Raw genomic sequence first — 288,358 nt, forward strand, 5'->3', positions numbered from 1 at the left:
TTAATTGTTTCGGCAGGCTGATTTGCACGATGTGTTTGCTTTTGTACTACTCGAGGTTTTGAAATACTAATGCTTAGAACTTCAGCATTTTTTTCAACTATCTTCATTTTTTGGTCAAACTCTTTGACACTTTCTTCTCAGTAAGTTTCTAAGGTGGAAATTAACTGTTATATATGGTTTGATACTCTCAACAAATCAACTCTCGGACTTTGAAGCAATTGACTCACAACCTCAAATATGCCAGAATACTGGGCTATGATCTGCAAGCAGATTAGAGATGTTGATGTTGTAGGGTAGAGTGGGGGAATTCCGATCACTTAAGCAAGATTGTCCATATTATGACATTTTGTTACGGAATTGAGGTGTAAACCAGAATATATATTCTCCTATATTATGACTTGACTTGTGGGTATTAGAAATAAAGAAATTGTTATTGGTTTGCGAAAAAAAATTTTTTTTAATAAGTCATATGTTTGGTCGGAATTACCCCGACGTTTGGGTAATTCCGATCATTTATATTCACCAATATATTTAAATTGTTTTGGACATATGGCTGTCACTTAACTAATACTTAAAGCACAAATAAATGCATAGCACACTACAAGCAAATGAATTAAAATATTTTGTGTGGAAAAAAAATTGTTGAGACAAAATAAAAATTATGTATATTATAGCTGATAAAATCAACTCTTAAGTGATTGGTATTTATGAATTCCAACAGTCACAACTATAATTGTCTAGTGTATCAAAACCAGTGCACTCTGCATGAGCCCACTCTGAACACGAAGTGCCCCATACAGCACAAAATGTTACAGATATGTTTCAGAAATATAACTTTTGAAACATTGTAACATGTTTGAAACATTTCGCAACCTACCTGAAACATCTCGGATATATTTCAGAAACGTCCAAATGTCCGCCCTGTGAAATATTTCAATGAAACCTCCCTGCAACATCAAATGGTAATGTTTCTGAAATGTTTCAATGAAACCTCCCTGCAACATCAAATGGTAATGTTTCTGAAATGTTTCCACTAATGTCCCATCAATATTTCTGAAACATTTAACCGAAATATTTCCATAAATGTTCTGAAATACATATAAAATGTATCATGTGACCCAAAATACCTCTGGAAATTAGGATGACTGAGGGTATATTTATAATTTAAAAGAGTATTGCACTTTAACAGATACCATAATGTTACAGCTGCATTGGTCAGCTAGTTGCAGTGAAGTGCAGTGACTGTGTTCCAATTCATCACAGCATTCCCTCGTACACTTCCTCTTGATCACTTTTTGCATAATGCCCCTTGACCACACCCTTAGAAAGTGTTAATCGGTGGATTGATATGATCTTGTTCGTATCTTCTTGTTATCGTCAAGTTTTGCTTGTCCATAGTAATGTGTCATTTTTTGATTATATAAAAAAATAGATATTGTAATATTATTTTGTTTGAAATTATTTTAAAGATGTGCTCTGGTAGGGCATAGAATGTAAATTTTTGTCGTTTTTAATGTAATGATAATTGATTATATTACTTAATAATTTGGCTTGTACAATAATTAAAAATTTACTTATAATTTCTAATGTAAGATTAAAAAGGCCTGCCGACAAAATCCAACAATTCAGGTAAATTAATGAAACCATATTCTCCACCCTACTGAGCTTAATTTATAATTTATATATATATATATATATATGAACCAAGTTAAAGAAATAATTTAATTAATAGATGTTTTCCCAGGTCAGCGTACCAGACTTGCCTAACATTAATTTTACAAACTATTTTATTATTCTAAAAACAAATTATGGTTATAAAAGTAAAATTTAAATAAGTCTTCAGTATGCTTGCAAAGTGAATGAAACTTACATGAATGTAATAGGTAGCCCAGCATTGGTGTCCATGGTTCCTGTCCATTGCATTTTATTTTAATGGGGAATTTGAATGTGATATAGTGGCAGGCAGGCATGCATCTACATCAGTACATGGGGAAAAAGGGACAAGCTAATGCACAAAGGTTCCATTATTAAATACAATGACAATGTCATCTTGTAATGAATAAATTAAATTGAGGCTCCCCAAGCTATCTGGATGTGATCTCCTTATGCTCAGCACAGAAAGTATGCTAATATTTACTTAATCCATAACAACCAAACCCCACTTGCATAGGAGACATGATTACTGAGAATTTTAAAATATAATTTTCACAACCCAATGTGTTATGGCCACTTCAAGTTTGTTTTTGAGTATCATAAATGAGCACTTGTCCATCGATGTCTTTATCTGTATTTGAACAATGTCTTGAGAATTTGGGTATGGTTTTCTATTGCATTCCAGATGTTGACATTCTCAAAAATCACGACACTGTTATTGTGTACGGTATCAGTGGTCTAGATAATCATGTGGTATTACATTAACTTAAAATACTTGATACACACAAGAAAAAAAATCGCATTCAACCTCAAACAAATGTTATAGAAATAAAAAAATAATATACCTATATACAATACACTAACATATTATAATAGAAAATTCCTACTTGTATGTTGCACAGGAAACCGGTATTAACATAATGAACAGCCATGAGACTTGACCTGTGCTCGTATTGTGATGTACTTTTCTCCTTATTTAATGCTATAGTAAGTATATATGGCTGGTGCTTGTTTTTTGGACATTTGCAAGAAAAAAATGTGCGCTTGAAAACCCTCAAAAGACATGTAACAATTTTATGTTATAATTAATGTCTTTTTCTTCTTAAACACACATATACTAATTTACAGAGGGTCTAAATATGAAACAATGCAGTCTTAATACAATTTCATCATATAGCTTTATAATCGACATATTGTTTTCCATTTCACACAAGCTCAACATAAATGAGACTGGACTAGAATCGGCTGTCCTCACTAAACAAAAAACTTGTCTGACCAGCCTAAATGAAGTGAGATGGTGGTGTAGTAGTGGAATATAAATGGGAATGAAACAAATGTGCAATGAGAAATACTCTTTAACATTGCAATGTCACTTTCCCTAATTGAAAGACTTATTGTATCAGACAAGAGCTCAAATTGATCCAGCTTCCCTAACATTGAGTGGCCAGTGACTTGCTGAAGATAAATAGTGGCAGTCCATAAAAAATCTGGTTTCCTTAATTTTTTCTATAGATAGCATGTTAATCTACCTAAAGTTCGTGGATTAAGCTAGGTTTTATATTTGTATTTTAATACTACCAAATTGACTAAATAGCTTAAGGATAAAACAACAAATACAATATGGCAATAGTATATAGGGTCTCTAAAATCCAAATTTTCAAAGTAAATACACAAAATAATATTAACACAACAGTACTTCCACACAAACTATATTCAAATGAGATCACAAATTTATTGTAAACAAATAATATAAATTATTTTATAATATGCAGTACAAAATTTTAAAATAATATGAATGGCGAGTTATACTTTGTACAAAATAGAAGGTAGCTAGTTTGGCCTAACTCGTCAACAATGAAGTCATTAGAGATAGAGAAACTTATTCAAACAGACAATGGGGTTTTGGATTGTAACTTCTATGATCTATGTTATGAAACCAGCCAAGAATGCACCTGAAGTAAGTTAAGAACCATGTATAACCATAATCAGAAAGCCACACCAGGTCAAACCAGGTTCTTTCCATTTGAATACTTAACAATAGAGGCAAAGATGCAAAGGGGTATTTTCAATAACAAATAACAACGTAGTCTGAGAAGTAGACTTTAATACAAAAAACTATATATATAAAAATAAATAATATATACAATACATGAAACGTTTAACTGACTCTCTATGCAGATGTTCTTGGAGATTTTTGCTGGAAAAAAAAAAGAAGAAAAAACAATTATTTTTAACTTGTTTCAGGTCAATTATGACATGTATGTGAGATTTTTAAACATGTAGACACTAAGTTGTTACATTATTTATTTTTAAATTACCATGCAAACAGAAAAAAAAAGTTTCTGATGCCAATGATAAATTTCAAAACTGAAAGCATCTTAAAATTGACAAATTGGTATTGCAACCTATGCATTTTTTTTTCAAACTTATTAAGCAGGAATACTTCTTCACTGGGAATTTCTTAACATGCTATTTACATTCCTAATAATCAATTTAATGGTGTCTGGTTAATGCAAAGAGGCCCATGACATTGTATAATAACACATTTTAAGCAAAGTTTTAAAAGAAAACTTAAATTTAAATCCTAATGATTTCCTAATAAGTGTCTGTGTGAACAGTGCCTGTGATGTTACATCATTACAATTCAGCCCATGTTTTTGTGCAATAATACTCTAAAATTTCTAGTAATTTTTTGAGCAGATTCTCAATATTATCCTTTGTAGTGCACATTTAATGTTTATTTTCATTATTTAAATTGCTACCACTACATAACTATACACATGTAATCTAATAAATCATCATTTAATGTGTTTCCTTTATTGTCATATAATGGATGGAATTAGGTTTTGTCAAACTCTCCAAATCAAACATAATTTGTTACTAAGTACTATAATTTAGCATAAGAAAAACTAATTTAAATAGAAATACCAATGATGCTTATGCTTAGTACAACACAACTCGAAGACTTGTACCTTCTCTGCGGGAAAGGATAAAATTTATTTCAATTATTTTGCGCTGTAATCCCAGCCCACCAATAACATGAAGGCCAGATTGCAGAAATAACTTTGTTAAAACGAAATGGCAATTAATGAAACCGCTGTCTAATTATATGTGTAGGCCTAGTGCATTCACTTACAATAAATTACATTTATGACAAGCCAGATATAATAGAAGGCTTTATTAAATTTCCATTAATAGTAATACGTACGCCTACAACATACAATAAGTACTACTACATAGTGCAGAAAATAATAAAAATAATTACTTAACCAGCAGAATTGTAAATTATTTAAAATGAAACACTTCAATATTTATATTAAAATAAACACAACATAATTAATTTATGTGTTGTGCACAGTAAATAAACATTAATTACCCTTAACTACATATTATAGGTTATGAAATATATTTACTTAAGTATATTATAAAAGCCCGAAGGTGATAACTGAATAAAATAAATTGGTTTAATCAAATGCTATTAAAACCAAAATATTTAGGAACCTATAAGCCTATATTTGTGTGATTTTTAACTAAAGATAATAAATAACCCATACATTAGCATTCGTGTTCTACAGTCAACGACCATATATAGCTACAGTAAGTAGAAAACTTGTTAGATGCTTTCGCAATTTTATTAAATCGCGAATATCCTGTTAATGCATCACATAAATTAAAAAATCAGACTGAAAACAGCGCACATATAAATATGGCACGGGAATGTTAAGCATACCGACAAAAAAAGACATTCCTTAACCTACAGCTTTACACATTTCGAAGACGCATAAAAGAATGTTTCTATACCGGTACTTGCTTAAGTGCGAAAGTAAAAACAAAAAAAAAAGTAAACTAACATGAAATAAATAATGTTAAAACTTACAATTTATTCACCACATATAAAAATCCAAGTACCAAAATACTGCGCCAAAACAAGAAATAATACACAAAGACAAAGATTTCTAAACTTCAGTGCCAACAAGCATGATGGGAAGTTTCAATATAATGTCTCAGATACATTTCAGAATCAACCACAATGTAATATTGCCAAACGAATCTTGCTGAAATGTATCTGAAACTTCATTTATAGACATGAGTACTATGTTTCCAATGAAATGTTTATGAAATATTCCAGAAACATGACAGATGAAATGTAATCTATTCGAAACATAGTAATGTTACTGCAATATCACAGACATGTTACTGAAACATTGTGTGCTGTATGGGGCACCTATACCAAAGATTATTGTCATGTCCATCTCTACAAAGAATGCAAAAGTCTTTGGCATTGCTTATTGTTGGTTCTATATCATCACATGGATCAGCAACTGCATTATATTCTGAGGAAGTAACTGGAAGTATCTTTTTATGACATTGTTTCTTTTTTGGCCGTGAATCTGGGCCTAATTCTCCATGAAGTCCTTTCTTCTTTCTTATTCTAACTTCTTTTTCTTTTTTTGCAACAGCCCTTTTTACCCTAGCATCTTAAAGACATTTCTTTTGTGGAGTTGAAGTTAGGATCTGAGAATGCAATTTTTTACTCTAGGCCTTGTCTTTGACTCTATTTCGGCCCGAGAAATTATTTTTGGGACTGGAGCCACATCCTGGAAAGAACACAAAGGACCAGCACAACTGGAATGTGCAAAGTCCATATTGGGCGAGACAATTCTGTTCCCAGTAGTTGAACTTGAATTAAAAGGAGAAGTGACAGTGGTAACATTTTCAATTCCTCCTTCTATGATAGACCTATCCACCTCTTGCAGGTAACTGGGAAAGAATTCCTCTTCAGAAAAAATATCTGGATCTAGAGGGCAAATTTCCGTTTTCCGAAAACCATTGACTGCCTTCTCAATTGTTGCTACCTTCATAAACGCAATGTTAAAGAGTACTGAAAGTTCATCTGGACTGAGTTTTTCGTGGGGATGATTTACCATCCATCTTCTGCATGCTTCGTGATAGGCCTTCTTCAGCGGTGCATAGAAAGCAACATCCAAAGGCTGCATTCTATGGGATGTGTGTGGAGGCAGAGACAGCATGATTATTCCATTGTGATGACAAAATTCATATGACTCGTGAGATATGTGGCTGGAATGGTTGTCCAGAACAAGCAATACTGGATTGTTAGGATCTGGTTTACAAAAGGCACTGAAATGTTTTAGCCATGCTAAAAATAGTTCCTCATTTATCCAGACTGACTTCGAACACTGATACAAAGAACCTGGGGGACCATCTGTCTTCATAATCTTCAGCATTCCATGATGCTTTTTGTGTTGTTCGTACTCTATGTCGAGGCATCTGTGAACAGTGTATTACGTAATTGTTATTAAAATATTTTATATTATTAAAATTTATTGATTAAAATGCTATTTGGGGTAATTCCGATCATTCGGGGGAATTCCGATCAGCACTGATCGGAATTACCCCGAATTACCATGTGTAAACAAACTCGCATCTTCTGAAACTTAAGATAAGTTAAAACAATTTGTAAGTTCATTATTATTCATATTAATCCTGTTTACTTGTGTACAAATAATTGCAGATTTTACTTATGGCTACTTTATTACCTACCTTACATAATATGATCCAAATTTCTTACAAGAATTATCGACGAAATAAACAAAATACTCTTGCGGCTGTCTCTACGCAGGAAGAATCGCGCCAACTATATGAACGTGCTTCATTTATCCTCCGGAAGAGCATATCATCGTACAAACGACTCAAATAAATCGGTATTTCAGAGATCGATAGTGGTCGGAATTACCCCGATGATCGGAATTCCCCCACTCTACCCTAAATGCACAGTGAAGCTGGAAAGCCTTCTGCCTTGTATCTTTGTTTCCATCTGCGGACATGGTTTCAAGTCCTGGAATAATGTCCACAAACTTGTTATTGAACTTTCTAATTTACATATTTTTCTGTCCACATGGTCTCACAGAGCGTCTGAAGTATGCCAACAATTTCTCTTCTCTGCCCATTTTCTCGAAAAAAAACTTAACTGTCTCTTTTATTGTCCCTACAGTATTACTAATCTGTGGCAAGGTGTTTGAATCGTGGACAGCTAAATTGAGACTATGGTTTGAACAATGGAAAAATAAATCCATAGGATACTCGTCATTTATTCTTTTTTGTACCCCTGTAACATGTCCAGCCATTGTACTGCATCCATCATATCCCTGGCCAACAGCAGTATTCAATTTTAAGCCCCATGTTTTTAAGGTATAAGTAATCGCGTTTGCCACGTTTTCGGCATCTAAACCACCTTTTAAGGGTGTGAAACCCAGAAAATCTTCCTTAATACAATTTTCAGTCTTGTCTAAATATCTTACTCCCAGTGACAACTGTTCTGTTCCTGAAGTGTCTTAGTCTCATCAGCCAAAATTGAGAATATTTCATTTCTCTTTACTTTTTCAATAAGATCATGTCTTAAAACTGTTGCGCTGATTTCAATTAGTTCATTTTGAACTCTGTGTGAAATGTAGATGGCATTTTTTGGTGCATTCTTCAAGTGGTCTGCCAAAATAACGCCATCTGACTCTTCCCGAAAACTCAGCAAATCGTGAATCAGCGTGCTTGTCCGTTTTTCCTCTTAACGGAAGATCATGGAGAGCACAAAAAAGGATAGATGACAGTATTGGTTTTATCTTTTTTCTCCGCCTCTAGGCCTGTCGCGCATGCGCAGAAAGATTTTGGCGCATAGTACGAGCCTGTCTAGGCGCTAGTACTCTACTGCAGGCATCGGGATGGGAGCGATGTCCGGCATGGTGTAGGGGTGGGAGCGGGCGGGAAGAGACCGTGGAGGGGGAAGAGTCTGATGCCCAGCATGGTGTAGGGGTGGGAGCGGACGGGAAGAGACCGTGGAGGTGGGAGAGTCTCAGACTAGAGTGGCAGCCGGCAGCTGAGTTGACACATCATCCATCTACGATCATCGATCATCCAATTATTTTGCACAATAATTAATTACCGCTGCAGTTGTTAATAAGTTATGTGTAATTTTCTTCAAATTATATGTTAGGGGCCTAAACGTATTTTTCACTCAAAATCTCAGGGGGGGGGGGGCAACTGCCCCCCACCCCCTGCGGGCGCCCCTGGAATAATGTACTTTCATTAGTTGCATAAGTCAGATTCGTACAATTTTTTTGCTGTCATGTTGGTAAACATGACTGAAAAATATTTGTACATTGTTAGCCATATTGGATGTATAGTTTGTTGTTAGCTGTCAAAAAGGTTACATGTGTTTTGGTACCATTGGTATTTTGTTATATTATTCAATTGTTTCCAAAAATGGATCAGAGAATTTGCATTAAATGTTGTTATAAGAATTGAATTCAGTGTATCAATGTTTAGAAATGATAAAAACTGCTTTTGCAAAAGGAACATTCAGCTTCAGACAAGGGCTCAGCATTTCTGAGAAGCCAATGCACGCCATGCACCAGCAAGTGCAGCTACCTGCAGAATGCCAATGTGTGGTGGGAAGTCACCAACCAGGAGTCAATGTGATGTGTCTTGTGGGCAAAATTGCAAGGATCATGGTCCGTTTTCACGAATGAATAGTTTTGTCATTGGTCAAAAGAGTAAGTTGTGCTGTGATTGGTTGAAAATTATATCACATGAAGTACTTTTGACCTTTGTCAGAAAGAAAGGTCACCATGTTAGTCGTTATTTAGGCATCTGCAAGTGTGAGAGCGAGAGTGGCGACTCACCAATTTAACATATGTAGTTTTGAGAAGTATTTCACACCTGTAGTCTGGGTCGTGTTGAGGAGCATGTTTTCAGACAGTTTTGTATTTTGAAGTTTTCAACTAAAAGCAGTAGCATAGGGCCAGTTTTTGTTAATCTGTGGTCACGCCAAGTAGACAATGGTCTCTCAGCCTTTTGTACCATGTGTCGCATCAAAGGATAAGTAAACAATGGTCTCTCAGACTTTTGTACCAACTGTCGCATCACAGAACTTTCATAAAGGAAATTTGAGTAGATGTCATTCCAAAGTAATGAATCAATTTGTTGTTAAGAAAAATAAATCAACAAACGTGATTCACAAATTCTTTTATTTTTTTTGAAAGACTATCTTTGAATTAAACTGACGCCAAACATTAGTGCTCCTCGAATCCGCACAGACCGCTATGGCGCATCGTCGCCTCGCCCCGAGCGTGTGCGACATGAACGCACCTGGGTGCAGGGTGGTGCAACGCCTCGAACGTAAGCTGCCCTGCCTAATCGACTGTCGCCCGCGCGAAAGTCGACCAAGGGGGTACTGTTAGGTGACCTGATTACCTGGACTTTGAAATTAACATTCAGCACTCTAAAAAAAAAATATTAATTAAGTAATGACTATGCTTAAATATTAATTGTAATTCTGGACTTTAGCGCGATCAGGCGGCGTGCATGGCCCGGGATTACTTTTGCACACGACACGTTTTCGCGGGAGCGAGGCTGGGGAGTCGTGCGGACGTCACAGCCATCGCCAGTTAATCACCGCCCTCCGAGGAGACTAGTCGCGAGTCGCCCGCGGAGCTTCTTGACCTCCGCACTTGCCATCTCTACCGGAATTGCGTGAGTTTTCAGCACATCAGAAACGTGTCCTGTAGAGCGCAGCTCCCAGTAAGCGGGTCATGCACGACGCAGCGCATGTATAGCGTGCCTGACAATAAACCACTTTGAATCGAGCCCCGCGTAATTGTTACAACGCCCGTAGTATAGCGTCCCTGGTGGCTAAAACAGCCGGGGGTAACTCTGACGGAACGACCCTTATTGCCTGCCGGCCACGTGGCGACGTCACGCCCTGAGTCAAGAGTCTCGGCTACGCACTAGCACGTAGCTATTATTGCTAGTTGGCGCCCAGAAGCAACTCCACACCCTCAACATCACCTTGGCAGAAGGCAGAAGGCGTCAAAAGGCGCCCAACTAGTGTAGCAATATAACAACGCCGCAAACGCCATCCGAATCGCAGAAAATCCGGCAGAGTTACGCGTAGGGACAGCACAAAGGGGAGAGAAAGCGTGCGCAGACGTGCAGGCGGCGCGGAACGGGATGCGCCGGGTGAATCAGGCCACACCCCCCCCCCCCGCTCTAAGATCGTTCGCTCACTCCCCCCAGCATTCCACGGTCCCCCCCCCCTCCCCCCCACCGTTCAGATCGTTCACTCACTACCTCCCTCCAAACCCCTCGCGAGAGAGTGGACTGCCCCGACCGATCGCGCGCCGAGGACTAACGAGCGCGCCCGAAGATCACCGAGACGCCAGAGTACGTCACCAGCCGTGGCCGCGTAAACAACCACGAGGCGCGTGCGTGTGGGCAAGACCGCTCGGTCGTAAGCGCAAGGGGGCGCACCCCCGGATCTGCCCGCGCCTGCCACCGACGCTTCATCCCGACGCTCGGGTCGGACAGCCGCGGATCGCGCATGGACAAGAGGCCGGACATAGCCATCACCATGGAAAGCTATTGCGCCGGGTGCGGCAAGCCGCACACCACCAGCCACAGCACCGGTGAGTACCCCCACCTGTACTGCACCTGCGAAACCGTACGCGTCAAGATGGAGGGGCAACCCAGAACCCAAGCAGGTTCCCAGTGCGCCGCTGTCCACTGTCCCGGTTACCGAGGCGAGATAGCGAGATGCCAGCAGTGCGAAACAATTAAACACCGCGCATGCGCAGACGCGCTGGAATTCGTAAATTTCCGGGACAGACTTTTTCTGTGTGGGGGGTGCGAGCGACGCGCAACGAGGGCACCCAGGGGGTCAGCTAGCCACCACGTCCCGCCCCCTCACCGGGCCTATTATCCTCCCGGAGTTCGCGGGCCTCAACCACGAGGATCCGCGCGTGTTTTTGCGAGCCTGCGAGGCGAGGCTCGTGCGGCACCTGATACCGCGGGAAGAGCGGGCAGAACGCGTGAGCGCGCAGCTGCGCGGCGAGGCGCGCGAGTGGTGGGCCCAGGCGGGCAGCTACGACGCAGACTGGGAGGACTTCGCCCGCCAGCTGGAGGCGCGCTTCAATGACACCCAAGCCCTGAACACATGTCGAAGTGAGATGTTCAGCCGTTGCCAAGGGGACGGGGAGGCGGTAAAGACGTTTGTTTATAACAAGCTCAGACTATACCGCCGCCTAACACCGGGGGGTCAAACTAGCGACATACTGCCCTTCATAGTGGAGCTAGTGTCCCCCGAACTTCGCCCATTCTTGCGCGAAGCGGTGACTCGCGGGCTGGATGTTTTTCTCGCACGAGCACGAGCTGTAGAGCATGACCTCCAATCAGCTCGCAGTGCCAAGGGCGTCGCGACGCCCCGGTCAGCCCCGTCCACCAAGGGGGCGGCGCGCGCAGAGGACGAACGTGCCGTAGTGCCGTACACGGGCCCGCCTCCGCCGAAGGGCAACTACCGGCCCACCGACCCGTCCCCGATGGGGGAGGGGATGCCCCTACCGGGCCCTCCTCACCGTGGCGCGGTACAGACGCGTCGCGACGACCACCGCGGGGGAACACAGGGCGCCCAGGACAGCCGGCCACCCCGCTGCCACTACTGCGCGACAGAGCAGTACCACTGGCACACGGTGTGCCCGACCCGCGAAGCAGTCTGGCGAACGCGAGGGGGCGGGGTGAAGCTCCCGGGAAACTCCGTCTAGGGGGCGGTGACGCAGCTGGCCACCACCCCCCAATTAACAGACCAGCTCCACCGAGAGACGCACCCCGGCGCCGCGGAACCACCCAGCCGCCACCCCGCCCACCTATCACAGCTGGAGGGGGCCCGCCTCACCTGTTCGCGAAGTTCGCGGCCCGCCCCAGGTCGCCGGTGAGCGACGCCGTCCACCTGACGTCGGTGCCGCCCTCGCACACTGCTGCGGGAGCCACTCAGCTGCCGTCTCACCCACCTGTAGCGGGTGGGGGCGGCCCGCCTCACCTGTTCACGATGTTCGCGTCCAGCCCCAGGTCGCCTGCGAGCGACGCCGTTCACCTGACGTCGGCGACGCCCCCGCACGCAGCTGCGGGAGCCACTCAGCTGCCGTCTCACCCACCTGGCATGGGTGGGGGCGGCTCGCCTCACCCGTTCACGGCCTGCCCCAGGTCGCCGGCGAGCGTCGCCGTCCACCTGAAGTCGGCGCCGCCCCCGAACGCAGCTGCGGGAGCCACTCAGATGCCGTCTCACCCACCTGGCGCGGGTGGGGGCAGCTCGCCTCACCCGTTCACGGCCTGCCCCAGGTCGCCGGCGAGCGATGCCGTCCACCTGGCGTCGGCGCCGCCCCCGCACGCTGCTGCGGGGGCCACTCAGCTAACGTCTCACCCACCTGGCGCGGGTGGGGGCGGCCCGCCTCACCTGTTCGCGATGTTCGCGGCCTGCCGCGTACCTGGACGACGTGATCATCTGGTCACGGACGTGGGAGGACCATGCCCACCATCTCGCGCTGGTCCTCGAACGGCTCGCCACACACGGACTCACGTGCTCGCAGCCCAAGTGTCACATCGGTGCCGCGGAGCTGGAATTCTTGGGGCATATTGTCAGCGCCGAGGGATGCCGGCCCATTCCCGCCCAGCTCGACCTCATCGACAGCAAACAGGCACCCCGCACCAGGAAGCAGCTCCAGAAACTGATGGGGCTGCTCAACTGGTTGCGGTCGTTCATACCCCATTTCGCCACTATCACCGCACCCATGACCGACCTCCTATCGCCCAAGTCAAAGTTCCGGTGGACGACCGCCGCCGAGCAGGCCCTGACCGCGGAGAAGCAGCGATTCAGAGAGTGCCACACCCTATCACGCCTGGACCCAGACGAACCCATCTTCGTCCAGACGGACGCCAGCCAAGAGGGCATGGGGGCGGTGCTCTACCAGGAAGGGGGGGACGGGGAGCGGCGAGTGGCCGAGTATGCCAGCGCCAAGTTCGGCCCTGCAGAACGCCGCTATCATGCAAACGAGCAGGAGTGCCTTGCGGTGGTGTTGGCCCTAGGGCGCTATCGGCACCACCTCGAGGGGAGGCCGTTCACCCTGCGCACTGATAGCCAGTGTCTGCGGTGGCTGGACTCCGCCCAGGGGCGGAAGTCCAAATTTACCCGCTGGGCGCTCATGCTCCAGGGCTTCGCATTCCGCATCGAACATGTCCCTGGGCGGGAGAACCAGCTGGCAGACGAGCTGTCCCGTCACCCTGACCCCACTACTGTCTTCCAGGACCCCCAGGGCTGGGAGGAACTCCTGCCATCACCTCACCCACCAGCCAGCAGCACCACGGCACCCGCACCAGCGGCCCTCTACGCCATCCAGCGGGCGAACCCTACCACCCAGGCAGACACACCAGCCACCCTACTCGCCCTAATGGAGCATGTGAGGCAGGCCCAGGTCAACGACCCCGACACGCAGCGCGACCTGGCCGCGTGTGGGGAAGGGGTTCAGCCCCATCAGCGTAGTCTGGACGGGGTTTTGCAAAATCGGGCCCCAGGTGATATGGACAGCTGGCAGATCCATGTGCCCCCTGCGGCGAGGCAAGGGGTCCTTCAATTTTTTCACGACCATGATCTGGCCGGCCACCCAGGTGCTGAACAGACCCAACATGCACTCCGAAAGCTGTTCCACTGGTCAGGGGTAGCGCGGGATGTCCGCGTGCATGTGCGCAGCTGCCAACAGTGTCAGCAACGCAAGGCGCGCCGTGCGGACGGGGTAGAACAGCAGCGCCCCCGACGACCAGAGGAGCCCTTCCATACTGTGGCCCTCGACGTCATGGGGCCCTACCCCCGCACAACCCGGGGAAAGCGCTTCCTCGTTGTGACCACCGACGTGTTCACGCGATGGTCAGAGGCGTTCGCCGTGTCCAACGCACGCGCAGGGACGATAGTGGCCCTCCTGGACAGCGAGGTGTTCCCTCGCTATGGGTACCCAAAGACGCTACTAACAGACAACGGTACCCAGTTCACAGGGAGACGTTGGGCGGCAGACTGCCGACGCTGGGGAGTTGAGCATCACACTACCCCGACGTATCACCCGAGGGCGAACCCGACGGAGCGACGCAACCAGGACATCAAAGTTCAGTTGCGCCTCCGCCTGGGGGATGATCACTCGAAATGGGATGTACACCTGCCCAAGTTGCTCTACTGCCTGCGCCGGCGAGTCAATGCCGTTACCGGCCATTCCCCCGCGGAACTGCTCCACGGTCAGAACCTCGCCTTACCGGGTGAGCTGCGGGTCGCTGAGGCAGCAGGGGCAGTCACCCGCCCACCAGCCATTGACCTAAGGGAAGAGGCACGACGGCACCAAGCCCAGTTCCTGGCCACCCGAACCCCGCAGTCAGCCACTCTCCCAACACCACTGGAGCCAGGGCAGATGGTCTATGCCCGGTGTCACCATCTGTCGTCCGGCAGAGAGTACTACTGCGCGGGGCTGAGCCCCAAGTGGGCAGCCCCCCGGGAGGTCTTGCGACGCCTAGGCCCCACCACATACCTCATCAGACTCCCAAATGGTAGGGCCACAAAAATCCACAGGGACGACCTGCGCCTCGTTTCCACTGCCGAGGATCCCTCTGAGGGTAGGGAGTGCCCAAGGGCCCCCACCCCAAGCGCACCAGCCTCACATGCCACGTCACCAGTCGGCCAATCACCCTACCACCAACCCACCCTATGGACACCACATCACCGACATCACCACCCCCATCACCAGCTCCCAATCCTCCGCCACCAGCCATGCCACCAGCCACACCACCACCCATCACCTCACCCGCCGACACGCAGGACGTGTGCCGACCCACCATCAGAGCTGACGCACCATCACCGATGTCACCGTTCGCATCACCAGTCACACGCCCCACGTCACCGACCATGTCACCTGTCACGACTTCCCGCTATCTTAGCCGAAGTGCGAGGAGCGAGCTAAGGAGACTTGGGCGTCTAATTGACCGGTTGGACCCAGGGGGCGAATGCCCCAGCGGGCCAACTACCATGACCCCTCAGCCATGCCCCGAGGTATTTTACCCCCCCGACCAGCCTGAGGTCAGGCAGTTCCACCGAGCGCGCAGGGCGCCAACGAGAGGATGCTGCGAGGGCAGCAGCCAAGAGGTACCCATTGCTCCCCCCGGCAAGGGGGAGGGTGGTGACCAGACAGCTCCCGGAGTGGGAGGGGGGAACATTAGTGCCGAGGGACCACGACAGTCCACCCGGGTCCGCCTAAATCCAGGGCACCTCAGGGAGTTCATTTGGCGCCCACTACGACCACCAGTAGACCGGAAACCACACCCCGACGTACCCCGCCTCAGTGTCATGTCTCTGCTTCCCCCGTTCGCCCAAAACACAGCAGCCCCGAGACCAATCCCCCAAGACAGTGTTGGCCTCAGTGCAACGAGGCAATGCGTGTGATCGGGGCGTCGATGACCATAGCGGCCTCAGGAAAAGGGGGGCATTTGACGCCAAACATTAGTGCTCCTCGAATCCGCACAGACCGCTATGGCGCATCGTCGCCTCGCCCCGAGCGTGTGCGATGTGAATGCACCTGGGTGCAGGGTGGTGCAACGCCTCGAACGTAAGCTGCCCTGCCTAATCGACTGTCGCCCGCGTGAAAGTCGACCAAGGGGGTACTGTTAGGTGACCTGATTACCTGAACTTTGAAATTAACATTCAGCACTCTAAAAAACAATATTAATTAAGTAATGACTATGCTTAAATATTAATTGTAATTCTGGACTTTAGCGCGATCAGGCGGCGTGCATGGCCCGGGATTACTTTTGCACACGACACGTTTTCGCGGGAGCGAGGCTGGGGAGTCGTGCGGACGTCACAGCCATCGCCAGTTAATCACCGCCCTCCGAGGAGACTAGTCGCGAGTCGCCCGCGGAGCTTCTTGACCTCCGCACTTGCCATCTCTACCGGAATTGCGTGAGTTTTCAGCACATCAGAAACGTGTCCTGTAGAGCGCGGCTCCCAGTAAGCGGGTCATGCACGACGCAGCGCATGTATAGCGTGCCTGACAATAAACCACTTTGAATCGAGCCCCGCGTATTTGTTACAACGCCCGTAGTATAGCGTCCCTGGTGGCTAAAACAGCCGGGGGTAACTCTGACGGAACGACCCTTACTGCCTGCCGGCCACGTGGCGACGTCACGCCCTGAGTCAAGAGTCTCGGCTACGCACTAGCACGTAGCTATTATTGCTAGTTGGCGCCCAGAAGCAACTCCACACCCTCAACATCACCTTGGCAGAAGGCAGAAGGTGTCAAAACATACTTAACCTAAAAAAGTAATAATGTATGAAACTTAAATTATTCTTGGCGTCCAACAAATTCCTTCACACATTTTTTTATGAATGTGCAATTCAGACCAATCGAGAGCTAGTGGAGGTATGGAATGGTACAGTATTTTTTTCACAATAAATCTGAAATATAATTGGTTTGAGTTTCCCTGATCAAATTTTCAAATTCCCTGATTGTGAATTGTTTGCGATTTTCTGAAAGAAATCAAAATCCAGTACTCAACAAAACTGGTGTGCCGCCAATCAGCATTTTTCGGTACAATTATAATATTTGAATTTTGAAAAATAATTTTGCCAATCATTTTTGCTGCTTACACTTAAACTTTTTCTGCCTCATGTACACTCCTGTTTAAGCTTTGTCAGGCCAGTCTCCCCAATCTGTTCCCAGCACTAAATCTGATTTTTGCCGACCCAGTGCAAGTCAGACGGCACGCTCATTTGATCCCCGCTTTGAAGCACGGCCTTCGCCTGTAATTCTCCTCCGAGCCGTGACAAGAACTACTATTTCCTGCAAGCTATTAGAGCAGCTAGGTTCTGAGAGCCAGCCTTACGCGAATGATTTCAGACACAAGCACAGGTCGTTTTGCTCAAGCCCTAGGCACATCTCTGGCCTCTGCCGAGAGTGTTTCCCACTGCCTCCAGCACATTTTCCCCCACCCCACCTCTACTGCATTTCCAGGGAACCATGCCCAGTTCACTGGCCGGTCATCAACCCTGGGCTGAATCCAAGGACGCCCATCGGTCTGCGAAGGCACCGCCTCTGCCCTCTCGTGGCAGATTTGCGAGTTATTTCCCCTGGGTGTTGGAACCAGGCTAAACGCCTTCCCCCTGGTGCCTCATGCAACAAAAAGTGCCCCATAGTTCATTTCCAAGCCACCAGAGCACTGCACTAGTCCCCTCCATAAGCTCAATGCTTTAGCAGTCGCCTCGTGTGAGTCAATCTTTTCTTGTTTCGGACACCCCTCAGTTGGTCGCGCTGACATCGGCCAGCACCACCAACTTCGAGATATCGAAGTCAGTATTTCTCGACCACCCCCCTCGGAAATGAAGCCTCCACCCTTTCTTTTGATTGACTTCGCCTTTTTAATTACGAGTCGCTGCCGCCCCTAAACTACTTCGCTCCGTGAGAGCAGACTGAAAACATCGCATTGTCGGCGAGCCGCACGAGACTTCAGTCCAGTCGTCGTGCAAATATGTAGTCAACTAGGCAAGGGATGTTCTCCGTACAACTCATTTTTAATCATTAGTTAGTCAGTCTGCGTGCCTGGTAGAGGTAGTTAAACTTTGCTAAATTTAATTATGATTTTAAATTCTGGAAACGTCCACGACAACGCATGTTCACGAGGTTCGCACCCTGGTGGGCTACCCTGCTGACGCTAGAAGCCACCTCCCTGTCTGGTGAGTTTTTGTCAAACTTTATTCCCGATCATCACCGTTTTTAGTAGACGTTTTCTGCCTATTTTACTAACTGTCTGTGAACCAGTTCTGATCATGTTCGATTTGGGCTTGTTTGCAGGCAGTGTCCACGAGCCGGATGTGGATTTGATCACACCACCCTCGACTCCTTCCTCCGGGAAGCTGCACGACTAAGGTACCCCCGGTACCATGTAACACGTCACCTTCGGCCAGCAGCGTCAAATCTCCAGTCCTCCAGATTTTTGTGATGTCTTCAGCGTGCCCAGCAGATAACTATGTTAAAGATACTGGAACATCCAAAAAAATTTATTGCGGAACTTCCATAACTCTAAAAATTGGGCATTGCTTATGTTAGCTGGTTGTTTCTGATTCCGTTCTAAGTATGCCAAATGTAATCTTAATGATAATATTCTAATTCGGGCGGGCCCCAAAGTTAAATGTTTTTCTTAATATAATTTAATAAGTTTAATATATTAGTCAACCAACTCATTGAATGTTATAATTTTAATATACTTTGTCAATACATATACATAAATTAAGTTACCTTTATAACCTGTTTGTGAAATCCATGTTTTCTTTATTGATGTTAAAGGAATTAATGGTTAAATAAATATAGAGGCACTTATATTCAGACAGAATCACTTTTGTATTATTATGCCTTTTGAAACTAAAAGATCCACCTGTCTCCCAAAGTCATTCTAAGGGGACATTTAAGTTACATCAGTGCAAAAGAGAGAGTCATGTGTAACACTGGCCTCCACTTTATTTTTTTTATATCCAACAGGATCTTGTATACACCATTTTATAATATGTATGATGACTATGCAGTAAAATACCATCTGAAAGCAATGCTTTCACAGCCTGTGTGATAGCAGATTGGAGCATGATATTTCCCCTTTAAATTACTATCGATAAAGAATTTCCTTGACTTTTCTAGGACTTTAAGTATTTTCACAGATTTTTCCCTAATTTCCCCTGACTTTCCTGAATGTAAACATCCTGTGTACAGTTTTTCTATGGCATTGGAAAGTACTTACAAAAAGCAATTCAATAATGCTAACAATTCTGCAATGAAATGTGTGGCAAAACACCCCAGTAATGTGCATCCCATTTGTAGACAACACTCACAGTGCTTAGAATGAAGCATTGTAACATAATAAAACAAAACAAACACAAATTCATGTAGCACTGGATTGGTTAATCATGCATTAATAATTAGTTTTGTAAATTTACAAGAATATTTGTCTGTCAAAGCCAATGTTCCTTGCATAAAAAGTCTCTCACCTTATCTTGCACAAAGTGTAAATCCTATACCTTACTATCGATGAAGAATTTCCTTGACTTTTCCAGGACTTTAAGTATTTTCACAGATTTTTTCCCTGATTTCCCCTGACTTTCCTGAATGTAAACATCCTGTGTACAGTTTTTCTATGGCATTGGAAAGTACTTACAAAAAGAAATTCAATAATGCTAACAATTCTGCAATGAAATGTGTGGCAAAACACCCCAGTAATGTGCATCCCATTTGTAGACAACACTCGCAGTGCTTAGAATGAAGCATTGTAACATAATAAAACAAAACAAACACAAATTCATGTAACACTGGATTGGTTAACCATGCATTAATAATTAGGTAGTTTTGTAAATTTACAAGAATATTTGTCTGTCAAAGCCAATGTTCCTTGCATAAAAAGTCTCTCACCTTATCTTGCACAAAGTGTAAATCCTATACCTTATTCCATTCTATGCTTGTGGTCTCGTTCCGCTGTGCTCAATAGCTGCTTGCATACAGTCACGGCAAGATGAAGCACTGCCAGTGTTTACAAATAAAAGTACACACTGGCACGACAAACTCTATATCATTTCGTAACATTGCTGGGGCTTTTAATGACTTATTTAACTGCTAATGATTTATTTTATTTTATTTCTCTAAGTACTTTCCAATGCTATTGAAAAAAGTGTATGTTTCCATTTAAAAATCACATTCGTTTCAACTTCTCCATGTAGGTGTGTTCAAATTAAAAGTATTTAGGTACGTGAAAAATTAAATGAAAAAAAAAAAAACCCCATATGCTATAATTTAGTAAAAATTAATTTCCATACCTTAAATAATTGCAAAAATATTGGGGATCGCAGCTTTTGATAGTCTTCCAGATATTTAGCCTTTATTTAATAAGAGTTAGCACTAACTTTATGTCTAATAATTACATATTTAATAATATATATTTTTATTTTATACTTTTTAAAAATAGTCTTAGGGGTTTTAATGACGAGTAACTGAGGTAAGCTGAATTCTCCATGAACTTTATTTCAGTCTAAGTAACAGTTTCCTTACCTTCCTTGTAGCTTCAATGGGGTTCAGGCCTGTTTTATAAACTACGCAAGAACGCAAGATGCAAAATATTAACAACCACATTTTAAAGTATGGTTTATAAATTACGCCAGGCGCAGTAACGCAATGCAAGTACTGTTCTACAACTTCTAACTTTATTACTTTTTGGCTTGCATTTTCATCTGCTATATTTCGAAGAGATGTATTCCGAAAACTTTTAAAGACACATATATTATGTGCATAGAAGCCCATGGTGTTCATTTTATTATACAGCATGTATAAAAATTCATGTTACAACGCTTGAGGGTAGAAAGCTCTTATTATTTGCAACCATTTTTGCCAATAAACATGTTGCCGGAAACGCGTAGTTAAGCCCCTGTAGCCCCAGAAAGAATCAGCGTAGGCAACCCGTTGTAGAGTGTTATGTTGTGGATGTGCAGGTGTTCCAGTAGAGAAATAACCTTTTTAATCGTGGCACAGATTTTAATTTCACTCTGAAATCAATCACAGCTTCGGCTTTGTTTCACAACATTGAAATTGTTGCATACGTTTTAACAACGTGACAGCCTAAAGGAACGGCTCAAAAACACGCCCACCTTGAGCGACACAGAGGTGGCAATGGCGAATAATGTTTTCACGGACACGCTGGAGCATGTGTGGAGTCGACCTTATGATTTTGAATGCTTCAATGATTCGCTGTGTAAGCTCTTCTACCGTTTCTACTGGCGTAGCGTAGATAAGCCCTTTTACGTAACCCCACAGAAAGAAATCTAACGGGATTAGGTCCAGTGACCTTGGCGGCCATGCGACAGGGCCCGCTCGTCCAATCCATCGGTTTGGAAATGTTTGGTTTAAATACTCTCGCACTTGCAGGGAAAAATAAGGTGGTGCCCCGTCATGTTGGTACCACATCACATGTCAGACATGCAATGGAACCTCTTCAAGAAGACCTGGTAGTTCGTTCTGAAGGAAGTGTAGGTATCCGGCGCCGGTAAGTCGTGGCGGAAGAAAAAAAGGCCCGATGAGTACGCCGTCAACAATACCGGCCCACACATTAATTGAAAAACGTTCCTGGCGAGCTGTAACACACATTGCATGCGGATTCACATCATTCCAAACATGACTGTTGTGCGAATTGAGAATAGCATCTTGAGTGAACTTGGCTTCATCGCTGAATAAAACTGCTAACTCTGGGTTTTTCAATACTCTTCGAATGTACCAACGAGAAAAGGTCATGCGAAGAGGATAGTCTGCCGGACCCATGTGTTGCACTTTTTGAAGGTGGTACGGGTACAAGAGTTGCTCATGAAGAACTCGCCAAACAGCCATTTTGTCAGCGTCCATATCGGAACATTCTGCCCTTGTGCTTGTATCCGGACTCTCCTCAAATCTCTGAAGTACATCTTCTTCAAAACTGGGAGTACGAACCCTGCGTGGAGCACCAGCATTTGGTCTTGTGACGGCACAAGTACCAGTATCACGCATTCGCTGAGTAAGTCTTGCAAACATGGTGTGAGCTGGAATCCTGGAAACCCGGATATTGTTCTTCGTACAGACGACGGGTGGCTCGTCCATTTTGTCTAGCTTCCCCGTAAACAAGCAGCATGTCCGTGTACTCACTAAACATGTACTCCATTGAGCTCCACTAAAACGTCGCCCTTTTCAGAACCACAGCGAAAGAAATGACACCACGAGTTTGCTTGTACGACAGAACAGTCATTGACAGACCACCAGTGATATCAAAACACACTGCGACACTGCAATGTCACGCTGCACAGTGCTATGGCACGGCACAAACGGAAGAAAAGAGGTGAGGGCGCCACCAACATAAGTAAAAAGGGGCGGGGGTCAGCATTCGACATCGTACAGTCCTTTCGAGCGCAGCCCGGCGTCGTAAGCACGTAATTCACCACAGCATCATCTTGTCTTGCACAAAGCCCAACGGGTTGCCTACGCTCACTCTTTCTGGGGCTACAGGGGCTTAACTACGCGTTTCCGGCAACATGATTGTTGGCAAAAATGGTTGCAAATAATAAGAGCTTTCTACCCTCAAGCATTGTAACATGAATTTTGATACACCCTGTATACATCATGTTTGAAATTGTTAAACTTTCACATAGAGAAAGAAAGTAAAAGTTATAAAACAAATTGATGACAATTCATTTTGTTTTCATGATAAATATGAATTAGAAAAAGAACCCTAGGGTAAAAATTTGTCTTGTCCTACTGTTTAACAATTTTAATTTACAGAGTTGTTGATATTTTGTGACTTGCATGCTTTAAAAGGACTCTGATTCTCTTGCATTGTTTGTTTGTTGCGTCGTTGTATTCCTTGCATAGTTTATAACCCGTATAACTCAGGCTTAGGGTTGGGGGCTACAGAATGGTAGGAAGGTTTAAAAAAAAATCTACCATCCACGTGGAATGTTAAACCAGGTGTATGTGCCCTACGACACTAGATTTCCCTCCTGGTGTAAAGCTTCAGCAAAAATAAAAGACATGAGAAAATTAAATTGTAGTAAACTATTCCCTCCATTAGATTTTTAAATAAAGTATGGATACTAATAGTTTTAATGGATAATGTTAAAAAAAATTATTTTAAATATTTATAGTCACAAACCTACATAAATTAAAACTTGAATTATTTGCCAGATATATATTCAGACATTACACAACTAGTATTTTGTGTGAATACTATTTATTAAAACACATTTTTTCTTTGAAACATTTTAAGTCATCTCATGTTTTACAAAACCACTTAACCACTTAACTAATATACTGATGAAATAACGTCAAATAGCTGAATCTCAAAATTAATATATTAATACTTTCAGATATTTAGTTGTTTTTTTTTGTATTTTGCAAGTAATTTTATGACAACAATTAAATTATCTATGAATGTCCTTATTTTAAGCAAAAATAAGTTCAATACCTATTTGTATTTGCACAGAAATAAAATAATATTCCGTAATTATTTCAATACCTTATAAAACATCATGCAACATACTTTCATGAAACTGCGCATTTGCATACAAAATATATAGCCATTAAATTCCAGGCAAATTTTTTTCCTGAGATGAACATAGTATGCATGCCTTGTAACCAAGATAGTCCAGGTGAAATTCTAATCAATGTTAAACTAATTGATATGCTATGTTACCAGGTTAACGTAAGCTATCCTCTTGACAGTCTTTCAAAGTGGACATTTAAAAGCACAAATATTTCTTTGTTTTTTCGTAAATAAAATAAATAATATCATATTTTACAAATAACATTGCACAATTCTAACAGCTATGAAAGCAGAATATAATACCATATATCAGCACTGGTGTGTGTAATGCTTAGTATGCAAATTTCTGGACAAAGAGCAAACTATGTTGGTTCATCTGTCAGAACACAACAGCACAAGAACATAGTTTAGAATCATAAAATGGAACAAATTTTTTTTTTAATTTGAAGAATGGTTTACTATAACATTCTCAAACTTTTTATTAATGTGTCTCTCAAACTTATAAAATATGGGTGTTCATCTTCAAGCCAACATGACTAAAAATAAATTTAAGATACCAGAACTCGAATGAAATCTATCATTCACTCTCTATAAGCACCATTCATCAGTAACACGATAAATTAAACATATTTACTACTTTTTTTTCTTCCTAATATTTACTGTCTAATTGCATACTTGTTTAACTGACATATTTATGTTTGCTATAAAAAATTATATACCAATAAAAGATACATTATCAATGAGCCATTTAGCGATGCATCCACATATATGTAATTTTCAAAGCCTCTTGCATAATCCAATGACAGAGAAAAATTAATGTGAACAACTGGTGTCCTCTTGGATTTTGAAGTTAACATCATTACTCACCCGCTAGCTGTTACAATAGTGCAAAGCTATCTGAAATGCAGAATACATTTATATAAATAACAACCTTCACAATCAATGCCACATACATAATAAATGGCTGTTCTCATTAGTATACCTTAGATATAATTTTTGGCCACTGAAACCATGAAAATGCTGCATGCCATATTTTTAAAGCACATTCTTGTTTTTCCACTAATCATTTCTAGCTTTATGCATACTTATTCAAAAGTTAAGTCTATGGATAATAACTACAGTTTATTAGATGTGCAATGAAAAATATTTTCATATAATTTTGTACAAAGTGAGATGCAATTTTAAAAATATTTGAATCTATTTTGCCCTTAGTGGTCAGGGCCTAACTGCAAGCAATTCAACACAACCTCTTTGGGCAAATGAATATTAAATTTTACTAAATTTTTTTTTTGCATACTGCAGTGAATATGTTTCATTATGTTAAAAATATTTGCAAATGCATTCTTTTATAATAATCATACAAAGATAGGTACTGAAAATATCTAAAAGGATTAATGACAATTTTCTGTATTAAAAATAATGTGAATGCAGTATTTATACATTTCCATTAAGTTGAAAATTAATTTAAAAAAGTACAATCATATATTGTTTGAATTTTGTGCTGCTACTACTGAACATTTTTCAAGTAAACATAATATTCCATAGTTTTTCCAATGCTATAAAATAAATGTTAAAATTGATAATATATTAATATATCTCCCAACAACAGTTCATTATATTTTTCAGTACCTGTCAAAAAGTTGAATAATAACTTTCTAATAAACAATAATCATATAAATTTCAATAACATTAACAAAAAATACATAAAATATAATTCTATGCTACATTCTAGAATACAGTAAAAACATTAACACAGAAAACTTTAAAAAATTTATATAATTCTGTATGAAAATCAAAGTATTAAAAAACATTTAAAATTGAAAATACAATACTAGCCATTTCAGTTATCATGGAAATTTTATTGTCGGTTGGAAATTAACAACCCTATTCGCTGTATATTTCTGACGTTTGTATATACCTAAAAACAAAAGAAGTCTACAAATTCAACAAAGCTGATTTTCAAAAGTTATTTTTAAAGAACGTTTATTTTTTACCAGTGGATGAAATAAGTTGTATGAAGCTGTTCGGCTTGATTATAGTCTTTGCCTAAATATAACATATGTTTGTAAATATCTGCTAAGACAGTACATATAAAAGTTTTACAAAATACAAGTTAAAAGGAAACATGAAAATAACATAGCAAATGTTGAGCATTTATTGCATAACATTTAAAAAAACACAAATGAGAGTTTCTGAGTTCATTATAATTCTGAATAACAAAATTTACAGAAAACTTTAAATGCATTATAAACTATGGCAACAACATGTGAACATGATAAACTTCCAAAATTTTTACAAAACCCATAGGTATTGATGCTCTGATTAAAAGGTAACAGAGAAAGAAATTGAAATAACCTAAACATAACACTTATTAACATCAAAAATAAAATCACACTTCGACACAATGTGTTGCAGGCTACACCTTACCCTCAAAGTACCAATTTTTTGTAAAACACTTAATCAAAGTATCAACCAAAATTTATTAAAGTTAAATTTTAAAGTTTTTAAACTTAAAAGTTTTACATTTTTTCTTCATCTTATATTCTGCATGCTATTATTTAATGATAAATTTGTGAATTAGATGAGCAGATTATAAAATATGCCTCTGTTAATAAATTTTGCAACAACAGCACAGCGAAAGTGATACAGTATTTAAATGTCAGGTGGCGTAAGATAATGTCGATAATATAGATGGTGACGGTAAGGTACTATATGGGTTTGCCACATGCATAGTAAGCTCAAACAAATGTTGCTGACAAGAACCCAAATATGTACTGCTTAGTAAGCAGAGAATAAACAACACCCTTAATAATACCCTCAAAATGAACTAAAAATTAAAAGCGTTTCATGGGTATTTATTAACAATCTGTTAATTAAATGCCTTCCTTTTTCTCCTTCCCTCATAACTATAGATTAAGTGCACAATAACAATATTCTGGAAAGGACGAGTCCTATTTGGTGTAAAAATTCATACATCTCTGCATATGCATAATAATACAGCTTAAATTAAGTATTTCATGGTGTTACAGTGTTATGCCTCATGCCAGACTGCATGTGTTCACGAGACTACTTAAAAGTGGCAGCTGAATCATAAATCTTAGCAACTACTAAGCTACAGATGAGCCAATTTTAAATATATTGTTTATCAAAATTTAAATTCCTTGACATTAACCTGTTAGACCTAGTCGATCCTTTCATAGAGTTCCTAATATCTTGGCAACTGTCTCTCTCTCTCTCTCTCTCTCTCTCTCTCTCTCTCTCTCTCTCTCTCTCTATATATATATATATATATATATATATATATATATATATACACACACACACACACACACATATACACATATATATATATATACATATACATACACACACATACAGTGTAAACTATTTATAACGTCACTCCATTTAACGACAACTCCTCGAAGCGTAATATTGCTCGACTTTGGTTGGTTTACCTTGTTTCCTATACAATAATACACTCTATATAGCGTCACACTCACTCTATTTAACGACAACAATACGGCATTATAAATCATTAAGCAGTACTTTCTAAGTTGCTGAAGTTGATAAGAACTGAAGCTGTGTACGTTCTTTTGTTTGCTGTTTTGTTGTTGTATTATCTAGCATGTGTTTACTTCGACTGACGTACCAGAGATTCTAAGAAATTTTGTCTTTTGTTTTTGTATGATGAACTTGCACATGTTTACCTCGGTAAATAGACTTTTGTCAAGTTGTTACATGTTATCATTATCGCAGTTGCTAACAGACTTTCAAACTGTAAACATGGTGAGTAAACGAAAATCTTTGTGTATTGACGAAAAAGTTTTATTAATATGCTCAATAGCGGCGGGAGAAAAGATCAGTGATGTTGGAAGACGCTTTGGATTTAGCCGTTCTACCGTGTCTACAATATGGAAAAACAAAGAAAATACAATTAAAATAAGAAGAAACATATAAAAATACAATTAAAATATTGGAGCAGCAAAAAACATCAGACGAAGATAACAGACTATATGCAATAAGTGTTGTTATTTGAATGAATATTAATATTCGTGTGTAAAATGTGTACTATATTAGTAAATACATATTATTACAGAATAGTAAAGTGATATCTTTTATTTCTCTCCATTTAACGACCACTCTCTATAACACCCAAAACTGCTCAGCCCGTAAGTGTTGTAATATAGAGTTTAAACTGTGTGTGTGTATATATATGTATGTATATATATATATGTATATATATATATATATGTATGTGTGTATATATATATGCAGACACACACACGCACCAGGTTGTTTATGTTCAAACTACGTGACTATGGAAAAAATGTGATGAGCTTAGAAAGGTTTAATATTGGTTTGTAAAGGGTCTATTGTAGAGTTTATTTTGCAGCATTAACTATCAAACACAAATTCTAACAAACTTAACTCTACTAATATGTTGTTGAAATCTTCAATTTGCATCGGCAGTTTATTTTAACTGGTTCAACTGCAAGGTGCTTTGTGAGCACTTGAGCACTATTTCAGTACTCTTGTGCATTGATCCTTCCCTGCCTTCATGAGTAAAACTGTGAACCATGCACCCCGGAAGCTAATCTGAACAATTTCTGAAATAATTTTAATCAAAAGTCCACATAGCTTCTTGCCTAAACACAAGCCGTTACCTACGCTGATTTTCACCTTCCAGCCTTTTTGCAGTTTTACAAGCATAACGTGTAACTAATAAATCAGTCTTACAAGGTAACAAGCAGGTGGCAGCAAAAGCCACATAAGTGAACATGTTCACTGATGGCAGGGGATATATCCGCAACTCCCCCCTCCCCCAAAATTATAGGAAACCCTAAAAAATCTATCATTCCTGCAAACAAAAGAGAATGAAATTGAAAGCATACAGCAAGCAAAAAGGTCTGTCCCCCACCCAAAATGAAATTCCGCATACTTTTGCTGAACAGAAACTTTTCACTACCGATGGCCAAATGCATGCTGTGTCGTCAGTCATCAGCGGAGTCAGTGCGAATAACGAAGGAATAGCCTCAATTCGCACAGCTGGCGTCGTTACGACACAGGGGAGGAAACCAGGAGTACAAATATGTAATCCAGCCAAGGACCTCTGGAGTGGATGACAGAAGTAGCCGGGCTGTGACACCGTCTTGTCGGGAGGCCTTCTGCGACATGGTCCAAGGAACTGAAGGAGAGAGACCCAATTGGTATGACAGGCTGGCGGATAGGGTACAGAGTCCTTATTGTGATACTGAATGTCCCTTGATGTCCCTTGCACACTGATATAACTGAGCGACAAATGATTACATGTATTGTTCAGGGCTGCACCTTTGTAACAGACCTGGCCTTTAATCCATCCCCAAGACCTTTCAAAGTCCAGCTGAGTCAGATGACTGTTTGATAGAGGAAAACACAACAGTATGCTCCTGACTGACTGGCCTGGTGCCCAAGCTAGCATCGACATGTCTGTTAGAAATCTACGTATTGCGATTGTACATAACTGGGCATTCAAATTGATTCCGAGGGTTACTGTACACCAATCATGAAATCACAAACGTAAATTATTTAAAATATAATTACATTTATTACAGACACATTAAATCATGAAAAAAAAATCTAGTGTTGGAAGATAGTGAAATTTTTAAACATACAAAATAACTTTTACCTACCAGACAGTTTGGCTATCTGGAAGCAAAATTGGTGGACATTCTTATTTATTTCTAGTATAACTGATGTATGGATAGTTAAATATATTGTAAAGATGTTGGCTGTATGAAGGCATAGGCAGAGGCAACATTATACGGTAAATAGCGATAAAACCGAAATAACAGCAAAACTGAAGTCCTTATGTACACTGCTAAACACCGAAATGAAAGTCCATGCACTGCATAACACTGAAATCCAAAGCAAAATTAACCTTGAATAACTTTTGTGTATTCAAATATAAAATGAATTTAATAAATCTTTAGTTCAGGTTTCATTTAGAAACCTCAAATATTATGTACTAAGTAAAAAAAAATTAGTTTTTAAGTAAAGTTTGTTTTTAAGTAAATCAAATAAAATCAGTCTACAGCTGATACCTTACAGACATGGCTAAGGACCGTTCTACAATGGCATGGAAACGTAGACGATCTGCTGCTTCCACAATGCATGAAAACATAACAAATGGCAACCAATAAGATTGCATTTCAAGGTTACGAAATATTAATTTAATGTGAGAAAATACTATGCTTCCAGATTCATAGCACGGGCAGAATTTACATTTATAATAAAATAAACCACAAAGAAATAATAGAATAAAAGATATTATTGTACTTTAAACAATTTTCAATGTATTTAGAACATAAATACACATGACTACCAATGCAACCAAATACTTGGCTTCTATTAGTTGCACGAAGCAACGTAAATGGAAGAGTTCAGCATTGCCGAGCTAATCGGAACAGGCCCGTCTCTGTCTGCATGCTATTGTAGAAACTCTGTTTGGTGCGATCTGTCTCCATTTACGTGATGTCTCTGTTTCCGTGTGACTGTAGAATAGGCCTAAAGGCCTTAAGGAAATGTATATATAAAATTATTTTGGATTTTTAACATTTCACAATGATTTTTAAATTTAGATTAATAGTATTGAAATAATGAGTCAGCAACAAAAAGTAAAATTCAATCTAGAAATTATGTTGGTACCAGAAATAAACTTAAAACACAAACAATCAAATTATTTTTCCTCCCACTGCTTAAAGTTAAGTGGGGTAACACCATTTCTTGTTTTTATATGTGGTGATTTTATATATTAATGCATGATAATTTAAAAATATAAAACCATAAAATCTTGGCTCCAAATACTGCATTTGAAAAAAAAAAAATGTTTAGATGTACTAATTATGTTTATATTATAGCTTTCTCGTGAACTAGGGAATATAACAGAAGAATACTGAATTTTTAGTTGCAGTTTTTTTTGTTTAACTTACTGCCATAAATATATGCAGTATTGGTTTATGTACAAATTCTAAGTATTTTATTATGAATTGGTGAGGCAGTTGATCAACATAATTAGACTTCATGTGTTAAATTTTTTTAATGACAATAAAGATAAAATCCATTCATTTAATGAGGGTTTTTTTTTACACCATAAAATCTTGGCTCAAAATGTAGGGCTGTCTGTACACCATGTTCATGTGTTCATATGATTGCATTGTCTACTGTGTGTCAAGGAAAGGTATGACAGAAAACAATTTCCACAATTTACCATCAATTAAATCTGTCAGAAACTTTATAGGTATAGCACTCTTGAATAGTGAGTATCACACTGCAGTGCACTATTCTATTCTAATTGATTCCAGTTCCTCATTATTCTTGTCATCACTGGTACCCACCAAATCATATCAAATTTATCAATAAATCAAAGTTTATTTTACATTCCTTCATTTATACCACTCCAAAAAATATTCATCCATTCATAATATTATATTATTTAATTTTTTTCTTTTCAGAAAGCCTTAACAGGTGAGAAAATGGTTTACCTCACATTCATAAAGATCTTACTGAGAATTTCTGTATTAACATGTTTACACAGGCTGGAATAACAACTGATAACATTTTGTATTTTAAGACTTTGACCAGTTGTTGACACAGTAGATATGTTTTATTAAATTTATGCCTCAAAAAAAATTTTCAATTGAAAGAAAAAATCTACAAAACACATCAATATCCAATATCATCTTTTAACTATAGACTCGCCAGCAACACAATTCCACATTTAGGACAACAAAAATATGTAATTCATAACTTTTACAGACTGAGTCTCAATTCGACTGACAAACATTGTGCAGGTTCATCATGACAAAATACGTTGAAAACATTTACGACTTATAGTCTAGTGCTTCCCAAGAGTGGTTTACATCTTTGAAGTTGGAAGTGAAGAACTTTTTATTGTAAAAAAATAGAAAAATGTATTGAAGATTTAACACTGAGTGTCTGAATTATGTTGAATTAAATAATTTTCTATAACCATTACCAATTTTGTCACTGTAGCAAAATTAAATTACAAAATAATTGGCGATAGTAACACACGACAAAAATTTGTGGAAAATAAAGGTGTTACCCCAAATCATTTCAATGAAATAATTCTGTGACAATGACAAAATTTGCGGTGGTTGTAGAACTTCATTAAGTTTAACATAATCCAGATGATCAGTGTTCCATCTAAAATAATTTCTCTATTATTAGCCTTCGTAAGCATTTTAAACCATAAGTTGTAACTTGTGTTTTCAACTAAATTTGTCCCGACGAACCTGCAGCCAAAGTTTGTCTGTACAATTCAGACTAACACTGTATGGACAAAACCATATCTAAAAATAATTCTTTGCAAATATCTAAATTATTCTGAGGTCTGAACTGATAACAAGATTAATAAATTGGTCATAATTCAAAAATGTATCTTGTTTTTTGACATAGCTAAGGCATTTCACCTCTTTATGCATACACTCATTATTGATAAATCATTTAAGTTGATTTAGGGACTGGGTACTTTGATTTTATGTCACAAAAAGTAAAGGACTACTTTTGAGGGTAGGTGATATTCTTCACAGCTGCTTATAGAAAGCACAAACTGTACTTCTCTACAAACATCAACAAAAACAATGCAAAAATTGAAAACATCCTATATGTTATACATATTGCAATTATTTGCATTTCAACCTACCCAGGATATATATAAATTCATATGCATATATGTGTGTGGGTATGTACTATCGATTTCAAAATTTTAGCAACAAACTTCATAAGGTTTAAGAAATCTCTCATTTGGCTGCTGTGCCGAAGACACACGATAAGCAAGAGTCCCAATTTACAACAAACAAGTAGATTAATTCATGACCACCAAAACAGAAGTCAAGTGGTGAAAGACAATTATAATCTTGGAGGTCCCATGTTCTTATGCCCCTCTACATAACTGTGAGATGTAAAACCCTATCTTCACCACTAGTTGTTCAGTAGGTACTAAAACGACATGATGGTAATGGAAAAATATCCACTAACACAGTAACTCAATGTTCAAGAAAACAATTACCTGCTTAGGAAAAAAAATTATATAATTTTTAAGTTTAAAATATCTTTAAGTTTGCACGACTATAATTGTTGTATGAAAAAGTTGTTATAAAATAGAAAACCAAAAGCATAACGTTAAGATATACATACTTTAAAGTGGAAAATAGACAGATAGGTAAAGTACAAACAGGCCGGTTACATTCAGAAAGAAAGAGAGAAATAATTTCACGGTTGGACCAGCTTCCTCTCAAGTAGCGAGAGACGGTGGTGAAGTTGGAAGTTGGTGGCTTGTGTGTTGTGACTAGAGAAACTAGTCAGATGGTGCCAGCTGTGGCTGGTTTGGTGTCTGCTTTAATAGCATTCAAGCTGTGTTGTGACTGGTACATCAGATTTATTGTGGCACCGTTGGAGAAGCTCTGAATACGGTATGTCAAAGACTAGATACAAAAGAACAAACTAATGCACACAAAATGCAAAGTAGCAATTTTTTAAGTCCATTATTAAACTGCCTATTTCCTAATGGAACTGTAATAAAATGTGTCACGGCAAATGGAAGTTAGTGCATCGTCAATGCCATAAAATATGTCACTTTGTGAAAATTTCAATAGTCTAAAGTGTTTAATATTTTATTATAAGTGCATGTTCTGTGCTCAATCACTACTTTACTATTAAATATTCAAACCAAAACATGTGCCTATTGGTGTACCATTACTTGTTTACTTCATCTGAATTTGACAATTCTGTTGGCAAATCATAAACCAATTATGGCTTCATGCATACAATACGAGAATCAATCGAGTTATATGTATATTTAGTATAAGGGGTATGTCTGGTTTGTCAGTCTACTGCTGAAAGAAGCTAAATTATACACAAGCTACTGAAAGGCTATTTCAGGGGTGAGATTTTCTGGTGGTGGGTTATGGGAGCAGTATTGGAGTTAGGAGGCAGTTTGGGGTACAATCATTTGGGTGGTCTTTTGAAAACCCATTTGGGTGACTTTGAGAGCTGGTTTTGTGTGAGTGGTAAGGATGTTTTAGTATCTTACGTACAATGAGTTTATCTTCACTGCAAGGAAGAACTGAACATTTTGTAAGTTGTTCACCTATACCAAATGCATAAGTTCAATCTAAATGTGTGATTGAAAACCTAAATACATTTTAGTCAAACACTGCAAGGGTAAGAAGGTATAAGAATTTTAAAAATGACTATACTTGGTAGCAAAAACAGAAAAGTACCTGTGCAAAAAAAAATTGTCTGCAATTTTAAGTGTTTCATTCAAAGTGGCTCATTATTAATAGATATAAATTTACAACTCAAAATCATATTCATTTAAGGTATACACAACAATTCTTATAATATCAGCCTGACACATTTTTCTATGCGTAAAATATGCAGTATAGATGGTAATAATTTTAAAAAGATGTGCCTTGGATTGGGTAATGTTCTTTGGAATCAGAGCAGGTATACTAAGTGTCCACCTTTTCACCAACGTCCATCACTAACATATAATGCAAATTCATTGGGCTAGTTAAAATATGTTCTTGGAACATTTTAAACCACCAAATGCTTGCATACTTCAAAAATATTAAGAAATGCCATGTTTAGTTCAAACGGGATAAAGTATTTTAATAGGAAGATTTTAATAGGACGTTGTACTTGCATGCAAACATACAACATATGTAGACAGACACACAAATCACAATGAAATAGACACAGTAAGGATAATGAGGATTTTCATTACAACAATAAGTCCACATTCCTGAGGAAGTTATGGTGAAAATATGTTAACACATAAGCTTGCTGTATATGATAATCACATGTTTACAACAGATTTTTTTGTCATAGAACAAAGAATTATCTGTTAAGTGTGGCAATTTTGATTAAAATAGACTTTCATCCCACCCTCTGAATGAGCACCAACAATAAACAAACGAAGTGCTACCGAGTATTAATTATAATGGCAAATGTTTCTTCTAATAATGTTTTCTATCACCTTACAAAGCAATCGCTTAACACTTTGAAAATGCTTATAACTGCACATATGTGCACATGCCACACATACATATACGCTCCTGATAAACTGATTTTTTATCTTGTATATAACATGCTTTTCCTAAGAATATTTATAAGTTTCTAGCAAAATGAGAAATCTGTTTCATGCAAGCGAACCAGAGGTTGTTGTTGCACATTTTTCCAGAGTATTTTTATTGTCGCTGTTCGAGCGAACAGTTTTCGAGATGGCAGTAACGACAGTGTCTGATGACGGAGGACAGGAATTGGCTGCGGCATTGGCTTCGTCGTCACCCCGCAAAACCACCACGCCACTGTTCACGGTAACTGCAGCGGACGCGCCCGTGCTGGCACAGCTTCGGCGGCGCCCGTCGCTGTTCTCGTAGGTCGGAGACTTCACGTCAAACACAGACACATCACTCTCTATGTCCGACTCAACCTACATCCAAAAATAACACAAACATTACCATTACATTCATTGTATTTGGCCATTTCACACAGCTTTACACAGTAGAAACTTACATAGTGAAAAAATCTAAATACTTGCGAATACAAGCAAGAAAGCAAGAAACAAAAGCAAGTGACTGATTTTTTCAAAAAGTTGTAAATTTAAAGAGTTGTGCTTTTTTAGTGTCTAATGAAGTCTCTGAGTACGTACAGTACATACTGTATCCTTCTTTTGAAGTAAGTACCAAGCACTTTTATGTTTACATCACTGAAATGTATTGTATGTTAATTATTCAGTAAAATACTAAAATTTTAGCATCATTTAATAATTTTTACTGTTAATTGTAACTTTTATTGTACATAAATTTCTAGATTTTGAAGTTGAAATTAATGTTTGCTTTTTTGTTTCCCATTTTCGGCTCTTTTGCGGATTATCCGCGATTTTCACTATCCGCGGTGGCCCTGCCACTTAATTTCGCAGATAATCAGGAGTGTACTGTAATCTAAAAATTGGAAATAAATATAGAAAACCTTACTCATAATAATGTTTGTCGATGGAAATATGATCGCGATGAAATTTATCAAATGACACGAATAATTAAAACAACTTAATCATACAACTTTGAAGCAAAACATCTTCACTGAGACATTAAAAATAATCTAAAAAAATTTGTTTCATTAAAATCTAGGATGGCATAGAAGATGATAAAACTTACACTTCTGAAATACAGGGAGCTGATCTGGTAACAACGATGTAGCAGCTCCGTGAAAAAAAATGTTTAAATGAACTTACTCTACACTGCTAGGGATCCAAATATGTTAAGGAGAAATATTCTTCATAATTTTTGAGATTATATTTTTTGTGATAGTTCCTATTTTGAAATATCTATCCTAATAATTGCAGCAATAGGACAAATAATTTCTTTGAAGCTTTTTTACACAATTGTCTTATTGTATCAATTGACAGAATCTAGAATGAAAGCATCAGGAGGAATTAAGTGATTTTTCCATGCAAGCAGATGCAGACGAGGCAATACTTATACCAGGTCAAAGATGTTAGCTTAAACAGGATCCAAAGCTTGATCCTGTAGTTGATTGAGCAGCAAAATTAATTAATTCATCTGCACTGCAAACTTTGCACAGCTTTGAAAAAATTTAAAATGAGGTGTGATCCTTTAAAGTAATGCTTTTTATTTATTACATACTTATTACTTATAAAATACTAGTAATTAATATTTAATATGAACATGAACTTAAATTAAACTTGCAGCTTGTCACGTCAAAAATAAAAATTTTTCTGTGAATATTAATTAATTTAAATATATGATGTCTTTATATGAAAAAATTTATGGTTCAGAATATACAATCTCCCATCATCACAAGATCTATAAACACAGTATCCTTCTAAACTTTTAATGAGCAGTCAGCGTAAATTTCATTTTCACCGACTTTTTCCAAGAAAATATATATCATTTTATTGTTTAAATGATAACTTATTTTATTATTGAGATGTCCTTCAAACAAACTGATATTACAGAAGGCCATTTTCAATGTCCTGTTGTCAATAAAAGCATAAACATTGAATAAGTTTGAGCAAAATTCGTACACATTAGTTTTCAATTGACTCTTATGGAAATTTAATATACTTTATATGAATTTGTTGCAGTAGTTAGATGTCCACTGAATAAAATGTTACCATGTAAAGGCAAACATACTCACTTGTTTGGGCTAAAATGAAACATTCCAAACCATGATAACTACAGGAGATTTAGATCCTAATGCCTAACTAACATAAGGTTATAATCAAAGAAACTATATTTAATAAAATATAACTGAGACATAACTGCTACTAGTCTACCCAGTAGTCAAGAGGCAGGATGAAGTGTAAGATTATTAAAATTAATAATAATTACTGATTTGGTTGATGGGGAACTGAAGTGAAGTATTTTACAAATGGTACTTGTCATTCCCGACAATGAGATGAATAAATAAATATACTGGGGTACATATCTCATTGAAATCAAGGTCTTTTGAGAAGGAAAAAGGGTTAAATGGTCAGATGGAGCAATAACTGAATGCATTTGGTAGTGGGGAAACAGGAGTGCACCAAGAGGAAACCCACTGGAAAACTGCAGTCAGACACATTTCAAAATTGAGACAAATTCAGGTCTAACCCACAAACACAAACTTGGATCACTTCCGTGGTAGACGAGTCACCTGACCACTAAAGATTTCTGCCACCACCTCACCCACAATAACATCAAACCATTTTGAAACCCTATGATTGAGAATGATGGCATGCCAAGGGGTGAAGGAAATCGGGAGTACCACAAATCATGTAAACATCAATTAAAAGAATAATTTTAACAAAAGTTAAACAGAGCGTAGGATTTTTGGAAAAAGATATCACTAAAATACAGGTGATTTAAAATTAGTTTGTAAGCTACCTCCCATTAAACACTCTAACAATGGTTGGGAATTATGTTCTCTAAACCAAAATACTAACAGCATATCTTGCTTCTGCTTTGATCGTGGCAAGAAGTGTGGCATGATTATGGCAATAACAGAAAACTGAAATGAAAAATAATTACGGTATTATTTAACAATGACATATTTTAACGTAAATATTTAAAATATTGTTACATCACTTGCCTATTGTTTAAAAGTGTCAGTAAAAATAAAGCACGAGTAGATACCCTGTGGCAGGAATGTGTTTTCTTATCTAAATTCTCTCACACTGAGAGAAGAAACCCTCAGGCAAGAGAGTAATCTCCAATCTCTCACATCTGGTCAAAGGGTGAGGCACATTTGTAGGCAGGGAGCATAGTTATTAAACAAGCTGTTTATAACTGATAACCATATTAAATAACACAAAGGATTATTCGTGGTAGCTTAAAACAATTCATGGGTTTCTTCAGAGTTTCCCGATGGTAAAAATTATCCATGGTTCATTCCAGGTTTCCAGATATTTCTGGTCAGAAGACAACTATGAACTAGTGACATAAAAAGAAATTATAATAGATGGGTTACTGATAATTATGTTTTATAGTACTATGTATTAGCTAATAACACATGGTTTCGTTTGCACCATTTCAGGGTATATTATTCTTATCGTACAAATTTTAAGAAAAGTATGTGAATAATTACAAATGTTACAAAGGCAATGAAAACAATAAAATGTAAGGTTTATAAACAATTTATTTCATAAAAAACCATTTAGTATAGTATTGTGTAAGCCTACTTCCTTTTTTAAGCCGACTTTATAACTCCCATTTTAGTGTGTTCGGAGATGTATTTTACCTTGATGAAATCATACTTACCTCCTTTTCATTTTAAGAGGGAGACTATTTTAAAATTTGTGAAACATGTGCTTATTTAATTTTTATTTAGATTATGTCAACTTTTTTTTCGTTGAATTGTCATTTAATTTAGTTATATGCACAGAATTATTAAAATTAAAGTTGCCCCTCTTTCACATCATTATATATACCAACATTATTTTAAGTTTTTTCAAACTATTGCATATTTATTTGAAACATTTAATGAAGGTATAATTTTACAAAACATTTTGATAAATAAGTAGTTATGCTTAGTATCTATTAACGAAACAAAACTAACAAATATTTCTTCTCCAACTTGATTAGATACATTCATTAATATAATTTTTATAATACAACATAACTGACTGCCTACTGAATTCACTTTTGTCACTTTTTGCTGGTTACAAAATGCTTCATGTACCACATTAATATAAAAATAAATTATTTTTTTTTTTAAATCATCCATTTGGCAACAAACAGCAAGCAGAGACCATATCCACGAGTCTACTATCCAAAAATTTTACATCACATCTCATCTAACCGTGATTTGTGTTAATTGCTATGCTATTGTAGAAATGTTCTCTCGTTTAATTATATGCATTTAAAGAGTGTTTAATTATAATTATTAATGATACTTGTGAAGATACTTTATACACAACAGCTTAATTTTAATAATTGCTTGATTTTGTGATACTCAATTCACTCAGGTATTATGGGTAAGGTGAAAAACAATAAGAGGATGAAAAAATACTATCTTCTGAGAAAGTAAACTTGAAGAAAGAAACTACCAATCGCAACTAATGAAGAGAAACTTAAGTGTTTGAGAAAAGAGGAGGAAGAAAGAAGGAGTAATGCAGACAAATTGTTTGAAGAGGCAAGTGTAATTTAAAAAGGCTGCTGCTCAAAAGAACATTAAATACATAGGAGCACAAGCTATGCTTGAGGCTGTGCATAATATAAGGAAAGATGAAGCTGAAAAGAAACATGCTGTAGATAATATTCATCTCTCCATTGAAAAAAGAAAATGAAAAATACATCAGATAATTTTTCTAAAAGGGTCAAGTTCAATTAAATTAAAACAACAACTGTATGGTACTTGTGTTGTGTTGGAATTATCATAATTTACCCATCTAGTAATTTGAGAAGCAAATTCAGTATTGTTTACAGAAAATGTGAAATAAATCTAATAGCACCTACTATGAAAAAACATTAGAGTAGAAAATTGCTATGGCTGCATAAAATAGACCTTTATGCCCTAATAAAAATTCTGATATTATTTTTGATTTAGTATATTTATGACTAAAGATTTCTTGGGTTTCTTTTAACTTATCATAGATTATAATGTTACAAAAAAACCAATGCACTAACGACATTGTAATTATCTCGGCAAAGAAAAATACAGCGTGAACTTGAGTACAAATATAAAGGTCAATATTAGATTTACAAGATACCATCTTGTTTCAGAGCTTTTTTATTCAACATGTCTTCCTATACATGTATTTGTTATTGTTTTGAATTATTATATGCCTAAATTTGTCAATATATTTTTCTAAAGAGAATCCATTTGCTAATTAATTATGTTTACATTTTAGTTTTTGTAAGACACTTTTGCAAATACGTAGTAGTCACTTGATGGTCACATTTGAAAAATACAAAGTCCCTTTTAAAACTATTTTAGGGAAAGTAGACTAATTCAAGGCCTGAAGAAGCATCATGACCTCTCAAACAGCTGCTGTAGAATCAATTTATGAAACCTTGCTCCATGAAAAAATTAAGAAACAGAAGATGGTTACCATCTGAGCCGTATTGCGGAAGGGGAATGAATGTTTAGCAGATTTATAGTGCAAAATTATTTAAGTTAAATATCTGGAAAGTCAGGACATTATACTGGAATCACAACAGCATGATAGCACGACATGTAGGACACTGGGCGACAGAAAAATATTGCATTATTGTGAATGTGAGGTTCTCACACGCGACAACCAAAAATAGACGATTAACTATAAAATGTTTCTTGTCATTACACATGCAACAAATATACAAAACCCATCAAGTTGAAGGTATTTTTACAACATGTTTGAGAGGAACATAATAAATTAAAAATAAACATTCAATCGGGAAATTCACCATGCGTAACAACATTTCAGAGATTTCACATTAAGTAAACAATACATAAAAATACACAAATAATTACAGTATTACCAACATAACCATTTAATCATTTTTTGAAAGAAAATTCTGACATTAATCAAGTGATGTAGGGCCAGCAAAACGAGGGTAATATATTTTTTTTAATCGGGAAGTCTGTCGCGTCCGCCATTTATGTCGCACTGATGTCCTTGATTGGCATGGACATGTAGAAGGATATTCACATCCAACATATTGCGCCTGTTGCAGTATTGTGATTCCAGGATTAAAATGTCTTACTTGAATGAGCATAACAAATTTCGAAATTATGTGATCATTATCAGACCAATTTTAAAAGACAATATCAATCAGTAAATAAGATTGACTATGATATTTAGCGTCCTTGCAACTCATATATATATTTTAGGTACTTATGAATCAAACATTGTTAATTATGATTTATTTCATCTGTTATTACTACAATAATTGCACACGTTTTGTTACTGGCGGCTGGCACACAAAACTATACAGATGTGAGCCAAAAGAGACAGCATACAAAAAAGAATTACACCAAAAAAGATAGTTTTGCAGTGGTACAGCATGATATATTGACATGAGGAAGATTCAAATTCTAAAGCTTATTTGTGCGTGCGTCTACACACATACACACACAAACACAGTGATTCCAGTTAGCTATATTTACGTCATAGCAGAGACATTCTGTTTTACAAAAGATGCAAAACTGAATTAACTACAGGTGATTTGAATTTAATTACTGCTGATATATTCAGGCACTAGACACTGGGAGGCTAAGTGAAGACTTACGATAAAAAAGGTTTTAAAAAAAATGTGCACTGGGTTTCCACGAAAATTTTGTTAAGATTATCTGGTATCAATGTCCCAGAAAATTCTAATTTTTACGGTACAGTATACTTGTGATAGCAAATAAACCAGTCTTGTACCACACCAAATGTATTGTAAATATAAAGGAAGCACTATCAGGAGCGTAGGCAGAATTTCATTTCCAGGAAGTGGACAGGGAGGGGGGTACAAAACCAATTTTCCCATCGTTTGCTTTAAAATTATTTCCTTTTGTTGATGGGAATGACAGATTTTGGTAGATTTTTTTAGGATTCTGTGGGGGGATTAGCTATATCCCCCATTGCCCTCCCCCCTACATTAACCTCAAAGCATGATGCAACAAAATACAAACTTATTAGTAAAAGATGAAGGATCATTAGCGGCAGATGTCTTTCCAAAGACTGAGAACAAAACTAACAATTTTCTAGTTTGTTCTTACATTTGAAGTATTTCAATAGAATTATCGGTGTCTAAAATATTGCTGAATTAATTTTTTTAGTTCAGATGTTTATTTTCAGCTATCATCATTGTGTTTTTCGGAACTATAACAAACCTTATTCTAGTGACCGTTACCCTAAACACTGGTTGTAAAACTCTGTATTATCATTAACAACAATAACTACAAACATAAGAAGTGGTTTTTTTGTAGTCTTGGGTCACATATTATATCATCCGTTGATTTATTCACCAAAATCAAATGCAGGACATTAGTCAAGACCAATATCAACCCTATAGAAATCATGGCTTTCTAAACTACCATGAACCTAGGTACCTCTGCCCAACCATTACTTATGCAGTCTTTTTCAGATACATTAATCCAGTTTTAAGTTTTAGAGAAAAGCAGACGCCATTGAACTTGAGCTGGTGTCGGGGCCGCCAGTTGTCTAGATTTGATTTGCGCGCCTCAATTCATAGAGCCTCACCCAGGCTGAGAAATGCTTCCTCCCCTTTTACACTCCTCCCAGTGATTCCTCCTTGGCTTAGCCTTGTTTCCCCTCCCATGTCTGCACTCTGGTAGAATAGAGTCTTGCTCAGATAGTGGCAAGCCCCAGGCCTCTTCGTCGTCTGGTCACTGAAGGGGCCACATTCTCCTCAGCTGGCATTGGGTTAGGATGGTTTGTTTCAGCGCGAGGGCAGCACGGCACTGAATGATTTCTTAAATATGGCGTTTAGGCAAATTTCATGTTTTAGCTCCGCTCTTGAAAATTCCCTTTGGTTACCGTGTGCTCGGTAGAGTTATTTTTTTGTCTGTTTTGGTTCAGGCCAATGCATGATGTTTTCACGCCTTTGAGAGCTGTGATTGTGTTAGTAATGCCGGGCCTGCACAGTTTTGCTATGGCCACTGTGGGTCGTGTTTCTACAAGCAGTTGTCTTTTCATGTTGGACGAGACACTTTTTACATAGCTTCTTGGTAGGGCTATGGTTCTTGAGGAGTCACATTCTTTGAACGTAACTGTACTTTTGCATGTTTTGGTGATAGTCTGGGTGACGCTGTAACATTGCAGAATTCCTGCCCCTACTACTAACAACACTATAGCTAAAAATGTTTTATGTTAGTGGTTCTATGAATATTTTATAATATTTTTTATTAATGTTTTCTTTTATTATGCATAGGTATTGCAAATATTTCATTTGTGTTTTTACAGTGAATATTATTAATTTGGATTCAATTCTGTATAGAGCTAAAAGTAATGTTTTATTATTGTTTGTTTATTTTATCAATTACAATTAACAAGTTTAGTAATTACATTTTATCGAAATTTTAAGGCATATTCTGAGTAGAAAGACTATGGAACTTTCGAGAACCTTCTAGAAGGTTTGAAAGAAAGGATGACACAGGCACGACACATTGTCGCCAGCAAGTTATTTTTCATGCCTCAAGTTAGTGTTTCGTTGGAAAAACCCAGTACGTGGATGTGTAACTGCGCAGCAATAATCTGGAACTTTCGCTGGGCGTAGTCTCGCCAACCAATCAGGGTGAGCCTTGAGATGGTGTAATGTGTCTTTCCAGACTAAGAAAGAAACATTCTGTTTTGTGATTGGTCAGTTGGCCCATGGAGTTGCCTCCCTTTGTTTTGCCTTTGTAAAGGGTGAGGTAGCTGCGTGGTGCGTGTCAGTTGTCAGGTGTCAGTTGTCAGTCGTCAGTTGCCTGTGGTCAGTTGTTGTCGTCAGGTTGTCGCGCGATCGTCGCAATGTGCGGCCGCGGCAGCACACTATGAAAAATTAAATCAAAGATCTAACTTACAAACTTAGTTTCTTCAAGTGATTTAATTGTAATTTGTTACTATTCCGGGATGTGTTGCCGGGCCTCCTTTGAATGTAACAACGCCACTTTGTTACGAGCGTGTGTCGAGAGAGTCCCTGCTACATGAGGCTGGTGCTCGCCATCACTAGGAATTACATTTTAGTCGTAAATATACGTCAATTTTTCTGTTCATATTTTTTCCTTGTTGTGAAAATGTTGCAATGAAGGTGCTTTTGAAACTTGTAATTTATATTCACAAGAACTGTAGTCCCTATGTACACTGGACTCTAGACTTTATAGAAGTATATTGCTTCTAGATGCTTTGAGAAGCTTTTAGGTATTTTTAATTTAGTATTTTATTTATAGTGTTTAGTAATATTTATCTTTGTTATGCTTATTGGTAATAATTGACGTGTAGTGCATTTATAAAACTTCACGAGTGAATTGTCTGTGCGCACAATAAGCGTGGAAGTGGAGGGGAAGGAATGGCAGTGACGTATGTGCGGGAGTCAGCAGTGGAAGTAGAGTATGGGACTGGACATGGCGCATGTCGCACGTGTATCGCGTCCTTGCGAATATTACTCGATTCTGCGGGTGTAAGAACCATGATGCCCGCGGAACTCGTGTTGATGGGCAAGTTGTCATTATCCAATTTACAAGATTTTAAGAAATGGCTACGCTTGTGGTTTACAATTTTTCGAACAACCTAGAGAGCGAATGTACACCTGGGCTATTCTGGGTGAATGGCGTGTGCTTGCTGGAAGCACGCATGAACGTGATGGACTACCTAAATAGCTATGTGACCATCCACAAACCCCACCCCTTCCCCGTGTTGATACTGCAACTGAAGAAGAGAACTACCCCAATTCTAAAATCATGGTTGCTACAGAAATATAATCTTAGAATTCCCTGACTTTTCCCTGTTTTCCAGAATTTAAGATAAAAATTCCCTGACTTTCTTTTGAAGTACATACCATAAATATTAAGGTGCATAAATGATTAAATGTAATATAAAAATTTCAAAATGAGGTAAAATAAGTTTTTTTTGTGTGTTATTTTGACGGCAGAATTGTGAATGTGTTTTTTTCCTTTGACATAGCTGGTGAGAGCTCGTCGACCCATATTGCTGAGTTGAATACTTTTGTAGCACAAAGTGCAGTACGCAGAATTTATGTTTTTAGCAAAGGGTTTGATATGCTGGAACTGTGGCTCCTTGAGCCAATTCTCCTTAAAAGTAGTTTTCTTCGACATCTCTAAGCTAAAAAAAAAAAAAGTACATAATATTTTCAGGTTATGATAAAACATTATTGTTTATGCATTCTTAAAAAAAATATAACTACACAAATACAAAAACTATTACGAATTCATACCTAGCAATATAACGGGCCTACTTAGAGAATTACAATAGCAGCATTACAACATACAATAATCTTACAATCTTACAATGTTAACTAACAAGTATTTGGAATTTCTTATCTCTGCCGGGTTTAATGAAAAGAGGAAGGTAAAGAACATATAATAAAAGTATTTTTGGATTTTTAACATTTTTTTTCCGCAAATACCGCCTAACTACATATTTACCAAAAAGGAATTTAAAAAAATAGGAAGAAAAAATGCAAAAACATAACCGCACACAAAAGCCACGTGTTTTCGTATCAGCTTGGTAGTTTTCAAAATGAGAATTGGTATTGCCTCTTTATCAAAATGCACTTTATTTTCTTATATTCGCATCAAAAACTAACTTCACCTGAAACAACGCCTTTAAATTCACGTAATAAGCTATGAACTCGCCTTATTCCACGTGAAAATAGCCTTCAAAAGATAAACGACGCCATGCCCGTTCTGTAGTTCACCGCATGGAACGGAACATAATACAAAGTCTCAAGGGTAAATTAAAAAGGAGCAAAACACGAACAAATGAAGGCCTGGGTTCGCTAGTGAACAAACGAGTGCCTGGATTGGCCAGAAGTTATGGTGGGTGGTTGTAACAGCATATTGCAACGGACAATCGTAGACCAAGTAAAAAAAAAGTTGCAGCCGTGTGCCTTAAGCAGCAGCCTTTTAGCGGAGTAGTTCGGAAGCGGTACGGGCGCATCAAAACAAAGCTTTGTTTGAATTATACGCAACTTTAAAATTTCCAGAATTCTTAGAATTTTCCCTGACATTTCCCGGAATTCCCTGACCATTTTAATTTCCCTGACATTTCCCGGTTTTCCCGGTTTTCTAGTCCTGTAGCAACCATGTAAATGCAGTTTACGATTCTGCAATTTAGTCATCAAATGAAATTTTGGAAATTTTGGTGAGATCATGAGAAAAGTACGTTAACACCATGTTCCCTGGTGAATTTACGAAGGGTTGTAAGATAATTTTAAAGCTAACAGGTTACTGTACTTTCCTGAAAATGTTTTACCAGAACTTGGAGGTGCAATTTGGCGATCATATTTTTGGAAATATGCATACACAAAATTATTTGGACCTTGATTAAAATATGAGCTTTCTTGTAAAGTCCTCATTTATGTAAAATTCTGTGCAGATAATTTTATTAAGAATGATAATTTTTTTAGATAATTTTAAAGAATATTTTATGAAAACTTTTATGTTAATTCGTTGGAAACATCATGCACCTATTTATGTATTTTATATTAAGTTTTGTGTGGCAACTATTTACTCATTTTTATGCAATGCTAGTTTGCATGTTCCTTTTGTACAATCTATGTAAAGGTTGCGAAGTAATTTGTGTAGTTGCTATTGCTTTTGAGATTAAAAATCCAGGAACATATTTTTAAGATTTTCTATCTGCACTAACCTACTTTCTCATTCCTTAATGTTTACATTTAAGACTTTGCTAAATTATTTAAAGTTAAATTCATTTACTTTTATCCACAGCCCTTTTTATTTGGCTGAGAGCTTGTCTGTTAAATTACGCGGCATAAGTTGTTTGGTAGCAGAGTTGGATTTATGTTGCTGTTGCGCGTATAGAGACTGCTGCCAGCAGGTTGTTGGAATTGTGGTCACATACCTGTACACAGGGTAGCGGCTACAGAATTTAATGTGTCTTTTTATGTATGAGACAATGTACTGTTTCACTTATCTTATGATTGTGGAGTATTAAAGGCAGTCTTTTTGAATTTTTTGTTTTCTTTTTAAGAGTACTTTTGCTGCTCTTCTTACAGATGTATGGGACTCTATCCGAGAGCAGGCAATTGTGATTGATATGCAGAACATGTATGGGACTGTCGGCTATGAGCTAAGGCCCTTACGTGCAAGGTGTAGGGAAGTGGATTGTTGAGATTATTTCTGCCCGATTGTGAAAGGGTACTGGACACAACCATCCCCTAGTCTTAAACTGAAAATTCCACTTTACTTAAAATGTGACAATGAGCAAGTTACAGCTCAAGCGCCACGGTGGTTGAGTGGTCAGATCGCTCACCTTCCCCCACGGAGATCTGGGTTCGATTCCTGGCAAGGCGAATCCCAAATTTTCCGCAAGAGGTAAATGTGACAGACATTGCAGTGCACTGGTGAATTTTCTAGGGAAACTCTTGTTTTCCCCACCCATTCATTCCATTACAAAATATTGTTAAAAACTTTTAAACCAAATAAATAAATCAGCAAGTGATCATTTTGAATAAGGTCTTTGTTTAATTATTAGGAATTTATTACAGGGGAAATTTTGTTTTTCCCTTATCACTTTTTCGTAATCGACCTAAAGGCAGTTTTGTTTAAAGTATGGAAATCTTATTGCGGCCATTGAGTGCATCGTTCAGCCCAGTATCTTCAGATTGCCACCCGAGGAAGGAAGCAAACTGCACCTTGAGGACATCAACTATTTGCATACACTGATCTAGTCCTATCCCCCGTCTGTTAAGCATTTAAACCTTTTCGTTCCTCCCCAGGGCCTACTTCCAATGGTAGACTGTTTTACCTATTAATTTTATTCCGTTCCACCGAGTTTTCAAATTAACGATGAACTCTTTACTTTGTTCAGGCTACGTGGTGACCTGGACCACAAATTATACCGATTCCTGACATTGTGATTTTAAACAGTTTTACTTGTCATTAATCATAAGAAAGAATGCACGAGGGCTGCATTATATAAATCATTTCACACTAGATATCTTAGTATATCTTTTACAGCGACCATGTGTTTCATGTATTTAGGGACTGAGGCATGTGAGATGCCTAAGAGCCCACTGGTAATCATCTCTCGCTTAAGCATAAATTAGCGTGCCAATGATTAGAATGCGCCAGATAGTGTGAAATCGGGGGATACACGAGTCTTGCACCCACACGGGTCACATCATGGCCCTTTGATGCTGAGTCTGCATGCCCTTCCATATGGTGGCACCCTGGGTTGCCGACAGATGACGTTAACAATAATAACCCCTAAGACATTATATATCACCCTGAATGTGGGGCCTAAAAGTAAAGTATGGTCCCCACGACATCAACTTAATATTTTTTTGGCCCAATTATTTTCAATTTGACAGCATCAAAATCAAAAAGTACCTCTTCCATGGATTTTAATTGGGGGAAGGGGGTTATGCCCCTAGTCATTGATAAGCCCACGTGATTTTGGCTTGCTTCTGGAAAACTTTAAACAACTAATATACCTAAAGACGAGTTAGTGATAAAATCATCTTACCTTTCCCCATAAACCACCAAAATGTGTTTGGGGGATTTCCCCCCTGTGGCAAAAATATGCCACTTAACTCAGCAGATGGTGCAGAATATATTTTGAAAAGTTAAATACAAAAGATAGCAGTAACATGTAACTCTTTATGTGGCATTTAGCAGCCCTGTGGTATAAGAGAGAAAGTTCTGTGATGGAAGACCGACTGGCGACATCTTCCCTGTTTACATCTTCGTACCATAATGTTGTGCACATTAGAATGGTACAACGAAATAAAGTTAGTGCATGTATTAAAAGAAAAGGTCAGAAAAGTAAATAATAATCTTGGCTTCGGGTAGCATTAATGCACTTCTCAGTGGAAAAACTAATTACATATTGTGGCTTCTACCTCAAAAATATGAGTTGGTGACTCAATTTTTGTTATCAAGTGATGCCAGGCATCTAAGAATTTTATGAAATTATGGGAAAATAAAATTTTTGTAGATGCTGCAGTCACTTCACTGCTTCGACAAACCTGCCAAGTAGTATACATATCAAGACAGGTTATTTCACTATAGTAGTGAATTAGAGCTTGTGATTGCTACCATCTGAGTGTCTGAAAATGATTGCTGCTCTAATAGGTTCTTTATACACAGAGAGAAAACTGACCTGGGCCACTTGCGCTTAAAAACTTGCACTATTAAAATTGCATCTGAAATAAAACATTTCCTTGAATGTACTGCACGACTGAGAAATGCACAAGATTAAAAATATATATAGTATAAAGATTCAAAAATTATACTGTTGAACAAAATATTTTATTACTAGAATTTTTAAATATCACAAAATTTTTCTTCACCTTTCAAAATTCAAAAATGTGCAATCACGAATAACATTATAAAAAAATTCATGTTCCTAACCTAACATTACTTTAGTGGCTTAGTAAAAACCTACTTGTTGACAAACTAACTAAACAACCAGCCCTGTCGCAAGAAAGCTTGCTTTCACAACACATTTATAACAAAAGCTTCAATTAACAAACATTTGTAGAACTACACTAGAGAATACATTTTTTACATTTTTTACTTAACTTTATTGCACTGTTAAGAATCATAACATTAATTGTGATAATTTTGCACATGACAGTTTAATAGCCAATTAAAAAAGAAATTCAGAGCTGCCAACCTCAAATCACACCCATCAGTAATGACAATTATATGAAAAAATTACGCGTAATTCATGCATGATAAATTTTTTCCTGGGACATTATGACACTCTCACAAGATAAAATAAGGACAATAATATGAAAAAGAAAAAGAAAAATATAGGCCTATGTATATCAGGGTGTCTACAGGCAACAGAAAAATTAATTTGGTGACTTTTTGGTGACCTTTTCAAGAAAAGTTGATACTTCGAATTACACGTTTCATTTTTAGGTAAAAAGTTTTCAGAAACGTTTCACATTATACCACACAGAAAAAAGGAATATTTTTAATGCAACTTATTGACTATTGAAAATAACGAAAAAGCAACAAAATATACTAAAAAATATTACACAGTTTTATGTGCTTACCTTTTAATAGTCCCGGGTGTTAGCAGTTGTTATACAAGACCACAATTTCAACACTGGCCAAAAAACACTGACAGTTAATATTTAAATTTGTAGGCCTATGTGTTTCTGCACTGTGGATATGGATAGAAACATAATTCATAATTTTAAGCCTGCTTTTTCAAAAATGTTATCCTATCCTCCATGCTGGTCATTTCCTCCTTATGCATTTCTAACATCCTGCGTTTTGTAGCTTGCAGTTCCTTCAGTTCTGACTTGGCTTTCCTCTTTGCTTCTACTTCCTCATCTTTCTTCATGTTTTTCATCCTGAGTGCTTCCTGTCTCCTGGCAGATGCATTCCTTACAGAATGGATCATTTTTTTAGTGATTTGGACATTTTTAACTCCACCTTCTGAATGAACAGAATCATACACACATCTCTGTGCTATCAAAGAGGCTTCCGACAAGTTTTCTACCAGACATTCTCTGTTCACTGAAAACCCCCTCTCAACTGCAGCATTGCCATGAAACATAACTAAAATCTTCTTGCAAAACTGAATCAGGGCAGCATTGTCCACCTTCGCCATAGAAATTAATTCCAAAACAAGGGCATCCAATTTTTGAGACCTCCAATCATATGTCTCTATAGCATCTTTAACAGCTGCATTGTCACAAACAATCAAGTAATCTCGTTTGATGCAGTCTGCTACATGTGGAGCCATGTGTCCATTTGACACAAAAATGTCTAATGCAGTGGTAATGCGTGAGTTTCTTAATAGACTACTTCTGATGACTTCAGGCGATAAACAGGATGCTCCTTTAACAATTTTACTTTTGAGTGGAGACTTCACAGTAAACTTTGAAAATATATGTTGTAAGTAACACCTGCATTCATTTCTAAACAACAACACTACAACCTCTTTAAGGTCTTTGCATGCTGCTTTGGCACCAAATCCTATATCTATATTGCTCACAGCTTTCAAGACATCTGAATTGTATACATCAACATTTGTCAGCTGAACACCCGATTTGATGTCTTCTGCCACATTTTTCTTCAAGATGCGAGTGCCAATGCCTATCAAGAGAGACAACGTATCTTGATAGAGCAGCGGAAATAAAGCATCATTGGACTGGAATTTCGTTAGAAAAGGCTCTAGCTGCAATGAAACTGATAGAAGAAATTCCAACTTTGCAAACAATAGCTTATCTTTCAAGGCTTCTTTCACTCTTACATAACACTGAGAATACGGGGGATTTTTCTCTACTGCACTGACATATTTCACAAGTGATGGAAACATCTCAATGGCTCTTTGAAGTACTCTTGAATTTTCAACCCATCTAACTTGGCAGAACTTGAGTGGGAAAACTTCAGAAGCAGTCTTCAGAGTGTATTCAGCTCTTCTAACCGGAAAATCCCTGAACAGATAGTACACAGATCGCAAAAATTCATGTATTTTCCATCCTACTGTAGTGTGTGCTGTTTTATAAGCCCCTTGCACAACATGTAAAGGGCATGTTCCAGTATCAAAAGGCTTCCCATTTCCATCCAGCTCGTTACCAATACTGTCTTGCAAGTCACGTAAAAACTTTAAGTTCACGTTAGGCCCATCAACAGATACTTGCAAAATGTGATTTAGGGGCAAACCTAGATTGGCCATAGTAGTTGTGAAAGTTTCCAACAAATCTTTTGCTGTTGCTCGTTGAAGAAATGTTGATGTCAGGTACTTGGTCACAACTGCATTGCAATCTTCATCCCAGAAACGTACAATCAGATCCATTTGACCTTTCTGACTAATTTTATTTAAACTTTCATCGAGGGAAATAGCAAAAAAATTTGCATTTTTTACTTCATCTACAAGTTTACTTTGAAAATAAGGTCCAAGACCATAAGTAATAACATAGGACAATTTGTCCTTTTGCATCATGAAATTTTTTGCAATCAAACTATCGGGGAACATGTACGGAAACAGTTCAGAACTTGATCCTGAGCCACGTGAAGACCCATGAGTAACTACTTTATTTAAAGCCCAAACAATTTCTGCCTTTGCTACGTCATCCTTCAAAATGAAATTGCCTAGGCCTATGCCAGAAGTACCTGCACATTCAGTTCTTTTAGTATCACTATTAGTTGTTCCGCTAGAACAGTCATTCTGTGTTTCAGTGTTCATTGGTGAAGTGCCTGTTGCCAACACAGATGGAGCATCATTTTTCTTAGAAAATTGCAGTAATGTTTGCTTACCTTTAGAGATTTCCAGGAGTTTCTGAACATGTTTTTTCCCCTTTTCATGAACTTTAACACAGTATACACCACCATGGGAAATACCAAAGTCGCTTCTACAAATAGTGAAATAAGCTTTGTATTGTGACTTTTCTACAGGCCTAAGCCAAGACGTCCAATTTCCTTCTATTGCGCAAGGCATTTTGAACCACTGATCTTGGAAACTGCACTTTCCAGGCATTTCTTTTATATTTCACACATATAAATACATAAACACGTGAAGACGTGTCAATCAGAATTTCCAGAACTTAAGTAAATAATTAACTGTAACTTTTTGTTACAACAAACTCTTCCATGTTCCTAAATAGCACATGATACATAAAAGTCAAGAAATATTTTGCAACAATTACAGAAAACACCTTTTGGCCGATCTATATTTAGTACCACGTGCTAAAACGTTGCAGTGGCGATTAATTAGAAAAGCACACATCGATTTACTGGTAAATAATGCACGGAACGTTTTTACTATAAACTCAGTTAACTGGCACACAAACGAAAACGTTTTCTTTCCGGTTTTATATTGACAAGAATTACAACTACATGACGTTATAATTAGTAAAATCCACGCCACTTTACACAACACAAGTCGGCAGCCATTACAAATCTACGTACAAATCCAAACATCCGAGTTTCGAAGACAAAGGAAACAGCAAACAGGAAAGCACTATCGATTAGAAGATATCAACGTCTGCTTCCGCGAGACTATCGATGCGCATATGTCAATTTCTACACCCGCAAACTATCGATTTGTATCGAAACGTTACGTACGACGGGTAAATAAACATTAATCCGTGACTTCCACAACAATTGCGCCACTTTTTCGGTACTTCCGTGACCAGCGCTTCATTTTAGTTACTTTTTGGTGACTTCCGTGACCTGTAGACACCCTGTATATGAATACAATGCAAATTAATGAATCAAAAGAAAAAAAAACTTTTTGAGCAATACAATCATCTGAATATGTAAGAAATGTCTATAATTTTACTGGAAATTTTGAATCTTCAATTCAAAGTATTCAAAGCTAAACTTAACAACAACTGTCTTTTTATTTGCTTCTTTCATCCTGGTTGGATAAGAACTGTTATGAAAACAAACAACAGAAGACAAACACAAGGACTTGTAAACAATAACTCTGCGTTCGTTACTTTCGTTTCTTCAGATGTAGCGAAGAAATGACGATATAGATTTATTGCTCATCATGGCTATAAAATGACCCGCATGTTTCTTTGATTCAACATGCCGTCTACAGTCATCCCTTCCACCATGTGTAATCGAAAAGTCACACGTGCTTACATTACAAAACGCATGGCGTTCCAAATATTTGAAGACGACAAGCATGGTCATTCTTTTGAATATTAAAGTCGAAAGTTGAAGAATTGCGTGTTTTTTTCCCCCAGATATACATTGTTCTGTCACACATTTCATTTCTACAACCGGCACTGAAGAACACAACACTATCGAAAAACATTAAAAAAAATTCACATCTGTAGACACGACAAAAACACTATGATGAAAAAAATGGCTTTCAAGAAATAAATTAAAACAACACAGGTTAGCCAAAGTACAGTACAAAAATTATCGTGATGTAAGTAGCCTTCAAACGAAAAGTCCGAGAATATGTACTAGTTGTATCGTACAACGGACGTAATACCATCCCATTATTATTTCAAAACACGAGAATTAATCTACTTATTTCGAAAGTACATGCGCACACTTACTAGTTCCGTTATTTGCGCAACCAAACGATGTATTCAAACTGCGTTCACGAAACACGCACAGCAGTAACGTAATTTTCTCCGTTACCATGCAGCACAAAGCCTCGTTTCCATAATAAACCAGCGATGTTCCGTAATTCCGTGTTAAATCCGTAATAATTACGGAAAATCCGTAATAATTACGGAAAATCCGTAATGGTTGGCAGCTCTGGAAATTATACACCCACCAATTTATGATCTAATAGCATTAAATTCACCAATTTATGATTTAATAGCATTAAATTCACCAATGTAAAGTATATTTGCTAAATTTTTATGAACTTTTTATAAAGCAGATTTAATTACAAGTGCACTTGTTAGCACAAAAAGTACCCAGAAGATATTCAACCTCATTCTGTGTGTTCTGTTGTTTGATGTTTGACATTGCTTACCATATTCAAAGCACTTGTATCTTTTCTAAACACTCAATACTTTCAATCTTCACGCAGAAGGTACACAAATTTATTCACATAGCCCCCAGCAGGAAAATTAGGCAAGTTTAAGTTGCCTAACCAGAGGGTTTAAGCTATTGGCCTTCTCATTTGTGAAGTATTAGGTAGTCAAAGTAAACACTGATGCTGCATGCTGCAGATGAAATTAGTTGTGGCTTCATCACATTGAAAGACAGTTTCAGGTAGTTACTGCTGCGTACTTTTCCAACAAGTCGAGGTTAGAGAATCCCATCAGAGTCAATTCTGAAAATAAACCAAAATAATCCAATCACAAAACTGCATATAAGACCACTCACACCATGTTCAATTTGAAACCATCATTTATTCACATCAGACCTGAAAAATTTTATTGCACCATAAAGCCTACTTAAAATTTATAGATTTGTAACTCCAATTAAAATTAAAAGGTTCCTTTCCCATTTTATGAAGAATGTTTCGCGAACAGAAAATTCATCACAGGAGTAAACCGCAATGTTCAGGTTGACAAAATAGTTATTCACTTTCACTGCTCTAAATAGCTACATTTTTTTTTTACCTAAAGAATGGTTTTGGTACATTATTTTCCAGTGTTAAATTTTCGAACATTTAAAATATTACACACACACACACACACACACACACACACACACACACACACACACACACACACACACACACACACACACACACACACACACACACACACACACACACACACACACACACACACACACACACACACACACACACACACACACACACACACACACACACACACACACACACACACACACACACACACACACACACACACACACACACACACACACACACACACACACACACACACACACACACACACACACACACACACACACACACACACACACACACACACACACACACACACACACACACACACACACACACACACACACACACACACACACACACACACACACACACACACACACACACACACACACACACACACACACACACACACACACACACACACACACACACACACACACACACACACACACACACACACACACACACACACACACACACACACACACACACACACACACACACACACACACACACACACACACACACACACACACACACACACACACACACACACACACACACACACACACACACACACACACACACACACACACACACACACACACACACACACACACACACACACACACACACACACACACACACACACACACACACACACACACACACACACACACACACACACACACACACACACACACACACACACACACACACACACACACACACACACACACACACACACACACACACACACACACACACACACACACACACACACACACACACACACACACACACACACACACACACACACACACACACACACACACACACACACACACACACACACACACACACACACACACACACACACACACACACACACACACACACACACACACACACACACACACACACACACACACACACACACACACACACACACACACACACACACACACACACACACACACACACACACACACACACACACACACACACACACACACACACACACACACACACACACACACACACACACACACACACACACACACACACACACACACACACACACACACACACACACACACACACACACACACACACACACACACACACACACACACACACACACACACACACACACACATAGGTACTTGGATGATATTTTAAACGTAAAAATTTGTGGTCAAAGAAGATCACTAAATATTAGAAGGTACCAATGAAGAAACCTTTAGTACACAAGGAAGCTTATGCTTGCCCTAAAATCGGCAGTGGAATTTCAGATGCGAAACAAGTTTCCTCAAGATACTAAGTAATATATTTAATTTTTTTTAGGATCTGATTATTGATTGCATACGACATTAAAATATTTGCTTAAAAATTATTTTAAGTCTTTACCTATCAGGAATAATGTATTCACCGGCAGTCAGATTGCTGTGCCTTACAAGGACACACTTCTTCAACCCCGATACCTACTTGTTTATGAAATATAATGGTATTTTATGAGCTAAAGAACTAAATAAACACAAAGATCATTTGAAAATTTACAGGAATAAAATTAAACCTTTAGGTAAATCTAAAATGAAAAATGTAAACTCCAGGTCATCACTTTGAAACATCTGCTAGAATAAAATATGAATATACTGGTTTAGTCAGTCACTTACAAATTTCAGTTGCAGGTTCACCATTAAAAAATAAGTTCAAAATAAAATTTGACTTATGATCTGAAGTGCTTCCTAAGAATGGTATATGCCTTTGAAGTTTGAGCTGAACAACTTTTTATTCCAAATAATGAAGAAAGTTTTTAAGATGGAACACACTGCATATGGATAAGATTAATTAAACAAAGCTCTACAAGCACAGCAAAAATATTAGCCATCATAAAATGATTTCATTGAATTATTGGAGGCAACAACACCAGAAAAAAATTATGGAAAATAATGGTTTTTGAGTTTTGTGGTGGTTGTAGAACTTTGTTTAATTAAACAATATCCAGATGTTAAGTGTTCTATTTCAAATAATTTAACTACTATTTACAAAAAAAAAAGTCTTTCAGTTCCAATTTCAAAGGTGTATTACTAGCCTTGAGAAGCAGTTTGGACCATAAATAGTAAACATAAACTAACCAATTTTTTCGTAGTGAAACTGCAGCAGTTTTTGGATCAGATTCTGACTCATTCTGTATAGTAAATAGGCAGTTAAGAGTAATCAGCTTAAATCAAAAATAAAATAAACCAAATGATGATATGCAAACATTTCAGAGAACATACTAGTACTATAGAAATCAGAAGCATAATAGGTGAAGTGACATAACATACTAATTTGGAAGGAAAAAATCAGTTCACTTAGAAGTTAAAAGTTACAACAGTAACTGTGCTTCGAACTACATTGGACATGAGATTGTTTCGGAATTAATTCATGAATTGAAATAAATTTCTATTGATACTGTGAATGTGCCTGGCACTATGAATACATCTGTGCATGTTATTGTGACTTTGAAAGTAAGTGCAAAGAGCCTTGGTGAGAAGAGATAGGGAGGAATGGAGGAATAAGACGTCCAATTTCCGCAGCACTTAGCGCTACGATGATCTGGAAGATGGATTTTCCTTTCAATGAAAACTGACTGAGCCGGCCGGCCAGCAATGGTGTATGTAATCGCATCTCATGTTCAAAATTTTTACGATTAGTAGTAATGACCCACTTCATTGTTCCTTTTAAAGCTACATTAAGAAGTAGTAAAGCCTGGAAACTTAAGAAAGCTCAGAGGTGGAAAACCGAAGGGGTCAAATTATATTTTGTAATTATATCCACAATACAGGTTGAGAGTAAGGTAGATCGTAAATTACAGAAGAAGATAATAAGTCAGAGAATCTGGTTGCTGAGTAACTATTTTAATAGAAAAAACTTTTTTTGGAGATAAAAATTGGGCAATTTTTGGTTAACATGTTGACATCGTTCAGGCCTGCGGCCTTTCTAGCCCGATATGGCATCACCCTCCTCCCCTCTTTCTTCTGTCCCGTTACATTCAAATCTCCCGCGGCTGACGTGTGAGTGTGTGCGTGACTGAACGCCCGGCAAGAGGCAGAGTCGAGCCAGTGCTTCATTCCGTTCTAATTTAAATTTAAGTATTATTATTGTATTTATTTAATGTGTGTTGTGTATTTAAGTTCAGGGCATAATACTGTAATTCATTTGTTTCCTATCGGCAAAAATTCTAAAGGGCCGTTACACTCAGACTTGCCGAAGGCCATCCAGTAACTGTAATTTTATTATTTCTTGTGTAAATCAATTATTACATGGTTGCGGTTCATGAACCGCCAGGGTGAAATGTTAAAGGTTTTTTTTGTAATTTAATTGGTTTTATTTAATATTCCACGGGGCGATACGGCTCGGAATAACAGTACTATCCGTCTTGGCATGCAACGCCATTGTCCTGCCACCCAGGCGGCCATTGCTCACCCCAGTCATTTTGCATCACCACCCGAGGTAGGACGCACTCTGCACTCCGAGGACTTCAACTTCGCTATACTGACCCGGTAATTCTGTTCTTTGTAATTCTGCTTAATCGTTTTCGTTATCCTCGGAGCCTACCTCGGTGGTCGGCTGTTTATTTAATTACATGTAATCCGTAAGGAATTCAGAAAGCATCACGAACGTAACGTCTGACCACGTGGTGACCGGACAGCCCGTAAACCGATCGCACCACAAGGTTTTGAAACAGTTTAAACCTATTTTGTACACCTCTCCCTCAATTTGCACGACTAATTCGATCCTACAAATTCTAGTGTTATTCGAAAGGACGTTTTCTGAAGCATTAGTTTCCATAAATAGCAAGGCTAATTTATTCAATGTGTTCCAATATTGTTTAGGAAAATATACTTTAAGTAATATAAATGCATTGAATAACTCTCAACTATAAATATGTCACACCATTTATCTTTATATGCCTCCCATCGCACTTTGTATGACAAATGCGACATCGCGTAACGCGAGATACGTGGTAATGTACTTTATCGTCAGACGGCTGGCTGTCTTGCCCGCCCGGGCGTGACCTTCAACTCACGTCGCGTACCTTTCCATCGTTTACTGATAGTGAGACCGATATTACAGTCCAAATAATTACATGTTTATTTTTTTAAAAAATGAAAGTGCTTATTTGCGTCACCACCTGATTCACACCAATCCTGTCAGGCCAATGAATATTTTTTCATGGCAACATTCATATAACAACCTTTTCCACGTGAATCATCTCTTTGTTCATTTAGGTTCCGGTATCTAATTTCAAATATATTCCCGCTAGTACAACCAACAGCATCAGACTTATATAAACTTTTGGTAAGAGTCCTTATTTCGTACGATTGTGCGCAGTTGACATTCTTAAAACTAAAGTGCGACCAACATAAGCGTGGCCTTCATATGACAATCTGCGCACCGTAATACTTCTAGTTTTGTCTAAAATTCTTGAACACGATGCATTATGAGTGATCAAGCACGTACAGTTACCGGCAGCTGAATGGGCAGACGTTGCTTTTGTTTGAGTGAATTCCCTACCACTGGCTAGACTGAGTTTACGGCCCGGTCTGTGGCCAGGCGACAACGGTACGGTACGGCACGGCGGCATACGCGCGGACATAAAAACATTTGGTCCTTTACACTCCATAGCTGCAATTTAGCTTGCCATAGACAGACCTGTGCGCGCATCTCTTCCCCCCCGTGTTCGGCTAACCGTATCCCACGGCACATCTGTTGTTTACAGAAGTTGAAACAGACTTTGTGGCGTCGTGCTTGACTTTTTTTTTGCCTGCTGAGATTTTGTGCTAACTGAAATTTACAGACGTGCTATTCAAGACTGGGGCAGAAAAATTCACATCGCGCTAAATGAATCCGTGCAATCTGAAGACGTGCTAAGTGAGGGATAGGTGTAGTTCTTTATGTAACGCGCTCAAGCGGGAGTTGTACCGTGTAGACTACAATAAATCACAATGTTATCGGACTTGTCTTTTTTCCTGCTTGACCACGTGTGCACTCCAGGTTGGCGTGTGGGATGCCATAATAGCCCACTGCATTATTTCATAGTGTGCCTGTCGCTGAGAGGGGGTCCAGGTTTATTAATCTGTAGGTAGTGTACGGGGGTCGAGTCATGTCCCCACACGGGCGACGTCACGCCCAGAGTTAAGTGTCTCAGCCAGGTCCGTGCACCTTAGACCTTCTTATTTAATGTTTCTATAACACTCAGACAACCCCGGCGACATCAATGTAATAATAACAATAGGTTAAAACTATGAAAAATCGGTAACTCTTTCATGCTCATTGAAGACAAACAGAACTGTTTCATTATTCTCAGAGTCCAAATATTAGGTTGCAATTGCAATATAGTACAGGTTATCTTAAACAAGTGTTCTACATACCTGTTTTCACTTATCTGCCTGCATGCGCTCTGAGCAAAAAGGTGGAGCAACAAGAATATTCAACACGAAACACAAATATATTTTTAATTAATATTTACGTGTTGTTGACAGAGGGTTGCTACAAGCTGGGAAATTCACAATTCCTATATTTTAAGAAGTTTCCCAGAACTTGAAACTGACAGTCTCCCTGACCTTCCCAACAAACATTTTTATGCTGTGCCACCAGGTGTTGACACTTTTTCTGGAAACCAAATGAGGGTTTTTATGCTTTTTAAAGTTGTCACTGTAATTAAAAATTTATGATTTGAGAAATAAATTAATATGTAACATGATATAAGTCTTTTCACAAAAGAAAACAATACAATTGGACATCACCTGCACAATTCCATAATAATTACACTTGTTTCTAGCAAAAAAAAAAATATATAAATATATATATATATACACATATACACACACACACCCACCTCTGTGATTTGGTTATTTATTTAATACAAGTTTTGCATGATTTGATAGTGACTTATGGGTCCACTCTGAAACTCTGTTATTGATTGTATCGTCTAAAAAGGCGAGGGACCAAGTCAAGGCTCCCCTGATTTGGCTTAAACTGTATGAGTAGAAGCAGATAGGTACTTTCAACTTCTTAAATATCTCGTCTGAGTGGGCCATAGGAAGCGAGAAAAAGCTTTTTGAACATTTTAAAGTAGAGTTTGAGGGATATTGTTCATGAATTTTCATGTCAGGAGCATGGCGCAGTGATCAAGCTCGTTGTCTGGCAATATGACCCTCTCCTGTCCTTTCCACATGCATGTCAGCATAATGTACTGCTCTGTGCGACACCTCTCGGATACCTTGAAAACTAAATTAAAGCAAACTGTAGTTTATCTGTTACCCCAGGCAGCGCCACTACCCGAGGCCTTCGTTCTCTTCGTGTACCCCCCCCCCCCTTGTTGACATTTCGTCTCCAGGGGGAACATTAATTATGCTCGGTACTTGACCGACCTTACAGGTGTTGTATTGGGATTTCCGTTCGAGGCTATTCTAACTTCTGGGTGGCATTACATCAAACCCTCTATCGGAACCTTAGCTACGGAATGTAGTCACGTATATTTGGGAATTTTAATTCCGAATTCTCCTTCTATGTTTCAAGTGATAATGTAGTGTTTAAGTTTAATTTGTGTGTCTTTGCCTGTTTTTTTTTTTTGTATTTTACTTCTGTCATCAGGCCAGGCGCACTTGGCATGCCTTACGTCACTGGATGGCACGTGACACGGCGCGTGACGCCAATGGCCAGCCAGGGCTGCCAGCCAGCTCCAAACATGGAATCTTGATCTGGTCTTTCATTTTCGTAACAATATATATTGTTAGCTTTAACATAGTATGTGTGTGTTTGTGTATGTATATATATACACACACACACATATTATTATTACGAACTTGAGCAGGGCCGCGGTGCCTGCAGGTTATGTGCTGGCTGGCAGCCCCGCACGGCCACTGATGTCACGTGGCCGCCGCAACATGAGACGTGCCGCGTGAGCCTGGTAGATTATGAGGATTGTCGCTTTCCCCCTCCTTCCCTCCGTTCCCCATGCGGCACTCTGCCTTTGACACGTTATCTGACACCTGACAGCTGGGGAAGTCCGCGCGCCACCTGGCAGCTGCCGACGCGTGTCTAGAGATTTCTCGCGTCGGGTCGGCGCGGAATGACGCGACTGGCCCCAGCAGCGCTCGTGAATTCTAGAAGGGCGCCTGGGCCTATAAAAGCCCAGGATGCCGGCCTCCGAGGGACAGTTGAGTCAGGAGTTTTCCTGCGGCGGAGTTTCCGGGCGATAGTGCTGCGCGTGCGGCAGAGCGGCGAAGTCCGTGGACGAAGGTTCCAGGATGGAAAGTTCAGATCCGGGTTATAGTGTTGCGGGCACGGCGGAGTTCCGGGGCGAGAGAGTCTGCGCGAGAGTGCCGCAAGTGCAGCGAGAGTCCCGAGCAAAGTTCTGAGCAAAGCGTCGAGCTGATCCTCGGCGAAGGGAAGTGCGGCTGCGATGGAGTCCCGTGACGGAGGTCCACGAGGGGTGCTGCGGTGAGAGTTGCACCAGAGGTGCGGCCCAGCGAGGTGTGCGGTGTGTAAAAACAGAGTGACTGGGGAATGAACATTTTTAAGTGTAATTGATTATTAGGGATTTTTAGAAGATTATTTGTTAGTGACGTAAATATTGGAATTCAATAAAATTGTGTGGTAATAAAATCTTTAATTGGGCTATCCATTTACGAACCCGGTAGTTTTCCCACGACAAATTATTATTTTCATTATAATAATTCGTAACATTATTATCACTAGATTAAGAAGTTCATAAATACAAATACATACATTCATACATACATACATGCATATTTCAATTACCAATTGTTATCAAATTTAATGTAACGTAATCTCGGCTGATAATTTTTATAAGTATTTTTACCAGTTTTTTTTTTCAAACTTGCAAAGGATCGAAACGTAATTGAAAGACATCAGATAATTGAGTAAATTAACAGTTAACATTTCACAGCGAGAAAAATATAAAATAAAGTTGGTAGGACTGTACACTCACAAATGGAACACTACCCAAAAAACAAATGAAGGTAAGAATACAGAGACGGAAATGGCCAACAACATGACATCAATTTAACACCTTAGTCAAGCAAGGTTTAAATATGGTTGTTCAAACATATGTTTTTATAAGGTTTTGTTAGTTTAAAGTATATTGTTGTTAAAAGTTATGTGACCAGCCAGATGTTCAGTAATAACAAAAAAAAAAACTGATAGTTGTTTTTGAAGTCAACCGATTCTTGTTTTAGGTATTAACCTCTTTGTTCGCATTTGAAAAACCACTCATCACCCCTCCTTTCTTTAAAAGGTTAAAGATGAGTGGCAAAGAAAGAGCCCCCCCTTCCCCCCCCTTCTAGTATTCTGATATCCACATAGGGCCTTAGGGATATCATGAATAAGTAAAATGTTATTATCCCTCATATTCATTTCATTATCACCTTTATCATTTCCACTTTCCTCTCATATCCATCTTTACGGTCGACACAGGATTCGGAAGTCAATGGCTGTAACAATAGTAATAACTTGCTGAAGATCTACAGAGACTAAGACCACAAACTCGTCAGTATATGGGTGTCATTCAAATCCCAATGTCTTGACTGACGAATCATCAAATTTCAAGGGAACCACTGTGTGTTGCAATGAAGCTGGCATCGCATCCACAACTTCAAGTGCACTGGAGAGCCACTGTGCAGTTTAAAACCTTTGTTCTTCAGTAACTGAATCAGTTCAGTCTGCAACAGAATATCTTAATCAACACGAGCTGCCCCAGACAGTAGATAACAAAAAAGTCTCTCAGCAAAACAGAATATGTCAACGGGAACTTAGCCTGATTGTATATTGTTAATTGCCATAGACTTCTGATGGTGAGGTATGGTGCACAATTCTCTCCATATGTAACTGAAAGCAACCTAAATCCTCAGTTGGTTCATTAGGTGAAGATGTCTTAACAATTGTCTGAAACCTAGTGTCTGCTTCCTGTGTACAACTCTAGTGATACATTTTGGCAATATCTTCATCAAATGGAACTACATGCTTTCTAAGTGTACCAGCAAAGAAAATACGTCATCTTGTTGATTTAGGCCCACCAATAACTTATCAATGACACCCCACACAATGACTTTGCTGATGCATCAAATACCACCATGAATTTGGTGGTACTGCTGCTCTCCTTCATCACCACCGTATGCAGAATGTAAAACATTTCATGCACCAGAATTTTTATCTCACCTGCTGGAATAGGCTGCATGTGCCTTATTGTATTATATTCATCCATGAAGTCACTGTACCACTGATACTTGTCCGGCTGTCATATCAATCGTCGCTACAGTTTGTGCAATCTTGACACAGCCAAGGTGCGCAATGCTCCAAGCCATTAATTGTCATCCCCAAATGGTAACTTTACTACATATCATCCAGTGTCATCTCTTTCATGAGCTTTTATAAAATTGTTCTTACACAATGCTTCTTCTTCTGTCAATATACTCACTGGTGTGACCTACTATAATTCCCAAAATCTTTTGAGGGTTTCATTAACATCTGACTGTACATGGAACACATTCGCAACTGATGTCTATTTTGATGTTACCACTGGTTCAGAAAGCACCCACACAAGCACTGTTTCAATTGACACCCAAAATCCTGCTGTTCACATATGGTGCCCTAATAAAAAAAGAAAATGATACACATCAGCCCCTTTAGAAACACATCAATGTGACCAGGTGAGTTGAACATAGGATCTCAAAGTTCCAATTCCTCAATATGTGACCAATGATCCCTCACTTTAATACGCACCTTAGGAATCAAGCCAGTTAATTTAGGAATGACAAGTATCTTCACTGCAAATGATTTTTTTCTTTAAAGTTGGTTGAATGTTTAGGTGAACTATGCTAGCACAGTGATCAACTGGTTTTGATGCTTAACCAGAGATGGGCACATGTGAGCAATCTTTTGATAATCACTTCTTTTGTGCACAGTTCTCAGTCATGAAACTGGCTTCTGACCCAGAATCAAGTAATGCTTGAAATGGAATACACACATCATTGCTGTCTTGAATGTTTACTAAAGCAGGCACAAACAATTATTATGATGAATTTACTTGCCAAGCATATTGAGTCATCACCTCATGTCAACACCTTTGCCTACTTTCTTTATCTTCTCCAAAATGCAGAATAATGTGTGGTGATGACCTTGACATAACCTACAATTTGACATTATACACCATCTAACCACATGGCTTGCCTAAATGTAATTTAAACACAAGCCTCTGTCCTTTACTTATGTATGTCTCTTCTCCACTGTAGCACCAAAAAATTCTGGACATTTATGTAGGCAATTTTCTTTACATTTTACACAATTGTATTCGAGTGATGTGGCATTGTGCAATGTTGAGATGTTCCTGTGAGGTACATATCATGAGTTGCTCGTAACTTGGTTCTTGTTCTTTACAGTCCAATAGCCTAAGTAATAATGTGACATACTCATGCTGTGCAGCTGGGTGCATAAACAATTGTTTTAATGTTGAATTTACCAATTTACGTTTTTTCTCATACATAGTGTAAAAAAAAATGCATGCTTCACTGTAAGTTTTACTACTCACTGGGATGGATTTTAAGATAGCTGCTGCTTTGTCTTGCAGTAATCCCTTCAAGTATTGTCAATTTTTAGCAACAGTCAACATTTTGTTGTTGTGAACAGCTAATTCAAACAAATTTTTGAATGTTGTCCAATCCTGGAGATTTCCGGTAAATACTGGTAATTGTAATTTTGGTAACGTAACCCCAATATTGCCACCTTTAGCTTTGTTTATCTCTCCTTTGCATGACTTCACATCTGCTAATTTACAGATAGTGTTGTTAACCTGTCGTGAACTTCACCTACATCTACTTCATGACTATTGTAGTCATCATCATTTTATTCCTTGACACAGGTATTTGTCAACAGTTTATCAATCTCATTTACCCTACGCTCAACCAAATTCTTATGTGCAGAGATAGCACCTATTTAACCAACAGCAACCTTTTCAACAGCGATTTCAGCACGGGTTATATTTGCCTTCAACACTATTTTCTTTCCTAAAAGAGAATCCATTTTTTGCTAGTCATAAACACATTGTCACCAAGTTACGTAAGTAATGTTACTGCCGGTACTACATGGTCACCAGTAAAAACTTGTAACTAAACACAGTCAAATAATCACATTCCAACTATTTAACCTGCCATTAGAACACTGCCCTTGTATATTTAACAAAACTTAAGCATGCCAAAACAACATGGCTTCCATTAACAAAATAAATGGTAGTGCCGGGACAAAAATAATTATTCTCCCAACAGGACCAGACTATCAACAAAAAAACAAAGGAAGTATGTATTTAAAAAAAATCCATACAGGTGTATTTTTTTCGATATCACAGATACATATCAACGCTCTCAGTAGAAAAGTGTCTAACTCCACTTTTGTAAATTTTTCAGGAGAACCAAAAAATGTTTCATTAATAGAAAAATGACAAAATTATTAATAAAAAACTTGAATATCATTACAAATGGGTTATTGTTGAGTACATACAGTACACTCCCTATTTAACGCGGTTGTCGGGGGACATAACTTTTACCCGCGTTGTTGCATAACCGCGATGTTTCGATGTGACCAAGGTCAAAAGGCATAAAACACCGCCTGTGTTCTAATAGGTCAGCAAGCACACACAGTATAGACGGCCCGCCTTTGTGCGGACTTTGCATCCGCAGTTTTCACTAAACGCGGGTGAAAAAATAAAAATAATAAATTTTAAAGATAAATATTAAATGTTGAATTTTTTTTTTCCGCATGCCGCGCACAGTTTATCGCACGGCCTACGAGCGCGCCACACGCCGCCATACACACGTGCGGCACACAAGCTGCTGCCAGTCTCTTGGTGTCAGCCACAGTATCTGCTTCATCTGAGTATCCGTAACAAAGTAAGTGCAGTGTGTGCGGTTACACACGATTCTGTGGTCAAAGTCTTCTAAATAGAAAGGCCATAGTAATACTTCAAACCGAATATGAATCGCAAAGTACCGAGTTTGATTGACAAAATAAAAATTCTAGATTTACGTACTTACAGATAGCGTGTCTTTTGCAGAAGTATGCAGCAGATACGTGAAAAACGATTCTAGCATTCGTACAATATAAAATAAAGAATCGTCTATCGTGTAAAGTAGTGGTTAAACTTTGTTATCCATGCTTACAGTAAATTATAAATGGTCACATGTGGGATACAAAAATTGTGCCAAAATAATTTTAGCACAATCAGTGGCGCCGTATTAAAAAGTCTATTAAACGTTGTCTTTACTTATTCCATCAAACGCTGTGTCGAGTTGCTGAGTGTGTGTGGCTCGGATCGGCAAGTGTTATATTCCCCAGCCTCTGGTTAAAGGTCGGGAGACCACTACACATAAACATTTCCGGGACTTGTTTACTACCTCACGACAAACGTGGTACAGTATGGTTCACGTAAGTATTGGACCACTGGGCATTCCTCGGCAAAGATTAAAAATACGCTAGCTGATTTACTTTACTATTTAATGTTAAAATATTATACCAAAGTAAAAAGATTAACGTGTATAATACAACGAATAATATTACGTCTGTAGGTTCAAGTTGTAGCAAAACATTTATGTGTCTCCGCTTGTCAACACACATGACCACGAGAAGTGTGCAGACGGAAATGAGTGAACTACTCAAGGTCACCAGACTTCCACCCTTTCGGCTTAATCGCCCCTCTCATCACTGGCGCTTATATTCCACTCCTCCCGTCTACCCGGGTGTCTTGGTCGCATATTCTCGGCTCGCCTCTCCCCTCCCAGCACTTGCCGTCAACCAAACCTATCCAAAATCAATCCCCAGCCGAGTCACGCTGGATAATGTCGCTGGACGGTGGGCTTTATCGGGTCCCCTGTCCGATGCTTTATTTGTGGGTTAAAAAAAAATGTTAAGAACTAGTGTTCAGAAAATAACACTGGGCTGGATTGGACCATAATTTGAAAACACTACAAGATAGAGGAATAATGTACGGAGATATCTTGTTTAGAATTTCACTGCGGACATTTTCTACGCCTAGGCTTTTTTCTGCCCGATGCTTAGTTTGTGAGTTACAACGCAAAATTATCCTAATCGGCTGTCAACAATTTATTCCATTATTATTACAGTAGAACCTCGTTAATCCGTGACGCGCTAATTCGGGAATCGGATAATCCGGGACGATTCAAAAGTGCAGAAAAAAAAAAGAGAAGTAAAAATTGTCAGCGCTTAAAATTAACGTCACGCGGGCCGGCGGCCTGCAAACACTGCAAGCCTTCGCATGGGCCGCCAAAATCTGCAACGCTGTTTGTACCGACCCTTTGTGTCGCCCCCCTTTCAGCTGTCACATTTGTCACTCTTTAAACTTGAGGGGGATGTCCTGACTTCTGCTTCCCGTCTCCCTTTGTTTGTTTCCACCCTCCAACACACGGCAGGCGCCTGGCGAGTGACGTGTCTGGCTGGCATTCGGCTGGACGAAGTGGGATGTGTATGTGTGGTGGTGGAAGGGGGGGAGGGGGGCTGGGCTACCCAAAATTTATGTGTGCAAGTTCAGCACGATCTTATCTTTCTCTCTTCGGCTGTTGTAAATGACCGTGAACTAATGGCTAGGCAGTGCCGTATTTTTTTAAGCCGAGACTAATTCGAAGACCGCCCTTACCGTGAACGGATTATCCGGGTTTATTACTTTTTTTTTTACAGGATTTTAATTATCCGGGCATCGGCGGGTCCCAATTAACACGAATAATGGAGAGTTTACTATTTTTTATCCATCTGCTGCCAAGGCGCAGTAAGCCTCGGTAGATGTTACGTCACATGACCTTGGCCTTAACCCAGCTGCACGCCGGTGTCTGAGAAGCTTGACAAGACCTTCCGGGCTTTTAATCGCTAGTTCGTGAAATTCGGTAATCCGTGATTATCTCGGTCCCGACCATCACGAATTAACGAGGTTCTACTGTGTTATTATTATTATTATTATTCATTTCTGATTGGGGGACATGGTTTGACCTGCGATATACCCGATTCCGCGATCTATCGGGGCGCGGTATACCGGGAGTTTACTGTATATAAAAATATGTCGACATATTAAAATTGTATCAGCTAAGAAGCTTTTTTTGGAGTTAAGACAATTTGCATTCTGAAATTAAAATGTAGATAGGAATTAAAGTAATGAATTAAATTGTTTGGAATATTTTATATTTATTAAATTAAATTTTTTTAATAGATTAACCTATATTAATAAATAGGTAAATTTATAAATGTCAGTAATGTTTTCTATAGTAAAATTATATTCTATATTAATTCTTTAATATGCAACAAAATTTAGTCTAAACGAGATTATAAATCTTTAGTATAATATTTGGCAAAGTAAATTTGTAATATTTGATTAAATTAGCTTTAACAACATCTTATAATTGCAATTTTATGTTAAATAATCTGCTTATAATTTTAATAAACATTTCAAAGTTTTATTTTTCATACAGAAGATTATCATAAAACTGATGATAGTCAATGGGCAATGTTTTCTTCAATTCTTGCAAATCTTCATATTTTATTTTCTTAATTTTGAGTTTGGCGCGATAAAGTCTGGGTAGTTGTTGATAAGTCAAACAGGACTTTACTTTTTTTTTTGAGGTAGTATAGCCCATTGATTCGAAAAATTTAATTTGTAGTAAATATCACCATCAGGTGTATATTTTATTCCTCTTATTTAAGTAACAACTGGATCACCTGTTTTGTTTCCTGGGCATATTGAAGAATAAAATTTTATTTTATTAAAATATTTAAAATCTTTTAAATTCAAGTACGCAACTTTGTATGCTTTCTTCGTTGCAGTTTTACATACATCAACATAGTCTGCTGGAAAAATGATTATTTTATTCTTTAATTTTCTTTCTATCGCTGCATGCATAGTATCAGCTTCCATTTGTATCTGCCCTTTTTCTAAGTACTTTTGCTCAATTGTAATATCAAATAATTTTGCAGCTTTTACAAGAGCATTACTTAAGTACAATTGCGATTTTGATATGTACATCCATCAGAGTAAAATATTATTTTTTTATTTGACTCTGGTAGAAAATGCACAAAATGTGTTGAGATAAATTTAAAAATAATGGAAGCAAACTCGTCAGAGTTTAAAATTCCTTCTGTTTCATTCCATATGTAACACCATCAACTGGAAGTTTTCAGACTAAACAAACAAAAATTATTTTATTTATTTATTTATTTATTTATTTATTTATAAATTGTGACATGCACACCAACACTCTGAGGAGAGAAAACAGGGGTGTGCACGATACAAAAAAAAAAACACACACACAATACACAAGAGACACAACAGACAAAGGACACAAAACAAAACAAAATAATAATAATAATAATAATAATAAACAAAAAATATTAATAAATTCAAAAATACAGAAAATTAGTGGATTAAGAATACACAGTTAATTGAATTGGCTGCAAGTGCTACTAAAATAATTTACTAATTGGCTAAGCTTGTTCTATTGGGTCTAAACTATTATAATTGCTTATTAATCTAAAAATAATATCATTTTTTCTCTTGATTGTACAGAAAGTAGACGTAAGTCGACTATGATACTGGGGGACTCTTAAACCAGCATTATCTAAGATGTATTTACAATTGATTTTAGAAGAATAACAATTGGAAATAAAAGGATGGTCAAGGAGGGCACGCCGATCAAAAAGTGATGTTAATTTAGGAGGGGGAAATGATTTTTGAGTAATAAGTTTAATACATTTGTTTTGAATATTTTCAATTTTATCAATATCAGATGAATTAATGTTGTTCCATATTACTGAACAATATTCTAGTTTTGACCTAATAAGTGCTAAGAAAAGAGAAATAATGGAATCTGAAATAATGGCATGGTAAGTAATATATTTAATTAGGGCAAGTGTTCTTCGAGAACTAGAAATTATAAATCTACATGTTGATGAAAAAATTATTTAGAATCAAGAATAATTCCAAGATCTTTTAAAGTAGTCGTTTTTGGAATTAAATTCTCTAATTTGTACTCATAGTTTATAGGAAAATATTTCCTGGTAAAGGAAATTATTTTTGTTTTATCATGATTAAGACGGACAAGATTTGATTTGCACCAAAGATTAACTGCCTTGATGTCGGATAGCAATAAAATGCAATCATTGACTGAAATGATTTTTCTACAGATTTTAAGATCATCTGCAAACAGAACACCAGTAGAGTGGGACAAGGCATGTGTGATATCATCGATATATAGATTAAAAAGTAAAGGCCCTGAGGAACACCAGAACAGGCATTGTGAAGAGTTGAATTACTGTTGTTAATAGAGACAAAGAAACTTCTGTTGCTGAGGTAACTCGAAAACCAATAAACAAAGTTGTCAGATAAACCAAAATTGGATAGTTTAAGAAGTAGAAGTGGATGACTAACAGAATCAAAAGCTTTGGCTAGATCAAAGTAACAGGCATCAACCAGGCCCCTGTTAGTGACTTCATAGTAGATAGGATTGAGGAAGGTAATTAAATTTGTAGCAGTAGACATTCCAATTCTAAAGCCATGTTGATTTACAGAGAGTCTATTTTTTAAGGGAAAGTTGATAATTTTGAATATAATTTTTTCAAAGATTTTAGAAAAGCCATTTAATAGAGATATAGGTCGATAGTTTGATACCTTTAATTTAGAACCACTTTTGTGAATCGGGATAACTTTGGCAATTTTCCATACATCAGGAAATACTTGAGTTTTTAAACTCATGTTAAATAAGTGAGTTAAAAGAGGAACTAAAAGATGAGAACAGCCTTTCAATATGAGATTTGGTATCCCGTCGGGACCCATTGACATAGATGTTTTTAAAGTCTTGATGCCCCAAAGTACTAGACTTTCAGATATTATAGGAGCAGAAATTGTGTCATGTGATACAGATGAACAGGAAACATTGTTTGTGTGAGTAGGTGGCACATAAACACTAGAAAAATAATCCGCAAGCGTATTTGAAAGTATTTTAGGATCATTGGAAACACTACCGTTAACTTCAAGAGATAGATGATCATAATATCCGTGTTTGAACTGAAAGTTTTGTTTTATAATACAATTACGATACTTGAGATTTTGGTGATAAAAGTACAGACTGCAAATCCATTGTAAAAACAAAAAAAAAATGGTTTATTTAGAAACATGTAATATTTCTCTTTATTTTAATTTGCTTCCCCAGAACCTGAGGTAATTGTAAAATTAATGCAAGTGGCCCAAAGGTAAATTTATTTGAGAAGGTCTGCTTTAAATAAACATTATCACATAAATTGATTAATATAAATTTTGGTCATACATACAACCGGTGACTCATTATCGGACACCATATGTTTTCAGCTAAAATGTCATGAATAATCAACAGGTTTATCCAAGCAAAATAATACTTAAAAGAAAGGGATAACATTAATACTGAATAACATAGTGGATCATACATTACAATTATACAAGTCAAACTTTCTATTTTGAATCTATATTTGTCTTATAAATGTAATTCCATATGTTGTTAAAATGAATAAAAGGATCGTAACATTTTGCTTCTTAAATGTCCTGACAACATTTAAGGGTAGAGTGTTACACTAAGGCACATGAATTACAGTCCAATTCCAAACCTTACAATATTTAAGAGCTATGATTAGAATGAATGCAGACAAAACAAAACAGGAAGAATTGTAACTCTTTTTCTAAAAACATATCTACCCTTCTTTACACAACCTATTGTGTCCTGTTCTCATTATGAAGAGCAATACCATAAAATTTCTTAGGACAGAAAAGTGAAATAAGAAATCTGTAAATAGCAGGTAAAACAAAGTCTTTTTTTAAAAATTTTACAACTAGGTTTACATATGATTATGAGATAAACGGTACAATAAAGTACAATGTCAAATAAAAAATAAGTAAAAAAAATAGAAAAATTACAAAACAAAAATTTTACAGATCCCAACTTTATATTTACATAGAGCTGAGGCATATCATAAAAACACTCTATCTACTTGTCTACCATTAAAATTTTTTTTTTACCATTTTATATATATATATATATATATATATATATATATATATATATATATATATATACACACACACACACACACATATATACACACACACACATATATAGTACACTGGCTTTTTATCAAAATCTCTTAAGTCTAATACACAAGTTTCTACAAGAGTGGCAAAAAAAATTTTTTTTGGGGATATAATGGAAAATACAGATATGCTGTAATGAATAAAAATGTCAAAATAAAGTGATATTTAATTATAAAGAAATAAAATACATTGTGTAAATTATTTATTACATTTTTAAGACACAGAAGGTATTGATTTCATAACACGGGAGTTCAAAGACATAGGAGGTTTCAATTAAGTCCAATGTCCCTGCATTCATAATTCAACTTTGGAGGTTTCACAGGCCTGTGTGTCAGTAATCTATGTACCAAAGTTATCAAAAAAACACCAAAGTCTCAAAATTCAGACTTAAGACGTTTTGATAGTAAGCCGACAAGTCGCTGTAATAAAATAATTGGTATCTTTTCTTTCAGTCACTTGGAATATTCCTTCCTTTTAACAAAAATCTTTAGAGCTCTTGAATTTGACTAGTCTGCTAACAGTTTTAATAAATATTCTACTAGAACTACCATCCTGTCTTCAGTCACATTTTCTGGTGGTGACGACACCTCTCCTTCAAGCAAACTTTTACACACAATCACTAGCATTATCAAGTCAGCTGAATTGGTTCTATTAGAACTTGAAAACTTGGTACTAACCATTATCATGAAAGAGAATCCTTCTGGCTCTTAAGTTTTTTTAATCTCTGAACTCGTCTTAGGCTTCTGCCATTGTGTTTCTTGCAGCATTTTATATTATGCTGGGTGTTGTGATTATCATCATAGACAGCCCTTTCTTCAATCCTTTCTCATCATATGGCTTCACTCAAAACAAAGCTTAGTTGGAGAAAGGGTATCCTAGGATGAAAATATTGAGCTTTTGAGTTTGAAATAATTTCTTGGGAACATCTTCATTCACAGGTACTGAGGAATTGAAAAAAAATTTTTACCAGTGGTTCCTGTAGATGAGAATCTAGGTCTGAAAATAAATGGAACTCAATTTTTTTTTGGAAAATTTTTATTTTTTTTTGGATGGTTGCAGCATGATCATAAGCTACTCCAAATAGCCCACCAGCTTGATGAATTGTAAGCATCTTTCCATGGTTTTAATGAAGCCAAATTCAAACAGATTCTTTGTATTAGGTACGAAGAGAATATGTGATACAGCCCAGACAGTGCTGGGAGGGTAATAGCAAGTACAAAAATAGTGTTATAGTCTGATTTTGCTACGTCAATTAAGTGAATATTCTTTACGCGAGTGGTGTTGCTGGTGCACAGTTATCTGTAACAGATAGTTTTCTGTGTGCCAAAAAACACTGAGGCATTCCAATGAAAAATGCTCCATGAGTAATGAAGTACAACCAGTGTATTAACAAGCAGAAAACCTCAAACATTATTAGTTCAAGTTTATCTCTTTGTAAATTTACGGAGCTTTTAAACACCACCCTGCAGTGCTAAAACAAACTGCTGCAGTTGTGAGCATTCTCCACTCAGTTGATAGCAAGTTCCAAATTATTTCCTTCCAATGAGATTACTTTGATTGAGAGTTTAAAAATTCTGTCCACAGAAGTAAGACAGAGACTCCATCTGCTGATATGTTTTCAGGCAACTAAAGTGGAATTTCTTGGTCTCTGTTCAAGAATAAAGGAATCTAATCTCTTGTTGCTTTCTTGTCCTAGTTATTAAATGAATTCAGCATTTATTTTCCATAAATAAATTATAGGGATTGAAATTAATCAATACATAACCTAAGCATCAAACATTCTACAGTCTACTGCTTGAGGATTTTCAACTCCAAATCGCTCCTCGTTAAGCATCAATGAAATTAAAAATATCCTCAATCTCTTTAGAAATTGAATTTTGTTTTAAAGAGATCAGCAATAGGTACTTTAAGCTGTTTTGCTACTCAATAACATTTATTGCTTGAAATTGAATTTTGTTTTAAAGAGAGCAGCAATAGGTACTTTAAGCTGTTTTGCTACTCAATAACATTTATTGCTAACGCCTCCTTTTTTATATAGTTTCCACTGCAAAAATAATATTCTTCTCTTCCTAACTATGCTGCGTAGATTTCTTATTGTAAGTGTGGACCATTTCTTCAGCTGAAACAAGGATTATCATGAAGTGTGTTGGAATATCTGTAAGACAACTATTTATAAAATCTAAGAATTTTTTATATTAAAAAAATATTTCTTTTTACTTTTCCAAATTAATTTATCAAGGAAGAAACACAAAATTACATTTTTCCACATTAAATTACAGACATTAGAGTATTTTCACACAGTATCATATTTGAAGCCTTTTGAATAATGACAATTGTTTCTAATGTATGGTTACAGAAACATAAACATGAATAACAAATGTCAGTTAATGACACATTTTGTTTACAAAAACCAGCCATTACGATGGTGTTGAAAATGATCAAAGGTAACATGGTAGTAAAACAGTAGAACTGAATCAAACACTGATCAATTTATTTTAATTAAAATTTCACTCCAATCCCTTTTTGATTTTGCATAAAATGTATAAAATGTTCTTTCTGTGTAGTCTATTGATATCATATCTGTGTTTGATGCCGACCTGTCTTCCTGTCTGTCAATCAATTATAGAGTGGATCTCGTGAATAATGTCCTAGTTTTGAATATTTTCATGCAAATAAGTCATCAGTATCATTATATCGCTACAACTACAATATAAACATTACCTTGAATAACATTTCTGTATTACCACAAATAACACACATCAGTAAATATGTTAAAGATACAATCAAACGTTTTTAAGTTGGTAGCACTAGTAAGTTTTGTTTTGTTTTAAGTGTGAAGATGGACAATAATAAGATGTATAAAAGGAAGTAGAAATACACGTTTCTGTGATATTGTCTTTTAATATGTAATTCGTGCCCTAAAAGATTAATAACATTTAATAAAATATCTATTTTTCCAAAAGTTGGATTTTGATTATGAAACAGACCAAATTTATTTTGTTTGAAATAGTAGTTATATTAATGAAATTAACTAGTGGTATACAGTTTATTATATGCACATAATTGTAACTAAAATTTTCTATAGTTTAATCTGTATATGTGCATGACCAACAAGTTAATGCATAAAACAGCAAATAAATATGCACAAGAAGTTTGCCACACAATGACCAAAAATTCACATAATGTACCAGTTTACATGGTAATAATCTATGGGCAGTCACTCACTTATATAAGTTTTGTTCTGAGTTCAGCACTTGTTTCTTAACAGCATAGTGTAAGAGGTAGATAACATTTATTTAACTGTAAATTAATTTACATATTTTACACATACTGATAGTTTACTTTTTCAAATCATCAGTTTGTATATATTTAAGATGCGCAGTGAGTTTGAAAGAAAAGGACATTAACTGCAGAGAAAAACTTGAACAAAATTAAACATATTGACAGAAACTATGCAATAAACAAGTGTTGCAATTGTGAAAGAACTGTAGGTTTCCATAAAATTCTAGACACATTGCTTTTACGAAACATTTTTCCACCATATGAATATCAGTTAAAAAATTTTTTTTGGGAAATACAAAGAAATTGATTACAGGCTGTTGGAATGGTTTAGGTCAATGGATATAACTAATATAACAATTATCAGGCCGATTCTACGAGAAAAAGCATAGCACTGCAATGAGAAAAGTTGACTATACTTCATACCTATCAATCAAGAAACACACTGGCATTGTTTACAAGTCAGTATGTGGTGAGGATGGGAGTGTTAATGAAGCAAGGAAAGAGAATTGGCAAAACAAACAAACAAAAGTTGTTTTCTATTCAGATAAGCATTCTCTGTTAGTAACCTTCTGCCAGATAAAACATTCTCCTCTAAAGAAGAAAAGATAAGTAAAGCAAATATCACTGTTTTACTTGAAGGAAACAGAAGGCAGCAAAAAAGTCATCCCTTTATCATAGGAAAATCTGCTATACCTCGGTGTTTCCATAACATCAGATGTTTGCCTGTAAACTATGAAAGTAGCCAAAAAAACATGGATGTTGCAAGCTTTGTTTGCAATTATCTTCAAAATCTTTATGCAAAAGTTTGTTGCTAAAATAGAAAAGCAATCCTTTTTGTAGATCACAACTTGAAGCACTTAGCTGACACTAAATCGTATAAGAACATTAAAGTTAAATTCTGCCACTAAAATCATGCCTTCAGCCTATGGACCACAGCATTATCAAAGTGTTGGGAAAAAAAATTTTTGGGCACATTTGTATAAAATTAATTTTTCAATGTGATTTAGAAGCAAAAAAGTCACAAAAATGATCAGCTTCTTCACTGCAGGGCACTTGGCAGCTTCACTTTTTACAGCATGCCACAACTACCAACTGATTAAAAAAGAACACAATATTGTCTTCTACATCAGCAAACTACACTGATAAAGATATAAATACAGTTAATTGTTTATAAATGGTTTGATCAATTCAACAAATGTTTATTAAATGTTTTTAAGAACTTTTAAGGCCAATTTATATTTCAACTGATAGCATTAAATCATGTTGTAGAATCTATACTAAGGATGGGCAACTGAATCTTAGATTCTACTAATCCATTAAATCCTTGGGATTCAAGAATTTTCAAGATTCCACATAGGATTAGAATCAATATTTGTTCTTAAAAAAAAATAATTTTGATCATATGGTACTGAAATTATGTTTGTACAAGATAGTTTATGATTTGCATGATCACAAAATGAAATGCGAAGAATGATGAATTTCTTCAGTGTTAATAGTGAAATCTCAAAAATTTTGTGGAAACACAAAATTTTATGCATAATACAACTATTTCCCATTTTTTGAATGACACCATATCTGAATTAATTACGCAATGGTGGTACATCACTGACTCGTATTCTGGACTATAGCACGAATTGAAAGTATTGATGAATGACACAAACACATTAATTTGCTCTTCAAGCGGTGTATGGCAACACAAAAGTGAAACATCACATATCTTCACATCTTTGATTATTTAATGAAATGGCAGGATGGCTTTGTTTACTTGAGAGACTATCACATATTTTATATTTATACCTGATTTTATGCTACATTTTTAGTACATGACGCAATAATTAAAAATGGAGTGGAGAAAAATACAGTTTTAAGACAACTTGTTTACACTTTGCATTTTAGTAACTTTTTTTTTGTTTAGGCCAAGAAATAATTTATCATGGTATGAAAAAATATCTTACATTGTATTCAATTAACACTTTTGTCTGTCTCTTTGCTTATATTTGATTTAGTTGATTCCATAAAATCTAAAAACATAAAAATTCTGTATTCTTTGCCCTGTTTATGCCAGATGATAGAAGTAGGTGTGCTGCTTTATTTAGAGCTTACAAAGTGTCTGCTTTATTCAGCAGTTTGTTGTTAAGTTTATATGACAGTTTTATAGTGTTTTTTGCTTGAATTAATTAGTTTATGTACTAACAGTACATTCATTTTGATTTATTTTCATACATTATAAGCTTAGGATATAGTTTTTTTTTTAATATTTGGATTTGGATTCCAGATTCAGTAAAAATGGATAAGGATTTGGGTATTGATTTGGATTTGGAAAAATTTTAAATTATTCTCAACTCCAATCTTCACAATTTTTGATTAACAATTTGCATGTATACATATATAGCTTTTGTGGTAGAATTCTTCAAGTTTTAGGCTATCATACATAAATCAATATTAATTTGGTTTTCTCAAAGTCATGGATTTTGATGTGTAGGTTGTATTTTGTGCTCAACGGCCCCTGCATACGGTCACAGTGAATCAGCTGCCATTTAGTTTTTATAGTAGGGTATCCACTGCCACTGACTACCGCATGCCATTTTTATTTACCAAACCATATGTTTGTGAAATGGTAACTTTTAAGTGCATCCAAACGTTCAGTGTGTAACCCTAGAACAATCTCCAAATGCCAAATGTGCCAATAAGTTTTTGGTTCTATGAGTGCAGTAACTCACCGTTCCATGGCCAAATTCCTAATGAAAATTGCTGATTAGTGGTTGTGCAATGGTGTAAAAAGCCAATTTTCATAGCACCATACAACACCATTTACAACATCCGTAAAACATCCTTGGTGGTTGGCTAAATGAAGGGTCCCAAAGGTTCAATTAAAAATTGGCATTTCTGCTATGTATTTACGAGGTAAATTATGAAAAAGTTCAAGGTAGGTTTGGGTTTCTAAGTTTGAAATGTTTAAACACAGTAAAAAACTTAATAACAAATTATTGCAATAACTTTCTTTCTTTTATAGCCATGTTATCCTGTTTGCAATGCACAGTATGGATGTTGTTTAAAAGATTGTGGAAAATGACTGAATTGCACCGAAAAGCATTTAACATGCAAGGGCCCTATTGGTGTCCACGTAGGCAACACCGGTAAAATTATGCTGTAAAATTATAAGGTGAACATTTAAAGTCTCATAGAGGCACATTACAGATGCAAAGGCTGCACACCACTTTCATGTCGTGTGCATAGAGACCAAGAGGCATGTATTACGCGAGCCAAAATGGCTTTTACTCTTTCATGCTTTAAGGGCTTGCACACCCAGCCCGATTGCCCTCTTTCTTTAACAGAAACTGTTCTCAGCTTTCATTAAATTAGGCAGCTATAAAAAAAATAGTAGTACACAACTATCATATACACACAACTATCATACACACACACACACACACACACATCTAATTCATCTTGCTGTGCATTCAGACTATAGGCCTTTCAAGTACAATAACTAAAAAAATCAACTGCATAATGTCTTTATGTTCGAAGATAATACTGCATAAAATTTGTAGCATATAATAGAAAGTTATATAGTAAATTGCAGTAGGTATCTTTATGGTTATGAATAAGTGAACCTTAAAGACAAAACACAGATACTGCAGCCAAAATTATACAGCATGCAAGATTTTAAAGCAAAATACAATATTTATACACATCAAGGAGACTCAAATGCCAGCGAAGCCCTACATTTTACTCTTTAATTATACAAAAATTATTATTCAGTTTCATTACTAAAGAAATTTATAAAAATATTTTTGTACCACCACCATATTTTTTTGACAACCACAGTGAAAATAACAAAATCAATCAAAACAAAAAAACATTTACACTAAAGCCTGATGAGTATTGTAGACATTCCTAACATTACTTTCATAATCCACCTTATTAATACTTTACATTAAAGATAAACCAAACCTAAATTTCTAACAAAGTTGTTTTTACTAGTTTTTTTTTTTTAGTATACCTAAACAAAACACTAGAAAACTGTGAAAATCTGTACATTTTTTCCTACATACCAAACAGCCATTTGTTTGGTTTGCACTAACATTTTGGCACCATCATAGATATGAGATAAACAGCAAGACTGCAATGCCTCTGCATAATATACTTATTTGGATATCTATGGGAAGCACTACATGTATTTTTTTCTATTCTCTTTTCATTTCACTTTTATCTATTTTATCATGTATGTCTCTATGACATAATGGAAAAATACAAACACAGCAGCTGATACAGGTTAAGTGTATTATTATCATTATTTTGTGTCTGCTTTGACGTTCACCAGAGCTCAATTGGTTATTTTACTTTTATTTTACACCTGGAAGTGATTAATTATTTCAGGTAGATCTAAGCACGGAGCGGCACCATGAGTACCAAAGCAGGAACACACCCCGCTCTAGCAAATTATTTTCTTAGCTTTAAATCAAATGATGATTTAATTAATAAATGTAAACCCATCCAGATATTAGTTTATACATTGTTTGAATATTGAAGAGTTTATAGTGTTTTGGTCACGGCACGTTTTCGAACAAGACCTAACGGTCATTTGGACACTTCCCGTGCGGCCATGACACGACTTCTCACTCACCACTTCTGCCAGATCATCAACTGGAGTAGGACACATCCATCATCGCACCTTGGCGACTTCACCGTCTTATTTTCTCTAGGCCTACTCCGGGTGGTAGACTGTTTCACCTAAATATTTTTAATTTTGCTCACTAATTTTTGTAACCATCGACGAACTTGCTTTTTATAGTCTCAGACTGCACTTAAACTGATTACGTGCCATGGGCTTTTTATCCGTAGTAACTTTTCATGTTTTATTTTATTAACTCTCTGTAATGATTAAGGCCACTAAGTCTAATCTTAGCAGAATACCGGCTGTCTACTTTTGAGCAACCATGTGTGTATCACTGAGAGACTAAGGCATCTGGGTCGCCTCCAGAGGCCACGTAGTTACCATCTACAGTAATTGTTAATAGCGTACCCGACGCTGAGAGCGGGTGAGTTTCCACAGTCAGATACCCACTCAGGTCACGTTATTGCCCAATAATTCAAAGTCTCAGCTAGCTCCACGTGCCCATCCAGGATTTAACAATGAACATCCGTAACCATTCAAGATGCATATCCCCTCTGACACCAACTTATTTGTTTTAAAACACATCTAAAGTTCACTTTATTTAATTATAATACAGTTATTGTTGATGTAAGTAAAACAAGTTCCATAACATAAGTAAGAATTTTCTTACAGTGGCAAAGAAAAAAAAATTTAAAAACCATGTGAATCCATTGTAATGCCCCAAAGCAAAATGAATTTGAATTTTTTATGCTCTCAGCTTGTAAAAAATTCCTGTCCAGCATTCAGGAAAATACGGTAATCATTTTAACTATGGCGGCAGAAGCCTGTGATCAACTTTAAGCAAACAAAAAAAAAAATATTCCGATGAATTTTACCTATGAAATTTACAGGCAAGGGACAATACAGTTTTAAATAATCCTACTACTCTAACTATTTATAAGAAAATAATCAAGCACAATATAAAACTTAAAATAAGCGGTAACAATATGAGAGAAAATGCTGACATGAGAATGAAATTAATAAAAGCAAAAACTTACCATCTTATGAGCTTCTCCAATTACTTCTTGAGTTGTTAGTTATAACTCTTCTTTACATTGTTGCAAATGAAAACGGTAGTGCAGGATGCCTTTTTACGAATACCGCCAATTAAACGTTACAATCAATGCCTTCAAACAACGTATATTTCTATTGAGAAAATAGTTTGTGAAGTTGGGGTTACAAGTGAGACGTGAAATAGCTATGATTCTGCTTGCATAAGAAATAAAACTAAAAATAAATGTGAATTCCAAATTTCCATTAAAATATTCTGCAATTTTAATTACATCATGTAACACGAATAACTTTTAATATTTTTTAAGATGAGAAAATAAATAATATATATTTGACTTAATAATACCCTACATAAACTCAACACAAACAAAATATATTTTAAGTCAAAGCACATTAACTTTAATATTTGCAATTGAAGTAAATTCATCTTAAACTCTATTTCATGCAAAAAAAATTAAATTTATTTTTATATAAAACATCTTCTCTTCCCTTTCCAAATTTGTAAGAATAATATACATTTATTTTTAAAATAAGAAGCCCAAAGTTATGTTAAATTTAGAAGAAAATTGGTTGTGTTTAAATTATGCTATTACTGATGAGGTAAGTCCAGGATCAAGTATGTATATTATATTAATTTTTTTTAGTTTTCGATGAACACCTCTGAAAGCAATATGTAATGATTTTGATCAATTGAAAAGTAATTAATGATTGAGATTTACCCTTGAGTTTACTAGTATGACTTTGCCTTTAAACTTTAATTAGTCATGTATTATTATGTGAATATAATATTTTTCAGGTGTAAAAGCCAAAATATGTCTACAGTCGATTCTTGATCCTACAATCCGCAGAATTAGCAAACCTCTCAAAGTAATTAATACCCTTCTTTTGGAACCATAACAAAAATTGGGTCTTAAAAATAAATTTTTTTATGAAAATAGGCAGATAAGTGCATTGCAGTTACTAATCTTAACATCCTTGCCATGGTTCACATTTTACGGGAGGGAGAATGTATTATTTTCCAAGTGCAGGTTATATTAAACACTCTGTGAAAATCTTTATATGACGAGGATCCAGATAATTTGTGTATTTTCTAAATAAACCTTTAGAAAATACACAAAATATCACATCTATATTTTTAAATACAGTTATGACTTTTGGGTGTATGGAATTTTTTAGTAAAAGATAAACACAGTAACAGCACATAGCATTAATTTTACGTCAACTGCAACAAAAATACATGTTTTATTATTTATACCTGTCTCGTGCCCGGATAGGGTGACAGTCGTTCAGACGTGTCGGAGCCGCAGCTAGAACTTTCACTGAGCTCCGTTGGGAATTTGCGACTGGCACGGGGCGAGGGGGGAGGCCGGCGGCTGCACACCTGAGACTGTATGTGTTCACACACACGTCTAAAACGACGGATATTACCTGCAGCAATCAGAACACAAACCATCACAAGTTTCATTCAACTACACTAAAGGACCAAATTACATTAAGTTGCTTACACAAAACATTTATCCACTATCTGTATTCGGAAAAATTTCATGGGAGAAAAAAACCCTGTTCAGCAACTGAATATTCCAAATAAGTAAAATTTTTTGGTTGGTACATAGATTGTGCACAGCATGTTAGTATGTACTAGCAGCAAAATATGTATTATTATGGTGGCTGATGGTGTAACCATTTCAAAAAGAGAATGTAAAGAAGAAATGGAGATTTTTAAATTTTTGGTGCAAATAAATTACACTTTCACTAGAGGTTTCATAAAAGTTAAATAATGTAGGTAGGTACTCCAAGTAGTGACTTGAGATAATCTATAGAAATCTATACTGATAGGACAACTGCCAGGCAGCACCCTTTTGGCTCATGAGCTCAATGTGGCCTTAACAGCCATTTTGTTGGTGTTTGTGTGCAAGCAAAAATATGTTTAAATTGCATGCCACATCCTTGTGGGTGAGAGTGGAAAAGCCACAAATGTAAAAGCTTCTACGACATGGACTATACATGAGTAAACATAGCTTAACGAATAATGAGAGACCTGCCAGCAATCATGTAGTGAAAACACAGTTATATTTTTAAAATTTTTTTATTCTTTTATCATTGTGAAGTAGAAACACCCTTTAAATGTTGACGTATTCTTCAAACCACTTGCAAGCAGCTTCATCATGGCGTGATTGAAATCATTGTAGTCCCATAAAGTGTTTAAATACTTTAGTAAAAAATTATTAATTTATTTATAGATAAAATATTAAAGGGAAGATAAATTAAAGGTCTGAATGAAAACATATGTTATGACAGAAAGAAAGTTGTTCCTAATCGCCTGTTGTAACATTTATTTTCAGAGCATTCGTATAAGGTTGGTAAATTTTTTCCCTCACATTGTTTTCTCTTTTCTCTTGGAATTAAGCTTTGGCACTTATTTATATTTTGATTAGAATTCTGATAAATCCCAGTAATGATCAGATAAACCACAAGTATAATGGGATTAAATGTGACATGTTTTAGGTAAAAATAATATATTGAATAAAATGGCTATGACAATTAGGGGTCTGTGAGTATTCGAAAAATATTTAATATTTGTGAATCATCTGATATTCAATATGACACTTCATTGAATATTTATTGAATTTATTTGTTACCAATATATAGGCCTACACCATGTGGAACTCGTAAAAAAAACTAAAAAAATTTAACGTATGAGGCTAAGATGATTGGATTCATACATAGTCCTACTTTATTTAATTTTACAGTATTTTGGATATATTTATCTTGGACTCCTGTGAAGTGTGAAGGAAAGAAAGGTTTCACTGTATTTTTAAATTTGATTATAAAAATATTCAATATTTGTGAATACTGTGATATTCAGTTTAAAATATGATAAAAAAAACTGTATTCACAAAAGCCTAGTGACAATTTGAGAGACCTATTGTTCAGTTGAACCCATCTGAATATGCACAAATGCACAAGGAATCAAAAATATTTTAAAAAGAATGAGACAATATGTTTGTCAAATAGGTGAGACAACCAGGGCTTTATAAGAAAATCACATTGTATTTATACTTCATCAGTTCCCTGCCACACATTAATCATCACTAGAGCCAAGATTTTACGGTTTTATTTTTTGGGAAATATCGTCCTAAAGATTTTGAGATTTCGTCTTTATCGTCATAAAAATTTAGATTTTTTTGGTATCGCCTTTATGATTTATTTAGGAGATTTAAGATCAATAACAGTAAATGTAACTGTAACCCCCTTTATTAATATTTACAATTTTTGCTCAAAGTAAATTAAAACATTGTTCAAAGTAAATAAATATTAACGGTGTGGATTGCGTATTAGAGGAAAGTATAAAAACATTATGAACATTACTTACCACCTCATAATTTTGGCATTATTCTTCCCATATTTGGTGAAGGTGCCTTTATATACAGGTGCCAGTATTTTATTTTGGTGAACATTATTCATGATTCATGAGAAAGCAACCATAGTTAGAAGTTCAGCATTCTCAGGCAAAAGAGATCTTCTCCGGTCACTGACAATGACAGAATACTTTGAAAATGACCTTTCAGTGTCAACATTTGATGTTGGTATCCACATTAATTTGAGTGCAGCTGCAGCAAACTCAGGAAAGTCACATTTCAGTTGACACAAGAGGTTCACTATGTCTACACTGGCTGTGGGTGGTTTTTGTAGTTCACTGTTTACAAGCTTTTGAAGGGCCATATAACCTGCTGCTATTGCAGTTCTTGGCACATTTTGTAGGAAAGGTAGAGTATCAACCATTTTTGAGAACTTTTTGTCTTCTATGCTGACATTCCCAATATTTTTGGGGTTCAGCAGGGCATCAGTATCATGAAAAAGTGCATGATAAGGATCACTTGAGACAAAATCATGTAGCTTTAGTAAGCTAAGCTGTGATGTCTGTTTGAACTGTTCTTTCAAGGCTGCAGACTGAACACTATTCATTTTTCTCAGTAACTTTTCAACAGCCTCTGGAAAAATTACTTTTGTTAGAACTGCCAATGAAATTTGAAGCTTCTGAAGCTTTGAATAGAGGAGGTGGGCAGTTTGGTAGGAGGATCCCTCCAAAAAGTTTATTGTGTCAACATAGCAGGCACAATTTTCAGTGACAAACACACACTGAGCTTCAAGGGCTTGTATCTCAGTTTCTTGCAGTCCCTTTATGAATTTCACACCAGCATTATTTTCACTCAATTGTTCGAAGAAGCTAACAATGTTATGCAGGTGATCAGCCAGGTAGAAAACAGCATGAAACCACGTGTTCCATCGTGTCACAATGGCATTGGAAACATCTTCATGTTATCTTTTCCATTCTTGTCCCTCAAAAAGTTGAGGTAGGCATGCCGTCTCTTTCGTGTGTTCAAAAAAGCATTTTTTACCTTGATCACAAAGAGGTTTAAATCCTCCAAACTGTTCTGCCAGATCTGCCCTACCAGACTAATTGTATGTGCCCAGCACTGCACGTGGTACACATGTTCACCAAATATACCTTTCAAAGTGCTTGGAGATCTGGTCATATATCTAGCACCGTCAGTTACATATGCAACTATGTTTTCTTCTTTGATTTCATGCTTGGTGCATATGTCAATCACAGCTTTCGAGCAGTTGACATCATTAGCAGCTTCAAGTACACATGATGCTCCAAGTAAAATGCTACGTTCTGCCCCTGGTTGCAATATCTGGAAAAGAATATTGAACACACAGTTATTTGCTTTATCTGTGGTTTCATCTGCCATAATTATGACTTTCTGGTCTGCCACTTTTTTTCTGATCTCTGCCTTTCTTTTCTCTTAAAAGAGGAATATATTTTTTTCTTACCCAGTCTGCACTAGGTATATCACCAGCACCACTGACATGTTTTGCTAGCCATTCCCTAAGTTTGCAGTTGTCCAGTTTCTCAACAGGAATTTCAGCAGCAATAAATGTTTCAACTGTTTCCTGTACAAAATCATCGTTTTGTTCCTTGGCTCGTTTTAGCACTGGCCCTGCTTCATCAATTGAAAGCTGCCGTTTTGAAGTTTTGAAGTTTTGAAGTTTGTAGCCTTTGTTTCCCATTTTTGTGTCTCTCTGACTGAATGTGTTTGTTTAATGTATCTTTCCTTTCAAACTCTAAACGACAGTCGCAAAATTTACACATCAATATTTTACTACCACTCACATAAAACCCTTCTTTTGAAAATTCTGCTGCACGTGCAGCCACTGTTGTATTTTTAGGCATTTTTTGGTTTGTTACACAATGTTGCTAATCTTTTCCTAAGACAGCAATGCAGAAAAAAAATCCACAGAAACTTAATGAATGTAAAAAGTTTTAAAATGTAATGAAAATATAACTCAATTTATGTCGCAGCACGGTAAATACGTCACGGACGCTGTAAAATGCATTTTTTTTAATGTTTACAGAAATAATGTTGTTTGATGCAATCATGCCAATACATGAAACATTAATATTATTTTTTCTTAACACATGCAATGCCTGCTGCAGTTCATCAAGATTTTAAAGTTTCGGGTGCTGCAGTACACTTATTTAGTCAGAAATCGATAAATGTTTTCCTGGCTTTTAAATTACGTTATAAAACACGCACGCGGAAAATTATTACGCTCAACACAAGTGCGTTTGCGTTGTGTTGGCTAATGGTGTCTATATACAATCTTCGCATAATGGTGGCACTGTTTTTCTAACGTATGTATATAACCAAAAACTAAAAAAATTATTATCTGTGTAAAAACTATAAAATATTAAAGTCTTCTGTAAGATTTATATATTGCAAAAGTGTGTTTGAAACGCCTACAAAGAATTTGTCATTGGCGATGTTATTGTTATGTTTTTCATGTTCACATGGTACGTAATATATTTTTCGCGTTTTGGTGGTGTTAACACTCAATATCGTTTTATTTCGCGTGCGCCAAAAAAATCGTGGCTCTAATCATCATATATCTAATCATCAGTATATAAAACAGTGTACAAACCTGATAACAGCGTGAAAGTAATAGCATACAGGTACTCCTTAGGACTCTCCCCTGCCTGCTTTGTGATTGTGGAAACATCCACTTGGAATCTAACGTGCCGTTGAAACATCGCTGGAGCAGTGGAGCCACGCCTGTACTCAACTCGAAATGACATTGGGCTGGAAACACTGTGGCTTAGTTCTGCTATCTAGAACCAAACATGAACACAGAGAAAATTGTAACATTTCTCACGAGAATAAAATTGCAAAATCTAGTATTTGTAGTTTGATGCATAGGTGCATTAAGATTACCTTTTATGTTAATATTATTCAGATTTTACTGAATTAAGAACATAACATAAAAAACATACATGTATATTTAGGTTCAAAACAACAAACAATATGTATATTCAATAATAAAAAATTCCTACCTAAAATTAAAATAATTTAAATTACAATTTTCATCAGAAACTCTAATGGATTTCATGACAACAATGTATCTTAACTACAATAGTGTATGAGCTTGTTGAACATATTACAAGTGTTGTTTATAAGAAATAATAAATTTGGACTGTTAAAAAAAATTTGCAGGTATTAATTTACATGCCAATGCCATAAATGACAAAATTATCATCTCTCACTTACAGTTTAATTTGCAAATTTCATTAAGAACTAACAACATTAAACATGTTTTAACTTTTTATCTTTACTCCACCTTATATTGTATACAGTATATACATACAGGGATTATGACTTATTTTATAGAACATAGAGGAGGAAATTCATCATGAAAAAGTAGGCAATAAAGGTTTATTATAGTTTTGTTCTAGCTCAATAAATTGACGTCGACTGGGGCTTTACCCCATGAGCTTGGCGAGACTCCGCTTCCCTCCTACCATCTTTACCGCCATCGTACATGATCAAATCATGTATTCAAACAGTGTGCCACGATGTCAGAAGGCACCTTGCCATACAGTGCTTTGTACCCCTTGTAAACAAACTAGAAATGATATTGTAAACCTATATTTTGTCCCCAAGTATTTTTTATTTCAGCAGACTGGCATAAAATGCCCTGTTTTATTAATTTAAGTACCCTGAACAAAGATGAAGTCGAAAATTCATGAATGGACCTGAACTTGGCCAAAGCAGGCATTAATTTTAAAAACTAATATTAAATAACTGTTTGTTATTAGGTATTGAGGGCGTAAAAGGACATGCCTCAACTGAAGAAGTGTCTTGTGTGTTTTTGAATACTAACCCCTGGCACTAATTTAAATAAGCATAACGGATTCCTTGTTCAGTGCGAAGATGCCATATTGCTCCGGAGAGCGCGCTCTGTTGCCCCTGTATGACATACAGTAAAAGTCCGTTATAACGTAAATTTATAACGGCGCCAAAAGTTTATGTTATAGCGAATTTTCGTTATAGCCAAAATTTAAAAAAAAAAAAATTTTGTAGCATTTTTCAAATATATTATTTTCTCACTTGTTTTTACTATGGAAATTCACAACTAAAGTAAAGGAAATATACATAAAACTTACAAAAATAACATTTTTAAGCTATATCAGCACTTGCCGACTGCGAAATATGAGACCACGTGGCCGTGATAAGGCCGTCACGCACATCGTGGCTAAGCGCACAGCTGTTTGTTTACATGGAGACGGGCGGGCGGGGTCATGCAAGGTCATGCCGGCCGCTTCCTGTTGCTTTGACCGCAGCTGGTTTGCTGGAGACATGTGCGCTAAGCTGGTGATATCGGGTGCATATTTGCGGAGTTTTGAACACTTACTAACAATATCTAAACTCAAAGATGTAGTGAAATTTATTTTAAAATTTGTCACATTATTACTCACGTTGACACCTATGAAAAATGTCAAACACAAAAAAAAAAAAATTAAAAATCTCTAATTACGTTGGACCATACAAATTATATAAAATAATTTTTCCGACAATTTGTCAGTAACACAAAAATAATCACTCGTACAGACCCTTGGAAAATAACACAAATTTAAAAATCACTTTTTAAATAACGAATCAATTTTCGTTTGCCTTGATTTCACTAGACTTTCGGACAAAATAAACGACTGGACCTCTTGGAAGTTCATTAAATCTTTTGTTGAAGCATTTGTATGCTGATAAAAAACGACTGATTGTGTCAAGTGCCTCCATCTTTGACGTTTTCGACAGAACAGATACGTCACTTAGTTCGTCGTCATTATTGTCATCATCTTCAGACGCCGCTTTGTTTTGAATAGAAGAGACGAGCTAGACAAGCCCGTGTAAACAATAATACGCGTAGTGCCGTACACTGAAACTACACCGTACACAATGCTTACGATGCAAGTGTGAGACGACTTATGCTCATTTACGGGCTTCAGTCGGCGTGATTCTAAATAAGTAATGCTCACAGCGGGGCGCTGTCTTGCTTTCGTCACCGCGAGGCAAGCTATGCTCGCTGTGGGGCCCCACCTTGTGCGGTGTTGCCAAGACAGCCACATCTTGCGCGTTGTTTCATTTGCCGGACGCATGGAATTGTGCGAAGCTGTTTCTCATTTATTAAGGAAATTGTAGATGTTTTCTCATTGTTTTAGAGCAAAATTACAGGTGTGTAATCTATCGCTATAACAAAAATGAGCCTACACTGCATTCGTTATTTCCGAAATTTTTATCCTACACAGCATATGCAAAACGGACAGTGTCAATGGCAATTATCATTATAGCGGACTTTACGTTATAGACCGTATTCGCTACAACGGACTTTCACTGTACATTGTCATCACTGAGTATAATCCTGTTTTCTATATTTTAATAATCCACATTGTTTTATCCTCAGGGCTTGACTCAGCAAGCAGGCTGCTTAACTAATTAATCTTTAACCCATTCTTGAGTCTTTGAAACAAGCTCCGTGAATCTATTGTGCGACCACCAAGGTGGTTCACACCACACCTGATTTATGCTACCGGGCTTTTTACAGTTTAACGTGAGCATGTATGAGAACATGGAGCATCTGTCCAATTAATAAAACCATTTGAGATAAACCTGTTGCTTACTGGCCACGTGCCGACCACCTACCGAAAACAGGCGTGTGGGACGACTTAGGAGCCCACATCAAGTTCCATCTATGTAAGCATGTCCGATGCTGAGAGCGAGCCAGGTCTGGGTAGTTTTTGGTTAATTAAGAGGGTCCGAATCTTGCTTCCACACGGGCAAAATCATGCCCTGAGAGGAGTCTACTGGGTCCATGTGCCCTTTCATACTGTGGCATCCATTCACGACATAACCCTCCGACTTACAATTGGCCCTCTAAACATGTGGTCCCGACTTACAACACCATAAAAGAGTTACATCTTAAAACGTGAAGTGAAGCTCAAATGAGACAAGTAAATTCCTGGCTTCCCTAGCCAGCTGAATTTAATGTCACAATTGACACCAACCAAAGAAATCAATTAATCAATACTTTATAATGTTGATGTATTTTGTGTACATAAATGGTATATAACAAAGTAGAGGTCACTGTTTTGTAAAATAGTTATAACTGAAATTTTTCTCCAGTAATTATTTGTTGGAAGAATATTTTTATGGTAAAAATAATTTTAAAAAACCTATGCTATACAATTTATGGCCATGCACGTTATTAAAATAAACAGTCACTAATGGAACCAAGTGACTTTATATCCAATGCTGTTCTGAACTAAACTAAACTAAATAATTTTTAAAAAGTTAATTCTATCTTTTATTTTGCTAAATTCAACATTCTAATAAAAAAAAGTAATGATAAATATGAGTACAGTCAATGACAATTATCCGAGGTAATGAATGGGGCAGAGGACATGATTAATTCAAAACATCAGTTAACACAAAATGATTTAGAAAAATATGTACCACATATTTGTCTTCTGTAGAGTTCTGTAGAGACAAAGGAAGTCTTTGTTTATCGTGTCTCAGCTCATCGGCACTTAAACAATACAGCACCTTAGTTGCCCATTGGGTGACAGACACGTCACTTGCCAGGTGGGGAGATGGGCAGCAGACATGGCATAATACCAAGTTCATGGTGCTTCATAAGCAAAGTTGGGATAATTCAATGAATTAACTTATACTTACTTGTGAAGTTATATTTATTTAAAATCAATAGAGAGTAGTAATTTAGGCACACATTCAACTGCAGAGTGCAATGATAAAATTTTATTTATTTTTATTTAAATTGAAAAACAAGCAAAAGAGTCACACTACATTTATTTGAAACTTAAAACTGGCATAAAATTTGGGACTCATATGTGAATACATACTGTTTTGAGTACATAACACCTTTGTTGAAGTACTAAGGTAGCGGGTGGGTGTTCTTAGCCAACGGACGTGTTCACACGCGCTCCTCAGTCTTTATGTATACGCTGTTGATTTGCATTGTTAACACTGTGTATTGATCATTATTAATTCTTTATTAGATTATCAATTTGATTTGCCACAGTTTCGAATACCCCATAACAATGCTATTCATTTGGATCCAGTACAAGATGCTCACATTAACATGTTAAAGTCATCACCTAAAAAAAATACAGGTTCTAAAGTAGCAGAAAATCAGAAATAAACAACCATCGATAAAAGTTTTTAAGATGGATGCTTCTAATATGTGTCGTACTAGGGAATTAAGGGAATGTAACAAATGGAATGTCGGAGTGGGTGCCACCACGTGATATGGGCACGTGGACCCGGCGGAGACTCCCTTCAGGGCGTGACGTGACCCGTGTAGGGCTAGGCCCGGTTCCCTTAGCAAACGATACCGCGCCCGTGGGCTCTTAAGGAGTCCCACACGCCTCGTGGTTCAGGAGCAGGAACATGTGGTCACTCGACTAAATACTCATGCTCGTCGCACTCCTTTTAATGCGGTAACATTACAAACAAGTATCCAGCTGCGCTACGTCTACATTACTACATTAAAACTGTTAAAAACGCCAACGGCGGGAAATAATCGTTTTACAGGCTGACCAGGTCACCTCGTGGCCTGGCCACGTGAGTATAAGACGCGGTTCGTGTTTAAACGTTCGAAATGAACTTAAATATTTATTGAAACGAGTCGACCACCCGGAGTAGGCCTCGCAGATACAAAAAGGTTTTAGAAATTATAAAAAGTCCGGCAGATGCTAAGAGATCAGTTGAATGTAAAAAGCACAGTTGCGAGGTGCTCACCAAGCGTCCTAACCCGGGTGACGAACGGAAACGATTGAAGAGGCCAGGGCAGCATGGCGGCCAGAAAGCGCTGGATTTACCTTAAGTCTCTCGTGTTATTTATTACTACATATTTAACTAAAACAAATACACTAAAATTCTATAGTAAAATTATAACAAGGTTTCCTAAATTATTTATGTTGAGTATTAATTATTTTAATTAAGATTATGGTTCAAAATGGGTTGCGGGTAGTTCCGTTGCCTGCCGCGTGGGGCGCTGCGCCGTCCTTACCAACTAGCACTGCAAACATAATCCTTGGGGAATATTATTTAAAGAAAATACATGTAGCAATTACGTAAACCTTAAGATTAAATAAGAAAACAAAAGGGGTCGTGGCACAGACTCTACTCTCGCCTCTTGTCGGCAGCCTCACACGCACACACACACACCTGCACACGGGGCGGGAGGTTTGAAATAGAGGGTGGTGGTGGGAGGAGAGGGGTGGCGATGGCGTGAGGCACATCGGGCTTAGGGAGGGCGTAGCCCCGGTCGACGTCATATAGATGAGTTAATTAGTATTGTGAAATCCCTTTGTGCAAAAGTAAATGACCTAAGAGTGAAAATTAAATTATTCAAGATTAAGCAGAGCTTCTCCAAATCAAACAAAGATTGTATGGCAAGATTTACCATAAAAATTCATATAGTCAAGTGCTCAAAAAATCTTCTACTAGCAAAAAAGCAGACCGCGGTGAAACTATGGGCGTCTCTGGTAACTGCAGTCCAACCAATGACCCACTTCCAACTCAGCATGAATTGCACGACGTCACGAGCTTCAACATCAACAACCAGCAAGTCAATAACCAAGGCTTCATTCACCACAGTGCAATATGTGGTAAGTCCAGATCGAATGGGAACTCCGAAACAACACTGAAACTTGAACATAAGAAAACGCCAATGCAAGTGGGCATAAGAAATTATCTCCAAACCTATCTTCAAAAATTGAAAAGCTCTTTTTATTAGGTACTTGGTTTGAACCAAATATTCAGAACAAGAAATGATTGACTATATCTCTAATGAACTCAATTAGTCTCAAAGTCAGAGTGACTAAAATCCAAACCAAATTCAATTCCTATGCTTCTTTCCACATCTCTTGTTTTGAAAGAAGACTATAATAGAATCAATAATATAATATTTTGGCCCAGTGGATGTTTAGTTAGTCCATTCTATGGTAAACTTCACCCCGAAAAAATTGCCAGCAATGTTTCTACTGCAGAAGAGCCAAATAATGCAAGTAGGCCTAGCCTTAAACCCTTAACTGCCAGTGCACCACATCCATCTACTTCAACCCAGGTGTATGGAGGAGTATCATAATCATTTTCCAGTGCATCCAATTCCCAAGGAGTGCGCAATTTCATACCAAAACATCCGAGGATTGATAACAAAATCTAATGAATTTTTCGAAAATTTTATCAACTCCCACTATGATATCATCCGCCTCATGGAAACTCAATCTAAAAATCACAGTGTAAATTCTCATTATTTCATAGGCAAATATTCAGAAATGATAGGAATGGTCTACTCACAATGAAGAAAATAGACTGTGTTTCGAATGCTGTTAATAAACATAAATCTATATCAATTATTCAACCAATACATATATAACTATGACAACCCAGGTACCAAAGCTGTCTAGCTAAAAGTTTCACCTACCATTTTTCTAACTCTCAGTAATATATATTTACCCCCAGATATAACTCCTAATACATACCTTTCTTATTTTGAGACTTCAGAAGACAAACTCATCACCTGTCAAGAAGACATGGTGATACTTGGTGATTTCAATGTTCCCCGTGTAGATTGGTTTAATAATCATACTGGTAATATAATATCTTGCATGTACAGATCAAAACTAAGGCTCAATATCTAATAAAATTTACATCTAACTTTGGGTGAATTCAGAGCAACAAAACCAAGCCATCCAAAAAACTTTTGGATATTTGCTTTTCCAATATATCTTAATGTATAGTAACTCATGCTGTTGATGTGCTTATCAAAGAAGATCTATACTATCCCACTTTAAACATTATGATTATGATGGATAGTTTCCCCAGCAAAAATAATTCATCTCCTGTGTTAATTACAAAAATCATTACTGGTCAAACTTCTATAAATCTTCTGATGGTAATGATCTTGTTTATCAATTAAATAATAATTGTATATGTGATAAAATCAACAATTGCAACACATTATCAACAAAAAAAAGAAGCATCCAAATAGCCTCGTTAGTTTTACAATGAATTAATCTAAGCCCTTAAATCCAAGAAACATTTTGATTAACTGTACAGAAGAAATAATAACACGTACTATTACATGTAGATATTTTTTTTCATTACTGGAAACAAATAACTAGAGATGGGAAAAAATGGTGTAACGATTTTTCTGCGAATTTTTGCGAAAAACCGCGAAAAAAGATTTTTATAACTATAAAACACAAAATTCTGAAAATCTCAGAAAAAAATGTTGAAACATGAATTATTTGCGACTTTATAAAAGATTATGTGCGCGATGTCACAAAATACGATGTTCACACATTAGATTGGAAATACCAATTTTAAAACACCTGAGCTGTCTTTTAGCGTCTTTCATTTGCCAGAAACATTACGCCTATCAATTCAGAAAATTACCCATTGCAGTACTTATTCAGCCGGCAGCCTCCATATTTACACACAGCAGTCCTTACTCCTTCCCCTTCGCTTCACAATAGAATACAACATAATTTTTCCGTTGATTAATTTTTCATTGCTTTACTCCGCTGCTTAATTAGTTATTTTCGAATACCTGGTACCGAAAAAATGTTATATAATGTTTTTGTAAACATTTATTACGCCATCCCGAATTCTGAACTCGATATTCGTTTGTTTTCGTTGACGCCAGATTGCAACGGAAGACAATTGAATGCGCTAGCAGCGAGCACAGCAATAGTACACGTATCAACGTACCAATTTTTCGTTAGCAAAACAACGCGTGACATGTGTTATCTTTCGGGATACCTAGTTAATTTGCCGTGTTCATTAATATTCTATAATTTTGCAAAAGTTTACACGGGCAAGCTGTTTAAGTAAAACAAGAATCCTTGTAGGTTTCGACATATTTACTGCTAGGCCCAATATAGCGATGCCAAAATTTAAAGCATCTTGCTTATCGAGGGCAACGGAATTTAAATCGGAAGGGCTGTACGTTTCCAACAACATTTTGTTCTGCATATGGTGCAATTGCCGAGTTGATTACGAGAGAAGGGACACTGTTGTCAAAGATGTTGCTAGTAAGCATCATATGAAAGTGAGGTTAGGTGCCGAGGGCACAAGCAGTGGCAGCAAACATCTTGCAACACTAGAAGAAGTCGCAAAAGTTGGGGAAAAAGTACGAGAGGATAGAGAGACATTTATTTTGGATACAACCGAGGCTTTTATATCTGCCAACATACCACTCCAGAAATTAGACAACACCCAATTACGTGGTTGGATTAATAAAAATGTAAAGGGTGGGGGAGATCTTCCTACAGCCAGTTCCCTTACAGGGTGTCTACAGGCAACAGAAAAATTAATTTGGTGACTTTTTGGTGACCTTTTGGTGACCTTTTCAAGAAAAGTTGATACTTCGAATTACACGTTTCATTTTTAGGTAAAAAGTTTTCAGAAACGTTTCACATTATACCACACAGAAAAAAGGAATATTTTTAATGCAACTTATTGACTATTGAAAATAACGAAAAAGCAACAAAATATACTAAAAAATATTACACAGTTTTATGTGCTTACCTTTTAATAGTCCCGGGTGTTAGCAGTTGTTATACAAGACCACAATTTCAACACTGGCCAAAAAACACTGACAGTTAATATTTAAATTTGTAGGCCTATGTGTTTCTGCACTGTGGATATGGATAGAAACATAATTCATAATTTTAAGCCTGCTTTTTCAAAAATGTTATCCTATCCTCCATGCTGGTCATTTCCTCCTTATGCATTTCTAACATCCTGCATTTTGTAGCTTGCAGTTCCTTCAGTTCTGACTTGGCTTTCCTCTTTGCTTCTACTTCCTCATCTTTCTTCATGTTTTTCATCCTGAGTGCTTCCTGTCTCCTGGCAGATGCATTCCTTACAGAATGGATCATTTTTTTAGTGATTTGGACATTTTTAACTCCACCTTCTGAATGAACAGAATCATACACACATCTCTGTGCTATCAAAGAGGCTTCCGACAAGTTTTCTACCAGACATTCTCTGTTCACTGAAAACCCCCTCTCAACTGCAGCATTGCCATGAAACATAACTAAAATCTTCTTGCAAAACTGAATCAGGGCAGCATTGTCCACCTTCGCCATAGAAATTAATTCCAAAACAAGGGCATCCAATTTTTGAGACCTCCAATCATATGTCTCTATAGCATCTTTAACAGCTGCATTGTCACAAACAATCAAGTAATCTCGTTTGATGCAGTCTGCTACATGTGGAGCCATGTGTCCATTTGACACAAAAATGTCTAATGCAGTGGTAATGCGTGAGTTTCTTAATAGACTACTTCTGATGACTTCAGGCGATAAACAGGATGCTCCTTTAACAATTTTACTTTTGAGTGGAGACTTCACAGTAAACTTTGAAAATATATGTTGTAAGTAACACCTGCATTCATTTCTAAACAACAACACTACAACCTCTTTAAGGTCTTTGCATGCTGCTTTGGCACCAAATCCTATATCTATATTGCTCACAGCTTTCAAGACATCTGAATTGTATACATCAACATTTGTCAGCTGAACACCCGATTTGATGTCTTCTACCACATTTTTCTTCAAGATGCGAGTGCCAATGCCTATCAAGAGAGACAACGTATCTTGATAGAGCAGCGGAAATAAAGCATCATTGGACTGGAATTTCGTTAGAAAAGGCTCTAGCTGCAACGAAACTGATAGAAGAAATTCCAACTTTGCAAACAATAGCTTATCTTTCAAGGCTTCTTTCACTCTTACATAACACTGAGAATTCGGGGGATTTTTCTCTACTGCACTGACATATTTCACAAGTGATGGAAACATCTCAATGGCTCTTTGAAGTACTCTTGAATTTTCAACCCATCTAACTTGGCAGAACTTGAGTGGGAAAACTTCAGAAGCAGTCTTCAGAGTGTATTCAGCTCTTCTAACCGGAAAATCCCTGAACAGATAGTACACAGATCGCAAAAATTCATGTATTTTCCATCCTACTGTAGTGTGTGCTGTTTTATAAGCCCCTTGCACAACATGTAAAGGGCATGTTCCAGTATCAAAAGGCTTTCCATTTCCATCCAACTCGTTACCAATACTGTCTTGCAAGTCACGTAAAAACTTTAAGTTCACGTTAGGCCCATCAACAGATACTTGCAAAATGTGATTTAGGGGCAAACCTAGATTGGCCATAGTAGTTGTGAAAGTTTCCAACAAATATTTTGCTGTTGCTCGTTGAAGAAATGTTGATGTCAGGTACTTGGTCACAACTGCATTGCAATCTTCATCCCAGAAACGTACAATCAGATCCATTTGACCTTTCTGACTAATTTTATTTAAACTTTCATCGAGGGAAATAGCAAAAAAATTTGCATTTTTTAATTCATCTACAAGTTTACTTTGAAAATAAGGTCCAAGACCATAAGTAATAACATAGGACAATTTGTCCTTTTGCATCATGAAATTTTTTGCAATCAAACTATCGGGGAACATGTACGGAAACAGTTCAGAACTTGATCCTAAGGCACGTGAAGACCCATGAGTAACTACTTTATTTAAAGCCCAAACAATTTCTGCCTTTGCTACGTCATCCTTCAAAATGAAATTGCCTAGGCCTATGCCAGAAGTACCTGCACATTCAGTTCTTTTAGTATCACTATTAGTTGTTCCGCTAGAACAGTCATTCTGTGTTTCAGTGTTCATTGGTGAAGTGCCTGTTGCCAACACAGATGGAGCATCATTTTTCTTAGAAAATTGCAGTAATGTTTGCTTACCTTTAGAGATTTCCAGGAGTTTCTGAACATGTTTTTTCCCCTTTTCATGAACTTTAACACAGTATACACCACCATGGGAAATACCAAAGTCGCTTCTACAAATAGTGCAATAAGCTTTGTATTGTGACTTTTCTACAGGCCTAAGCCAAGACGTCCAATTTCCTTCTATTGCGCAAGGCATTTTGAACCACTGATCTTGGAAACTGCACTTTCCAGGCATTTCTTTTATATTTCACACATATAAATAAATAAACACGTGAAGACGTGTCAATCAGAATTTCCAGAACTTAAGTAAATAATTAACTGTAACTTTTTGTTACAACAAACTCTTCCATGTTCCTAAATAGCACATGATACATAAAAGTCAAGAAATATTTTGCACCAATTACAGAAAACACCTTTTGGCCGATCTATATTTAGTACCACGTGCTAAAACGTTGCAGTGGCGATTAATTAGAAAAGCACACATCGATTTACTGGTAAATAACGCATGGAACGTTTTTACTATAAACTCAGTTAACTGGCACACAAACGAAAACGTTTTCTTTCCGGTTTTATATTGACAAGAATTACAACTACATGACGTTATAATTAGTAAAATCCACGCCACTTTACACAACACAAGTCGGCAGCCATTACAAATCTACGTACAAATCCAAACATCCGAGTTTCGAAGACAAAGGAAACAGCAAACAGGAAAGCACTATCGATTAGAAGATATCAACGTCTGCTTCCGCGAGACTATCGATGCGCATATGTCAATTTCTACACCCGCAAACTATCGATTTGTATCGAAACGTTACGTACGACGGGTAAATAAACATTAATCCGTGACTTCCACAACAATTGCGCCACTTTTTCGGTACTTCCGTGACCAGCGCTTCATTTTAGTTACTTTTTGGTGACTTCCGTGACCTGTAGACACCCTGCCTTAGGAGAACATATGTTCCAAAATTGGGGGAGAGAGTGGAAGCACAGTTAAAAGATGAATTTGAAGGGGTTGATATGTGTGCTATGTGATGAAACTATGGATAAAGGAGGGGCATGTGTTTTCAACATCCTTTTCAAAAAATTAGAACCTGCTAGTAGCCAAAACACAAAGTTAGTGGCATCCATTGTTCTTGATGCAGCAAACCATGCAACATGTTCTAAAGCAGTTCTGGACACATTGAACAAGTACAACATTGATTACAATTCAGTGAAAGCCATAGTAAGTGATTCTGGTCCTTACATGAACAAGTGTTTCATCACACTGAGTGGATTGTTGGTAGAAGAGGTTTATGTGCAGTGTTTGGCACATAAGTTGCATTTAGTAGGCAACACCTTCCAAAGTACACTGCCGCTTCTTAACAAGGCAGTATCTAAGGTTAAGAAGGCATTTCTTAACATCAGAAGGAGAAGAAACCTCAACTTGGTATTCTTGTCAGAATAATATGGAACATCCAGTGGCATAAAGTCAGGGCTTTTCATGAACCAGTTTTGACAAGATGGAATTCTTGGTTCCATTCTGTCACTTACCTTTCTGAGTACTTTGATAACATAGTGGAATATTTTGAAAACATTGATGGCAGCTTGGAATCGGAGAACAGTGGCAAAAGCTGGTTAAAGGACCGCACTGCTGCAGAGGTGGTTCAAATAAAAATTGAAGCTGAATTTGTTTCAGTCCACTGCAGACAACTGTCTTAACTAATCACATTCCTGGAAGGTTCTGCTTACACAACATCACACATATTAACCTGATTTGGTGAGCAAAATGCAGCTGTTAAGTGTAGGGCAAGTTGAGCAGTTTGGTGAAGGTATTGTCCGTTTATTGAAGAGTCTTTCACTTAAGCTTAAGGCGGAACAAGTATCCCTTTTGAAAGCAGTAGCTGTGAAGGCACATACAAAGTTACAGGATTTAAAGAAAAAAGATCCAGCAGGAAAAATTTTTTCAAGCAGGAGTTCATTACTGAATCCTAGAAAAATAACTCAGCAAACTCCTTCCAATGAAATGTTGCAAAGTTATATGCACAACATTCCTTTCATCAAGCAAATGGAACTGCAGACATTTTTAGAAGGATACCATGCCATGAAGAATGTAGTTGTGGAAGAGCTGGGAAGGCCATATTGTTCGGACATAGACATGGTAACCCTTATGTGCTCTCTGAAAACAGACCACCCACATTTTGCTTCAGTTTGTTTGAAGGCTTTGTGGCTGCCTACAAGCAATGTGGACAGTGAGAGGTCCTTCTCACATTATTCACTCGTAGTAAGTGACCGGCGCCGCAGGCTGTTACCAGAAAATGCTGAAATTCTGACAATGACTAATTTCAACAAGACCTGAAGTGTGTAGCGTTAACATGACTAAAGTTTAACCACTTTTATTGTAACAAAACTTTTGTACATACAGCATTCATTTCTTAATTTTTAATTGTTCGTAATCAGAATAATAGAAACGTAAGAGTGCACAAATAAATTTTGTTCTTAATTTGTTATCATCAGTACGGTGCTTTAAACTTTTGAAGAAAATGTTGTAAGCACCGGTAGTAAAAAATTGTCTTTTTTTAAAATATCATTTTAAAATATGTTTTCCTATAAAAACACAAAACAACGCAATTGCTGATTATTGAAACGAAATTGGCATAAAAATAACACCGCTTTTTCCCATCACTACAAATAACAATTCAATCAAGTTTGAAAAAATTCATTGTACCCAAACAACTAACAATAATATTAAGAACAACCCTAAACAATTTTGGTACTATGTCAAAATAATGAAAGATGATTTTTATGAACACTCGTTAAAAGTTAATGATGATGTATCTAGTGACCCTGTTGTGCTATCAAATATATTTTCATAGTATATTTCTAGTGTTTGTGTGTCATCAAACTGTAAACTGCAAGTCCCTATCACTGATTTGCCTCTGGATCTAGATACTATACCTGTTTCTACCATTTCTGAAAGCTTTGTACGTTGAGGTATAAGGCTTTAAAATCTTCTATGTAAACAGGACCTGCTGGCATACCTAATTTAATTCTGAAAGGTTACGGTTACTCCCATTTATTGCAGCATTTATTTAACACTAGTTTTAAATCTCAAGTTTTTTCCAAAAAAATTAAAATAGCCAAGGTAATTCCGATCAACAAAAACTGTACTAAATTAAATGTTTCTAACTATCAACCAATATTTTTTGTTATTTTTTTTTTTTTTTGAATTTTTTTTTACAAAATCACATCCAAACTTTTAAATTTCCAACTAAGTAATGGATTATCTTGCAATTAAAATGGATTCAGAGCAAGAATCACTACTTTTACTAATCTAATAACTTTTCTTATTCCTATTGATAATGAAGTCACTAACAGCAGACAGGCTGATGTTTGGTATTTTGATCAAGCCAAGGCCTTTGATATGTTAATCATTCTTTACTACTCTTAAATTTCCAAATAAGTAACGGATTATCTTGCAATCAAAATGGATTCAGAGCACGAATGACTACTTTTACTAATCTAATAACTTTTCTTATTCCTATTGATAATGAAGTCACTAACAGCGGACAGGCTGATGTTTGTTATTTTGATCAAACCAAGGCCTTTGATACTGTTAATCATTCTTTACTACTTGGAAAGATATTTGATTTTGGATTGAGTGATAATTACGGCAATTAGTTCTCCAGATATCTTAATAATAGAATTTTTTTGTATCCACTAATATCTTTATTTAATGATAGTTCTGGTGTTCTGTAGGGAGGTAAATTATCACCTCTACTCTTCAATATCTTTATCAACAATATCACTCGAGTCCTTAATCACTCTACTAGTGTACTCTTTGCTAATGATCTTACAATTTATAGGAAAATTACCACACCTAATGATTGCTCATTAATCCAAAATGACATTAATGAAATCCATAAATGGTGCAAACTATATTCCGTTACACATAGCAAAAAAATTTTTTTTTTTTTTACCAGAAAATGCCACTCAGTTAAATACAACTATAAATTGGAAAACACTTTATAATCTCTAAAAAATACAGATCTTAGCATCATCTTAGATTCAAAATTATATTTTCATAAGCATGTAGATTATATATACTATAGTACCTGAAAGACCTTTGTCGTAATCAAATACATCCCTTTTTATGCAACTGATTCAGATTCCATTCTTTCTCTCTCTCTATTTGGCATTAATCATATCTAAATTAGAATACTGCTCAATTATTTGGAATATAACATAAAGACATCTGATAGTAACAAAATAGGCATTCAAAATTATATGATCCATCTAATTAACTTAAACAAATTTACTCAACATACTTCAACTTCCCTTTCAGACTGTAGAGCTTACCTAGACTCTCGCTTTCTTCATAAATGCTAGAGCTTTAAAATTAAATGTAAATATATCCTTGCAAATACTGATCTAAGAGTTCCTCAATAAGTTTAAGAATTTTATTAGTTACACACTGATATTTAGCAAATCACTACTCCAAGGTTAATGTTAAGTGTTAAATCATCTTAAACTCTTGATACTAATTTCACTCAAAATGTACTATACATTGTTTCTACAATGTAAACTCTAGGTTCAAAAATTATATAAGTAATAACAAAAATTTTTACTTGTCCTTCATCTGTACTTTCTATTATTCTGTCATTATATTGACATATTACGTTATCTTCCATTCATACATCCTCTTCAGGTTGAGCTTACCTGCTCTTGATGCTGACAGGGTGAAGTGTCCATGTATTTGCAGTGACAAACTACATTGTCTGTGTAATGCCCACTGCAAAAGTCTATTGACAGTTGGTGTGCATGTGATGAATATAAATAAATAAACACAGATAATATTGTTACTTCAGATATAACAGAATTATTCCACATACTCCATAATTATTAGAAAGTTGTTTTGTTGAACGGCCTTCCTCAAGCTAAATTATTACTTTCAGTTTTTTCTGGAATGTTAGAACAACATGTTTTTGTTTCCCTGACATGTTCGTACTACATCACAATTGCCACATCGAAATCACTTCACAGAAATGGGACAGGCAAGGCACTAATAGGTGGCTGCCGCAATGGAGGGCATGAGATAAGCTGGTAAAACGGCGTGCGCTGCAAGACTGCGGCGTTGCCAAGTCGTGCATGCAAGGCTTCAGGGTTGTCATATCAGTGCTTAGAAATGCCATAGATAGTAATTTTGTGCTTTTCCTTTATCTATTGTAAAAATTTAAAGAATTTGCCATGTTAGCATTGCTTTAATGTTTTTTTTATCAGGATTTGTGACCTAAGACTACAAAGTTTTTGTAGTTCAGTGAATACATATTTTAAAAAAATCGACTTTTAAATACCATGTTTTATCGCATAATGATCAAACACGCATAATCATCGCAACCATATTTTAGGCTGTCAAAATTGGGATAAAAAAACTTCTCGCGTAAACGTCGCATGATGTTTTTGGTCCCGCTAGTAGATGCCGAGCGCTTTGTGTAGGTATCTTTTCCGTATAAAATGATGTATTTTAAAGTAAAAATCTAATATTTATTCGGTCATTACGATTTACTTAGTAAATTAACGGAAAAATACGAAGTTGTTTGACGTGTAAATTTTCTTATAAAGACGTTTTTAAACGTTATTTCCATTATCTGATCGTCTGCATTGCAGCGGTATGGGTATAATCTAAAATTTAATTTCGGTCATTACCACTTATTTATTTAATTAACGGAAATACAAAGTTGTCTGACGTGTAAATTTTCTTTTAAAGACGTTTTTAAACGGTATTTCTTTTATTTGATTGCATGCGTTACCGCGGCGTACCGCTTATAAAAATGAAGCCAGCGCATCATTCATGTTTGGTTATGTTGCTTCCCGTATAGAGCGCGCGCACGTAGTCAAATATCGATATCTCGCCGATTGGATGCAACGCGCGCTCTCTGTCAGGTGCCAAGTAAACTACATTTGATAGCCCGCATTCTTTCGTGGCAAGTGTGTACTACGACACGTCAGTTCACGTCAGATTCAAGTGGCTTGCGTTCGCATTAGAGTTTTGATTTTTTTATTTAAAGTTGAAGAAAGGTTTTTGTTTAAGGAATTATTAATATCGATTTTTTGGCGTGCTCTTGTATACTCCACCTTTTTTTAAATAAACGTACTTTCCATGAACGGGTTTTGTTTTTATAAATAACTTTACCTAACAAAAATTTTTTTTCCGCATAATCGTCGCACCCCTACTTTTCAAACTTGATTTTAGAATAAAATGTGCGACGATTATACGAGAAAACACGGTAGGTAATCAGGAGTTGACTGTTTTAAGAAATTAACAAAACAAATGGCTATGAAAATAAAAGTTGTATTATTCGAACAAGTAGTTTGTTAGTTGAAAAATAGGTTTTTGTGATTTTCAATAAAGCTGTGTTGGCTGGGATTATTATTTATTTGAAAGGCTGAGATTAAATTGTGATTGTTAAAAGTCAAAATTAAGCAGAAACAGGTTATAACAACTAGATTAACCAAATTTTAAAGCATACATATTCTTACCGACAAGAAGGCATGAATTAAATCGGCCTTCACTGTAGCAAGTGGTTTCCCCTTTACTAAAATGGTGAAAGTTTCATCTTTTTCAGTAGTCATTAAGCTGCCAAACCAGGACTTTTTCGTTAGCTCTGGAGATGATTCGGGGGTAACATGGACTTCATCAGAAGATGCTGCAAACAGTCAGGAAATAACATTAATAATAGCACACAACAACAATACTAAAATTTCTGCCATTAATACTAGAGATTTTCATGAGACTGAAAAAAGAAAAATTTCCATTACACAAAATGGTACACAAGTATACAAGATATGTGAAAGAAGATGGCATATGCACGTCATTGTTGCTGACATTAAGATACAAATAACTGTTTCCCCTGCTCGGCATGTAGTGCTGTTAGCCACAACATAGGGCCTAATTTATAATAACAATACATGAAGAAGAGTTACTTTCTTATTTCACTGCTTCAATTAGTTACCAAATTTTACCAATGACAATTACTTATCAATAGACATACTGACAACTTTGAATGTGTGCGTATCGAAATCGGTACAACTGTAGTTTATTAAATTACACATAATGAATGACAGAAGACATACTCTGTAATTTCCGTCGATGGAAGCGAGGCGAACCGAGGAAGCTGTTCTTAATGGTGTTAAGCCGGGAGCGCCAGTGATGCCCCGTGGTGCTGGTGAGGGGCGAGCCAGGAGGGGTACAGATTGTGATGCCACTGACACCTGAAAATACAAGTTTTCTCTCATTGAGGACAGCAAAAAACAGCATAAATTATCCCAAAACAATAAAAAGAGATCTTCCAAATTTGTTGATATTTGGTAACTAGTTCAACTTTGGACACCTAAATGTTCAATTTTTTTCTTTTTTTAATTGAGTCAGTGCTCTATAAATGGAGGCACGATTATATGGTAATGCGCGATAAAACGAAATAACACCGAAAACCGCTTGAAAACAAGAAATAAAATGAAATTGTGCGAAATCCGCGATATGTCACGAAATGTCGTCTATCCTGATTATTTAAGTTTTTTTTTTTTCCATTCTGTAAGGACAATTCACTATCTTCAGCACAATCAAATATTTCTGACAGTAACTAGCAGCCATATATATTATATGCGACGGTGATTCATTATAGATTTTAAAATGAAGTCTCGGAATTAACGTAATATTTTCTTTAAACGGTAATCTTGTGTACCATAATAATTTAAGATGTTGATAACTATGATACAATGGCCGCCGTTCACTTTCTGTAAATACAAAAATAACAAACGTCCAAAATATGTTTTTCTAAGATTACGTTTTTAATCATTAAAATATTACACACTAAAGTGCATTGCTTTTACTGTTTATTTAAAATAAAGTACGTAGGGTACGAAAATAAAATTAACCCTGCTTAACGTAACGATTGTAAATAATAAATAGTACATGTTTATGTTGGTATTAATTTTCACGTACGTATGTTGGTATTCGGTATGCGTTTGTATTCGCATCTATTCTCCATGGTTTTGATCTTTCCAGCACGGCAAAATTTTGCGTATTAAGAGGTTAAATTCTTCCTATGTGATTAAAATTTTTTGATAATGCCTAAAACGAAGGTTTCTGCCAGTGACCGATCGAAAGAATTTTCCAGCGAAGGATTTTATTTCAGTGATAAAATTTTCATGTGCAAATTTTGTAACTGCAGGCTAGACTACGAGAGACGCGATACGCTTGTGAAACATGTCGCGAGTGAGAAACATAAGCCTTTGAGGCAAAACTCATCTGTTAAACGACAAGTTTCCATAGTAGAATGCGAAAACTTAGCGAAAAATGTAAAGGACGACAAAGAAGAGTTTTTATTAAAAACGACAGAAGCTTTTTTGTCTGCCAACGTGCCAGTGGAGAAGCTGGATCATCCAAAACTACGGGAGTGGTACAAGGAGTTTGTGAAGGTTGGTGGTGATCTCCCAACCGCCGACTGGCTTCGCAAAAATACATACCAGTAGCAGCAGATAAAAAACGAGAAGACATTAAAACGGCAGTAAAGGATAAACCTATTGTAATTTTGTGTGACGAGACCACTGACAGAGGAGGGCGTTGTGTTTTCAACAACACTTGAACCATCCACAGCACAGTCAGTATTTATCGCTGTATCTGCTGTGCTGGACTGTGCAGACTCATCATCTTGTGCCGCCCAGGCAGTTATTGATGTCATTCAAAAGTATGAGGTGCAGTATAAACAAGTTGTAGCATTTGTATCTGATTCGGCATGGTACATGAGAAAATGTGCCACAACACTGCAGGGTCTGTTTGGGGATCATTTACTCCATGTCCAGTGTTTGGCACACAAACTGCATTTGGTTGGAGTTGTGTGGCAGACTAACATGGAGGAACTTAATAATGTTGTGGTGAAAGTGAAAAATGATTTCCTCAACACAAGAAAGTGCAAACACCAGTACATTGAATTTCTAAAGGCAAAATATCCATCAAATGTTTCGAAGCACAAGTTATTTCCTCAGCCGGTAATAACTCGATGGAATACGTGGTTCGAGTCTGTTGACTACATTGATGAGCATTTGCGTGACATTATCGAGATTCTGGACAAAATCAGTATTGAAAACAGTGGAGTTAAATTTTTGAAAGAAATGACACTAGAAGAGATCAAAGTGACAGAACTACAAGCTTTATTCGTGTCACAAAATTGTGCATCTTTAGTCGATTTACTTACCCTTCTGGAAGGATCATCCTACCCCACAGCACATGTTCTCTCATCAAAAGTGAGCGACATCAAAACAAAATTTCATCTTTTGAGTGTTAGTGTATTTTCCTCCAATGTGAATGAAAAATTATCTGAACTTAACACAGTGGAACAGGCAAATGTGAAACAGTGCCTAAAGTTGATTTCACTTAAATGTGAAATGAAACTGGGTGAGCTTATTGACAACGATCCTTGTCTAAGAGTCTTTAATGCCATTAATTTGCTGTTCAACCCAATAAATGTGAGTAGGGTTAGCATAGAAGATGCAAATCTACAGAAGTCTCTGCATAACTTGTCTTCTGTTTCCCATCTTCCCATTGATACATTCATACATGGCTATGTTGCTTTCAAAAAAATAATTAAGGATGAACTTTCATTGCCAGAAACAAGCCAAATTGATGTTGCAAAGGTACTTTGCTGCCTTAAAGGGGACTACAGTGAATTTGCTCAAGCCAGTTTAAGGGCAATCTGGTTCCCAACATCAAATGTTGATGCAGAACGTTCATTTTCCAGGTACTCACTGGTAATTGGTGACAGAAGACAACATCTCACTCCAGAAAATGCGGAAACTTTAACTATGATAGCATTTCAATAAAACAGTCTTAATAGTAGTAACTTTGGAAGTGCTTAATTGTGTAATTTTGTAGTGTATGTGATTGTAATTAAGTCATGAAATTTTTAGTAGTTATTTAAAAGTTTGAATTTATGAATTTGCAAATGAACTTAATTATCTATGAATTTGCAAATTAACTTAATTGTAATTAGATCATGAGGTTTTAGTGTTTATTAATATTTGTTTTAATAAATTTGCATGTCGTACAGAAAAGCAAGAAAATTTTGCCGTGGGTATTTTGAGCAAAAAAATAAAACCATATAACACCGAAATCTTTATTACTTTACACCGAAATTTGTCTTAAAATAACAACACAAAATCTTGTCTCTATCTATAAATGCTCTGCATGATTCAAAAGCCAGTGAAAACAGTTTACAAAAAAAAGTTACCAAATTATGAGGAAAAAAATAGCTTCTAGCTTTGGCAATGAGTGACATGGCACTGGTATATACAGGAATGTAATTTGTACTCAGACGAAAAATGTTTTCAGCAGTGTTTCAAATGTAGCAGTTTTGGAGTACATAACTATCAAAATATGACACAGAAGACTTTGAAAATTGTTTCAAAGAAAAAAATTCTCTTTCCTCATCATTAACCTAATCTTTGCTATTGCTAATTATAAAAACATTATCTCCTAATAAATAGCTCTTAAGATGTTTACTAGGCCTACTACACTCATGGCTAATATTCTGCAGTTTTAACTATCTGAAGAAAGTTATTTTAAATCAATAATGATCACTTATCTCTATTTGTCTTTCCTTAAACATGTTTGAATGTTTAGGAGGTGAGTAATAAAAACATTGGGCATATAAGTACATACATATGTTAGGGATGTGCCAATAAATTTACTCAATTTCTGATACTATAGGTTCTTAGAGATATTGAATGTATTAAAGACACAAGATACCAGTGTTATGTTTTATATTGTGCCCAATGCAGATTATTTTACCTCAGATATTTTGTAAACATTGCATTTGCTATATGGGATTTTATTTTAAACTTTATTAAAGTATATGAACTGACAATGTAAGAGTAATTTTGTGTGTTTGAGTAAAGTTTACATTTTTAATACTGAGGCGTTCACTAATCTGAACCCAGCTAATTTGAAAAACCGGGTAATCCAAATGAGTATAGGATGAAAATAAATGTTAAAAAAAAAATTGAATTTTACAATTTCAATAATTATTTTTTGATTTGGTTAACTGTGTCTACATGAAGCACAAGCATTCAATGTCGTCACTAGGGTTCTGCGAATATTTGAAATTTCAGAATTCGAGTTCAAATATTTTGATATTCGATTCGTCAATTCGAATCGAATTCATTTTACAATAATTGGACTTGCGAAATCTGGCCCGGATACAGTAATATAAGACATCCCCCTCCCCCATTTTTAAAAGAAATGTAAATGGACGATTACATCTTCGACATACAAAAAATTATACAGCGAAACCCCTTATTTACGTTACCGTTATTTACGTTTTCACGTTATTTGAACCATTTTATTTCTGTACCGTTTTAACCTCATTTGATGTAATGCAATAAATTCTCGTTGTTTACAACACGCCTATTGCTTTACGCAGTTTACGCCGTTCGTTCTGATAAAACTGCTTACTAAATTAATTAATCCTATTACAAAGTAATCTGATGTGTAAATAGTGTTTTAAAGACGTTTTTTAAAGTTATAAATTTCATCTTTAACGTCTCAGGAGTCGCTTTATACCGCTTATAAAAACGTAAGCAGCGCCAGTTTGGTTGTGTTGATTCCTGTATTCCTGTAAAGAGTGCGCGCACATAGTCGAAAATTGATATCGATAGCTCGCAGACTGCATGCACACGCTCTCTGTCAGGAACCGAGTTAACCCGCACAATCGTTATGCGTAAAGTTACAAATCACGTTCTTGTTACGGGTTTCTTTTTTTTTTTTTACGTTGAATAAAATGGTTTTATTGCATCACTCATTAATTTAAATTATTTGGCGTGCTTTCGCAAAGTATACTTTTTAAATAAACGTACTTTCCATGAATAGGTTTTGTTTTTATGGTTTACTTCACATTTTTTTTTAGCATAATAGTATTCTCCGTTCACTCTTACCTGAGTTTTGGAATAAACAAAGCCTCTTGTAAACAAACATTTTCACTGGCCCTTGGTTACGTACCATTTGTAAGTATTTTTACACTGCCTTTTTTATAACAATTGTTATAGCATTATAGCGTTTCACCATTAATATCCAATACAGTTTAATGTGTCAGCAAGTATTTACTTACAATTATGTTAGCAGACGCCGTGTGCAGTGTACAGTTGATGCCCGGCGCAACAGTTGTGTTTCGGATTCGCGCGCGCACGGTTTGTTATGGCTGACGCCGGACCCAGTTTTGTAAAGCACAGAACTGGAAAGCCTTTGAAAAGTGCACAGAAAACTATTGTGTTGAATGTTTTTAAAACATTTTCAGACAAATATCCGGATTGTCGTGTGAACAATATCACGAGTTTAACTTCGGAATGTACGAGTGTTTCGAAGAGCAGTGTGCTTCGTGCAAGGAAAAAATTACAGGACACTGGGATATTAACAACTCCTGGGTAGAAAATAAAACTTGAGTATCCTGTTATCAAAACTTGTGATGATTTTGTGAAGACGGCTATTAGGCGTAAAGTGCATAGTTTTTTCTTCGCAAATGAACCACTACTACTACGCTGAACAAAGTGCTACGGTGCTTCCTGTTATATTACTTCTCCGTTATTTTATTAGCACCGACTGTACTAAAGTGTGTGTGTTGCAACTAGTGCTTGGCGCGCAAGATGAATTCAGCCTATCACTTGCTGACGCGTCGCAGTGATACGACGGTGTTTGTTTATTTCAAAACTCAGCTAAGAGTGAACCCACTGTCTCACCCCTAAATATAAACTTGATTTTAGAATAAAATGTGCAATGCTTAAGCGATAAAAACGGTAAATTTGTTATTTTTCTTTTGTACCACTTCCTTATGCTGTGATATTTTTATTAAGATTTTTATCCTTGAAAGTCAAACATGCTAAATAAGGTGGCAAGTGAGAGAGTTTTCTCTACAGCAGGCAACATAGTTACCAGCCGCAGAGAATTGTTGTTGCCGCACCATGTCGATGAACTCATCTTTCTCCATGACAGTTTGAAATGATTTGCGAAGTGATTTATGTTAGTGCTACAGACATATAATTTTAAATTTTTTTTTAAATTTTTGAGAATCTGGTTGTGCTTCTTCAATATAGTCTCACTTTTAATTTTAGTTACTTGATTTAAACTGTGAATTGTGTGACAAGTTTTTCAAAGGTGGTATGTTAAATTTTTTTAATGATCTATGTTATTTTAATAAATATCAAATCCGATTTGAAAAAAATTTGAAACTCGTGAATTTTTTTTGAAATTCGATTCAAATTCGATTCGAACTGAAAAATCACAATTCGCAGATGTCTAGTCGTCACCGAGCTCATCCTCACTTTATTCGTTTTGCTGGGCAGGGTCTTGCTGGTTTACAGATGCCACAATATCCTCATCAGAAAGGTTTTTGTAATTTGAGCCATTTGCTTCCATCCATCGTCATCGGCTCCAACTGCTATTTTGCACCCTGGCGTTTCTTGAAAAAACTCAAGGACATTTTGAGCTTCATTAGTTTCTTCATGAGTGTCAATTATGTTCAAGGTCAGCCAATTTTCTCCAAGCTTTCTGCAAGCACTGCTGGGCCACTTTGTTCTGTGATTTAGAAGCCCAATACGCATTCTTAATGTTAACTTTTTTTATCATGTGAAGCCATTTAAGTTTATCCTTCTTTCATCTTCTACGAAAATGTTTAAAAATAATTGTTTGACGTCGCCGGGGCTGATCCCGTTGGTGGTGGTTGAAGTGTCGGCTGCTCAGATGGGTGGTAGAGGGGGTTTGAGCCTCGTGGCCTGGGGGATCAAGCCTAGCGCAGGTGTGTCACTGACCCGGAGAGTATCGCAGCTTCTCGTCGTGGAACGAGATGACGAACCTGAGCAGTTCCTCGCGGTGGTTGCGACCCGCGTCGGCCGAGGCAAGCGTCCGCCAGCACGCGCCTCCAGTGCGTCCGACGACTCCGCTGCCTCCAGCCACACTCCCTGTGCTGCTCCCGCGGCAGCTGCGCCACTTGCGATCTGTTGTCTTTGGCGATCCGCGCGATACTGCCGCGCCCGATGATCCAGCTCGCAAGATTATCTCTCCCCCAATCCCTCCCCTCTTCCTGGTGCGTCTTGCCGGAATTCCCACAGCTCTTTCCTTTCGTATCACACTTTCCACACATGTGCACATCTGGGCAAAGAGATGGCAATGTGCAACAACGGTCTAAGCGACTGGGAGGAGCACTTGGGGCGACGTAAAATGCCACTCCCCTCTGCCAAGACCGTTTTGCCCATTGACACCTTGGTCACACGCACTGCATAACGAAGCACTCGGACACCTTGGTATCACTAATCGAGGGGCTCGGGGCATGAGTGGGGATCGTCTGCTGAGTAAAAGCACCTGGCCATGGGAAGTACTGAAGACGGGCTGGGGCCCTACGTTGTCGGGTGGAACGGCGGGGTGCCACAGGGATTTCGTGTTTGTCCTGCTCAGGGTCACCACTAGTGAGCTGGGCCCCACCTACAATTTCTTCCTCATCAATAGGAACTATGATAACCCCCTCTGGGTCATCTGAATCACCAAGTAGTTTGGGTGAGTGGTGGGTTTGGTGAGAGCGTACAAGAGAGTCTGTTTCCTCCATGGTGTCCTTGGGAAACTCCACTATCGGTGTCGTATTGGAGGCCGGTAAATTGGGGTCGTCAACATCTGGGGCTGGTGTAATGATAGGACCCCTGACCTGGAGTGGGGCATTCGAATCGTCATTACCATTGTAGTGACCTTCCCTAGACCCGGGTGATGAGTCCCTGGGAAACAGCCTATACATCAGCTGCTCCAGTTTGTGCAGTGTCATGCTGCCTCGCTCAATTTCCCATGATGAACGTTTGGCACCATAGGGCGGGTCCCTCTGTGTGGGCTCTGGGATTGTGTTTGAGGTATTGTTCCTCTGGAAGGTTCTATTTCCAGCCGGTTCAGCTTCAAGTGGGGCGGTCTCGCTGTATTGGTCTGTATGCCGAAACTGTGTGGGTACTCCCGCTGGATGGTACTCGGAAACCTCGGGATTTAAACCCAGCCTGGGATTTTCTCTGACCACTATGTTGGGGACTAGCTCTGCTCCCGAAATCCCGGTTGTGCTGTGCTGGTTCATTTCAGGTTGTGCCTCAGGGAAAGTCTCTGCTGGAGCAGACTTAGGAGTTTCAGAGTTGATATCCATGTCATTGTCCCTTGGTAAAGATATAGTTTGCTTGGGTTCTGGTGGGATCGGCTGATTTTGGTCGAGCATGGGTCGATCTCCCCTTGGTGCCGCCAGGGGTAGCTCAGGTGTTGTCAAGTCGTCGACTAGCCGCATAGCATCGCGGTGGACCTTGGCTGTCCTGACCAGGTAAGTAGTCGCACCCAATTGAGCCACTACTCTCTGAGGTTCAGACCACTTGGGTGCTAGGCCTGCACAGAATTTTCACCCGCCAGCTGACAGATGATGAAGCTTAACGTGGACCATCTGCCCAGGGGCAAGTTGGATGGGTTGAGTGGTGTATTGAGGGTGTGACAAGCTTGAAAATGGGCTTGTAGCTGCTGGGCCTCGGCTCGCTGGGTCTCTATTGGGTCCGGGTCCTCGGTCCTGACGGCACCCAATTCGCCTGGCAGCGCTAGGTTACAGCCTTGCAGCAGCTCGACCGGGGAGTGGCCTGTGACCACATTGGTCCTGCGCCGGATACAATATAGGATAGTGGGGAGGTGGATATCCCACTTGGTATGGTCCTCATCTAGGCGGATTCATAGTTGAGTCTTAATGTCCTGATTGCGCCTTTTTGTGGGATTTTCCCGTGGATGGTAGGTGGGGGTGGTGTGGTGTTTGACCCCCCCACCGCCTACATGATGCCCGCCAGAGACGACTCATGAATTGTACGCCATTGTCTGTCAGGAGTACTCTGGGAAATCCATACCTTGGGAACACTTCCCGGTCCAACAGGGCGGCTACCGTTCCTGCCTTGACGTTCGCCACTGCAAACCATGTAAATACATCAGTAATTACCACGATGAACCGCTTTCCCCTGGTGGTACGAGGATAGGGGCCCATGATGTAAAGTGCTATGGTGTGGAATGGTGTGTCTGACTGCCTGGGCACCTGCTGTTCCACTCCATCAGGCCTGTGTGCCTTGCGCTCACATAGTTTTTGACCTCTGCAGTAATTCCTGGCCAGTGAAAGACCCTGCTGACTTCCCGTAGGGTTTGCTCTGCTCCGGGGTGTCCTGCAAGTTCATGAGCATGAAGGAAATGCAGTACAGCTGGCCGTGCGGCATAGGGCACATGAATACGCCACCTGCACCTCCCACCAGCACCTCGTGTCTGGAGCAGCTGGTTCGGGACAAATCGAGCACCACACTCAGCAAGTCGGGCTTGGATACTTGGGTCCTTCTGTTGAACATTGTGTATGTGCGCAACTAGGTCGGCCATTGTGCCGATAGTGGTGGGTGGATTAAGGTGCATTCGGCCTGCGCAAGGCATATAGCATGGCAGATGGTGGTGCTGGCGCCTGTATGGCCATGAAAATTTCACGGATTCTTTTAGTTGCAAGGTAAACTGCAAGTAGATACACATTTGAATTACTTTGGTGATTGGATCACAATTTTCACAATGCTCCTTCGACGACTGTGGGCCCAGTCAACTACCAGCCAGTAGTAAAGTGGCATAATCACATTGACCCACTCAAAAAAAAGGAAATTCTGTAGTAAGTATTTAGCCAAAAGAAATGCATATGGGGGTAGAACATACATAGGATTGTGGATTTTAGCCCAACACCAAATGAATCCGTGAAATTTCCAGGTGTTTATTTATATATATTCATAACTATTCATGTATATAAATATTCACACAGCCCTATGTAAAACAATTCACTACAGCCCTATGTAAAACACTTCACTGCAGGAACAAATTGATAGAGGAACCACTCATTAAAAAGTTTCCCATCTATTCAAGCTTTTTATTGGTGTTTATATAACACTGGAAGATTCTGAATATTAACATCTTTGAATGCACGTGGCTTAAGGAAATTACCAATGAACATCAACGGTTATTTATGGTTCCCTGCAGTATTACTGCAAGCCATCAGTCACACACTGCTTATTTAATTTGAAGCCTGGAGGTTGGGTTTAGAATTTTTGTAGGTAATGTCTTGAAATTTATACCTGTTTTTTCAGCATTGTACATTTGCAGATATGAATAACTTCCTTTTGCAATCAAAACAGCAAACTTGGTTAAATACTCATTATTTGCAGTGTGATTTGCCAATAATTGCCCCCTGGTGATTGTTAGATGACAGATTCCATGTCATTTATATCACCGGTCTAGCCACCCTACGCTTGCAGTTTCCATTCATCAATTTTTTTAAATTGTAACGTGGCAAGACCTTGCCCTCCCCAGCTTTTAAAAGAATTTGTTAAAAGAATAAATATTATGGTTTCTCAGTATTGCAGTAGATCAGCTGGTTATATAGCTTTCGAGGTCATGACCTAGTTTTTCATATTTTTATTTTATTATTTGTAATGTTATTGTAATTAATTATAATGTTTAAGTACTTTATTTTGAAAAGCCTTTTGACTATAATTTAATTGGCTTTCTTTTTGCTGGCTCGGGTATTATCTGTGTGTGAATATCAGTATTTTATTGCATTTCAGTGTTTGTTTATAATAATAATAATAATAATAATGATTATTATTATTATTATTATTATTATTATTATTATTTTAAGTATGCATTTTGTAGTGGTTTTAAAACAGTGAGTATTGTGTAGAAAGAAACAAAAATGTGCGGCGACACAGCAGCGCCAAAAGATGATAATTTATTGCATCCAGTGTAAGAGACAGACAGACGTTAGCCCAGACCGCAGGAATATCTGACGGGAATCCCAGAATTCTGTGTGAAATTAAAAAGAGATGGAAGGTGTTGGAGAAGGGCAGAGACATGTTACAGAGCAAGGGGTAGCCCTCAAATAAGGCGGGTTACTCATTATAATTGTAAGAGTAAATGTTGTAGCCAATCATAAGGTAGTATTTCGGGGAAGTCTCCAAATAACTGAAATTTTCTTAGTGTTTTGTGATGTGCTGTGTTTCATGTACTGTGCTCAGAGGTCTTGCGGTGGCGGCGGCTCACAAGTATAATATTATGAGCTGTCGAGGATAGACAACTTCACGTGTGGGTGATGGGGCCGTGTCACAATTAAATTGTCAACAAGTGGTTTTTACAATTTTTGGACTTTTAACTAGAATTTTTAGGCCCCAGACATGCCGCATAGGCCCCGGTGGTCCACTGGCCACCGGGATTTATTTCCCATGTATATGCTTTCTTATACGACTGAGTCGCTAAGGACTTAATTTCATGAAGGCACAGAGTGAGTAACGATTGGCGAAGGCGAGTGTTTTCTGCCGAATTTATAGTGAAAGGAACATGTGCTATGTTTGTCATCGGGAAAAATATTAAAAGTTAAAATTTATTTTGGCCGTTTTTATTTAATAATTATTGTGAACAATTTAAAGTCAATCAACAGTAATTAACAAAATTTTACACCCTACTACTTGCAAACGATCATCGAGTTATGTTAAGTGTTTTGGTTTGTGCAAGTAAAGTCAATGTCTTAGCTGGGCATGATTGTGACTTGTTACAAAATGAATGACCATTTCTTGTATAAGAGGACCACTTAAAGGGGGTTCTCTTTTCTCGCTCCTGTGTAAACCATGGAAATGGTGATTCGTCCACTTTATTGAACTGTGACAGCCTCAATGTTTGTCAAGTTTCAAGTTTTTTTCTGAAGAAGATGCACAGAATGGTTCGATCTTGGCATGGTTCTTATTACAGTTAGTTATAGTAGCCTTGCACACATCAAACTCAACTGACAACTGCATTGCACTTTGCCACTATTAAAATGCTTTAAAAATTCTAATTTATCTTTAAGTGTGAAATTGTATATTTACGTTTGCTGGCCCTTTAAATGTATCGAACAGCAAGCAAGAACACTCACGTAATTAAAGCGCCTAGGTAAAGTTTATGTATTTAAACTAGGAATCAAAGTGCAGACTAACAAAATGAATTGACAGTGTTCAACTGGATCGCAACAAAAACAACAAATGGACAGTGTAGTGGAAGGATGGGGAAGGAAAGTGTCATCCAAGCTGCAGTCATTGGCCTTGAGCTACATGCCCACACGCACTAGTACTGTACACTTGTGTCATATTAGATTATTAGAATACAGGGCCTCAGTGTGTAGTTTCATGTCTTCACCCAATTATTTATTTATTTATCAATTTTTACAATTGGTTTAGTGATTTTGTGCTTGCAAAAGTGTTATAGGCTGTGTAACATGATAGCATAATGCTTATAGAGATGTATTCTACTACACACTATTGCATTACGGCAATTATTAAGCTCATCCAAAAGTAGGTATGGTAATTAGAACAGGATTATCAAGACTTCACTGTATAAATAATAAAATTATTTTATTTTTTATAACTAAAAATTTTTTGTTCTTGCTAATGTGCTAAAAAACATAGTGCTAATATTCAGCACTCTTCATATTGGGCAATGAAAGTATTTAATGTTGAAAACTTTTTGGTAATAAAGAATCAAAATTACCATTTCCTCAAGAACCATCAATAATTCAGGGTTCCCACATTCTTACTCTGGACAATTTCTCTGAGTTTTCTCTGCTTCACTGTCACAGTAAAGATTTTTTTCTTGTCTCATAAATCAATCTTGCGGATAATATAGTGAAATAAAGATACTTATCCAAACCTATTTCAACCACACACATGTCAAACTAACCATAAAATATTTTTCTGCACAATACACAGTTTTCACTGTTATCATTTCGATAAATGCTATGCAAAAGTGCTGCCAGTCTGCAGTATGAAATGCTATATTTGATCAAACATTGAAACAAAAAATTATTGATTGTGACCAGGTGAATATGAATATTGACAATATATAATGCTTCAAATCATTAAATCAATCAAAAGTTTAATCTTTGACTGTTTCTCTTATGGTTAATTAATGATAAAAACAGGTTTACAACTGCTAATGAATCTGTGACTCATTAACATACAAATAACACACTAGTATTAAAAATCACTAATTCAGTTTGGCAACAAAGATTTTGTCAATTAATTTCCCTGTTTTTTCCAGGTTTTTAAATCACCTATAACTCCCTGTGTTTTACCTGTCTGCAGGAACTTTGTGTAATTATTACACACCTGTGGAAGTCTCGCAGATCTCCGGGGATACGCCAGTGCTGTTGGTTTGCTGGTGATGAGGAGATGGTGGCGCAAGTGTGGTGTGTGCATTGCTGGCTTGCCTGTGGTGATGGTGATGGTGGTGGTAATGTATAGCAGCCCGCTGAGCCATTGGAGACAAGATACCAGCAAGAGTTGTTGATGCAGCATTGTTTAAAGTTGAGTGCAAAGGTGAGCTCGCAGGGTTCTGCTGGTTTATGGTGTGGCCACCACTTCCTGGCGATCTGCGGTTGTGATGTCTCATAGCACCACTGTAAACAAGTCACTGTATTACTCATCAAGTTATCATTATCAATACATTTCTTATGTGATGTCTCGTAGCACCACTGTAAACAAGTCACTGTATAACTCATCAATAGGGCCACCTGAAAGTGATGAATAAAAATGAGGTATTTCGTCATTATAAACAGGTAAAAGCGGTATAAAAATTCGTTAAAAAAACTAAAAAGCGGTGTTAAAAATCGGCAAAAAAATTACCGGCGAATAATATTATTATTTTTTAAAATTATTTTTCCATTGAATTTCGTATACAAATATGCATATATACACTTTATTAACTTTACAATAGCATATTAAAATTAATTAACTTAGCATATAATATATAATATATTTATATTCAAGCCACTTAATGCAAATACCTTGCAATAAATTTAAATATATATATATATGTATATATATAAGAATATTTATATTTAAAATTTATTTAAAATGTACAACAATGTCCCTAGTATGCTTGAAATGGTTGGCCTGAAGTATCAGACTGCAGTTACAAGAATCAAATTGTTATGTACACCTGTTCAAAGCGATATCAAAAACAAATTAAAAATAATGATAAACTTAAGAATGTCCATTGAAATATCGAGCCAGCATTATTTCAATGTTGCTGATTTTCAAACCAGTGCGCAGGTCGGAAAATATCTGACCATATGACGAAAATGCTCGCTCACTGTCTACATTAGAAACTGGTATCCACAACACTGCTCAAGTTTGTGAGACAAAATTGCTGTGTTCAGTTTTCAATCCTTGCAAAATCTGGCAGATGTCTGCAGAGACCCCTTCCTTCAAAACATTGGAAACATGCATCTGCATTGCAAGATAACCTTCTAGAAACTCCTTCTTGGCAACAGTGTTGATAAGAGGAAGATTGTTAGCAGTTGCAAACAGCTTCTCATCAACATTATTGTTTACAATGTTTCGAGCAGCAAACAGTTTCCAAACAGTGCTAAGGAACTCTTTAGCAGTGTCTTTTTCCCTGAGGTTTTGTAGCTTGGTAAGGCACTTCACTCCCAAGCTCTTCAATTCGTCTTTCATCTGACTTTGCTTGACAGCTGAAGGAAGTTTCAAAACGGCAGCAGATGTTTTGTCTCCAAAAATCCCTCTGCTAACCAACAAGAAATTATTCTCTAAGTCATACAGCATAGAATAAAGTTTATAACTTAAAGAATAACTAGAACCTTCAAGCTCCAGGATGTTTTCCGTGAGTTTCTTGCCATGTTCCAAAAGAAATTCAGCAGAGCACAGAATTATTGCAAGCTGGCAGTCACTCAAGTTCTTAAAGTAGTCTGTCGAAACACCACTATCTTCTCCATTGAGAAATTCCATCAGATTATCTATGTATTCTGCAATATATTCGACTGAATGGAACCAAGAATTCCACCTGGTCATAACCGGTGCTGGGAATATTCTGACATCTTTTTCTTGATCTGGGTACCCTTTTTTCAGATGTGTGGCATATCGGTGCTTCCGTTTTCTAGAATTAAAAAATACATGTTTGATATTACTAACAAATGTGTTCAGCTCTGACAGAGAGAGGCTCCACAAACATGCAATAAGATTCAGTTTGTGCGCCCAGCACTGAACATGAACCATTTTCTCACAAAATACTACTTTTAAAGATTCTACACATTTGGCCATGTATCGTGCAGAGTCACTCACAACAGCAACTATATTTTCGAACTTGATGTTGAGTTGTGCAACAATTGATAAAATTGCACAGGAGCATTCTGTGCCATTTGCACTGTCCAGTTCTTTTAAGCCACCCACAAACAACTTTTGGGCACTGGTATTAGCAAGAACACGAATTAAAATAATAAAAACACATCGTCCCTTCTAGTCGGTCGTTTCATCAAATAGAAGCGCAACTTTCTGATTCTCTACTTCTTTCTTCACCATGTCACAACTGGCCTCACCAATCTTGGGCAGATAAGTGTCTCTTAATGCCCGAGCTGTTGGAATATCTCCAGCACCTGTAATTATGAAGGAATAAATTTAATGATGCAACAATTAAATTATAAACAAAATATTTTTGTGGTATGAACAGTTTGACCTAAATCAAACATTTTAAGAATCTTAGTCTTTTACCAAAGTTAAACACATTATGCAAAACTAGGCCTACTTACCAGGTACATATTTTTGAAGCCAAGCATGGACAGAGTCATTATCTGCCTTTTCTAATGGTATGTTGGCATCTAACAACATTTTCGTGAAGTCCACAATGAATTCCTCTTTATTTTCCCTGCTACTCTGTGCGCGATCAATTGCATTAATAATACTTAACTGCTTCGGGGTTGAATTATTTTTCAAGTGTGCTTCTTTTTTCCGTTTGTGGGACTCACCCTGAACATGCTTCTTGCAAGTGTCTTTTCGCAGCCACTCCACACGACTGTCGCAATACTTGCACATCATAATTTTACTTCCTTCATCAAAAATAAAAAAGCCATCACTTTTAAATTCCTTTACACGTTCATGCAAAGTTAAAAATTTTGGCATGTTGAACTAACCAACAATTAATTATCTACAATTGAAACTTACAATCATGTGTGCAGAACAAAACTTCCAAGAAAAATTTTTTTTTCGAACTCAGGACCTATGTATTGCGTTCATTGTGAATACTGAACATTTCCACAACGGCGCCATTTTGGAATAGTGGCAATATTGCCTTTTTAAAAACATTGTGCTATATTGGATGGATAACCTACAGTTCAAATAAGTCACAAGCACAACCTGAAATCTTCCGAAGCTAAACGTTATCTTAGGTTACGTTGGCATTATTTAAAATACTTTATGACCGTAAAATAAAAATATTTTAATCCTTAAATTATGGTGTTTTTTCACTTGCGATCGGAAAACTTAAGAACTGTTCGGGTGAGCGGCTTTCTACATCTGGATAGACACATCTATGCATAGAAAGAGTCTGTGACTCTTTGGTCTAGTTTGCAGTATCAACAAAGAAGATAGCGCGTGACTTCGTTAATAAAATATATTACCACGATCGTGTCTACGGATGGTTCTATTTAATTTTTTTCCTGACAGCTTTCTATATGCGACAAGTTATCTGAGGTTAGAAAAATATATATTATAAATTGGTAACGTTGCTACGGAGAAAAAAAATACTGTTTGGATTCCAATCCACATCCCTTACCGAATGAATTTATGAGAATACAAGTTTAATACTCTACTCACGTCAGATTTTTAAGGATTGTTGAAATTTCTTGCCATATTTACAGTTATAAAACGTATTAAATATTATTTTCGTAGTAAGGTGGTACAAGTTGGCACTGTCTCTGTTGTGTTGAACAAAGGAGTCAATGCATATTTTTTACGTATTTCGCGTGTTTTATCGTGCATTGTCAACACAAGGCAAATTTCGTGAGAAAATCAGATTTCATGAATATTTCGCGTTTTTCGTTTTTTCGCGATCACGAAAATTGCATGGCCCTACTCGTCTAGTTATCATTATCTATACATTTCTTATGTGATGTCTCGTAGCACAACTGTAAACAAGTCACTGTATTACTCATCAAGTTATCATTATCTATACATTTCTTATGTGATGTCTTGTAGCACCACTGTAAACAAGTCAATGTATTACTCATCAAGTTATCATTATATATACATTTCTTATGTGATGTCTCGTAGCACCACTGTAAACAAGTCCATGTATTAGTCATCAAGTTATCAATTATTATCATCTATACATTTCTTTTAAGCACTGATTTCCCCTTAAATAAATACATAGCAAAGTGAAACAAACATCGAAGCAAAAGAAACAAACAGACAAGTTAAAAGAGTTTGTCCACTAATCCCAAGCTTCTCAGTCAATGAACAATGAAAAATCTGACCTGAAAGGGCTTTTTAACTACAAAAAAATAGTTTACATGAAAGATGAGATTATTTATTATTTCTGTAACTTATTTCATCATTAGAAAAAAAACATACAATTAAGGGATTTCTAGCAAAAAAAAACAACTCCATAGTTCCCAAAAGAAAGATGCTGGTAAATGTAAAAAAAAAAAACATTTCCCCCTCTATTTTTCTAACCTATAGTTTGTATATTTAAAGATTTTAAATATTTGTAAATACAGAAGAATCCCAGTAATACAAGGCTGTTTGGGGACATAATTGTCCCCTACATTATAGATTATCCATATTTTCTTAAAGAGTTAATCCACACTCCCCATCACAAAAAAAGAAAAATTTAAGCTTTCATAAAAATTTTAAGTGTGATATTCATCACTCAGGAGCGAAAGTACAGGTGACACACGCAAAAGTCTTTCTAACTTCCCTTCAAGCCACCAATGAATAGTTATTAGCTGTACCCCTGTGAGACACATGAAAGTAATGGTTAGTAAATCTTTGAGAATTGCCCGCAGCTTACAATCTCCATTCACATCACCCCCTTGCCCAAACCCACCGAGATAAAAACATTACTCTGGAAGGAAATTTCCCAAAGTGACGTAAACAAAAGTTTTTTGTCTTCCCCATCCCTTTGTTTGTACAAGTTTTTACTAAGATTCAGGAATGATATTCAAAGTTATTTTTAAAAAAATGTGGTTTAGAATTGTCTACAACTTATTTCTGAAAATTGTAGTCCTACATCACTTTGACAACAAATCTTGTGTGTATGTTCCTCTTTTAAAATATACGTGACTGTTAACTCTTGGGATACATTACGCATTCATGATGTACTTGCACTTGCTTTAATATATTCTTTTTTTGATGAGGAAAATTTCAGTTATTACAGGTTAAATAAGTTTTCATTTTATGTGATATTGCTCAACACTAAGAAAAAGGAAACAAATAAAAAACGAGCAGACTGTAAGAATATGGTAAAAGTATGGGTTTTAAGTCGCACAGTTATGCACATTTGTGTTAACACAAATGGACCACGAAGTAGGCTCCGAAACAGTTGGTAATAGGTAGGATGCTTATAATTTTGAGTCATGCCAGCCATGGGTATTGGGATTAAACCCACGACTCTTGACGCATAATCACATCACATTAGGAATCATGGTCATCAAGGAATTGTGACTGGAAGAAATAATGCTCAACAACTGCTGTTCCCAAAACCAGTAAATATGTTTCTTACTTGAACTGCTGCCTGCGTGGAGTAAGTGGAGAGCCCTCACTGATTTCACCAAACTGGTAGCTTGAGGTACCGTTAATCTTGCACATATCAATTCGCTTCCTTGGAGGATCACTCGACTCAGAACGTACGCGCACAACAGAATCTGTGTCATCTTCGTATGCCGGCCTTCGTCGCTTGCGTTCCAACAGCAGAAAATATATCACTTTTTCTGTGTTGTGACTGTAACAACAGACAAAGTATATCCTCAATACATAGTCAGTTTACATCTACACAGTTTGACTTTAGGAGACTTACGGCTAGTTGCACCACTCTGCTCTTTGATCCGGGATCCGGTCATAGCCCAAAAATGATCTGAGGATCATTCTTCTAAATTTTGCACCAATACATACAAGGACTACATAATCTTTGTTCACATGCATACATTTTCAATCTGTGACAACAGGCAGCAGCAGTGTCAAAGAAATGTTAGGTGCATTTCTATTGGTGGGCTGGAACGATATGAGTAGCTTCAATCGACTCTGAAATGGTTGATGCGATTGCCAAAAGATAGCAGCACATACTGTCGCTGCCTCATCTTTTGAATTTTAAAGATGACTGAAAACACATACTTGTATTTAAAAGTTAATACATTATGAAGCAGTTGGAAATATGACCATGTTTTGTCTATATATATAAAAAAAGGGGAAGTAATGACGATGAAATTAAACCACAATATTAAAACATTAAAACATAAAATATTAAATTTAAACATTTAAATATTAAATTAAAACAAATATTAAAACATACAATTGAAACATTAAACCACAATAACAAGCATTTCATAAACATAAAACATGATGTTAGATGAAAAATGACCATCCTAATAAATTATAACATAGCATATCATACATTTATGAATTATCAAAAGTGTTTAAATCATTTAAGAGAGCACAATTTTCAAAGAAGTAATTTGAAGAACTACTAATAAAATGTACATAATCAGCACCAATATTCACTCTTACCCATCCCTTTTTACATCTGCAAGCCTGTAAAGAGTTTATTACTGCTAACTACTGCATGTCTGGACAAACTGTGCAAAAATATTTCAATAAGACATTCCAATGCATTAGATGGTATTTTACATTTCATAGCTAGCACACACCTACACTTCGTAAGCACTGATATAAATGAAGACTTACTTAGGACTCAGAAGTTCTTGGATTAGCTTTTCACGATCTTTAAAGCATCCTAGACTGGAGATGGACTGGAGAACATCTGGGTCCATGGCATCTATGGAAGGAATAACATGGGTCTGGACCACTTCCATCATTGGCAGTTCTAACTCTATCTCCCCTCTACCACCAGCTGTTACCCATGGATGTCGATTGATCTCTGCCAACTGAAACACACATCAGTCCCTTATTATGAAACCATTTCACAGATACCAATATCATCAAAAATGCTAACTTACAAATCCTTATGATGCCACATCAACATTAGTAATAACTGAGTCCGCTTCACACTGATGTGGATTGAAAGTTAGAGGCTGGGGTAAAGGAACTTTTGGATCAGGAAAACTTTGGACAGTAAGAGAAAATTTCCACAGGGATAGTTTGAGATTTACAAAGTCAAAATATTTCCATAAATGAACAATGAAAAAATTATGTAAATTTTAATACGGAGAACCTAACATATAATACCAATTGGATACGGACAGGACTCTTCAAGAACAACAAAAATGCAGCAAATAAGCAACTACACATATCCCTCACTTAGCACGTCTTCAGATTGCGCGGATTCATTTAGCGCGATGTGAATTTTACTGCCCCAGTCTTGAATAACACGTCTGTAAATTTCAGTTAGCACGAAATCTCGGCAGGCAAAAAAAAAAGTTGAGTACAACGCCACAAAGTCTGTTTCAACTTCTGTAAACAACAGATGTGCTGTGTGCCGGTAACTGTACGTGTTTTATCACTCATAATGCATCGTGTTCAAGTATTTGAGACGAAACTAGAAATATTACGGCACGCAGATTGTCATGAAGGCCACGCTTATGTTGGTCGCACTTTAGTTTTAAGCAAGTCAACTGTGCGCACAATCGTACGAAATAAGGACTCTTACCAAGAGTTTATATAAGTCATGCTGTTGGTTGTACTAGCGGGAATATATTTGACATTAGATACGGGAACAGAAATTAACAGACGATTCACGTGGAAAAGGTTGTTAAATGAATGTTGCGATGTAAAAAAATAATCATTGGCCTGACAGGATTGGTGTGAACCAGGTGGTGATACAAGAAAAAGCACCTAAATGTTTGAAAAATTAAAATGTAATTATCCGGACAGTAATATCGGTTTCACTGTCATTAAAGGATGGTTTGGAAAGGTACGCGACGTGAGATGAAGGTCACGCCCGGGCGGGCAAGTCAGCCAGCCATCTGACGATAAAGTACATAACCACGTATCTCATGTTACGCGGTGTCGTATTTGTCATACAAAGTGCGATGGGAGGCATATAAAGATAATAGGTGTGACATATTTATGGTTGAGTGTTATTCAGCGCATTTATATTACGTAAAGTATATTTTCCTACACAATTTTGGAAGATATTAAATAAATTAGCCTTGCTATTTATGGAAACTAATGCTTCAGAATACGCAAATTCAAATAACACGAGCATTTTTAGAAATGAATTAGTCATGCTAAGTGAGGGATAGGTGTACTGTGTGTTGCGTGATTGATCGTAACTATTGATTCATATAGTTGCAACTGTCATAATCACTTTTTTACATAGCAAAACTGTTCCCATGATTTTGTTGTTGTAGTCCATGGTCATAGATAATATTGTTTATATTTTCCTGCTAATGAAAGCAATAAATAATTGCCTGTTGTACATTGAAAATATCAAAATAAAGTCAAGTGTTTAATCATGCATGCTAAACATAATTTTGTAAATGGGTCATAGTAATGATAATTGAACTTACTAAAAACTGTGCACATTTTAATGTATACATGAATTTAGTTAGGTTAAAATCCATTGTTTTCCTAGAAAATTACTTCTTAACAATGTTACAGTTTGCTTCATGATAGTACACACACATTATCTCTTTTTTGGAAACAACCAAAGATGCATATACACCACCAACTAGATGTACACACCTAGATAAATAAATATAAATTTACATTCATAACACCAGCCCTTAAATTTATATTGTTGCAAACTCTAACACACAGCATAAAAAGAAAATTATAGACTCAGATAATCATTACATAACATAGAAGTAACTTGGTCAGACCAAAATACTGTACACATGCCTCATGTTTGGTTTTGTTTAAAGGCTTAGTTAAGGCATCTGCTAACATCTCCTCTGAAGGTATATGCATGATATTGACAATTTTTGACTCAACATGCTCTTTGATAAAGTGATAATTAATGTCAATATGCTTTGATCTTGAGTTAAATGAATTGCTACTCTGTTGTCACAGAAAACAGCAAAGGATCTGCTTACACTTTGTGGGTCGATTTCAGATGTCATATGTCTGAGCCACAACAATTCTTGTATGGTGAATGCCAGAGCCATCCATATATTCTGCTTCACATGTCAACAATGCAACAGTTTTCTGTTTTTTACTAAACCAATATATTAAACAACCACACAATTTGAAAACACAACCAGTAACCGAGTATCTGTTGTTAAATGTTTCCCCAGTCAGCATCACAAAAAATTACAGTCAATTCACTTCCATAATTTTTGGAAAACTCTAGTTTATAACTTAATGTACCCTTCAGATATCTTAGTAACCTTTTATGACTCTTATTGAACCTACTTAACAGGTTACTTGCAAAAGAAATGCCTGGTCTACTGATCTGAGAAAGATACAGTAAGCTGCCACTGGCCTCTTGGTATGGAACACTCACTTCACGGGAATCTTGTTCACCTTCAGCATCTCAGTCCAGTCCAGGATCAAGTGGGGTAACCACAAAGTTGGCATTTGCTATGCCAAATCTGTCCAAAATCTCACTGATGTAGCTCTCCTGAGAGATCCATATGTTACCTTCTTCGCGATTCCTGGTAATAGTCATACCTAGCCAATGACTAACTAGGCCAAGGTCTTTTACCTTGAAACATTACTGGAGTGATTTTTTCTGCTTGTCCAGAAAGTCTCTGTTGTTTGCAAAGAACAACAAATAATCAACATAGAGAGCAATTATTACTAGGTTTTCACCAACTCTCAAATAGTAAATGCAGGGATCGGCTTTTGACTGGATAAAACTGAATTCTGAAAGAACTTTTTTTTCCCTTCTGATTTAAGTTTCTTCCTAATTGCTTTAATCCATGAACAGGTTTTTTTGATTTCCACACTTTAACATCTTGAGGCATGCCAAATTCTTTGGGTGGGATAGCATATATATCCTCATAAAGATCCCCATATAAGTATGTTGCTGTTACTTCCATATGATCAATTTCAAAATCTTCTTTTGCTAAGAAAGCCCATAAGTATCTTATGAGAGGAAATTTGTCAACAGGTGAAAACGTTGTGTTGTAGTGTAGTTTGAGCCATATACCTGACTACACCCTTTCATTACAAGGCAAGTCTTAAAAATGTATGTTTTGTCATCATAGCTGGGTTTGACCTTCAGCATCCACTTTGTTTTTAGGGGTTTAACACCTATTGGTAAGTTTACTTCATCAAAGGCATCTTTTTTAACTGAAAAAAAATTCTTTCATAATAGCCTCTTGCCAGTTCTTGAAATTCTCCCCTCGTAAGGCTACATCAACGTTGATATCTTCCTCAGTGAAACAAGTAATGTGATCAAACCACACTTTTGGTTTTGGGGTCCGCGCGGAACGCCGAGTAACATTTTTTACTTGTGTTCTACATGCTGGTCTTCAAAGCCAAGGAATGGTTCATTAATGTCCTCGTCTTGACTCACTACATTTTCTTCCCCAGGCCCATTGTGCAGTGTACTTTCTTCCACTTCCTCTGATGATTGCATGTTCATGTCATTCCTACCTTCTAGGAAAGATACATCTCTTCTGATTATAACATTATTGTTTCCAGATCAAGAAACCTAAACCCTTTAGTTGAGTCACAGCACCGGACAAAAGCCAGCTGTGCAACCAAAAACTTTTAGGTAAGACAAATTGTGGTTTCCTACTATGCCATATTTGATAGGGCTTCATCCCTCTGAGGGTACAAGAAGGGGACCTGTTGGTTAAATAGGCTACTGTAGACACTGCTGCCCAGATATCCTTTTTTTAAGCCTGCATCGAACAGCATTGTTCGAGCCTTGTACACAAGTGTTCTGTTGGCTCTTTCTGCCACATCATTTTGCTCTGAAGTATATTGTACTGTAACAGGGTGTCTACTGAGTTACAAAAATAAAAATTAGTGACTTTTTCTTGACTTTTTCGTGACGATTTTTACCGAAGTGTGACCACGAAACTTGTCAAAATGGTATAATTTTTAAATGTTATAAAATTAAGTGTAGCCTATACCTTACATTAAAAATAAAATGAAAAATTGAACGTTTGCTTTTCTTTATCAAAATGTAAAGGCCTAAGTGCCGGAAAAAAAAGACTTAAGTTAAGCCTACAAATCAAGGTTAGTTTGAAACTTAATTGAATATATATAATTATATCTGCTTTCCCGCATGCCAATTTTTCGTCGCACTTTAAGCGCTAAAACACGTTAACATTTGTTGGCAAACATTTTCAGCACATAATATCATAGAAAATATTACAATTCCATTCCGTAGCACTTTAACCTCTTCGAAAATGATTTCAGTTGGAAAATAAAATGTGGCGGCAATTTAGGGATTTTATGTTTTGTAATTTATAAACATAGTCGTTAAAAAATCCAAAACACGAAAATACATCACACATTTTGTGCACAAATGTTTGGCTTTATTTTATCCCAGCCAAACATAAATTTTCGTTTCGTACACACAAGCAAACAGTAAACAAACGAACTCAACGCTATAAGTTCCATTATGAACGATCGCCATTTGGCTAACAACTATCGATATGGACGCGGGTCGCGCACATTGACGCCTTGACAGCTACAATCGATTATGCGCGATCGTTGTGCGCTCTGTAGAGTAAGAATGAAACTGACTACGCGGTGGCTGCCACGGAACGAATACTTTCCTTTTTTAAGCGTGTAAGATACGAGAATTTAATAAATTACGTTTTCACGGCATTCTAATGGACTTTCTTTTAAATAAAGAAGAGCAAATCGCTATTTTTAAAATTTTCTTGACATTCTATGTGAAAATTACGACGTTGTACGTAGGAGAATAAAAGCTGCACGCAACATTTTAAACGGGATTTTAAAGCAAATGTCTTATGGCGAAAATGGCGGGACTGGCCTAGTTAAACACGGGAAAATATATTGTGTGGGAACATCTTAAGCGATGATTTTCCTGAAAATGCAAGATGCCAAAACCACAAAAATATGGTATATACAAGATCAGTGCACAAGAAATACACATTAGCCTTGTAATTAATTTTTTCGTGACTTTTACCAAAATATACTTAAAAATTGTGACTTTTTCGGGACTTTTGTGACCTTTTACAACATTCGTGACTTTTTCGTGACTTTCGTGACTTTCGTGACCTAGTAGACACCCTGTGTAAGCTGATGGACTATACCTTCAGAACGAAGATAATTCTTCATCTCTACATTCACATACTCCCTACAATTATCTGACCTGGGTGTTTTGATTGTTCTGCCAGTTTGCTTCTTAACAGTAGCTTTTAAATTCTCTGAAGACTGTGTTGACTTCAGACTTTTCTTTCAGGAAATAAACAAACATCATTCGAAAGTAGTCATCAATAAAGACTAAGAAGTAATGACAGCCACTGACAGATGGGGTTTCCATAGGAATGAGATCTAGAATGTTTTCTTAATGCCTCTTGCTCTACTTGAATGGTAATCGTGATAGCTTTCCCATAATATACAGCTCACATGGGTCTTCAACTATGATGTTTTCATCCAGACCTTCAGAATTTCTAACGAGTTTCAACATTCCTTTCCTATTTAAATGTCCTAGCCTTTCTGTGTAATTACATTGCATCATTTCTGGGGTATACATGCAATAAATTCAATTTCTTAAATAGGCAATTGCAAATAACTCACTGGTCTTAGCATCACGAATATAACCTCCCATCTTGTCGAAAGTTATTACGTGACCATGTTCGACTATCTTGTTTACAGATACCAAGCTGACAGTTGAACTAGGGATATGCAAAACTCCTTTGGTCTCGCCCTCAAAAGCCTTTTTGCCATTAAAATAAGTCCACACTGCCAGAAACATCTGCAGTTAAGTCTGATCCATCAGCAGCTAAAATTGAATTGTTACTAGGTTTCACATCATGGAGCATACTGACATATTTTGTTACATGTACTGATGCACAAGAATCCAAAAACTACAGCTCTCTTTTATTGTTTAGTTGAGGACTTGAACTTGCGACTAAAAATCCCTTTTACCATCACTCCATTGTCTGGCAGCAGGAAAATGTTTTGGTTCAAATCTATTTTCCGAACTCATGTTTAATTTATGCCATAAAAATTTAGCCAAATGGTTAGGTTTATTACACTTCAAGCACTTGAGTGGCTTCTGAAATTGCCTCTTATTAATAAATGCTGACTCATTTTGATTTACGTCTTAAATCTTGACTTCTTGCAAAAGCTTAACTTAAATGAAATCCCATGTAATGGGTGTCCCAGAATTTTCAAGAGCCATGATTCTCAGTTTTTAGTGGTCTGGTAAACCAACTAACAAAAGGGTACCTACTCACTCATCACTCACACTGAACTTCATTTCATTTAACTTGAATGCAGTTGTGATAATTCTATCACAATAATCGCCAGTTGACTTGCATTTATCTATGGTCGTCGTTACTAAAGATCTCAGTAAGATGATGCCTGGTAAGACCCAAATCTTCGAAAGTGTTTTCCAAAGCCTTCCATGCTTCGGCTGCGGTTTCAGTATCACGTATGTGCGAATAATTTGTCTTGTCAACAAAGAGAACTATGCGAGAGTGAGCCTTTTTATCCTTTTTCTTCCAGGTTTCGTCCATTTTCAGAGCTCTTGAGGCACTCTCTATCAAATCCCATAGATCGTCGTGAACCAAATATGACTTCATTGCAAATTTCCATGTTGAAAGTTTTCTCTCCCAAACTAATTTTTCCACCGTAGGTAAGTACTCATCCCGAACTTGGAGCACTCATTTTTAAGATACAATAAAGATTCATCCGAGACAATATGAGTCCTGATAGGGTTGAGGTTAAGTAAACACAATGTGACATTGTTCGCACACAAAAAAAACTAACTCTCATGACCACGGAAAAATTCATTTCAAGTCATCCATTACTGACTGGGCCCATAAACATTGTTAGGATATGGAATAACGATGCTCTTTAAAAAATGGATTAACAATATTTCAGTTTGCTTCATGATAGTACATAGACATCTCTTTTCGGGAACAACCCAAGATGCTTATACACTACCAACTAGATGTACACACTTAGATACAGAAATATAAATTTACATTCCTAACACATAGACCTGTATAGTCCCAAAGTAGATTTGTGATACAAGAAAAAGTAACTTCCTGCCAGACTTTTAGGAAAGTTTCTTCCATTTTTTTTCCTGAGAATTTGGGATCCTGCTTAGTTCCATTTTTTTTTAATTTAAAACAGTTGTTTGTTCAGTTTTGAACATAAATATTAGAGATTATGGCTATTTCAAAGAAAAATAATGTAAAAGAATATTTAATTATATATTGTTACGATTTACCGGGTTCGTAAAGGATAGCCCAAATTAAGATATTATTACACAACAGTTTTATTTATTGCCACTACTTATGTCACTTACAAATAATCTTCTAAAATGACAAATAATGAATTGCACTTAAAAAAATGTTGCTTCCCCAGTCACTCGTTCCACACACCTCGCTGGGCCGCACCTCTGTCGCAACTCTCGCCGCAGCACCCATCGTGGGTATCCGCCGCGGGACTCCGTCGCCGCACTCCGTCGCCGCACTCCGCCGCCGCCGACGCACTTGCCTTCGCCGAGGATCCACTTGACGCCTCGCTCAGAACTTCGCTCAGGACTCCGCCGCGCCCGCGACACTATTACCCGGAACTGAACCCTTTGCCCTGGAACCTTTGTCCAGGAACTTCGCCGCTCTATCACCCGGAAAATCCGCCGCGGGAGAGCTCCCGCCTGAACTCTCACTGAACTCCGCCCGGAGGCCGGCGTCCCGGGCTTATATATCGACCCAGGCGCCTTCTCAAATCCACCAGTGTGGCTGGGGCCAGTCACATCATTCCGCATCAACCCGACGGCAGAAATCTCTCGAAACACGTGTCGGCAGCTGCCAGGTGGCGCGCGGGACTCCGCAGCTGTCAGGTGTCAGTTACGTGTCAAAGGCAGGGAGTCGCGCGGGGAGTGGAGGGAAGAAGGGGGGAAGGCGACAATCCTTGTTATCTTCCAGGCACGCGCGGCGCATCTCATGTTGCGCCGGCCACCAGCCAGCTCTGCACCTGTCGCGGCCTTGCACACGTTCGTAACAATATGTTATAAAGGAATTGTCATTTGTATAGAGGTATAAACAGAGCTCGGAAGGAACTCATTCATTTGAACGGGTTCTGTTCATTTTGTTCCTTTTCGTTTGGAAAAAGTAAAGAATCCATTTAATTTTCAACAGTAGAATGAAGTTGTGAATTTTTTTTTCTTTTTTCCATGAACTAGAAAGACTGTCTATTACTTTTGTATCAGGTTATGATGTAAATCTACCATAGAATAATAATTTTAGTATATTTACCGAAGTAACTTATTAGGACTAAGGAGTACTGTGACTGTACTAGAGGAGAAATCAAATACTGCCTATTAAAAACCGCATGTTTTTGCGGTTTCCGAGTATTTAACGCTTCTCACTTTTGGCTTGTTAGTGAAAAATGTGAACCAGAATAGATCAGGAAGAATGCATGAAACATTTACCATAGAATGGTTTTGACAAACATTTAAGTTTAGTTTCCAAGAACAGAAACAACATTATAGTATCTTGCAATCTGTGCAAACCTTTAATGAAAACACTGAGTGCTGCAAAAAGTTATTATAAGTTTAGGAGGAACTTATTGGTTAGTAACGTAACTTACTAAAATTATAAATATATAACTTAAGTTTTAAGTACTGGACTTATTACAAAATATGTAGGTACTAATAAAATCATGTTTAGTACTTACACTCAAAGATCAAAGAACCATAAATTGCTAACTTTAAACATCAAGTTACACAATGAACTGAGTAACTGGATTTAATGACCATGCATAACATTATTGTAAATGTCTGAATTTTCCAATGTAACTAGTTTTTCAAAATAATTTAAATTTTTATTTTTTACAGAGACAACATTGAAATTATCTGCAGGCCCTAAAAATTCACAATTGTTTAAATGAAAAATATTGGGTGAGTCTTCCACCCAAGAGGTACAAAAAAAAAAGAGGCAACTCTTGAAAGATGGGGCTCAGAGAATGTTATCGTAACACAAAAATTACTAGATACTAAAATTGCAAACTTTGTTGTGAATGAATGCATTCCACTGCAAATAGTTAACCAACTGTCATTTATTGATCTTGTACGATTAGGACTTCCCAAGAATCTTACCATTGTTCTCCAAAACCCTAAAAGAGAGGATCAACAGAAAAGCCAAATGCAATTAAAGATAAAATGATTGTAAATATGGCTTGTGTCGACTTTTTTGCAACAACTGTCGACTATCGTGTTTACATGTTAATTGTCTCAACACAAAATGAGATTATTTCCCTATTAACAAAGGAGATGAAAAAATCAATCATTGACAAAATTAAGATTTTTCCATGATCATGGATTGGACACCTGACCTAAGCCATAAGGAACAGGTATCCTTGAGAGTTCGTTATATATACGAGAACAATTAAACCAATGAAATATCACTAGAAGAAAGTTTTATCGGCTACAGCATTGCCAGTGACACCACTGGTAAAGCTATCACAGATTTGCTAATGAAGGAATTGGTAAAAGGATGTGGGCTCGACCTGGATAGCTGCAGAGACCAAGGGTATGATAACTGAAAAAGTATGGTAGGAGTAAATAAAGGTGTACAGACACAAGTTTGAAAAGAATTTCCTTGAGTTATGTTAACTCCTTGTGCCTGCCATAACCTAAACATGGTCATTTCAGTTGATATCAAGTCTTCAGTGAAATCTACATCAGTTTTTAGTAAACTGCAACGTGTTGATACAATATATGCAATTTCTTCTAATCGTTGGTGTAATATCAGTGAGAACATACAAAGCCTGGCATTGAAGCAAGTGTGTGAAACATGGTGGAAAGCATGCATTAACTCTCTGCAAGCTGTTCGCTAACAATATCGTGAAGTACGTAATGCTTTAATAGAGTTGTCAGAGAGTGTTAATCATGCCACAACTGCATCTGAATCCATCATTTATTATATTGAGGATTTTTCATTTCTTATGTGCTCAGTAACTTGGTACGAGATACTGTTTCATATAAATTTAGTGATCAAAAGGCTTCATGGAACTCTTTCGGACATTCCGATGACACTGACTCAGTTTCAGAAATGTGACGAATTCTTGAAAACGTTCTAAATAAGAGGGCTCAGAGATGCAAGCTAAAGAAATAGCTGAAGAAACAGACATTGAACTTTTTTTTAAAGAAAATCGTCACAGCAAGAAGCATCTGTTTTTTTACGAGGCATGTGATGTACCTCAATCTTCTCCAGAAGAAACGTTTCAAAGAAATGTTTTCATACCGTTAATAGACAATACAATGGTTTCATTCAGAGAATGATCAAATAAACTTATGATCCATGAAAACCAATGGGGATTTTTATTTGATCCAATAACCTTCCTTCAAGAGAAGAAATCAAAGATATTGTAGAGAACTCCAAACTCTTCTTACCGAGAAAAGAGTTTCTTATATTAACAGTAATGATCTCTTTAATGAGTTGTTACATGTAGGATCAGTTCTTAAGAATGGCAAAGAACAGTCGACACCAATTCACATCTTGAAGCCTTTAAAATTAGACACTAACCAAAAGGATTTGTTTACAAATCTTTGGATCAGACTTATAATATTGCTAACTATTCCAGTGACTGTTGTTAGTGCTAAAGGAAGCTTCAATAAACTTAAGCTCATTAAAACATACTTAAGTTCAACGATGCCACAAGAACGCCTCAACGGACTGGCCGTTCTTCCCATAGAAAGTGAGGAAGCCAAAAACATGGATTTATAAATGTGTTTTTTGCTTTTGCAAATGCTAAAGCTAGGAAGATAACTTTTAGTATTAAGAAAATGTTTCTTTTGAGGTTTTTTTTATGATTTATTTTTGTTTTATAAATTTGAAAGCAAGTAAGCAAGATATGCTAGTATAAGTATTGTTACCACCGCAAGAGACCAGATCACGATGCCAGGTTCACTGACTGGCCTCCCCCCTCCGCTCCCTGCGCATCGTCCTTCCTCGATGCTGTTATCCATCGCTGAGCGGCCTTGGGAATTCAGCGGGCTGCCGCGCGGAGTGGCGTGAATGGGCACCGCCTTTCTCGACTTTTCGGGCGTCGGGTCAGCCCGGGATGATGCATCTCATCACAGCCACTCTGGTCAGTTTGAGAAGGACACTTCAGGTACTTAAGCAGTGACGCCGGCCTCCGCGGGAGTGCGGCGAGGGTCCCCCGACGAGTTCCGCAACAGTTCCAAGAGTTTGGAGAGTTCCGCGAGTGAAGGGAAGTGCGACATCGGCAAAGAGGGTGAGAGACCCCATCGAGAGTGGTGTGATGCGGAGCCACAGGTTCAAGTGAGTGCAACTGAGTGGTGCAAGTCTGTGTGTGTGGACAGGCGTGTGGTAAGGGGCGAACCACTGTTGAGCCTAGGTCCAGTGAAAAGTACAAACTGTGGAACTTGATATTGAGTGACTTGCGAATAAACATTTTTAAGTGTCAGTGATTGGTGATCTGACATTTTTTAAGTACAATTATTTACTAGTACTGTAAATATTAGTAATTAATAAAACTGTAATTAGAAAACTTAATTGGGCTATCGCTTACAAACCCAGTTATCCCCACATTTTTAATCGCAACAGTATTTTGTTTTGAACATGCTGTAATTTTTGCAAACATTATATACACAAAAATATAGGTATATAGGTACCAAATATTAATTTGACTGCAAATCTGATAACGAAACACTAATCTTTAAAAGGTGTCCTTATGCATCATATAGATTTAAAGTATAAATTTTTTAATTCTCAACCAAAATGATTTTCCAGGCAAGGGGCAGCTGTTGAAATCACACCCCAGGTGCCTTCATTCCTCGCGACAGCTCTGTGCGTTACAGCAAGTACTGTTTAAAATAATTTTAAAAAAGAAATGCAAATAGAACTTCTATTGAACTTGTTAGTTCCTTTTTTGAGGAAATTCAATTAATACACGTTTCTCTAAAAATAAGCGAACTTGAATTGGAACTAATTCCTTTTAGCAAGGTGGGAATTTGAACTGGAAATTGTTACTTTTTGTGGTGTACTTTCCAAGGTCTGGGTATAAATGCCTTTTGTTGGATACAGTTTAGACTGAATGCAGTTTGTAAGAAGGAAGTTCTTGTTACAAGGAGGATTGTTATATAGAGATATTACAGTATTGGGAAATGAAGCAGCCATATCCTTTTGTAAGAAACCATCCCAGCATTTGCATGGAGTGACTTTGGGAAGTCATGGAAAACTGAAGTCAGGATGACTTGAAGTGGATTCAAGCCCAGATCCACTGAAATGTGAATACTGTGAGTTACAACTGCACCAAAGTACAATAAAATAGGTCAAATGTGAAGATGATGTAGGCAGTTTTTTTTTATTACACGAGTATCGTACGTCACAAATTTGCCCCTAGGTGGCAGACAGTCAACCAGGAATATTCAATAAGTCTCCTTGAGCATTAGTGTGAAAAAGTGCAGAAGAAAAGGCCTGCACTCTGGAGAAATAAAAGTTGGATCCTCAAACATGACAATGCCCTAGCTTATCAAGCATTCTCGATCATAAAATTTTTGACCAAATTTCAAATTCCTGTACTTCCACAAACAACTTATTCCCCTGATATAGCTTTCTCCTACATTGACCTGTTCCCTCAACTGAAATTTATGCTAAAGGGGAAGGATCCGACTATTAAAAATATCCAGGTAAACATAGAAAGGGTTCTTAACACCCTTAAAGTGTTCATTATTATGAATATTTGCATTACCTTCTACAGCTTGAAAATAATGTTTAATAAATATCTGGTGAGAAAATTTGTGACCCAACAAAAAATTCAAGAGATGTATAGGAATAAATTTACAGGAGAATACCCTAATAACAATGACAAGAAAATGATATAACGAACTCAGCATGTGAGACTGAGCCTTAAAGACGATATCCAGGACTACTTACAAAAGTGAAAACACTGTTGGAGATGGTGTATTCTGTCAGAAGTGGATATCTTTGAAGGATATTCATCATAATAGCCTGTAAGTACTGTCATTTTGAATTTATATGCAGTCATGACACTTTCCAATAAAATCTTGTAGAAACAGTTGAACTTCTTCCCAATGAAGAATGGCAGACTTTCAGTTAGACCAAAATTTTATGCAAGCTACAGTTAGGTCTATGCAAAAAGTTTCATTTAAAAATAAAAAAAGGGGAAAAAAATTTAGTTCTTAATTTTGAATAAATTTTATGAAGGAACACATTATCTAGTTATTTAAATTAATGCTTTCAAATAGCTTATAGCTTTTAATAGTTATTTCCAAACACATGCAAAATCATTATCCCCAGCTTAATTTGGCAAATGCTTCACATTTTATTACCTTCATACTGGAAAAACTATCAAAAACACATATGAAAATTTTCACTATAAATCACTGTGTCCAGCAAAACCACAAACAAAATCCTCAGACTTTTTCCCAAATTCTCCAGGTCTTTTATAATTTTTATCTGACCAAAACATATAATATATTTTAATATTAAACCTCTGATACAAAGTTTTACACTACTTTCTGACACTGCCACAGTCACAACATACTTACGGATTCTTCAATGCACGAACAAAACATTTTACATAGTAACAAGAAATCTGGGAAACTATCCTCAAAATGATGTTTCTAGCATCACAATTTAAGGCAACATCACAGTGGAATTCAGCCTCACGATCCAAAAAATAAAACTCTTCTCAAAAATACTTGGCTTACTTGCACTGCGACAAATAAAGACTAAACCCAAATACAGTATGCATGACACAGTTAATGAGTAATATAGGCAAAGCCTTTAGTCTAACCATTTAATTTAAATTCTCTGACCTGACAAACTTCCCTGATCTTTTCTATAAATTAAAAATTTCCTAACAATTCCTGTTTTCCCTAATGCTGGACATCCTATAATTTTGACTGAAGAAGCTCACTATTGAAAACAAAACTATTTCTACCAATTCTCCACTCTCCCGAAGAAAAAAAAAATTGCATACTTACAGTCAAGCGCTTATCTGGATTCACTTCGATCATTCCTCGCAAAAGATTTTGGCAGTCAGGTGGAACGAAGTGGGGAATGTGGAACACCCCACGTTTCACTTTTTCCAACAACTGGCGTAAGTTGTCATCATCAAAAGGCAGGGCACCAACAAGCAGAGCATACAGAATAACACCACAAGACCAAACATCTGCTTTGCGACCATCATATTTTTCCCCCTGAAAGAAAAAGCAATACACACAATTTCACAATATTATAGAAGATGGGTTTCCGATGATAAATGTGTGAGGAGCATCCCGGAAATTTTATGATTAAATCTATAGTGACATGATCAGACATATATGATATACCACACCTTGCACTGTGTGGAATAATTTTTTTCTGAAGTTTCAAGGGAACAGATCTCTTTCTAAGAAACATGATGGAAATTGGTTTACAACAGCAGGCCTTGGCAGAGCTGAGTCCTGATTGAACGTCTGTTTCCGTGGGAAAAACTCTCTCTTTGCTGGATTTTGAAGGGTGCAAAATAAAAAAAAAAATTTCATATGAACCACTCAAGGAAATGGTCAGATAGTGACAGATGGTCAGATACTAGCAGTGGCGGATCCAGGATTTTGGTTTGGGAGGGGCTTGACCCAGCTGAGGCTAGGCTTTATCAAGGCAAACACTCAAACAATGGTGCACCCAGATGCTTTTGGAGGGGGCTTGAGCCCTTTAGCCCCCCCTCAGGATCCGCTACTGGATACTAGTACAATTTGACTACAAGAATCATTGCACTGATATTTTGACCAACAAGGTAGACTTAATTTGTTTCATAACAAAATACATGAGCTTGTTGAATGATAAATTTTGCGGGAATAACCTATTGTGTTTAATTGAAGAATTAAATTAATTTGTAACACTGTAATAAAATAAATCTTTTTATTTATCATCAAAGTTGAATTAATGTTTTTCCAATAGTGGGATTAATGTGGTGTCAGTATTAATTGTTGTCAATGAAGGTTTTGGTTTGGTTGGTTTGAAAAAAAGTGGGGGACATAAAACTGAATCTTGTTTTATTTATTTCAAGGTGAATGACCTTGCACTTTTGGAAGGTTCCAAGCTAGTCAGAGCAGCAACTTTTGAATAATCATATGTTCAGAAACATAACAAGAGGGTCATTACAAATGTAGTGCACAAAATCCTGTTAATATGTTATTTTTTAATCATTTTTTTAACATGTTCGTATAAACATGACCTATAATGTGATTCAATGTTTCAATGGATGGTTTTACAAAGGTCCTAAAATCACTGTGAATATCACAAAAAAAATACATAAGAAGAAGAGCCACATTAATGACAGCCTGCCCTTAAAGCACTGATTCACTAGGTGTTTGTGCTCATAACTCATGAAGTAGCATCCACCAAAACTATATGAAACTAAAAATGCAAACTCTTCGCTATTACCTATGCTAATCAAATGTGTTAAAAAATGGTTTTTTTACTTTAGCAGTGATAATTTCATATGTTTACTTATTGCTAATTTTCATAGAAGTAATTTTGTATAGAATTTAAAGTACTGAACAAAAAGAACCCTTTTATTTGCTTCATTTAGTGCTTTGATGTAGAAAATTTGTCCTTACTTGAAATTAACTTTGTGTGATCACCATTTGTAAACTTGTAGGTATCCACCCAAAACTGCAGGATATATTTCAAAACTAGATTTGATTTAGACACGTAGAGATACTGTTATTATAAAACTTTTGAGCAAAGTAATACTTGTTTTCTGTAAGTTTCGTTTTCTGCCACTGCAGTCTCAAGAGATGTTCTTGCACAGCAAGGACTGAACTACTGTAGCATGGACAGGAAGCTTGTAAGATATGGTTATGTATTTACTTCTATGAGAAGTAACAGTTGGCAGACGTCATCTGCCAGTCTTTGCGGCAACATGGTGGACTGATGGTGTTTGTTATATCAAGTGTAGAAACTCATTGTCATGGGTAGTATGGTGTTCTGCTGTATAACCAGCTAACAAGAAAAAGCATGTTCACACGAGTTAATACTGTCTCAATACTGGTGAGAGGATGGGATGCGGCGTACATTAATTGTAATCGCAACGATAGCATGGGTAACCCTTTAGGTCATATAAAAGAATTTGATGTGATGCAGCCCTGTTGGGATGCTAATGCGAAGCACTTGGGGTTCTATTAACCAGTCAATAAAGTTGAATCAGCGGATAAAAAATGTGATGTTTTTCTGAGTGTTTGTGGCCCTAAAACATAATCAATTGTGAGGTCACTTGTTTCACCAGCGAACCCAGTTACAAAAACTTACAAGGAAATTATACAACTACTTAAGAACCACTTTTCACCGAAACCTTCTGAAATATTCCAAATATTCAAGTTTCATCAACGCAATCAACATGATGGTGTAAGAAATGCCAAATACACAGCTGAATTACGATGCCTGGATGAACACTGCAATTTTGTAGATAGCTTGCATGACCTAGTGTTCACGACTTCACTATTTGTTATTTTTTTATGCATGTTGGTCTTTTGTTGTTGGGTTGGATGTGCATGACTGTTTTCTTGGAATCTTGTTGGAGTAAAGTAAGCTTTATGGTTGTTGTGAATGCAATGTTGACGTCGACCCAAGTGTCTCCCCTGCTCATAAAGTCAGTTATGCTGCGCCAACCCCTGATCCTCCCCTGCCCCGTGCAGTGAATGTGTGTTATGTGGAACATACTTTATATTTGATAACATGTCATTTTTATTATTTGTATATATTATATTTTTTCGTAAACTTTTGTCACTATAATTATATGTTTTTCTAAAGTATAATGTTAATTGCTGTAACCGGGCGATGAAGCCGAGGCCAACACCCGGAATCACTCCGAGCGCTGCACGTGTCGTGGAAGGGGGGGGGGGGAGGACGGGCAGAGAGGCAGAGACGCGGCAGGAGGGGGCAGTAGTCATCTGGCGGCCGAGCAAGGCGGTCGCACGGCGGGACGAGTGCGGCAGTGAGACGTGAGCCACAACTGGTGAGATTGGATCCGGGCGATCAGGACTTTCACGTTCACAGGCGTTACGCTATCGGTCGCCATTGTAACTAATTTAATTGTAAATAAGTATTTTCTTGGTTGTGTTGAGGCGGGACATTGCGCGCATCGGCGGACACGTGCGTGCCGCAACGGGACAGACATCACGTCGCTGGCGACGGCGTTTCAACTTAATTGGTTTCTCGCTATCATAGGGAAGGAGCAGAGACAGTTCATCAATCGCATACGGAACCAGGGGGTGCAGTCCGCACTTGGCGCCTGCCCAACCCCAATCACGTGCAGCCGAGCCTCACTCCGCGGAGGGACGGGTGTTGTGCCGCGGATTGCCCATGTACCTAGATTACGCGAAGGGCTCAATAAATACTTGTGGTCAAACTGTCGAAACATCATTATAGCTCGGATAGTGTTAATTTCCCCCGCCACGAGGCCTGAACCCTCCCTGAGAATACGACGCAACCCGCATCATAGGGGTGATATCCGGGACTACGACAATGTGACTTCTTTGAAAACTTGCAAGAGGTTCTCACTGTTCAACAACCCTAGCCAAGCTGGTTCCCAAAGATAACCATCTTGCGCATACAGTGAAATTTTGTTACAATGTACTTCAGAATAACATATCTTTCAGTTCAACGTATGATTTTAAATTCCCGCTCAAAACACCAATGTAAACAATGTAAAAATATTTCACTTTAACATTAAAAACGTATCCTACCTTTCAATACAACGACCATTCTTTTCCAGTTATCAAGAAAATTTTACATAATTGTTACTGTGTTTGCGCAGGGGTTCTTTAATATAAATGTACATTATGATTAATTTTTATCACTTTCAAGAATCGTTAACAAGTATGAAACGTAAACACTGCCTCAACGATTCATAGAATCATAGTAGGCCTACAGTATAACGTGCCATTCTTCCTCCATGGATCACACACTATAGTGCACGAGACGATCTAAACAATCAATTGCTGTCTCGCCCCTCTTCAAGACAATTGTTTTTAGCTGCGCCATCTTTTGGTTATTTGTAAAGAACGTTTTAAAAGTTTTAATTAATGCAGAACAAACATTAAATAAAAATTATATTTTAACTTATATACGAAATAAACAATCCAATAATGTTAATTTATGCAGGTTAAGTTTTGAACTGTTTGGTGTCACAACATGGCCGACACGCTTTAATGTGTTGCCATGAAGGTCGGAATGTCGCCTGGCACAGCCATGCTCACGACGCGTGCTACTAGTGCGGCCATGGTGCTACTAGGGCGCTATGGTTATCTATGGATGCGAGGTTTGTTTACGTTTGACGTGGCGCGAGGCAAACAATATTGTTGATTGAATATTTTAATTGGGATGGATGGCCAAAAAGATAAAAAGAAACGCAAGCAGTTCACTTTGAAGGAAAAAGTGGAAATTTTAAAAGAAGTTGACAAATGCAGGAAAAATGCAGATGTGGCACGGTCGTTTGGTTTGGTTCCCACTACACTGTCAACAATAATAAAAGATCGCGAAAAAATTATTCAACTGTACGAATAGTCATCTTCATCTGCTGGTCGCAAGAGACTTCGCCTAGGAGACTTTCAGAATAAAGTACTTTCATTACTAAGAATAAAAGTTCAGGCTTTATTGATGTACTTTATAACGAGATTCTACTGTACATGTTTAAGTAGTTTATGTGTTGTTTTGTGATGAAGTTTCTGGAATTCAGAGCCTGTCCTTCCTTTTTGAGCTCTTTTCCAAAAAGTAAAATATGTCAACAAGTATGTTGTCAATATTAACTGGCAAACTTGTGGAAGATTTTTCTGCAGCCAAAATTATTAAGTGGCAAAGACTTAAAATAGCCACTAAATTTGGCTGTTTTTCTTTGAAAACAGGAACCACACTATTCTTATGTCCAACCATAACCGCTGCATTGTCAGAACAAAAGGCTACATAGTTTCGAAAAGGCACACTCAAATTTTCGAGTTCTGTCAATAAAAGCTGTACAATATTTTTTCCAGTTGAAACATCTCGTACAGATGAAATAGCCAACACAGAACTAATGATTAAACTACAAGAAGGTTCATATAAGTAACTACAGTGGATACGACTTATTATTTGTATCATTGTTCCCATTTTTAGACAAAGAAAATGTTCCATCTTGCAAATGCTTAACAACTGTGGCAGTTGTGTTGGATGCCATTTCTTTGATTATCGCAGCAGTTTTCATGCGCTCGCAACTATACTTTTTTGCTGTGTCTGAAGTCGGGAACATTTATCAAAACAAATTTACAGAGAGATTTGCTCCACTAAACAAAATATTATGGTCCATTAAAAAACTGGTGAAATAGCCTTCTGCTTGAATCACATCCTTCTCACTGGTACGGCACGTTGAAAAGAACCTGTTGATTTTTTTTGTTCTCCTCAGCAGATTTCACATTATTAACGTGTTTCAAACACTTCACGTGATTGGAAACATTGTTCTTCCCGCCATGAAAAACATTTATATCGCAATAGCACACACTGCAAAATGCATAATTCTGGCCTTTTTCACTTTTCATGATACATGGAAACAGTTCTGAATACGCCGACCTAAACCCTTTTCCATACCGTTTTTTAATGTTCATGGACATTATAACGGCACAAACAACATCACTGAATACTAACTATCTTCATACACAAGCATTAACTACCGAATATGTATAGAACAATATAACCCAACAGCACACGCTGCCATTTACGCCAAGGAGAAAAAGAAAAAAGAGAACTATACATTTGTTTTCCAGTTGGTCAACTCAATTTAGTTCTGTTCTGTACTTTTCACCTTTTCTTGTTTACATGACAAAATACGTCAAGATGAGCTGCCACATTGTAACAGAAACTAAACATAGACAAACAATAAAAAATTTTCCACTACCGGGGAAAAAGGTTGAAATGAATCATTAACTTGAAAAAGGTAAGATATTTAGAATATCCGTACAATCGTAATGTAGATTATTTTTCGTACAAATTAAGAGGAAATTCGTAAAAGTTGGCAGGTATGTAGATGGGTTTTGTTATGAGGAGTTGGGATGTAGGCATGTTTATTGCTTGTAAGCTTATGAAGCATTCAGTTTACACGTTTGAACACTCTCTTTAATGATATTTTTGTATTTGCTCAAAATAGGTGATAACTTATATGTGGTTTATTTTGATGCTTGTATGTCTTGCCACGATGTTGCTCCTGCTTTTTGTATAGTTGACATTGCGCATGTACCTAATGTTTGATTGAGAATATCTTACTTGTCATTAATGCTTAATCATTTGCGTGCCCGCCTGTCGTTAACTTTGCGTGTTTTTGTATTTTCAAGTGGCCTATTTAGTACTTTCATATCTATTTATTATGAACACTGTCACACCCTTTTGCATTTAAGAAAGCATGTTAACTGAATTTTTATGTCAACATTTTTGAGAGTTATTATTAAAATAAAGCATAACCCATATCACCTTTTTTTATGGTAACACTGTAACCTTACTGCACCCTGCAATAGTATTTCATGAAATGACAATAGTGTAACACTTGAAAATTCTTCTCCACAACAGTAGGATTCAGGCAGGAGTCTACCACAAGGTTTCCACTTGTCTGTACTTGTACGATTTATTTTGATTGTTAATGCACTGGTTTCACCAACTAAACATCTTGTTTAAAACACCAAGATTTTAATCTGTATTTGTGAGGATGATGTCTGAATCACCACATATCTTATCAGGATGTAGTATGAGGCCACTGGCAGTGCACCGGATGAGATTTGAAATTTATATCTTTCTTCAAGTTCACTAATGATGACCTTAAAAATGTTTCTGTTAGATAAAATGTATAATAGCAAGTCACTATCTCGTCAAATTATCCCCACTCAATAAACAAATGTAAATGACACTAAGAGCAAAGACAGTGCAACAGGATGATTGTACTTACCCGAATCACCTCTGGGCAAGCATAGTGCGGCGAGCCACAGCTGGTTTCCAGCATGCTACCGCTCGGCTGCAGTGATGCCATGCCAAAGTCAGCAATCTTTATGTTATTCTTCTCATCCAAGAGCAGATTTTCAGGCTTCAAGTCTCTATGGCTGTGGTATTTAAGTAAAAATCTCAAATTAGGACATAAAACAAACTGCTATAGAGACAAGCAATATTTTTGACTTGCATATCTAGTTAACATATATTTTGGGCATCTCATATGCACTCTATTATTTATGAGATTTGGATTATAATTTAAGGTTGAATCAGTCTGTGTTTAACTAGGCATCAACTGGGCAAGATGGTAACACTCATGAGCCACTAGACTTGCAATCCAGGGGACTCTGACTTCAATGATTTTAATAGTAATTTATTAATTTTGATAACTTAATTTGTTCTACTGCTTTATTTGAGTGCTGGAATATAGCTTGAACAGCAGATAACCACACTTCAGAAATAAATCAAATTTGGCCATGCATGAGCGATAGTCAAAAGTGAGTTTTCAATGAGTTCCTGATATGTAAAAATATAATGGCATAGTAATTCAATAACTTTTCAGTTTTTCTGTGAAAAATAATTCCATTTCAGCATAAAAGTGCAAGTATAGAATGAGTGATAGTCAAAATGTAAGTACAAACACCAGACAGTAATCTGTAAAAATTACAATTTTACATGTTGCAACATAGTTCAGAACACATCTGGAAGCATAGAACTCCATTATTTACACTTTTATAAATAAATTCATTATAGAATGCCTATATTAACTTTCATATTTCTATGAATGAGTACGTTAATAACTGCTTCATATATTTTCAGGTAAAATATAACCAAATTCAATACATGAGTATCGTAAAAATATTATATACTGACCAGATAGAATGGCTGTGGCAAAAGTCCAACGCTGATATAATTTGCCGAAAAAACCTGCGAGCCTCTTTGGGTGTCAGGCGTCCCTTTCTTACGAGATAGTCAAAAAGTTCTCCACCAGACACATGTTCCAGGACAAGGTATCTGAAACATAAACTTCTAATGTTACTGAATGTCAAAAGCAATCTTCATTATGCTAAGATTCAGTAGAAAAATTTAAACAATAGGAAGAAAAATGAATGATAAATGAATATGAAGCTTCTGTGGCTAATAAATGGGCACGTTGGTTCATTCCCAGGCTCTCGTAAGAGAAAAAGTGGACATTCTACAAGTGCTCCAGTTCCCACACTGCTTCACCAAATAATTCATCTTACGTCACCTTTCAGAGGCCAGCAGTCAGTCACTCTGCCATGTTCTAAGTTGCAACCCCTGATACAGTGATTTTCTTTTTCTATTTATTCATGATCACATTTTAACTAAAAAAACTTGTTTGGCACAAATGAAAACATTTCAAACTGTACCTCATCGTAATATACAGTATAAGCACTGACACAGAATGCCCCCTTCCCCCCCCCCCCCCTCAAGGCTTTACGCCAGTGGGAACTTTATAACTGCTTCAGTTAAGTTGTACGTATTGCAGAATGTGAGGCCAATGAGATTAAGAAGAATCACAAATATGTACATTATGAGGATTGTGATGTTTATGATGCTAATAGATGATGGGCAAGGTTGACAACCAAGATAAGGTGATGAAGGCAAGTGAATTAAGGATTATCAGGATGACATTACAGGGTTCGTACTCCATTGCTAGCATGACAAATAAGGACTTCTAAGGACTTCTAAGGACTTTTTAAAAGCATTTTTAAGAACTATTTACGGGATTTAAAAAATTTACAGCAGAAAAAATGGGCAACGAAAACACACAACTTGAAAAAAAATATATAATCTTGTGTACTTACCACACAGAAGATGATTTAACTCCTTAGTTCCCAATCAGTAGAAAGAGATCATAAGTAAAAAAGTACCCTAATAATTATTTACATAAGTAGTAGAACACTGTTAAAAAAAAGATTCCTTGTGCAAAAAAAAATTATAAAACATTATGGACTAAAACACTTGACACTATTTCACCACTCTTGACAGTTCACTTATTTCGGTTCCAATATCAGAGAGCTCCCTTTTCTTTTCAGAAATTTCTTTTCTAATTGTATTGCACTTAATGAAAAGTCCTATGTCTCTGGAAGATTCCGCTTTCTGTGCAAGAGTATCAATAGACTTCTCAGATTCTTCTATGTCCTTTTCCAAGCATATCTTCTTCCTTTTAAATTTTTCAAGCTGATCAAACATTACCTTCCTCTTTTCCTGTTCACTCTCTGTATTTTTCTGAGAACGTTGATCCTCTAAGTACTGCATGTATCTGGATCGAGCAGACGAAGCTGACATCCTAAGCTCTTTTGTTATTGGCACATCATAGATGGTACCACAATACATTATGTAGTCATAAACTGTGCGACGGGACACCAATGAAGTTTCTTTCAAGTTCTCTACTTCAGAAGCTTTATTCACAGAAAAACCTCTTTCTACTGAAGCTTGTCCATGTGACAAAATCAACAGCATTTTAATTACATTCCAAACCTTTTCGTATGCTGCGCCTATAAAGAAGCCACTAAGAAATGTGTCTAGGCCTTCTTTCCGGTCAAAATTCAAAAACTCGCAGTGTGAATGTTTGACAACATTCTCCATAAAGTCTCCAAACTGAATCAAAATCTCGTCACAATCTTCAGGCAAAATCTTCTTCTTTTGGACAAAGTACATCAGAACGCTTTTCATTTTGCTATTGCAGCCAACAGAATCTTTAGCCATTAGAGAAGGGTCTATACATGAAGCATTTTGCACAAGAGAGAAATTCACTGGACACTTGGCCATCAAGCTCTTCAGCATAGTCAAAATAAAATTTTGACATTCATGCTTCAAAACAACTACTTGCTTTTCTTTTACATGTTCCTTGAAGAGTTTCTCTTTCAACAATTTGTCGGCAACAAATCCTAAACTCATATCACTTGGCGAAGCATGTAATTTCTTGCATGAAAAATCAAACTTACACAAATTATCAACTGTAGACACACACTCATCAATATGTGCAGGTTTCAGAACATTGTACAGCTGTGTACACTTCTTAACTAGCTGTAAAATATCATTAGCAAAGAAAGGCAGCAATGGTTTGTCACTTTGGTACTGTTCTAAAAATGGTTTTACAATTTTTGCCAATGAGATAAAAAAATTTAACTTCACTGTCATTAGTTTGTCTTTTGTTGCCTCAGCTACAATCCCAAATGACTTGCATGACACTTTTGGCAAAGTCCCCTTTTCAACTTTTTTGACATACTGTGAAACATCCTCCCAAATTAGCAATGCCCTTTCAGCTGCAGGAACATTTTCTAGCCAGCGGCAACAACAAAACTTCACAGGCATCTTCTGTGTTTTGGATTCCTTTAAAAAGTCTTCTCTTCTTGCTGGGGCATCTTTCAGCAATGAATAAAGGGAGACAAGAACAGAAGATATATGCCACTCTGTGGCTGTTTCACCTTTCTTGAATGCATTATTCAAAATGTGAAGACCACAACTCCCAATGTCCATGCATTCAAAATTATATTCTTTTCTGAGGTCTTCCTGCAAATGTTTGTAGAACTTCCAGTTTACAGATGGTCCATCCATAGACAATTGAATCAGTTTGGATAAATTCAATTTCTGTGTGGAACAGTAAAAATTCTTCAGCAAATCTTCCGCTGTGGCATGTCCAATGAATGCTGATGTAACATACCGTGTTCGGACTGTGTTGTCCGTGTGCCAGAACCTAATGTGAATGTCCATTTGTTTCTGCTGAGTACTTCTATTTAATGTCTCATCAAACAATAACACGTAGTGGCTGATTTCTTGACAATACTTGAATAGAAGTGTTTGAAAATGGGGTGCCAAACCAAAATGACACAAATATGCAACTTTTTTTTCACCACAAGAAAACTGTTGGGCTATTGAACTGTCTGGGAACATTAAGGAAAAAAGTTTTGAAGACTCCTCAGATGACTTGTAGGAGAAGTGACTCTGAACACATTTCAAAGTCCACAAAATTTCTGCATCAAGTACTTCTTTTCTAGAAGCAAAGGAATCCAAAGAAGTACTTAGATGTACGGTTGGCAAAATCACATGCTTGAACAGTTGGAGCTGTAGCAGTTGAGGTGGAAGCAGTTGTATCACTTTTGTTCTCAAGCACTGTTGCTTTCCGACTGAGAAAATCACCTAATCCTAGTGACCGACTCTTCTCCTCCATCAATGAACAGTGTTTTGCTCCTACAAAAAATATAGTATTGTATGACAATCATATTCAAAACGTTTTGAAATAGTAAAGTGAATTCGGAGGTTATCCTTTCAGCCAAGTACATCGGCTGAGAAATAATATTGAAAATCTTTTTAAGTAGTAATTCATATTAAAAATACTTTAAAGTTTTCTTACTTTTAACAAAAATTAATGATACAAGCAATCATGTCTTGTATGCCTTTATAATTTGCGTAAGTAATACTCTTAAAACATTGAAAACCACGTGTTTGTTCAAAGTCGATAAGTGAACCAAGCTTATGTATAATGAAGTATAATATTAATTTTAAAAATATTAATAAATACACGAAAATGTTACACTCACCTGACATGTGTGCTTTCAAGGCCGATTCGCCCATTCGGCCTATATCGAAAACTTTTCCGCACGGCCGACATCTTGCTTTATGCTTGTCTGTCGTTTCCCGGGACAGCCACAATTTATAACTTTCTTTATCAAGCCATAAATTATTAAAAATGCACTTCCCTGGCATGTTAGCGCACAAACATTACACCTTGGCCTACGTAAAAATGCACATACACACGTGGATCAAAGTACAGAGCGGAGAGCGCACACGCAGAACGTTGGCAACAGCAGAGTGTTGCCAGACCTTGTAAAGTCTCCTACGGTACAACAAAGACGCGATAATTGTCGTACCATACACCAAATTAAACCTCCAAGGTAGATACCAGATTTAAATTATAGTGTCCTGAGTACCATAAATATTGGTGCATTTACAAGAACGTACGCACGTTTTGCAACACAGCGAGTCAACGACAGCACACGTCACGTACACAAATTAAAACATCATTTTCAAATACACGATGCAAATTTCTAGACATTATTGACACTGCTCATTCCAAAATATTATTTTAAATACTTGAAAAGAATGAAGAAACAAAAGTGAATTTGATGAATAAAGTATAACAAAATAAGGACTTTTAAGGACCACCAGACAAAATAAGTACTTATAAGGGCCCTTAAAATGAATAGTAACAATTAAGGACTTTTTAAGGACTACTAAGGACCGTACGAACCCTGCATTAGCATGTGTGACGAAACTAGGTGGTACAGTTAGTGCTGATGAGTTGATTCATACCAAGAAAAAAACTCTATTAAGTGTTTCAATAGTACGAAGAAATTTCAATTTGCATACTACTTGAACATTAAAAAACCTACATTTACTTATAAATATACCAGACAAAAGAAATACAAGCTACTTACAAGTATTTTTTATTTTCATAAACATCACTAAGGCCAAGAACGTGGGGATGGTCTATAAGTTTCATAATGGCAATTTCTCTTTCCACCTGAAAAAAGACATTACAATTTTATATATACTAGTCACATATATGTAGTCAGACAAAGCAAAAAAGGCACACGTATGACTGCACAAATATGAATGTACATATTATTCTAAACAAATTTAGACATAATATCTATAAACTGTTTAAAACTATTGATGTTTAGAGAAGGGAAGTTGATGTAAAGTGTCAACCATTCAGTTTGTATTTTTTATGAGAAAAATAATACAAAAAATGGTTATTTGAGTTTGATATTTACTCAATATATTTAAGGCTTAATTATAGGCAATTTATTAGAGATATTCACATTATAGAAACCACTAAGAAATATTTTAGTAAACTTAAAACATAAACAATGATTTACTAGAAAATGTTTTAAAAAAAAAAGAGATTTAATAACCATGAAGACATTTTTAAGTAATATTTGTAAATGTATCATCAGCTTTTTAACAGTCTTTATGAAAACATATATTTATAAGACATTTTCATTTGGGTGAAGCAGTAAGAATTTCAGGATTTTTATACCAATCTAGAGTTTGGGTGCTTAAGGAATGTTTTATAAATGTCGCTACAATATTAAAGCTCAGCTTCACAACCAACGTTTGATAACTGAAATTCACGTCACTAATTTTGTTTAACAATTCGTAAGGATGTTTCACTGTATAAGCTTTGCTTCTTATGTCTGGTTACAAATTTTGTCACCTTATATGCCATGCTATATACCCTATCTGTAATTTGTGAAAAGTCAAGCAAGCAGTCATAATTAACACTTTTATTTTTGCAACTATAATGCATTATAATCACATAAAGAAGTTCATTTCTCTTGTTTCCAAACTTGGGTAATGCATACAATTAAACTCAATAACAACATTTTTTTAAATATTTTTCTGTAAAAATTTGAAACTATCAAAAAATCTCAAAATGAAAAATAGTGGCTGAAGAAGAGGCTTGAGTGAGGCAATGAACTTCAGGGAAGGAATGCATGAAAGTCGGAACATCTCGTGGCTAGGGTGTGAGTGTTGTTTTGAGCAAAACAGATGTTAAAACTATATGGTGGTTATCCTCGATGAATTTTAAAACCAAACATTTTAAGTGCTTTGCTTTGCATTATTCCAACACTGTTAATTTATATACTTTAATTATTCATAACTTGTATTATTTATTTTACTATTATTTTATTAGTTTTTCTTTTAAAATTATTTTCAAATGAAGTAAGTGGTCATCAAATTAAATTAGACCAAATGATCGCCCACAGTAATCTAGATATTGGTAGTGAATGCAAACATGTGGGATCACAGAAGTTACTAAAACAGTTTTCTCTCAATAACAGTAAGATAAAAAAAAAACAAGAAAATATTTTGCATGAAATTCAGTTTCATTTCAGCAAGTGGTTTAGAGATTTGATTTCACCAATGGTTTGGCTTTGGTAACGCTAAATATCGGAAGGGTTGCCGGCCGTCCACGTCGGAGTCAAATGTGTTTCGGGCAGGCTGCTACTCCAGTAATCATACGCAATTCAGTGTTTCCTTTTGGTATTACATGTTCAACGTAAGCCTGTGTGATGAGGCACAGGAGTTCCGTGGATTTATAATTGAAGATAACTTAATATTTAGTGTTTGCCACAACAGACAACGTAAATATTACCCCTTTGTGACCTGCGCTGGCTGCTCTACAGCCAAATGAACTGAAAGCTGTGCTGAGCAAACACGGAATCTAAATATTAATAACTTGAAGACTTATCTTTGCCCTTAAGTGCCCAAAAACTAAAGCATTAAAACCAAATTCTTCCTCTGAATTAAACTCAGCTAATGATAAAGGTTCTAAACCCATGTCAGCCTCTGCAAAAGGAACTGAATTAAATTTATCACTTAAGATGTGTACATATGCATGTGAAACTGATGTTCAAATTTGTGAACCAATTAAAAATGTCATTCCTTGTTCTGAATTTTTTTTGAAAATATATGTGATTAACTTGAATTTCAAATAGTCCAAATAAAGGAATTAAGAAGTGAAAACTTGTGTCCATAAAACTTTACGAAACGACACCAGAAGTGAATTATTGCCGCTTACTACTGCTGCGGTAACTCAGCAGAAACTTGATAAACATCAGTCCCAAGCAGCTCCTGACATTATTTGAACCCGGTTACTCGAAAAACGATACAGCACATTCAAACATGAGCTAACTGACTATAAATGAAACAATGGGGAATTTGGGTTTAGCCATATTTATGGTGTAATCCCAGGATTTCAACGTAATTCAAAAATTTCAATAATCACTTTCAGTGGAAATTAAAAGCTTATGAAATGTATTCCACTATAATTTTACTATCATAAAGATGTATTTGATACATCTCTCAATGTTCACGTAATAGAGTACAGTAGAACCCCTGTCATACACTTTTCAACGGAAGGCACAAAAATGGTGTATGATGCGGGAAAGTGTATGAAAAGGGAATGGCAATAATAAAAATTTTTTAAATCTAGCATACCAGCACAATGTCAGATTAAACTTCAATACATAATGTATGAATAATTGCATTATATTAATGAAAGATAAGAATTCATCATTATATATACATATAATAAAACCACCAAAAATGTAAAATATAGTCCATAATCAAGTAAAGCAGTCCTTTCTTGGAGGGGGGAAAAGTCACCAAGCCTAAATTAGAAATTAAAAAAGTTAGGCTATTGTAAAAAGAAAATCAGAAATTTTTGCTTGTTGTTTCATTTTACAAACAACTTTATGCAACAGAACAATTTTCAATAAAATTTTAACTTGAGAAACGTAAAATACAAAACAATCCGATCGTAAGAAAACAATAACCAACAAGTATATTCAGTTCAAAGATTAATGAATGCACAAAATATTAGATCCGTGCCTTGGTAAAGCGCGGCACCATTTTCATAATCATTGCTAGTTTGCGCCACTAGTCTCGCTTGGTGCTGGCCATAGATGCTACTAGCGAAGTGCACAGTCTTCCTGATACTATCCATATCTATGGTGCGATAAAGTTATTTTCTTACGTTTGAAAGGTAAACAATGAATGTTTTTCAAAATAAAAGCATTAAAACGTATTTTATCAGGAGGAATATAACAAAAAAAATTGTGAATTTAAGGACTTTTCCGCTTCGTAAAAACGTATGAAACGGGAAATTAATGATTTTATAAGTGTATGTTCCGGGAAAGAAAACCATTGAAAATATAGTACTTTCGGCGGGACCAAAATTAATCGACGTATGACACGGGAAAATGTATGAAACGGGAATGTATCATCGAGGTTCTACTGTATATACAGGATAGTGCCGCCACATGCTGTCGGCTATTGTATGGACGAGCTCGGCTTGTGGGAATCCCAGAAATGCACATGCGCATAAGACTTCAACCCATCAAACTCCCACGGAATGGTGCATGTGCAGATAGTTGCATATCAATCGCATTACAAAATTTCACTGTGAACGTGCCTAAAAACATATAACTTCAAACACATGTAAAATGAGTCACTTTATACTTGTAATTTACTACACTGTAATTTTTTTGTAGATGGAACAAACATATTTATGTAAAATTAAAGATATTTGTACATTTGTACATTTACATAAAAACAAATGTATTACTACAAAATAGTGTTTGCAGTAATAATGGGTTTGTATCTTACCCAGTTATTTATGCTTTGTGTTACCCCAGTACCGCCAATAGTTTAAGTAAACCGTTTACTGAATAGCTTTCTAGTATTAACTACGCAATAAATAAGCATAATAAAACAAAATAAAGTCAAATTATTAAATATTCAATTATCTTTTCTGTTTTTTTTAAATAAATAATTTGATGAAAGATAATTAAAATATACAATTATGCATCAATTTTCAAAATAAATACTCAGTATTATCTTAAAAAACATATTTCATGTTTACAAAAATTACCAACGCTATCTGTTGTACAAAGTTACACTATCTTTCTTGTAGTATTACAAACTACTTCTTAGCAACTGGTTTCCAAAGGAATCTTTTGTAAAATTACAGAATTTTTTTTTGTTTACATAATGCAGTACAGTTACTACTGTAATATTGAACACTAATTTAACTTCAATAAATCTTACAAACTCTTAGCAGCTAAGTACATAAGTGTTAAATTAAATGCTGTGTGATATTCATTTGTGCTTCTGTTGTCGTCAGCTGCAACAGAACGGGCGAAAGAACACGTGGCAACAGCACAGTGTCGTCCGCTACCTGCCAGGCCATACTAACTCTTTGTGCAATCTAGTAGGCGAAAACAGCACCTGTGTTTACGTTGCGGCTTTGTCGAAACAGATTGTTTTATACACAGCAAAGAAAATAACCATAATTACGAAATACATAAAGCATTTACATAATCATTTACAATTTTTTTTATTTCACAGAATACAATATTTTTGTTATTTCCACTTCTTTGCATTCACAAATGTCGAATTTGTCAAAACATTTTTCCACTATAATAAAGAAAGAAATTTTTTTTCTCAATAATTCAACACACTGAATCTAACTGTAAGTACTGGGAACTTTAGAGAATATACTTGAGAATACAAATGCAATTAAAGTTTTGGACCACCATGCGAAAATAAAAAGTTATGAATGGAATAATGTCACTGCCTGAGAGCACTTTCGGCTCACACTGTAGATCCATTTTTTAGTCTAAAAATTACTCATCACATTAGTGTCACCTTTAACTGCAAGAGCAAAAATTAGACTTAAAATAACCAGCGATAGAAGACTTCACGTTTCCAAATAGTGAACTGGGCAATGAGAGAAAAATTTAAAAAAAAAAACCTGAACCGCACCCTCAATATCAGTGAGAGTGAAGTATTATAGGATATTGAATCCTTAAAACAACTCTACGCGTACAGGTCCCGATAATATTCCTAATTTTATTAATTCTAGAAGGTTGCGCAAACCTTCTAGTGCCTCACCTGCAGTACATTTTTAACTTAAGTATACAAAATACTGTTAATCACTTTCGATGGAAAAATGCTAAAATATTTCCAATTCATAAAAAAGGCAGCAAGCTAGATGTATCCAACTATAGGCCTATATCACTGTTAACTGGTTTTGCTTAAGTGTTTGATAAAATAATTAAGAATCTCAGCTTCAATTTAACAAACAAAACTGTCAGACAAACAACATGGGTTCTGAAATGGAAAAACAACCGCAACTATCATTTTTTTTTTCTAAACCCAATTTTTGCAGAAGTAATAACTAGAGGTCGGCTGATGCTTGTTATTTTGATCTTGCAAATCATAATAAAAAAAACTTGAAAACTATCAAAAGTAGGATTACCAGATAAATTCTTAAATTGGTTTTATAGTTACCTGAATAATCAAATTTTTTATGTATCAATCAACAATATTAATTTTGACCTAAAGTAGTCAGTTCTGGTGTTTCACAAGGTCTTACTTATTCACCCATATTATTAAAAATTTTATTGATGATATTCTAAAGGTTTTAAATATTCCCATGGGTATCTATTGCTGATAACTTAAAAATTTATAGAATGATCACCTCCTTCCAGGATTGTGTTTTATTCCAAAATGATATAAATGCTATTGCTGATTGGTGTAAATGAAATATTGATAATCTCAACTAAGGGAAAACTACTATTATAACTTTTACCAGAAAATTTCACCCCAATTATTTTATTTATGAACAATAAAATCACCTATAGCAAACTGGTCAAAGATTTAAGTCTCACACTTGACTCCAAATTACTTTTTAATTACCACATTGAATCTATTACAGCATCTGCTAATTGATAAACTTACTTTATCTCCCATGTTTTTGTTGCAACCCTTCCTTTCAACATACAAAATAAAATATTTGTTTCCTATCATCTATACAATTACCAGATAACCAAGTTTAGCCTAATTAATTACTTTCCAAACACATTTGGAAGTAATACTTCAATAATTCATGCCCGACACATACAAAAACATTCATATGTACATGCACACACATAAACAAACATATATACCCCTATGTGTACAAAATTCACTATTATAATATTCATTAAATGTGACTTTTAAAATGTATGTCACCTTTACCAAATTTTTAAGCTGAACTAAAATACTTCTTGAACGAATTTGTTGTGTAAATAATTTGAAACAACATATGTTGCTACATTTCATACCTTCATTAAGACTGATTCACTTAATTTATCTCTATTGATGATCTTGATAGCAACTTTCTTCCCCACAACACAGTGAACACCTAATTTCACAAGACCTGCAACAAACAAAATAAAATCAAATAGGTACATAAACAGTATTATATATTGACATATATAGTAGAGTCCTGCTAATCCACACTAAATGGGGCTGAAACCTGTTCACATTACAATTATTTTGGATTAATACAATACTTTCCATAATACAAGTGCGTGTAGAAAAATACATCTCTAAAAGCATTATCACATAACATTACCTATAAAACTTTAAAAAGCACAAAATCACTAAACATGCTGATAGTTGGGTAGACATAAATATTTTTTTTAAATATAAAATAATTCAAGGTTTTTTTTTTTGTTTCTTTCACGCTAAACTCATTCCGATTAGCTGGATTTTCAAATTAGGTAGTGGGGTTTGGATTAGCAGGACTCTACTGTAGTTTCAATCTTCATGCAACCCTACACAACAGTAAATGAGTAAATGATAAGAAAAACAATATCAAAACAATTATGTGTAGCAAAAGTTATCTTGTTAATGCTAGAATAGTATTTCTTTTCTAAAACAGTCAAGATTATTTTACAATACCCCAAATATACCAATAACACAGATATATAACCCCTACAAAATTTATCCACCATTTTCATACAAGAAAACACACAAATTTTATTATGAATTTCATTTCATAGACATTAAAAGTTAACAATTGAAATTTTTTTTACCCAAATATCACATTTATACACTTTTCTCATCTTGCGATATTGAAAAGCACGAATATATTTATCTTACAAGAAAAAAAAAATAGACACTTTCACATGGCTTACTTTGTAAAAAGTGGGGTACCAGTTTTGATTTGATTGCTTCTATTTATGTATGTTGGGGCTAACATGAAAAAACTGAGTAATCCAACATGTCCGACCAAGAAAAAACTTTGACTGCTAATTAAAACATTAAATATTACCACTTTTTTCCCCACATATCTCAGAAATGTTGACTTAAGGGGCCTCCCTAGTAAAAATGTTTAGCACGTTGGGCCACTGGCCACGTGCTACAGCCAGTGGTTGGGCGGGGCGATATACCTGAGCCTGTCGCCTGCACCGCAGTGGAGTGGGGAGAGGGTGTTTCAGCGAGGGGGGCGGAACCATGGGAGGGTTGGAGGGGAAGGCTCTTTTGTCATTGTGTGGAGTCCATTTGCAGCTCATACCTGCGTTATCTGCGAACAAGATCGTGGCAAGAAAGGTGACTGTTTTTCCCTTTCGCTACATTCAACCAAAAGGATAATGTTCTCGCATTGCCTTGCTTGCTTCCTGACAGTGTTTATTAACTTTAAACATTAAATTAGTGTTGCGATCCAGTCCATATCCATGAAATGCAAACAATCGTCAATTCTGTTTAAAACATTTATTTTTATTTTTTAATTAACGTTCTACATAATTAAGAGATTTACATGCATTACAAAGAATGCTATCACCAAAAATCGATGCGTTATCTTGTGATTTCAGAAAAAAATGTGTAAAAATTATATAATTAAAAAAATTTCCAACTTTATACTTTTGAACTGACATTTGTGTGATGAATAGTTTTGCACGAACAGTTACGCTTTCATTCATAAAAGTCTTCCGCACCGCGACGAGAAATCACGTCCTACTAATGGATTGAGTAATAAAACTCGGAATAAAATAATGAAAATAATATTAAATATTTTTACTCTTAGACACAAATCAACTTTTGAAATCGCAATAACGACAAACAAATTTTTAACTTACTTCCTGAAGAAAAAGTGCATGTCAAACTCACTTTAAATTTCTGTAGAGAAAAAAATATCAGGAACAAACAAGTGTTCCTACCAACGACACATCGTCAACTTTGTATTCTAGGGTTCACGTCGTATTTAGTTACACTGAATATTACTGCATATTATTATTTTCTGGCACTTATTACATGTTTAGCATTTTATTTATTTTTTGCATTTTTTTAATGACTTTTACGTTGCACAATATGATGAATAAATATACACGAATGAACTGGAATCCCGTTCCGAGTTACATACAGACTGTTTACGAGCAGTGTAAATTTCTTAGCTGTTGCAACAGCGGCCTACAGGTGGATTCAAACTGCAGGCTTAGTCAGTCACGCTGAATCCACCTGAGTTCAGATTTTATCGAAGACAAGTGCGGGTAGTATGGAAGAACTCGGTGTGCACTGACTGTTGTGCTCAAGGTGTCAGTGAAGTGTATAGCTGGATTCACGGGCGAAAATCTGTAGGATTCCCATGAGGCCCGCGGGATAACGTGAAGATTTTCAAATGCAAGCGGGTCCCCTCAGACGGGCTTTTTTATTTTAGGGAGGTTTGGGCCACCTTGAGATTCTCCCCTCCTTCCGGAATCTACGCATGCAGCTGGAATTAATTTTTAGCCAAGTATGTCATTTGGTGCTGTATTTAGGCTGTCAAAGAAGATACGAAATATGGCTGCTTTGATAATTGACGATAACTCCTTTTTATTGTTAAATAGTACCCATCTACAACAAAATCCCTAAATATACCACCACTACTGTTGGGGATTTTCTACACAAAGTATCAAAATAATTTTGGTTTCATCACTGTCAGAAGCTGTTATTGTATCATACGAAAACATGTATGTTTTGTGTATTAATTTACCGGTACGGTATTCATCTCTGTCAAAAACAAAAATTCTTTTTTGATAATAGAGTGTAAGCAAGGTAGAATACAATGGCTAATTTTAAAATAAAAATTGAATAAAGTATTTTTTGCTTGCAGTACTTCAAATTTTTGAATTAATTTAGTTGTTTGTTTAAAAAGGCCTTATAAAATCAAAGAAACTACCTACTTCCTAAATAGATAAATAGCGCTTTAAGAGTTCACACGCTTTCATAAATATTTAAACGCCAACATTTCAAATGTAGGTTTCACATAATGATAAAATCTTATCTATTTTCATGGTCACGCCTAATGGACATAATACACAACAATTCGTCATATATTTTTTTTATGCTTTTAATAACTACTCTACACATGCTTGTTGAAGTTCAATATTGCTTGTCAAGTAAGTTCAAGAACAAAATAAAAAAGAAGAAAATTTGTTTTCTTGAATCTACTTTTTTCAGTTAAGTATACATACATACAATATATTTTAAAATTAAAATAAAAAATTCTAGTCCTTGTGTATAAAATTACTGAAATATTTTTTTTAGTTAATTAATTTTTTCATGCGAAGAAATATTTAATTGTTAAAATCACGAGAACATAATTTATTACATTTATGTATTCCAAAAGCTCATGTTAAAGAATTTTACTGTGGTGTGGAAGAAATTAGAGATTACTTTGTAAAAAGTGTTAAAAATTTCTCATGAAATATTGTGATTATTAAGTTCGTACATAATGTAAAAAAATTCAATACACGAAATCCAACACATACCTACTTTGTATTGCAAGTTATTAAACATATATTTTAAAAACACATGTGCGTATCTAAGTCGAATTGTTATGTAATACATGATTAACAATAACATTACCGATACAACTTCTCTTCCAAATAACTTTCACCCAAAGATAAGGCCGCGGACAAATTATACACACTGGTCGCATGAGGAGCTGAAATAAATCTTATAAGAAAGCCGGCCGGAGTAATTCTTTTCAAGCCAAAGCTGAAAGTAATGGATGTTGTTTGTCTAAAGCAGGCAGTGAAATGACAAACAAGTTTACAGAATACCCTTATAAGATCTTTGACGCTTCTTATCCCGTCAGTGGACTGTACGCGAAGAACCAACTTCATCATGGCCCGCCGCCAGTTTTATACTTACGTAAGAATACACTTGTAAACGATGGTTTGTATACTTATGTATGTTGCAGACATCGATAGGTATTCTTTGGGAGCTCAATGTGGATTCATTCGAACACGTTTGCGCTAAACACGACATATTTTTACATAAACGTGACATCGCGCACTGAAATAAGTTGCAGGTCTGTAACGCAACAGCGATACAAATATTACATAGTTTGAACATTTTCTGGAGCACGACATTCACTTTGGGTAATGCTAAGCTACTTGATACGTACACTTTACCCGCTTTAAAAGTGATAACTTAAAAATAATGTACCTACATGGAAGCAGACTCAGCCATATGTTTATTGCTGTTGTATTTTCCATAAACCTACTACGTTCAATACGGCCTGTAAGTAGAACCCATGTTTTTTTACGACTTGTGTAAAAGCTGTGGTTGTAAAGCGAATTTATATTCTTAGTTAACTAACGTCTATCATAACATATTTGGAATAAGGCTACCTTAATTTTTTTTCTAGATTGCTATATTGTTATATATACAAGTATTACTGCAACAGAAATATCTGGAAATAAAAATAAAGAACAAAAGCATGAAAGATTAAGGATTTTTTTTTCAACAACAGATAATTTATGGGTTAACTGCTTTGTGTACTATATAAAAACAGAAAAAGCTTTCAAAATTTTACAATTTTTTTGATTATCCGTTATAGTAATGTTCTGTTTTAACTCATAAATATTTAAGTTGATTGCCAACGTCACGAGTGTACAATAATTTATTTCACACCGCTCCGGGTTGCAGGTATAGTAACAGGCGTGCAATTTGATCAGAAACGCGTTCTACTTATTCAGGCCCTTTAATTGGGCGTGACGGACCATGTGCCAAATATGTAACAATTATAAGTAGGTGAAGTATTCAAAAATAAAGAACTTGAATGCAAAATAATGCATCTAACAAAAATAATTTGCAAGGTTCTTTTGTGGATGTTGTAATGTATGGGCAATATTTACTTAATTTTGGTTTTTGGATAAATTAATTGTGGTTAGTAAAATTTTAATAATTTTGTATAATTGCTGTAAAAAATTTATTTCCTGCCCTTATTAATTAATCAAGCTGTAGAAATAAGTTTATCTGAAAATGTACGTCATCTTTATTAAAAATTGCCACTATTTATACTTTTTAACTTCAAAATTGTTTTTGAATTTTGTAATTAATAACATACCATCCATAACTACATATGTGAGCGATCGGTCACTGAACCCAACTTCAATCCTCCTCGTGACTCCTGCGCCAGTAGGAACATTTATATACTTCTGACTAGCTTAGTTAATATAGAACTTCCCTAGTTTTTATTTTTTATTAATCATTCCATGAATATTTTTAAAACAGTGCAGACCATCAGATATCTATCTAACCAAAAAGCATAGCAACATGACATTTAGTTTTCAAAATACAATTTTTCTTTTAATTTAAGATACATTTTATATAAACCAACATTATTAAGTATCAAAACTTTTGTAAATAGTTAACCATTTGGTTAATACCAGTATAAAATTTTCCCCCAGTGTTGTAAGATGTGTAAAATCATTTTGGAAAGCTAAAATAATTTTAAAAAATATTGGGTAGTATAATAATTGTTTTTTGAATTTTTATTAAAAATAGAAGGAAAAATAATGAAGTGTATTTTCATGTTAAAAGTTAAATATAAATTTTGTCGAATTAGCTAGCGAGACTGTAAAGCCACCAATAGTTTGTACGACAACTTTCAAACTTTATTTCGTAATACATGATCTAGTATTGTAAGCTTTAGGATATTTGTAGTTTAAACACAAGCAATGTTTTAGAGATACACGAATATAGTCACAGAATAAGTCGAGCACATGGTACTGTGGCGAGGCACACTAAAAGCAATTCTGAGAATTTCTTTCGGTCACGGGATTATCTTTTACCGTTGCCGGTTGTGGGTTGTCTCCCTCTCACGCACGCACGCACGCACACACAGGTAGCCTGCCTCCCCTCCGGGCACGGGTTCCCCCACCGCGCTACCTGAGCTCTGGGCTGCGAGCTGGCTTCGCCGAGCGGCAGCACGAGACGGTGGAAAACTTTCAGGATTTGCAGAAATTGCGGAAAAGAAATCTCAGAATTTAAAGCGATGACTATATGTTTTAAATACATTAATTTCTTCAGAAAAAAAATATATTTTTGCCTAGACTTGTACTTTTTTCCTGTCATTCTCCTAAGCAGTATAAAATGGCCCCAAAGTTGGACAAGTTGGTGATTTTTTATTTCATATTTTGATAGAAAAAAACAAAAATGTCAACGTATACACACAATTCGTGTAGTATCTTCTCGTGGGTGAAAAATTTTCAGATTCGTAGTGTCGATTAATAAAGTCCCATCAATATTTTAAAAACATAGTGTTCTGCTAACTTCTGATGCTACTAGGGAGGCCCCTTAAGCAATTCTTTCACTATGAGGATTAAGCTAAGTGTACTGGTAGCCATTGCACCAGTAGTCATAACTTATGGAAAAAAATTCATATTAAGTGCAAGAATGCTAATTCTCATGAGTGAATATAAAGATTTTAGAAACGCACCTGATTACAGAAGGCAAATTCCCACATCTAAAAAGTGTGTACCATACTCTAAGAAGTGAAATATACTGCTGTTGGTTTGTGTTAAGAAGGTAAGTAATTACTTTACTTGTATTTATGTTTCTTTCAGAGCAATGGTTGTGTTTGTATGATTCTCAGAAGTGTTACGCATGATATCTAGCATATTAAGTCTAACGATAATGTGCAAAGATATAAACAAAGGGGAGGGGGTGACAAACACTGGATCACTTAGTACCATAAATCACCAGTTTTCATCATGCCTGACGAACACTGGCACATGTAAGTTATTTTTAAAATGGAAAATCAGCAATCGCTAAAATGTGTATTACATTATGATGAGTTGACTATGTTTGTAAAACTTCCAACCAACCATCAGGACCAGTAGTCGTAACAAGTGACGACCGCTGGTACAGAACCATGACGAATACTGGAACATTAAATGAAACATGTATAATTATTATACATCATTAAATTACCTAAATTAGAACTCCTTGGAAACTTTCATGAGTCAATTCTGCCTACCCAATATTATATCACATAATTGTGGTTCAGTATTAGTGTTAGATTATTTTAATTTCACAAAAAAAAAATACTATTTTTCAATAAGATTAACGAATGTTTTTAAAGTATTTAAATATTACACTAATATTAAATCTGTAAACTAACACACAAAACTCGGTATTGCAGTGCCATGCTAAGAGGAGGCATATTGAAACATGAGCCCCACCAGATTGAAGAGGTTTTGCAGGCTGTGAAGGATGGGACGGCCATCAAACAGGCCTCGGAAAGACACGATGTTCCAAGAAACACCCTTTCCGATAAAGTAAAAGGGAAGACACCTGTAGGAAGAAAAATAGGACCCGAATCTTGGCTCAAGAAGAAGGAGAGCATGCTAGTGGAGTGGGCCCTTCTCTCTCCAAAGCAGGATTCCCGATTACTATGGATGATTTGCAGAATAGTGTGCAGCAGCTAACCAAAGAGTTGAAGAAGCCTTTTCCTTTTAAAGATGGGTGACCAGGTAGGAAATGGTTTGCATCTTTCCTTAAAAGGAATCCAACTTTAACCTTGAGAACTGCACAGAATTTGACTTGCAGTGGGGCTGCTGTCTTGCAAGGACAGATCTCAGCATGGCTTGGGGAAGTCAAGTATTTGGAGGAAAACAAGCTGGAATATGTTCTGTCTGATCCAAGAAGAATTTTTAATGGAGAAAGTCTGCTTTTTTTTTTCAACCCTAAGGGGAACACAGTTCTGGCAAAAAAAAAAGAAGACAAGAACATTTTACAGCAAGTTAAATATGATGAGAAGGAATGTGTTACTGTCTTATTCATTGGAAATGCAGCTGCTAACTTTGCCCACCACTACTGTGCCTAAAATATGAAAGACTTTCACAAGATATTGTAGCAGGAATACCTTCAGAGTGGGGAATTGTTAAGTCACCAAATGGTTAGATGACCAGTGAAGTTTATTTTTTTGAATTTTTGACCAAAATATTTCATCCATGGTTGGTGAAGGAGATAACTTTAACAGGCATTCTATTTATCAATGGCCATTCATAACACCTTACATTGAACAGCAGCACATTCTTCAAAGAACATGGGATAGTTTACTTGTCATTAATACCAAATTCCACCCATAAACTGCAACTGATGGATGTAAGAGTTTTCAAGCCACTTGAAAGTGGATGGAAAAATGCAGTTTATGAGTGGCTACTGCAGCGTGTGGTGAACATGGAAGACCCCACACTCAAGAAGAAAGATTTTTCCCATCCAATCCTTCCACAGTGGATGAGGACAAGTTCATTTCTAGGCCCTCCAGAGCCCCAAGCACACCAGCACCAGAATTTCCCTCACCTGCACCCAGACTCCAGAAAGTAATGTTGGTATTTCCAAGATTGTTGGGCACTTGTAAAAGTTTCTTGGGAATGAGAAATTGAAACTTTTCAAAGAATCTGTAGATGTATGGCGGAGATATAAAGGACATGAAAATGTTTGAGTAGTGGAGACATGTTACATTTTACGACAAGGTCGAAACCAGCTCAACTGTCCAATGTGAGGAAACACACTAAAAATACAAGCCACAATACCTGAGAAAGCATCTACTCCAACTGCTGTTGAATAAATGCATACAGTCATTGATGACACTGTTTCACCAATTGATCCTGAGCCCATTCCATCAACATCGAAAGGTTTTACTGTTGTGCACACAGAAAAATCCATTCCCTTTCCTTTCAAGCGATCATTGTTTTGGCCTTGTCAGAAGCCCAGGATAAAAAAAGTGCACCAAAAGAGAAAATCCCCTCTGTTGCTAGTTCGAGTTCTTGGCAAGAATATTTCTCCGAGAAAGAAAAGGCAAAAATTGATTTCCAAAAGCAAAAGGAAGAACGGGCAGCTGAAAGATTGAAAAAGAGGCTGAAAAAAAAAAAGCCAAAAAGAGGAAGTTGGATGAAAATTCTTCAGATTCATCATCATCATCATCATCATCATCATCATCATCATCATCATCATCATCATCATCATCATCGGAGGAGGAAGAAATAATTTCTATGGAGTCTTCTGATGAATGGAGTGGAGAACATGAAGAAGAATGTGTAGAGTTGGAAGAGGTGACTGACAAGAATTTGCGACCTGGATCTTTTGTACTTGTGACATTTATGGGTGAAAAAAATGGTGCAACAAGGTACCGATTTGTCTGCATCGTCCAAGACACTGAAAGGGAAGAAGTTAAAGTGATGGGCATGCGAACTCAGGACGAGAATATAAAGGTGTTTGTGACAAAAGATAATGATGTTTCTTATGTGACTAGATCAAAGATCAATGGCATTCTTTCACCTCCAAGTAATAATAATTTTAGGTTTATTCATTTCCATGTATTGTTGTATTTTTACTAAACAAGATTTTGATAGTTGTTTGGATTTTATTTAATTACTGTTGTGAATTTTTCAATCATTAAGTAATATGCACAATTTGTCAAAGTTGCAGGAATGTTAATGTACTGTTAAATATTTTAATGTTTTCTAGTGTTTCACATGTGTTATGAAAAAATTTTACTTATTACTGCTGTATATTTTTTCCAATGGTGTATGTAAGTGTTCCTTGTTTCAACTTTATTTGTTTTGACTGTACTGATCTATAGGTAAGCTGTGGGTGTAATATAATTTTAATTATTTTTTTTTATGTTTTATATATTTATATTACAAAAATATGATAGTGAAATTCCCTTTTATAGTTTTAGTTATCATTATAAATAATGTTATTAAACCTAAAGAGTACTAAATTATAATTACAAATCCCTGATTGCAATCTAAAGGTGTTGAAATCGTGCATGACTACTGGCACAAAGATATGATGAACACAGGTAAATAATAAAATTGGTATGATGACAACTAGCTCAAAATAACAATTTTTTTTTTCAAAATTAGAGATATACTTGTTGCAAGCAATGAAGTTAGCGGCAATGCCGAGGTAAGATGGTTAATGCAATGACTGTGTACATTATGTGTGAGATTGTACTTAGCATCCAATAGCTAAATAAAGTGTGTAGCTAAACCCACAGTTCATGATCATGTGTTACTAGACCCTACACATGTCTAGTAATAAAATACAAAATTGCAGTCATCAGGATCGTGAAAAAAACCACGTCACAAGTGAGACAATGACGACTGGCGGGGATGTAAAACTCCCACCGGACTTGGATTTGCGAGACAAAACAGCCTACGACTGGTAATACTGGGAAGCCAAATTCGAAGACTACCTCGTCAGCACAGGGCAAGACGAAGCAAAATATGAAGTCATAATATCCCTCCTGAGGAACATGGTGGGAAGTGCTTCGGTCAACATCCTTGCATTACTCAATATCTTGGAAGAGGAAAGATAAGTGTACAAAAAAGTAAAAGAAGCAATTGAGCTACATTTTAACCCCAGGGTGAATGAGGTGTTTGAGCATTGTGTGTTTAATCAAAGGGTGCAGGAAGAGGGGGAAAGCTTTGAACATTTCCTAACCTCACTTCGTCAGTTGGTGACGAACTGCAACTATAACAGTGTGGCAACTCAAGGAAGAAATGCAGAATGGAATACTGATGAAGGGGAAAGTGCCAAATACAAAATGTTGTGAGATCGAGTCCTGCATGGAATAAGGGACAAAAACACAGGAGGCCCTACTTCGTATGGATAACCTAACCTTAGAAAATGCTTCAGCACATTGTTGCATGTGCGAACAAAGTACATAGACAACAAGCTAAACACATCCACAAAACAACTGAGGAAATTGCAAGTGTGTCAGTGAATTTCATAAAAAGTCAATACAGAAAAAAGACTCGCACAAAAGGACATAACAGTCAGGACAGTGAATTCCAGTGCGGGCGATGCCAGTCCAAACATGGACCCAAGGCATACCCTGCTTTTGGTAGGAAGTGTGCAAAGTGTGGCAAACTCAATCATTTTGCTAATTCGTGCAGCGTAAAATCAGGGCAAGTTATTGAGACTTGTGACTCTGAAAGCTCTGACAACTCACTGTATTGTTATAGTGTAAATATGTGTGTAAATGTCAAGGATTTGAAAAATAAGGGGCACAACAGTAACCTGACATACCCAAATGAATAGCATAAAACTATCAATGTCAAAAACACAAAAATAGGTAAAACTTGATACTGGCCCAGGTAAACATGTTCCGAAAAGTTTATCAACAGTACAAAGTAGAAACAACACATGTTAAGTTGAAAACTATGGATGGAGTAATACCCACTGGGATAGTTTGTTTGAGGTGCAGTGTTCATGATTGTGAGGCCTTTATTGACTTCATGCTGGTAGATTTAGTTATCAAACCACTGTTGGGTCTGTCAGGTTTCATAGCCTTGGATTTAGTGCAGAGCAGAAACTGTTACTGAAGACAGTAAGGAACACTTCACAAAGGAGAACAAGGATATATTTCAAGGACTTGGGTGCTTTTCATAGACTGGCAAAATACTAATCAAACCAGGAGCAGAGCCAGTTAGTAGATCACCTAGGAGGGTACCGGTAGCATTAGGAAAATAGCTTAAGGACGAAATTGCTAGGTTGGTAAGGAAGGTGATAAAACTGGTGGATGATGTTGATGAAAGGGCTTGTATAAGCAACCTTGTAATCCTGGAAAAACCAAATGGAAGGATTCGATTGTGCCTTGATCTTTCAGACTTAAACAAGGGAATACTCCGACAGTGCCATACTGCACCTAAGGTAAGGAAGAAAGGCGAACAACTGGCAGGCTAAAATTTATTCTCTGTCTTTGACCTATGGGAAGGGTTTCATCAAATCCTACTCAATGAGGTATCATCCCTTAAATGTGGCTTCTCCAGTACTTACGGCACATACAAGTACTTAAGGTTACCTTATTGAACTTCAAATGCCCCAGAACTGTTCCAAAATCTTGTTGAACGTGACTTCTCTGACATTGCCAAATTTATAATTTACGTTGATGATCTCATGTGCATTGGGGAAACAGGCAGAACGTGATGAGACAGTACGCAGGGTTTTAAAGAGGGCCAGAGAAAGGAATATTAAATTCCACAAAGAGAAGCTCCAATATAAACAAGCAGAGATAAAAAATAAGTGGGACATTTATTCTCTGTTGGGGGGTGAGGTGGACCCGGATAGACTAAGGAGTCTTGTACAGCTTAAACTCTCCTCCTCTAAAAAGCAGCTACGAGTCATCGGAATGATCAACTATGTCCGGTGCTTCACACCTAACATGGCAACCATAATGGCTCCCCTGTGTGAACTACTCAAGGCTGGTGTAGAGCGGTAGTGGCTACTGGGACACCAAATAGTCTTTGACAAACTTAAAGATTCTAAGATGGTGGCTAGTGAATAAGTGCGTGCGTTGTCGCTCCGGCAATATTTCTGCTACGCGGTGGACAATGTTAGTGTTCACATTATTCTCTTGCATCATTCAAACCAGTGTATACTCCCTCAGTGCAATTTACAGTTTATACTGTCTTATCTTGATCTTCTTACTAACTGCCTATGTACAAATTTAGTTCAACATGCTGCCAAAGGAGGTTACAAACAAGCTCGACGGCCTGGAGAAGCAGGTGTGCCAACAGCTACGCGAGTTCCACCAGCGCCTGGATTCCCTGACTGCTGTTCCTGCTCCACCGGGACGTGGGATGGTCATTCAGTCACTCCAGATGGACATTGTTTCTTTATCTGCGAGTTTCAAAACGGAACCCCACGAAATCCGCCATGAACTTGAGGCAGTCAAGGAGAAGCTCGCAGATAAAGACGAGAAGTTGGACGATTTAGCGCAATACAGTCGGAGAAACTGCCTGTTGATCCACGGTGTCGCAGAGAAACCAGGTGAGGACATTATGAAAGAATCATTGTGTGTAATGCAAACCAGTTTAAATTTAGAGTTAAGTCAGTCTTGACATTTATAGGTGTCACAGAATTGGAAAACCAAAACGTTCAGTAGCTGACTTTGTGCGAGACGGTTCAGCCCTATTATAATAAAATTCATCAACTACCAAAGCAGGCTGCAAGTATTCCATGCCAAGAGACTTCTTAAAGGTTCTCCAATAGTGATCACGAAGTCCGTAACGAACGATAGACAGCAAATTCTTAAGGCGGCAAAAGAAACGTTCAGTGCGAAACAATGTTGGACTGTCTATGGGAAAAATTGTTATCTTAAGGAATAACCGAAAGGATTGTATCACTTCCCTGAGGGAGTTAGAGAAACTATCCTAATGTTTAGTTCTGAGCTGCAAACAATTTTTTTTTAAATTTAGAATTATGCTTTTATTTTATTTTAGTGATAATTCGTGTTGCGTTTGTCTCAGTGTGTGTTTCTATGTTTATTCTTTGTTCATGAATGATTCTGGGTTTTATATTCTCATTCGTTACAGAATAACCTGTTTAGTCAGGGAAGTTAATTTCTGTAACATAAATGATATGTATGTGTGTGTAAGTGACATTGCTGTCTGTACCACTAGATGCCTGGATGAAGACCTGGTGAGTACTGTAGATATTGTTTTCAAAAATTTCTGCTATATAATATCTTCATCATGGGTGGTAACACTCAGAGGTTGTCAAAACTGAGCCCAGTGTCACAATATTTCCAGGAACTGTGCAACCTGCCCGTTGCCACAGAAGAATGTGAGCCCTCTTTCCCTTCCCTCAGCTCGTCAATAATCCACTGGTTGTTTACTTCAGGCAGCCCTGCAGCCCTACCCAAGATGTTTACAACTGGTGCACGTCAATGTCCAGTCTCTGTATGCTAAAGTAAAATTCTGCTTGTAGTGGCATATAAACCACCTAATGTAGCCGATTTCAGTGTTTTTTAAACAAATCTCGTGAATCATTCTAGCAATTACAGCCACAAAATTGTCATGGGTGATTTTAATTAAATTCCACAGAAGAAATTAAGTTTCGAAACATGGTAAATTCCTGCAATACGTATATTTGTCCTCTTAAAGCTACACATCACACGGCTATGTCACAAACCTGCTTAGATTTAATCATCACTTATAATAATGATAAAGTAGTATGCCATGGCCAACTTACGGCTCCTGGACTTTCTCGTCATGACATTATTTACTTGGTATTTTCTATCCATATTCCTAAATTTACAGCTAAAATTATTACTTATAGAGACTTAAAGAATATTAATAAAGCTGCTGTAGTCGCAGCTGGGCAGCAGCTTCCCTGGGAAGAAATAAATAGTCTCAATTCCACTGATGATAAAGTAAAGTTTTTCTGCAATACCTTAGACGATTTCCTTAAACACGCTCCTCTCAAAAAGTGGCAAGTGACTCACCCTTTTTTTCTCTGGATGACCCAGGCTATACTGGCGCTCATGGCATGCAGAGATGCCGCGCACAGACAGTACAGAAGATCTTCAACTAATAATAGTGACTTAGCTGATGAACACTTCGAAACATACTGGTCTCAGCATATAACGTTGGTATGTAGACGAGCGTTCGGCACTTTGCATGGCCTAAAACGTCTGAAAAAGCTTTTGCCCACCGGTGTAAAAAAAAAATATTAAATTTAGACGCTTATAAACACGATTTTTGATTGGTGTGATATTGTTTATGGCAATTTAGCCGAGGTGCAATGCAAAAGGTTACAGCATATTAAAAATTTGTGTGTTCGTTTTATTTTTGATTTAAAGAGTCATGAGCAAATGAGCATATCTCCCCGTACTACAATAGGTTATCTTGGGTAAAACTGTACAAAAGATGACACTTCCATTCCCTTTAAATGCTTAAGAAAACATTAATGACATAGGCCTTGTCCTATCTTTCTGACAAGTTTCAGTTTCAAGGTTTATGTCATGGTATAGGCAAATGTATTCTGAGTAATTGTTCTTTGCTCATCCCCCACCTTAAGTCAGTACACTCAAAATCTTTCTCTGTGACTACTGCTCGTGCCTGGAATGAACTACCCGTGTCAATCAGACTTCAAAATTCCCTTTCTGTGTTTAATAAAACATTATTCAGGTACTTGCTTAACTCCAATGATCAGGTTTAGCTGTGGTATCAGATATGTGTGATTGAATATGTGTGAATGTTCGTGTATATGTATGATTTATTGTAAGAAAATGTATATAATACATTACCTCCAACAAGAAGGCTGGAGGGAATGTGTATGTTACAAGGAGTGGTAGAAGAGTGATTACCAATATACCATTTGAGTTATCATAGGAAACCCTATAAAAGGGGGAAGGTTGCATGCGATGAAGTTGGCGGCAATGCCAAGGTGAGATGGCAAATGCAATGACTGTGTACATTATGTGTGAGATTTTACTTAGCATCCAATAGCTACATAAAGTGTGTAGCTGAACCCACGGTTCATGATCATTTGTTACTAGACCCTACACATGTCTAGGAATAAAATATAACAATAATAAAATAATTTGTCTTTATCTTAAAGTGGTTTATATCATTGTTGACGAAAGTTTGAGGTTAAACTCAAACACATGAAAAGCACTAATACATCAACAAGGTTAGGTAGGCAATTTTTTTTCTAAAATCGTTCTTAGCATGACTATCAGTGTACTTACCTTAAATTTCCTAAAACTTATATTTTAAAAACTTTCCTGCAGTACAAATAGTAAGTATGGTAAAGCTTCTTTAAAGTTTATAATTTTTCTCACTTGATAAATTAACTCTAATGATCATGGTTTCATTTGATTCATAACTCTTACATACTTCACCAAATAAATGACACTATTGCTTAAGAAGATGATGCATAAGAAAATAGATGTATGAAAGGGTTTTAAAGATGTTTACCAGTTGTACGGTCTCAGAGAGTGGTATGATGCCCTTCGCAATATTACTATAGTGGTGAGAAGACAAATTTACAGTGAACGGAGAAAAATTACAGATAAGTATAGCTGTCCTCCTTGAATGACACATATTCAGTATTAAACTCACTTAATGGTAACTTTCAGTTACGTTGTATAAATTATGTAGTAGACTGCAGCATTCATGGATAGCAGTCACAATGCCACAGCTGTAGCTGGAAAACAAATTCTGAAACTGACATGACACAGGCAACGTCAACTCAGACCAATCAATCCTTGTACACACTGCGAGTCAATTGTTTGTAAATAAGTGTCCAAAGTAAAAATTAATCTTGCACAATTGCAAACGACATGTAATGCTGCACACTGCTATGGCTATCAGTACTACTACCAAATCCTAAGCTGGTTGAACGACATCAACCCCAAGGATTGGGTTTGGATGATCTAATGCTCTTGTTGACTTAAAGGAGATCCATCATTTGGGACTATTCTGAATAGTGTGTCATGCGCTTGCAAGAAAGGGTGTAATAGAGCCTGATTTTATCAAAGCAGGTTTTAAATTCTCAAGCATGTGCAAACACTGTCGTGGCATGGAGTTAGACAATGCTGTACCAATTTCTCCTTTGAAAGATATTGAAGAGGATGGTGACCTGTTCCATTAGCTTTTGGGAGTACCCTAACATGGAAATGAACAGCTTGAGAACAGCTTCCTTCCACCTCCTACATCTTCAAAGAACTTATTAATTTCATTTCTATGATAAAGTGTTTTAAGACTGTAGGAATATTCTTGGAATTCATATCTAGATGTTAAATTTTTACAGTGTGTGTTTTTTTGAACGTTATTTTTCATTTTTGTACTTCAAACAAGTTTGGCTTTTTTTTTGGATTTAACTAAAATTAAATAGTATTACTATATTAATGATTATTATTTATTACAGTGATGTTAATATACCTGAAAATTGCTGTAATAACATCCTTAATATACTAGCATATTAAATTTTTTGGTAATTATAATCCCAATATTTATTGATTCCCATATACATAAAGATAAAAAAAAAATTAAGGTAAAACATCAGAATAAAATGTATTGTGAAGTATAATATGTGTTGCTGTTGTACACGAGCTGATGTTAGGGTAGGATTGAGTCTTCTACAACTCCGATTGTCCGGCAAGAATTGTGAGTACGTGACCCAGGGCGTGGGGGGATGGAAGGGATTGAGTGCAAAAGGAGGATATGGAGCAGGTGAACATGAAAAGGGAACCATTCTGAAAATACAGGTTCTAGTCAAACTTTAAAGACTAATGTGTGTTATCCACTCATAAGAAACCATTAATGCTTATTTTTACAAATTTTATAAAAAGAGTCAATTTAAAGATTTGGTAACGTACTTAATATACATATACTACAAAACCATTATAGATTAAAATTTTAACACAATTTAGCTTCTTAAAAATATACATTTTTTATTACAATAATTGCTTAAGTCGGCTGTTTCTGGGATATTTAAAAAAAAAAGTAAAATTTTGTGACTTTTCAGCTGCCAAAAGTTCTTCTAGAGTCTGCCATTTAGATAACTTTGTTATTTCATGTTGGCACCAATGTACAAAAATTAAAAATTAAGTCTACTACCCTACCTTTTGCAAGATACACTATGAATATACTGACTGGACAAAGTATATTTCCAGGTCATTTTTTGCACATTTGTTTCATGTAAGTGGACCAACTATATTTGAAGAGTGGAAATGTCAAACGTTCTAAGTGCCGGTTTTTTGAAAAAATAGTTTTATCTCACAGTACTGTTCTATGTGCTTAGTTTCGTATCCCCAGCAATGTTACAAGTGCCAATACACCCTAGAAGTAGTTCAAACACTCGACAACAGATAGCGCCGGCCTACGTGCCAAGCGGTGCTGCCGTTCGGTGTTCTAAGTGCCATGCAGCATGGATTGTTAGTGTATCATTACTGTCCTGTTGTTATGCGCAGTTACAAGCATCTATGATATTTTGTTGTGTCTATATGTGCTTGAATGAATGCAAATTGAATAATTTGTAATGGAAGTAAGTAATATCAGTACGGCAAAGAAGAAATGCACTTGGAGAGATGATCAAAATAAAAGGCGAATATCGGGACAATCTTATGCGAGGAGGAAAACAAAAACTATAATTCCTAAGAAACCATCGTTAGTAATCATTCAGAATGATAAAAGAATAATGATTTGGCGCTTAATTTTAATGCATCACTAAGGCTACTACATTTCAGTTAAGTTGCAATGTTATGTGTAATACAGCATATGATGTTACGTGAAACATTCTAATTGTGTATGTAATATTGTTTTAGGCAACCTGTAAATGCAGTTATCAATGCAGTAATATATCTTGGCAGTGGAAGCTAAAACTGTTTAATGATTATCATGGATTACCAAGTGAAAACGAACATGGAACATACTTGTTAGGACTAATGCAGGTAACTGAAATAGGTAGACGCAGACATGGCAAATATGACGATCCAGCAAACAGTCATCGTTAGTGCACGTTGTGCTATTTAATACCGGACACAAATGGTACCACAAGACAGGTTTGTAAAACTACATTCGAAGACATTTTTTGGGTTAGACAGAGATTTTTACAAACACTTCAAGCCAGAAAAAAAGAAGGGGTATCCATCTACCTACTGAAAGTTTTCAACTTGGGACATCTGAAACGTAAAAACCTATAATCTGGTCAGACAACTGCGCTGGCCAGAATAAAAACAGCACGATTGTATTTTTAATGATGTTCCTAGTGAGTCTAGGGTGGTTTGAAGAAATCGTACACACATTCTTGGTAAGTGGTCATAGTTATTTGAGTTGCAATAGAGACTTTGCTATTATAGAGAAACGAAGGAAGGTAAGCAACGCCTTCGTTCCCCATGATTTACATAAGGTTGTTGAGTCAGCAAAAGCTGTAAATCCTTTTCATGTAGTTGCAATGGATTCATGTGACTTCTTTGATTTGAAGAATGTTGCAAACTCATTGCTGACATTGAGTAAATGTAACATTTCTAAGTCCACAATGATTAAGGTTGCTCAAACCCATCCAACTCAAATACAGGTAGGCCTAGCTATCAAAAAAACTTACTCTGAATTGGAAGAGTGGCAAGCTTTCCCTGTTTTAAAGCGAGGAAAAACCGTGGTTGATTTACAGAATGCTGTGCTTACTGTGAAAGATCTACCCAGTGTGTCAGCTGAGAAAAAAAAAACCTGTTAACAATGATACCATTTCTTCCTGAAGAACACAGGGACTATTATAGACAGTTAGTTGGTACACCTGTGTAAAAATGTAATACATATTCTGTTACACTGGATACATGTAACATTAGCCTATGTTCCATAAAGTGATGTTTTACAGCCTACCCTTCCGTGACTACACAGCATTCGTGTACTATCCTATTGTCGTTTGTTCTACTGCCTGTAAAATGTTTTTCTAATGGTGACCAGTAATGTTTGGTTTCTCCAAATGAAGTTTTGCGTTTAAATATGTGTTCACACTAATAATTGAATGTAGGCCTACTTATTATTCAACCCTGAATATATACGGCAATCATAATGGCACTTGGACCCGATGATCACCACTTCATTTGGCACATATAACGTTCTTATTTTATTGCTTTTTTTGCTCTATGTCATTGCTTTTCTGGTAATGGCGCACTATACAACTTACTACTTGTAATGCTGAAGAATATTCCTTCATATTGTGGCAGTACTATGTTAAGTATTAACAGACTCAGAAGGTTTTTTGCTTCTCCTGTAAAATTATTAAGATGGCACTTAGAATGTTTGACATTTCCACTCTTCATTTGTATAATTTATTTGAGGCTTTCTAGAATGGTTAGTAAGGTAAGCAAATATAGTTTTTGTGACATGTTAGTCTTCAATATTAATTTTGCAACAAATTTAAAAGTAGTAAGAAAATTTATTAGCCTAGTCCAATTCTCAGCATTTTATGACCATAAGGATATAATTGTCAAGAAAACAAAGAAAAATCATGGAACCTTCAAGCTCTCACAAACAGCGTAAAACACTTTATAAAATGGCTGTAATTTGACATTGTAGTGAAATATTGAAATTCAAAGTGAAATCAATGGAAAGCTTTATTTAATATTAATCATTTCAAAACTTTTAAATTTTAATGGTACAGTTCACAAGAGAATGTTGTGTTTACATGGCATCCAAAACTCCCGCTCACTGGTTGAGAATCACTTACTCTAACAAGTCAAAGTTGATAGTTTTCTTGTAATGAAAATCTAATTTTTTCCAGGTGTTAGATCTGCGTGGTAAAGATTTTTAACTGTGTATTTAACATTGCCAAACTTAGAACTTCAAACATCAATAGTAAAAATCTGTCTTGCAGCAATCCTAAGTTACCACATTGGTGACATACAAACTCATCTCTAACTGATACCATCTGGCATTGGGTTAATTGTCATGCATGCATGCAAGCAGCTAATGATGTGAAACCTCTCCCCTCCTATTTTGAATAGATGCAACTTTAAATAATGTTTTCCACATTCTGTTCTATACTCTTAAGTTAGGAAAGCTCCTGAACAATCAGTTTCCATTACCCATTACTGGAACATCGTAGCAGTATACAATGCTACCTCCTTCCGTAGTCACTTTTCCACGATGCCTGAAAACAAAGTCAACAAAAAAATTGAAAGAATAATAAAAAACTTAAAATTAAAAATTAAATTAAATTTGTATTCCAAATTAAAATTACAGAATTCAGGTCTGAACCAAAATATAAATCAAAATCCAAAACATAACAGAACAAATGAAAACATAGGACTGAGTAAAACAAAACAATGTAAAAAACATAAAAAAACACTATGTAGCATAAAACAAAAGAGAAATATATATTTTTTTGTATTAAACTGATTTCTGGCAGATCACAACTAATACAATAAAAAAATTATCTAATCTTGGGATGTCACTCACTATCAATAAAACTTCTAACTTCCTAGGAAACCCCCGCAATGATTTTTTAGTTTGATGAGACATAAAATCAAATTTACAATTAAAAAACCTCATCAATTTTAAACTGAGGAACAGAGTTAACATCAGTTTATTTTTTACTAATGGCATTACCAAAGTCCGAAAGCGTATAGAAATTTTAAAAAATGCAATTTTTAAAAAAATTACGAATCACATTTCTTTTAGCCTGATTTTGTCGCTTGCTTATCATGCAGTGACTTGGGCTGGACTGGAGGCTACTGCCTCTATGACCACTCAACAAAAATACACACATTCAATGACATTATATACATTCATTCACTTGTCTCTTTCAATAGTGATAGTTGGCAGCAGCATTCAAGAAATAGTTGAATAAAATAAGAATATTGTTAAGTATAGTAGAAATAGAAAAAAGTTGTTACTTTTCAAATCTTACATTAATGTACAAGATGAGCATTAAATCTTTCCTCATTGCAAAAGTTACTACACAAACACTATGCTAGGGGAAAACTGAATGCTTAGTTCACCTTTGTTTTCAACTAATCAAGTCTTAATTCTTTATTAACACATTAGACCACCAACATGTGTTCCCTATGTTACTCTGAAAACGTCAAGTCCATACTTGATTGATTTCGGTCCATGTTTTTTTCAACATGTCTTGCGTGTGGTGGTGTGCACTGCTTGGTGTGAACTGTGTGGTGTGTGGTGTGCAGTGTGTGTTGTGTGCACATGGTGGTGTGCATGCACATGCATGTGTTTGTATGTGAGGTACAAAGTTTAACTAAGAACCCAGTTACCTGCATTTCAAAATGTGTTATTTTTTGTTGACTTGCAGAATTAAAGAAGTACATTTTTAACAATTAATGGATCAACAAGTGTCTTTATCACTTAACACTGACCTCACAATATATTCACTCATAAGAAATAAGAAAAAATAAGGTATTTTTAATTCCTTAATCTTATAAATACCACTTCATAAAGAACAAAATGTATTTTCAAGTCTAATAAATATAATTTATGGCACATACAAATTGAGAGAGGAATTCCAAATATTATACACCAGAACACATTGTTTTATTGTCATTTGTGTTTTAAGATAGAAACTAAATGCTAACATGGAAGCAAGTTTCAGAGTTTTAGGAGGAACTCTGGTATTTTTCTTACAGAGTCCCAATATTACACCAGTAGTAGGCACAAAATAAGTGGCTAATCTTATTAACCCCAAGTTAAACTTCTAATGCGACTACTAAACAACTCATATAAAATTTACTGAGGATAATAATTTTGATCTGTTTTGTTGAATGCTTAAAAACTATTTTGTGTTATATTCTCGGGGCTCTCTTTAAAAAATATTTTGATGAGTCAAAACTATAGAAAAAACTTAATTCTTATGTTTACTTTCTACCTCACCACCTATATGTATAATACATATTTAGTTTTCAGTTGGTTACACCCTGCTACTCACTGATAGGCCATTTTTTACTTTTGCTACTTTAGAACTGTCATTCTGAGACTGTTTCTTTAGAGGTCAGGGTCAAGTGGAGGAATGTGATTGTTTCTGTCTGAGCAAAAGCAATTGGACTGGGATTCATGCTTGGGTTGTACCACTAGTGTTTTGAGTGGTGATAATACTAGACCCTTTCCTCCAATAAAAAAAACACACAAAAACTAAACATTCCATTAAAATCACTCTAATTTACCACAATGTTGGTTTCCTGGTGATTGAAACAGTACTGAAATTATTATTTACAAATTAAGAGCAAAATTACACATAAATTTTGCAAACATCATTACCGTAACTTTCTTGACATATAATTTAGCTTCTTATACTTTTATTTTGCATGAATGATAAACTATATTAATAATAAAGATAAAATTAAAACATTCAGTGAAATTCACTGAGCATGTACTTTATATTTAAAAAAAATTGGTTGTCTGTAAAGTCGGTTTACTGACGATAGTTTAACGTGACAATGTCATAACAAAACATTGATGAAATGATTGCATACGTTTATGAATAAAACTGAATCAATTTTATTGAATTATCACTATTTTGTTGGATACAAAGAAGAAGTGAAATGAAATCAACAATTTAATTGATAAATTTACTTTTATTTGACTCATTATTTCAAATATGTTCATTACTTTAACGAAGAGATTATTTTAACTATAACTTTTATACATGTTTGCTATTTAACTTCTTCCAATCTGTGTTATTCTGTTAAGGGGCCCGCCTCGTCAGGGGTGTATGTGTGTTAGTGAGGCGGGATGATAAGTGCGACGCTCGATGGTATTTCTAGCGCGGTATCGCTTCTAATCACAAGGCTCTGAATTGACACGTAGTCTTCTCGTCGTCACAGAATAACTGTGAAATTTGAGCGGTGACCGCAACATTATATGGCCGATAAATTAAGATAAAAGTGTAATGCAAGTCCCTTAAGTGCTTTTAATAATCTGTACTGGTTTTTTTACGCCTAAAAATTACTCTCAAAACATGCGTTTTAGCCATTTTAACTCTTCTAGAAATACAGTTTAAAAACATGTTCCAAAATTAAAAGTACTTTTCGGGCCTCAGCGAACTCTTAAATGCTATTCGTAGACATACCCCACTCGGATATCTTGAGTAGTTTTGAAATTGCGTTGTTTTTCCCGAAGCTCTGCACACCGTGTGTGTGACCAGGTAGGCGGGCCCCTTAAGGATAGGACGATGATAGGAAAAGTAGGAAACGAATGGGAGTGTTTCAAGTTTAATGTGCCTCGAAAAAGTCAAATTGATGGTTGTTCCAATCGAGTGGAAGAGATAGAGATGCGGCGCAAGCGTACAATAAGCGTAACGGGACACAGCGTAATGGGACAATGTGCGTAACGGGACACTTTTTCGTGCGTGCAGCCGGCGTTCATCGTTTTGTTAGACGTCACATCAAAAAAGTTGTCAAACATTTATCGTTTATATGCCACAACATAAAACATGTAGTCAACAGTCAATTATGTAAATAAATTAGTATTGGTTTCATTTCAAAAGGACAGATTTTATGATGAGATGTTGCAACAGAGAAATTATTTCTTTAGTCTACTTCATGCAGTTTGAAGTTAATGTTATTTACTCCTGAAAGTGCTGATAAGACAAATGAAAACTTACAAATGATGAACTGAAGTTTGATATTTGCTGCCTTCATGAAATAAATAGCATTAAGATCTTCTTGCATTCTACCAAAAGTGGTTATATGATTGAGATGGTTTGTGAGGAATTCAAGGAATTAAAGTTCAACATTACTGTTCTTTCCTCTCATGCTTCTGCGTGTTTGGTTCTCGAGCTTAAATAAATATACTGAACAATTGCCAAAGCATCGGTCCCACCATAGACTTTTCTAGACCTGCAGGCGCATCCACGCATATACTACCTACTTCCTTGTTTCCAGTTTCTCCATTTTTGTGTATTCTCTAGTGAGTCGTGTGTGCTCAAAGCTGCAAGGGAAAACCAGCAATGCATTTAAGGGCATGCAAGCTATGCTTCCCTCTCATTATGTTAGATCTTTCATTTGATTCTACAGCCGTGTAGAGTTGGTCAGGGCTGTGTAAGTACCTATTCTGTTGAGTGTTGTCTGCAGGGGTGCAACAACAGGGGGGGGCAAGGGTATTTTGCCCCCCCCCCCCTCTGAAACCTTGAAGTGGGGGCAAAGAAAGTGCTGTGTAATCAATTTTTAGATAATAAAACTGCTTAAATAGCACCATTTTCCACCTTGAAATACAAATTTTCCCAGGGGAGGACCCCCCGATTCCCCGCTTTAATAGGGGGGATCGATGATTCTTTATAAAAAGGTATATTGCCCCTACTTTCGAAATTTAGTTGTTGCGCCCCTGGTTGTCTGATATGTAGGTGGCGATAAAATATCTTACTGCATTAATATCTTATTATATATCTTATAAAATTATAAACATATAAATATCAACATGTATAAATATTTTAATATATATATTATATATACATTATAATATTAAATCTTATAAAACTATAAACAAATATTGTAGTAATGAAATTATTGTTTGGATTTTTACCTTCAAAAATATTGTTTGGTTTAATCCTAATTTATAATAGTTTCTTTAGATGTATTTTTCATCAGTTTGTGCACATAATTTAATGCCATGCTTCTTTCCATTGACTCTCGTTTGCATGATTTACCTGTTACTTGCATCCAGCTATTTCTTCCTGTTCCATCAGGCATCCCCAGTACTCTTTACATTATTGCGCTACTAGATCAGTCTGCCGTTGTTGTTGTTTCAGTCCTGCCAACCCTTACAGAACACTTCCTACCCCCCCTACAGTTAGGATTGCAATCCTTGTTCACCAGCACATTTTGTAATAATCATGCTTGTTGATTTAAAAATAGTGATGGGTTGAATCCCGAATTTATTGAATCTGAATCTCTAATTTGAATCGCTAAATGTATCTCAGATCCACCCCTCAAATCCAGTGTAGTTACGCACATACATACATATAGTGATTAAAGTTTCAAGGATTTTACACTGTCAATTCCTAATATTTACATTTTTTATTACGTAAATAATTTCTTTTTGCGTCTAAAATGTTCCCAGCAATGCTAAACAAACATCATCCTCAGGGCACTGTAGATAAAGGCATCTACAAAAAAATTTATTTGATAGCATCTTTACGGATTTTAATTAGACATTTCCAATTTTCCATTCTACAAGTATTTTTATTCAAATATTTTTCCTTAACTATCGAAACTTTCAGACAGTGAGGATTTCATCGGCCCATCCCTACTTAAAACCAATCTTGCCCAATTTTTTATTTTATACATTAAGACCCTGATTAAGATTTGTGTTGTGACACATGATGTGTGCGCAATGTTTGTAAATGATTCCCTGGGTTGTAAGTTCCCAACCACATAAACTTAAGAACACCTCAAATATTGACTATTCTCTCTCTCTATACAGTACTAATACGATCGAAACTTGAATATGGTTCTATTATATGGAATAGCATCAATAACACTGACTTTGAAAAGCTTGATAGGATTCAATCTAAAGTATCCGACTATATTAACAAAAAATTAAATACCATCAATAACATAGATTTAAATACCCTCCTCGGTTCATCATCAACTAGAAGAAAGATCATAGATGCCATATTTGTTTTCAATTGTTATAATGGTAATCTTATATGTCCTCATATATTTTATGTTACTGGCTTTAAAATTCCTTCATTTAATAGCCGTAACCCACCTTTTTTGTGCACACAATAATGTTCACAGGCTTTCACGGCTATTGTCTGAAGTAGCTTGGCTTCTGGGTTGTAGCCGTGTCCTTGGCAAATAATTCACCGACGTTTCGGTTGACATTGCAGTCGCCATCATCAGGGAGCAGCTACCTACATTTTTTTAATACATGGACATTGCTTAAGCTGCTAACTTATAAGAGAATAGTTGTTTGTGGTTTGTGACCGCGTGACCTCATTCCCCCCTTTCCCCCCTTGGCACATTGGAGCATACATTGGACACTGTTGGTCTTCTGTACAATACAACCTTTTTATAGGATAAGATGGGGTAAATCAGTATGGTTTTACACTATTAAATTATTTACTAGCTAATAACCCGCAGCTTCACTCGTGCAATTTCAGAGTATTGCTAAAATCTCACCATTGAAAGAAAAGTATGTGATTAATTCCAAAAAATTTTACTGAATAAAGAAGCGCAATGAATTGTTTGGTGCATAAAATATTTAATTCATAACAAAACAGTTTAATAATGGTATTTTTTAAATGGCTATGTGAAGCCTTTTTAATTTCTAGTACAGATTGAGTATCGATTTTAAAACTTCTGTTTTAGAGTGTTCAAGGATATATTTTACCTTAATGTAATCACACTTTCCTCCTTTTCATTTTATGATGTAGACAATATAACAATTTTTTAAACAAGCACTTATTTAATTTTAACTAAGTTTATGCCATCATTTATACCTTAGACCTAATTCTGGGGTGGCAAGGGGTGGCAGTTCCCACCCCAGAATTGTCCAACCCAGAATTTAGACACCTCATTTTGAAACAAAAATATTAATAATTTACAAACTTACATGATAAAATATCAGGCCGAACACTCAATCAATTAAAAATAGGCATACTCTTGAGATGTATATAAATAATATCTAGTTTACAAATGGTTTAGCTTTTTAATTAAAGTAATCAGCAATGAATATTTCAGGGTAAATATAGAATGTTAGCAATTATTTTGTGATTTGTGGTGAAAGTGAAAAAAGTCTGAAAAAGTTTTAAAAAAGTAAGAATTTAATGCTAGTTTTTTTTATGACGTGATAACGTCTAATAAATCGATGAACGCTGGCTGCACGCACGAAAAAGTGTCCCGAAACGCACATTGCCCCATTACGCTGTGTCCCATTACGCTCATTGTACGTTAAATAGCAAACATGTATAAAAATTATAGTTAAAATAATCTCTTCGTTAAAGTAATAAACATATTTATATTAATGCGTGCAAATAAAAGTAAATTTATCAATTAAATTGTAGATTTCATTTCATTCCTTCTTTGTATCCATTCAAAATAGTGATAATTCAATAAAAATGATTCAATTTTATTCATAAAAGTATGCAATCATTTCATCAATGTTTTGTTATGACATTGTCAAATTAAACTATCGTCCGTAAAACGACTTTACAGACAACCAATTTTTTTTTAATTTCCCAGGGGAAGAGTCCCAGACCCCCTTACTCATTTCATACCCCCCGACCCCCGGTACACTTTGCCACCCCAGTTAAAAAGGCTGATATTACGCCTCTGGTTTACACTAACACTTTCATTTTCTTTGATTAAAGCTATGCTCAGAATAATTAAATAATTTCACCTTATTACAAATACCTCCCATTATTTAAGTATATTTGATACAATCACATCTTTATTTGAAATGTAGACTACAGATATCAAATTTCTTATTCAACGTATAAGTCGATTCTTAGATATGCTTAGTATTACATAAACCAAATCCCTAAATTTTCTACCCATCTCCTCTTTTCACACACCGATGCCATTGTAAAAATTCCGAACTAAGTAAACATGAAAATATCCATTGACCAAACAAAAACCAAACTCGTCCGTATTTTATCATTTACCGCAGATGTGAACTCCAAAAGAATTATAATTAACCTATATTTATATTGAGTTTAATTTTATTTGGCCAATAATGAATTAATGGATTCCATAACTTTTAATTTATTTTTAAAATAATATTAACCCTTGTTACAACTTAAGAGATGATCTTTCAGAGAACGTTGAATAAGAGAAGGTAGCTTAAAGTAAGTTTATTTATCATTTATAATATGTTAAAATAAGTTTGATTTGATCAGAAGATATTATTTTTTAATGTTAAAACCATATTTACAATATTTCACCTTTTAAACAATAGAACTCCACCCAGTTGTAAAAAAGAGAGTTGGTAGATTTTGCATGTTTATAAATAATAACACATAACTTACATCCTGCTTGATTAGCTCCAGAGATACGACTTTTATAATAAAATTAATGGACTGCCTTTTCACCCCTTTTGCAGTTGAATATAGAAAAATGGTAAAGGTTAAAACATGCTATTAAATCATAATTTTGTACGTTATACTTGCTCAGTTTCTTAACTTCATCTTAATTTGCTTTGATACTGGTACATGATCTACTACTATAAAAATTAATGTGCCCTTGGGGTCGAGAACTCAACTGGCACTTTATTCGCTGAAAACCTAAAAATTTACGGGAAAATTTCCTCTTATCATGACAGTTATCTACTCCAATGTGAGATCACTGCGGTTTTTGACTAGTGCAACTCTAGCTTGGTATATCTTAATAATGATACAAATAATATCGTTTCCTCCACTAGAAAACTCCATCCTATTGTGTATGAATACAAATTAGACGATTCACCTATTTATAAATCACAACATGTTACAGATATAGGCATTTTACTCTAGCAAAAGCTATTTTTCCATCTTCATATAGAATCCCTTCTGTCTTATTCTAACAAAATACTCAGTCTCATCAAGTTTATTACCTTCACCACCTCAAATCTTGATTCCATCCTCTTTCTCTACATAATTTTAGTAAGATCTACACTTGAATATAGTTCAATGATTTGAAACAGTATCAACAACACTGATAGTGCAAAACTGAATAGAGTTCAATTAAAAATTTATAATTTCATAAACAAGAAAATAAAAAATGGCAATAATATTGATTTAAATTCCCATTTAGGTTTCTTTTTACTAGAAGAAATATCTTAGATTTTCTGGCATAAAAATCGTAACCCACCTTTCTTATGTAACCTTAATAACTTTCTAATGACATTATCTATAGACTCATTTCGCATTTCAATAAATATGTGAACTTTTTTTAACCAACTAGTGATTAACAAAATGTTAAAAATGTTTTATCTGATGCCATACATTAATGTTAGCTTATTATACTTTATATTTTATTTCCTTTTTTATCGTTGGTATACTATAATAGCTATGCTTATCTTATTTTATAACCCTGTGTTTGTCATAACTAATTCAGTTTGTTTTTTTAATTATATAGTTACATAAAACCTATGATTGAATTTGTATTTGTTGTGTAATGTTTTGTTTTATAACTCCTTGTTTTGTGCCATCATGTGGTCCCTTGCTTGTGTGGGGTGCTGGCTGGTTGATTTGTAACTGCTTGTGGGTGGTGCCTACCTGCATGGATGCTTCCTGTAGGTGGTGCCCACCTTTGCGTATTGCCCAGCCACATGCAGTGACTACAGTAAACTCCCTATTATCCGCGGTGCGGATTATCCGCGCATGCTACGAAAAAATACAGCACATAAATAAATCTGAATTTTATTACAAGTGAGAAAATTTTAACTCTACTGACAAGTGTATTGTGTGCAATATACAGTAAAACACCACAGACCTTCTCGAAACTCACGCAGTAGGCTGGCATGCGTTGCTATTTTTGTCTGTCGCGCTTTGTTTCTAGTCGTATGGTTGAGCACTTTTATGTTCACATTACTGAAATGTATTGTATGTTAATTATTCAGTAAAATACTAAAATTTTAGCATAATTTAACAAATTTTACTGTTAATTGTAACTTTTACTGTACATAAATTTTTAGATTTTTAAGTTGAAATTAATGTTTCCTTTTTTGTTTCCCATTTTCGGCTCTTTTGCGGATTATCCGCGATTTTCACTATACGCGGTGGCCCAGCCACTTAATTTCGTGGATAATAGGGAGTGTACTAAATATATCTTGTGTACTTGTACATTTGTGTTTTTGTCAATTTTGTCTTTTGTATTTAGTTTTTTCGTAGCCACTATAAAAGTGTCACAGCTGTCCGTGGGCATGTCACAAATCTTAATAAATAAAAATATTGAAAAATGGTAATAAAAGTACTGTACATAATTAATTATTTTGATTATTTATTCTAAGTTTCTTACATCCAGCTTTATTTGCTATGGAGATATGAAATTTTTATGATAAAACAACACTTACTACCTTTTCACACCCTTTGAAAAGACAAAATCTGAAAAACTGAAGAAAAATAAATAATACAATTCGAACTCTATATGCTTGCTGTTCTTTCATAATTTCTAACCCTTAGATCTAGTAGATTCTGAAATTATCATTTTTCTGAAATATTCATTTTTTCTTTAAACCAAACAACCCCAGTACACCCCTTAAGGACGGAATCTTGCATATCAGTAAAATAATAACTTTTATTTTATTATTTTTAACATTTAATTCAAAATTTACTTAATTAGTTTCGGAAATACAATTTTTTTTAAGAATAAATGAAAACTTACCCCATTTTCACCACCATTAAAAGACAAGTTTAAATAAACAAAACAAAAATACACAATATGTAAATCTAGATGCAAGTTTTTTTTTTTTTTTACTTCTAGTTCTTATTGAATTGGAAGTGTTATTTTTTTTTGTTTTAGAAACCACCTACCTCTTTTACTAACTTTAGGGTTTTAATTTCGCAAAATGGTAAAATTGTAGTTGTTAGTAACTATATGTTTATTATTAGTATTAAAATCATACGTAACTCTATTCCACTCCTTAGGGGTTGAATTTCACACAATATAAAAACTGTGGTTAGTAGTTTTTGTATGTTTATTATTGGTACCCAATATCTTTGCTTCTGCTTGATTAGTTTCAGAGTTATAATTAATAATCTTCAAACCATATTTAGGCTACCCCTTTTTCACCCCCTTAGGAGTAAATTATGTAATTATATATGGCCTAGTTTTTAAGGTAGCCAAAGATCTTCCTAATAAAAAAAAAATCAAAATCAGTCAAGTAGTTTTCGACAAACAGACCATTTTACGAACCATATTTTTGAGTTCTCAATTATGTAAATACCTATTTCCAATAATTTTTTTTATCATTTCATCCAATGTACAGATTATTTACCTCAAACAGTTTTATTATTAGTATAGAATTTAATTCAAAATAAGCAAAAATGTTGCCAAAATATAAGCAACATTTTTATATATTATAAATTAAACTAAGTGATACAAAAGAGTGAAAAAGAATTTTTGAAAACTTTACTTTCGCTTCACGCTATATTACCTTACTAGAAATTTTAATCCCTCCTATACTAACAGTATTTTCCAGAACAATTTAAAGCTTTGACTAATTATTACTTAAAAGAACAAAAACAGTAATTTAGTAGCAGGTACTAAAATTCAATGGAAGAATGTACTTATGTCATGTAAATGCTATTTTTTTTCTTTTCTATCTGTTGTTTTAAATTCTATAAAATGTTAAGCTCAGCTGAAAGATAAATAATTATTACCATTGATGACTTAGTCTTCAAAAAAGGTTAGTTCAGTATTTTTTAGTACTTTGTAAAACAATATAAATGGAATAATTAGACCAAACTCAACAAAAATATATTCCTGGTCAACATTTTTAAGAATGAAACTACCACAGTAACTGTAAAAAAAAAAACTTTAGCTAGTACTGTTCTATTTTTAATTAGAATAATTGGGTTATAATAATAAATTATAACCAAGGAACTAAATATGAACCATGACTACCAGCTGACAAAATATAAATAATTTGTTAGAAAAATATTTTGGCTTTGTAAAATACCAGTTAGAGCCAAAATTATAATGGATTGATTAATTAATTAAGGCTTAAAATATTGGCAACAAGGTCATTAGTGACTGAACACCATGGAAATGCCTACACTCAATTTTTTCATAGAGTTTTAACTGACAGAAAAAATTATAATGCTGAGAAAGAAAGCATTAGAGAGTTATTGGGTAAGTGTTCCTTATCACGTAGCCAAGTTTATACCTTGATCCTGATGGAGTGATCTGTTTACAATGAACCTGTGTTTTATTTAGTACGTCAAAAGATCCTGACCAACTAAAAACTTGAATATCACCATACAAGCCAATTTTATCAGGTCTTGTGGATTTTTTTGTCTTCAATTTACAGTCATAGTTCATTTTAGATAACTTTTTTATGTTATGCCCCATATCTTTCGATCTACTAAATTGAAGCAGCAATTATCATGTAGTACTGTATACAGAACCATGCTTATAGAAGACGTTCCTAGTTGCGGAGACATGAACAAGCACATAGAAACCACAGAGATGTGACCCAGACAACTGCCTCACCACAGAATTTCATTGAAGAGAGGGGTAAAGTAAAGTCTGGGTTTCACCCTACCTTGAAATGAGACCAAAAGAAATTAAATACCAACTCAAAATTAATATATGTAAAATCCAGTCTTCTTTTAACATGAGTCATTGTTGGGGATTTGGCAACTAAATGGTTTTTCTCCTCTACCACAATTTGTTCCTTTCATAGAAAGTGCCGCTCTGTTTTCAGGTGTAGGTTTCACGCAGGGAAATACCTGCCAAACATTGGCAACTTGCCTGCCGATGCATCCGTTCACCTTCCCCTTTTCAACACTGTGTCTTAAACGTTAGCAGTTTTGAGGATATCAACACATCTGTTTCCAAGAACCTTACTGAGATTTGTATACTTACAATGTTTAAAGAGTACAAGCAACATTGGTTAAAATTTTACATCATAAAATATAATCCTAATCCTGTATAGAGACCAAAAGTTACCACCTTCATATGACAAAACTGAAGGGACTCAATTTTTGAGTGTTTGTTATATAGTTCTTAAGGGGGTGCCTCCCATTTCAGTTCAAGATTTGATATTTACAGTAATTACAGATAAACTTGTAGACTTTTTCAATTGTTTAACTTTCACGAAATGAAAAATATATATATATATATATATAGCGCATACTTTTTGCATAATTAGCTGCCAAAGTTACATTTTTAACATTTTTGGGTTGTACAAATAAGGAGAATTTAATTTATTGCAGAACTGAAACTTTTTAGGTTTAACTGCAATGTCACTGGCTACTTCAAGAAATGGTTTTACTTTCTTTCCGAAAATATTAATTACGTAATTTACCTGGCATTTCAAAATTCTCAAATTTGTTACGATTTGGACAGCCAAGACACATGAAATGAGTTTTTACGATAAAAATGCAAACCATATCACAAAGTAGCCAGTGGCATTGCAGTTAGAAAAATTTCAGTTCTGCAATAAATTAAATTCTCCTTATTTCTACAACCCAAAAATGTTAAAAATGTAACTTTGGCAGCTAATTATGTAAAAAGTATGCGCTGTGTATATTTTTTATTTCGCGAAAATTAAACAATTTTAAAATTCTAAAAGTTGATCAGTGATTAATATAAATATAAAATCATGACCTGAAATTGGAGGCACCCCCTTAATAAAGATGTGGAATGAAACAAGGCTAGTGACTCTACGATAGTGGATTTTCCACTATTCCTGGGCACACAAAAGTTTAATAGTATGTAATTGTAAAAAAACAAACTACATTGCATTTTTTATATTAATCTATTTCTGAAATTGTGTCAGTCTATCAGCACATATTATGATGTAAAAAAAATATTATATTTTAAAGGTTGTGAGTCAAACTTAAAAACTTAATTAATAAAAATAAACACATAATGTGGTCTAAATCTAAAATGAGTTATGTATTTTTCTTGTGTCCATCTTGGCAAAACTTGATCAGCAATCTTCAGCATTTGTGCCGTAATTTTGTATTGTTCTATTTCAGCTGTGATTTTTATGTGGCTATTTAGATATATTCTCAGATCCAGTTTTTTATATTAAATATTCATAAGAATTATTTGTTTGGTTTTTAATATAATGTATTGAATTTAATAAACGAAGGCTCTCAAAAAGAAAATAATATTGATACTTCTCTTTGTTGTAAAGGAGATTACACCCAAAAGAGAAAAATTATATTTATTTGGAAGTGCAAATACCATTTGATGGATACAGTTTTGACTGGGACATAGCAAATATTTTTTTATAATAAATAGTATTTAATCATGATATCTTTGTTATAAAGAATTTCATTATACAAGATGTATCTAAAATATATGTAAAATCTTGGATACATATAGATGTTTATGGAAGTGCTTCTGTTTATCCATTATAGCTGTTGCCACGTAGGTACAATAAGATACACTGAAGCTATATTATTTGGAATGCCACATCGTCAAGGTACACCACTAATCATAAAGGAAAATGCTGAAATATATAACCCCGCTTAACATGTACCTACTCGTAAACTGCATGGAGTTATTGCGCTAAACAATAGTACACAAAACATCCAGCACTACAGCCAAAGCTTGCATGACCTACCACAATGTGCGTGTGCATGTTGTGTACTATGCACACAATCATTGATATGGAATCCCGCATAACAGGGCTCCAGTATACTATGTTGTAAACTGTGATAGCTCTAGTGATAAATAAAGCATTTTTTGGGACATATGTTCACTGACTTTTCTGCCTTTTACTACATGTCCATGTGTACCCTCAGTTTTAACATGTAATTTACACACATCATATATATAATTTTTATTGTATATGCAATCTTTGTGACATGGTAGACAATTTTTACTGTATATGCATTCCTTGTGGCATGATTGTAGGTTCTTTGTATGAGTATAAATAATGCACCTGCACTGTTTCTCTTTTTTTTAAAACTATTGACATGCTGTCACCAAATTTGCTGTCAAATTGTGCGACACCTCCTTACTACACGACACTATGCACACAAGTCTAAAACCATTGGCTGGTACTTCACAAGCATAAGGGTTCTTAAATATGTAGGCTATGGCCTAATCAGTTTTAAAAAATTGGTAATCACCACGTAGCAAGGAAAGTTAAGAAATGACATTGTGCATAGAAATTGGTGATTTAAAAAGGTAAATTGTATGTTTTCACTCCCTGCAATTAACACAAAAACATGATAAGATAATAAGTATTTATGGATAGCCAATTGTATCAATAGAGTAAATTTATAAACATTACATTAACTAAAAAAACTTTTAATTAACAACCAGGCCCAATAAAAGAAAGTTATTTCATGCCCCCAGTGTTTGTAACAATCCTCACAAATTTGGTTATAACTGAATTGGCAAGTAGTAATATGCAAAAATAGTTCCGTAAAAAAGGTGAAATTTAAATTACTCCATTAAATACCCATATCCAATAAAGGGACCGAACTGTAACGGTTTTGTTCAACAACCCATTAACTTATCTTTGATTAAACATTAATATTACAATTTTAATTATGACTTAACAGAATCTAAACAACAGAAGCAAACGACAATATGTACCTTATTATTTTTACTTTTTGGCTAAGCAATTCTAAACTTTTTTTTATAAAAGTTTGCAAATATCTTATATTTATGATTATCAATTCCACATAAACGTTTTCATAAAAATGGTCTTAGGTGGCCACAATCACTAAGGTATCTCCATTTGTGGTGAGGGTCCATGTTCCGATGAAAACTGGCACGACACATTTAAGAGCACTGAATTAGTATCCAAGTCATTCGGTGGCCCCTTGCAAGTCCGGTCTCTTTACGTCTCTGTGCATAGCTCTGCAACTTAAAACAAAAACTTTATGATAATATAAAATTATATTAAAAAAATAAAAATATTTCTTAAGTTTTTTGCAACATCTACATTAAGAGTTTACTTTTAGGAACTCAATTTTTATAAAGTATGACTGTTTCTTCTATTGAAAATTGACCTAACAACATCAGTGAGTGTGTCTTTTTTTTTCTAAACCTGGATTCTTGATATGATGGTTTGATTTTGTTTTTGTTTATCTGTAAAGGACATCCATGAATCCCTGGCATTCATAATCTTTAACGTTATTTTCAGACCGCTGTCATCAATTGTTTCTAGCTGTGTTATCAATGACAGTAAGTCATCAGTGTACAAATTTGCATACATCTCATCTGATGGTTTCTTTTCAATTCACTTACAACTTGGCTATAATGTTCACTGCAAAAATTTTTTTAGTTTACGAAATGTTTTTGCCAGGTTAGCTAATTATTGTCTGGAATCATTTAAGAGGCCTTGCTTACATGGGCCCCCAACATTGTGCATAACTTCAAAATAACATATCAATTTAAAACTGTTCACAATATCTGAGCAATGGAGTGAGTTCATGCAGTGACTATAGTGTGTATAATGCTTAGTTTGCAGCAGAAAGTAGGTAAATGATGCCCACTGTACCCAGACTGATGCTGCGTGAATTGTTAACATTAAATATATAATTTTGTATGCAAAAGAAAAATATGGATTAGGTGAACATATTAATAAATAATAATAATCAGCCTACTTTCATATACATAAAATAATTCAATAGGTACAAGCTGCATGTAGATATAAGAAATTAATGTTTTTACATCAGTAAATTAAAAAGTAACTTTAAAAAATTACTGTGAAATATTAATTTTTGATCTGATTCCATTAAATGAATACATAATACGTTACTAATGTAGCTGACCTAACACACTGTTAATTTATTTTCTACAGTTTTTCAAATGTATCTAACCTAACCAAACATTAAAACAGTAAATTTTACCATTACTTAAATTATATGAAAAATCACAATGCAGTTTTGCAGAATGATTAGAAAATACATCTAGAAGTAAAATTTCATTTTCAGATATTTATTTGCTTTATTAAGGATGCACCCCTTTGCTAAATAATTACTTGAAGCTTAAGTTGTGTTATATTTTCATAAAGGTTGTCCATCATTTCATGCTCACTGCATTTCAATTTCAATTTTGAGATTAGGTAATTTGGTTTTAATGAGCATTAAATTCTGAAGTAAGGTAAACATTACATTGCCGAGGTTGGGTAGTATATTAAAGTCAAAGGTAAGATGATACATAAATATCTGAGTTTAGGTAACAAATTTAATTTCCGAAATTATGTTTGTGCTCTTGACATAATAATTGATACACAAGATTAATTCTTGTAAATGTCCTGACTACATTCTAAAAAATCTTGGTAAAAGTGAATGCGCTAGGAGTTGATGAAAATTATGTAGTTTTAGAGATTAAAAATTTATGTACATATTTAAGCCAAATTATTTACATAACTGTAATTTTAATATTACAGCCATTTTAATAATTTTTCAATTATATATTTTCTCAGTTTTAATACAATTGACTCCATTAGGTACCTATTTCCTTGATCTTATTTAACCACCCCAAAACTAGGAACTTCAGAAAACTGTTGGAATTTACACATGTCATCTTTAAAAGCACTCTCAAAACCCATTTTGGATGTTTACTTTATTTATTTTTTAAAGGAAAAACCCCCTACTACAAGGTATTAAATACCTACCAAATAAAATATTATAGGCATGTAAAAAGGTGCTCATAAGTGGAAACTACTTTTCTTTGCTTGCTGTAAAATTGTGTATAGGTACATACTAATGTTTCGCAGTACATTCAATCATTCACAATAACTCCTGTAATATTAAATCAACGGTCAATTTCTTAACATATTTAATTTATAGCAATAAACTTTTGACTCAACTTGACTCATACTAAAAATATTTTAATAATTTAATAGTCTACTGTTTAAAATTGGCCTACCAGCACGCTGTAAATAATACTTGTTTTACATGGGGGTTAACATTTTGTTCACCTGAAATTCAGTTTAAAATGCAAATGACCCTTGCATCGAAATAACGATAGCGTTAAATGACATCACGAAAAAAATTTTAACAAATCTTTGAATGGCACAAACTATTTATTCTACAAAATTACATATATATTTTAAACAAATGCTTCTGAAAACGCCTTTATTTCATAGAAACTTCCGACATCCAACAAATGAGTTCTCTACATTAATTTTCTAAGTTCTCCTGTCGCCGAAACACACTTGAAAACAAACTAACCTAACGTACTGGCTTCCACTACGTCACTTCTGCAGACGTCATTAATACTAAAAATTGCATAACCATAGGCGCACATAAAGCAACCACCTACAATACTGCGGTTACTTTGTGCTGTTTGAGCACGAGTAAGTTGCGTGAAATCACAACTGAATTGTATAACTGACACTAAAATTTATTCTATAAATTTGAGAAGGTTCTGCACGTAAGTTACCTGTTTGGCCTTTTCCGAGTGTCTTCTCCAAGCGAAACGGTCCAACATACTGTTGGTGTTCTCCTGTGTTTGGGTTATTGTCTTTCTGCATTGTTTTCAGCCCATAAATTTTTTTTAAAAGAGCCAAAAACCGAAAAATACATGGATTGAAAATTTTACTACACTTTTTTCTCGCCAAAAGTAAATATAACGTCTTCAGTTCCACTCCTTTTACATTAACTATAATATAAGATTAATATTTTAATTTTCTTGTAATACTTAAAGAGTTTCCATCAGCAGAAGAGAATAACCGCACATATATTCACATTCTCACCCTGCACAACACAATTAAACTGTAGGTGGCTGCCATCTTTAGATTTATTTCCCATCCACCCTTTCGTTCAACCCTGTTTACTGAGCAGCCGCAATCGCATTGGCACGAAGGGTAGGTCTATACGAGTGGCTTCCATACTAAAGCTAAATTATATTATGTTATTAAATTTACATAGAACAATTTGTTTGAAATGATAATCCTAGCTTAAATAGAAAATAATTTACAGGATAAATTCTAAAAAATTGAAATCTAAACGAAATAAAATCGCAAAAATTATGAGCGATATAACAATATATTTACTGTTGTTTTTCTTTAAATATTTGCTGCACATATTAATATCTAAGGTAGGTAGGTTTAGACGTAATGGCTCCAAGCAACAGGACTTGCAAGATAATGGTAAGTAACTAGTTATAAAGTCAACCGACTCCGTGCTAATTAATCAAACATACGAGTTATTTCTGGGTTAGAAGTGAACCATTGACCCTCCATCTACCACGTATATATGACCCCTTTAAGCACGTCGCGGTTGCCGCGGGAGGACGTAACTGAATAGGCGGAATTTGGCTACTAGCAAGCTCTGCTGTTTGGAAATTCCCACATCAAAAACTAAGTTTTAAATATAAATAAAACATAAAATTTTCTTGACTATAATAACTTAAAAAAGTAATTTTAGAAACATAATTAGTTCAGAATTTATAAAATGCTGTATTAATGAAGTGGCATTTTGAGTATGATTGCAAAATATTATACTTTGAAATAACTTTGAACAATGTTGAATTACCTTGGTAGCAATGAAATAAGCACGGCTGCCGTGTGGGCATGTGTGTATGTTTTGCAATTGAAACTGAAGTTTTGCTTTTCAAAACTCATACTTTGAGGCTATGAAGTTTTTAATTTTTTAAACAAAAGATAAAGCATTTTACCATAGTGTTTCGAGTGATACATATTGAAAAATTGATAATCTTATACCCAGGGGCGCAACACCAGGGGGGGGGGGGGGCAAGGGTATTTTGCCCCCCCACCACCACCCCCTCAGAAACCTTGAAGTGGGGGCAAACGGGGGCAAAGAAAGTGCTGTGTAATCAATTTTTAGATAATAAAACTGCTTAAATAGCACCATTTTCCCACTTCAATAGGGGGGATCGATGATTCTTTATAAAAAGGTATATTGCCCCCCCTTTGGAAATTTAGTTGTTGCGCCCCTGCTTATACCTATATTATGGTGAACATTCCCAGCAACAAACACAAAAATAAATGTTGCCAACATTTACTTTCAAAAATCAAACGACCTTTAGGTTGGTAGGTTGTTTATAAATACCTACCGCACATTTATTTGATTTCCAAAGAAAATAAGCCTGTTAGTTACATCATTGAGTAGCGACTCTTTATCTCCCTTGCTTAGTGGTATGGCGAGCGAAAACAATCTATGCATTTGACCTGCCTAGATATAGAGGAAAACCTGCCAGTGCTCCTTCAATATGAAATAGCCACCTTGTAATATCGCCGCCTCTACAGGACATGCACGTCAGTGCGTGTAACCAGAACGCACCTCAAGTACAGCACAGTGTAACCTAGTGCAATGATACGAACGGCTGGCACAGCCATCATATCGATTGTCTCCCGAGTGGCAATCGACCACAATGGTTTCTTTGTGTTAAAAATGTTACATTAATAATTTAGTAATTATAAGACAGTGTTCTTTTCAGCAAAATCGATTTATTAATAAGTAACTAATGCTGCCTTAGCTCGATTACCCTCAAAACATGCCCTGACCTACTCCGCAGTTCACTGTATGTTTGCATTGGAAGCCAGTTCCTAGTGGCTCACAGCGACTAGGAGCTCAAGAGTTCAACATCCACCTTCATCGAGGCTAAGTGCGTTCCGCACCGCAGAGCTCTACAACCTTCATTCACTGACCATGTTTTCAGCCATAGTGAAGATTTTTAATCCTCGTTCATCGACTTTGTGGCTAGCCCTCCATGGCTGGCTTAAACTCACCATCTGCTCAACTTGATTATTTTTGTGCGCTTGATTTCAGTTGAAAGACGTTCTCATTTTCGTCCGCAAAGGACCATTGCATTAGGTGATCAGTGTAACTAAATATACTTTCATTTAATACAGCCCAAGGACTTTTGGGGCCCACTTTTTAGCCCACGTGGCTTTTACTTAATTTGAGGCCCAGAGTAATTAAGGATACTTAATGCATCATATGTAATTATCTGCCTAAATGTCAAGTGGTATGAAGTTCATATATGTTCAGTCAATTCATATGTCATGACCATCGCCCTTGTGTAACCATGTTATGTTTCACTTCGTTTTCGTTTCATTGCAGCACATCGCCGATGCCTGTTATTCTAGCTATACAACTTAAGGCTTGACGCCGTCCCCGCTGCCTGTCTTAAAACTGCTATATCTAAATTACGTGAATAAGAATTTTGACTCGAGGGCGGGGTTCTTTGCCTCGTGGCTGCAGGCAGGAACGCATCTACAAAGGGCCCCCCCGGGCTGTTTTGGTCACCCAGGATGCCGTAACTATTGAAAAACACACGTAAACATAACCGGTTTTATTGCTGCGTCACACGATACAGTAATTCACCTTGTACAGTACATCTTCACGTGACTGGTCGTATCATCATCTACCTTCTCATCTCCGCTCACACGGCCCTCGATTGGCGGTACTGATTCGCGTCTGGCGGAATTCCGGAAGACTACCACACTGAGGGGCGCAGGCTAGCCTGAGAGTGACGGTGACGACGATTAAGGCATGTGGCGAATTTAGTTGTTAGGAAGTGGTAGCCCGGACGGTGAGATTCAAAGAAAGTTCACTAGTCACTGATTAAGGAATTAGACAAAACACTGAAATTAACTCTTACACATGGCTGATGGCGAAAACTAACACTAACACTCAAACCCGGTAATAAAGTTTACCATAGGAATATCCCGGTGCTCGGGATGATACTGGCCTCTCCCGTTCAGGGAAATTACGTGATAAACGAGGGCTCGTCCTCATGGTGGCGTGGGCCACGTTGAGCTGGGTACGGGCGCGGTGGTACTTGACGTGACAACTCACCCGCGACCGCGGCACTTCCCAGGTGCTGATGCGTTATAAAGTCAATGTTCGCTTTAGGCGCAATGCCGCCCCGCGTGGGCAAAGTTCAACTTCTCCGGTCGGAGCGATTAAGGCGTGAAGCACAGGCACTTCGGCGGGCGGTCCCAAAAACACTAAAAATTACGTAGAACACTAAAACGACTCGTAGTCGAGTCACACATATTTACTGACGAACTGTATGACACGTCATACTGTCGATTTAGGGCCGGCCATGGAGCAGATGAAAACGGATTTGGAAATATTACCTATTGAAGCTACATGCTGTTTCTGACGCGAGAAGTGAAGGCTCCTCGTGCGAGGAGCTGCCGGCCCTGGTGAGTGCTGGAAGGCTTCTGACGACTCTCCCTGGCAACCCGGCCAGGGAGGGGAAGTAATTCCGCAGGAAGCTATGGAGCACGGGAAGATGATGCCGGCCAGTTTTGTGAACCAAAAGCTTTTACAATTACATTAATTATTAAGGAATATTTGATATATCAAAAGTTTTAGTTAATGTTTGTAATTTAAATTGCATATGCACTGTGTCTCCTTTTGCGCATTGCCACACCCGGCCGGGCGCTTCGTACACACAGCCGGCCGTGACTTACGTCACGCCATTCGAGGCACTGCTCCCCCCTACTCTATGTTGCACGCTCGGGCGTGTTCGTAGCACTGGCCCTAAATCAGGTGTTGAGGACACATAATGGCCTGTGCTCTCAGAGGGAGCACCGAAAGCGGCGTCAGGCAAAAGGGCTTTAAATTAACCACAAGCTGCTTAAATGTGTCATTGTCTGTCATAACCACATTACCACTAATAAGTGCCATGATGAGCCGAGGCTCCAGGACATGTTTGAGGGTCGTGAAAAAATAAAGATAATCATACCCGAGCTACCATAGTAGTAATACAGTAATTAGTAGCCCTCATTAGCATAGTTTACTCGGTGGCCACAATGGCTGGGGGTTCTCTGTCGGGCCAAATTCTTATGTCAGCCGGCCACATGGCGATGATATGCCTTGATAATAAGTCTCAGCTCTACCTGCGGACTAACTCGCATGCCTGCAAATAAAGTTAGTTGGTGCTGTCATCTACATCATAAACAACTTATAGACAGAAGACAGAAGGTCATTAATAAATACATTACATCTCAAGTAGCACACATTATTTTAGATACCAATTTATCGAAAAAATTTAATATTTATGTTATATGATATGACATGAATGTTAAATAATCTACTTATTTCTTTTAAATGTTTATTTCCTCACATTGTCTAGGGGAGCGTAATCTGCTGGTGGCCACCGATCTATCATTTTGCCATCTGTGGTATTAAGTGTGTGAGAGACCAAAAACCAAAGTGTCTATAACTCGCCTTGTGAACTTTATTTCAAGATTCAGCCCATACTTTTGTAGAATCATTTGGATCAACTGGTGGGGTATGTGTCTTATGAGATAATTTGGCACAAGGCCTTAGTGTGCCCTATGGTATGTATCTTTATGCTAAGATTAATTGCATTTTGATGTTCAACAGGAGAGGAAAGGAAAAGCCCCATCAGTTGGATTGGCTAACTGACATGATGTAGAGTTGTGATGATGAACATCAGAGGATTGGAAGTTTAAATGAGTAATGTCGGTGTTGAATGTATACAACAGGAATAACAAATAAAAAGTAAAGGTATTGGATGATAGCTGGGGAAATATTCAGGAAATGCCATGCACCAGCTCACAGCAGAGCATGAGGAAAACTGTGGTCATGGAGTGGGTCATTCGGTTTGGCAAAGGGATTTCTTATGGAAGACTTATACTAAACTGTATGGACTCCCAGTTGTATGTGACTGGGAAGGCCTAAAGTTGACGTCGTCCAGCCGAAGGCCACCCCAAAGCCCAACCTGCAACCGCCAGTATCCGACCCCGCTAACGGAATGCACCTCTAGCCATGGCCCACCCGAGTCAGGCGAGCACCGGAACAACAGGTAGAATCAAAGACCATGCCCTAATTAACCAGCCACCTCGAACCCAGTTAATTATAAATCAAACACAATTTAATGGTACAGTCACTTTTTATTAAAAACCCTGTTCAAGGAAAGTGTGACGTAGGAGTGCCCGGGTCACTCACGTGTGGATTTACGTCAATACATTTGTGAGTGCTCCCCTTGCGGCCTTCTGCCTAAATTAATTAGAGTAGGTATTGGGTAACGTAATTATGACCTCCCCATTTTTGTGTATAACTCGCCACTGGAGCAGTCAACAAGTGACGAACAGTCTCGAGTGTGACTCGTATTATTCAAACTTAATTAATGTAAACTTGTTAATTCTAATTCTTAGAGAGTATCTGCAAATTAGGTTAATCTTTATTATTTAATGTATGAATTTAGAGCCACTTTCAATCTCTTGTTAATTTAATAATTTCCGAATAACGGAACTTTAGAAACCTTGGTGCGAGAGAACACTGAGGCCTCCCCTCGCGCCAAGGCCAGACGCCAGTACCGAGCGACTCGTGGACCGGGGTGGACGTGCGTCCCACGGGGAGTCCTCATCTTTTGTCTCCACTGAGATTCTCTACTGGTAATTATAGCCATTCTTCAAATCCTTTTTCGTTTCGTAAACTCCCCGTGCGCACCCGGTCCTTTTTACGGTGTAGGGCCTAACCCAGCTGTTTAAACATAAACTCCCCGCACAAAGCATTACGCGGGGCAGTGCAGCATACGGCATGGGCCGACTTCCGCCACCAATGACTTTTGGATAATCGCCGAGTGCACAGGTACTGGAAGCAACGACGTAAAGACTTGTAATTAATTTAACAGAGAACCGCGGTCCACACAGGTGGACCCGGGTATCGTCATTGTGCAATTTTCGGGGTTGGCCACCTCCAATCGACCCCCCTCTCAACCTCGACTGGCGTGAGGATTTAGGATTAGTGACGGCGGATCAGAGCGCCCAGTGTCAATTTAGTGTAATTTTTGTAGGGAAATTTAATGTGCATCGTGTAACTGTAAACTGCAAGTGTAACTGTTCGATTTAATTAAACGTCCACTCCGCACACTCTGTGCGCGACAACAGTGCAAAACCGAACCCGTGTATGTTATTGTGTGAACTTCCCTAACCCAGTCAGGGATCAGCGTGTTATGTTGTGTAGGGCCCGTAGCATGTCAATTGCCAGGGAGTCCTCCAACCACGACCACCGCCGACGGTCCTAGCGGGCCACGCAGGGGCATTCGCACCCAACGACCCAACTCTTGGTTAGACGCAGAACTAGCCCGGCACACTCCCCATACAGCACAAAATGTTACAGATATGTTTCAGAAATATAACTTTTGAAACATTGTAACATGTTTGAAACATTTCGCAACCTACCTGAAACATCTCGGATATATTTCAGAAACATCTAAATGTCCGCCCTGTGAAATATTTCAATGAAACCTCCCTGCAACATCAAATGGTAATGTTTCTGAAATGTTTCAATGAAACCTCCCTGCAACTTCAAATGGTAATGTTTCTGAAATGTTTCCACTAATGTCCCATCAATATTTCTGAAACATTTAACCGAAATATTTCCATAAATGTTCTGAAATACATATAAAATGTATCATGTGACCCAAAATACCTCTGGAAATTAGGATGACTGAGGGTATATTTATAATTTAAAAGAGTATTGCACTTTAACAGATACCATAATGTTACAGCTGCATTGGTCAGCTAGTTGCAGTGAAGTGCAGTGACTGTGTTCCAATTCATCACAGCATTCCCTCGTACACTTCCTCTTGATCACTTTTTGCATAATGCCCCTTGACCACACCCTGTTAATCGGTGGATTGATATGATCTTGTTCGTATCTTCTTGTTTTCGTCAAGTTTTGCTTGTCCATAGTAATGTGTCATTTTTTGATTATATAAAAAAAATAGATATTGTAATATTATTTTGTTTGAAATTATTTTAAAGATGTGCTCTGGTAAGGCATAGAATGTAAATTTTTGTCGTTTTTAATGTAATGATAATTGATTATATTACTTAATAATTTGGCTTGTACAATAATTAAAAATTTACTTATAATTTCTAATGTAAGATTAAAAAGGCCTGCCGACAAAATCCAACAATTCAGGTAAATTAATGAAACCATATTCTCCACCCTACTGAGCTTAATTTATAATTTATATATATATATATCTATATATATATATATATATATATATATATATATATATGAACCAAGTTAAAGAAATAATTTAATTAATAAAGACATCAGATGTTTTCCCAGGTCAGCGTACCAGACTTGCCTAACATTAATTTTACAAACTATTTTATTATTCTAAAAACAAATTATGGTTATAAAAGTAAAATTTAAATAAGTCTTCAGTATGCTTGCAAAGTGAATGAAACTTACATGAATGTAATAGGTAGCCCAGCATTGGTGTCCATGGTTCCTGTCCATTGCATTTTATTTTAATGGGGAATTTGAATGTGATATAGTGGCAGGCAGGCATGCATCTACATCAGTACATGGGGAAAAAGGGACAAGCTAATGCACAAAGGTTCCATTATTAAATACAATGACAATGTCATCTTGTAATGAATAAATTAAATTGAGGCTCCCCAAGCTATCTGGATGTGATCTCCTTATGCTCAGCACAGAAAGTATGCTACCCATACAGCACAAAATGTTACAGATATGTTTCAGAAATATAACTTTTGAAACATTGTAACATGTTTGAAACATTTCGCAACCTACCTGAAACATCTCGGATATATTTCAGAAACGTCAAAATGTCCGCCCTGTGAAATATTTCAATGAAACCTCCCTGCAACATCAAATGGTAATGTTTCTGAAATGTTTCAATGAAACCTCCCTGCAACATCAAATGGTAATGTTTCTGAAATGTTTCCACTAATGTCCCATCAATATTTCTGAAACATTTAACCGAAATATTTCCATAAATGTTCTGAAATACATATAAAATGTATCATGTGACCCGAAATACCTCTGGAAATTAGGATGACTGAAGGTATATTTATAATTTAAAAGAGTATTGCACTTTAACAGATACCATAATGTTACAGCTGCATTGGTCAGCTAGTTGCAGTGAAGTGCAGTGACTGTGTTCCAATTCATCACAGCATTCCCTCGTACACTTCCTCTTGATCACTTTTTGCATAATGCCCCTTGACCACACCCTGTTAATCGGTGGATTGATATGATCTTGTTCGTATCTTCTTGTTTTCGTCAAGTTTTGCTTGTCCATAGTAATGTGTCATTTTTTGATTATATAAAAAAATAGATATTGTAATATTATTTTGTTTGAAATTATTTTAAAGATGTGCTCTGGTAGGGCATAGAATGTAAATTTTTGTCGTTTTTAATGTAATGATAATTGATTATATTACTTAATAATTTGGCTTGTACAGTAATTAAAAATTTACTTATAATTTCTAATGTAAGATTAAAAAGGCCTGCCGACAAAATCCAACAATTCAGGTAAATTAATGAAACCATATTCTCCACCCTACTGAGCTTAATTTATATATATATATATATATATATATGAACCAAGTTAAAGAAATAATTTAATTAATAAAGACATCAGATGTTTTCCCAGGTCAGCGTACCAGACTTGCCTAACATTAATTTTACAAACTATTTTATTATTCTAAAAACAAATTATGGTTATAAAAGTAAAATTTAAATAAGTCTTCAGTATGCTTGCAAAGTGAATGAAACTTACATGAATGTAATAGGTAGCCCAGCATTGGTGTCCATGGTTCCTGTCCATTGCATTTTATTTTAATGGGGAATTTGAATGTGATATAGTGGCAGGCAGGCATGCATCTACATCAGTACATGGGGAAAAAGGGACAAGCTAATGCACAAAGGTTCCATTATTAAATACAATGACAATGTCATCTTGTAATGAATAAATTAAATTGAGGCTCCCCAAGCTATCTGGATGTGATCTCCTTATGCTCAGCACAGAAAGTATGCTAATATATACTTAATCCATAACAACCAAACCCCACTTGCATAGGAGACATGATTACTGAGCATTTTAAAATATAATTTTCACAACCCAATGTGTTATGGCCACTTCAAGTTTGTTTTTGAGTATCATAAATGAGCACTTGTCCATCGATGTCTTTATCTGTATTTGAACAATGTCTTGAGAATTTGGGTATGGTTTTCTATTGCATTCCAGGTGTTGACATTCTCAAAAATCACGACACTGTTATTGTGTACGGTATCAGTGGTCTAGATAATCATGTGGTATTACATTAAATTAAAATACTTGATACACACAAGAAAAAAAATCGCATTCAACCTCAAACAAATGTTATAGAAATAAAAAAATAATATACCTATATACAATACACTAACATATTATAATAGAAAATTCCTACTTGTATGTTGCACAGGAAACCGGTATTAACATAATGAACAGCCATGAGACTTGACCTGTGCTCGTATTGTGATGTACTTTTCTCCTTATTTAATGCTATAGTAAGTATATATGGCTGGTGCTTGTTTTTTGGACATTTGCAAGAAAAAAATGTGCGCTTGAAAACCCTCAAAAGACATGTAACAATTTTATGTTATAATTAATGTCTTTTTCTTCTTAAACACACATATACTAATTTACAGAGGGTATAAATATGAAACAATGCAGTCTTAATACAATTTCATCATATAGCTTTATAATCGACATATTGTTTTCCATTTCACACAAGCTCAACATAAATGAGACTGGACTAGAATCGGCTGTCCTCACTAAACAAAAAACTTGTCTGACCAGCCTAAATGAAGTGAGATGGTGGTGTAGTAGTGGAATATAAATGGGAATGAAACAAATGTGCAATGAGAAATACTCTTTAACATTGCAATGTCACTTTCCCTAATTGAAAGACTTATTGTATCAGACAAGAGCTCAAATTGATCCAGCTTCCCTAACATTGAGTGGCCAGTGACTTGCTGAAGATACAATAGTGGCAGTCCATAAAAAATCTGGTTTCCTTAATTTTTTCTATAGATAGCATGTTAATCTACCTAAAGTTCGTGGATTAAGCTAGGTTTTATATTTGTATTTTAATACTACCAAATTGACTAAATAGCCTAAGGATAAAACAACAAATACAATATGGCAATAGTATATAGGGTCTCTAAACTCCAAATTTTCAAAGTAAATACACAAAATAATATTAACACAACAGTACTTCCACACAAACTATATTCAAATGAGATCACAAATTTATTGTAAACAAATAATATAAATAATTTTGTAATATGCAGTACAAAATTTTAAAATAATATGAATGGCGAGTTATACTTTGTACAAAATAGAAGGTAGCTAGTTTGGCCTAACTCGTCAACAATGAAGTCATTAGAGATAGAGAAACTTATTCAAACAGACAATAGGGTTTTGGATTGTAACTTCTATGATTATGTTATGAAACCAGCCAAGAATGCACCTGAAGTAAGTTAAGAACCATGTATAACCATAATCAGAAAGCCACACCAGGTCAAACCAGGTTCTTTCCATTTGAATACTTAACAATAGAGGCAAAGATGCAAAGGGGTATTTTCAATAACAAATAACAACATAGTCTGAGAAGTAGACTTTAATAAAAAAACTATATATATAAATAATATATACAATACATGAAACTTTTAACTGACTCTCTATGCAGATGTTTTTGGAGATTTTTGCTGGAAAACAAAGAAGAAAAAACAATTATTTTTAACTTGTTTCAGGTCAATTATGACATGTATGTGAGATTTTTAAACATGTAGACACTAAGTTGTTACATTATTTATTTTTAAATTACCATGCAAACAGAAAAAAAAAGTTTCTGATGCCAATGATAAATTTCAAAACTAAAAGCATCTTAAAATGGACAAATTGGTATTGCAACCTATGCATTTTTTTGTTCAAACTTATTAAGCAGGAATACTTCTTCACTGGGAATTTCTTAACATGCTATTTACATTCCTAATAATCAATTTAATGGTGTCTGGTTAATGCAAAGAGGCCCATGACATTGTATAATAACACATTTTAAGCAAAGTTTTAAAAGAAAACTTAAATTTAAATCCTAATGATTTCCTAATAAGTGTCTGTGTGAACAGTGCCTGTGATGTTACATCATTACAATTCAGCCCATGTTTTTGTGCAATAATACTCTAAAATTTCTAGTAATTTTTTGAGCAGATTCTCAATATTATCCTTTGTAGTGCACATTTAATGTTTATTTTCATTATTTAAATTGCTACCACTACATAACTATACACATGTAATCTAATAAATCATCATTTAATGTGTTTCCTTTATTGTCATATAATGGATGGAATTAGGTTTTGTCAAACTCTCCAAATCAAACATACTTGGTTACTACCATAATTTAGCATAAGAAAAACTAATTTAAATAGAAAAACCAATGATGCTTATGCTTAGTACAACACAACTCGAAGACTTGTACCTTCTCTGCGGTAAAGGACAAGATTTATTTCAATTATTTTGCGCTGCAATTCCAGCCCACCAATAAAATGAAGGCCAGATTGCAGAAATAACTTTGTTAAGCGAAATGGCAATTAATGAAACCGCTAATTATATGTGTAGGCCTAGTGCATTCACTTACAATAAATTACATTTATGACAAGCCAGATATAATAGCAGGCTTTATATAATTTCCGTTAATAGTAATACGTAGGCCTACAACATACGATGTAAGTACTACAGAGTGCAGAACATAACATAATAAAAATAATTACTTAACCAGTAGAATTGTAAATTATTTCAAATAAAACACTTCAATATTTATATTAAAATAAACACAACATAATTAATTTATGTGTTGTGCACAGTAAATAAACATTAATTACCCTTAACTACATATTATAGGTTATGAAATATATTTACTTAAGTATATTATAAAAGCCCGAAGGTGATAACTGAATAAAATAAATTGGTTTAATCAAATGCTATTAAAACCAAAATATTTAGGAACCTATAAGCCTATATTTGTGTGATTTTTAACTAAAGATAATAAATAACCCATACATTAGCATTCGTGTTCTACAGTCAACGACCATATATAGCTACAGTAAGTAGAAAACTCATTAGATGCTTTCGCAATTTTATTAAATCGCGAATATCCTGTTAATGCATCACATAAATTAAAAAATCAGACTGAAAACAGCGCACATATAAATATGGCACGGGAATGTTAAGCATACCGACAAAAAAAGACATTCCTTAACCTACAGCTTTACACATTTCGAAGACGCATAAAAGAATGTTTCTATACCGGTACTTGCTTAAGTGCGAAAGTAAAAACAAAAAAAAAGTAAACTAACATGAAATAAATAATGTTAAAACTTACAATTTATTCACCACATATAAAAATCCAAGTACCAAAATACTGCGCCAAAACAAGAAATAATACACAAAGACAAAGATTTCTAAACTTCAGTGCCAACAAGCATGATGGGAAGTTTCAATATAATGTCTCAGATACATTTCAGAATCAACCACAATGTAATATTGCCAAACGAATCTTGCTGAAATGTATCTGAAACTTCATTTATAGACATGAGTACTATGTGTCCAATGAAATGTTTATGAAATATTCCAGAAACATGACAGATAAAATGTAATCTATTCGAAACATAGTAATGTTACTGCAATATCACAGACATGTTACTGAAACATTGTGTGCTGTATGGGTAATATTTACTTAATCCATAACAACCAAACCCCACTTGCATAGGAGACATGATTACTGAGCATTTTAAAATATAATTTTCACAATCCAATGTGTTATGGCCACTTCAAGTTTGTTTTTGAGTATTATAAATGAGCACTTATCCATCGATGTCTTTATCTGTATTTGAACAATGTCTTGAGAATTTGGGTATGGTTTTCTATTGCATTCCAGATGTTGACATTCTCAAAAATCACGACACTGTTATTGTGTACGGTATCAGTGGTCTAGATAATCATGTGGTATTACATTAACTTAAAATACTTGATACACACAAGAAAAAAAATCGCATTCAACCTCAAACAAATGTTATAGAAATAAAAAAATAATATACCTATATACAATACACTACCTAACATATTATAATAGAAAATTCCTACTTGTATGTTGCACAGGAAACCGGTATTAACATAATGAACAGCCATGAGACTTGACCTGTGCTCGTATTGTGATGTACTTTTCTCCTTATTTAATGCTATAGTAAGTATATATGGCTGGTGCTTGTTTTTTGGACATTTGCAAGAAAAAATGTGCGCTTGAAAACCCTCAAAAGACATGTAACAATTTTATGTCATAATTAATGTATTTTTTCTTCTTGAACACACATTTACACTAATTTACAGAGGGTCTAAATATGAAACAATGCAGTCTTAATACAATTTCATCATATAGCTTTATAATCGACATATTTTTTTCCATTTCACACAAGCTCAACATAAATGAGACTGGACTAGAATCGGCTGTCCTCACTAAACAAAAAACTTGTCTGACCAGCCTAAATGAAGTGAGATGGTGGTGTAGTAGTGGAATATAAATGGGAATGAAACAAATGTGCAATGAGAAATACTCTTTAACATTGCAATGTCACTTTCCCTAATTGAAAGACTTATTGTATCAGACAAGAGCTCAAATTGATCCAGCTTCCCTAACATTGAGTGGCCAGTGACTTGCTGAAGATACAATAGTGGCAGTCCATAAAAAATCTGGTTTCCTTAATTTTTTCTATAGATAGCATGTTAATCTACCTAAAGTTTGTGGATTAAGCTAGGTTTTATATTTGTATTTTAATACTACCAAATTGACTAAATAGCCTAAGGATAAAACAACAAATACAATATGGCAATAGTATATAGGGTCTCTAAAATCCAAATTTTCAAAGTAAATACACAAAATAATATTAACACAACAGTACTTCCACACAAACTATATTCAAATGAGATCACAAATTTATTGTAAACAAATAATATAAATAATTTTGTAATATGCAGTACAAAATTTTAAAATAATATGAATGGCGAGTTATACTTTGTACAAAATAGAAGGTAGCTAGTTTGGCCTAACTCGTCAACAATGAAGTCATTAGAGATAGAGAAACTTATTCAAACAGACAATAGGGTTTTGGATTGTAACTTCTATGATCTATGTTATGAAACCAGCCAAGAATGCACCTGAAGTAAGTTAAGAACCATGTATAACCATAATCAGAAAGCTACACCAGGTCAAACCAGGTTCTTTCCATTTGAATACTTAACAATAGAGGCAAAGATGCAAAGGGGTATTTTCAATAACAAATAACAACATAGTCTGAGAAGTAGACTTTAATAAAAAAAACTATATATATATAAATAATATATACAATACATGAAACTTTTAACTGACTCTCTATGCAGATGTTTTTGGAGATTTTTGCTGGAAAAAAAGAAGAAAAAACAATTATTTTTAACTTGTTTCAGGTGAATTATGACATGTATGTGAGATTTTTAAACATGTAGACACTAAGTTGTTACATTATTTATTTTTAAATTACCATGCAAACAGAAAAAAAAAGTTTCTGAAGCCAATGATAAATTTCAAAACTAAAAGCATCTTAAAATGGACAAATTGGTATTGCAACCTATGCATTTTTTTTTTCAAACTTATTAAGCAGGAATACTTCTTCACTGGGAATTTCTTAACATGCTATTTACATTCCTAATAATCAATTTAATGGTGTCTGGTTAATGCAAAGAGGCCCATGACATTGTATAATAACACATTTTAAGCAAAGTTTTAAAAGAAAACTTAAATTTAAATCCTAATGATTTCCTAATAAGTGTCTGTGTGAACAGTGCCTGTGATGTTACATCATTACAATTCAGCCCATGTTTTTGTGCAATAATACTCTAAAATTTCGAGTAATTTTTTGAGCAGATTCTCAATATTATCCTTTGTAGTGCACATTTAATGTTTATTTTCATTATTTAAATTGCTACCACTACATAACTATACACATGTAATCTAATAAATCATCATTTAATGTGTTTCCTTTATTGTCATATAATGGAGGGAATTAGGTTTTGTCAAACTCTCCAAATCAAACATAAATGGTTACTACCATAATTTAGCATAAGAAAAACTAATTTAAATAGAAATACCAATGATGCTTATGCTTAGTACAACACAACTCGAAGACTTGTACCTTCTCTGCGGTAAAGGACAAGATTTATTTCAATTATTTTGCGCTGCAATTCCAGCCCACCAATAAAATGAAGGCCAGATTGCAGAAATAACTTTGTTAAGCGAAATGGCAATTAATGAAACCGCTGTCTAATTATATGTGTAGGCCTAGTGCATTCACTTACAATAAATTACATTTATGACAAGCCAGATATAATAGCAGGCTTTATTAAATTTCCGTTAATAGTAATACGTAGGCCTACAACATACGATGTAAGTACTACAGAGTGCAGAACATAACATAATAAAAATAATTACTTAACCAGTAGAATTGTAAATTATTTCAAATAAAACACTTCAATATTTATATTAAAATAAACACAACATAATTAATTTATGTGTTGTGCACAGTAAATAAACATTAATTACCCTTAACTACATATTATAGGTTATGAAATATATTTACTTAAGTATATTATAAAAGCCCGAAGGTGATAACTGAATAAAATAAATTGGTTTAATCAAATGCTATTAAAACCAAAATATTTAGGAACCTATAAGCCTATATTTGTGTGATTTTTAACTAAAGATAATAAATAACCCATACATTAGCATTCGTGTTCTACAGTCAACGACCATATATAGCTACAGTAAGTAGAAAACTCATTAGATGCTTTCGCAATTTTATTAAATCGCGAATATCCTGTTAATGCATCACATAAATTAAAAAATCAGACTGAAAACAGCGCACATATAAATATGGCACGGGAATGTTAAGCATACCGACAAAAAAAGACATTCCTTAACCTACAGCTTTACACATTTCGAAGACGCATAAAAGAATGTTTCTATACCGGTACTTGCTTAAGTGCGAAAGTAAAAACAAAAAAAAAGTAAACTAACATGAAATAAATAATGTTAAAACTTACAATTTATTCACCACATATAAAAATCCAAGTACCAAAATACTGCGCCAAAACAAGAAATAATACACAAAGACAAAGATTTCTAAACTTCAGTGCCAACAAGCATGATGGAAAGTTTCAATATAATGTCTCAGATACATTTCAGAATCAACCACAATGTAATATTTCCAAACGAATCTTGCTGAAATGTATCTGAAACTTCATTTATAGACATGAGTACTATGTGTCCAATGAAATGTTTATGAAATATTCCAGAAACATGACAGATGAAATGTAATCTATTCGAAACATAGTAATGTTACTGCAATATCACAGACATGTTACTGAAACATTGTGTGCTCTATGGGTCCTGGATACACTTTCATTAAAAACCCAGCCTTCCCGCTAGGAACCATGCCGGATCTCGAACACGAGAACCCGGACGACGACAAAGTAATGACATAAGAAAAACTTGGCTGTGGACCACAAAACTTGTCACGAGTGAGAAAACTTGCTGAAAAATGGAACCTTGTTTAATGACGAGAAGCAGTATTCATTCAAAGGTGTCTGTGTCGCTAGCCGCGATACAAATCCTAAAAACTAGCACTATACAAATAATATATTCACTACAATAATAATTTTTATCTCTACTGTGTGCCTACAACAGAACACCAGCCGAATGAACGAGTAGTCGTTTTAGAAACTTGCACTATGCTGCTCGGCCTGGAACAATACGAGTTATGGGAGTGCCTGGGCGACATATCTATCTCCTAGCATGGTCAGTCGACTACTGCCGAGCAGAATTCCAACCTGCCACATGCGCACTCGAAGTGTGTACACCAACCAAAACCATATACCAACATCGGGCAGCAATGCATTTATTAAAAAATACACATTTAAAATCCAAATTACACTATATTCTATGATATGAAATATAAAAAAGATATAAAAATATAACATGAAAACCCAAATATATTACAGTAAAACTAATAAGATTAATATTTATGTAAATGCAGGAACTTTTCACTGCTCAAGTATACAATGTACAAACTTATTGAGTGGCGATGTTCCATAATGGTCTGTAAAGATAATGAGGGCAATGAAGCTGCACTTAAAATTCTCCTCCCCAAGGCTATTATGGACATCGACCACTCAACAACACACTACACAGCTAGACACTCATAGTACTGACTTGTTCAATGACACTCCCCCACCTTCCCAAACACTTCTTCATACTCACTGATTGAAGAGAGCCTCCTTGTCTGACCCCTGTGAAACACTGGGGTTAGTGGGATATAATTTAGGAGTTTGGGCTAGATTTCGTGCAGGTGTGCTCACTGGGAGTCAATGTTCACTGCTCCTTTGTCACTAATTCACCCCTGCTAAAATCGACTAGGACAGCTATCATTGGGTCACCTTGGTGCGGAGAACGCCGGGAATAGTCACCAGTGTCGGAGGGCCAGATACATTGTGTGGCATCGCCGCTCTGCTTCTGATAGAGAGGGTTAGCGAGAGTGTTCCCCAGAAAATACTCTCATAGCATATATGGTAGATGCCATATATGGCTTGGTCTGACAGCTAAAGAGTTGGAGTCCCCTTCGGCTTCTGGGTCACCCTACTGTGAGTCTCCGATGTAGATAACATGTTGGTGCTCTAGAATCTGCTTTTGAGGTATTGTAGCATCGCCTACTGGCCACTCAGTGATGAGCTCAACTTCCATAGAACAAAAGTGTACATTTCGAGCCTGGGTCGACTAAATGGTACATCCTCGTCATAAGCTTCGGTTCCCTAATCTTCTCACCAATCCGAGGGCTCCTCAACACTTGTACGGAATGATGCGTCCATCAATGAAATGTTGAGGAATCACTTGGGTTGCCCCACATTTGTGGTTTCAGAACTGGCCTCTGGGAATATTATAGAGGATAGCACTTGTGCGCCCAGGGAACTGTCATGTATAAACAAGTTAAAGTTTTACTTTTGTATTTGCTTTTTAAGGTCTTGTTTGATTCAGTTTATTAACAAGCTCCATGGGTTTTATATTTGAAAATAATTTTTAATCTTTAGTAAAGTAAATAGGAAACAAACTGATATTGGGAATTTAAAAAATATGTAAAATTACAGAAAATATGATACTAAAAAAATTGGCTAGCTTATGTTTTATTTGTGCTGTAAATAGTTACAAATCTAGAAGTTTTTTCATTTGGAACTTTCGATTGGTTTTTGAGACTTTGTTGAAATAAGAAGCAATTCTTTGAGAAGATTATTAGACATTTATTAAGAATCCAAAGTTGAGTAAAATTTATAAAGAGATTTTTTTCAAAAAGAAGTAATTTAACCAATGTGGAACAACATTCTTAAATTTCGTCGAATACACTAGTTAAAAAGATTGAAGTTCCATCTGTGAGAATCTAGTAGTTGCTATACAAGAACATTGAAGCAGAAGGAAGGCGACAGCAACTGTTCCAATCATAGATCCATGGACCACTATGTGGAAGAAAGAAATGAGGCCTGTTGCAGTACCATCCAGTTTCTCTTAGACAATGGTGTACGATGCTCTGGTTCCTATCTTCGTCGATTCTGTTTGCAGTCTTAGGTGAAGCGATCCCAAACTACTTTGAGCCAATTGACATGAGCAACAGATGAGTGCGACACCTAATACAAATTATATTAGTATTTCAGTCAAGTAAGGTTTGTTGTAACATTGTTATGTATGTTAGAGACCCACTTAATGTTACGTTCATTTCTTGAAGCGAACAATATCAGTTTGGTGTTTTCGAATCAAGTAATACTTAAATACTCATGATCTGAAATTAATGATAACTAGTTAAATTGTTAGTTCGTGAAGTACATTTGAGTCATACAAAAACTCATATTAAATTTGAACTATGGATCTTGAAAACACTTTAGATTCATTTGCTTTGATTTTTGAGTATAATAATTCAAAATATTGAATGGCTTTAGAAATTGATAATGTAATTGTACCTTCTATGATAGTAAAACCGGTCTCTACCCAGCCAGTACCAGACCCCGCTGGTGGAATGCACCCTCGAATCACTTCCGCACGAGTCAAGTTAGTGATTGTGTCCACAACAACGACCTAGAAATACATAGACTGCTAATAGGACGCCATATTTGATTCCAATTGAAACTCAATGTTATGATGTTGGTTATGATGGACTTTGACAGTTGAGGGGGCAAAACAAAGCGGTAACCTCCATCCCAAAGCAAGGAAAGCATGGCGAAGTGACTTTAATTTTATGAAACGAACGTGAATTTGTGGTTTATTGTGGTCCAAGCGATATGTTTATCTCCTCCAAGCTTTATCTTGAAGATTTTGTTAGCAGTTTTGTTGTAACAGCCAAGATCAAGAGGCTACGAAGCGTCGATATGCCGAATTCGTGTGTTGCCTACAATTGTAGGAACAGAGTTTTACGTGCATCTGGTAAACATGGGCTATGGATAAAACTGTAAACATTTACTTTAGCAACATTGTTTAGTCAGTGCAGTTATGCTCCACATAAACTAGGTATGATGTAGCTAAAACAACTTTTATGATTGAGATGTCAAGTTTTGATTGTTATGACATTATAGTATTCTGTAAATTTTGTAACCCTATTCAATCATTTTATGGGGTACAGAAAAAGGGAGGTTTCAATTTTGTAATTATTTCCTTAGGTTATTTTTATAGTTTTGTGTGTTGATTTATATAACTTTGCTAGAGCCAATTTTTTTAGTGAGTTAAATATGTATTTGTCACTGCCAATTGTTGCCAATACCAAAGGAATGATAAGGTGTTTTCATAAAAAATACACTTTTTACTATTGGTTTATTTACTGTAGCCTAGTGACACTTGCAACAGACCAGGTGTTTTGATGTATGTACATTTGTTACTGTTGATTTATCCACTATATTGTCACTTAAAACTGACCAAGTCATTGCCATTTCTAGGTCAAGAGTTACTTCTTTGATGTGCATATATGTGTCACTGCAAATTATTTCACCATATTGTCGGAGGCTGACCTAGTTTTTACCGCTGCTATGACAACGGTGTAGTGTTTTGATGTACATAACATTCATATTGAGAAAAATGCACTTGGTTTTATTTCAGTTTTGGAGATAAATTGTTTTAAACATACCATCAGGTTATTTGACTTCACGCCTTATTATAGCAGAATCTGCCAACGATATATCCATGTAACTTTGCATTTGGCTGCAGTAGTTCTGTCTTTAATGTATATCAGGAGCAGAAGAGGTCCAACGACCTTGCAGGACTCCTGAGTATTTTTGTGAGTGATATGCAATGTGTGTGTGTATGTGTACATATATATATATAGAATTTTTTTTGTTATTATTTCAACTATCTCTGAAAATCATATGAAAAGCTGGGAACGTGCATATATAAATATTGATGGCTTTACTCTAAGCTCACACTTTTATACCATCCATGAATATTTAAACTTTATTTAAAAAAGGTAAACATACCATTTATACACTCAGTATTTCTTTTCTGTATGTATGTAAATAGAGTTTAAAGGAGGGCATGTGTATGCAATGGTGTGTGATCACTTGTGTGTGTATATTTATTAATTGGTTGTTTTAGCTACATTATGCAGATCACATCATGTTTGTAATGTGAATAGCTTTGCAACTCAGTACTTTTAAAAGGGAAGTAGCTTATTTCCTAAGTTTAAACATATTTGTCAAAGTGTATGTACATAGATTTCTCATCATGTATATATGTATTTGTAATATATTAATTATTACACCATGTATATCTATGTATCATTGACATGCTTCATATCCCTATTGTCTGAAAGACACACAGAGGGATTCACAAAGCGAAAATAAATAGTTTAATCTGCTTCCTGTTTGTCATATATAATAACAGTAATTTATTTGCTAATACCTTTTATATCTATGTCCTACAGTTTTTCAAATAATTTGTGCTCAGCAATATCAAAAACTTTTGATATGTCAAGGAATATTCCAAGTTATTTACAATTGTCATTATTATTGGTTACAATTTATTTCTCTGTAATAATTACTGGTACAACAATTCTTAGTAATATTTATTATTAAGTAATTTAAACTTGAAAAAATTGTTACTTAAGTTAATATTAACTTAAAAATTGCACTTAACTGTGATACAGGTGTCTTATGCTCACACTCCTAAACAACATGTTAAAACATTACTCTCAAAATAAATCAAAGGGTATTTTGATTATAAAAACTGAGTCAGGCTCAAGAAAGCCCTAATAACAAAAAATTAAAAAAAAATAGGTGTGCAGGAAGCTATCTGATAACATTCACTTTTTCATATGATCATGATGATTTAAAATGAAGGCTTAGCAAGCATTCTTTGATTACTTGATGTCAGCTAGTCATGTTAAATTTTTTGATCTCAATATATAACCTGAATTAATGCCAATCTCTGTGTAGCTACCTAGGCACTTCATTTAAAAATAGGCTATGTGTAAGGTACTATACAAGCATTTGTGTAGAATGAAATGAGTACAGAGTGTTATGGATTAGCAAGAGAATGCATTGTTTGAAACAATTTCGACATAATGGTAGTCTGAGGTGAAACCACTAGGAATCCATCCCAGAATACCTTGGTGTTATGTATTTGAAATGAATTTGAATTTCTCTTGCAATTGGCCTTCAGCCCTGTAGCAAGTACTGCCTCTACCAACATCTCAATCCCTCAGCCCCTTCAACATTTTCTGAAACTCCCTTGCTTCAGTCACCTTAACCACATCCTTCCCCAACTCATTACACTCCTTTATTGTTCTTTCTGTAATAGTGGTTTTCCTCTCTCTCTCTCTCTTTGTCCTCTTTCTCACCCCTTGCCTGATAAAACTTGTGAAATGGAAAAAAGTTGCTGTTATAAAAGCCTAAAAATAAACAAACTTGTTATCTATTAATGCACGAGGTAACATCACAAATATGTACTTTCAAACTCATCACAACACAGATAGCCTTAGTGGTGATTAGGCCATAATTAACTGTGAAAGAAAATGAACTTAACTCTTTCGTCGTAAAAAATACAGCCACAGGTTTTTTTAAAGGTATGTTTACCTTGCCTGCCACAGGGTTCTGCTAAATTGTATGTTCTAGCCAAGGTGTACATAATGTATTTTAGATATGTAGCGTTTATTATTTGCTACATACGATACTGGAACAGAAAGAAGCTATGCATGCTGCAAGTAGCTAAGGGACCTTACTTCCACGTGCTTAGCTAGACAAATGTTGGGGCAGGATAATTCTGTGAGCATACTATAGTTCACCACACACACCTACGATCACTTTCAGTTTTAAGGAAACAAGCACAGCTGTGTTTTTTCAATTCACTGTTCTTTAATTGCATCCTAGTAGACTATACCGGACCTTGTCATGTAAAAGGCCTTTCAACTATAAACGCAGTGTTTCGGCAACTGAACTATTATATAACTTAGGCCTATTTAACTTAAAAAGTTGCTTAATTCAATTGTTAAGTAAATCATTTTAAAACGGTACATTTACAAATACTTTACGTGAGCCAAGATAAGCGAAATCGCGGGGATAAAATTGTCAATACAAGACCATAACAAACTTTTATTTACGGAAAATCCAACTAGGCACAGTGGTTGATTGAATCTCACTGTATTATTTATATTGTGCTGCTTTTATATTACACATTTTGTAAGGTGACCTTACTTGTTACGAATAATTAGACTTGAAAAACGAACTAGTAGTTTCCTTTGTCCATAAGGAACAATAAACAATGGATACGATCTTGCCCCTCTTCTGACAAAACATGTTTCTGTCTCACTCACTCGAAGAGTAGTTCCAGAGATTGCCGTCGACAGCAGCAAATGGCGCTGAAAGCATATGTACCAGCAGTCTATGTATTTCTAGGTCGTTGGTCCACAACTAAGTAAGTGCTCCGTGCCATGTTTTAGACACCTGCACGAGTAGCAGTGTATTTAAATCCTGTAAGAGTTATGTAAAGTCATAATATTCACAAAATAAAGTGCATTGTTAAGTATGCACATGCCCCCCTTAAGAGTACGTGGTTGGACGAATGCCTTGATATATTTTGTCGCCCCAGGCCAGATTAAATATGTAATGCTCACTGAGTGTATTTAATAATATATAAATAGTCGGACTACAGGTAACAGAGTACCCCACAAGCGACGAACTGTCTCTAATTTGACTGGTGTTTTTCAAGTAAAAAATTACTATATAAATAATACCCACATATTTAGACCTTCTGTCAGTAATTTCCCACATGGGGAATTTAACTAAGTAAGTTGTAAAATGTTTAGACATTAAGTTTTACGTAAAAAAATTTATTAGTGCTTTATGGATGTAGTTTGAGAGTATGCTGTCCCTCCCCTCCTCCGCCGCTCCCCTCTTGAGGGAGTCTTCAGGAGTTCGTGGTACAAGGTGGAGGTGATCATCATGTGGGGAAGCTGTAACACATCACTGAGATCTAAGTGCCAGTAACTCTTATTTATAAACTGAAAACATCGGTACTTAATTCACCACAAATACCTGGACCAGTTTGCAGTGCCGGGTGCAACCCTCCCGCTATAACTTCTCCTTCACCGCGGGACTGTGATGTGGAGTTTTAAAAAGAGTTCAGGGCCGACTGATTCGGATTGCAATCTTTCTATAGTAGGACTGCCGCCAGAAAGCGTAGGCGAGTAATATGAAGTGCAACATGTATTAACAGTGTATACAGAGTAATTTAATGCATACCCCACAGGCTTAGTACCTGTTCCTCGGCTCTTGTGAATAAAATCACGCCCGCCAAAACGTTTGTTCCATTCAGTAGTTCACCACCACACTTACTTAGGAATCAACTAACTATTCGGAGAAGGGAGCGCTCAAGGATGTTGTTAGTTGATAGGGTCTTCACCAAAAGGTGCAGCCACCGAGCTTAGTGAGCCACACTGGGGCCGGTGACCCACACCAACTGACGTCCGAGCTAACCTGGTGCCCTCCTGGACCAATCTCTTATTTAAATTACTGTAAATTCCTTCTGTGTCACTAAGTTCAATCCGGTTCTCAGTCACGGGACTGCCGGGCGGTGGGAATTAATTACATTAATTTTAAAATAATTATATTTTCATATCTTAAGTAACTGTTGAAATTTGTCTTGACTCATAACATGTGCACATACCTAGTGGTCTAGCTCTAACATGCTAAGTCATAGTTCTGGTAAATATAGAATTTAAGATATTGAAGTTAGTATTAATATTTGTTAAGAGTTCAAGAGTCTATATTAGAGTAACATTCATTGCAAGAGCTGACCTCAGAGCGAATGGTACGAATCAATTGTAGAATAGTAAAATGGTATGTCGATGTGTAAGATTAACTAAAGGATATGTTGGTCAAATGTGGTACTGCTTTGAAGGGATGTAAATGTCTACGATTATTCTCATGAATAATTAGGTATTAGTTTGACTGTTTAGTACTTCGATTTGCCTTATTGTCTTCTAGTGATTCTTATGGCACCCAAAAATAATATTAATGTTGAGAGTTCAAAGGAGTCTGTAGGAATTGAGGTTTGGTTCCAATAGCGAACGATTTAAGTCCCTTATTGTCTCCACAACGTTATCTGAGGTTCGGTGCCAGAACCTGATCCTGTCATGGTCACCTCTTTTAGAAATGATGGAACCTATGCAGGTAAGGAGAAATTGGTCAAGCTAATGAAGTCTATGCCATGCTTCGCTTCTACTGTCCCTCCTAATATGATGGCCACTATCCTGCCTAATCCGATGGCGGAGATTCGGGTACATGTCTAGTTGGATAATTTTGAATATGGACTGGTTTGTGCTCTTATAGAATATATTAATGTTAAACTTAATTATGTTTTGGTGTTCGGCAGGAGAGGAAAGGAAAATCGCCATTAAATTATATCGGTTAACTGGCATGATGTAGTATCATGATGGTGAGCGTTAGAAGATTGGAAGTTTGTGTCATACCACAGCCTTTGGGAATGGGTAATATCAATGTTAAATGGATACAACAGGAATTTTGAACAAAGAGTTATAATGGTTTTGGTACCATTTAGTGTGAAAATCTTGAAAATGTCGTTCACAGCTCACAGCAGAACACAAGGAGAATGATGGTTAGGAAGTGGATCTTTCAAATGTGGCAAAGGGCCTTGTTGTTGCAGACCTATGCGAAATTCTATAGAATCCAGACTGTATGCCACTGGGAATTCCTGAAAGATTATGACATGGTAAAATCTTGTCTGTAAGCCACTAAGCACACCACAATTGAAACCACTGGCTGAAAAATGGAACCTTGTTTAATGACAACTCATCTAAGTTGTAATCAATAATTATTTTAAAAGGTTTTTTTCATGATTTATAACATTTTGTCCGAATTTATAAAGAAATAATTACGAATTTCAAGATGACAGTCAATGTCATCATCGGCTTACTGGAGGCGGGTAGATGAAGAATTTAAGCTTCTTTTAGTATTTTTCACCGTGTTTTATTAAATATGTGTTTTTGTTTACCTAAAATTATCGTTTTTTGCACCATCCTGGGATCAAACCGAAGACAGGAATCGACTGAATATATCAGTAAATGAATAAGTGATTTTTTTTATGATTTTTAGAATTTTTTCCGTAATTGTAGCTTGTATAATTTCAGATTTTTAAGGTGGTGATCAAGACGGCCGAAAAGTTGGCAGACGCCACGGTACTAAAAACTAGGCATACTACACTCTAGCGGTCCAAATTTAACTAATATGGCCACAGTGCAATTTAGCAGAGAGCATGTGTACTACGTAACACTATCTCTCCTTGTATTGATTACTGAAAACAAGGTGGTGACAGAGCCTTCTAGGCGATGTGTGTTAACTGTCACTCCTAGTAGCAAGTATTGAAAATAAATATGGCCACAACGCCCTTTGGCAGGCGATTATATGATTCCTTCAAATTGAAAAATAAATACATGTCCGAATGTGTTTAATTTTTTATATTTCTTATTTAACTTTCACTCTGGTAAAAGTCTTGATGACCATGCGGTCAAAGGTGTATGTTTTCCAACCCAGAGGTCTGACTGACATGGTTCGAATCATATTATATCCAATGTACTGTGTATAAAAAAATAAATTTTATATGTCGATAAGGACCACAACAACATTGGCAGGTAATGGAACATCGATCTTACGAGCATGAGACAGAGCTATGCTGGCGCTCTCTAGGACCAAACAAAAGAAATAAAGATGTTGGTATCCAAGATGGCGGCCTTCAGCATAACAAAAAAACCAAGATGGCGGTCGTGACAATATCGAGGAAGGTGACCTCAAGCAGATGTCAACAAGATGGTGACTGTGTCGTCAGAATGGAAAACAGGGCTGTTATGTCAGATCTAAGATGGCGGACGTGGCGTCAGAATTCAAGTTGGCGACCTTTACGAAAAGTGCAAGATGGCAGAAATTAAGATGGCGGAATCCAAGATGACGACTGAAGTCAAAGAGTAAGGTCTAGGACAAAGGCCAAGGTCAAGGTCAAAGGTCAATGTAAAGTCATCCAAGATGGTCGCCGTGACGTCAGTGGTCGGTCATTAACACCACCACGCACAGAAACCATGAACCAGTTTCCGGAGCCCCATACCTATACCACTATTTATTGATAAAATTTTAATTGCTTAAAAGGACAGAACAAATATTAATTTACCAAGCCTATTTCATTTTTACATTAGTTATTATGTGTAAAGTTTTAGTGGAAAATTTAAAATGAATCAAGAAGTAGTAATCGAAACTTTACAAAATCTATAATATTTAGGTATTTTTAAAACTAATCAAAGGAAAAATTATTTGGTTTATCAGCTCGATAATAGTTCTGGTTTGTTCGAAACAAATAAAAGTAAATAACGTTTGCCCTTCCAATATGTGTCAAAATATTATTAACTTATTTATTAATAAATTTGTAATCGCTAAAAAAAAACTATGTACGTTAAAATATTAAATGACAAAAACATTACTTTATTACAAACGGTATTATGTAACAAGTGTTTAGTGGAAAATTTAAAATGTTTTCAAAAAGTAAAATAGTATCAACTCCAATAGAGTTCCGATTTGTTTGAAACAAATTAAAGGGAATAACGTTTATCGTATCAATATGTGTCAAAAGGATATTAACTCATTTATTGATAAAATTGTATTTGCTTAAATTTACACTAAAATATTGAATGAGAATATTAATTACATTATTACAAATTTGATTAGTATCAAGAGTTTAGTGGAAAATATAAAATTGTTTCAAGAAGTAAAAAATAGTAGGTTTATCAACTAAATATTAGTTATGGTATGTTTAAAAGAAATTAAAGGATATAGCGTGTGTTTTATCAATATGTGTCAATAGATATCAACTAATTTATAATAAAACTGTAATTGCTTAAAAGTATATCACAAAAAATTAAATGACGAAAACCTTTACCTTTGTTATTATTCGGGACTGGAAAAATTGTTGTCAATGACCTCTAGAATGGACTCCACGATCCTCTATCTACTCGAGCAAATTATATCTGCTCATTGGCTACCGATTCAAGAAACCTGTTCATTGGGATGCTTGTGATTCCATACTTCTTTCATTATGGGTTTTCCATTCGTTTATATTCAGTCCTTCAGGTGAACGGTGATCCAATCAGAAGCAGCATGAAAGTAAATGAATTTTTATTCGATAAAAATTAATCCGCGATTTTTTCCGGACTTAAGTTATGATGTATGAGGAAGATATTTGTGCAAAATTTAAAATGATTCCAAGAAACCAAAATTTTAATTTGCCAACAACAAAATCGTTCTGTTTTAATCAAAATAACGTTCATCCTATCAATATGTGTCAAAAATATAAACATATTTATTGATAATACTCTAATTACTTAAACGTACATTAAAAATGTTTAAATACATAAACATTACATTATTACATATCTTATTATGTTAAAAGTGGTAAGTGAAATTTTAAAAATGCTTTTAAGAAGTAAAAATAGTAGTGTTATCAACTCCACAATAGTCCTGGTACATTTATTGTCTCAAACAAAATCGCCAGGCTTATCTCAAATAAGTTCTTATTGGGGAAACCTGCAGATATTGCTCTGCTATTACTACATATGCGTGCTTATAATAGAAAAATTCCTAAAAACGTGAAAAAAATTCATAAAGAAATAACGACAGTATATACCTTCAAGGAAACACTACTTATTAAATTAGTAACACAATGACCTACAACTGAAAAAAGTGCTACAGTGGAAGAGGTATTTTAAAAATGAAATTCTGTTTATTAATATTGTAATTTATATGTATTGTTTTACTTTCTCAGTTAAATTTCCAAATATTTCTGGCAAATTTAGGTACTCATTATAAACTTATTAATTGGGTTATACAGGGTGGCCATGAATATGTGTTATAAATTGATAGAGATGGTAGTTGTAGATGTGTGGAAAACATTTTATTAATAAACCCATGTCCGGAAATGCATCCTTATACCTGAAAACTGCGCAACAAAGTAACAGGGGTAGGTAGGCAACCTGGCAGGGACGGTGACGTCGGATGTCAATAACGACACATGTGTATATGTATTTATGCAGGTTTATTCGTACGCTTTGCATTTGCTGCTCAAATTGTCCTCCGCCACACCCGATACATGCAGTGCAGTGCCGTAACAGGTTGCGTCGCACATTGGCGAAGACAGCTGGTGTGTTTCCTATGGTCTGAAACGCAGCATGTATCCTGCCCACCAGTTCATCCCTGGTATGTACAGGAGTAGCGTACACAAGGGACTTCACATGGCCCCAAAGGTAGAAGTCCAAAGGCGAGAGGTCGGGGGAACGCGGTGGTCAGGCAATGGGACCACCCCGTTCTATCCACCGCTGTCCAAATGCTCTGTTCAGGTGGTCACGAACACTGAGGGCGTAGTGAGATGGTGCTCCATCACACTGGAACCACAATGACGCGCGAATATCAAGACTGACGTCATCCAACATGTCAGGTAAAACATCGCGCAGAAACCGTAGATACTCTGCAGCGTTGAGGCGTGGTGGCAAAATGTGTTGCCCTAGTACACTGTCATTTAGTATCCCAGCCCAGATGTTCACTGAAAATCGCTGTTGGTGGCGGGTTGGATACGTCGTGTGGCTGTGTTGCTCGGCCCAAATGTGAGTGTTACGGGTATTGAACAAGCCATCCCTGGTGAAGCAGCTCTCGTCTGTGAACAGCACATGCTGTAGGAACTGTGGCACGTTTTCGCAGCACTGCAGCAACCATTGGCAAAACGCATGTCGTGCAGGAAAATCAGCTTCTTGTAAGGTCTGTACCTTCTGTACATGATACGGGCGCAGAAGTTGTTCCTTTAATACCAGTGCAACAGATTGACGGGAGGTGTGCATGGCATGTGCTATCGCCCGTGTGCTGGTAGATGGTGTGTCCTGAATTCGTTCCAGCACCTCTTCCTCAAAGCTAGGTGTCCCTATTGTCATGGGCGCAAATCTGTAGGATTTCCAGGGGGGGGGGCCCGTGAATTCTGTGGTTTAAGAATTTTGCGCTAGAGGTCAACCGAAACAAGTCTTCTCTGGATGATAAGCTCATATGTTATACACTTTATTTTTACGTAAGTGTTATTAACAATAAAGCAGAGCAACATATGTTTTAGTAATTATTAATTAATGACTATAAGAAATGATCTCTCAAACATGTTTGAATAATTTGCTAACCTAAATACATAAAATATCCATGAAAAAATCTATTAAAATAATATACGTGAATATAACGCTGTCCGTCCGTCTGTCTGTCCGTCTGCCACCAGGCTGTATCTCATGAACCGTGATAGTTAGACACAAATACTAAAAACATAGTAAAATAAATATTTAAGGAGGCTCCCATGCAACCAACGTGATTTTTTTGTTCGTTTTTGCTTGATATTGAAAACGGCAACTGGTAGACGCTTGAAATATTCACAGAATATTTAGTTATATATTCACTTTAAAATAAATGATTAAATTAAAATAAAACAAATTTTTAAGGGGGCTCCCATACAACAAACGTAAAAACAGAATAAAATTTCACAAATGATGTATTTCTGTTGCCGCTATAACAAGAAATTCTAAAACAGAATAAAATAAATATTTAAGTGGGGCTCCCAATCCCATACAACAGACATGATTTGTTTTGCAGTTTTTATAGATAATGGTACGGAACCCTTCGTGCGCGAGTTCGACTCGCACTTTGTCGGGTTTTTTATGCCACATCACATAATTACTGCGATTCAAATGCTGTTCGTGAAATTCTTTGTTCACAGTTTTTGATGCGCCCTAAAAACCCAAAGCTCCAAAGCTAATAAACGGATCAACATCAAATGAACGATCGAATCATATTAAAACCCTTAAAGACTATTTTATTTAGTAAAGGCATCAACCAGGTAAAAAAGAAAAAAAAAACTTAATGACACAAATGAAAAATCTCGTAGATAGAACTATGAAATTTATCCTACAGCTAATTGAACCACATACATTTCTCGGCTTATTTTTAGTATAATCAGTATTTTGGCAGTGAATATTATATAGTTAAAATATACCGCTTGATTAGTTATTAAAGAGACGCGTTTGCTTCCTTATTAACTTAAATACGGATGTGTAACGTTTAAATACTTCTTTCTCAATCTTACTTTTGTTTACTCGTGCAGTGTTGCAGTTATCAAATAACAAATGTTATAAAGTGATTATCGGCCATGAATTGTGAAAATTATCGTTTGATAATAAAAGGGGAGTGATTTTAAATTCCATATTGACGAGGAAAAAAATTATTTCCTGTATATTCACATGTAACGTACAGAGCAGCTAGCCTTACAGAATGGAGATGAGCTAAAAAAAATTCCAGTAACGGTATATAAGTTTCAGTTCGTAAATAAACTAAATTCTGCTATAATTACTGTTAAAGTATTAAGTTGTTTATTTACTGGGAAAAATAACGTTACATAATCACTTAAATAAAATATATTACCTAAATAATAGTCACTACTTATAAAACAATCAAGCTTACCAGGTGAGAATCAGATTCTGTTTTCCGTTTCTTCCGCGTCACGAAATTATCCATGCTGATGTTTGCCAAGAAAGCAGAAGACTGGCGCACACGAGAGCAAAACCACTTTAAAAACAGACTACCTGAAACCTATAATACTGTCGTTTCAGAGGACAAGGTAGTGTGGTTATCAATGGGGAGGAAATGCTAACGGAACCCTACCCTAGCTTCGTCCTTTGGAATGAACGGTTTCTAGAAAACTGGAAAACTCCATACCATGGCTTTCACAGAAGGGGTAAGGGAAAATAACTACGGAACTCAAAGGTAGGAATATAAAGCATGTAAAAGTGTCTGTCGTCGTTGTAAATAATAATCTGATATATATGCTGTGTACACCATTAACTTTAAAATCACGAAGTGGGCCCCCCCAAGAAGGGGCCCATTAATTCCAGGGGGGGGGGGGGCCCGGGCCCCCCTGGCCCCCCCGGGATCTACGCCCATGCCTATTGTCCTTCTCGAACCACTTGCTGGCTTCGTGACGCGCAGCGAACCCGTTTCCCGCAAACGGTGGGCAATGCGTGAGAACATTGTGTGTGCAGGGTGCAGTCGGTTAGGGAACCTCTCACGATACTGTCTCTCCGCCTCTCTTCCATTGCCGCCAGCTGCACCATACACTAAATGCATATCGGCTAGCTCTGCCAGTGTGTAGCCATCCATGTCGCCTCTGCAACTGCGACAATAGCGAGTGTAACACATGCACGGTGACTCGTGCGGTCACTGATCGTCAAATCGGGTAGTAGGCAAGACAACACAACATGTTTTCACTGGCCTGTTGACACCTAGTTGCCTACCTACCCCTGTTACTTTGTTGCGCAGTTTCAGGTATAAGGATGCATTTCCGGACATGGGTTTCTTAATAAAATGTTTTCCACGCATCTACATCTACCATCCCTATCAATTTATAACACATATTCATGACCAACCTGTATATTCATGTAAATCTAAAAGGCCATATTTACAGCTTACAAATATTTTTGTTGTGTAAACCTTTTAGCTCTCGATATACGGCTTTTTGTTGGAATAATTTTGTGATGGAACGGAAGTTGGATGAACGGAGATGTGTGTAATCACACTGCCGAAGTCGTAAAGATGGCGGACCCACATGTAACAACATAAACCCGTATATAGTCACTTTCGTAAACATTAAGGGACATACCTAACGTACTGGTGTGCCAAATGAAACTTTATGGTAGTGAACCTATCGTGGAATATATTTGGTAAACTGAAATAGTCATAGTAAAAAGTAATCACAAAATTTAAAATATATAGGAAAACTGGTATTACATTTTGATAATAGATAGTCACATTTCAAAGATGTAATAGTCTCAGTAGCAAGACGAGCGGTTGAGAATTTTGTAATTTTTGATGTGGTTTGAATCTCGTTAGTTGAAAATATTTTAATAACGTAAAAATATTGTAATCAAATATAATTATATTTAATCAGTTCAATAAGGTTAAGGTTTGTTTATAAGAAGTATCTGCAGACTGATTTCAATCGTTTTAGGAAAAACAAATACACAACATATACTTATTATTTTAAAATGTGTTTTAAAATGTTTCAGGTTAATATTTTAATAATGCCATAGAAGTATAACTTCTGAAGTGTGCATAACTTTATAGTATTAACAGTTAAGAGATTTTAACAAGGTGGGCAGTATTTTAATATATTTATTTGTAGAAAATCAGGTTCAAAGCCGGGGTTTGTAATGTTTTCAAGTCTTTTTCGCTTTTATTTGGAGCCGTTTCTAATAATTTAAAATTTCCATTTGTTTCGTGCTGGTATTTGCACGTGGCAGTGGCAGGCAACGTTTACGATTCAGAATTATAGCAGCGGGTGCAAAAAGTACGTAAGTGATCCGCGTCTTGAAATTTTGGTACTTGAAAAGCGAATATTTTATTTATCAGTATATTTATCACGCTCGGCATTATTTTAAATAATTATACGTTAAATTTCGTATCCGAGTTTCGTATTATAAGTTTGGTTGCACAAAGAGAACACATTAATTTGCTCGTTACCGAGGTTGTATGTTTGTACCTACAACAGTGGCGAGTAAATACAGAAGGACTCGCTTACTTTTTTCTCTTATAACAAATATATATTATTTTCTGTTAAACGTTTAATTGAGATTCATATAAAATAAGATTAAGCACATATGGCTGAAAATATTATTTTCTCTGAACCAGTTTTGTGTTTATCAGTTTTTATTGTCTCCTGCAAAATTTAAATTCTGTATGTATTTTTTGTGGTTCAATATCAGTTACCAAACAGTGCAAAAAATGCATTCATGCGTCTATTAATAAGAGGCGCGAAATGACTGCGTCACAGGGCAATATTAATCTGGCAACAATGTGTGCACTGGTGCCGCAACTAAGAGGGTGAGGGGACAAACACCCTCCCCTCCCTTCAAAATAATTATTTGTTTCATATAGCTCCTCCTCCCCCTTGCCCAATATCTGAAGCATACATGCAGCATAACCTCTGAAACTGCATGAAATCAAATAAACAGAATGTGTGCTATGAAAACTGTAGTAGTAGAATGTAAAAGTATTTTATGGCAATGGGTCCTGGGTAAGGATTGAGAGGATTAGGTCAGTGAACGACCACCCTGACATCATGGCTGGATCATGGATGACCTTGACCTATGACACTAATTTTCGATGACCTGTGACATTGATTTTTGACTTTGACCCTTTACCTACAAATTTGAGCTTGAACTTTACCTTTCGCATTAAAATTGAACTTGCACTTTGACCTTGACCTTTGAACTTAAAATTTAAACTTTACCTTGACCTTCGAACTCAGTCACCATCTTGGATTTTACCATCTTGTAATCGAGTGTCTCAATCCCCGAATGTTGCAAAATTCGTTACGGCTGCCATCTTGAATTCTAATAACATGTCCACCACATTGTATCTGATGTCACAGCCACTTTTTTAGATTCTTATGACACAGCCACCATATTTTTGTTGCCTGTTGGAAGCAGCCATCTTGGATGAAGACACGACCACCATCTTGGTTTTTTCTGTTCCGCTGGAGGCCGATATCTTGGATACCAACATCTTTGTTTCTGCTGTTTGTTCCTTGAGAGGCCAGCATCGCGCTGTCTCATTCACATTAGGTTGATGTTTCTTTACCTGCTAATGTTTTTGAGGTCCTTATTGACATAATAAATTAATTTTTTTAACAAAATGCATCGGAAGTGGTGTGATTCAAACAATGACAGCTCGGACCTTTGGTTGGTTTTCTCCATGAGCTCCTGGTTATTGCTGCCGATATTTTGTTTGTTTATCCAAATTCTTCTGGTGATTCATGTTAATGCATTTGTTGGTTTTCTCCGTGTGATTGTGGTTATTATTGGCGAGACATCTGCTGATGTTCTCCGAGTGTTACTCGTTATTTCTGAGAAATCAATCCCTGCCTGATAAAAGTGTTACTTAATGAGACATGCAATTATATTGTGAGTTACATTTAATTAGTGAATTTCTGTTGCTAAATCAGCACTTACAATAATTTTATCAGGGCGAATTCAAAAAATACTTACTCAGTGAAATAATATGCCTTAAGACGGTTGAGAATCACTATCATGCAAGACGAACTTCTTTTTAGCCTTGGTTTCTACCGATGCCCTCCTTCTCTTGCGATCGTGAGTGAGCATCCCGCATCCCACATGAAAGGGTGAGTGCCTGTACAACATTTAAAACGAAAATATTAATTAATTGTAATATTAATATGACTTGATACAGCTGAGAAACATTGGCATACGAGATGAGTTTCAATCTCCTTAATGTCTAGCGAAATCCTCCTTCTCTAACGATCGTGAGTGACTGCTCATGAAATAACGACTGTCTGTAAAACACAGCATGTGGCGCCAACTGTTGCACGATACAGGACTATTTGCAACAAGTTATTTAAATGAGATGAATTAACTCTCGCTGCTGAATGGAGCTATTGTAGCCAGTTGCACCCTTGTAGACTCGTATCCTCCATGTAAAAATGTAGACAGTTTGAGCCTTGTAAATTCGTAGTACTGTAGCCTTGTAGCCATGCAGCTTTGTAGCCTTGAAACCTTGTAAGCTCGTGGCTAGATGGAATATTTTATACTCGTAGCCTTGTAGCCTCGTAGCCTTTTAGTCTTGTAAATCCTTTAGTCTCGTAGTCTCGTAGTCGTAGACTTGTAGCTTCGTTCTTGTAATCCTGTACCTAGTAGTCTCGTAGCCTTTGTTGCCATGTTGCCTCACAGCCTTGCCAACTTGTAGCTTCGTAAACAAGAAGCCTGTAGCCCTAAAGTCTCGTAGCATAGTAGCCTTGGAGCCTTGTAGCCTCGTAGTCTTCTAGTCCTGTAGCTTCGTAGTCTCGTAGCCTCATGGTCGTGTAGTCTTGTGGCTTCTATGCCACGTCGCTTGTAGCCAAATTATGTTGGAGGAGTAAGGTCTAAGAAGCTGGTGCCGATGACTTTAGGAGCCAATGACTTTTGGACCCAAAGACTGTTCGAGCTAAAGAAAGTTGGAACCAAAGACTTTTGGATCCGATTACCTTTGGAATCAAAGACTTTGTGAGGGCTAAAGACTGTTGGAGCCAAATACAGTTTGAGACAAATACAGTTGGAGTCAAAGACAGTTGGAAGCATTGTAGCACACCGTAAATGGTCGATTGCATCCTAATGAGTTGAATGTTCGTGAAAAAGTACACCCTTTTCGTTCAATGTACGTAGACAGCCTGTATTATCGTATCCTACTGATGATATCGTTTTCCTGTGGCGAGACCGTATCCATTAGCCGATATTGTATTCCTGCAATGATATCGTATTCATGTGACGAAATCGTATCCCTGTGCCATATCACTACGACGAGATCGTATCCTACCAAGTTGAATTGGTTGTACAAATTTGTTTTCTTTCGTTAATGTGCTTCCTTCTTCATAAAATTCTGGCTTGTACTAGAATGCTATCCTTGCTCAACAAAGGAGAAGTTGAAGGCTGGCAGAAGTTGCATTTTTTGTTTCTTTTTTAATTTTTAAATTTTTTAAATTATTCCTTTTTAATTTTTTTATTTAATAATATTATTTTTGGTTGACTGATCTTGATTAAGAAAACGTGCATTAGATTTCTCAGTGATCTTCTGAATATTTGTGTCATTATTTTGTTTGTTTGCTCTGTGTGCTCCTGGTTATTCCTGGTGAGACTTCTGCTTAATGTTCTGCAAGTGATTTTGGTTATTTCTAATAAATTAATATTTGCATACCCAAATTTTTAACTAATAAGACACCCAATTTTATTTTGAGTTTCGTATAAATTGCCGATTTCCTGTTACGAAATCGGCACTTGCAATATTTAAATCAGGTGAAATCCTAACAAAAAAATATTAATTACACATCCGAATACTATGCCATTAAAAAGCTGAGAAACACTATCATGTAAGATGAACATCATTCGTCTTGATGTCTAGCGAACGATTCTATCTCTTGTGACGTGAGAAAACATCCCGCATCCCGCACACACATAAAAAAAAATATTTACCTCAACTCAACATATGGCGCCATCTTTTGGCAGGAATAGTAACTACCTGAGACAAGTTATTTAATCTTATAAATTAACTCTCGCTGACAAAATATTAAACAAATCCATTTAATTAATTGATTCAATTTAAATCTTCCAGTAAGTATCTGTCATAAGTCACAGAAGCTAATATGGATCCCCGTTATTTGCCTGCAGCTGAATCGGAAGGACACCGCTGTAGATACTGCAGTAAGAATTTTTTTCCTGGGAAGGAATGTTAGACGTCACGATAAAAATGATTGTGTTAAAAATTCGCTACTCAAAATGTTAAGATGTGATCGGTGTGGCAAGTTGTTTGCACGAATAAATAGCATAAAAAGACAAGGCAGAACATGTAAAGCCAAACCAACTTACGAGATAGAGGACATCGATAAAGCCACTACACTAAGAGTATGCTGTATGATGTAAATAATATTCCTTGTCTTGAATGTGATTGTGTTCATAGCTCTCCTGATCTCGACAAAGAACTTAATTTGAAGAACGCTGACAGTTTAAGTGAGACTGAGCCCAATGGAACTTTCATGACCGTGAAAAGTGAGAATAAATTCAAGCCCAAATCAAGGAGATCCTCCATACTTTGGAATTAAGAAAATTACTTAAAAAGTAAACTTCTAGACGATAAAGAAGGTTCAACGTCAACGATTTCGAGTTCTTACAGTAATCAGGGTGAAAATGCTGGCTTCTTTGGTGATGGTGACAGTAAATCTGAAGCTGGTGACGCGATCGAGCACTGTGCTAATGCGCTTAAAGCATGCAAGATCGATGACTGTGATAACCTTGAAGTCAAAACGATGGAAACGTTGTGATAAAATAAATTATTTTGATAAAGTACGATAATCACTCGGTCAATAATGATATTAAAAATATTTACAATAAACATGCAAGGAAGATGACAGTAGAACAGTCGACAGGTTAAGACTTCTATATGTTTCACTTTGTACCGGAAACTATTTGCACATCAAAGAAGTAGCCTTCAAGCTCAAAGAACTGAGGGAAGCTGTCTATATATAATGCATTGTTTACCTACATTTGCATAAATTAAAAAAATAATTTTTTATTTTATTTTGAAAGTGTTTTTTTATTTATTTTAATAAGTCTGGTGTCTAACTAAGCCTTGAATTCTCGCGACTGCATGTTCAATTTGTGCATTACATGACCATTGCAGTTACTTTGTGTATTGTATGTTCATTGCATGTCCTGTATGTACATGTTCATTGTATGTTTACTGTGAGTTAATTGGGTATCCAGTGTGTGTACTGTGTGTTCAGTGTGTATATTTTGTGTCCATGGTTTTTGTGTGTGTACTGTGTGTCCATTGTGTGTATTGTGTGTTAATTTTGTGTTCTGTGTGTCTATTGTGCGTATTGTGTGTTCCTTCCTTTTGTTTGATGTGTGTCGTTTAGTTATATGTACGTAGTCGAATCTGTAGTAGCTATGAATATTTACTGGTTCAAAATCTTTTAGTGTTGATGAAACATTTTTTTTTTAGGAATTCTTGATTCTTTAGTAAGCGTCTAACATGTTCTTTTGGTCTTATTGCTTGTAATTGATTTTATCGATACTCCATATCTGACAGTTTCGAGACTTTGTATTGACTGCTTGAAATAATGTTATATTTTTTGTCGACGAAGAAGGCCTTGTAGTCCGTAATTATCTGGTTTATGCGCCTGACATTGTGCATGGCCTTTCTTCATGGTCCGAAGACATATGGACCTTACGCCTATCATAGTACAAGACCTGGTTTTAAGGTATTCAAAGTATCGAAAAATTAGACTTAGTACATGGTAAGCACAGCGACAACATATTTATTTCAATGGACAGTTATCTAGTATATTGTCGATTGAAAACAGAATTAAAAATTTATTTTAAGCTTTAGTTTCTCTGACCACTGGCTGGGAATCAAACCAAGGACGGTAATCTATCGAGTCAATCATTATTTTTATGAAGTTAATTTTTTAATGAATTTTGCAATTTTTTTCGAATTTCTAGCAAAATAAATACAAATTTCCAAGATTGCGGCCATATCGGCTTACTGGAGGCTGGTAAATGAATCACTTAAGCCGCTTTAAGAACTTTCCACCATATTAATGATTACTGCACTCTAACGGGTTAAAATTAAACTAACATGGCGGTAACATATTTTAGCAGGCAAAAACTATATGGAGATCTCCAGCAGACGAAAACAAGATGGCGGACATGTCAAACTTGCTGGTGATATATATATATATATATATATATATACACACCTTTGCATTGGTGGTACTTAGGAGGTCTGTCTGCCGTTGGTCTTTGTGGAGGAAGGATCTGTCGCCATTTCTTTCTCTCTCTCCAAGTTTGAACCGAGGACTCCATGACAAAAGTGCGTTTTTATTATAATTTAATTAAAATTGGATTAATTTAATGTTTTATAAATTTTATCTTTTCCCATTAAAATATAGGTAATAATAATTACGTGATGTCATAATTTCAAAATGGCGGAATGTTTTTAAAATAAATTTTTAAAAATTAAATTTTTTTATAAGTTTTAGAATATTCCTCCATTTCCTAGCATTTGAAATAAGGATTTTAAAGAGGGCGGATGTAATGAAAAGTGCAACGGTGACGTCATAATTCAAAATTGCAGCATGCATCCTAATTGTCAAGGTCATGACCCGGAGGCTCAGGGAGGCTTGTAGATGTGGACTTCAAGCCTCTTTGCGGACTTCCAAACCACTGTCATTTTTGAGGACTAAAACGGTAAATTTTTCCTCAAAACGGAAATTTTTCCCTCGAAATAAGCAAATGTTTTATTTTTCAATTATTTTTTTTTTTAGATTTCTTGGCGGGTTTTTTTCCTTCAAAATAAACTTAAATTTTTTGCGGATTTTGGTGAATTTTGGGCAAATTTTAGCAAAGTTTGAAGGGAAAGGTGATTGTCAAAATCATCCAATATGGCGGTCGGCTCTTCTGCTCCTCAGCCAGAAGCCAGTCCCAGCTCCGTCGTTTCCATACTACTGATGTTTAAGTAGTATATCACTTGCTTACACTGTGCGCTGAACTGCATCGCAACTGTTCTGAGACCATCCGAAGTGCATCAAGGGCACCGACTTTAAGAAAAATTGTAGGAAATAATAGCCTAACCCAACCTATATTTGGTTATTTTACGTTAAGTTATTACCATCTTGTACAATATAATTATAATTAGTTTAAAAAAAGGAATAATTTTAACTTTTTAAAACTGAAATGAATAGTTTTCATATGTTTATAATGCTTGGATTGTTTTAAAGAATTTTAGGTAAAATTACGTGTCCAATTTTTGTATTATAATTTATTTGCAACATGAAAACACATAAAGCTGCTTGTTGCCGAGGTTAGATGTTTATTCATCACTGACGAGTACTGAAAGACTCACATAATTTTTTTAAGCAGGAAATACTTGAACATTGTAATGTATTGCCGATTTATTGCCATAATATGATTAACAAATATAAATAGTTATCAAGTCCCGCTAAAAATGGCATCCTGCTCTGCTCTCATTGGCCGTGGTGCCATTCGTCCGTTACTGAAATAAAATATTTTCATGTCCCTCCTAGCACAAGAACTCTCTCCAACGCACACGGCCGTACCAAGCGTAGGTTTTGAATCAATAGGTTCGAAAACATGGAAGTATAATCTTGTGTACATGACCTACTGTTAGAGTTACTGTTATTTTTTCATTTCTGAACCCAGCTCAAGCAGGTGACGTGTTTTCGTCTAAGCACGACAAAACCGCCTAGACTGTATTCCAAGACGTCCTTGGAAGGTAGCGAATAAGCACTGCCTTGTTGGAATACAACTGTAACCTAACTCGTGGGCCGTATTCCAGAACGTGTCCAAAAAGTATCCCAGTAAGGAAACAAATCGGCAACAGTTTTAATACATTGTGCCCAGCGTGAGGCTAGAAAATGTTTTCAAGGCATTTTAGCGGACGTTTCGCAATCATCGATACAATTGTTACAGCAAAAATACTAGAGATAGCAGCACCATCGCAAAAAAAAAATAGAGCCACCTTTTTAATTTTTTCAAGTAATTTTTAAGTTGCGATTATTTCTTTTTTGACTATTAAAGTGTACAAAATGTATTACCTCATAGTTTGGCTATCATAAAGTTTAATTTTTCACACCAACACGCTTGGTACGTCCCCCGATGATCATAAAAAATGACTATATACGAGTTGATGGCACCAGACGTAGGTCCGCCACTTGGAGGAAATCAACAAAAAAGTGAGTTCTGCGCGTGTGCGGAATTTGGGCAACAGATCGGCAACGGATTGGACGCCATAATCCATGCCCTAAAAATAAGGGACTGGCAGTGTCCCATCGTGCAGTAGGAATACGGTTAGGAAGCAGGTGTAGCACATGCAACACCCAAACGCTTGTTTTTGTATCTTGAAATACTGGCCTTAGATATGTAATTACCACGCCCTGGAATGGAATGATGCTTTGCGTCGCCCAGTCAGCCAACCACAGGCAGCGTCTCTGCGATCCAGTTGCTTGAGAGCCGCACTTAAAGGGGATGTTATCCTAAATCATTTTGCTTCTAATATTTAATGTTTTGGCACAGGAGTTTAGATAACTTCATAAAAGTACCATTTTTTACCAAACAATTATTTTTTAATGGTTTTTATGAATTCAAAAGAAAAGTTTAATGTCTATATTATAATGTACTAAACGTTTGAGGTATACAGTTTTGGATTAAATGTTAGTATGCAACCTCCGTCTTTAAACCCTTTACTTTTGATATATTATTTATAAATAAGTAAAAATTATGTTTTAACAACACCCTGGAAAAATTATGTTTTGTATGCGCGTTGTAGCCGAGCGGTTGCTAGTTTCTACTCGGGAATTGCTTCTAGATCAATTGTTTACATGTTGGATTTGTATAAATGTACTCATTGTATTTTTAATACATCTGCATTTTGCACTCTAAGAAAAGCATCGTGTGAAACCGGCCCGATACCAACTTAGTGCTCATGAAGACGGGCCATGCCGAGAGTTGATTACGAACCAAAGACCATTTTGGAACAAGCGTGATGCCTTTGCGTTCACGAAGGACTCATTGCATACTTACTTCTTTAAGTTTCATATAGGCTTAGAACTAAAATCTGGAAATCTAGTTGTGTTACCAATTGTTGAAAATTAGGTATAATAAACACCGTGTTTGTTCTAATGTTTTCAAAATCATAATTTTCTTTTCAATTAAAATTTTACGGTGAACTACATAAGTAAAATTCGAATCAACGTCAAGAAATGTACGCATAGTATAAAAAAAAAGTTACCACTGTTTCAATGAAAACCATTAAAACAAATGAAAATTTAAATAATACCATATGTGTTATAGGATATAACGTAAGAAGAATAAGTTTTAGTGCACACAGGTGCGCCTGTGTTGATGAATTAGTGCTTGATAGTGCAGAATGTCAGTTTAGCTCAAGAACGAACAGGATACTATAGTAGTTATGCAATTTCAGTCAGATGGAATAAAATTATGTTTTAAGGATTGAAATTTATTATTTGGTTATAATCTCTATTTGCTATATTTTGTAAATTTTTTTGTAATAGGTTTTGTATTGAAGAAGTTGGTTTGTTTCATAATACTGATGCAATTGGTACACTTTTAGAAATACAGTACACTCCCGATTATCCGCGAAATTAAGTGGCAGGGACACCGCGGATAGTGAAAATCGCGGATAATCCGCAAAAGAGCCGAAAATGGGAAACAAAAAAGGAAACATTAATTTCAACTTCAAAATCTACAAATTTATGTACAGTAAAAGTTACAATTAACAGTAAAAATTATTAAATGATGCTAAAATTTTAGTATTTTACCGAATAATTAACATAAAATACATTTCAGTGATGTAAACATAAAAGTGCTCGGTATAGACCAAGAGCTAGGGCAACTTTATTTACCCCACGTTTACCATAAACTTGAGTCTGGTTTTAAGAATAACCATAACCTACTGACTTCAGAAAGGTATTTCTTAAGGTTGGCGAGTGGTGGGGGTACGAGTAATGACGTCATCAATATGGCTGCCGCACCAACTTGTGGCACTATACTTAAATAAACGTATATCCGCAAGGAAACGTCGTAGAGCTTTGTTCTTTTTTCAATATTGCTCATAATGAATTAACGAATGTTTTGTGTATTGTCAATTTATTTCGTAAGGTTAATAGTTTTCGTGATATTTAATCTGAAAGTAACATTTTCCTTTTTTTTTTGTTTTCTAGCGAATGTTTAAAGCCCAGCAACTCTTAAATCGTTAAGAATATAAAAAAAATTGTCAAAATAAAAAGTTTGCTTAGATTTTGAGCTATTTGAAAATGTTTAGAAACATGGGCTTTGGATGCATTGTAAGATAGTAAATGGCGGTTATTGTTTAACTCTTGAAGACACTAACTGCACGACTAACCCGCTGTGGCATGAATTTTGATAGTTACAGACTGTCCTCTCTGATGAATTGGTACGAATTTTTATTGTATTATAATCACAAACAAAGACTTAATAACAAACAAATTAAAAAAAAAACAAATTTGTATGCATATTTTGTCCATTGTATTGTATGTGTCTTCACATTAGTAGATACCTATGCACCTAAAAAAAAAATCATTTTCAAGTTACTGTAATGTAATATTTATCTGTTAATGCTAAATCTTGTAATATACATAAAATAAGATAGCAAATTCACTGTACATAAACCATTAAAAATTAGCACTCGCATTCTTGTTTAAGCAGATGTTTTTATCTGCTGTCCTTATTACTCATCATCGGAGTCTGTATCACTATCACTGCTTCTTAAAGCAACTTCATCCTCACTTGCAGAAGTATCGTCATTTTCAGGCGGAGTAATATCAGGTGACATTGGCCCTTCATACCACTTAACTCGGTATTTTCCGTTTTCTAAGCTCCAGCCATGACAGGTAGGATCAATGTTTTCCAAAGGGTTACGGAGGTTGGCATGTTTCCACATCCAGGCTACAGCATTGCTACGCTTTACTTTTTGTTCTAAAGCAGCTTTTGAGGGAGGAAGAAGAGTAGGATCAACAGGCCTAAGTTTTGACAAAGGTTTACTTGTTAGCAGAGGAGACGTTTTTGTTTTGAAAATATGGTATCTCACTTCTGTTACTGAGACGTACGAAGGATGGCCATACATACCACACACAAATGTCTCTAAACCATTCCGCAATGATTCATCCACCAAGATGGATTCTCCTAATTTAGCCAGAGTTTTTTGGTGAGCAATGCTTTTTGTAAGAATGTTAAATGGATTGATTTTACCTTGTCTGGTAAAAGCAGCAGTGTAATCTGAGCCAGTGATGGCATGAAAGCCTGGCAGGCTGTCAACTATTTGTGTTCCTAGTTCTCTTGCAATTTTTGAGACATTAATATATCTTCTAGAGTTGTTTGAAGATACACCACATTCTAGCCATAATTGTGCATTATTTAAGTTTTTTTGGTGATATATCATTAACACTAATATATCTGAATCGTTAGCTCGCACCAAAACATTTTTCGCTTCGTCATGTTGAATCATGTGTGTAACATGCCAAATTATTCTCGTATCCGCTTCACTGTGTAGGCAGGCTAGTTCTTTCAACTCATTTACATTCATTTTGTCGCCTATACATGAGTACTTGTAACATGTATGTTTTACACCAACATACAGCGTTTTATCGCCTAGCAAGTGGCAATATTTGGAAGATCTCCATTCTTTGCATAAAAACTTTGTTAAAGATGTCTTGAAGGTCTCATTTCGTAGAGCTACTGAAGACTTTTTTGGAGTTTTTTGTTCCGGTCCAGACACATTTATTTCACTCACTATTGTTTTAGCACTACGAATGTCATGTGCTGTATCCTTGATAGTTGGAGTACCATAGACGTCAAACACTAAGTGAATTTCTCTAGCTTCTCCATTACAGATTAATCCCAGAATGTTTTTGGCAAGACCTCCATAGGTATCCGGGAATTGAATTATGTGCAGGATGAACATAGCGTCAAAGACTATTGCGTCAACAGTAGATGGAGTGGATATGACATCTTCTTTTTGTAGCTCTTCCAACTTATGCATTAGTTTTGATTTGCATGTTTTATTCATGGAGCCATCCAGTTGTCCAAGAGCTAGGGGAACTGGCGTAAGAGGATAAGCCATAACACCCTTCATGTCAAACTTCTGTTCAGATGCGACATTGAGAAGTCTTGCAAAAAGATCACGGGTGCATTTTACGATATGGAGTTTTTTATCTGACCCATGCATAGTTTTAGAAGCTCACATAGAAGCACAGTTCGTAACAAGTTTTCTTGGTATTGGAAGTTCAATATTTCGCGGATCACTGACATACAACATCTTAAATTTTTGAAATGCCTCTGTGCCTTTGAAGTATGCACGTAGGAGATCTTTGCTTACATTATCGTCCACAACATATCCATTGACTATATTTGTAAAAGGTGTTTCTCTGTCCATTTCTTCAAAAGTATCTGAAAAGCTTTTGAGTGAAGATATTACACCATTAACATCTGTGTTGTCTTTTTTGATCCTATTCTCTTGAAGGTCTTGTTTAGTGTCTGGTTTCCTAGATACGCCACTGGCTTCCAACAAACTTGTAACTATTTTGCTTCTCGATGATCTAGTTTTCATCCACCTTTTCCTGGCTGACTCAGAGTTGGCAAACGCTGTAATACCAGTAAGTCTTGATGCAGCGTCAGCGTTCACTGTTTGTTCTAGAGCCATGTCGACTGGAACTCTAGAAAAAGAGGCTTGAGAACGTTTTATAGACAGACCACCTTGTGAAAGAGCTTGTTTTGCACCTGGGCACACTGAATCAATATTTAACAAGTTGAGAAGGTAAACAGTCATCCAGCGAGCATAGTTAGGTCTACTGCAAGCAAAAAATATTGGAGTTATTTTCTGTATAGCATCTATGTACATCTTCAGATCATTCGTTCTGTAAGCTCTACTGAAGTACTTATAGATCTCCACAAGATCTATGTAAAGCATGTAGAATTGAGCAGTTTTGCCATGAAGTCCAGTTCGAGTTCTTTCTGCGAACTCAATGTAATCTTCATACAGTTTCGTAATTTCTGGATTCTCCACAAGCTTAGCAAGTGAATTTGGCGACAAATCGGTATTAATATCTGTCACTAGTTTTCTGACCTTCACAGCAAGGCATTCATCTCCATATTGCTTTAGAAATGATTGGAAGTGACACCTTTCTAGAGCAAGTGGCAAAACAATATGAATTCTTTTGCACCTATTAAAATGTTTCCCCTTCAAGAAACCCGTAAGTGAACCACTAGCTAATATGTCACTCTCAACCAGGACTTGTTCGATATCTGAGCCTTCGATGAAATATCCAATTGCTCCAAACAAAGCTAGTTCAATATGAAAGGATCCAAAACATACGAAAACGTTATCAAAACGTGGTTTCTCCTGATTTTGAATCAAAACCGCTAATTTGGCCACAGCGAGGTCATAATGAACAATGACACATGGATCTCCACACTCATGTGCTACACTCTGGCACTTTTTTAGTGTTTCCAGAACAACATCATTACGTGTTGGTGGCAAACTTATATTTTCCATATATCCTATTTCCTGAATAACGGATAAATCTTCAGTCGTTTCTGAATTCCATCCTGCCCACATCGGAGTGTTTTTTGACCACTCTACGGAAGTCATCCAGATGAAATCTCTTATAAAAGCTGCATAGCATACATTTGTGACAGGATGTTTTAACACTGTGGAGCTAAGTGTATTAATCAGTTTAGGCTTTTTCGCGTATGGCTCCAGAGTTTTGAAGTCAAATTGGTAAGACCTAGACCTTGCCGTAGAAGTGCTTGCAGTTGCTCTCTGTTCTGTGTTTCTAGCATCAGATTCCATTACTACATTTTCTGACAATTTGTTCTGAAAACAAATACCAAATGTATCGTGTAAAGTACCTTTACCTGATAGTGTCTCCATATTACAGTCGAAGTTATCCCAGGCCAATCCAGTAGCAAGGCCTGGAGATATTTTTATATTTTCGGGTGATATACTCGGTTTTTTGTTAATTGAAACTGCCAGATCAGTCTCCAACGCTTCTGCTGTACGGTAACAAATACAGTGTCCCCAATGATTGATTATATCAATGAGTTTTCTACTTCCAGTTAAACTTTTGATGCCAAGGCCTAAAATTAAATGCTTCTTTGGCTTCACTTTACCATTCGTAGTAATGAAAATTGCATCCTGTGCACAAGAGCTCACTCTCCTTTCTAACCTTTCGTTTTTAGGTTTTGCTGAACCACCAAACATTGTTCTAAAAAATGTTTCCAGCAATTCAGGCATTTTACTTTCACCTTTTATAATATCCTCGACACTCAACGGATGTGGTAATTTTGTTCCTTCAGATTCGTTTAGAATTAATCTTCTTAGATACAAAGCGACCTCTTCTATTTTAGATTCTGTGGTAGATGAGTACTGACTTGCTAATGAAACAGCTTCAGTAGATGATAGCTCATTACTATATATAACAATTCCATCTTTATTACTATTTTTTGTTGAACACAATTTCTCGCCAAAAAAAGATTTAAGTTTCTCGTGCAGTTTTTGTGCTGAATAATTCGAATCATGTACTCCTTCTTCGGCGAGATAGGTTATGTGCCTATCACGAACAACAGTAAGATACTGAGCTTTTTGTGGTTTAATGATGTATTTTGTCACATACTCTACCGTTCGATTAAATGCACTGTCATGTTTTTGTTTGTGATTGAAACCCTCCTTTACATTTTTAGATGGTAGGTTTCCTGTGTCCATTTCAACACGTTTTGCATTAGCTAAGTTGAGGTATTCTCTTCGGCAAGAGTTATGGTAAGAAACTTCTTTGGCAATGAAGTCTACATCGCATATTTTTAATAATAACTTGTCATCTTGCAAAATATTGGCGGCACTTTTAATATTGTTTTCAGAGTCTCTTGTCTGACATTTAGTTATTTGTTATTCTTTCCCCTTCACCTTTCTTCTCAACTTTCCACAAAAAATGCATTTTCTATCAAATACTCCTGTGCACGATATTACTTTGACGCTTTCTTCTGAAGATATCGAAGACCTTAGAGTATGTTTAACAGTTGAATATTCTATATCACCGTCAAGTTTCGAAATAGCAGTAAAATTTTTATAGCACACACTATGATAACAATGTTTCATTACATCATAATGTTCAGGTAGGTCTCGGCACAATACCGAATACTTTGAATCTATTTGAGTCCTTAGCCTCGTACTTGCTGCTTCTTTTATTCTTTGTCAGGAACTGTCTTTAATTTCAAACTTTTTTCCAGATACACCTTCTGTGTGTATTACACAATGTTTTCTTGCATCTGACATTTTATTAATGCTTCTTTTCAAAACAGACCTGAAACAAAATTAAATTATCTTATGAAACAAAGACTGATATGATGTGCACAGTTCAAATTAGAAATAAATGTTCCAAACAAAAAACACACCTGCCAGCTACATCATCAAGCACAAAGCATTTAACATATGGGTTCTAAATCAGAAAATCACTTGTAAATTCCACAAATATCTTCTAAGTGCTATATTTCCATACATTTTCAAATACTTCAAAATCCAAGCAAACTTTTTATTTTGACAATTTTTTTATATTCTTTACGGTTTAAAAGTTGCTGGGCTTTAAACATACGCTAGAAAACAAAAAAAAAGGAAAAATGTTAGTTTCAGACTAAATATCACGAAAACTATTAACCTTACGAAATAAATGGACATTACACAAAACATTCGTTATTTCATTATGAGCAATATTAAAAAAAGAACATAGCTCTACGACGTTTCCTTGCGGAGATACGTTTATTTAAGTATAGTGCCACAGGTTGGTGCGGCAGCCATATTGATGACGTCATTACTCGTACCCCCACCACTCGCCAACCTTAAGAAATACCTTTCTGAAGACTGTAGGTTATGGTTATTCTTAAAACCAGACTCAAGTTTATGGTAAACTGGGGTAAATAAAATGTGCCCTAGCTCTTGGTCTAGTACTTACTTCATAAGGATACAGTATGTACTGTACGTACTCAGAGACTTCATTAGACACATAAAAAGCACAACTCTTTAAATTTACAACTTTTTGAAAAAATCAGTCACTTTCTTTGGAAACATCTTTTCTAAATTCTTGATTGAATTTCCGCAACATAAGTTTTTCAGCCAACTTCGCATCGTCGTCTTGTTCCTCTAAATAGTGAAGCAGTCCGACGATGTGTTGCAAAGCAGCTTCGTGAGTTATCTGCGCTTTCGCACTAAGCTCGCCTGTGGCGTTTTACTGTATACAGCACACAATACACTCGTCAGTAGAGTTCAAATTTGCTCACTTGTAATAAAATACAGATTTACATTATGTGCTTTATTTTTTCGTGGCATGCGCGGATCATCCGCCCGCGGATAATAGAGAGTGTACTGTAACAGTAAATTTACGGACATTGCAACGAAAAACTCACCTTAAATAAACGAAGAGTTCTTCGTTAAAACAGGTAAGTACACATTCGTAAAAACAACTTCATATTTCGAATTCCGAGTTCCGTGTTTAAGGTAAACATACACGTAGAATAAACAAGGGTTATTTTATTTTGCAGGAATCTTAACAAGTTTTTGAATATATTGATAACATACGAATAATATTCTTGTGAATTCATGTATAACGCAAGCGAACTTAGAAACCTGTAAGTTTACGAATATAAACGGTAAATTGATGGAGATCCCTGGATAATTTGTAGAGACCTGCAAAATTCGCGGATTCATTCAGTGTAAGGCTAGAATTCAAACACACATACCTCTTAGATAATTTTGCTATTGGCTTACTGTTCATCTGGAAGAATCTCAACCAGTTATAAACCCACAACCAAAGAAGGATCAAATCACAGACAAACCAGCTGAGACGACTTACAAGTCGGCAGCCAATGAACTGGCGTTATTTTCCCGAGTGTACAGGGGTATGTGCAGTCTATCCTGAAGGCAATCGAAACCGCGAATTTGGCAGGTCTCTAATAATTTGTAACCAGCATGCTTTGTTAATTAAAAGGGAGATTTTTTTAACAATGTGTATACAACTTTACTTGCCGTTTTTAAATATAAACTTGAACACACCAACGGTCGAACCCGAATGTTTCGAAAGTGGGAAATGTGGCGGACGTTGCGAGGGTTTAGTTTCTCGCGGAACCTCCCCTGCTTCAACCACATCACTGATAGCACTGACGTCGGCGAGTTCCAAGCTTCAGCTCATTCACTCAATGCACACAGTAATCTGTTGAGTATCTGGGCTTGCTTTCCTCCCGACTGGAAATTGAAATGAACTAAAAGCTAAGCTTCACATTTTTAAACTAAGGGGCCGTTCATTAATTACGTTAGAACGATTTTGGCCAATTTCGACCCCCACTCCTCATAACCATGTAAGCACATAAGATTTTACTTAGAGTTTCCCTAAAAACTTTTATATAGGTAAATGACTTTAGAAAAAATTCAGTTACACTAAAAAAAGTTATTATTTGACATAAATCAAATATTTTTATTTAAAAAAATAGTAATTAATCTTTGGGAAATGCGTAACATAATTAACGGTAAGATTGAAAGAATCTTAAAGAAAGGAAACAAATCAGAACAAAATTTACAAACGAGGAATACTTTGCGTAATATAATGAACGCTGGGGAACATTTTGACTCGCAGTAAAATATTACGTAAGAATGGCTTTCACCCCCTCCCCCTCCCACCGAGGTAAGATGATGTAGATAATTTTTACCCCACCACCACCCCTTCCCTCACGGACCATTAAGTAATTAATGAACAGCCCTTAGACTCGTGTGTAGTGGTAGTGCTTAGCTTTAACTAGAAAGTAACGGAACAACTCTCACTTAACTTCACTCGAAAACAAACTAAATATTTTTAAGATTTCCACTGGAGCTTCCCTGCCGGATTGCACAGCCATGACTTGAGGCAAAATAAAATATTCCTCCATTTGATTAACCTGCAAAATTGTTTCTTGGATTTTTCTTACCTGACTCTGCAAGTGTCCTTCGGGGGAAAAAAATATAAGAAACATTCATTTCTTCAATTCAGGTAAGATAAGCCACCTTTAAATAAACTACGTGGTTTTTTCATAGAGCTTGAATTCTTCCAGTGAATGTGAGTTAAAAAGTGAGCAGCGTCTGTTTTCTCCCAGCTGCAACCGATATAAAATCCACGCATGTCATTCGCTACCTCATCCCTAATATTCTTCCTTTTTGGTCAGAATTTTTTTTCTGTGCTGCAGTTAACAGAGCTCTTCTGCATCGGGCGAAATTTAAATGCAATATAAGCCGTCTCGAATGAACTTTTGCTAGTATCTTCACAAAGCGGCTCAGGTTTTTTCCATAAAGTAACCCGTATCACAGCCATCAGTTATTCTTCAAAAAGCTATCATGTATATATGATATAAATACGCTCCTCACTGACTCACTGACTAACTATGTAACGCTGTAGGAATTCTGTTCTCAAGTGCTTACAGTGTAACATTTTCATTGCTCTTTGCTAATATGTTCCTCCTAGCAATGCTGCCGAGTCCGTGTCATATTTTGGCGAAGCCGATAGTTTCAGCATTTTTCAGTGATAAAGTAGCAATCCGTGGCTTAGTTTGCCACGTTTTGGCAGCGTATATCTGTTTAATATAGTTAAAGTTGTTGGTCTCCACTTGCAAATATGTACCTACCAACTACTGTTTTGTCAATTTTCAGCTGAACGCGAATAGATGTTCACGTACATTTGAATTGTAGCATGCTAATGTTGTTACGAACTCTATTCAATGGGGCACCTTCATACGAATCGCACTGCCAAGATGGTTCCATCCTGATGTTTATCGAATCGAATCCACATCAAGGAAGATTATTGAATGATCAGAGACAATTAACACTCAATGTGGTTTTTAAGAGGTTTATCATTAAAAACAATTTTTGTCAAAAAATTTTTTTATCATTTATTATACGTGTTTATGAATCAGAAATAATTTTCATTTGCATAATACTACAATTAATTGAATTTTTAATGAATACTTCGTGTATATTAAAATAAAGTATTTGTAATATTCATAATTTTTCAACGGACACCTTAGGCACCTTACAACTAGCTAGTATTTTAATAGTAGGCCTGCTTCAAGCTGATTTACTACATCCTTCTTAGTATCAGCCAAGAAAGTGCAAACGTATTTTGGCTCAAAGGAGTCGTTCAGGTAACATTATGTTTAGGGACCGGAAAAATTCGCGGATTCAATAACCTCTAGGATAGCCTCCATTATCCTCTGCATTTCTCAAGTAAACACGCGTGTTCATTGGGTACTAAATTGTGGGGCGTCTCCACTGGGTAGCTTGTGATTCAACGCATCTTTGGTCGATAGTCTCTCATTGGCCCAGAGAGCTCCAGTTAAACTGCGAGCCAACAGCAGAATCAGCAGTATTGTACACGTTTGAATTTCAGCTTATCACGAAATGAATCCGCGAATTTTTCCGGTCTCTATTTATGTTTTTAGAACTCCCACGGAACGCAGATTCTGCTGGGACGAATCAAAATCCATTCGGCTTGAACGCGCCAAGAAAATAGTGGTAGGTAGTGTTCGCGTTGAGACGATGGCTTATGTGAAGTCAACAAGGGGCAAGACATCATTCAAACGTCAGAAAACAATGTCCATCTGAAAACTGCCGTACTATGAGGTAAAATGTTCGTAATTCTTTGGTGGAACTCATAGTTTCAGGGCATGTATGTGTAGATGCTTAAAAATAACGAAGTTCATTTGAATATAAAACTAAGGATTAAGATGGTTTTGTTTTCACTTTACAGGATTGTTTTTAAGTAAACCTATGTCATTTATTAATATGTTATTTGTATAATACGTCACACTCAATAACAAAGTTTTGTGACCGCTGGTAAAAAAAAAGCTTTGAAAGTTCGCCCTTCAAAATCTTTTTGTGGTGAACAAATTTTTATTTTTTCATTTTATTCCAATTGTAAATAAACAAGATGCCCTGAGTTGCGAAGACATTTACCCTCCTTCAGAACGATATTTATATATATTTTTTTCAACTCAAATAATCTACCTTGACGTCCTGGAATGCTCAATAAGGTGTGATGCTCCCAGAATTGAATCAATGAAGGAACCAAGGGCTATAAATTAATATCATGTACACACACCGCGCTCCGTATGACATCTGGGGGGGGGGGGGGGGGTTGATGTTGGAGGGGAGGCTGCGAGCGAGGGTGTTGCTATGACAACATTTTTCGTCCAATGAACAGCGCGGTTTCGAGGGGCGAGGGAACGAGGGAGAGGCGAGGCATCTAAGAAATAACCGCCCCGGCCGCGGCCCGAGGAACGGTTTCCAAGGCGACTTGCTCGCACGGGCGATGTTCCCTCTGCCCTTCGCTCCATTCCTTCCACCGTTGTCAATCCCCCCCCCCCCCCCCCCCCTGACACGAACACCAGTCCCTTCGGCGCTCCTGGCTTTCCGCCCTGGGTCGCCACTTCATTTGCAGAATTTGATTGGTTACGCCTGAAGAAGAGGGCCCTGTTTAGCTGTCGGGTTGGCGCGTAATAAACACCAGAACCCGCTCAAAACGAAACATGTAGCCTACATGAATACACGTTAAATATGATTTACGTTTAATTTCAATAAAAACAATGATGACGGGAAGAAGTATGGAATATTTATTCCAGTAACGAAGCAGATGCATTCAAAATCATCTAAGAGGATGTATACTAAATTATTTTTGCTTTTATAATATAGTTTTTTTTTGCTTGTGATTTTAAATAAATCCTTATTTCGACAATAATAAATTGTTTGTAAATGGTTCTTGGCATGTGATAAGTTTATATTTAATGGTTTTTAGACTCTAAAAGGCCATTTTATCATTTAGTTTCAAAATGGAATCGTGTGGTGTTTAGTTTCGAATCAACCGTTCATATGCGGCTTCCCTCGTAAAACTCATTCATAAACAAATAAAATTATTATTTTTTCCCAAAATCGTATTTCTTAACCGAATCTTTCAGTGCTTTGTGAAAACCAAATTTCTACTGTTTTATGAATAATATTAAAAAAATAGTTTTACGGAAAATGCTAAACATAAAAACAGTTATTTTAAAGTGATGAACCACACTATTGCTCTCAATTTAAGCCAAGACTAAAATAGAAGTTGGTTTTTAAGCTTCTAAAACCATCAAAATGACACTAATGCATATCTACAGCTATTTTTAAACTATTAACTAATGATTCAATTTATATCCTCGAAAAAAAATATCAAACCAGAAAGTAAACTTTATTATTGATTCCAGCCAGTGTGCAAGAAAAATGGTTGCCAGTGCGCATTGTACAAGTTTATATATCACCTAGTAAGTAGGATATCAACTTTTGTACCACACTTTTATTGATATATTTTAAATAACATTTAAAAGTCTTTCTTTCTTCAACCCAATTTCAAAGTAAGTTATAGAAAACGCAATGAAAATTTTTCTTTGAAATTTAATAAGTTGCAAATTAATTGGGAAATCGTATTACTATTACAAGCAGAGAGTAATACATTATATCTCACTGCACTTAAAGTTACAATCGTGTAAAAATAAGTACTAAAACTTATTTCCCAGTGATTTTATACATAGTTTTTTTGCAGGTTTACATTAGAATTGTACAATAATAATAATAATAATAATAATAATAATAATAATAATAATAATATAATGTAATGTGAATAATTTAACCAACTCTATATCGCACTCACTAAAATACAAGTGCAGTAAATTAGTCGCTAGTATACTTGGCGGCCGTTCACACTACTCAGCTTGCCACAAGTAGATGTTTACAAGAAAGTGTTCACTTACGTGTGCAAGAAAGTGGGTTGCATGTACCGGTCTTATGATATACATGAATTCTTCTCTTTTTAAATTGAAATCGTATTTTTGTGACATTTCTGGCCTTTGCAGTATAGAATACCTCATAGTCTCAAAAGTCACTTATCTAAATTAGTACCAGTGGGAACCATTTCCCAAACATCGCTTTGCAAAGCATGGCGTTATGTTTGTTTACAAACACTGACAAACACATGAAGTTTACAAACTCTGTTCACAGAATAACAGTGGCATAGAAGGATACGTACACCATTGATACAACTTTTAAAAACAGTAAAACTTGAGGTGAATTACATGACAGCAAACTATAATAAGTACTGCATGTTGTGTGTATAAAAACCAAAATAAGGATATTTAAAGAATTTAATATCTGTTCCGTATCGAAAACTGTGAGTTTATTCACAAAAATATTATTTTGATAGGGCACGCACTATTAACAATCACGCAAAAATCATAAGCATGCAACTATCCTTACATAGACATTTACCTGAACTTAATTTTAAATGAGGCTGGACTAAAAAAATATGCGGTGATAAATAAACAAAAATATATCAAATATTTTAATATAGTGTGAGTTTCCTTTAACTAATATAATGCATGAAGCACCCCCCGCAAATAAAACCGAAAAAAATATTATTATTATTATACCTAGCTATTTACTGTCTCCATATCCCTCATAGTTAAATAGAAAATTTAGTGGAACCATAAACTAAGATTTAAAAAAATTAACGTTCTCGTTAACAGTTTTTGTTCTCAACATTTATTTTTATCTTAAATAAAACTAACCATGATCTCAAACTACAGTCGATCCAGTGGCAACTTCCTTCAGGCTATAAAGAGATGGTTTATTTCGTTCCAGCACTTATCTGGTCAGTGGCTACTATACAGCAAAACTATTCAAATCAATTCGGTGATCAAACAGTAGGAGGATACATAAATATGCTGTAGCCAAATGGGGATAAATTACGAAACCAAATTCATTTGATCATATATCGTGACAAAAACAGATTGATTTCTATAGTTTGTAAGATTAAAAAAATAATCAATTATTTTTCTTTTATTTAAATTTGTATTTAAAAACCTTTAGCGGCGTAACTTGTATTTTACTGACCTGTAGGTTTCGGCAAATGTATGGGTTTGGCTCGAGAATTTTCACCAAACAATATTCGCTTCTAAGTTCGCATTCAATATGAGAGGCAAGAAGTTAATGAAGTGCGCAGTTATTAGAGCGTTTGAGGCAGGGAAGGGATGCCACATCATCTCGTTCGTCTTCCGAGAAAAACTTTAAACTGTTTATTAGGAATTAACTTGGACTCAAGCTCATAACATTTCGCTACTCAAACGTTGGCTAAATTATGAAATAAACTTTTGCGTGAAGTAGTAAAAGTAATAAATATTAATTACAGCAAGTTTACAAACTCTCAGCACTCATTGTGCATACTGATGAGGCAAAGCTTATTTTTCTTTCACTTTGCTCATAAGAATAAATTACAAGGGCCAGTTTAAAATTTTTGTTTAATTTTAAATTTAAATGCTAAACTGAGTTATGCTGAGCATAATGTACGACCAAGTGAGTCGTTTGTTAATTAAAAAATGCTTAAGAGGCCCACCTAGTCAGGGGTATACTTGTGTTAGTGAGGCGGGATGATAAAGGCGACGCTCGTGGGTGCTTCTAGTGCGGTGTCGCCTCTAAGCGCAAGGCTCTGAACTAGCGCGCAGTCTTCTCGTCGTACATGAGGCAAGTATGAGATTTGAGGAGTGACCATAACATTATATGGTGAAGAAATGAATATAATGTTGTAATGCAAGTCCTTTGAGTGCTTTCAAGTATCTGTACCAGGGTTTTCCTGCCTGAAAAATATTGCTGAAAACACGCGTTATAGTCATTTGAACTCTTTAAAAAATACAGTTTAAATATTAAATACGAAAACAGATCTGCTCATCCACCCTCTGTGTATTCTTAAAAACATTTCGTAAAAAGTCACAACTTGGATACCTTAAACAGTTTTCAAATTACGTGTTTTTCTTTCTGATGCTCTGCACACCGAATGTGTCACGGTAATTGAGTGAGAAGGGGGGGGGGGGACTTTAAATGGTCAGCATAAAAGATACTTGCCTATGTGAATGGAGAATGTAACTGCGCATTGGCCCGAAATATCGTCATCTGCACTCCCTACCACTAAATTCTTTTAATATTTGACCACGGCAATAGGAATATTCATGGACGTTGTTGGACGCCAATTTGAACAGTTAATTCAAATATAGTGTTTTGTCAGGTTGCACAGCTAACCGGCAAAAATACCCAGACTTTTCCAATTTAAAAAAACACTATTTTATCGAATACAGTCCGTGTGAGGGTGATTTTTATCAATTTATAAGATTTTCTTTACCTTAAAATAACTGTGCAGATAACGAGGTATTTCTATTCTTTCAATCATGTCCTCAAATTGAAGCCTTTACATTATGGACATTTTCTTTAACCATAAATTAATTCATTATACTAAAACAATAAGGCGCACAAGATATGCTGCAATAAATAAAAAAAATCATCATTTCAACAGCACAAATAAAGAAGATTCTAATAAAAATTAACATTTATTCAACCCCCACTTACATGATAAGGGGAAATACATGAATCTGGAAGAAAATAACATTTATGTAAATGAGTAGTATAATTTGGTACTTCCAGCGCCTGGAGTGGAGTGAGGATTGAGTGCATGTGTGCCATCTTGGATTGTGACGTCACGGCGGCAATCTTGTATGATCTTCACCTTTTACCTTCACCTCGACCTTCAAAATTTGCAAAATAAATACTCAAAATTACTCAAAATTTACCAAAAATTCACCAAAATTCGCCAAAATTTCCAGTTTTTAGGAAAAAAAATACGACAAAAAATCTCAAAAATTCTGAAAAATTAAATTCAAAGTAAAATTTTGTGGTTTTGAGGGAAAATTTCCACTTTTTAATTTTTCAAAAGGCCAACGGCTTAAAAAGTTTGCAAAGCAGCTTAAAATCCGCATCTTCAAGCCGCCATAAGCCACATAGATCATGACCTTGAAAATTTTGCAATTTTCAAACAAGAAACATACATTACTCAGTCAAATAACATGCCTTGAGACAGCTGAGAATCACTATCATGCAAGAAGAAATTCCTTCTCCTTGATGTCTAGCGAAGCCTTCCTTCTTTTGCACTCGTAGTGAGCATCCCGCATCCCACTTGAAAAACAAATAACATTAACATTCATGAAACATGTGACGATATCTGTTGTTGATAAGCAAAACTATTTGGCCACGAGTCTTTCCAAATTGAAAATGAATATCTCTGATGGATTATTCAAAATAGTATTTAAGTATCTGTTTATAAATAAAAATCTCAATTTACATTATCATTAGACACACAAGCTAACATGAATCATGGTTTGTTGTCTGCAGCTGAATCGGAAGGACACCGCTGTAGATACGCAGCAAGGATTTTGACCTGAGAAGAAATGCTAGACGTCACAAGAAGAGTGATTGTGTTAAAAACCCACTACGAAAAATGTTTAGCTAAAATCGATGAAGCAGGTTGTTAACACGAATGGACATCTTAAAAATACACGGTAGAAAATGTAAGGCCAAGCCTACTTATGGGATAGAGTACATCGATAAAGACACTACACTAAGGAAGAGTGTTATGATTGAGGTAAATAATTTTCCTTATACTGAGCGTGAAGTTCATAGCTTTCCCGATTTCATCCAATAACTTAAATTGAAGGATGCTGACAGTCGAAGGAAGACTGAAACTAATGGAAGTATCATCACCGTCAAAAGTGAGAATACATTCAAGCCCAGATCAAGTAGATCCTCCATACTTTGGAATAATGATGGACACTTAAAAATGAAATTTTTTTAGACCATGTAAAAGCTTCTACGTCAACGATTTCGAGTTCCTACAATAGTTCAGATGAAGACGCTGACTTCTATGAAGATGGCGACAGTGAATCTGAAGCTGGTGACGCGATCGAAAACTGTGATGAAGCCCCGAGACTAAAACAATGGAAACATTGTAAGAAAATGTATTATTCTGATAAAGCTTACGATGATCCCTGGAACGATAGTGATACTAAAAATATTAATAATAAACATACATACAAGGAAGATGACAGCAGAAGAGATTAATAACGCATCATGGGAAGATCCTTACATATTGGTTGACAGTTTAAGTCTTCTACATGCTTCGCTTTGTGTAAGAAACTATTCGCTCATTAAAAGTAGAAGTCTTCATACTCAAAGATCTGAGGGAAGCTGGTTACATACTATAATGACTTGTTTTACTTGCATTTAAATAATAAAAATTATAAATTTTATTTTATATATTAAATACATTGTTATTATTTCACGAAATATGATTTCTAACTAAGCCTGAGCTCTCGCTACTGCATGTTCAATGTCTGCATTGCATGTCCTCTTTATAGTGTGTGTGTGTTCATCGCAAATCCTGTATGTATATGGTGTGTACTGTGTGTACTGTGGTGTCCATTGTGTGTGTCCATTGTGTGTACTATGCGTTCAGTGTGTGTACTGTGTGTTCTTTTCTTGTTGAATGTGTGCTGTTTCGTTAAATGTGCGTAGTCAAGTCTGTAGTAGCTCTGAATATGTAATGGTTCAAAACCTCTTGGTCTTGATAAAACATTTTTCAGGGATTCTTGGTTCTAGTAAGCGTAAAACATGTTCCTTTGGTGTAAATGCTTGTAATTGATTTAATCGATAATTTAGGTCTGACAGTTCCAAGACTTTGTCTTGACTGCTAGAAATATGTTATATTATCTGTCGACAAAGAAGGTCTCGTGGTCCGAAGACACGTGGTCAATGCGTATAGCATTGCACATGAACTGGTCGGAATGTATTTCATGCATCGAAAAAAAAAAAATAGACTACCATGTTAAGCAGCGCGTCAACATATTTAATTTGTCGGACAGGTATCTTGTCTAGTGTTTTTTTTTCGTTGAGCGAATGATTAATAAACTTCACGAAAGGTAACGGGAAACAGAATTTAATTTTTTTAAGCTTTAGTTATCACTGGCCGAGAATAAGACCAAGAACGTAAATCCATCGCGTTAATCATATTTTAAAATAATATATTTTTTTTTTGTAATTTTTGGAAAATGTCTGAATTTATAGGTCAATAAATACAAATTTCCAAGATGGCGTTCATTTTTTCTTATAGGAGGCTGGTTTGCTAGGAAACTGAGCTTCTTTAAGACTTTCCACCATAACTATTGAAATTATTATTTTTTTACAAAAAATTATAATATTACCTCACCCAGGGATCAAACTAAGACCAGGAACTAATGAATTTAATCAGTTTATTAATAACATATTAATTAATTTTTTTGGGAATTTTTCCTGAATGTTTAGCTAAATAAATACAGATTTCAAAGACGGCGATCAAATTTCAAGAAGGCAGGCGCCACGCTAATAATAAATGATTACTACATTCTAACAGGTAAAAATTAAACTAATATGCCGGAAGTGCACTCTAAATACGAACACAAGATGGTGGCCACCAGCTGACGAAAACAAGATGGCGGACGTGACAGCATACTAGCTTGCGATATATATGCCATGAAATTAGTGGTGGGAGGTCAGTCTGCCGGTGGCTTCCGTGGAGGAAGGATCTGTCGATGATATTTTTTGCTCTCGCCGGGTTTGAACCAAGGATAAAAGTGTGTTTTTTAAATAAAATGTTATTAATTATTATTTTATAAATTTTAAACTTTTCCAGATTTTCTAGCAATAAAAATACAGATATTCAAGTTGGCGACCGTGACATCATAATCCAAACTGGCGGAGTATTTAATTTACATTTTTGTTATGATTTATAAATTTTAAGGTTTGTTTCCAATTTTCTAGCATAAAAAGAACGGATTTTCATGATTACGACCGTAACGAAAATTGCAACATTAGGGAATAGGCATTCGATTCCTAGATGGTGGAAAGTTCTAGAAAACAAAATGGCTGCCTGGGTCAAGGTCAAAGGTCATGTTCAAAGTTAAAGATCAATGTTAAGGTCAAAGTCAAAGGTCATTCAAGATGGCCGCCATGACGTCACAATCCACAGCTGGAACTCCCAATCCTTCCAATCCTCCTGCGAAGCATGGGCTCGGAGCCCCTTTTCCTATAATACTTTAAATTATTGAAAATTTCTTGTGTTTCAATTATTAGATAATATGAATTATAAAAGAATTCTGAGACAGAAACTTGATTTCTACTGTTAAAAAAAATCAATTTATAGGATTGGCGACGTGTTCCTACATTGGTGCTTTATAAAGGACTGATAATTTCTTGCTTTGTTTGTGTTTTCCGCTTTGCGTCGTTGCTTTCGCAGCGTAGTTTATAAACCTAGCCTTAAAAATTTTGAAAACTTGTTTTAAAAACAAAAATTCCTCCCTGTACGACCTGTGTTGTTAGTGTATGTTAAATATGGACATTTTCGACGGTGTAGGCGTCTCTAGTTTCGCGCCCGCGCACGGCGGTGTCTTACACGGAGGACTGGAATGAGACCAGGAATCACCGGCTTTGAAGTCGTTTCCCGCCAAATGATTCCTCCCCCCCTTCCCCGCGGTTCCTGAGCAAACCCCCACCCACCCCTGCACCGCCAACAACCCCCGAGCTCTTGTTAACTGGCTCCGCGCCCCGGCCTCGTATTAAAATGAACTCGGCTTCAACTCGACTCCATTTAATTGAAGATCACAACGCACTAATTAAGCTGGGGACTTGAGCGTCTGGCGCGCGAGGCGGCGAGGACCACTTCAAAGGCGCCGGCGGCGGCTTCCAAGCGACGCCTCGACTGCAAGACGCCGGGCCTCCGAGGACGCATCGCGCCGGCGCCGGTAGTTCCCAGCGGCGTCCATCGCGAGCTCAGTACCCTTTCTCAACAACATTTCCCCTCTTCTACTCAAGAGACAGAATTTTATTTGATTTATGATTTTTTTTTTTACCTTCGCCATTGCTGGTTACACTGAATGGCATAATCAACCTCAATAACGAGGAAAAAACAGGCACAGTGAGGTGAAAATGACGAGCCAGTTGCAAAAATAACAGTAAATAAAGACAAAAACGACCTTGGACCTCACAGCAATAGACAGGGTGTGACAAAACAGATATTAGTAGTATACAATAGCCGGTCCGAGCCCTAGGGCCGGTGTACGGATTGGAATTGTGCTGTTCTCCATATTTGATTTTTGATCTTCGCCTTGAGCTTGAACTTCAAAATTTGACTTAATTAACTAAAAATTCACCAAACTTGATTCGAAATTCGTCTCAATGACTCAAAATGTTATATTTTTAGAAGAAAAAAACATCCCTAACAAAATATCTATACAGAAAATTAAGATATTTTTTTTATTTTGAATGAAAAATTCCTGTTTTGATAGGAAATTTCTCATTTTAATCCTCAAAAATTGTTCAAGGCTTGAAATGCCCCATCTACCAGCCGCCAGTAAGCAGCAGGGAACATTTAACCTTAACATTTGATCTTAACATTAAAATAGCCGCCTTCTTGTATTATGACGTCACAGCCACCATTTCGATTTCTAGATCTTTTCACCATCTTGGATTCTGTCATCTTGAATTCTAGAACTTCCCGCCATTTGGTTTCCACCATTTTAAGTTATGATGCTTCGTCCACCATTTTGATAATCTATAACTATTATCCAAAAGAATCGGAAAAATTATTAAAAATGCATAAACAAAATGTTTAGTTACAATTTTATTAAGATTACTAACTGCCCGACCCGGCTTCGCACGCCTATACTAATGGAAAAAAATTAAGCCACATTTCCCATTTACAGTAATGGCAAATTAAAAAAAATTCAGTGAAAATTTATTACAATGCTGTATAATGTACCGGAGAGAAAATGAATAGCACCGATGGTTTCCCGACTCGTGCACGCAACGTACAACTGATGTACCCGTACTTCGCTACGGCAGTCTACAGGCAGATCACTCTTGCGCCGCTCATTATACATGCCCCTCCTTGTGGGTACGCCACTGCCGCGCGATGCCCGTTGCCATGGAGACGCAGAAGGCATGAACAATGCAAAATCCTGTTCTCATGCAGACAAAGTACCCACTGTTGCCTGGTTTTCACCACCCATGGGATCTAATTTTGGAAAATGGCATCCTGCGTAACATAAGGAACATTACTGTGAAGTTTCAAGTCTGTAAAATATATAAACTTGAAAAAAAAGGGCAATAAAAAAACAAATTAAACACAGAGAGAGGAAAAAAACAATAGTTTAGGTTTGCGATTTAAAGTGATAAAAAGTATTTAAATACTAAGTGAACTCTTATGAGGGTACTGATTGCTTCGTTGTTAATATCACACGGGTGTTTTTTACTTGTATGGGAAAATTAAGAATGATAAGGCATCTAGTGCGTGGCAACAATGTTAAGAGGCAATAGGAAATAAACTTCTAGCGCCTGCGGCATTGTCAACACACACTTCGTACGTGTACTGCATGTTGTATCTAAACCCCTCCAACACATTTGATTCTGAATTGAACTTTTAGTAAGGATCCCTAATGTTATTGATAGTATAATATAGCCTATAGCCTTCCTCGATAAATGTACTATCCAACACTGAAAGAATTTTTCAAATCGGACCAGTGGTTCCTGAGATTAGCGCATTCAAACAAACAAACAAACAAACTCTTCAGCTTTATAATATTAGTATAGATAACAAAAAAATCTCACATCATGGAACTTGGTGTCCCTAATTCTAACCTAGTTAGGGCAAAAGTAAAAATGCTTCCCCAATGGTGGCTGCTGGTAGACTGAACCCACACCACAAATACCAAGAAATATATACTACACCAACCAGTATTATGTCATGGCAGCCATCTTGGATCAATCATCTTGTTTTCTTCTGAAAGAGTTTGCTGCCGCCGTACTGGTATATTATTTTATTCCCTAGGGTTGATCATCAGACCGTCGTAGCATCCGCCATATTTTCGGCCATCTTGCCTGCTATATTGAAAATATGTAGTTATTAACCTGAAAATTCGATAAAATGCCGAAAATCATAAAAAATTATATTTATTAAAATATTGATTAATTCGATCTAATGCCGTTCTTGGTTCGAGCCTTGGCCAGATGCAGGAAAGTTTATTTAAGCTTAAAAACATTTATTTATAATTTATTTCAATTAAATCACTTCAATTTTATGTTTCCCCATAAAATTCTAGTTTTCAGGTGAAAGAAATAAAACAAAAATTTACTAATATTATATTTTATGTAGATTACACTCTACTAAAATAACAGTTGCAAACGTTAGCAATCTAATAAACATTTAGTTGTGCATTGGCTTGAATGAACTAATTCTCAGCTTCAGTCGGTTCACCAAAGACAGCGACCAGCTAGATCCTTTGTCAAATAGCATTTTTCTTCCCGATAGAGTTTCTCGATACTGTATTTAGCAGAATACTTCACATAGCCGGAATTGTAAATTGGAGAATTCACTGACTTCAAAGAGCACTTCTTCACTTGGTCCTCGAACGAATATGGTTTATATTTTATGCAGTCCATCCACACGGTTCATTTAAAAAATGTGTGCGTTGCTACTTCACCAGTAAGCTGATTATGTTCTGCTTGATTTTAAGAAATGTACAAATGTATTTTCACTCACTAAATGTATTTAGATAATATGACGTGTATCAGTATTCCACGAAATGCAGATTTCTACAAATGGAACCCTTTATTATTTATTTGTAATGCACCAAACACAGACTCAGGTTAAGATTCAATTCCAGGACACGTCTGTTTGTGTGATTGTATGCATTCGAGTCTCCAACCTAAACATAGGTGTCGTAATGTCCGCAGATAGTTTCACAGTAGGCAAACTGACTTCACCTTAACAGATTTTAGCATGTCTTCTCAAACTGTCAATAAATGTAAACCAAACATGACACTTATTGCAGCGAAACTTCCTACAAGAAGGATTCTTCGGACATTTACACCTCTCGCGTCTACGTGCCTCATGGGAAAATGCGAACGACATGCCGCAGTAGCTGCAAGGATGCTATTCGTTAGCAACGAACCTTTCAGGCCAGAGCCAGATGCTGATGTTACTGCTGTTGAACCAGTTCCCTGTGTACTATTAAGCACGTCATGACAACGCTTTACTTTATGCATGCAGCAGGACCTTTGCACGTCTTCATGTGTCTTTACGTCTTATCATTTCTTGCAAATTGCTTGCGACATTTTTTACAGCCAAACATCATCAAGGCAGATTCTTAGCACAGTCTATTGTCGTGTCGACGAGCATTACTTTTGTTCGAGAACATTTTTCCACAGCGGGGGCATCGATGCTCGGAAGATGCTGCTGTGCCTCCAGTAGTTATGACTAATAGGTTCATCTTAGTCAAAATAGTTAATAATGCAGGCGACGTAGATGTTTCCCTAGTTGACCGTGGCTATTTGGCCACGGTGGTAGCAAAGTTAGTTTAAATGTTTAATATGTTATAAATGATTTCAAGAAGAATATCTAGTGTTATATCATTACACTTTTGTAAATTTTTTTTTTTTAGAAAACTTTACCATGTTTTGTACTCGTATCTCAATTTTTTTTTCAGTTGAACTTATTTTTTGTAACCCTGAAATTCATTTTCATTATTTGCTGTTAGTTTGGTTTCCGTGCTTTGATAAGAGACAGAGGATAGTAAACCGTAATTCCTTTTGCGGTTACATATTATTTTCCGTTTCTCAGTTTCCACCTTATTGTGGAACGGGCCTAATAACGATTTTACATCTTGTTCATGTGACTGACCTGACCTAAAACTTTCATTTTCGAAAATATTACCTAGACATGAGAAAAACTACCCTCTGAAAAAAATAGAATGTTTGGAAGATTTTAATACTTTAACAACTATTTTATGTAGGTATTGTTTATGTAACTGGTATAAACTTAACATTTAATTTTTAAAACATACACCTAGCCGTGCGTAAACATACCCTCCCAGAAAAAAAATTGTAACAGAGCTAACCTAAACTATCATTTACACTTTAAAAATAATAAATAAATAATTCACTATGTGAAGTGTACGAACACGGACGGATTATTCGAGTGACACAGAGCTAGTAAATATTTTGCACTTTCTGATCAGGATACGCACGCAGCTCGCCACACCTCTGGCCATTGCTACTTCTTCGCCTCAGCGCACTTGTTTACAGGTAGGTAAGTGAGGAGTTACTTTTACGTTATAATAAATTATTTTCGTTATATTGTTTCTAATAGCCATTCTATGGTGTGAAATGACTGGGGTGTTTCCCTTATTGTGTCGTTAGTTCTGGTTTAGCGATGCCGAAGCCTGTACACCAAAGAAAAAAAATGTCACAGTGACGAAAAAAGACTCCAATATCAACAACCGATATGACTTCATCGGAAGACCGACCGCCATTGTCGCGAGCACCCAGGAGCTCGTAGTGGAATGTTCTAGGCGGTCTCGACTGCTGCTCAAGACGAGTATATAAGGGCCTGATGTCGACAGCCGAGTGCAGTCGCCCGCCGCAAGAAGATCGTGGCGATGGCGCCCCGACGCTCCGACTCGCCATGTGACGTCATGCTGCCCGTCGTCGCTGGATCTTCGGAAATTGGCATGGCCGTCACAAACGAAGTTAAGTTTGGTGATAGAATATTTCGCTGAGTACTGCAGGTGAGAGAAAATATTCATAAGGGATCGTTGCTGGAAGAGTTGGAAATAATTCTAAGTCCATTTCGAACCTAACTTTTGTAGCCAGATAGCACTACTTGGGACTTTACGTGTATACGGCATTACATATGGACTTAAACGATGCATGTACACCAGATAGTGGTTGATATCGTAGAGCTTGTCGGTAGATGGAGGCATTGAGCGGCTATAACATGTAACGCCCCTCGTCCCCCAAAATTATATTATTTTAATTTAATAATAAAAAAATCCTAGGAAACAGCTGAGCAAAAAAATATAAAGAAAAGACAAGTATTACCAGAGGTGGCACGAGGTGGTGAACAAGACAATTTGATACTCCCTACACACAAGCAACTTGGGAGCTATTGGATCGTTTAAATAGATATAGGTTAATAAGGAATAAAAAAATCACTACTTAAGTAGATTGGTCTATAGGTTTCCTGGTTTATTTAAAAAGCATTAAATTAAAACTGTTTACCATTTGTTTAAGTTTCACAAAGAATGGTATTAACAAGTTATTAAAAGGAGGGCCGGCCCGATATGATTAACACACGTCATACTATATTTTTAACAACAAATCAAGCACAGAAAAACAATTTTAAAAATGTTCTTCCTGACATGTTATAGCATGTTAGGTTCGTCCACTCATTACTGTAACAATTTCACATATTCTTATATGTTAAGTTCTCTATGGCACTACTCGCTGGTATTCATTTAAATAATTTCTTTCGTTGGTTGTAGGGAGAAGTTATATTTTAAAATATCACCTGGGGCTTCAAAATTTGGACGTCAGGCCGGGATAAAACTCTTCTTAAAGAGACTCGAGGTCCTGGACAACATGATGGGTGCAATTTCGGCGCCCAAATGTTGGACCCTGTCTGAAACACAAGTCAAATTCCGGCGAATTAGACCTGCTTCCAGACAGTCAAACACAGTCGGCGCGAAAAGGCCAACAAACGGGAATTCGGGGAGGAAAAATAGACCGAAGTACTCAAAAAACAGGGTGTAGCTCCTGGACTCAGGAAATGTCTCGCGCCGACATCTGAAAGGCGCGGACCGAGAATAGCACAGATGACGCGGAAGAAATCATAATTTAGGAAGAAAAAAAAAAATAAAATTTAAACTAAAACATAACTTGTTGCCTAATGACAACGACTGACAGGCTACTGCTACATTTTGAAACTGGGATCACATCCCTTAACACTGCTGACTACATTCCTTATTCAAAGGAGTTCGTCGTTGCCGCTAGAAAACCTCTCAACAGAGGGGACGCCGAGATGACGTGGTAAGTAGCCGAAGTCTAAGTGTCGCAATAGTGGACAAAGCTCCTAATTAAAACGGGCGCTCGGCCCTAGGGAAAAGAGGGGAAGGTTCGGCTCTGGGCCGAGAACTTCCGGAGGTGACCGAGGTGGGCGTAGCCACAACACATCAGTTGATGCGCCGAAGCACGACCACTGCGCTCTCTACCAGTGGGCACAGAAAGCTACATAGGATCGACCTTTACAGGAAGCGAGTAGAAAGCATAGGGCCTTATGGCGCAGCCGGTGCTGCTCTCTGGCGGCCTAAAGGGGAAGGAAAGAAGGAGGTTAGCAAGGTCGCCACTAGGTGTCGTTGGCGTTAGCTCCACTCGCTGGCGACAAGCGCAGAAGTAACTGTTTCTGCCATTAGATGTCGTGGGTGGTCCATATCTGCACATATTTTTTCTGTGGCAAATCGTCCTTGAAGTAGGCAACTGCCTGGCGAGTTCATGTCAGGGCAATGATCTTGGGCTAAATTCTGAGAACCAAAGGGGGGGACTGGGGTGTGAGGGTGGACAAAAAACGCAACGAGGCTGGGAAGGAGCATCCTAACATGACTTTCTATGCGTGAACCTAAGACGTATGCGTGACAGGAAGAGCTGTTGTAAGCTCGTCTCTGAGAAATGGTAACAACTTGTCCAGAGCTGTTGTGTGCAGATTTAGTCATGCAGGGAATTAAAGTTACAGGCCCACAGGCGTGACTGCAAGTGGGAGAAATGTCATCCAGGCTGCTAACGTCTTCATTAGACTTGCAAAAGATCAGATTGGCCCCTGAGAAAAATGTACCTCGGTCCACTGCCGCAAAGTTTAACTAAGTAGAGTACACCAGCCTAACAAATTGTAAATCACCCTTGTGTAACCAATAAATATGAAAAACAAAATTTCCAAAAAATAATTTAAAATGGTAATTAAATATTAAAAAAAGTGCCGAAATACCTAATTTCCGGCACAAACCCTGGATTGCACATTGATAATTTATAAGAGAAACTATATCATTATGTAACAATATGTATGTTACATAACTTGAGTTAAGTTTACGTATCATGAAATGTAATGGAATTGATTCAGCATGCATGGAAACTAATGGAATTAAAGGGCTTTATATGAATTTCAAAGTTGCGCCTACTGTGCTTACGATTGGTTACAGCGTTACGAGGGTCTCGTTCCTGGAAGAACATGAGTGGATGCATGTTACACTCTATGGAATTTTCGTATGCTTACTCTTACATGGACATGGGTGAGTGTCATAAAGGTGTTACAGAGGTAACTTTTGTGTGAAATGCATGTGCTTACATTTAGATCTGCGAAGAAGCTCGTGCTTACTCAACGGTATCATTGGAAAAGCTGGGATAAGTCAACCACTGAGAAGACTGCCACGAGGGTTTGCGGACTTTGTATCAACTCGTTGCTGAATTCGCTGGCGGGTAGCCAAGGCATCGCATGGGTTACAGCTTATAACTAATTCAGTGAGATTCAGCGAGTGGGGACTCGCTACTTGAGGAACTGAGTAGCAGTCAAGGGGTGATGAGTATATTACATTTTTAAACAGCGAAAGCTATCTGTATGTTGACATAAACATGACTATGAAAATGGAAGATTTATTCTCGCATATCAAATGTATGCCAAGTTTCAGCAAGCGTACAATGGCATGGACAGTCACAGATACTGAGTCCCGACAGTTTCAAAAACACGGTTCCGTTAATGGTGTTTGACGTTTCCAAATAGGATGATCGCAAAAATTCAAACATCATCGACAGTAGGGTGAAGATATCGACGAGCGAAAATATTCCACCAAACACCTATGTTTTTGTCTGATACTTCATGATCGACTTGCATCGCACAACTACCGAGACAAGCTTGTGAAAATGTTCTCATAAATAACCGTTCATTTTGCGAGATTAATTTCGTTATGGTCAAGCATTGCTAGCGTCAATGTGCACTACAACCTGCAAGGTTTTCAGAGTCAAAATGTATTCGTCCTAAAGGAGATGGCCGTCAAGTACGATGACGATGGCAGGATTCGATCCCGCACATTCCGGCCTCCGTATCCCTGGAAACTATTGGACGAAAAAAGTAAATGATTGAATGAATGGCTATGCAAATACTTCTATGGCCTGGAGTGATGTGAAGGTAAAATTCCGTACCACCAAGTGAGAAACACTTCAGATGAATTGCTACTGCAGAATCCACATGGCATCATTTATGTCGCCGGACCTGAGCAGAAGAAATGGCTGAGCAAGTTTTACGATGAAGCCACCGAAATTGTAGACGTGCAGAACGACTGCGGCTGTCCTTATCTGCGTAAGCTTAGTGCAATGTATAGAGAGAAGCCATACGACAAGTTTGAACGAGAATGTGCCTGTTAAATCTCGCAGCTAATGCGGAAATGGCACTCGCAGTGTAAGTAGAGTCTGCATATATAAAAGGCATGCATCGGTTTGTGCCTTCAGCTGTGGTCCAACCTGCAAGAAGATGTTTGCGTTTCATCCTGCCAACGTGTATGTGAGAGTAAGACCCAGCTTCAGCAGTGTCGATTACAGTTACTGGGATGCCGGATATCTGCAAAAATAAACGGAAACCTGTGATGGAGGCGCTCAGCACTGGTGGTGTTCGCACTTAACTGTATCCTACGAACCGACTAAGAAGCTGCTAGATTGCTGTGAACCTGGAAACTATGCCGTCTATCATATGAGACCACACACGTGATGAGAAAGTATTCCTGCGACTATATAGTATACCTGTGACCAGATCGTATCCCTGTGGCAATATCGTATCCCTGTGGCGAGATCGTATCCCTGTGGCGATATCGTATCCCTGTGGCGAGATCGTATCCCTGTGGCGAGATCGTATCCCTGTGGCGAGAACGTATCCCTGTGGCGAGAACGTATCCCTGTGGCGAGATCCTATCCCTGTGGCGAGAACGTATCCCTGTGGCGAGAACGTATCCCTGTGGCGAGATCGTATCCCTGTGGCGAGAACGTATCTCCGCTGATTTTAATGTTCGAGCACATGTACGTCATTTTCATTAAATTTGCCTCCTTTTTAATGTGCTTCCAAACGTGATTTCTTTTTTTCTACTGTGCTCTTTTTTTAATGTGGTGTAGACTCGTGTATTATAGTAAATGGTTTTTGTTTAACTAGCACATTATTGACCGGTCGTGTGTATATAAGAGAGTCCCTGACGATAGGACTTTCCAGTCCACCTCAGGTTGTGGTATAGTACAGATCGGCTAGTTTGACTCGGCTGATACCATTCTTGAGAACTTGATGGCATCTTTACGATCATTAACGTCGACCTGGATGTACGATATACCATCATCTCCGGGACCCTGATATCAGCGGCGACGACGGCGACGCAGATCCCATTGGCATCGTCAACGACAACTACGCAGAAATTGATGGATTGTGTACCCTCAACGTTGGGTACCCTGATGGGAACGACGTTGACGTCAACACATGTCCCGTTGGCATAGTTGACGACAACTTCGAAGACCTTGATGGAAGTTGTACCATCAAAAGAGGAGATATCGTCAGCCACCACGCAGATCCCGATGACAGTAATGCCAACCACCTTGGTGATTTGTCAACAACTATCGAACATCGATGTCATTACTGTGACAATATTTTCTCGATCAATAGTAATGCTCGACGACACGAGAAGATTAAATGTGCTAAAAATCTTTCTGGCAAAATTTTTGGTTGTAAAAAGTGTCGCAAGCCATTTGCAAGAAATGATAAGTTGTAAAGACACTTGAAGACATGCAAAGGTTCTGCTGCGCGGCAGAAAGTAAAGGTTTCGCTACAACAACGATTGATTGATGTGCTTAAGTGCACGCCGGGAATTGGTACCTACTACATCATCATTTGGTTCAAACCTGAAAGGTTCGTCTTCATCTACTAGGCATCCTTGCAGCTAATAGGGTATGTCGTTCACATTTTCCTATGATGCACGAAAACTTGAGAGGAGCAAATGTGTGAAGAATCCTTTTCGTATGAAGATTCTCTGCGATGAGTGTCATGTTTGGTTTACACATATTGTGAGTTTGCGACGACACGCGAAAAACGGTAAAGGTGAAGTCTTTTTGTCTACTGCGGAACAAACTACAGACATTTCAACTACTCGGTTTAGGTTGGTGACTCGCATGCGTACAAATACAAAAAAAAAAAAAAAAAAACAGATGTTCAGCAACCGATTGCGATAATGCCTGAACATGAATCTAAACCTAAGACTGTGCTTGGTGGATTTACAGGTAAATGATAACGGATTCCACTTAGCGAAATCTGCATTTCGAGGAATGTTGAAAGACTACTATTAACTAAATACATTTAGTGAGTCAAAATATATTTGTGCTTTTCCATGATGATATAAAGTAGAACACAACACAGGCCAACAAGAAGAAAACAAATTTGGTACCTAGGATCTTGGGGTGCTGAATCTAAAATATGAAATTATTTTTTTTCTATCAGCTCTAATTTTTGAGACAAGCGAATCTTGAAATGCATTCTTCTACACAATGTGAACAATTATGGTTCAATACCAATTGCTCATTCAATGACAATGAAATAAACATATAGCACTATAGCTTAGGTCTTGGTGAAGATAAGGTATCGTGAACATCAATGGGTGATTTGTGTGAACTTAAAAATGGTAAACTTTCTCCTCGGACAGTAAAGTGGCTACACCAAAATATCCTTTTTTCTTGTGCCTCTGGGATAGCAGAGACAAAACACACCACTGGGTTAGACAAGAGTGGCTTAAGAGAGAAGACATTGTCGTTGGAGGAAAAACTTTAGTAACGAATCTTTAGTTGAACGAGAGAAAATCTTCTTTCCTTCACTGCATATGAAGCTGGGCCTAATGAAGCAGTTTGTAAAGACTCTTGATAAGGACGAAACATGCTTTGCATTTATAGGGGGGGGGGGGGGAATGTCTCACTTTAGTAAAGAAAAAATTAAACCAGGAATATTTAACGGCCCAGAAATAAGAATATTCATTAAGGACCAAGCCTTCGTAAATTCCACGAATGAGGCTGAGTGCAAATCCCAGACTTCATTTGTTGCTATTGTCGGAAATTTTTGGGGCAACGAAAAGCAGAAAACCACGGTGAACTAGTAAATGATATGCTAAAAATTTCAAATCCCTTTGGGTGCAACATGATTATTAGATGCACTATTTACACAGCCACCTGGACCGTATTCCTGAAAATTTAGGAGACAGCAGTGAGGAGCAAGGTGAAAGATTTTATCAAGATATCAAAAGTTATGAAGGACCGCTATCAAGAAATATGGGATACGGACAGGATGGCAGATTATTGATGTAGTTTATAAAGGTACTGTTTCAGGGTATATTCAAGAAGTTCACGAAAAAAAAAAGCTTCCGAAGTGTTGAGTGACTAGTTGGTTCCATCGATGACTTGGAACTATTTTTGTATATATAACAATATTAGTATATACAAATAATATTTGTATAATATAATCTTTGTATAGCATATTATATTTGTATAATATAATAATATTTTTGTAAATTTAATTAAAAGAAATTCGTGTTTCATTTTTTAATTTGATTTATGGATTTAATATAAAATAACGTACAATTTACATTTCACTAAAAAGTTATATGCCATATTTGAATTCAGGGCACCACATTCATATGAAACCAGCTGCAAATACCCCGGCACCAAAACTATTGTTGGCCTGTGTAATCAATCAGCTTACACATGAAGTAGTAACGCACGGATCTTTAAAATATAATTTGTTGCATAAAATATAATATGTGTAAATGGCAAACCATATTCGTTCAAGGACAAAATTAAAAAGATGTACGCATTCAAGACAGCGAATACTATCAATTATAATTCCGACGATTTGAAGCGTCGTGAAAAAAAAGACTATGTAGGAAAAGGATTTGGCTGGTCTCTGTCTTCAGTAAACGGTTTGGAGCTGAGAATTAGTCAGTTCAAGCCAATGCAGAACTAAATGTTTATTAGATAGTTAACTTTGGCAAGTGTTCATGTAGTATTGTAGAATTTATGTACTAATACATATTTGTAATATCGTTGTTTTATTTCTTGAACCTGTCATTTTTATAGTATTTTAAATTAAATTATCTTATTTTTGCATCTATCAGGGATCGAACCTTTCGATCGAACCTATTTAATAAATCTTTATTTTAGCAGGCGATTTTTAATGAATTTTGGATTTTTTTCCGAATTTCTATCTTAATAATACAGATTTACAAAACCCTCCAGCAGACGAAAACAATATGGCCACCATGAAATCATACTGACTGACATAATATATCTGCCTTGGTAGTAGTGGTGGGAGGTCAGTCTGCCCGTAGTTTCCGTGGAGGAAGTATCTGTCTCCATTTTTATTTTGACCTCACCAGGTTCGAATCGAGGACTCCATAATGTAAGTGCGATTTTTAATTAAAATGGTATAAATTAAATTTTTTTAATAAATTTAAATGTTTCCCAATTTTTCCGATAGTAATTACGGGTTAACGAGATGGCAGACGGTTTTTTAAATGGTGAAAGGTTTTTTTATTAAAATGTTACTAATCAAAGTTTTTATTAATTTCAAAATTGTCTTAATTTTCTAGCATAAATATTACGGATTTTCAAGATACCCACCATAACCATAATTGCAACGGTGACGACAGAATTCCAAATGGCGGCCATGACATCCTAATGTTCGAGGTCATGACATTGGCGGCTTAGGGCGGCTAATCACCAATTTAAGGTACTTTGGGGGGGGGGGGGGTTAGTTTTTTTCTAAGCCAAAATATTTTGAGGCATTTAGAATTTCAAATTTTTTACATTTTTTACGGGGGGTCTTTCTCTGGAAAATGGAATTTTTGTATTTGGAACATTTTTTGAGAATTTTTTTCCCAGAAAAATGGAAATTTTGGCGAATTTTGGGCGAATTTTGGCGAATTTTGAGTCATTTTTGGGCAGTTTTGGCAAATTTTGAACATCAAGATCAACCATATGGTTGCAATGACGTCACAATCCAAGATGGCGGACATCGGTTCTGGTTACACGTACCGGCATCAGTAGCCGGAGCCCCATTTATATAGGTAATACTACTGTTGATAATTCAAGACTACATTTTATAAATATGTTAATAATCAAATGTTTCATTCTTCAGGGTTTTGAACATGCTACAAACAAACTTTGGCTTCTGTACTATGCACTTTACCATTGTGCTTCAGAAGCACGGCAAGGTAAATGGAAGAAACTATGGGAATTATATAGTTTTATTATAAATTTCTAAAGTACTTTTAATGTTGTGACTATTTCTTGTTATGAAAATTCAAGTGTACAAAATGTATTACAGGATAGTTTCGCTATTATAATGATTCATTTGGCACACCCATACGCTTGGTACGTCCCCGATGTTCCCGAACGTGAATATATACGAGTTAATGGCGTCCACCATCTCGACGAAATCACCAAAAAAGTAAGCTCTGCTCATACGCAGAGGTTTTGGCAACAGATAGTCACGGATAGAGCACCCAAATCCGTTCCCTAAAACTAAGGGACTGGCCGTGTCCTATCTAGGGGTTATGGAGTGGTAATGTGCACTAGGAATACGGCTATGTTACAGGTGGAAATATTCGATTATGTTAAAAAAAACTAGTTTTGTTATTATCTCAATGTTGTTGGTCGGGTTAATATTAGCTAAATATTTTTTGATGGTTTTTTATTGGCAAAACATTTTAATACGTTTTTATATTGCAAAACGTTTTTGGTGAGTAGTAGTATACAAAAGCGGAAAATAGGACTGGCTTCTGACTGTGGATTGTCGACGCCATCTTGGATTGTGACATCACGGCGGCCATATTGGATGACCTTCACCTTGACCTTTTACCTTGATCCTGGTGGCCATCTTGGATCCACCATCTTGTCTCCGCCATTTTGTTTTATAGAACTTACCGCCATTTTGAATTATGATGTAAACGTTGCAATTTTCGTTACGGCCGCCATCTAATAATTTTTTTTTAAAAACGCACTTACATCATGGAGTTCTCGGTTCGAACCCAGTTAGGGCAAAAAAATAAAAATAGTGACGGATCCTTCCCCCATGTTGGCTGTAGGCAGACTGACCTCCACCACTACTACCATTGCATATATGAACTACCCCCTCCCTCTTCCCCCCTCCAGCCACCTGTCGATCCCTCTTTCACAAAAATATTTTTTTCTTGGAATTTTCCCCCCTTCCCCTAACCACCCCCCCAAACTTCCGATTATTATATTTAATTCTTCCCATCCACCTCCTACCCTCTTCCCCTTCTCTAAATTTTTTTCACCATAAACCACCACCCCTTTTTCTTCAAGAAATCGTCACCCCTCCCCTCCCCCTCTCTATTCCTACATTCCCACCCAATTTTCTGACCCACTACACCCATCACCCTCCTTTTAGGCTATACATACGGACTCGATGTCCTGGCAGACTTCAGTTACCTACAGTTACCCGCGCCAGTCGTCTATCAAGGAGGCAATGAAGGTTGACATCTTGGATTATGACATCACAGTCACCATCGTATTTTCGTCTTCTGGATGCCGCCATCTTGGATCTTGACATCACAACCGCATCTGATTTTGTCTGCTGTAGGTTGCCATCTTGGATAATTACATAACAACCGCCATATTGTTTACATCTGCTGCAGCCTGCCATCTTGGATGATGTCACAGCCATAATTTTGTTTTCGTCTGCTGGAGACCGCCATCTTGGATGACATAATTTCAGCCTTTTTTTGTTCTTCTGGAGGCCTCCATCTTGGATACCTCCATCTTTGTTTGTTCTTAGAGTGCGACAGCATCGATGTGTCTCACGCACGTAAGGTCAAAGTTCCATTAACTTCCAATGTTGTCACGGTCCTTATCGATATAATATTTAATTTTTTATACGAAACACATTGTAAACGTAGCATATATTAGCTGTGATCGGAGTAGCAGGTTATTTGCACACTAAAAAGACACAGCAGAACTTGTAAAGCCAAGCTCTCTTACGAGATAGAGGACATCGATAAAGCCACTACACTAAGGAAGAGTGTGCTGTATGATGTAAATAATTTTCTTTGTCTTAAATGTGATTATGTCCATCGATCTCCTGATCTCGACAAATAACTTAAATTGAAGGATGCTGCTGGATTAAAGAAGACTGAAAACCAATGGAAGTATCATCACCATGAAAAGTTTGAATACACTCATGCCCATATTATTAGATCCTCCATACTTTGGAAAAATGATGGACACTTATAAAAGAGAATTTAGACGATGATAAAGCTTCGATGTCAACGATTTCGAATTATTACAGTAATCCAGGTGAAGACACTGATTTCTACGATGATGACAGTGACTCTGAAGCTGGTGACAAGAACAAACACCATGATGAAGTGCCTAAAGCTGACAATATCTAAGTTTGTGACGAAGCCCTGGACCAAAATGATGGAAACAACGTGATAAAAACTTATTCTGATTAGGCTTATGATGGTTAAAAGGTTCGATGACGAAAGTAACCTTGAGGCTGGTTTCAAAAATGAAGACTCCAGAGATCTTAATAATATTTATTATATTCATGCAAGGAAGAGGATATCAACAGAAGGGATTCATTATGCATCATGGGAAGATCCTAACATATTGGTCGACAGGTTAAGAATTCTACATGCTTCGCTTTGTGCAGGCAGGAAACTATTCGCACTTCAAAAGAAATAGCCTTTATACTAAAGAACTGAGGGAAGCTGGGTACACACAATAATGACTTGTATTACTTGCATGGGTATAAAAATGAAATATAAATTATATTATGCATTTTAAAAGTGAATATTTTATTTCTAAAAATCTTATTTCTAACTAGTATTGAGTTCTCGCGACCGCAATTTCAATGTCTGCATTGCATGTTCATTTCATGTTAGGTTTGTGCATTGCATATTTTTTGTATGTACGGTGTGTATATTGCATGTCCATTGTAGTTTCAGTATGTGGGGAGTGCGTCGTTTGCCCTACAGGCGTTTGCCCTAAACGCATTTTCGAAGCATATTCTCGCATTCCTCATTCCAAACAGGCGTTTGCCCTAAAAGCGTTTGCCCTAAAGGCGTTTGTCCTAAAGTCGTTTGCCATACAGGCGTTTTCCCTACAGGCGTTTGCCCTACAGGCGTTTGCCCTAAAGGCGTTTGCACAAAATGTTTGATAATCACATTCGGACCAAGCTCCGGCATTTGCCCTAAAGGCGTTTGCCCTAATATAAGTTTTTCGACAGTCGTTTGCCCTACAGGCGTCTGCCCTACAGGCGTCTGCCCTAAAAGTTGGTGTGGTTTCGTTAATCCAAAACATAAGTGCTTGCCGGCGTTGGCCCTACAGTCATTTGCACTAAACGGCATTTGCCCTAAAGTCGTTTGCCCTACAGGCATTTGCCCTACGTTTAGGGCAAACGCCTGTAGGGCAAACGATGTGTACCCAGTATGTGTACTGCATATCAGTATTATAGGAATGTATTTCCGGGGACTGGCTTCTGGCTGAGGAGCCAGAGGAGCTGACCGCCATATTGGATTGTGACGTCACGGCGGCCATCTTGGATGACCTTAAACTTGACCTTTGACCTTGACCTTGAATTTGATCCTCAAAACAGGTCAAAATTTGCCAAAATTGGGAAAAAATTGCCCAAAATTTCTCAAAATTTCCATTTCTGTAAAAAAAAATATCACAAATTAAAAATTTCTCTTTTCGAGGGAAAAATTCCCGTTTCGAGGGAAAATTTCCCGTTTTTAGTCCTTAAAAATCCCGGCGGCTAGAAATGTCCATATGTAGGCTTAAGCATCCATGTCGACAGCCTCCGATAAGCCTCACGTCATCATGGAATATGTCATCTTGGATAATGACGTCACCGTTGCAATTTTCGTTACGGTCGCCATCTTTAACTTTTTTATTTACTATCCGATTTTAATGAAAAAAAAATTTAAATTTATAAAAAAATTCACTTAATAAAAATTTAATGAAAAATATTTAAAAAACATACATTTACGACACGGAGCTCGGAATCCTCGGTTCGAACCCGACGAGTGCAAAAAAATAAAAATGACGACCGATTCTTCCCCTGTGGTGGGTGCTGGCATACTGACTCCCACCACTTATTTCAAAGCATATATATCGTCACCTAGTATGACGTCATGTCCGCCATCTTGTCTTCGATGCTGGAAGCCATCATCATTGTATCGTCAACTAGAGTGCGCTGATGACATGTTAGTTTAATTCTTATCTGCTAGAGTGCAATAATCAATTATTGCTGTGACACTCGCCATCTTGAAATTCGGCCGCCATCTTGAAAATCCGTAATTATTTAGCAAGAAATTCGGGAAAAGTTCCAAAATTCATTAAATAAATCACTCATTAATTTACATATTGATTCGAGACTTGGTTCGATACCTGAACGATACAAATAATCTTAATTTTTATGTAAAAATATCTAAAAAATTACAGGTTTGAGAAAATAAAAACACCGCAAGTTCTTTTACAAACATAATATTTATTACATAATTTCTATTTTACTACAGGATCACCTGCAAAGGTTAGCAATCTTACAAACATTTAGGTCCGCATTGGCGTGAAATGACTAATTCTTAGCTCCAATCGGTTTATACAAGACAGAGTCCAACCAGATCCTTTACAGACATAGTCCTCCTCTTCTTGACAGAGTTTCTGGATACCTTGTTTAACAGTTTGCTTGACATCGTTAGAACTGTAAATTACTGCAGCCGATGTCTTGAATGCACACTTCTTCACTTTGTCATCGAATGGATAAGGCTTTCCATATATACAGTCCAACCACAAGTTATATTTCAAAGGTCCGTTTGTTGCTACGTCATCAGTAAGCTGATTGATTATGTCCTGTCTGATATCATCAAGAAAATTACAAATGTCCTTCGACTCACTTAACGTACTTGGATAATAGTAGTCTTTCAATGTTCCACGAAATGCAGACTGCGCCAAGTAGAAGCCATTATCGTTCACTTGTAATGCTCCGATCACAGTCTTAGGTTTATTTTCATGTTCAGATGCCACAGTAATCGGTTGCTGCACATCGGTTTTTTTACTTGTACGCTCACGAGTCACCAATCTAAACTCAGGAGTCGTAATTGCTGCAGGTAGTTCTGCAGTAGGCGCACGGACTTCACCTTTACAGTTTATCGCATGTCGGCGCAAATTATCAATTCGAGTAAACCATTTATGACACTCGTCACAGCGAAACTTCATGCGAGAAGGATTCTTCGTACATTTACTCCTCTCATGTCTCCGTACATCATGTGCAAATGCAAACGTCATGTCGCAGTAGCCACAAGGATGCCTAGTTGAAGACAAACCCGAACCAGATGACGCTGTTACTGCAACTGTACCATTTCCAGACATACTCTTATGCACATCAATGCATCGTTGTTGTATAGAAACCTTTACTTTCTGCCGCACTGCAGGACCTTTACATGTCTCCAAGTGATGCTTCAAATTAACATTTCTTGTAAATTGCTTGCGACACTTAATACAAACAAACATTTTACGATAAGGGTTCTTGGCACATTCTCTCTTCTCGTGTCGACGAGCATTACTGACGTTTGAGAAAATCTTGTCACAGTAACGACATCGATGTTCGTTAGTTGTTGACGATTCGCCATCCATTGAAGTCTCCATCGAGGGCGAAACAGCGTTCGTCGAGGGTTCCTGTACAGCCAGCACTACCGGCATTAAAGTCTCTTCTTTTGGTGGTATCACGTCTGTTGAAATCTCCTCCAGTGTTGACGTCGTCGTTGCCAACGGGATCTGCACCTTCTCCATCGTAGCTGTCGTCAAGGTTCCCGTAGTCGACGGTACAACCTCCATCGAGTTCGACGTTAAAGACGGTAAAGATGCCATCGAGGTCTCAAGAACAGCTAATTGACACGACTTATGCACCAGAAGAAACAAACTAGGTGATCCTTACACCGCCGACGTCAGTAACAAACTGAGCGTCCTGCTGTCTAGGACTCGCTTATATACATGCACCGTATGGAATAATACGCTAGTCAAATCAAGAACCATGTACAATAATACTAGAGTCAAATCTACAAATTAAAAAAGAGGATCATTTAGTCGAAAAAAAAATTCGATCTCTCCAATATACGCCAGGCTCCAAGTGCTACAATTCACGTCATCAGATCCATCTACATTTTGCTCCTATGCTTCAATTGACCAATTGCTACAAGTGCTCCAACAGCTCCATCAGCTCCAACACGTAATGTACGCAATGTACGCGCAATACATGCAATTTACACGCAATAAATGTAATGATTACACAGTACACACAGGAAACGGAACGTACACACAGTACACACAGGAAAGGGAAAGTACACACAGTACACACAGGAAACTAAACGGACACACAGTACACACAGGAAATTAAACTGACACACAGTACACACAGGAAACGGAACGTACACACAGTACACACAGGAAACTGAACGTACACACAGTACAAACAGGAAACTGAACGTACATACAGTACACACAGGAAACGGAACGTACACACAGTACACACAGGAAACTAAACGTACACACAGTACACACAGGAAACGGAACGTACACACAGTACACACAGGAAACGGAACGTACACACAGTACACACAGGAAACGGAACAACACACAGTACACACAGGAAACGTAATGATCACACATACAGTAGCGGAAACACACACAGGCTTAGTTGGAAATCAGAATACAAGAAATAAAAACATTAAATTTTTACTTTCAATATTTTATTACTTCTCAACATTACACAAATACAAGTAAAAGAAGCCATTATTGTATGTAGCCAGCTTTCCTCAGTTCTTTGAGTATGAAGGATATTTCTTTGATGCACGGATAGTTTCCTGCACAAAGCGAGCCATGTAGAAGTCTTAGCCGGTCAACCAATATGTTTGGATCTTTCCATGATGTGTAATCAATCTCTTCTACCACCATCTTACTTGCTTGTTTATTATAAATACTTTTAATATCACAATCGTCCCAGTGATCATAATAAGCATTATCAGATTTATTTATTATAACACGACGTTTCCATCGTTTCGGTCTCAGGACATCGCCACATTCTTCGATCTTGTCAGCTCTAGGTGCTTCATCACAGTCTATGCCTTTGTCAACAGCCTCAGAGTCACTGTAACAATCACTGTAGAAGACATCCTCTTCACCCAGATTACCGTATGAATTCGCTATCGATGATGTCGAAGTGTCTTCATCGTCTTCATGCTTCCTTTTTAGGAGTCCATCATTTTTACAAAGAATGGAGGATCTACTGAATATAGGCTTGAATGTATTCTCACTTTTCACGGTGTTGATACTTCCATTAGTTTCAGTCTTCCCGAAGCCATTAGCATCCTTCAATTTATGTTCTTCCTCACGATCGGGTGAGCTAATACCATCACGCTCAGAACAAGGAAAATTATTGTCATTATGCAGATCACTCTTCTTTAGTCTAGTGGATCCATCGGTGTCCTCTATGCCGTAAGTAGTCTTGACTTTACAAATTCTACCATGTCTTTTTAAGCTGTCAATTCGTGTTAACAACCTGCTACAACGATTACAGCTTAACATGTTGCGTAGTGGGTTTCTAGCACAATCATTCTTCTCATGACGTCTAGCATTCCTTCTCATGACAAAATCCTTGCCACAGTATCTACAGCGGCTTCCTTCCGATTCAGCTATAGATAAAAAACCACGATCCATGGTAGCTTCTGTGACTAATGATAGATACAAACCGTCAGTTTTCTCCAATTGGAACCATTTCTTAAATAGAGTTTTTGAAATATTTCATCAGCGAGAGTTAAGTTATTTAATGCAAAGCAAATTGATGCAAGTAGTTCCGGCTGTCGTCAACAGATGGCGCCACGTGTTGCTTGCAGGTAAATAATATCTATTTCATTAATGTGGGATGCGGAACGCTCACTATCGATCGCAAAGGGAGGTTGGCTTCGATAGTATCCAAGGAGAAAAAATTTCGTCCTTCCTGCTAGTGCTTCTCAGATTTATCACGGTCCGCCATCTTGGATTACGACGTCACGGCAGCCATCTTGGATGGGTGTGACCTTGACCTTTGACCGAAACCGCAGGAATGATCACAAGCACACGGATTAACCATCAAAATATTGATAAGAATAATCAGGAGCACACGGAGAAAACCATCATAATATTGTCAAGAATAATAGGAGCACACGGAGAAAACCACCACAAGTTTTCTTTGATATCATTAAAATACAAAAAAAAATTAATTAAAAATTAAAAATAAAAACGAAAAAAAATTCAAACATTATGTCTTGTACTAGATATCTATCTTTGCACAACAATGAGAAGTTCACAAGCTAGCAGAAAGTTTGAATTTTATTCGTTTTTATTTTTAATTTTTTATTAATTTTTTTTTGTATTTTAATGATATTAAAGAAAACTTGTGGTGGTTTTCTCCGTGTGCTCCTGATTATTCTTGCCAATATTATGATGGTTTTCTCCGTGTGCTCCTGATTATTCTTATCAATATTTTGATGGTTAATCCGTGAACTTGTGATCATTCCTGCGGTTTCGGTCAAAGGTCAAGGTGACACCCATCCAAGATGGCTGCCGTGACGTCGTAATCCAAGATGGCGGACCGTGAGTAATCTGAGAAGCACTAGCAGGAAGGACGAAATTTTTTCTCCTTGGATACTATCGAAGCCAACCTCCCTTTGCGATCGATAGTGAGCGTTCCGCATCCCACATTAATGAAATATATATTATTTACCTGCAAGCAACACGTGGCTCCATCTGTTGACGACAGCCGGAACTACTTGCATCAATTTGCTTTGCAATAAAATAACTTAACTCTCGCTGATGAAATATTTCAAAAACTCTATTTAAGAAATTGTTCCAATTGGAGAAAACTAACAGTTTGTATCCAACATTAGTCACAGAAGCTACCATGGATCGTGGTTTTTTATCTATAGCTGAATCGGAAGGAAGCCGCTGTAGATACTGTGGCAAGGATTTTGTCATGAGAAGGAATGCTAGACGTCATGAGAAGAATGATTGTGCTAGAAACCCACTAAGCAACATGTTAAGCTGTAACCGTTGTAGCAGGTTGTTAACACGAATTGACAGCTTAAAAAGACATGGTAGAACATGTAAAGTCAAGACTACTTACGGCATGGAGGACACCGATGGATCCACTAGACTAAAGAAGAGTGATCTGCATAATGACAATAATTTTCCTTGTTCTGAGCGTGATGGTATTAGCTCACCCGATCGTGAGGAAGAACATAAATTGAAGGCTGCTAATGGCTTCGGGAAGACTGAAACTAATGGTAGTATCAACACCGTGAAAAGTGAGAATACATTCAAGCCTATATTCAGTAGATCCTCCATTCTTTGGAAATATGATGGACTCCTAAAAAGGAAGCATGAAGACGATGAAGACACTTCGACATCATCGATAGCGAATTCATACGGTAATCTGGGTGAAGAGGATGTCTTCTACAGTGATTGTTACAGTGACTCTGAGGCTGTTGACAAAGGCATAGACTATGATGAAGCACCTAGAGCTGACAAGATCGAAGAATGTGGCGATGTCCTGAGACCGAAACGATGGAAACGTCGTGTTATAATAAATAAATCTGATAATGCTTATTATGATCACTGGGACGATTGTGATATTAAAAGTATTTATAATAAACAAGCAAGTAAGATGGTGGTAGAAGAGATTGATTACACATCATGGAAAGATCCAAACATATTGGTTGACCGGCTAAGACTTCTACATGGCTCGCTTTGTGCAGGAAACTATCCGTGCATCAAAGAAATATCCTTCATACTCAAAGAACTGAGGAAAGCTGGCTACATACAATAATGGCTTCTTTTACTTGTATTTGTGTAATGTTGAGAAGTAATAAAATATTGAAAGTAAAAATTTAATGTTTTTATTTCTTGTATTCTGATTTCCAACTAAGCCTGTGTGTGTTTCCGCTACTGTATGTGTGATCATTACGTTTCCTGTGTGTACTGTGTGTTGTTCCGTTTCCTGTGTGTACTGTGTGTACGTTCCGTTTCCTGTGTGTACTGTGTGTACGTTCCGTTTCCTGTGTGTACTGTGTGTACGTTTAGTTTCCTGTGTGTACTGTGTGTACGTTCCGTTTCCTGTGTGTACTGTATGTACGTTCAGTTTCCTGTTTGTACTGTGTGTACGTTCAGTTTCCTGTGTGTACTGTGTGTACGTTCCGTTTCCTGTGTGTACTGTGTGTCAGTTTAATTTCCTGTGTGTACTGTGTGTCCGTTTAGTTTCCTGTGTGTACTGTGTGTACTTTCCCTTTCCTGTGTGTACTGTGTGTACGTTCCGTTTCCTGTGTGTACTGTGTAATCATTACATTTATTGCGTGTAAATTGCATGTATTGCGCGTACATTGCGTACATTACGTGTTGGAGCTGATGGAGCTGTTGGAGCACTTGTAGCAATTGGTCAATTGAAGCATAGGAGCAAAATGTAGATGGATCTGATGACGTGAATTGTAGCACTTGGAGCCTGGCGTATATTGGAGAGATCGAATTTTTTTTTCGACTAAATGATCCTCTTTTTTAATTTGTAGATTTGACTCTAGTATTATTGTACATGGTTCTTGATTTGACTAGCGTATTATTCCATACGGTGCATGTATATAAGCGAGTCCTAGACAGCAGGACGCTCAGTTTGTTACTGACGTCGGCGGTGTAAGGATCACCTAGTTTGTTTCTTCTGGTGCATAAGTCGTGTCAATTAGCTGTTCTTGAGACCTCGATGGCATCTTTACCGTCTTTAACGTCGAACTCGATGGAGGTTGTACCGTCGACTACGGGAACCTTGACGACAGCTACGATGGAGAAGGTGCAGATCCCGTTGGCAACGACGACGTCAACACTGGAGGAGATTTCAACAGACGTGATACCACCAAAAGAAGAGACTTTAATGCCGGTAGTGCTGGCTGTACAGGAACCCTCGACGAACGCTGTTTCGCCCTCGATGGAGACTTCAATGGATGGCGAATCGTCAACAACTAACGAACATCGATGTCGTTACTGTGACAAGATTTTCTCAAACGTCAGTAATGCTCGTCGACACGAGAAGAGAGAATGTGCCAAGAACCCTTATCGTAAAATGTTTGTTTGTATTAAGTGTCGCAAGCAATTTACAAGAAATGTTAATTTGAAGCATCACTTGGAGACATGTAAAGGTCCTGCAGTGCGGCAGAAAGTAAAGGTTTCTATACAACAACGATGCATTGATGTGCATAAGAGTATGTCTGGAAATGGTACAGTTGCAGTAACAGCGTCATCTGGTTCGGGTTTGTCTTCAACTAGGCATCCTTGTGGCTACTGCGACATGACGTTTGCATTTGCACATGATGTACGGAGACATGAGAGGAGTAAATGTACGAAGAATCCTTCTCGCATGAAGTTTCGCTGTGACGAGTGTCATAAATGGTTTACTCGAATTGATAATTTGCGCCGACATGCGATAAACTGTAAAGGTGAAGTCCGTGCGCCTACTGCAGAACTACCTGCAGCAATTACGACTCCTGAGTTTAGATTGGTGACTCGTGAGCGTACAAGTAAAAAAACCGATGTGCAGCAACCGATTACTGTGGCATCTGAACATGAAAATAAACCTAAGACTGTGATCGGAGCATTACAAGTGAACGATAATGGCTTCTACTTGGCGCAGTCTGCATTTCGTGGAACATTGAAAGACTACTATTATCCAAGTACGTTAAGTGAGTCGAAGGACATTTGTAATTTTCTTGATGATATCAGACAGGACATAATCAATCAGCTTACTGATGACGTAGCAACAAACGGACCTTTGAAATATAACTTGTGGTTGGACTGTATATATGGAAAGCCTTATCCATTCGATGACAAAGTGAAGAAGTGTGCATTCAAGACATCGGCTGCAGTAATTTACAGTTCTAACGATGTCAAGCAAACTGTTAAACAAGGTATCCAGAAACTCTGTCAAGAAGAGGAGGACTATGTCTGTAAAGGATCTGGTTGGACTCTGTCTTGTATAAACCGATTGGAGCTAAGAATTAGTCATTTCACGCCAATGCGGACCTAAATGTTTGTAAGATTGCTAACCTTTGCAGGTGATCCTGTAGTAAAATAGAAATTATGTAATAAATATTATGTTTGTAAAAGAACTTGCGGTGTTTTTATTTTCTCAAACCTGTAATTTTTTAGATATTTTTACATAAAAATTAAGATTATTTGTATCGTTCAGGTATCGAACCAAGTCTCGAATCAATATGTAAATTAATGAGTGATTTATTTAATGAATTTTGGAACTTTTCCCGAATTTCTTGCTAAATAATTACGGATTTTCAAGATGGCGGCCGAATTTCAAGATGGCGAGTGTCACAGCAATAATTGATTATTGCACTCTAGCAGATAAGAATTAAACTAACATGTCATCAGCGCACTCTAGTTGACGATACAATGATGATGGCTTCCAGCATCGAAGACAAGATGGCGGACATGACGTCATACTAGGTGACGATATATATGCTTTGAAATAAGTGGTGGGAGTCAGTATGCCAGCACCCACCACAGGGGAAGAATAGGTCGTCATTTTTATTTTTTTGCACTCGTCGGGTTCGAACCGAGGACTCCGAGCTCCGTGTTGTATATGTTTGTTTTTTAAATATTTTTCATTAAATTTTTATTAAGTGAATTTTTTTATAAATTTAAAATTTTTTTTCATTAAAATCGGATAGTAAATAAAAAAGTTAAAGATGGCGACCGTAACGAAAATTGCAACGGTGACGTCATTTTCCGAGATGAAATATTCCATGATGACATGAGGCTTATCGGAGGCTGTCGACATGGTTGCTTAAGCCTACATATGGACATTTCTAGCCGCCGGGATTTTTAAGGACTAAAAACCGGGAAATTTTCCCTCGAAACGGGAATTTTTCCCTCTAAAAGAGAAATTTTTAATTTTTGGAATTTTTTAAAAATTTTTGGCGGAATTTTTTTTTCACAGAAATGGAAATTTTGAGGAATTTTGGTCAATTTTTGCCCAATTTTGGCAAATTTTGACCTGTTTTGAGGATCAAATATAAGGTCAAGGTCAAAGGTCAAGGTCAAGGTCATCCAATATGGCTGCCGTGACGTCACAATCCAATATGGCGGTCAGCTCCTCTGGCTCCTCAGCCAGAAGCCAGTCCCCGGAAATACATTCCTATACTACTCATATCCATTGCGTGTACCGTGTGTGTACTGTGTGTTCATTGCATTTCCTTCATGTGTGTACTGTGTGTTCATTGAATGTCCTTTATGTGTGTAGTGGGTGTCCATTGCATGTCCAGTATGTGTACTGTGTGTCTATTGTGTGTTCTGTGTGTCCATTACATGTCATGTGTGTAATGTATGTTCATTTCTTGTCCAATGTGTGCACTGTGTGTTCAATTAGTGTCCATTGTGCTTACTGTGTGACCATTGCGTGTTATTTACTTTTGTTGAATGTGTCGTTTATATACAGGGCTTCCTTTTTAAATGTTATTTTGACTCGTGTATTACTGTAAATGGTCTGTGTTTCGACATTCATATTATTCCGGTGGAAGCGGGTATATAAATGAGTCTCAAAACGATGCGACTCTCAGTTTGTTACTTGCTACGGCGATGTAAGGATCGCCTAGTTTGTCTCATTTAATGTATAAATCACGTAATTACTTATTTTTTTGAGATCTTGATAAGCATCTTTGCCATCCTTAACATCGAACTCGATGAAAGATGTACCATCAACTACGAGAACCCCGCTGTCAGCGACGAAAGCGACGCCGATACCATTGGCATCGTCGTTGACAACCATGAAGACCTTGATGGAATCTGTACCTTCGACAGCGGAGATCTCGTCAGCAAAAACGCGGATCCCGATGGAATGTGTATAATCATCACCAAGAACACTAGAGGAGACATCAACAAGCGTGGTACGAACAGCAGAAGAGACTAAAATGACTGCAGTGCTGGTTGCAGAGGAAACCTCGATGAATGCCATTTCGTCCTAAGTAGTATAGGATAGCCGGTCCGGAAACAGGGTTCAGGGTGTGGATTGATGATTGTCGGTCCGTCATATTGGATTGTGACGTCATGGCGGCCATCTTGGATGGTCGTGACCTTGACCTTTGACCTTAACCTTGAATTAAACCCTCAAAAATTGTCACAATTAGCCAAAATTGGGCAACATTTGCCCAAAATTCCTCAAAATTCGCTAAAATTTCCATTTTTTGGAAAAAAAATTCCGCCAAAAAATCTCAAAAAATTCCACAATTCAAAAATTAGGATTTCGAAAATCCTCAACAATCGTTTCGCATTAGAAAGAACCCAAATTCCTTAAAGCGGCTTAAAAGTCCTAAGAGCTAGCCGCTTTAAGCCGCCGAGGTCATGACCTTGAAAATTAGGATGCCATGACAGCCATTTTAAATTATGACGTCACCGTTGCAGTTTCCGTGACGACCGCCATATTGAAAATCTTTATTTATTATTCGATTTTAATGAAATTTTTTTAATTTATAAAAAAATTCAAATAATAAAATTTTAATAAAAAATTACAAAAAAAAACATTTACGGCACGGAGCTCGGAGTCCTCGGTTTAAACCCGGTGACGGCAAAGAAATAAAAATGGGGTCTAATCCTTCCCTCACGGTGGCTGCAGGCAGACTGACCCCCACCACTTATGTCAAAGTATATACCGTCACCTAGTATGACGTAATGTCCGCCATCTTGAAAATCCGCAATTTTTATGTTCAAAAACAGGAAAATTTTTAAAAATCATTAAAAAAATTAACTAATCGAATTGAATAATAAAAATTTTTAATAAAATATTACTTATAAACCACTTTTCACATATCGTTACGGTCGCCATTTTGGATTATATAAATATTTAATGTTTCGTTACGCCCGCCATCTTGGTTAAGTACGATGTCATTGTTACACTTTATGTTACGACAGTCATATTGGATCCTAGTAATGTTGCAATTATCGTTATGGTCACCATCTTTAAAATCTTTATTTACTATCCGATTTTAATGAAAAAAAATCCAAAGTTAAACAAAAAATTTACTTATTAGAATACTGATTGACTCGATCGATTCCCGTTCGCTGATGAAATATTTAAAAAATTATATTTAAGAAATGGTTCCATTTGGAAAAACTGACAGTTTTGTGCCATTTCAGTGCCACTTTCAGGCACAAATGTACGAATTTAAATTTAATTTTTAATTTTTAAAGAAGGAAACCAAATAATAAATTTGTATTTTTTATTTTATTTAATTTTGATTCCATTACTGTACACTCCGACGTAATCTTGTGCAACCCAGTGCACCTGCGCTTGTTCGCAGGCTTCAATTAGATACTGTTTGCTGACGATTTGTGACCGCAGCATCTCGGCCGCGGTTCGCGTCACGTTTTCTCCATGTAACAGAATGACTTTCGTGTAAGCGAACGCTACCCCAACCCCACTGCTAGCAACTTTAATTTCTCGGAAGCAAGCATACGTAAGGGTTTTGCCAGCACGCCTCTGGACCAAGTTACAGCCAGTGGCGAAGCCTCGGGACGATCCACATTACGCCTTTCCCAGGCGACTTAGCAAATTTAAACTCCCCTCCCCTCATCAGCCACCTGTGGCTTCACGAGAACTCCAACCCGGAGCATCGACCCCCAGTGAACCCAGGCGGGGACATTGTCTCCCCAAGGACATTCCCACTTGTCAAACTGAGCCCTCAGCGAAGTCTAGCGGCGGGAAAAATCCCTAACCTTGCTCTGAGCGCTGGTCGCGAGCGCGCCCACTGCACTCTAGCGGATGTTTCTGTGACCCTCCAGGCAGATTCTCATCTTGGCCACCAGAGTGCACTACTCATCCCTCCCATAAGAGACAGCTTGTCACAATCGACCTTGGCAGCAGTCGCAGTGTGATTGCGATCTTAGTTCGCCTGCGACTCACGTGAGAGCGCGGCGAGCG

The 288,358-nt window shown here is 36.5% G+C and overlaps 1 protein-coding gene across 3 annotated transcripts; it reads right to left on the minus strand.

The window, feature by feature from the left end:
• Window positions 1-25,339: 25,339 nt before the first annotated feature.
• Window positions 25,340-197,684, minus strand: LOC134529188 (serine/threonine-protein kinase BRSK2). 3 transcript variants are annotated; one of them, XM_063363025.1, is made up of 15 exons: window positions 197,290-197,377; window positions 179,362-179,426; window positions 159,038-159,132; window positions 152,798-152,883; window positions 148,206-148,346; window positions 147,295-147,445; window positions 140,330-140,545; window positions 125,974-126,173; window positions 124,796-125,014; window positions 119,389-119,678; window positions 106,279-106,416; window positions 105,685-105,851; window positions 88,003-88,189; window positions 83,270-83,442; window positions 25,340-35,107 (listed from the first exon to the last, which is right to left on the minus strand). In XM_063363025.1, exons 2-15 carry the CDS (start codon window positions 179,363-179,365, stop codon window positions 34,814-34,816), a joined length of 2,361 nt encoding a protein of 786 aa, XP_063219095.1. In that variant the 5' UTR covers window positions 179,366-179,426; window positions 197,290-197,377; the 3' UTR covers window positions 25,340-34,813. The 3 variants fall into 3 exon arrangements, with proteins under 3 accessions (XP_063219095.1, XP_063219094.1, XP_063219096.1); XM_063363026.1 differs by lacking the exon at window positions 25,340-35,107 and adding an exon at window positions 53,526-54,556; XM_063363024.1 differs by lacking the exon at window positions 179,362-179,426 and having other exon boundaries at window positions 197,290-197,684.
• Window positions 197,685-288,358: the final 90,674 nt, after the last annotated feature.

This window comes from Bacillus rossius, chromosome 2 (genome assembly GCF_032445375.1).
Source record: "Bacillus rossius redtenbacheri isolate Brsri chromosome 2, Brsri_v3, whole genome shotgun sequence".
Lineage (NCBI taxonomy): Eukaryota > Metazoa > Arthropoda > Insecta > Phasmatodea > Bacillidae > Bacillus > Bacillus rossius.

Excerpts from the sequence above, each read along its gene's own strand:
- LOC134529188 (XM_063363024.1), bottom strand. The coding sequence starts at position 197,380 with ATGCAGAAAGACAATAACCCAAACACAGGAGAACACCAACAGTATGTT. Across the intron at positions 148,347-152,797 it reads TATGAAAATAAAAAATACTT|ATACCTTGTCCTGGAACATG; the intron begins GTAAGTAGCTTG and ends TTTATGTTTCAG. Across the intron at positions 88,190-105,684 it reads TAATTCATGCCTTCTTGTCG|ATAGCAGAACTAAGCCACAG; the intron begins GTAAGAATATGT and ends GTTTGGTTCTAG.